General features: G+C 32.2%; 29 protein-coding genes, 6 long non-coding RNA genes, 9 other non-coding genes and 1 pseudogene across 70 annotated transcripts; 12 read left to right on the top strand and 33 right to left on the bottom strand.

The window, feature by feature from the left end:
- Positions 1-7,927: 7,927 nt before the first annotated feature.
- On the bottom strand, positions 7,928-13,487 carry LOC146950501 (uncharacterized). 2 transcript variants are annotated; one of them, XR_015027544.1, is made up of 5 exons: positions 13,179-13,487; positions 11,224-11,403; positions 10,063-10,189; positions 9,017-9,693; positions 7,928-8,400 (listed from the first exon to the last, which is right to left on the bottom strand). XR_015027544.1 is itself a non-coding variant. In XM_085746427.1 (5 exons), the coding sequence occupies exons 1-5, from the start codon at positions 13,452-13,454 to the stop codon at positions 8,285-8,287; spliced, it is 813 nt and encodes a 270-aa protein (XP_085602553.1). In that variant the 5' UTR covers positions 13,455-13,487; the 3' UTR covers positions 7,928-8,284. The 2 variants fall into 2 exon arrangements, 1 of the variants encoding a protein (XP_085602553.1); XM_085746427.1 differs by having other exon boundaries at positions 9,580-9,693.
- Positions 13,488-15,065: 1,578 nt separating this feature from the next.
- Positions 15,066-17,313, top strand: LOC146950500 (uncharacterized). 2 transcript variants are annotated; one of them, XR_015025477.1, is made up of 3 exons: positions 15,066-15,365; positions 15,805-16,035; positions 17,062-17,313. It is a non-coding gene; the product is annotated as an uncharacterized LOC146950500 (long non-coding RNA). The 2 variants fall into 2 exon arrangements; XR_015025478.1 differs by lacking the exon at positions 17,062-17,313 and adding an exon at positions 16,582-16,943.
- Positions 17,314-30,806: 13,493 nt separating this feature from the next.
- LOC146950499 (putative inactive poly [ADP-ribose] polymerase SRO1) lies at positions 30,807-33,629 on the top strand. Its single transcript, XM_085748642.1, has 6 exons — positions 30,807-31,600; positions 31,770-32,011; positions 32,271-32,329; positions 32,810-32,953; positions 33,032-33,130; positions 33,330-33,629. Exons 1-6 carry the CDS (start codon positions 30,807-30,809, stop codon positions 33,369-33,371), a joined length of 1,380 nt encoding a protein of 459 aa, XP_085604768.1. The 3' UTR covers positions 33,372-33,629.
- A 3,353-nt stretch (positions 33,630-36,982) lies between these two features.
- LOC146950498 (protein STRUBBELIG-RECEPTOR FAMILY 3-like) lies at positions 36,983-44,976 on the top strand. 2 transcript variants are annotated; one of them, XM_085746426.1, is made up of 17 exons: positions 36,983-37,124; positions 37,678-37,832; positions 38,828-38,957; positions 39,039-39,110; positions 39,236-39,301; positions 39,388-39,459; positions 39,558-39,629; positions 39,746-39,817; positions 39,894-39,959; positions 40,803-40,868; positions 41,739-42,154; positions 42,277-42,656; positions 42,952-43,220; positions 43,533-43,671; positions 43,794-43,930; positions 44,017-44,173; positions 44,450-44,976. In XM_085746426.1, the coding sequence occupies exons 2-17, from the start codon at positions 37,706-37,708 to the stop codon at positions 44,546-44,548; spliced, it is 2,340 nt and encodes a 779-aa protein (XP_085602552.1). In that variant the 5' UTR covers positions 36,983-37,124; positions 37,678-37,705; the 3' UTR covers positions 44,549-44,976. The 2 variants fall into 2 exon arrangements, with proteins under 2 accessions (XP_085602552.1, XP_085602551.1); XM_085746425.1 differs by lacking the exon at positions 36,983-37,124 and adding an exon at positions 37,241-37,477.
- Positions 44,977-46,859: 1,883 nt separating this feature from the next.
- Positions 46,860-51,702, top strand: LOC146950497 (secretory carrier-associated membrane protein 1-like). Of its 3 annotated transcripts, XR_015027540.1 has the most exons (14): positions 46,860-47,158; positions 47,683-47,748; positions 48,128-48,232; positions 48,334-48,396; positions 48,946-48,979; positions 49,060-49,182; positions 49,925-49,987; positions 50,075-50,168; positions 50,253-50,298; positions 50,396-50,463; positions 50,594-50,642; positions 51,031-51,096; positions 51,192-51,477; positions 51,589-51,702. XR_015027540.1 is itself a non-coding variant. In XM_085746397.1 (13 exons), the coding sequence occupies exons 1-13, from the start codon at positions 47,099-47,101 to the stop codon at positions 51,276-51,278; spliced, it is 924 nt and encodes a 307-aa protein (XP_085602523.1). In that variant the 5' UTR covers positions 46,860-47,098; the 3' UTR covers positions 51,279-51,702. The 3 variants fall into 3 exon arrangements, 2 of the variants coding, with proteins under 2 accessions (XP_085602523.1, XP_085602524.1); XM_085746397.1 differs by having other exon boundaries at positions 51,192-51,702; XM_085746398.1 differs by lacking the exon at positions 47,683-47,748 and having other exon boundaries at positions 46,861-47,158; positions 51,192-51,702.
- A 1,993-nt stretch (positions 51,703-53,695) lies between these two features.
- LOC146950496 (uncharacterized) lies at positions 53,696-54,363 on the top strand. The gene has a single exon (XM_085746396.1). The coding sequence runs from the start codon at positions 53,815-53,817 to the stop codon at positions 54,022-54,024; it is 210 nt and encodes a 69-aa protein (XP_085602522.1). The 5' UTR covers positions 53,696-53,814; the 3' UTR covers positions 54,025-54,363.
- Positions 54,364-61,791: 7,428 nt separating this feature from the next.
- Positions 61,792-64,897, top strand: LOC146950495 (uncharacterized). Its single transcript, XM_085741567.1, has 3 exons — positions 61,792-62,301; positions 63,052-63,129; positions 63,358-64,897. Exons 1-3 carry the CDS (start codon positions 61,792-61,794, stop codon positions 64,663-64,665), a joined length of 1,896 nt encoding a protein of 631 aa, XP_085597693.1. The 3' UTR covers positions 64,666-64,897.
- Positions 64,898-65,913: 1,016 nt separating this feature from the next.
- LOC146950494 (protein ULTRAPETALA 1 pseudogene) lies at positions 65,914-67,225 on the bottom strand (annotated as a pseudogene).
- An 821-nt stretch (positions 67,226-68,046) lies between these two features.
- Positions 68,047-81,926, bottom strand: LOC146950492 (protein ULTRAPETALA 1-like). Its single transcript, XM_085741566.1, has 4 exons — positions 81,716-81,926; positions 80,570-80,894; positions 79,528-79,634; positions 68,047-68,114 (listed from the first exon to the last, which is right to left on the bottom strand). Exons 1-4 carry the CDS (start codon positions 81,924-81,926, stop codon positions 68,047-68,049), a joined length of 711 nt encoding a protein of 236 aa, XP_085597692.1.
- Positions 69,990-70,096, bottom strand: LOC146950493 (small nucleolar RNA R71). Its single transcript, XR_015029513.1, has one exon. It is a non-coding gene; the product is annotated as a small nucleolar RNA R71 (small nucleolar RNA).
- Positions 81,927-83,083: 1,157 nt separating the features above from the next.
- Positions 83,084-85,052, top strand: LOC146950491 (uncharacterized). The gene is made up of 2 exons (XR_015027538.1): positions 83,084-83,312; positions 84,879-85,052. It is a non-coding gene; the product is annotated as an uncharacterized LOC146950491 (long non-coding RNA).
- Positions 84,956-90,619, bottom strand: LOC146950489 (formiminotransferase cyclodeaminase-like protein). The gene is made up of 3 exons (XM_085746392.1): positions 90,532-90,619; positions 85,981-86,392; positions 84,956-85,675 (listed from the first exon to the last, which is right to left on the bottom strand). The coding sequence occupies exons 1-3, from the start codon at positions 90,556-90,558 to the stop codon at positions 85,155-85,157; spliced, it is 960 nt and encodes a 319-aa protein (XP_085602518.1). The 5' UTR covers positions 90,559-90,619; the 3' UTR covers positions 84,956-85,154.
- LOC146950490 (uncharacterized) lies at positions 87,075-87,406 on the top strand. The gene is made up of 2 exons (XR_015027539.1): positions 87,075-87,326; positions 87,376-87,406. It is a non-coding gene; the product is annotated as an uncharacterized LOC146950490 (long non-coding RNA).
- Positions 90,620-98,579: 7,960 nt separating the features above from the next.
- Positions 98,580-101,910, bottom strand: LOC146950488 (formiminotransferase cyclodeaminase-like protein). Its single transcript, XM_085746393.1, has 3 exons — positions 101,801-101,910; positions 100,421-100,832; positions 98,580-99,865 (listed from the first exon to the last, which is right to left on the bottom strand). The coding sequence occupies exons 1-3, from the start codon at positions 101,825-101,827 to the stop codon at positions 99,345-99,347; spliced, it is 960 nt and encodes a 319-aa protein (XP_085602519.1). The 5' UTR covers positions 101,828-101,910; the 3' UTR covers positions 98,580-99,344.
- Positions 101,911-102,782: 872 nt separating this feature from the next.
- Positions 102,783-105,779, bottom strand: LOC146950487 (formiminotransferase cyclodeaminase-like protein). 2 transcript variants are annotated; one of them, XM_085746395.1, is made up of 3 exons: positions 105,000-105,779; positions 103,434-103,551; positions 102,783-103,292 (listed from the first exon to the last, which is right to left on the bottom strand). In XM_085746395.1, the coding sequence occupies exons 1-3, from the start codon at positions 105,391-105,393 to the stop codon at positions 103,037-103,039; spliced, it is 768 nt and encodes a 255-aa protein (XP_085602521.1). In that variant the 5' UTR covers positions 105,394-105,779; the 3' UTR covers positions 102,783-103,036. The 2 variants fall into 2 exon arrangements, with proteins under 2 accessions (XP_085602521.1, XP_085602520.1); XM_085746394.1 differs by having other exon boundaries at positions 102,783-103,551; positions 105,000-105,425; positions 105,684-105,779.
- A 2,263-nt stretch (positions 105,780-108,042) lies between these two features.
- On the bottom strand, positions 108,043-111,279 carry LOC146950486 (QWRF motif-containing protein 3-like). Its single transcript, XM_085746391.1, has 6 exons — positions 109,745-111,279; positions 109,335-109,454; positions 109,125-109,241; positions 108,834-108,923; positions 108,542-108,649; positions 108,043-108,432 (listed from the first exon to the last, which is right to left on the bottom strand). The coding sequence occupies exons 1-6, from the start codon at positions 110,723-110,725 to the stop codon at positions 108,337-108,339; spliced, it is 1,512 nt and encodes a 503-aa protein (XP_085602517.1). The 5' UTR covers positions 110,726-111,279; the 3' UTR covers positions 108,043-108,336.
- Positions 111,280-114,438: 3,159 nt separating this feature from the next.
- On the bottom strand, positions 114,439-116,529 carry LOC146950485 (protein TIC 20-IV, chloroplastic-like). The gene is made up of 3 exons (XM_085746390.1): positions 116,425-116,529; positions 115,563-115,651; positions 114,439-115,226 (listed from the first exon to the last, which is right to left on the bottom strand). Exons 1-3 carry the CDS (start codon positions 116,499-116,501, stop codon positions 114,571-114,573), a joined length of 822 nt encoding a protein of 273 aa, XP_085602516.1. The 5' UTR covers positions 116,502-116,529; the 3' UTR covers positions 114,439-114,570.
- Positions 116,530-118,883: 2,354 nt separating this feature from the next.
- On the bottom strand, positions 118,884-120,985 carry LOC146950484 (protein TIC 20-IV, chloroplastic-like). Of its 3 annotated transcripts, none has more exons than XM_085746388.1 (4): positions 120,825-120,985; positions 120,072-120,151; positions 119,521-119,782; positions 118,884-119,430 (listed from the first exon to the last, which is right to left on the bottom strand). In XM_085746388.1, exons 1-4 carry the CDS (start codon positions 120,893-120,895, stop codon positions 119,115-119,117), a joined length of 729 nt encoding a protein of 242 aa, XP_085602514.1. In that variant the 5' UTR covers positions 120,896-120,985; the 3' UTR covers positions 118,884-119,114. The 3 variants fall into 3 exon arrangements, with proteins under 3 accessions (XP_085602514.1, XP_085602515.1, XP_085602513.1); XM_085746389.1 differs by having other exon boundaries at positions 118,884-119,427; XM_085746387.1 differs by having other exon boundaries at positions 118,884-119,782; positions 120,825-120,978.
- Positions 120,986-123,202: 2,217 nt separating this feature from the next.
- LOC146950475 (uncharacterized) lies at positions 123,203-127,462 on the bottom strand. Its single transcript, XR_015027543.1, has 3 exons — positions 126,133-127,462; positions 123,598-124,250; positions 123,203-123,516 (listed from the first exon to the last, which is right to left on the bottom strand). It is a non-coding gene; the product is annotated as an uncharacterized LOC146950475 (long non-coding RNA).
- LOC146950483 (small nucleolar RNA Z103) lies at positions 124,759-124,845 on the bottom strand. The gene has a single exon (XR_015029385.1). It is a non-coding gene; the product is annotated as a small nucleolar RNA Z103 (small nucleolar RNA).
- LOC146950482 (small nucleolar RNA Z103) lies at positions 124,952-125,048 on the bottom strand. Its single transcript, XR_015029384.1, has one exon. It is a non-coding gene; the product is annotated as a small nucleolar RNA Z103 (small nucleolar RNA).
- LOC146950481 (small nucleolar RNA snoR8a) lies at positions 125,801-125,884 on the bottom strand. Its single transcript, XR_015029575.1, has one exon. It is a non-coding gene; the product is annotated as a small nucleolar RNA snoR8a (small nucleolar RNA).
- LOC146950480 (small nucleolar RNA snoR97) lies at positions 125,969-126,077 on the bottom strand. Its single transcript, XR_015029785.1, has one exon. It is a non-coding gene; the product is annotated as a small nucleolar RNA snoR97 (small nucleolar RNA).
- LOC146950479 (small nucleolar RNA Z278) lies at positions 126,168-126,290 on the bottom strand. The gene has a single exon (XR_015029556.1). It is a non-coding gene; the product is annotated as a small nucleolar RNA Z278 (small nucleolar RNA).
- On the bottom strand, positions 126,428-126,517 carry LOC146950478 (small nucleolar RNA Z223). The gene has a single exon (XR_015029383.1). It is a non-coding gene; the product is annotated as a small nucleolar RNA Z223 (small nucleolar RNA).
- LOC146950477 (small nucleolar RNA U36a) lies at positions 126,904-126,989 on the bottom strand. Its single transcript, XR_015029579.1, has one exon. It is a non-coding gene; the product is annotated as a small nucleolar RNA U36a (small nucleolar RNA).
- LOC146950476 (small nucleolar RNA snoR134) lies at positions 127,219-127,354 on the bottom strand. Its single transcript, XR_015029570.1, has one exon. It is a non-coding gene; the product is annotated as a small nucleolar RNA snoR134 (small nucleolar RNA).
- Positions 127,463-128,772: 1,310 nt separating the features above from the next.
- Positions 128,773-132,659, bottom strand: LOC146950474 (Tetratricopeptide repeat (TPR)-like superfamily protein). 5 transcript variants are annotated; one of them, XM_085746423.1, is made up of 3 exons: positions 132,462-132,659; positions 129,784-130,770; positions 128,773-129,296 (listed from the first exon to the last, which is right to left on the bottom strand). In XM_085746423.1, exons 1-2 carry the CDS (start codon positions 132,512-132,514, stop codon positions 129,786-129,788), a joined length of 1,038 nt encoding a protein of 345 aa, XP_085602549.1. In that variant the 5' UTR covers positions 132,515-132,659; the 3' UTR covers positions 128,773-129,296; positions 129,784-129,785. The 5 variants fall into 5 exon arrangements, with proteins under 5 accessions (XP_085602549.1, XP_085602546.1, XP_085602547.1 ...); XM_085746420.1 differs by having other exon boundaries at positions 129,747-130,770; positions 132,462-132,650; XM_085746421.1 differs by having other exon boundaries at positions 128,773-129,241; positions 129,747-130,770; positions 132,462-132,650.
- Positions 132,660-134,308: 1,649 nt separating this feature from the next.
- Positions 134,309-140,156, top strand: LOC146950473 (vacuolar sorting protein 18-like). 11 transcript variants are annotated; one of them, XM_085746383.1, is made up of 11 exons: positions 134,309-134,456; positions 134,805-134,995; positions 135,312-135,470; positions 135,840-136,052; positions 136,171-136,310; positions 136,467-136,562; positions 137,289-137,420; positions 137,616-137,771; positions 137,906-138,067; positions 139,199-139,318; positions 139,743-140,156. In XM_085746383.1, exons 8-11 carry the CDS (start codon positions 137,676-137,678, stop codon positions 139,860-139,862), a joined length of 498 nt encoding a protein of 165 aa, XP_085602509.1. In that variant the 5' UTR covers positions 134,309-134,456; positions 134,805-134,995; positions 135,312-135,470; positions 135,840-136,052; positions 136,171-136,310; positions 136,467-136,562; positions 137,289-137,420; positions 137,616-137,675; the 3' UTR covers positions 139,863-140,156. The 11 variants fall into 11 exon arrangements, with proteins under 11 accessions (XP_085602509.1, XP_085602511.1, XP_085602508.1 ...); XM_085746385.1 differs by having other exon boundaries at positions 137,271-137,420; XM_085746384.1 differs by lacking the exon at positions 134,309-134,456 and adding an exon at positions 134,531-134,721.
- A 10,806-nt stretch (positions 140,157-150,962) lies between these two features.
- LOC146950472 (Wound-responsive family protein) lies at positions 150,963-151,470 on the bottom strand. The gene has a single exon (XM_085746419.1). The coding sequence runs from the start codon at positions 151,406-151,408 to the stop codon at positions 151,145-151,147; it is 264 nt and encodes an 87-aa protein (XP_085602545.1). The 5' UTR covers positions 151,409-151,470; the 3' UTR covers positions 150,963-151,144.
- A 1,824-nt stretch (positions 151,471-153,294) lies between these two features.
- On the top strand, positions 153,295-155,366 carry LOC146950471 (uncharacterized). The gene is made up of 3 exons (XR_015025476.1): positions 153,295-153,603; positions 153,907-153,971; positions 155,144-155,366. It is a non-coding gene; the product is annotated as an uncharacterized LOC146950471 (long non-coding RNA).
- Positions 155,367-155,563: 197 nt separating this feature from the next.
- LOC146950470 (uncharacterized) lies at positions 155,564-157,227 on the top strand. The gene is made up of 2 exons (XR_015025475.1): positions 155,564-155,708; positions 156,636-157,227. It is a non-coding gene; the product is annotated as an uncharacterized LOC146950470 (long non-coding RNA).
- Positions 157,228-164,869: 7,642 nt separating this feature from the next.
- On the bottom strand, positions 164,870-166,354 carry LOC146950469 (uncharacterized). Its single transcript, XM_085746418.1, has one exon. It carries the CDS (start codon positions 166,209-166,211, stop codon positions 165,996-165,998), a length of 216 nt encoding a protein of 71 aa, XP_085602544.1. The 5' UTR covers positions 166,212-166,354; the 3' UTR covers positions 164,870-165,995.
- A 3,085-nt stretch (positions 166,355-169,439) lies between these two features.
- On the bottom strand, positions 169,440-170,513 carry LOC146950468 (uncharacterized). The gene has a single exon (XM_085746417.1). The coding sequence runs from the start codon at positions 170,437-170,439 to the stop codon at positions 170,167-170,169; it is 273 nt and encodes a 90-aa protein (XP_085602543.1). The 5' UTR covers positions 170,440-170,513; the 3' UTR covers positions 169,440-170,166.
- Positions 170,514-182,031: 11,518 nt separating this feature from the next.
- Positions 182,032-185,808, bottom strand: LOC146950467 (vesicle-associated protein 4-1-like). The gene is made up of 7 exons (XM_085746375.1): positions 185,312-185,808; positions 184,545-184,615; positions 183,744-183,825; positions 183,535-183,653; positions 183,166-183,243; positions 182,962-183,081; positions 182,032-182,333 (listed from the first exon to the last, which is right to left on the bottom strand). Exons 1-7 carry the CDS (start codon positions 185,589-185,591, stop codon positions 182,268-182,270), a joined length of 816 nt encoding a protein of 271 aa, XP_085602501.1. The 5' UTR covers positions 185,592-185,808; the 3' UTR covers positions 182,032-182,267.
- Positions 185,809-198,455: 12,647 nt separating this feature from the next.
- On the bottom strand, positions 198,456-199,223 carry LOC146950466 (uncharacterized). Its single transcript, XM_085746416.1, has one exon. The coding sequence runs from the start codon at positions 199,029-199,031 to the stop codon at positions 198,744-198,746; it is 288 nt and encodes a 95-aa protein (XP_085602542.1). The 5' UTR covers positions 199,032-199,223; the 3' UTR covers positions 198,456-198,743.
- A 4,516-nt stretch (positions 199,224-203,739) lies between these two features.
- On the bottom strand, positions 203,740-204,167 carry LOC146950465 (uncharacterized). The gene has a single exon (XM_085746415.1). It carries the CDS (start codon positions 204,064-204,066, stop codon positions 203,860-203,862), a length of 207 nt encoding a protein of 68 aa, XP_085602541.1. The 5' UTR covers positions 204,067-204,167; the 3' UTR covers positions 203,740-203,859.
- Positions 204,168-207,755: 3,588 nt separating this feature from the next.
- LOC146950463 (uncharacterized) lies at positions 207,756-221,966 on the top strand. 5 transcript variants are annotated; one of them, XM_085746409.1, is made up of 14 exons: positions 207,756-207,961; positions 208,064-208,120; positions 209,767-211,440; positions 211,573-212,612; positions 212,971-213,219; positions 213,297-214,019; positions 214,277-215,086; positions 215,235-215,975; positions 216,191-217,009; positions 217,523-218,266; positions 218,354-219,178; positions 219,768-220,174; positions 220,791-220,932; positions 221,632-221,966. In XM_085746409.1, the coding sequence occupies exons 3-12, from the start codon at positions 209,811-209,813 to the stop codon at positions 219,801-219,803; spliced, it is 7,617 nt and encodes a 2,538-aa protein (XP_085602535.1). In that variant the 5' UTR covers positions 207,756-207,961; positions 208,064-208,120; positions 209,767-209,810; the 3' UTR covers positions 219,804-220,174; positions 220,791-220,932; positions 221,632-221,966. The 5 variants fall into 5 exon arrangements, with proteins under 5 accessions (XP_085602535.1, XP_085602532.1, XP_085602534.1 ...); XM_085746406.1 differs by having other exon boundaries at positions 209,767-212,612; XM_085746408.1 differs by lacking the exons at positions 220,791-220,932; positions 221,632-221,966 and adding an exon at positions 221,099-221,294 and having other exon boundaries at positions 209,767-212,612; positions 219,774-219,867.
- On the bottom strand, positions 221,106-221,636 carry LOC146950464 (uncharacterized). Its single transcript, XM_085746412.1, has one exon. It carries the CDS (start codon positions 221,508-221,510, stop codon positions 221,238-221,240), a length of 273 nt encoding a protein of 90 aa, XP_085602538.1. The 5' UTR covers positions 221,511-221,636; the 3' UTR covers positions 221,106-221,237.
- A 717-nt stretch (positions 221,967-222,683) lies between the features above and the next one.
- On the bottom strand, positions 222,684-223,179 carry LOC146950462 (uncharacterized). Its single transcript, XM_085746411.1, has one exon. It carries the CDS (start codon positions 223,110-223,112, stop codon positions 222,834-222,836), a length of 279 nt encoding a protein of 92 aa, XP_085602537.1. The 5' UTR covers positions 223,113-223,179; the 3' UTR covers positions 222,684-222,833.
- A 2,633-nt stretch (positions 223,180-225,812) lies between these two features.
- On the bottom strand, positions 225,813-226,394 carry LOC146950461 (uncharacterized). The gene has a single exon (XM_085746413.1). It carries the CDS (start codon positions 226,270-226,272, stop codon positions 226,000-226,002), a length of 273 nt encoding a protein of 90 aa, XP_085602539.1. The 5' UTR covers positions 226,273-226,394; the 3' UTR covers positions 225,813-225,999.
- A 1,676-nt stretch (positions 226,395-228,070) lies between these two features.
- Positions 228,071-228,613, bottom strand: LOC146950460 (uncharacterized). Its single transcript, XM_085746414.1, has 2 exons — positions 228,205-228,613; positions 228,071-228,173 (listed from the first exon to the last, which is right to left on the bottom strand). Exon 1 carries the CDS (start codon positions 228,496-228,498, stop codon positions 228,232-228,234), a length of 267 nt encoding a protein of 88 aa, XP_085602540.1. The 5' UTR covers positions 228,499-228,613; the 3' UTR covers positions 228,071-228,173; positions 228,205-228,231.
- Positions 228,614-231,512: 2,899 nt separating this feature from the next.
- On the bottom strand, positions 231,513-232,149 carry LOC146950459 (uncharacterized). The gene has a single exon (XM_085746405.1). The coding sequence runs from the start codon at positions 231,941-231,943 to the stop codon at positions 231,671-231,673; it is 273 nt and encodes a 90-aa protein (XP_085602531.1). The 5' UTR covers positions 231,944-232,149; the 3' UTR covers positions 231,513-231,670.
- A 2,415-nt stretch (positions 232,150-234,564) lies between these two features.
- On the bottom strand, positions 234,565-235,042 carry LOC146950458 (uncharacterized). Its single transcript, XM_085746403.1, has one exon. The coding sequence runs from the start codon at positions 234,936-234,938 to the stop codon at positions 234,663-234,665; it is 276 nt and encodes a 91-aa protein (XP_085602529.1). The 5' UTR covers positions 234,939-235,042; the 3' UTR covers positions 234,565-234,662.
- Positions 235,043-236,965: 1,923 nt separating this feature from the next.
- On the bottom strand, positions 236,966-237,550 carry LOC146950457 (uncharacterized). Its single transcript, XM_085746404.1, has one exon. The coding sequence runs from the start codon at positions 237,460-237,462 to the stop codon at positions 237,205-237,207; it is 258 nt and encodes an 85-aa protein (XP_085602530.1). The 5' UTR covers positions 237,463-237,550; the 3' UTR covers positions 236,966-237,204.
- Between the last annotated feature and the right edge of the window lie 18,888 nt (positions 237,551-256,438).

Raw genomic sequence — 256,438 nt, 5'->3', positions numbered from 1 at the left:
TTTAGATTCATTCATTAAATGATGTATGTGGTCTATAATAAAGATCATATACATCATTAATTGAATAAATTTAAAATATAAAATTTTGCTTATAATAGTGATCAGAGAATGTATGTATCAAGTGTTTGATTACAAGCACCTCAAACTAAGAGCATCTCCAATGCTAGAACCATATTTATGTTCTTGAAGCATTTTGGTGGGGTCCAAAGGTGCCACATGTGTATTAAGAACATCCTTTCATTTTTACTCCAATGCAAAGAACAATATTTGTGTTCTTAACTTACATTATAGGGTCCCACAATTGGCCCCACATATTTTTATTTATTTCAATACTTTTAAATTAAAATAGTACTTATTAAAATACCTTTTCTTCTCTTCTCTTCACAAACAAAACCTGCTGTCCCCACGCCAAGTAGAGAAAAGAAACAAAACCTGTGTATTTTCTCTCTCTTTCTCTCCTTTTTTCATCTGCTTTTTCTGACAGTTTTGCTGCTGGAACATGTTCTTCACATAGAACAGTTCTCCAGCATGGATGCCACATTATCCATCTCCAATGGTAAAGAAAACAAGAACTTGCTTTTAAGTATCAAGAACACTGTCAAGAACTAGCATTGGAGTTGCTCTAACAAAAGTGTCCCCAACGAGTCAAGGACAATGAATTACTGTTCATTTTCAAATGACAGTTAATCGTTGTTTCAAACCTGTCATATATAGGAAACATAAGTGGAACACATTCTTGTTAGAAACACCGATTAATTACCGTTCAAATAAGTTGCACTAGCAATAATTTTCAATCATCTCATCTCAATTTAATAGTAAAAGACAATTGAAAGTTGCTAGTAATGGGTAGAAAAAATCATTAAAGTGGCAAGTAACTTCTAAGGATTTCAAATTCTGGATGTAGAATCTCTTCAAGCCATAAATACATGGTGTCACTTGAAAGTCACACATGTTAAAATATGCATTAGAATCATGGGCGGACCTGAATAGGTCCTGGTGTGGCAAGTGCCACACCAAACCCAAATCCTTTTTTTTTTGTTTGGTCAAAATTGGTACTCTTGATTCTTGAATTCTTGCACAATACACATAAAACTGAGAACTCACGTTGGGTTTATATTGAATTCTTGAATTCTTGAATTCTTGAATAATATAGAGAATCCTTTTTCCTTTGCTTCATGGCTCATGTTGTGCACTTATTTATATTGTAGTTTGGCTTTGTAAGCTTGCAATATAGCCGATGTGAGATTTAGTATCTATCTATCTATGTTTTACAAAGCACGTGCATATAACAATAATAATAAGTAATATCAATTTTTTGTGATTATCAAGCTATATTTTTTTGTGCTACTTGTTGGGTTTTGACTATTGAAGTTTTGATTTTATATTGTTTTAAATTGAAATTGTATCAGAATGAAAAATATGCGAATAGTCAACTAAGTAACAGGATGTGCGATCAATGGTTAAATGATTGTCTTGTAGCGTATATAGAAAGAGATGTCCTTAGAACAATTAGTAATGATGTAATTTTATCTCATTTTCAACAAATGAAAAATAGAGTTTTTTCTTTGTAATTTTGGTTGCTACAAATATTTATAATATAACTTCTTATTAAATTTAGTTTAATTTAATTATTTGACAAAAAAATTGTGCCCCACCAACATTGTAAGTCTAGATCCGCCCCTGATTAGAATACAACCAAAGAGTTGAACAATAATTAATCAAAGAGTTCAACGTAATTAATTATTGTTGCTAATCAGAATGGGATGTTTATGCGTTCTTGTATAAGACATTGACATGTCTAAAACGGAAATTAATTGTTGTTTGAGAACGAACGATAATTAATTACCGTTGGAGGTACTTTGGTTAGGTTGAGGTGTCTGTAAACAAACATTAAGTGCCAAAAGAGTGATTTTCTGAGAAGTTTGTCTCCTGCCTTTCCAAACAACCTCCAAAAATACCCCTTTCAAAAATTACCAAAAGTCACATATTGGTAACGTATTGGAAGCTATGGTAATGTAACTTCAAATAAGTTTTGAACAGAACATAACTTTTAGCGGATCTTGATAGGGGTATTTTTGGAATTTTGACAGAGCTATGATGTTGGAAGAGCAAATTTCTTTGGATGATAGTTCATTTTCAATGAATGTCCTACTGTTGAGGGCTTGCATAATTGATAAGGAAAATGTTAAAACCACCTACATAAAATATTTTTTCAACCTTCAGTTTTTACTTTTTCTTAAACTGTTAAATTTTTCATTTCAAATGATTGGGTGGATGAGTTGTGCACATGAAGAGTTAGTTGTAACATAATTTATTTTTCCTAACTTTTCACATATTAAATATGACTTTTAGTTCTGTGTAATACGTGAAGAGTTAAAGAGAATGAATTTCGTTACAACGAATTCTTCATGAACACGATTTACCCACTTACTTGAATTATAAATGTTATACATGTGAGAAATTGTAAATTCTAACATCTATTACATTCATGTATTATCTATCAAATAACTATTTTTTTTTTTCAAATGATTCAATAAAACTTTCCATTACTTTTTTTTTTTCAATTTGTTTCAACTAACTCTTTAAGCTTTCATGCTTTATCTTCGTAAGAGATTAATGTTATTTTGAATACAATTTAAAAATAAGGTTAAATATGTTTTTTGTCTGTATAAATATGTCAACTTTTCATTTTAGTCTCTCAAAAAAAATTCTCTAACTTTTAGTCCTCCAAAAAATTATCTTCACTTTTGATCCCTCATTTAAAGTAAACTCATATGAATAATTCATATTTTTGAATAAAAATTTGCAGAAAAATTTATAATATTTATAAGAATCTCTCCTAGAAAAAATTAGATTTTTTAAAAAAAAAACATGAATTTAATATGAATTTTTATATTTTTTGCGGTTAAAAATTCATAATTACTTTATGTTTTGTCAAAAAAATCTTTTTTTTAAAAGTATTTTTACAATATTCTACACATTTCTGCACAATTTCATCAAAAAAATACAAAAATTTACTTAAAAATAGGACCAAAAGTAATGATTGAAGATTTTATAGGGACTAAAAGTTGAAGAAAAATTTTAAAGGGATTAAAACAAAAAATTGGTATATTTATAGAGATCAAAAACATATTTAACCTCTCAAAATATTATGGTTTTTGTCATTGGATTTTCTTTTCCACTAGTCTGCCAACTGCTCTGTTACGACGTTCACCATTTTCATATTTATTTCTTACTCTTTCTTTTTTTGTATTGAACACTGCATTTGATATATGATATTCAATCTAAATTATATCAACAACATATTTGAATATTAGTTTCAAAAAACTACTAACACAAACAAAAAACAATAACTATCGCTCAATGAAACTATAAAAAGTAAAAATTAAGTTAAACTTTTGTTTCGTCAATATGAAAGTTAAAAATTGAGTATAATCCTTGTTTAGGGGTGGAAATGGGCTAGGCCGGGCCGGGCTTTGTAAGGCCTAAGCCTGGCCTACTTCAAAAATGCTAGGCCTGAGCCTGACCTATTACCCGTCATAGGCTCATTTTCGAGGCCTGACCTGACCTTTTTAAAGGCCTGATGAAGCCTGAAAGCCTATTTAAAAGCCTATTTTATGCTAAGGTTTGACAACACATGTAAGCCTACTCCTAAATAGGTCAAAACTTATTAAGGCCTAAAACACACAAATATGTTTGCTACTAAATAATGAATTCTTACGAAGGTCTAATCACACCAATATATCAGCTACTAAATAACCAATCATATGAAGGCTTGTGTTTATGGAAAAAAAAAAACCTTCAAAAATATCAATAATGGAAGATATATTATATATGAAAAGCTTAATAGGCCGACCCGATGGGCTTAATAGGCTTTTTTGCAAGCCTTAGCCTGACCTATTTAATTAAATAGGCCTTATAAAAAGCTTGAGCCTGGCCTTGTTAATAAACGAGCTGGGCCGAGCTAGGCTTTAAATAGGCTAGGCCGTAGGCCCCTGTCGGACGGTCTGGCCTATTCCCACCCCTATCCTTGTTGCACATTCATAACAGTCATAATCCATGCTGAGTTTAAACCGTGCTACACATCAGTTCAAAAAGGCAGTCAATCCGTAGCTACACAACCCATGGCTTTGTGGGATCCTTCAAGATGTCCTTCCAAAGTTGTTTTCTCTCCCCGGATTGCTTTGAGTCTAAGATGGTGATCACGGACTCGTAACGATGACTATCAATCGTAACAGGGTTGATAGTTGCAAAGTAAAAACTGTACATTTCATTCTCGCTTTTAAATTCAGATAGGTTTTTTTTCTTCTTCTGTACGGAACATGACAAAAAAAATTATGGAATTATTGAGTTGATTTATAATTTTTTTTGAAGGAAGTTGATTTATAATTTATTTCCTAAACTGCATAAAGAATAAAATATGTAAACATATATACTTTTTTAATTTCTTATAATGCGGATCTATATAAATAAAAAAAAGGTTAAATATGTTTTTTGTCACTGTAAAATTGAGACTTTTTAAATTTAGTCCTTACTTAATTTTAGTAGTTTTTTTAGTCCCAACAAAAACTTTATGCACTCACTTTTAGTCCCTTCTAAATTCAAATTTGTTTAATTATGCTTAAACTCTTAAGTTTTTGAACAATTTTTTGCTGACGTGTTAAAAACATTACTAAAAGTTCCTCCGCAAAAAATTACCTCAAAATTTGATTTCTACGTCCAATTTTTGGTTGCTTTTATCTTGAAATTTTGTCTTGGAAAAATTCATATTTAATTCATTTCATGTTAAAAAAATTTCAAATTTTAGTAAATGAACCTTTTATAATGTTCTAAACTTGTTTCGGAAAAATCGTTAAAATTTAAGAGTTTATGGATAATTAAAAAAAATTATTTTAGCAAGACTAAAATTACATGTAAATATTGTTTGTAGGGACTAAATATGTTATTAAAATTAAGTAAGGACTAAACTTAAAAGTTCCTAATTTTATTGGGACCAAAAACATATTTAAGCCAATAAAAAATTATATGAAAAAGATAAATAAATAGATCGGTAGATATACAATGAAGTACATGAGATTGCTATTATCCATAGAGCAAAGATGATCAAGAGGAAAAGATTTAGATAGTTTGTGTTGTTTTTGAGGAGATGATTAAATGATAAGAAATTTTTTGCTGACGTGTTAAAAACATCACTAAAAGTTCCTCCGCAAAAAATTATCTCAAAATTTGATTTCTACGTCCAATTTTTGGTTGCTTTTATCTTGAAATTTTGTCTTGGAAAAATTCATATTTAATTCATTTCATGTTAAAAAAATTCCAAATTTTAGTAAATGAACCTTTTATAATGTTCTAAACTTGTTTCGGAAAAATCGTTAAAATTTAAGAGTTTATGGATAATTAAACAAATTTTATTTTAGCAGGACTAAAATTACATGTAAATATTGTTTGTAGGGACTAAATATGTTATTAAAATTAATAAATGACTAAACTTAAAAGTTCCTAATTTTATTGGGACCAAAAACATATTTAAGCCAATAAAAAATTATATGAAAAAGATAAATAAATAGATCGGTAGATATACAATGAAGTACATGAGATTGCTATTATCCATAGAGCAAAGATGATCAAGAGGAAAAGATTTAGATAGTTTGTGTTGTTTTTGAGGAGATGATTAAATGATGAGAAAAGTGAGATATAGTAAAAAATAAATATTAATAGATAGTTGTATTTTTTTTTCTTTGACATGATAATATGTAGTTGTATGTAGAGTGATCTGAGATGGCATGATAATTGTTTTTTTATTGTTGAATAAAAGGGGTTACGCCCTACACAAAAACTAGAAACCGAAAAACAACACGAACGATATTTATCGACAAAGATTGATAAAAAAGAAGGAAAAAAAAACATAAGAACACTCAAAATCCTAAAATTAGAGTCTAAACTCAGTCTATATTTGACGAGACCGTTTGTAATCTAATAGACTTCCCTCTAAACACGAATTCATGGTTCTTTTGCCAATAATCTTTTTGGATAGTATAATTTGATTGTAAATATAAATTTTAATTTGTACTTGTGAAACTATTAGTTTTTTAAATTCTTAAAAAGTTAAACTAATAGTTTTATTATTGTTTTCTTTCAAACTATTTTCTTTTATTTAAAATTCGAATAATTACAATAAATTTTCTTTATTTTGGGAAATTCATAGTGACAATAGTTATCTAGCAGAATCCTTCAAAAAAATAGTTATCCAGCAGAATGTCCTCGTGAGCTTAGCTCAGTTGGTAAGGATAATGCATAATATATGCAAGATCCGGGGTTCAAATCTCAACCACCACCAAAAGAAGTTATCTAGCAGAATTCTTGCTATTATTTAAATTCATTGTGTCTAAAGTTAACTACATATGTGTGATTTGAATTACTTTTATTTTTGACAAAATGTGATTTAAACTAGCAGAATTCTTGCTATTTAAATTCATTGTGTCTAAAGTTAATTACATATGTGTGATTTGATTTACTTTTATTTTTGACAAAATGTGATTTAAATTACTTAAAAGTAATTTTATTTTATTTAACATTGATTGATCATTTAATTAGTCCGGGGTTCAAATCTCAACCACCACCAAAAGAAGTTATCTAGCAGAATTCTTGCTATTATTTAAATTCATTTTGTCTAAAGTTAACTACATATGTGTGATTTGAATTACTTTTATTTTTGACAAAATGTGATTTAAACTAGCAGAATTCTTGCTATTTAAATTCATTGTGTCTAAAGTTAATTACATATGTGTGATTTGAATTACTTTTATTTTTGACAAAATGTGATTTAAATTACTTAAAAGTAATTTTATTTTATTTAACATTGATTGATCATTTAATTAGCTCGCTTTCAAAAACTCAATCAATTAGCACTCGACTTCAACGCTCAAAGATTCAAATACTACAAAATGTTGTTCATGTTGTATACTTTTATACATGTGACATCACACAATCAATATAACCATTTTGCATCAACTATTGTGGTGAATATGACACTAATGACATACAAGGATGAAGAATACAATGAAGAGAACAAACTTCTGAAGCATCACTACTTTTCGCATAATGTGAAACAAATTAGATGAGAAACAAATATTAAAAAAAATCTAGTTCTGTTATTTTCTCGTTCCAATATATTTAATTTATTTGTACTTTGCTATCAATTAAAACGAAGAATTTTTGCATCCATAATTGATTTTTGAATTAGATGTATTCTATTAGTCTCCAAAAATATGACTCTTTTTTTTTTTTTTTGATAAATTGAAGTTCACGCAACATTTTGAGCTGTCAAAATAAGCTACCTCATATGGGTTGACTCGCCAAATCCCCGAAGACATAGGATTTGAGTCTTAAAATTCCAATCCGATTTTTTCAAAGCCGTTTAGCAAAACTATATCAAATGAAACTATATCAAATAAAATTTACAATTTCTCATTCCACTCCATGTATACTCAAACTTGTCAAAATACACTACTGAACGCAAAAACCCACTCTGTTTTTGGAGGGAGGTTGGCGAAATTACCAATGAGAGTTGCTCTTCTCCAATTTAGAATTGCTCATTCCCCTAAAAAAGTCGAACGTGAGTTAACTCAGGTAAGTGTATTTTCAACGTGAGTTCATCATGTAGGTGTATTTTTCAACATGAGTTAACTTACGTATCACGGGAATGAGCAAAACCAAAAAAGAGAAGAGCAATTTTCATTGCCAATAAGATCTCATGATCCTGACCAGATTGTATTGTTGATATACACTATTTGGGGTCAGGATGGAATTTTTACCAATTGTCAAGTTTATCTTGAAAAAAGGTATTTTTTTTTTCTTTTACAATGAAAGAAAGGGGGTACCCCCAACCAAAAACAAGTAGAAATAAAATAAGCATGTCAACACAACATTAAAAATAAAAATGAGAAACTTCAAATACTAGCTTAATCGACACTGGTAACCCCAATCCTTGCTTTGTCAAAATATCAACAATCTCCCTAAAAAAATAGCTTAAATAAAAGTATTGCTAAGATTTACGAATCGCACAAACTGTCCAACTTGATATTTTTCCCAGAAAGACTATCAAAAACTTATTTGTTATGAATCCCCTTCACACGATGAATCAATCAACCAATGCCCTTTGAAGGAAATAAAATTGTATGTTTTAGTTCTCTTACAATATACATGAGCATCTGAACTGTCCTAGTGACTTGCATGAACAACGAAATCTCAAAACCAACGCTTTCATGACTTTGCTCAACCAAAATTACTGTTGGAATGAGACAGAATAGGAACCAGTGTTTGGATCTTGGATTGCTTTAAAGTTGTCTACACTCATCCCAAAGCGGCCCAATAGAGAGTTGCCCATATCTTTCAGTTTTGCTGCATCAAGAAATAATTATGTGTAAGGAAATGATGATAGTGAAACATGTACTCAGGATTACTTGAAGCGAAAATTAAGTAAATACAATATAGTGTCACAAACTATTCACAATTTAAGACAACTTTTCTTTCATAAAAAAGAATAATGCATCCAGGCAATCACCATAAAATAATGAACCGATAATAAGCTTCGATGTTTATGTAGTAGTTCAGTGTCCCGAGTGCAACTCAGAAGAATCTTAGCCTACTAACTAGTTCTGTCTGGATTCTTTCAAAAAAAAAAAAAAAACTAGTTCTGTCTGGATATCCATAGCACTTCTAAGAGATGAAAATAATATATATAATTCAGACAATCTTTATGTTTGGCTTGAAAGACTCCCAAAATTATATATATAAACCAGCTATAACACCTTTATGTTCGGGTTCTTTGCAAACTTGCAACAATGGGTCGGTTAATGTTTTTAATTTGTGACTTTATGTTGGGGGCTATGGAGTTTAGACCCAACATAGTATCATTCACCTCCTTTATAGGAGAGTTTGTGTCAGGATGTAAAAAGCATATGTGGAATTGAGTACCACGACTGAGACTATAGTTTTGTATACTACAGAGCCTTACCGTTCAACTGATGCATTTTGGGTTTCAAAAATGTTGAACCACCATCACTTTAGACATGTTTAAGGGGAAATAACCATTATGTTGTAGATTTGATCATCAGTCTTCAATTTCACGACTCGTTTTTACTTAAATTTACACCTTGCAAACGGGTTAGTTCAATTTTGATTCCCAAGAGTCTATAACTCCTCTGATTATATTTGTTACCTACATAGTTTGACAGCCACACTGTAGACAGCACATCTCACCTACCTTGAGCTGAAATTCAAGATTTTATTAGAAGAACAGAGATACAAAATATCAATTTCCAACCCACTTGTCATAGAGGATGTGGTACCAAACTCAAGAACTATTTATTTGAAGATTGAGTTGTTTGATGGAAACACGTGAATTAAACGATAGTGTTAAAAAACAAACATCAAACAATTTAGAGTCAAAAAATGAACATTTAACAATGAAGAAGACAGGAAACACAATTAAAACATGGCCACTCACCCCTACAAAAAATAAAAATAAAGTACATATGTAAATATTTGAAAAACAACGAGAAGGACAAAAATGCTTACCAATCATTTCTTCCTTCATCTTTTCCCGTTTTACCGCAGCAAGGGGCTCTAACCGACGAATAGCTTTCCCAGCTTGATCATTTGAGGGATCAATTTCTAAGATCTTTTTCATATCTGTCAAGTGAAAAGAGCTGGTTATGATTTCCACGAATACAGAAAAAAACTTATAAAATGCTATTAGTGTGCAAAACACAAAGTTATCCATATTAAAAGAAAAAATAAAAGGGTAACGGCAATAACCATCCCGAGGTTAGCAATTAATATTACAGTCACCTTACAACCTTATTAAGAAACTACAGCTCCCTTGCTTAGTTATTTGCAAAAGGAAATAGAGTACCCCCAAACAAGGAAGGGTGTCAAGCAAAAGAACTATACATAAAGTAAAGGTTGCAGATATAATTCTCAGATAAACAATGTCAAGAGGTGAAAACCTGAGAGGACATTGGTACAATTACCCTGCCCTATTATAAAATTTGAACTCACCAGCAATGGCCTCTTCAAAATGCTCAAGCTTTTCATGGGCCTCTCCTCTTCTTACCAAAGCTTTGACATACATAGGATTCAATTCTAATGCTTTGGTGCATTCTTTAACTGTGTCTTCATATTTTCCCTGAGGTATATGTGTCAAAGATAGTAATAAACAGCTCAGTCAATCACAAACAAAAAAAAACATCTGTGCTGCCGCAGAGCAACATTATTTGGAATGAAATTATTAAAATATCAACATGTATGACAAAAAGTAGTAACGAAGGCAAAAATGAAGAATGAGGTTTCGACTGCCATTCTTATCATCTTTTGCTTAAACAGGTCTTTTGATCGAAGCAAATTGGGATCCGACTTTGCTGAGATTTATAGCATTAGGGAGCTAATAAGTAATAACTATGTACATACCTGAGCTAATTTATAGTAAATTAATACCTATCCTCAAATTTGATTTCTACAAGAAACTTGGTTGATACTCGTACATAAATATAGTAACTATTTTTAAAACATGTTAAATTGCTTATGGTTGGATCATAATGGTCACGTCTCTAAAGGTGTCCCCTTTCCTGAAATTAAACTTGTTATGTTATCGGAGACAATATACTCTACAGTCTACACTTCCTTTTTCTGCTGCTGCTGCTCATGACTGTTTCTTGTTCTAGGGAATATTAATCTCGGGTATGAAGGTATTCTTTACTTTTTCATGATCCTTGTTTCAACTAAACTTTTACATTTTCGCAGATATTTTATCATCCCCGTGGTAATTTACCTCTATAAAATTAAATTATTAAGAGTTTGATAATAACTATACAATGACAACACAAAATGGTTTTAGACAGATGTTTGATCATATTTCAAGTTCTTGTCTCGTAATATTATTTCTTTAAACCTGTTTAGACTGTTAAACGGTAAAATATAATTTTTAGTTTATTATTCTTCCGGATTAGTATGTAAGAAAAACCTAAAAGAGCTGAATGCAAAACTAACTTAGGACATCAACTTATAGTTGTGACCTCTCACATGAATTCAAACATATAAAGGTCAAGAGCTAGATAGACCACTAGGCAGAGGCAGTCGAGCAAAAGCAAATTGAGATAAATATCTTATCTGATTGGTAAGTGAAAAAGCTATTCTCATTAACAACACAAAAGAATGCCATACCATTTTCAGAAAGCACACTCCACGGTTTGCATGGCATATTGAGCGTATTTCCACAGACGAAGGCATGTCTGGCGCAACTTCTAAAGCAAGTTCATATTGTGTTAATGCCTCCTCGTACTTTGCATCTACAAAAAGTTTGTTCCCTTCTACCTTTGCTTCATTTGCTTGAACCAATGCTTTCTGTTACATAAAACATGGCACTCAAAAACTATCTTTCATAATAAGAAAACATTTCTTTAAGAAATCAAATCAGTATTAAAAAACTGGCGAAAAAAAATTATTTTTCACAAATAACCAGCTTTTTTTTTCCACTAGTGAGAATTAGCAATAATCTAGCTATGGAAGCCTGTTTCTAGAAAGTTCATAACCATGTCAAGTTCAAGGAAGAGTTAGACCCATAACGGGTCTATTGTATTTACAAGGAACTAATTCCACAACTCAAATATGTAACCTTCTAGTCACCCGAAAGTGACTTCAATTGTTGTGCACCAAGGCTCCTCTTCAACATTAATAGGCGTGCACACAGAATATTAAGGCTCTATTTACTTTGTGAAAAAAAAAAAAATCTATTTTCATTTCCTTGTGTTAATTTTACTTGCTAATAAAGAAATTGAAGAGAACAATTGTGTGCATTTTTTAGAAACAATGACAATGCCAAAAGAATTGTTTTCATTATTTCCAAAAATGCATCATCTCTAACCAGCATTTCATCTTCTCTCCATCACAATGGTTGATTTCAAGAGTCTCACATCTTCTTACTAGTAAGAACTTGCTTCTTACTTCTTACTAGCAAGTTAAAAAAAAAACACAGATTTTAGAAAATGAAAACATAAAGAATTTTCTCAACGTAAATGGAGGAGCCTAAGTTGGTTTTTCAACGCTTCAACATTGTTAGAAAGTAGAAACCTACCCGAAATTCCAAATACAACTAGACAAAAGTATACTGAACAATATTATTAGACATTTAGACCAAAAATGTATAGAATAGAACCTCTCTCCAACTTGGGTTATTGGAGAGCCCCCCATCCCCAATTGTGACATGACTCCTTAAACTCGTCAAACCATGGCTACCTCCCTTCAACAAGGTTTATGCGGGGAAAACCTCTTGCACCTTAAGGCTCTGATTGCGAGTTTGGAGGAAAAGAGATGGGATGGATGACTTTGGGCCAGGGGCTTATTTTTCTTTATAACAAAAGATCCCCTTAAATGAGGAAACTAAAAAATTGTATTGAAGGAGGATTTTGGAGGGTTTAGATAATTTCTTCAAAATCAATCTATGTTGTTATAATACTCTCAAAATTAAAAATATACTAATCATAAACATTCATTTATCATTCTCTACAAATTACAAAATCACTATTTCAAAAAAGATGGAAGATTTCTCTATTTTTCCCTCTACTCCCTTCCCCTCCCCTTCCCTCCAAACTCGCAAACTGAGCCTAAAACTTATCAAACCAGAGGATTTCTACTTCTCTTCATCCCTTAATTTTCTCTCATATCACTTCATATCAGTAGAAGATGATAGTATAAGAGTGTAATAAGGCCCGTTAGGACAAACATTAAATTAAGCTCATATGTTATAAGCGCTTATCATATAAAGGGTAGGATTGGATCGCCTTATCTTTTAGCTTACGAAAAATAGCTTATGCAAATAAATAAGCTCTTATGTTAATTCATAAGTTCTCACTAACGAAAATTGTATCTTCATATGCTATTTTTACATAAACTACCTTGACAAGCTTATGAATAATACATAAAAGCTTAGTTGTTTGCATAAGCTTTTTAGCATAAGCGCAAAATAAGTCAATCCAAACGGGCACAAAGAACTTATGTTCTCATAAGCTATTCTATAGAGCTATGGAAATAAGCTGAAAATTCGAAAATAAAAGTAACTAGCATAAAAATTGCAGCAATCAGAAGAACCCAAAAACTAACAAAACCCAAAATTTCGAAACCTGTTTCAGTTCCTCCTCGTCAATGGAAGCATCATCAGAGGAAATGATTCTCTGAGAATCACTCTGCTCCTGTTCCTTCTCATTCTCTTGCTCTGTCTGTTGGTGGCTTTGCTGATCACGATGATCTTCTTCCTCATGTTTGATTGCACCGCCGGCGTCATTGGCGTCGACGTCGCTGCCGAGATCGGTGTCACTGGCGGTTTCAAAGCCGTCGGAAACGTCGTTGGTTGAAGCTGCGTCGGAGGGAATCGCGTTTCGATCTTCGATTACTACCATCTTCGAGAGGTTTGCTGTGGAAAGATTTGTTTGTAATCAACAGAAAAAAGTGATTTTTTGTTTTGAGATGTGCAAATTACACTGATTATTAAAACTGATTTTTTTTTTTATATAAAATAGATTTTATGCAAGTTTTTTTTATTTTGATGGCCGGGGTTCGAACCCCGGACATCCGAGCTAAGCTCATGTGGATAGATTTTATGCAAGTTTGAATTTGAATAAAATTATTTTGATTTAAAATTGTAGGTATAATAATTTTTTAAGATGAATAACTGGGATGTCCGAGATTCAAACTCGGCCCCTGCATATAATAATACATGTCTATGTCAATCAAACTATGCTCACGGAGATGGTATAATAATTATTTAACTAATGAATCATATTAATTTGGTATGTTAATATGTTTTTTTTATAAATATTAATATGGTTACCACGAGACATTTTCATCATTTCCATTTTAACTTTAAGTACGCTGCTCATTTATTAGAATAAACTTTTCAAGAGCCACACGAGCTTAGCTCAGTTGGTAAGAACGTCGCTTTATTAAGAACGTCGCTTTATATATGTAAGGTTCAGGGTTCGAACTTCAGGGTCCGAACCCCGGACACCGCACAAAAAAATAAACTTTTCATTTTAAGTAAGGTTTTTTATGAAATTTAAAAACATAATGTTATACGAGCCATATTTGCAACGACCATTTGCATATTCAAACCTAAAATTTTTTAACAAGTCAATGAATTATATTAACAAAAAGAGAGCATTCTTCCAACACAAGGAGTGTGAGATCGGGGCATAAATACAAAGTTAGAAAACAAAACATAACACTCCCCTAACATCTCCTCCTTTCATGCATACAACCTTCGTCTCCGCTTCCAAGTCTCTCTTCTCTTACCCCAACCTAAAGAAAACATATCAACAACAGATACAAGCAATTTTCTTATAAAGGAACATTTTTTGGTCAGTGTTTATTTGCAATTTGTTAACATCAAAACTCTTGGAGCAACACAGTGGCAAGAAATGATATATGAGACCATTTCTTCAAATTTATTTCAGATCAGTGTTTTAAATCTATGATTATATGTTTTTTTCTATTGGATTATGAAATTGAGTTTTGTGTTGAATGCTAGAGTGTAAAATCAAAGAAATATTTCAAAAGGAGAATGTTAACCTTCTGATATCAAGTTGCATCACACATTAACTTTTTTTGAATAGGCATCACACATTAATTTGAAAAGTTGTGATTGAATTTTTCTTGAAAATATAACGCAAAGAGAAGTTTCTTGCAATTTATATATTGATTAATTTTAAAGAACAATACAATCATATATTTTGTCTAAATTTTTTAAAAATTGGCCTAATTTAATATTTTTTTTCTCTTGCACATATATTGTTATGCACCCAATGACCATGAATTTGAAATTTTGCATGCTTACTTATGATGTATTCATATATAGTATAACATCCCAACTTTAATTAATGATGTTGTAAAATTAAATAGAGTTTCCAATTTGTAGTAATTAAGAAAATTAAGAGATAACTAAAGATCAATGATAGAAATGTCAAATTATCTATTAGTGGTGGTTTTGTAATAACCATGAGATGTGGCAGTAGTTTCGTAGTTATCAAGTCAGCTTCTAAGACACAAAATGGATAAAGAAAAATCAATTCTCCCTCCTTCTTCTCTTTCTCGTCAATTTGAACTCAAACCCTCCATGACCAAATTCAACTCTCTTTCATTTTTCTTGATTAAAGCCTTGCATGTATGTTTTCTCACTCCAAATCATCTTGTGGAACTACTAAGAACCTGGAATTAAGTGGAAAGAAGAGCATAGAGCATGGGTCAAGAGGGTTTGGAGGAGATTTTGGAAAAAAAACATGCAAGTTCTCACCAATTTCTTCAATCCAGCGGATGTGAGTTCCTTTAATTATGCTTTGATTCTTAAATAAGAGTAAGAATTTGGTATGTATCTTGAAGGAATTGGAAATTGTAGTTAAGATGTAGTGTGGTTGCTATAAATTTGTTTTGGGACTCAGATGGCTAATTGATAAAGCCATGACTTCAAAATGGATTGTTATTGATGTAGATAAATTTGTGTTGTTGAATAAAGTGGGTTATTATTGTTAAAAGTGATTGTGCCTGAATGTTATGGATGAGCAGAAATTCGTATGGACATACCTGTGGTAATCGAGTCATAACTTAAGTTTTGTAACCCAAAATTGTTTGGTTGTTGGATTTTTAGAATCTTCACTCAATTCCCTTCAGGTTGGATATCAATTTCGTATGTTATCGATTAATATTGAGTTCTGAAAATGCATTTGAAGTCGAGGGTACTGATGCTGGAAATTGCAGGTGTGGACCCTGCAGGTTTTGAAGTACGAGAGCTATTCGAGATGGCACATGAGGCGTTCACGAGAAGGGATATCTCCTAACCAAGTTACCCTAATTTTATGGAGGTTCTGGAATGCTTGAAAGGATTGGACCTAAAGTTTGGGTGCGGAACAATATAACACGGAAGAAATAAGAATTTGGTGAAAGCTTTAAGCTGAGCATATGCTGTTTTAGAGAATTCAGATTATCGAGGTGAGTTCCTTTTAGCTTAGAACTTTCCCTTGGGCAGGTTGTATGTTTATCAACTGTGAGACAACTGACTTAGGTCTAACTATGTATATTAGTTGCCCACGTTGTGTAATTGTTGCTGATTATATTTGTATTGAACTTTATGCAAGCTCTTTTTACTTGAAATTTTGTATGCTCAATGATGGCTGAGGAATAAGTTGAAGGTTGCAATTGTGCAACCGGTTGCACTACTCCTTGCAACCGGTTTCACTCTTTGGCAATGGTGCAACCTGTTGTCATGTGAAAATTTTGCTAAAACCCAGCCAACCATTGAGTATACGATTGTTTTGGATCATACGGTGATAATACAAACATAATGGAAATGCAATGACACAAAAGAGCGTGTAATATCAGTTTATGTACGAATGTTAGTGGGGAAATGCTACTAACTCTATGGGAAAATGCTTTATGATACGTATATGACTAAGTATAATAAAAACATATCAGATATATGTCACAAAAATTATGTTCAGATAATATATTCAGGCTATATGTTCATATTATAATCAGATAAGTTGTGGCTCAGACAAGCTCCAGATTATGTCTGGATGGGAGTAAGTTCCAAATGGATGGTCGACTTCAGCCAATTAAAGTGAGAGTATGTTCCGACTGGGTGGCCCACACGACAACAAGAGGAGTCCGATTCTAGCCCTCAAATAGGAAATTTAGCTGGTTATCATAGCGAATGTATTCGAGGTTACTCCACTCGGATTCATTCCATAAAATGAACTCAGATAATAATTGTTTGTTCAATGCTAACATTCTAACTTAATTATGAATATGTTTATGACAGAAATTATGACAGTATACAGTTAGTGATCCTAGTTTTCCCCGATCGCTAAGTTATGCAAAACAGAACCGTATATCCTATAATTAGGTACATGTACAAACAGGTGGCAATCATAGGCTCCCCAGGATTGCCTACAACTTAGGATAGGTGGAATTTACTGAGAGATCCTGTCTCACCCCAATCCCTTTATTTTATTTCAGATCAGCAGGTTGTTCGTGGCAAAGAAAGACAGACAGGAGGCTGAATGACTTATCTTCATATGCACATGTCGTACTAGTTTAGATGATTTCTTATGCTTCTAGATATGTATTGGATGCATGTATTTGATAGATGTTTCAAGTTATCGGATGTACGAACTTGTATTGATGTTTATATTCATTCGGTCGAAATTCTGTTGTAATTTTAATGTATCTGGTACTAAGTTAATGTTTACGCTAAATATTCTAGATAAATTTAGTGTGTGTGTGTGTGTTACATATAGATTATCAATAAATTGATCTTACTACAATGACTTTCAAAATAATTATTGATTTAGGTACATTACAATGTTTTGTAGTTTATGTTTTTCTTCATGAATATTTGTGAATAAAGTTATAATGTATGACAATGTAACCTTGGATGCTTTGATGGGTTTGGACAGAAATGATTCTCGTTAAAAATTGAGAAATATTGACATATTATAAGGAGATTCAAAAGCTTAATATATGCTAGGCTAAAATATGGTTTTGGTCACTGCAAATATGTATCGTTTTGGTTTTAGTCCCTGTAATTTTTTTTATTGTTTTTGGTCCCGGCAAAATATTTCGTTTTTGAAAATAGTCCCTGGAGGGACTATTTTCAAAAATAAAATATTTTGCAGGGACCTTTTTAAAAATCAAAAGATTTTGCAGGGACTATTTTTCTAATAAATGGGTTCAGTCATCATGTGTCACGTGTGCAAATCATCACAAAAGTAGGGCCAAAGACCAAAACCAAAACGAGGCATATTTGCAGGGACCAAAAACAACAATTTTTTTTTACAGGGACTAAAACCACATTTTAGCCTATATGCTAATTATGATGATATAGTGAATAGTTTATGATATACAAATCTTGTTTGAAGATAACAAAGGTAACGAGCTTTCAAATAAATCATATTTACATTAATTCACTAAAATTTTATATAATTATGCATATTTTGATATCAACAAAAGAACTTACTGATATTATGAAATAACAATAATCAATAAAGTACTAGAAATTCCATATGGATGATAAGTGTTTAATATATCATTTTAAGTACTCTTGAATTTTGATTTTTTGAATGATTTTCAACGCTTCAGAAGATTTCAAAAAAGTTTGATATGGTGAAGTACTTGAACTGATTTAACTACATAATGCTAAAACATATATATGAGTCAAAAGAAGCAGATAACATGCCACACATTTATCATGATTTACCCAAACAAGCATTGTGTTATGTTCAATCGCCATAAGAGAATTGCTAGGGACAAACGCTCAATCACACGATAGCCAACAGACACTCAATTCTTTATGCAACGTATCATATTTTGTTAATGACTAAACAGGCAACCGGTTCTATCACAAACCTCCCCGCGTCTTTCAATCTCTGTCAAAACACAAACTGAATTCACTGGAGACCACATCTCTATCTCACCCTCCCACACCGTCGGTCACAACCCAGTTGTGCCCCGCTCCCGTAAGAGACCATCGCGCCTGACTTTCACATGCCCAAATTTCCTTCTTCTGCGTTTTAGGTCTATCCATCTAGATAATATTCAAACCCTTATAAGTTAGATCTGTCGCACCCATAACAAATTAAAACTAGATCTAGCAATCTTGTCGGACATTAACAACAACATACAAAATTTCTCTTAAGACACACACACTATCCACGTCCTTTTGTAAAAGTCAAAGCATGATTATTTTCTTGCTTCACGAAGCTTCTTTTCCACTTGAGACACACACAATTCCACTTTAATACACTATATTTTTCTCTCTCAAAGCATAGTCTCCACCAAGAAAAATTAGAGAACTAGCTTCATTATAATTATTTTTTGGAAAAGGCATCCTCAAAATATAGCTGATTCAATTATTAATGAAGGGGGATTTACATTACAAATCTGCTACAATTCTATCCAGTAAGAACTTTTTGATCGGTTTTAAGAAAAAGCTTAAAAATGTATGTTTTGGATTTAGATTTTTAAGAAGCATAAAAATTCCACCTATGTGAAAGACCAATATGAGGTGGGGATATTAAAAGGCATGTTACAAATTATTTTTTATTAAAAAGTTAAATTTTTTCTTAACCGAGAGAGCTGGTTAACAAGTAAAGACTTTTAAAAACTAGGTGACGTTAATCTCATCTCTGGAGATGTTTCGAATTTTCACGCCTATGCAGTGCTTATTCAAGAGAGAAACACTTGCATAGGCACAAGCCTAACACCTGTCTTTTGGGCACAGCCAATAAAATTTTGCCAACTCATGCTTATGAGTTTTTAAATCGGTTAATAGATTAAATGATGTCATATAAGGCTCTACTAAGTCGGTTAAGTAAAAGAGCAACTTTTAAAAGTTTTTGTCTTTTTGAAAATATAATATTTTTATTTTTATTTTCATTTTTATCTTCATCCCTAGGATTGTAATACTAGCTCTGATACCAGGTTTGACGCAACATCGTCAGCGGAATTTTCTCGAACTTGATTTAACATTTGTTCGATTTTAATTAACCCTTGAAATGGTTTTAAGAGTGTTTTAGCTCTTTCTCTTTGTGTAACAGAAATATTTTCTGTTTCTTCTAATTCTTCTATCACTTCATCTATATATGAAATTTGTAAAATCATTAAATCATGGATTCCCCAAATTGCGTTTTTCATTTCTATTCTAAAGAAATTTTCTTCTATTTTGTTAACTAGGACATCTAGTTTTATTCTGAATAATTTTAGTTCATTTTTTTGTTGTTATTCCTGGCATTATAATTTTCTATTAATACCTGAAAGTTCAGTTTTTATTTCTGATAAAGCTTTATTAAGCTTTCTTTTTTCATAACTATCTAATGAAGTTCTTGCTGGTAAGAACTTTGGTTCACTAGTACTTTCTTCTTGTTTTAGAAGAGGTGTTCTTTCTATTGTCATAATAGATTTTGATCTTTTTAGTGATTTTAGAATTGGTGATTCTAGTTTTATTAGTGGGGCAAATAGTTCATCTATTTGTATTTTTTCTTTTCCACTAAATTCTATACTGTAATGAGAATTACTTAATGCATAATTCATTTTATAACTTATACTGAAAGGATGATTTCCTGGTCTCATGAGGGTTTGATCTTTAAGTTTATAATGAATTACTAAAGATCTGTCTAGATCTATATCATTTAGACTTAAACCTATCTGTAGATTTATGTCAAATTTTAACTTTCCATATTTTAAATTTCCCTCACCTTGGGTTATTAGTGAATGTTTTTCATTCATCCTAGCATCTTCGATAAGAAGTTCTAGTTCTGCATCTATTCCTTTCATAAAAGTACTTTTTATGATTATTTGGATAGTTGATATATGAATATGTCCTATCTTCTGTCTTTTATCTAACGATAGATGTTTTAATCTATTATTAATTTGTTCATTATCAATTAAGGATATTACAACAGATCCATCTGTTGATTCCATTGGTATGGCAACTTCTCCTACCATCATACCATATTTTAGTATGTTTTCTCTGGATAATTTTTCTTTTATCAAAGAAAAAATATTTTTCTGTTTAAAATTTTCTTCTGGTTTTAAGGTAAAATCTACCTTTTCTATATGATCTATTAATACATCTGCCATAAAACCAGATGAATTTTCTTTTACCATACTATATTCCATTATGAAATGTAAAAATTATAAAATATTTAAATTCTTTAAAACCATACCTGACTTTTTCTTGGATCTTTGATGATTCTGATCTTTCGATCCTTTGGAATTTTGAAATAATCTTTCGATTATTGATATTGGAAACTAAAAATCTTTCGATTTGGTTATGACAACCTCAAATCCTGCGAAGTCCTTTCCCACAACGTTTTTCATAAACTAAGGTACTTACTTCATTGATTCAAGTTGTAATTTACAAGTGAGCATCGAGGCTCTTATTTATAGGCAGATGAGACTCACAAGTTGGTCACATGTCTCTATCTTGCCAGCTAAAAAGAAAAACAGACAAAACACGCAAAGGAAAAAGTAGAAGCATTATCACATAAGGTGATAAGATTTTCAACTAAATGGACCCCATCTGACTCAGATGATAAGGTTCCATTATTACAACTTTTATTCCTACGGTCATCTACATGACACGTGTTTAGGCTTTTCCTTTTGCCTTATCTTCTTGCACTGTGATTGTCGGTATTTTGTTTTCTTCTACCGACACTTTCTTTTTTGCACACCATTTACAAATATGCCCTTTGTATTTCGAGAAGTGTTGACAGCACTCCTGTTGAACTTCTTCTGGGACCTGGCTAAGAGCATTTTCAAATTTTGAGAATAGCTCTTCATAATAGAGTGTTTGCTTGAGGTGTTCCTCTGAAACCTTCCTCTTTGAATCACAGACCATGAGACAGGTCTCTGTAGTGTAAAGGACCTTATAATTAATAATGGTAGAACCATATCTGATAAGGTTATCATAAAAACGTTTCATTTGATAAATGAACGAATCTACTGTCCATCCAACACTTTCTGAATTTGGAGGTAGATAAGTTTTATTTGAGATTCCTATTTTGATGACTGTTCTTGGTTTTACAGCCATAAAATTATTTTCTTCAAAAAACCATGGATAGGTTTGTTCGAACTGGAGATATATTTCTCTTCCTTTTGCAAGAAAGTCATTAAATCTCTTTGCTGTATCACCAATTTCTTTTGGAAGATCAGCCAATTCTTGGAACATGCGACCTTCTCCTTCTTCAAGATATACGGTCTTAAGCATTCCATACTCATAAAATTCTTTAATCAATTCCTTGGATATTCCTGGAACTGTATTAGCTTTTACCCCATGTGTGGTATTAACTGGGTAAAAACATTCAAGTGCTAATTCTTCTTTGAAGTTGGCTAGCCATCTCCACTTTCCCATGAAATCATCAAGGGTTTTTGGCTTATTTTTTTCTTTCTGGAGATTTATTATGGATCCCACTGAGATCTTTTTCTTTGACTCCATTTTTGATGGTTGGCCAATTTCTTTAGCAATGGTCATTTCTTTATAGGAGGCCTTATAAGCTTCTTTTGCCTTTTCCATTGTTGGATAAGCTTTGTGTCTGACATTTTTGCCATTAATGTGAAGGCTTGCAATTGCCCAATTGTTGTAAATTCCTTTCATTGGACCATCAAAGATGACATACACATTCTTTTCTGGTTGTAGATCGACAGCGTCGCTTGGTTGGTCTAAGCCATTTTTTGACTCTTCCTCTTCTTGCTCGACTTTGTCAGCCCATGACTTTTTTGTATCTTCTTCTGGCATAGAACCTGCTGAAGATGTTGATGAAAAACTTTGTTGTTCATTCAAAGTCTTTTTTGTTGGTTCTTCTGTTGTTGTTGGAGCTTCGACATTTATGATCTTGGTTAGGCTTTCGATCATTCTAATCATCTCCCCCCTCTCTGAAAAGAGTTGTTTTAGCTTTTGGCTATGGATTTCAATCTGTTCATCCTTTTGCTTCAAGCTATTGTAGAGGACTTTTAGAGCTTGCTCCATTCTCTTGTCAGAGTATCTGCAAAACAATTGTTTTCTGATTTTATTAGTTGAATATAAGGATAGAATTGTTGGATGCGCATTTGCCATCTAACAAGTCTTCCTTGTTTATGATCAACTTTTAAATTGTAGCGCCAAAACCCGCTAGCATAAGTTGAATCAGTTCGTAATAAAAATCTTGATGGAATTAAATCCATTCTCCATTTTTCTAAAACATTTAAACAAGAAAGAGTTTCTTTCTCATTGATATGATATCTTGTTTCAGCATCTTTAAAAGAACCTGAAACATACTTGCATAAAACAAGATCTTTATCCTTAATTCGGATATTATTACTTGAATAATCAAGTTTTGAATCAGTTGAAACTGATGTTTTATCTGATCGCCCATTAGGGATATCTGATTTTAACTGTGGGGTTACATCCACAGTGGTATAAGATTGTTGTGGGGTTTCATCCTCAACATATCCATTGAGATTTAATCCCAATTTTTGTTTACCATTAGGAAGAGCTCTCATAACTCCAGCCCATGTAAACTGATTTGCATCAACATTTACAACCAAAAAATCATTTTCTGTGGGGTTGTATAGTTGTGGTAAAACTTTTAATTTTTCTTTTAAAGATTTTACAGCCTCAGTATCTTTTTGTGTCCATGACCATGGCACTTTTTCAGATATCTTCTTCTGTAAAATTTTCCTATCATTTGCTAAATCTTGAAGAAATCCTTCATTAGCAATATAATTTAAACATCCCAAAAATCTTTGAATTTGTTTTCTATCCACTAATTGATCAGGAAAAAGTAAAAAAATTTCTTGAACATGTGGCGATAAATCGAATTTTCCTCCTTCTCTTATGATAAGACCAAGGAATTCGATTTCTTGTTTCAAAAGTATTGACTTTTTTCTGGATAGAACAATTCCTCTATCTTTTATTCTATTTAAAACAGTCATAACATCTTTAACATGTTGTTCTTTACTTCCTTTAGTAAAAATTAATATGTCATCGATATATACAAAACAAATATGATCAAGACCCTAAAGAGTATTGTCCATAAATCTTTGATATATTGATGGTGCTTGTTTTAAACCAAATGGTAAAACATTCCATTCAAAATGTCCTTCTGGACAACTGAAAGCTGTTAAAGGTTTAGTTTCTTCAGATAACCTTAACTGCCAGTATCCAGATTTTGCATCTAAAGATGAAAACCAATTACATCCTCTTATTTTATCAAAAATGTAATCTTTTCTAGGTAACTTATATGAGTCACTTATAGTTGCTTCATTAAGTTTTTTATAATTGATCACCATTCGAGCTTTTCCTCTTTTTATCTCATTGTGTTTTCTGACATAAAAAGATGGCGCTGAATGTGGACTAATAGAAGGACTTATTAATCCTTTCTCTAATAGTTCTGCTATTTCTTTTTTAAATTCTTCCTTATCTTCTCCTGAATAAGGGATTTTGTATAAGGCTTTGACTTCCTTTTTAGGATCTTTAAGTTTTACAACAATTAAATCTTGAATTTTATTTACTATAGAGTCTAATGGATTTTCGGAACAAACTTGATCTAGATGATGTCCTAGATTTTGTTCAATTGTTAAATAAAACTTTCTCTTATCCCACATACATCTAAGTACATTGAGATTTTCTGAAATTGCTTTTAAAATTTCATTTTTTGTTATAATATTTGTTGTAACAAATTCACTTTCTTTTGGATTATCGACATCAAACCAATTTAATGTTATGATGTCAGTTTTTTGAATAAAAGGATTATATAACTTCAAGAAGTTATTTCCTATTATTAGATCTATTCCAGAGTCATGTTCATAGATTGATTTTACATAGAAGTATCTATGTTCAATTTTTATAAAAACATGTTTTAAAACAAACCATATTTGGTGTTTTTTCTTATCAGCAAAGATAATTTCTTTTGGTTTTTGTAATCTAATCCATCCTTCCTTAATTATGGATCTTCTACCAAAACATAAAGTGGCACCTGTATCAATGTAGCCCATAATTTTCTTTTTATTCAGTGTTACCTGGATAAATGTTGCATTAGGGTTTCCATTTTTTAAAATTTTTCTACTCATTCTTCAATTTCTTCTTCAGTAGTATATTCAAAAATACTACTTTCGTCAGAATCTATGTCTGATTCTATTGGTTCAAAACCTACTTCCCAAATTAGTTTTAAGGTTTCTTTTTTAGAATCTTTCTTTTTAGGACATTCGTTTGCATAATGTCCTTCTTCATTGCACAACCAACATGTGCATGTTTTCTTTCCTTTAGGACATGAATTCTTTTTAGGATATTTTTTATTTCTCCTAAAGTATTTTTGTTTATTGAATTTTTTAGGAAATTTCTTTTTTCTTTTATATTCAGAACGATCTATTTTCCTAAAAACTTTTTTCTTTTTCTTTCTTCTAGGTTTACTACAACCGTAGTTTCCTACTTTGTCTCGAATTCTATCACAGCAAACATTTATTTTTGCTTCTCTTTTAGCAGTCTTTTCCATGCATTTTTCGGATATCCATCTCCTTAATGCAGTTATTCTTGTTCCTAGAGTATCTTCTAATCCTACGATTCTTTCTAGGTGTTCTTGGATTACTTTTTCCATAATTATTCCTACAGATGATGGAAGTTTATTGTTGAATAATCCTAAAAGATTATATTGTAATCTCTCTTGTGGAGATATTGCATAGTAATATTTGCTAAACTCACATATGAATGGTTCAACATAACACATATCACAGATTCTTAAATTAAATATTCTATGAATTTTTGTTTGTTTTAGGTCTGCTTCTGCTTCTGGTGCATCAAAACCTAAAAATTCTTTTTTTAAAATTGAATAGACATGATTTATCACATCTTCAGTTGTTGATGGAAGTTCTGAATCTGATTGTTCAGACATAAAAATCCAAGCATTTCCTATAGTTTTTGTTTTTAAATAGTTAAAAATACTCTTTGAACTTAATTTCCCAAGTATAGGGTCTAATTGGATTGTTACCATGTGATCATGATACCAACTTCTTAACTCTCTTTTAACATCCTCACTACAGTCAATGTTTAAAACATCATCTTCTTTGTGGCGGTTTATTGTTGGTATATATTTAGGTGGTATTTGTTTAAATTTTCTTTCATCCATTTTACTTTGGATGATTTGTTGGTCAATAAATTTTTCACCATTCTCTTGACGTCCTCTTTTACGTCCTTGTTCTGATGATTCTGGTTGCTCATTAGTTTTCACAAGTCCTACTTGTGGTTCTTCTTCTTCCATACTAAAAGAACTTTCTGAACCAAAGTCGTAAACAAACTTGTTTTCGTCATCAGATTCTTCGGTTATTTGGTTTTTTCTATTAATGTCTAGAGAAGCCATTAATGTTTGTAATTCATTTAGCTGGTTTGCTATTTCTTCTTCTGTTTCGTCCATATTAAGGTAATGGCGCGAAAAAGTTAATTTCTTTTTCTGGTTTTTCAATATTTTCTGAAATTTCTATCATGTCCCCCCCCCCCCCCCCCCCTCTTTTTTGACAAAAGTTTGCAATTGTTCTAGGGTTAGACATTTATCTCTTGTAGGTAAGAGTTTTAATAGATCAATTAAATCATCTATTTTTATACAAAGTTTTTCGTCTAGTAATCTTTGGTTCTCCTCTAGACTAGATAATTTTTTATTGAGTTCTTCTTCAAACTCTCTTTCTAGTAGAACTTCTACTATTTTATCTAACTGTTTCTGAAGTACTGTTAGGTTCTCGAAAATATCTTGTATTTTTTCACCTACACCTTTATTAGCCATGTGCTAACTTTTGTATTTTAAGACTTAGAAGATTTGCAAAATTTTCATATTCCCAGTATGTAAAGTAATTATCTTCAATTATTAGAAACCAATATGCTGTTTCCCTTAACCACTTAATTTGGTTTTTTATTCTAATTATATTATTATAATTAGGTTTTAATATAAACGGTTGAGGTATTATCTTTCCAAATGGATTTATAAGACCATCCATGATTTATCTAGCTAATCTTTTAAGTTCTATTCTTAGCGCTTTAGCCATTTCTATGAAGTATTTGAAAAGAAAATAATCAAAATCTTCTTTTAAATAATATTTTGACGTGGCTTCACACCATCTAATTTGTGCTTTTACATTTGTAATATCTTGGTAATTTGGGACTAAATACCAAGGTTGAATAACAACTTTTCCTTTTGGATTCTGAATATACCAATGTTTTTGCATTTAATTATTTGGGACGTTTTAAGTCAGTTTTTGCAAGAACGGGTTTTAAAAGTTTTTGACATGTGTCAAATTTTTGTTTGTTGTGTCCAATAATGATGTGTTGTGTCTGTGTGCAAGAAAGAATTTCTCTATTCAAGATATCAAGGATGCCATGGCTTCACGTAATTTCACTATCCAACACACTCTTAGAGAGGGTAATCAATGTGCTGATTACATGGCCAAGCTAGGAGCTTCTTCAGATTCCAACTTCTTAGTCCATCCGACAGCCCCCCAGGATCTCCTCATTTTGCTTAGGGCTGATGCTATGGGAACTTTCTTCCCTAGAGTGTGATCTTCTGTTTTTTGGCTTTCTGTTTTTCTCTTTTGTTTGTTTGTTAGCTTTGTTACCAAAAAAAAAAAAAAACTAGGTGACGTGACTTTACAAATAAGTGAGTGTTTGTTTAAGCATTTGTTGTTAGCACTTAGCAGCTCTTATCGCCATAAACAATATTATTTTTCCACTAACGCATCAAATGTATAATGTTGAAAAAAAATACTAATTATCATAAATTGGTTTGGCTGACACACCAATAAATTTGATAATAATTGAAATTGTATGAATTTTATCTATAGAATGCTAAAATATTTTATAATTTTGTTACTTACCCAATAATACTAGTCATATTTCAACTAGCATATGTTCAAACATAATATATTGAAAATTCATAACACAACAAATATCACAAGTTTATCCTTTGAATAAAAGTTTGTCATCATCAAACTATAATGCAATAGATCTTTTGTCCTACTATTTTTCTCCCTTTTTGATGATTGAAAACTTTCATGAATAAAATTAAACTTACAGAAGAAAGTGTAATAATACCAACAAAACATTAAATTATAGAAAATATGGGTCATTTCTTTTATATAACAAATATTTTATTTATACGTAGTAGATATGCAACTAACCATCCACACTTGAACTAAAAAAAAACATCATAGACATATGCCTTAAATAATAAGATAATAGTTAGACTAACAACTCACATCTGGTGGTTGTGAGGCAAGTATACCCTGACCAAAAATTATTCTACCAAGAATCAAACTCAGGTTCTCTCGAACACCCATTTTGTTTAATTTGTAATCTTTCCTTCATTTTTTTAAAAGTGATTTTAAATATCAAATTCTAAATAAATAATATAAATTATTTCAAAATTGAAAACCGTAACAATTAATTGTTATTTTAATAGCATGGTAATCTTAAAATTTTATAAAAAGGGCCATACATGCATTTTTCATTATTTTAAGAGTTTCATTTATATACAACGTTGGCGTAAAAAATGTTACACTTTCAGCAAATCACAATTAACCATATATGTGACTTTAGAAGTAATTAAAATTGTCTTCGTGAACTTAGCTCAGTTGGTAATGACAATGCATAATATTATAATGATCTGAAAATTATGATTGTTTGAACTAGTTTTCTTCTTCTCCAATTTTCATATCTCTTTTATCTTTGTAAAATATTTTTCTCTTTCTACTTTTAATTTTTTTTCTCTTTCTACTTTTAATTTGATATTTGATTTAATTTGATATTTGAATTGATTGTTCATTCATAAATGATTTTTCTTTTATCGAGAAATTCATGTATGTTCATTCCTATTTTAAAATCTATTTTCAAAGGTTTCTTAAATCATATATTTTTTTCTATATCTTTAATGTGAAATCAAAGTATGGATATTTGTTAAAATTTCATATTTTTTACTTTAAAATTACGATAATTTGATTTAATTTGATATTTGAATTGATTGTTCATTCATAAATGATTTTTCTTTTATCGAGAAATTCATGTATGTTCATTCCTATTTTAAAATCTATTTTCAAAGGTTTCTTTTTTTTTTGACAAAATCAAAGGTTTCTTAAATCATATATTTTTTCTATATCTTTAATGTGAAATTCAGGTATGGATATTTGTTAAAATTTCAGATTTTTACTTTAAAATTACGATAATTGTTATGGTAATAATTTTTTTGAATAATATTGAAGGGGACATTGGCAATTATTGCGTAATTCTCTTTCTACTTTTAATTTGATATTTGAATTGATTGTTCATTCATAAATGATTTTTCTTTTATCCAGAAATTCATGTATTGTTATTTGTTTTTACTTTAAATAATGATAAATTTTTGTGCTAGTAAATTTTAAAAGGATTTGAAAACAAGCTATTTTTAAATAATATTAATGGTGACATTAAATTTCATAGGATGTTAGTGCAAAACTAATTTACATTTTTCAGCAAAAATTGTGAACAAGTATACATAGTTTTTGAAGGAACAAGTATACATAGTTAAAAGTAGTATTGCAGTAAAATTATTTACGCAATAATTGCCAATGTCCCCTTCAATATTATTCAAAAATTTATTACCATAACAATTATCGTAATTTTAAAGTAAAAAATCTGAAATTTTAACAAATATCCATACTTGGATTTCACATTAAAGATATAGAAAAACTATATGATTTAAGAAACCTTTGAAAATAGATTTTAAAATAGGAAATATTTGTATCACAGAAGGATAAAAAATATTTGTGAAATGTTGAAAAAGAAAATTAATACAATGAACAATGATTAAATGTTACTCAACATTCTAGAAATCGATTTCAAAATAGGAAATAGTTGCATTTTAGAAGGATAAAAAAGATTTGTGAATTGTTGAAAAAGAAAAGTAATACAATGAACAATGACTAAATGATTACTCAACATTTTAGAAATTAATTTCAAAATGGGAAATAGTTGTATTTTAGAAGGATAAAAAAGATAAAGATTTGTGAATTGTTGAAAAAGAAAATTAATACAATGAACAATGACTAGATGCTTACTCAACATTCCAAAAGTGACCTACCCTACCCGCATAATGGGTTAGTTTATGTTTCTGGGTTGGGTTTAGTATAAAATGGACCTATTACTCCCCCAATTAGATGCACAATTTTGAAGTTAGAACAAATTAATAGTGAAATTGTTTGGTATTCTGTTGCTGTGTGTGTTTCTGCATTCAGGTATACTATTAAAGTCTTGTCGTTTTTGCTTAATTTTTTTATTTAATTAATTGTTTGTAGTTTTTTATTTTGAGTTTCAATTATTGAAATTTACTTTGTTTTTGGTTTATCACTGTGTTTGATTGAATTTGTAATTAATGGGTTGGCTTAGGTAGATCGAATTATGATTTTTTTTCTTTGTGTTTGAATTGAGTTTATACTTTTCTTCAATTTTTGGGGATGATTTTATCATTGAAAGTGATATTGAAACTCACATATGTTTTTTGAATGAATTTATTCTTGTGTGTTGAAGATGATTCTTGAGAATCCATACTAGTTTTTCTCAAATGTTTCTTTAGGTTATACCCATATATGAGCAAGTTTAAAACTTTTTCTGCACAACTTTTTCTTATGAGCAAATAAGAAATGGATTAAGCTTTGTCAATTTAAGAAAATCATAACAATCATTAAGTGTTCAATTTGAAGGCTTTTTAGGGACCATATGAAGAGTTGTAGAAATCGATTTGTTTTGTTGGAAAGTCAGAGTCATCAAAGACCACTTCAATATACTTTATGATTATGAGTTTACTTGAAGTGTCTTGTGCAGCGTTGTAGAGCATAAATTTCCACATTTAATATATTGGTAAATTTCTAGTACATACAACAATATGATGTTGAATAACCCTTCAAACTTTACTGTAATGTTTTATTTTATTATGTTCTCTTTGTAATGTTACAATATTTTACTTGTCTAATTGTTTCAAATTACTTGTTTTGCTCTCCATGAAATGCTTTTATTGACTTTCTATGCTATAATGTCAACATTATATTATTACGATGAGCACATGATTCTTTATACTAGTTCAATATTCTCAAATGATTTAATCATTCAAGGACTACCAAATATTCTTGTTACTCAAGGTCTAGAGTTCTATTTACTTATTGCAGCCGAACTTTTATTTTTTAGCGTGTGTATACAGATAGTCATCAAGTCGATAGAAATGGAAGCAAAAACCTCAAAGACATTGGATGGAACTGCACATCTGAGTGGAGTTTCAACACCAACAAATGCGGATGTCAAAGAAACGAGATTAGTTGAAGGTGTTAGCAAACCATATGACTTTGGTCCTGGTATTTCTAGGTCCTTGGCCAATTATTTGAACTATAGGAAAAGTGGGAAGCCCATACGTTTGATGTTTTATAAGAACGATAAATGGTTGGACTATCTAGAGGATATTGTTGACTTGGTTAAAAAAGACTTCAAAATCGAGAAGACATACATGGAGGTAGAGTTAGATGGTCAAGAGGTTTTACTAGATTTTCTACATATGCTTAATGTGGATTTGAAAACGGGTTTGCAACAACCCATTGCCAGGATTGACGAGGAAGGGAATTGCTTTTTTCCTGAAGTTTTTGGTGGAGCTATTAAGCAAGAGCTAGATGTAGATTTAGATGCTTACACTGAATCTATAAATGGAAAACTAGATGTGGGTTCTGTACAGGAGATGTTTCTTACAGGAATGACTGCTTTGGGCATTACCGAGTCTGACATTGTTGATATTTACCGCAAATCAGGCATGTTAATGCAAACGCGACTGGAGTTATTCCAAAAGCAAGCTGATCTCACTAAAGGAATTCAGGGGGAAGCCAATGTTCGCTATGCGTGGCTTGCTTGTTCTAAAGATAAACTGTCGAAAATGATGGAATATGGACTTCGTCACTATGGACTATCTCCATTCAATGATATATATGGATTTGGTGTTCATCTTGCAACTGTGGCCCGTCCTTATGCATGGTTAGTTTTCATATGAATGAACATTGAGATTCATACATTATTATTATTATTGTTATTTTTTTTTGAGGGAATTTATTGTTGTTGTTGTTGTTATTATTACTACTACTACTACTATTACTATTATTATTATTTGGACGCTAAGAGGATTTAGTTTTTACATCTGTTATAGTTCCCTTTATTGCGACATGGATGAAAATGGAATTAAACATTTGGTCTTATGTCGTGTCATAATGGGGAAAATGGAGCTTCTTCGTCCAAGCAATGATCAATGTTGTTCAAGTGGTTACGAATATGATAATGGGGTGGATGACATTCAGAGTCCAGAACACTATGTGGTTTGGAACATGAATATAAACACACATATCTATCCTGAATTTGTTGTCAGCTTCAAGGCCCCTTTGGATGTTGAAGGTGAAGTAATGTTCCTTTAACAAATTTTTTACCTCGTATGTTAGTATTAAATATATGTTTTTGTATCATTACGTAATTATCGCTGAAGCGTGAAGGAGTTAATCATCGAAAAACCAATTAATATATAATTCTTTTCAACGTATTAACTGTTTCACTCTTATTTGACAAAACATTAATTTGTTTATGCTGCTAAGCTATATGATATTTCTTTTAACAACAGAAAAGACTTCTTGATCACAACACATGATATTTTTTATAGGAAATGTTTGTTCAAATGAGAGTAAGAAAGATGGCTCTGAGCATTCTACAATGAACACTGTAAGTTTTTTTTCTCATTAGTTTTACATCCTGTGTTTTTCTGATTTTCTATGTACAAGACAATATTAATACCAATTGTTAACATTTTTTTTAAAAAAAAAAAAAAAAATCCAAGAATGCATTCTTAAGTGCATACCTTTCCACCCTAATATTTAATTTTTAGATCTCATGATATTAACACATTCATATGAAACATTTGGGAGTTTCATCATATGAGATTTTTCTTATGGTTTTAATCCTATAACATTTTGTTCTATTACTTTTGTCCAAATTAATACCAATTTTTAACTTTTTTTTTTAAATCTAAGAATGCTTTCTTTAGTGCACACATTTCCATCCTAATATTTAACTTTTTTATCTTCTGATATATTAACACATTTAGGAGTTTTATCTTTTGAGATTCTTCTTATGGTTTTTAATCTGTTAACGTTTTGTTTTATTACCTTTATCCAAACAATTTTGGTTTGTGGAATACTTCAGGCAAATGTTACTATAATCCCTGCTAACATCGGAAGATCTCCGAGGTCCCCCTGGCTTCCTTTTTTGATGCTTTTCGCTTCCATCAAAAAAATGGTTCCTTCCCGGATTATGTTTCTTATCTACACCCATTTTACATCATTAAAGGTATGTAGATGAGCTCCAATTGATGACTGCGTCTTAAATAACAAAATATTACTTATGTATCATGTCATGCTTTTGCAGTCAAAGAAGATTTCCAGAGATGATTTCGTGCGGAAGTTGAGGTTGATTGTTGGAGCTAATCTCATGAAATATGCAATATATAATAATATTCATTTCCAGGTACTATTTTTTTTCTCCAGAAGTTTAGTTTGGCTTTGAAGTACTATACATTTTGATCTTTTGTTGTCTTTATATGTCTCATCAAAATCACTTCAAGTTGCAATTACATATGTTATGCTTAACTTATGCATTGTAAAATCATACGAAGTATCTCTTGCAATTTGATTATGCCTCTTAATGTTTAATTGACTTTTTCCAGACACCACGAGGTGGAGGATCAAACAGCTCAAACATTGAATAAGTGTGAGACTTTCAAACGAGGATGCAAAGATCTTTCAATTGGAGTTAACTATTATCAATATGAAGTTGTGATATTGTTTGCTCCTAGGATATTTTTTAAAAATTTCATTTTATCATCCTAATTTCTAGTTTTTATAAGAAATTGTAGCGCAAGTTTACTACTGGAACTTATAATGTTTTATTTTGAAATGCATGGTGATCATATGTACTCCGACCCGTTTATGAACTTCATTGGTTGTACTTACCCCTTTTAGTTGAATTCTCTTGCAACTATTCTTCTTACAATTTTAGATTAATCTACCATTAACATTATTCCGTCGAACATCAAACGGACGGCAAGCGAGTACCAATGATGATATAATAATAATAAATATTAAATAGTAATATTTTTCTTTTCCTTCAAAAACTATAGCTATAGCTATGCCAATGATGATAATTAAAAGGAGTTAATTTTTTAAGGGAATATAGAAGGAGTTAGTATTGTTAATCAACAACGAACTAGAGTTTTTCTTTTCCTTTTTTTTTTTTTTTTTGGTACAAGAGCAAATTCCTTTTACTTTTGGGTGAAAATTCATGGCCAATTCTTGAAGAGAAAATCTAGTTGCCCCTTGGAAACTAATTTTGTTTCCTCCAATAAATGCATTTTGACCAGTTTCTCCAATAATGAAAATTGAGTAATTTTTCTTTTTTAGAATAAAATTATGTAAGTTTTGGTATGTTACTTTTTTTTTGAGGGAGGCATATGCTACTTTTTTTTTTATTGAAGGGAATACATTTTTTTTTTAACTGCAGTATGTTACTTTTTAATACTGTTATTTCACCCTTAAAAAAACATTGTTATTTGACCCTTAGAAAAAACATTTTATTTCAATTCTCTAAAAAAAACATTGTTATTTCATTATATCTAGGTACATACAAGCATCCTTCAAAAAAAAAAAAAAGGTACATACAAACACTAATATGTCCTTATGACTAATTTTCTCGAACGAAGATTGGTCTCCTTTATGACAAAATTGATTTTGAAATTTAAATTAGGATTGTCTCAAAAAAACATTTAAATTAGGATTGGATCAATTTTGATCCGATACAAATTTGAAATACAAATTAAATTTGACTATTTGATTAGGTTAAAAAAGATAAAATTGAAAATAAATTAAATTGAGGTTCAATTTACCAGTTTCAAGTATTTTTTTTTGTTTTGAAAATTTACCGGTTTCAACTTGCTTTCTTTAAAATTGTGCAAATTAGATCAATTCATGATTCTTTTTTTTTTTTTTGAACAAGCCAAAATGGAATATATTAGATTACCAAAGGTGATTCATCTCGCACAAGATGTGCAAAAGAGAACACCCAACATAAACAGAGTTTAGTTACAGTCTTACTTCAAAAGATAAAACGAATAACAGAAGAACATAAACAAAAAGCTACACCAGCACACCCATGCATAATAAAGGATGTTGTCCCCAGTCATTATAACTGAAGGCAAAGCTGGGCATATTTGCCTTAAGCCAATTAAAAGACATAATCTTGACCATTTCTGCTAAACGATCCGAAGTCAATAACTTTTGCTGAAAAATCCTGTTATTTCTTTCCTTCCATATAACTCAAACACAAGCATGCCAGATTAATGTCATAAAAGAATGAGTAGACCTCGACAAACCTGCCAACTGACCAAATTGCTGAAAGTGGTCACCTATTGTAGCTGGAGCAATAAAAGAAATGCCTACCCACCGATAAACATAGTGCCACACTGAACCGAAGACTTCACATTGAAGAATTCGATGATTCTGATAACATATCTATAACAATTCGATGATTTTTTTTTTGACAAAACAATTTGATGACATAATTCTTATTCAAAAAAAATAAAATTTGATGACATAATTTTATAAAACAAAAATCTATTTTATCATCTCATTTTTTTAAGGGATCTCACTTTAATGTTATTGCACCTGCTTAAGCGATACATATTTTTTACAATGATAACATATATAACTTCTTTGTATCGTTCCACTTTTATCGGATGTCCCCGAAGGGACATAACACATATAACTTATTAATCTCTTTTATGATAATAATGATAAAAAAAAAGTCTCTTTGAGGTAAAAGTACTTCCATCTAACTTTTCACATTCAATTAGATAAAACTAAAACATAAATAAATCTAAACATGTAGGTAAAGCAGAAGGTTTTTATCTTTGGTTATAATTGTAAAAGGAAATCACTTTTTTGAACAAATTTTAAAAATGTGTAAATACATTAACTTTTATTAACCCAACCCTCTTTTATTTTTTGAAGGACCCAGTCCTCTTTTATATTTAGGATTTTTTTTTTGAGGGAACTTTTATATTTAGGATTGAAGGGGGCATTTCTTAACAATTAACATTTCTCATATTAGTTTTGGAAAAAAATCATTTCTTAAAAAAAATTCTCATATTATGTTAAAAATTATTTTTCTCTCTGTTTTTTTTGTTGAAATCATTTTTCTTTTTGACTCCTCTCCTATTAGAAAGTTTTTTTTTTGACTCTAGAAAGTTCAATATACTATGGTCAACATTAAACCAAAAATCCATCCAAACCTAACACAAGTTTGACCTTAGTGCAATTTCCTTTTCCTTAAACTTCACCAACATGATGGGTCATTGTTCTTTATGCAACCAAATTTGGCCCCTCAAATTTTAAGTAACTATCATTTATCCTTAAAAAAAGAAACTATTATTTTAGAAAGGAAAAAAGTAATCAAATTGACCATAATTTTTTTTAGGTACAAAACCATAATTTTGTTTTATTAAGATAAAATTAATTAATTTCTCACAATTTAAAGCACACCAATGAAATAATCTATTACCACTACTTTAATGCAATCCCATAATTTACAAAAAACTACTAAAATTATTTCAGTCAGTCAACTATTTATTACTCTTAATTTTTTTATTTTGAGTAAAATATAAGTAAACTTTTGTACACAATCTTTAAACAATTGAGCAAAATCTTTAACCAATTATTGTTCACAAATAAACAAACTTAAAACAACTGTTATTGTAGGCTATAACTGGCCCTTTGTAGTACAAAAGACAAGGGAACATATGTATTGTACTCCATGATTGTAAAAACCACAAACAACATGGGCAGCAAAGCAAGACATGGCAAAGTAACTGTACGCGCCGACGTGAAGCGTATGCTAATTTCAACATTATTTTTGTTGTTACATATTATCAATACTAATTGTCCCGTGAACTTATTTCAGTTATAGGAAAAATGCATAATATATATAAGATCGAATTTGAACATTTGACATTGCATTGATTTATTTTAAAGGTGAATTTATAGTCGTTGAACTATTTGACAAAATAATAAATATTAATACGAACTTTTCAGTGCATCGAGTTAGAAAGAAACTTGTGAGATATACAATGTGAGTTATGTTCTTTCAACCAAGTTTTATTACACGAAAGAGTTAGAAATCGAATCTCAGACTAACACACATGTTTTAAGTTCTTTACCACATGGACCAATCCGGTGTTTATATTTTAACATTATTATTTCCAACAGATAAGCATCTATGTACAATGTTTTTTTGCACTTATAGATCAGTGTCATGAAACACACACTTACACGCACTCTTTTGTTCTTGTTCTAAAACTCTCTCTCCCAGAAATAGAAAAAGAAAGAAAGAGAAAAACAGTGTGTTTGTTTCAGAATAGAATCTCCTTCACTGAACCTTTTTCCCTTGCTTTCTTCACCTTTTTCGTAAGGTCAGGGTCCTCTTTTTATCACTATTTTTAATTAATCAATCACACTCATTATCATTATTTTTTATTATATTATTAAATATACTATATATTATTATATTATATGTTACAAAAAGCTTAGGAATTCAATGTGTATGTATGTAAATCCATGTGCTTACATACATTCTTCTCCACTACCATTCACACCACTGATTTCACTCCCAATCTTAGCCATTAAGTTTATTTACACACTCCACATACCTTTTTCTTAACTACTTTCCTTTTTCAAGCTTAAAGTTTTTTTTTTTTATGACTCTAGTTTTCTTAAAGTTATTATTTTCAGCATTATCTCTCAAACAACTTATTCACTTTCTAAAGTAAGTTCATTCCTTTTCTCAGATTACACACTTCTTTTTAATTTATGATATGCTATGTGATTTTTGTGCTAATATAGAATAATGGGTTTATTTTAATTTTTTAAAAAAATAATTTTTTTACTTTTGTTTTGTTTGATTGTTTTAAATGTGTAGCAATTTTGTTTTGGTTGATTGAATTTTGAGAGTTGTTGTTTTTTCAGTTGAAGATTGAGGTTGATTTAGAGATCAATGTTAGAGATGAGATCTAGTTCACTGTACAAGAGAATGAAATTGAAAATTCATATACAAGTGATATTTGGATTGATGTTGATGTGTATAGTTCAGTTTTCACTTGCAGCTACTAATCCCACTGATGGTAATGATTCTCTTCTTTTCATGCCTTTTTCAGTTTTTATATTATCTACAGTAATGCTTTGTGTTGATACTTGATAATTTATCTCCCTTGCAAAATTGAAGTATTAAATTTGTGCTTCTATGCCTCTTTTGTAAAGTTATATGTTCATATGTTTCTTATTCAACTCAAAATTATGCTACCTTGTTGTTTTGGGTCATACTTTGTATTCAGAGTTTTAAATAATGGTTACAATTAATGTTAGAGTCGGGTCGCGATTCTTGGTATTACGCAGAATTGTGGTCAAATGCAGCCTCAATTGTGGTCAATGGTCATGTTGTGGTTTAGTCAACATAAAAAACCGCAATGTCGCGGCTCAAGTTGCGGCTTCGTAGCTTTATTTAAAATTCTGCTTGTACCTAGTTTAGTTACTAAGGCTAAGTTTGGATTGGCTTCTAACGTGGAGCTTTTCAATTAAGTTTTTAGTTGTCTTACACGAAAGTTCCTTATATTATAAGTTTATAGGTTATTACGGAGAAGTTGAACTCTGAAATTTTTTGAGTTAGGTATATTTCAATTTATGCAAAAAAAAAAAAAACTCTTTAAAAAACTCATAATTAGAACAACGTGACTTCTATTATTCTTTCGTAAATGTTTGTGGAGAAGTTTATCTAGACAGACTCTATGTGCCCTGCCTTTGGGCTCAGAGGCTACTGAATTGTGTTGCCATGTTTTGTGGTGGAATAGATGATTTATGAATGAGGTATGCTATTTGTTAACAAGAAATTTGCATACGAAACACACGAACACACATGTGGCAGTTTTTCATAGAAACTTAAGACAACTTCTTGTATGTTGCCAATCAAATGTTTTGTTTTTCCTTCTTGCCAATACTTTTCGCAATGTTCAACATTTTCCTTTATGAGTTGCTACTCGCAACATGTTCTTCGATTATCTTCATCTATCTGTGGTTTATTATAATATGATAGTTCTAAAATTTTGTAATTGTTTGATATCAGTTGCTGCAATTAATAGATTATATGCTGCATTGGGCAACCCTGTTCTTCCTGGGTGGGTTGCTAGTGCGGGAGACCCGTGCGGTGAAGCGTGGCAAGGCGTTCAATGTAATGATTCAGTCATACAAGAAATGTATGTTATCACTTTTCTTGCTTCTATATAGTAATTATATCATACAAAGTAAATGACTGTTTGCAAACTTATCTACGACAGAACTCTGATTAGTGCAAATCTGGGTGGAGAATTGGGTGATAGCTTGGGGCCGTTTGTTTCTATCAAATCAATGTAAATGGTTTAAACACTCTCTATCTCTCTAAACTTTGATACTTTTTCTGTTGCATTCTCTGCATCTTTTTGTATATTTTTCTTCTGCTTCACATTTGCTAATCGCTTCATGTTTTTCGGGGTAGATCTCTAAGCAACAACCACATTGGAGGAAGTATTCCATCAAGTTTACCTGTCACGTTGCAATCCCTGTATGTGTTATCTACCTATGTAATACTATCTCTGATTCTCTTCCAAGAAATTATTCAAAATGATAAGATGGTTTGTACTTTCACAGTTTTCTTTCAGGTAACCAGTTGACTGGAAGTATTCCAGTCTCTTTATCCACATTGACTGAGCTGACTGCCATGTGAGTTTGTTACTTCTGTATTAATATTATATTCTAACGGTAGCTGATGTTAATTGTTATGTTAGTGTCTAAAATGAGATCGAATCATCTCCTTTCAGGTCTCTTGATAATAATCTGTTAACCGGAGAAATACCAGATGTCTTTCAGTCTCTAACGCGATTGACCAATCTGTAAGGCCTCATTTCAGTTAATCTTTCACACACACAGACACAGGAAATGTTGAATGAAACTCTTTTAGCTTCATTGTACATAAAAATTATTTGATGAGCCACAAACTGCTATGCAGAGATTTATCTCATAACAATTTGAGTGGGGAATTGCCTCCATCTGTTGAGAATTTGTCCGCTGTGACCACCTTGTGAGTACCATTTCTTGATAAGGTGATTTGTATCTTTGTTATCTGTTAATCAATCTAACCTTTTCCTTGTTGGCAGAAATTTACAGAACAATAGCCTGTCTGGGACACTCGATGTTTTGCAAGACCTTCCACTGACAGATTTGTAATTCTCTTGACCATGTTTCTTATAAAATTTGCATGACATTTGCTTGATTAAAATAAACAATTAGACTTTGCATTTCAAATGACCCATAGTTATTTTTTATGATAAAAATCCTTATGATTTTACTCTTTTGGATTTTGGTCCCCGAGGGACCAAGACTTTTATAACTAGAATCTGTAAAGATCAATTCATCATAAAAATAGGGACCAGTACCGTATAATATAAAAAATTAAATGAGTGAAGAATATTGGGATGGTGCTTTAAAAGCACGAACCGAAGTCGATAAGTACAAAACTAAAGAGATCAATAATACCTTTGTTCCCATTAGAGTGGGCTCAGCCACATGGATCAGACGATGCCATAAAATCCAATTGTGTATTTGGGTCAAGACCTTTAAATCATTCTTAATGATATGGTTGATAGATTTTCTTAGTCTCCTTCTGTCTCTAACTATTGGACTATTCTTCACATGGTCTACTCGTCTTACCGAGTATTTTTACATGCTTTCTACATACATGTCCAAATCATCTAAAATGTTATTTTACCATATCTGAGACACTGAGTATACTTTCTTGTTGGGTTTTCTACGGTCCAATTAAACAATAAATTCCATAAAACATTTTGTGATTATAACTATAGAGACCAATATCCATTGAAAAAATAATTGGAACCAAAATTTATTTCAGCCTATTATTAGTTCAGAAATTTGTTTTTTGTTATTTTTAATGCATTTTAGAGCTATTGAGAAATTGAAATGAATATTAGGATTTGATACAATCTTTTTAGTTTTTTGATTACAGGCATTCTCTTTGAATACACACTTATACTATCTTATTTGAACAGGAATGTTGAGAACAACGAGTTTTCTGGACCAATACCTCCAAAGTTGTTAACCATTACCAACTTCAGGTGAAAATCTTAGAACACAGAATATTTTCTTCTTTATCCTGAAATGAGATTATTTCCCAAGTCGGAAGATTGTGAAGATGGAAATGGAACTTGAAAATATATGTAATCCTGTTAATTCCAAAGATGTGCAGTGTTGCAATTAAACAAAATATTTTGGAATTAGGCTTTCTTTTCTGCAAAATCTGTAGCACTGCAATGCAGAAAAAACAACCAATTGTATGCTGCCTCCATTTATACAGCCAGGCAGTATAAACTATACTTGTATATGTATTGTAAGATGACATAAGTCTCGGCATTGAGAGATACGAGTTGAGATGTTCTATAGTCAGTGTGAATTTGACGAGGTTTATATTTTATAATTTTTCTTTGGTTTTATTTTTGCTCTAGATAAAGTGGCACTCTAAATTTTATTAAACATTTTGTGATGAAGGCCCTTTGTAGGATTGCAAATATGATGTATATTATAATAGTGCTTGAAATTTGCGTTTCAAAAGCCATTGTTTTCTCTTTGTAATTTAAACGGATGGGAAAGATGAAAAAGGATAATGGTAAACATTAAGTTTCACTTAAAGAAGTGGTCACTGGACTATTGGCTCTTGGTCAAAACTGAAACACAATACCTAGCAGTTTATCATCATCATCATCATCATCATCATCATCACCATCATCATCACCATCACCATTATTTTGCAGCTTTCTTGTGTCTATATTAGAAAAATGAAGTGTCTATTCCTTTATCAAAGTTTCCGCTATTTTCTGTTTTTTTTTTTTTTAATTTATTTCTGTATCAAATCAGAAATTTGAGTGACATATATCAATATTATTTATAATTTTGTTACTTCAATAACTCATTGTGATATTTATATGCAGAAAAGATGGAAACCAATTTGACCTCAGTAGTAATGTTACTATAGCACCATCTCGCCCACCTCATTCTCCGGTAACAGCATCTCCGGTAACAACATCACCATCAGGAACTGTAGTTTCTGGGACGCCATCTTCTGGACGTGTACCTACTAAACAGGCTGGTGGACCAACTGCATCAAAGGATTCAAGTTCCGGGAAATCGAAAAAAAATACCAAAAGAGTGGTTTGGATAACTATTTCTGGTGTATTGGGGTTTATCATCTTGGCACTGGCACTTCTTCTCTTTCTTCCAAGATGTAGCAAAAGGGAACGGGTCGACAGAACTTCTAAACAACATCAGATTGGAGCATATGGAGGCGAAAGAACGAATCCTTGGAATAATGGGGCTCCAGTCCAACCACCTAGTCAAACCGAGAAAGGCAAATTTATTTACTTTTGTTTTTTGTTTCATAATTAATTTTCTAACATTTAATTTTCCCTTGTAAGGACATTACCATTTTAATCATTTGAATTTCTTTATAAAATTTTAATTCTTGAACAGTACCAAAAGCGGCTGTTGTAAGGCCAAAGGAGAATCATCAAGCAGAGAAAAATGTACAAAGAATGGAAGCATTGCCAAAGCTATTGAGTCATGACATAGATATGAGTGGACTAGATGTAGATTCAATGCCACCTCCACCTCCACCCCCTCCTCCACCTCCTGCTCCACCACTTGCTGCCGAGAAGGTGATCGTCGAGCCAACCACATTCCCCGGAGGGTCCAACATTAATCCTTCCAAAAGTAGTCTGGTTCCTCCAACATTTGCAAAATCGTTCACCATTGCAGCCCTTCAACAGTATACAAATAGCTTTTCTCAAGACAATCTTATAGGATTAGGCATGTTGGGGAGTGTATATAGGGCAGAGCTTCCAAATGGGAAGGTAAGATTGTTGCTTATCAGTTGCACTTGTTTTCTATAGAACGATGATGAAATAGATGACACAAAATCGCTTTATATTTGTTTCTGTCTACTTCTGCTTTTATTATGTTGCCAAAACATTTTCTGAACGACATGTTAATGAGATAAATGAATAAATTTTTATGTTATATGTTTAACTACTAATATGTTCTAATCATATCTTGATTCAGATTTCCCTTGCTCAAAAAGTCTTGTAAATTTTTTATGTAATGGGATTGATTAAAGTCTTGACACTTGCTCTCTGTATGAATTGTTAGATACTTGCTGTGAAGAAACTAGACAAGAGAGTTTCTGATCAAGAAGATGCTGAGTTTATTGAACTGGTTAACAATATTGACAGAATTCGGCATGCAAATATTGTTGAGCTTATTGGTTACTGTCTAGAGCATGGACAGAGGCTTCTAATATATGAATACTGCAATAATGGGTCAATGTATGAAGCACTTCATTCAGATGATGAATTCAAAACAAGACTTTCTTGGAATGCTCGTATTCGGATAGCACTTGGGGCCGCCAGAGCATTAGAGTAAGTCCCAGTCCCAGTAACTACTGACACAGAAAAATATTTTCCATTGTAAAAAAAAAAAATCCTAGCTTGTTGGTTTGTAACTTATTTGTATTCAGTTATTTTCTTTTTCAAATGGAGTTTATCGAATATGCTTTGAATGATTAATTTCAGGGTGGAAGTCTATTTGTTTTTGCTAATTCTTGAAATTAATAATCATCGACAACACTTTCTGCAAGTTTGAATTGCTAAACTAATAACATATGAGATTTACCAATGAAGCATCTTTATGTGAAACTTATGAGTCTAATACTTGGTGTTGACCTTGTCAAGGTACTTGCATGAGCAATGTCAGCCACCTGTTATACACAGAAATTTCAAGTCTGCTAACATTCTCCTTGATGAAGATCTATCTGTGCGTGTATCTGATTGTGGTTTGGCTCCATTAATAACTAAAGGTTCTGTACGTCAGGTAAAAGAGTATAAGATATTGTAAGCAAATGTTTTTGCATTATTTCGAAACCAAAGGGAGTAATTGTCGTCAGTCGATGTAATTTGCATTATAACAGTCTGATAACATTCATACATTTTCAGCTCTCAGGACAGCTGCTAGCAGCTTACGGCTATGGGGCTCCAGAATTTGAGTCAGGAATTTACACCTACCAGAGTGATGTTTACAGCTTTGGAGTCGTTATGTTAGAACTTTTGACAGGCCGTCAGTCCTATGACAAGTGAGACACGTTAACAAAAATACTTTGGTATCTATTTTTGGCTTTTTCTTGGACTTAAATTTTTGTATTGTGTACATTTTGAACAGAAAACGTCCTCGAGGTGAGCAGTTTCTTGTAAGATGGGCAATTACTCAACTTCATGACATTGATGCATTATCAAGGATGGTCGATCCTTCTCTAAATGGAGCTTACCCTGCCAAATCATTGTCAAATTTTGCAGACATTATTTCTAGATGTGTTCAGGTAAGCTATTCAGTCGGATCCCGATTCCATGTTGTAGGAGAATAATACATTTACACGCAGTAAACAATCTCTAGTGTTAATTTGAGACCGGATACGGCGAAATCAGTTTTCAGTGACTTCGGCCATTGACTTAGATCTAACGGTGCAGATTAAAATCTTTGTGACGTTGTTCCAACATGGAATCTGTTTCCCGTATGAACTTAAGTTTCAGTTTTGCATAGTTTACTGATTATGTCATGTAACTGATTTCCTCTTTTTGTATATAATACAATGCAGTCTGAGCCGGAATTTCGACCAGCGATGTCGGAGGTTGTCTTGTACTTGCTAAATATGATAAGGAGGGATTCTCAACAAAATGAATCAAATGAAAGATGAAAATGGTAATGATATTTGGATATATGAATGAATTGCAAGAAGATTTTATCTGCAAATTTCAGAATCTCAACTAGTGAAGACATGCATGTTACAACATCCTATAGGAGGGTTTGTTACTTCCAATGAAATACTAACCATTCAATATTCACATGCCATGTTCTGGAAGGAGGTTTATCCAATCAGCTTCAGAGAATTGTAGGCACCAACACCCCTGTAGTTATTATATTTATAATTTAATGTGTGATAATTTTCATGGTTCATTAAACCATGCCCCATGTTACCTTGGTAATTGACCCATTTGTTTATTTGATGATTGTTCCATATTGTTGGTGATGGAATGTGTTTCTGTAGCAAATTATAGTTACTAGTAGTATTTTATTATGTCCATTCTTGGTGATGAAATAAAATTTTGATAATCCTTGTACCAATTCACGTTCAAGCATTGGGCTATACTCCTTGGGAGACAAATATACTACTCCCTCCATCCCAAAATAACTGAATCATTTGCAATAAAATATTATCCCAAAATAACGAACTCATTTCACTCTTCAATGCAATATTAATTACTCTAATTATACACTATAATTAAACTACTTTTTTAATTCTTAATTCAACATCCTCCACTTTGCATTTGATCGCATGAATTTCACCCAATTTTGAGATTTTAGACATTTCTGACTCACATTTTGAGATTTATTTTCAAAATGAGTGATCCACGTGAATTTTACTAAATAAAAGAGTAAATGTTAAAAATATAATGTTTCTATCACTTCTTATGAGAAAATATTCTTAAATCAGAACCAATTCTGTCCCTACGGGAACATCCGATAAAATTGGAACGATACAAAAAACAGAACCCAATCTAACAAATTGTATTTAGCTTGTTTAATATTCAAAATTCTCTCTCTCCACAAATTGCTCCAAATCTATCCGGTTGCTACCTATATATGTCAATGAAATGTTGGTATAAAACTAATTTACAATGAGTTGAGATCGCATCTATATTCAACTCATAAATAAAGTTACTTAAAAATAATCATAAATAAAGTTTATTAATTTTATAAAATGTTAACCAAGTTAACCAATGATGTTTCTTGAAAAAATAATGTCAAAACCAAACGAAATCTAATCAACTAGTACGATTAAATATAGTTGGGATTTGCCTGACAATTTTCTTAATTTAATTTTGCTTCCATTAATTGATATCCAATATCAATCGCCCTTTTAAAGGTCAAGCTATCCTTAACCCTAATCAAACCCTAATTTTAATCTCAACTCCACGCAATTAATCTAAAAATCTTTATTGAAAAAAGCCTTTGCAAGGATTTGAACCCGAGTCTTAATGGCTTCTTCTCAACAATTTCACCACTAAGTCACTGACAATTTTCTTGATTTAATTTTCCTTCCATTAATTGATATCCAATATCAGTCACCCTTTTAAACAAATCATTAAATCTCTTAACTCTTATTTGTAAATGTTCCTTCCATTAATTGATATCCAATATCAATCACCCTTTTAAACAAATCATTAAATATCTTAACTCTTATTTGTAAATGTTAACCTGTCAAGCTATCCATAACCCTAATTAAACCCTAATTTTAATCTCAAAATTTCCCTCCTTTCTCCACGCAATTAATCTAAAAAATCTTTATTGAAAAAAGCCTTTGCAGGGATTCGAACCCGGGTCTTAATGGCTTCTTCTCAACAATTTCACCACTAAGCCACTGACAATTTTCTCTTACTTATAAATCTTAACCCGTCTCGCAAAATTAAACCTAATTTTAACCTAATTCTCTCCCCTAATTTCCCTCCACACTTTTGCATTTAATGTTTATCTACAGTCAAATTATGTTTCAAATTTCATAAGAAAATTAAGTCCTGTTTTTTCTCTTATAAATCTTAACCCGTCTCGCAAAATTAAACCTAATTTTAACCTAATTCTCTCGCCTAATTTCCATCCACACTTTTGCATTTAATGTCAAATATTTACTTTCTAAAATATTATGTTATGTTACAGTACCAAGGACGATGTCATGGAAATATTATGTTATAGTACAGTACCAACGTATATGCTTCTTAATATTTTGACCTTCAACTAAATTATTTTATTACCTATTACCGTCAAATATTACCTAACGCACGGGTCAATGGTCTTGTTTATGATATATAAATACAACTAGTAGATTATTGAGTTAAAAAAGGTATATAATAATTTTTTTTATTTTAATAGGTATATAATAATTTTGTTTTATTTTAATAAAAACTATTTTAGAAATGAAAAAGAAACAAGTAAATAAGAGAAAAAGAGCTGCACCGTGAATTGATACGATAGTAACTAACATAACAACATGCATGAAATATTTTCTCCCATCCGTTCGTGATTTCTTCTCCTTTCTCTTCAGTTTTTTTCATTCATTGCGAAGCCAAACAAATCTCTTCTTCCATTCCTTCTTTTTCGATCATTAATTTTCATTCTTCAAAATCAAAATTCCTGCACTATCCATTTTTTCTTCTCTCTTTCTTGATCTTTTTGATCACGATCCAATCCCATGACAATGAGTAACTTCGAAACCAATCCCTTCGCCGAAGAAGAAGTTAATCCTTTCGCAGTAAGTCATTTCACATCACATTTTCTCAGATTCTCTCTTTTGCATTGCATGCTATTAATCGTCGTATATTTCACATCATTAATGAATTAGTCGGATAGAATCAATGAAATTATTCATAATGTTGCTAATTAAATAGAAACATACGTGCTTCTATAGAATTGCATGTATATTTTTATTTTATCAGCAACACTGTGAATATTTTCATTAATTCGTTTCTGTTTTAAAAAAAAATTATTCGTTTTTAGTTATCTTTCAGAATTAAGTTTCGTTATTCTCTAAAATATCTAATTATATTTGGTTGGATTTGATGCATGGTAAAATGATCGGTGCATGAAAATTAATCTCGTTCATGACTAGGGTAATCTAAAATTTATGGATTATTATGAAGCTCGGCTTTTCCTTTAGAAGTTCCATCCTAATTTTATTTCTTTTTTTGTGTGTGCAATAATTAATTCAAACTTGATTAGTGCCGTTAAATCAATTGAATTCAATATAAAATTTTGTATTTTCGTTAATAATATTAGGATGGATCTACTAGAGGAAAAGCTTCAGGGCAATCAAATTATGGTGGAGGTGCATTCTACACTACTGTAAGCTCCACTGCTTATCTCACTTCTACAATTTGTATACATCAGCTTAAGCTTAACAACTTTTTATTTAATCATTGTTTTAAAACTTTTATTTGGAATTTGAGGTAGAGTGTTGCATAGTTAATTTATATAATCCACTACAAAAATTGAAGTTTTTATTTGTTTGCACTTGGTATGAGTTTGAATGAGCGGTGAGTTTGGCAAATTTACAGTGGTATCGTGGTTTTGTTGAAGCTTTAAAGTGTAGTTTTTGCCAAAATCATGGTGGCTTGTTGTAATTCTATCAATCTCACCGTGAATTCAAACATATATGAGTTCGTGATATCTCGTTTTTCATTCATGATTAACTTTCTACATTTTTTACCACTTTATTTTACAGAACCCAGGAAGTGTTTCCTCTGTCACCTCATCAAGGCTCACACCCCTTCCTCATGAGCCTCACGATCGTGGGGTGACTGTTGACATTCCTCTTGAACTCCCAAAGGTAGAGACTGGATTGTCAAAATGTTGAAGTAAATGTCAAAATTATGATGCCAAAGTATTGTTGCTCACAAAAAATTAATTTTATCTTTTTTTTAACTTTAGGACCTCAAAGCAAAGGAGAAAGAACTTCAAGCTAGAGAGGCTGAATTGAAAAGAAGGGAACAGGTAATTGATCTTGATCCCTTGTTTGATTACTTTGAAGCTTAATTCACTTTATGTTAGTAACTTGTTTTCTAAGCTTCAATATAATAGGTTGTTATTTAATGTAGCTGGGTATAAATAATAATGACTCATCAATTATAAGTAAAGAAATAATAGGGACCTCATCATTAGCAATGGTGGATTATACATGGCAAAATATGAAGTAATTATACAAACACAGACACCAGACACGACACTGACACTAACACAACGACTCCGGTAATAATTTAAGAAAATGAATTAATTGAATGTAATCACATTTGTTGGTATTGGACACTGACACATGTTAGACACCAAAAATATGTTTGATCAGAGAAGTGTCGGTGCTACAATATCACTACTTAAGGGTAACACTTTAGTTCAGTTTTTAGTTTATGACTATAATAGGCAGTCATATCATACCTTCAATTCTAAATCAGTTCATTTTGTTCATGCCATTTGAGTTATCTTGGCCATTGTGTGTATAACCTATTGTATCAATTAGGAAACTCATGATCTAGTGATGTTTTGCAGGAGCTACAAAGAAAGGAAAGTGCTATAAAAAAAGGTATTTTAAGTTCATCTATACTTATAGGAGCCAGCAGGAATAATGCCTTCATTTTAGTGGTTTACATTTTTGTTTTGCAGCTGGAATAGTTATAGAGGAAAATAATTGGCCACCTTTTTTCCCTCTCATTCATCATGACATTGCAAATGAAATACCAATACATCTTCAAACGATCCAGTATGTTGCGTTTACAACATGGTTAGGTATGTTGAAGCCATTCCTTTTGTTCTAAGGTTGTGTTTAAGTGATAACTAACTCTTTGTTTTTCTGACATTTGGACGAAAAGGCAGTTTCATATTCTTCTTGTATTCATATATATGCATAAAACCATAACTGAAGTTACAAATTCATCCTTGTGCTAGTGAAGTTTCATTTTGATAAGTAGTTTGCTCATTAAATTCATCCTTGTACTAGTGACTTGTAAATATAATTTGCTTCTTATCATATATAAATATTGTTTTCTTTAGCTTCATGTTGATTGTTTTCAGTAAGCAAAAGAATTTTCTAAAAAAATGAGACTAAACTTCATTGCAAGTTGTACTAAAGAATAGCCAAATGAAAAGTATATATACAAGTTAGATGAACATGATAACCACACAGCGCAGCACGAAAACAGACACACCAATAACACCGGCCTGTTTTATGAATATTATAAGGCATACGCACTCTGAATGCCCTTCTGTTGAGTCTTACTGTTTCGGCCAAGTTTGCTTCGTATAAATTTCATGACAATGTTAAAGACTTCTAAAATTCATGTATTATTTTGTAACTTTAAACAAAATGAGAGATGTATCTATCATTCATTTCCTCTCAATGAATACAATTACAAAATGTTACCTCACCCTTTTTGCACAAGTTTCTTGCTTAAAATTTTAAATATCCTTCTATGACAATTTTTCTTTAATTATCGAGTGTCTTAGTTTTGAACTTTGTAACAATCTGCAGGTTTGATTTTCTGTCTTTTATATAATATTGCGGCTGTTACAGTAGCTTGGCTCAAAGGAGAAGGTTTGTGTTATATCTTAGTATCTTATCATCCATTATAGTAGGCATGCATCCATGTCGTTCCTCATACAAATTTGTTTTACCTTGTAGGTCTGTCAATATGGTTTCTTTCTATCATATACTTCATTTCCGGTGTACCAGGGGCCTATGTGATGTGGTATCGCCCTCTATATCGTGCTACAAGGTAGTTAGTTTACAATCCGATTGAATCCAATTTTACTGGTTTGTCATGTTTTGTTCTATAATTCTATGCCATCTCCTGTTACAGGACGGACAGTGCTCTAAAATTTGGCTGGTTTTTCTTATGCTACTCGGCAAGTTTTATGTTTATTTTTCATAGAAGTAACCATTCATTCTGTGCTTATTTTTCTAAGTGGTTTTATCTAATTTTTTCCTATTTTCTCCAAGCAGTTCCACATTATGTTTTGCGTTTTGGCTGCAGTTGCACCTCCAATTATCTTCAAAGGAAAATCTCTCGCGTGAGTTTTCTTCTAATTTTTTCATTCATTTTATTTAACATGCCAGTCGATGTCATTCATAACTATATTTTGGCAGTAATTTTCTTTCTAATTTTGCTTTTCAATCAAGCTAATGGTTATGTTGTAACAGAGGTGTACTGCCTGCAATTGAGATCCTGACTTACAATCCAGTAGTTGGGGTATGTTCCAACTTCTAGTTGAGTTATTGTTTTGTTTGCTTCTAATTTGCCACTGGCTTCTTGATAAGGAGTCATAAAAAAAAAGTTGGACATTCAATCATTATACTCCGTCTCAAAATAATCGTCACATTTGCATATAATTGTCATTTTAGAATACCAAGTCAACATTTATTAATTTTTTCCACTCATATACCATTATTTATTAAATTTCACTTAACTAACTACAATTAATAAGAATGTTTTAGTAAATTATAACGTTACCATTGAAATCAACCAAACTAATTATTTCTTTAAGAACCGCGCACAATCCAAATGTGACAATTAAATTGAGACGGAGCAAGTAATTTTAATCGATAGTAATTGTTGTAGCATTTGTGGTGAATGGCAGATACTCTACTTTGTTGGTTTTGCTTTTTTCGCCATCGAAACACTACTGAGCATCTGGGTTATTCAGGTTTTTTTTTTTTTTTTTAGTAATCCAACATAACATAATTATTCTCTTGAATCTACTCCTACATTCTTGTGTAAATGGTTGGTTTATAATTGCAGCAAGTATACATGTACTTCCGCGGCAGTGGGAAAGCCGCGCAAATGAAACGTGAAGCTGCAAGGGGGGCCATGATGACAGCTCTATGAGACTATGATAGACTGAGACTGGGGTGATAACATGTGGAAAGTGGCACTTCCAAATGCAAATGCCTCCTATTATGGTTGTATACACACCATATATTTTTAACTCAGTTACCAGTTCCTTGCACCTTTTGCGTTGGATATTTATTCCCTAGGATTTTTTGGCCTAGGATTTGAATCAAACTGGAAGATTATGATAGAAATTGTAGGTATTCATAAATAGGCTACGTTTCCTTGATGTATAAACTTGTTTCATAGAATATTGTTTGTATTTAATAATATTGACAATTATGGTTTCTGATCTTAAATGTTACAGCAGAAATGCTGTGGACAGTGAGAATCAGGAGGCTATCTGCAAAGATGAAATTGGATTCCATGCAGTTATGGGGAAAGGACATTGTTGACTGTCCAATCTGATGGTCCAGAAAAATGCAGATTTAAATTTATTTTTAGAATTTAAAATATCAAATTTGAATCTAGATTGTCATATCTTGATTGAATGGTCACCGATTTCTTGATTGTGTTTAATATCAACTGCATCCCGATATTGACATGTAGATGATTTTTTTAACGAGTCTATCGGCAAAATTCGTGCACACTAAATGCTAAGAAATGAAAAATTGTGAGCGTTGCACTCACCCCTCAACATATCAAATGGATTTGCAACGTTGTACGTTGTTGATGAACCTAGTACCAATAAGTATTGAAAAATTGTTCGAAACAAAATTTGAACTCATATTAATATATTATGTTGAGTGATGGTCCTTAACTAAAGTTCTTTAACGATTTGCGCTTCATAACAATAGATTACAATTCTTAAAAAAAAATAATAAAAAAAAAAAACACAACAGATTACAAAGAGTGACTTACAAAAGTTGACTTATTTCATATGGTTTACAATTTAACCAAATTCTTTTTTTATAATATCAATTTTTAAGAGAGAATTATACATTTTTGTTGGTTTAGTTTTTTTGTTTTATAAAAAAAAAACGGTATCCAATCTAAGGACCGACTAATCTTAATGATCAATCTCACTGTTCACTAGCAGATGACTAATTGAAGTCAGAACAAAGTGATATATAAATTGATCATACATATGAATTATTGATAACAGATGCTTCAAACTCCAGACCTATAGAAAAGCATAGTCTTAGATCTCAGATCATCACAGCCAAACTAAACTTTAGGGGATTTTGTGTATAGTTTATTCTCTCCTATTTTCAATCAACCAAGAAGAGAAGAAATTGTTTTTTTTTTTTAAGGAAAGAGAAGAAATGGTTTTTGGTTTCCTTTCTTTCACTTTCCATCATTTTTTTTAAGGGGCATTTTCTATCATATTAAACAATTAAAAATCTTCTCATTGATTACTTTTTTTTCGTTTTCTTTTGAATTTTTCTTCTCTCAACCAAAGTGGAAGAGAGTAGTAAAGAATATTACATATATTAGATATAATTTTGATGAAGAATAAACTGTACTATAACAGAGGCACAGAGGGAACACAGATAAGCAAGTAGTAGCAAATTGACCTAACCGCTGCCACCAAATTATTAATCAGGTCCTACACTTCCCATATCACATTTATTAAACCCCCCTCTTTTGACCTCCACGTGTCACAAATCATGTCGTTCATCCACCCTCCAAAACATCTTGACGGTCCCAGATCCAAAAAGCACCCTTCAAAGAAGATAAACTTTAATCAATTGATAATGAGTTGACCTTTTCCCCTAAAAATCTAAGTTAAATTTCGTTGTCAGCATAAAAACTTTGTTAATAGAAATATTTTGGCCACTTTAAATCTTGAGTTATCCTCATTTCGATGAATTTTAGGAATCCAATTTATCTATATCTTTGTCATATAAAAACAGGATTTAATTAAATAAATGGTTTATATAGATATCTAAATTTTTTTAATCCGAAAAAAAATAAACACATTTTTAAGTCCTGTATTATTTGTCTTTAGCATTTTTAGTGACGAAAAATATTGACGAATTCTTTTACAAAGTCTAAAAATACTGATGAAAATTTTACAAAAATAAAAATACTGACATAAAATTTACAAAGACTAAAAGTATGGTGTTTTTTTTACAAAAAATTTAAAACAAAATTTTAGATATTAATAAGATGATTTACTATTAACTCTACAAATAAAATGAAATGTATCTCCACATAATTTTTGGGGTCAAGTAACCTAGTGATTGGAGCTCACACATTTTAAATGTGGAATAGTGAAGTGTTTGGGGTTTGAACTCCGATCCATCCATATATTATGCAATGTTCGTACCAACTGAGTTAAACTCATGAAGACCTATTCGCAGACACTTTATGCCACGCAAAAGAAAAGGTCATCACATTCATATCTTCATTACTAAGAAAGTTCATCAACATTATGACCCTCAACTAACTTGTTGCCAGCTTCACTTTCAACTTTATATTTATACACACATCACCACTTCTCATATCACATATCACATTTTTTCAACTAATAAAGTAGAAAACTACACTACATTGTGAGAAGGAAAGGAAGAAGAAGAAGAAGAGAAGAATGGTGTTCTTTTGTTTCCTGGTGGATCAAACTAAGGAGATGCAGAAGAGCAAGCCAGCAGCGGGGACGTGTTCGCGGTGCGGCGGTGGTGCAAGTGTGGCGGACATGAAGACAGCCACAAGGTTTTGCTATGTCCCATTTTATGTGAAATCTTGGAAAGCCATTGTTTGCACATTTTGTGGAGCTACTCTTCGTTCTTACCATGACTAAGAGTAGTATAGTTACTAGGTATTATTAGTACTAGATTAATAAGATTAATTATTATTATTATTATTAGTAGATAAGTGTAGTAGCTACTTGCTATACTTGCTGCTTCTTAATTTGTACTAACACATGGATATTGAATTCAATTATCCATGATCATGAAAATGAGATCTTTATGTTCCAACTTCCAACTCTTTCTGTTTTGTTTTATTTTATTTTTGTTATTTTTTTAAAATTTTCTCACTTTTCTCAAGTTGGAAGTTGGAACTCCTTTTCTACAATTTTAGGTCCTATGTACTTGGTTTTGGTAAATCAATTCAAATAACATATATTTATCTTGTGCAATTTCTTCTCTGTTTCTTTTGTGACTAAAGTGCAATTTCTTCTTAAAATCTGTTTTTTATGCTTCTCATTAAATAAATAGGCCAAAACCTAAACTAAATAGTTTAGTATGGTTTTAGGCCTCGAATAAAAATACAGCTAATGCACTTTTGCCGCAACACCAAGCTCAAGCATCCACTCCCTCTCATGGTCTTGAAGGAAAAAACGAAACAAATTAAAGATCAAATATAGTATTCGATTAAGTTAAAGTGTAATTTAAGACTAAGAAGAGAATGCAAAGTTTGTTAGAAAAGCAGCCTACATAGTGATTTCTCTGTAAATATGAGATATTTAGTCCAATCATTGGTTTGTTATTTTTTTTTTTAGAGATGTCTTTCTCGCGTTATAGTTATGATTTACACATATTTTCATTTTTAATTTAAGATCTAGCGTGTCTTGAAATATTTAACGGATCATTAAATATGGATCTCGTTAACGAGTGTTTTAAGAGTATTGTTTAATGATTTCATTAAAAAAAAAATTATCTTAAAAATATAAGTTGTTACTTTAATCAATACAATAATTACACACTTTTTGATATAAAGTTACAATTTTTAATATTTTAACCAATACTACAAGGGAACTCGTTGACATTCTCCTTAATATATTTACGGTACGATGTGGTTACTAAACTTTTCTTTTTTCCGTTGACATCAATAAGATACACAAATTGGAGTTAATCTTTCAAAAAGGAGTACTTAAATTAAGAATGGAAAAGTTCAGGTGAGTTTTGGACTTGTATTTAAGTTTTGAAGGGCTCGAGAGTTTTAATAGAAAAACACGGTAGAAGGCTATGCAATGAGTATAAAATTTGACTGTTTTTGGCATTTATTCGTTTGCCCAGCCAGTGACAAGTGACCATCAAAGGGAAGGATGGGACCTAAATCATTTTGATAAAATAATATTTATTTTTCTTTTAAAATTCACTATTTTTTAAATTGTAAGGATCCATATTTTACCTTTTTCAAGGTTTATATTAGAATTCCTATAAATAATTTTTATGACAAAAAATGTGTATCTAATGTGTAACAATCTCTAAAAAAAAGGGTAACAAGTATAAATAGAGTGTAGACAATTGTTTATTTCCACATAGGAAGCAATGATCTAACATAATTTGGTGTATATTGAATGTTTCTATACAATTCTTTCAATTTATTTTTAAAACTCTCATGTTGAGTTTAATTGGCGACAAACCAAAAGGCTGCTCATGAATTAACAGAGGTAGCTGCATTATTAATTAACCATCGATTATTAATTGATGTATCATCCCGTACTTGCACTTTGATTACTAATGAAATGCTATAAGTTTTTCACCTTAAAAAATGTATAAATAAAGTCTATCAAACAAGGAACTAAAAAATAGTCCAAAAGTCAACTTTTGATCGTCTTTTATAAATTTCGATTAGATGTTTACTATTCCTTTTTAATTTTCTTTGACAAATTTTTTATTTATTATTTTAAATAAATCTTATATTTTACTAAAATTAGTAAGCGTTCATCGTTTTACCTTTTCAAAAGGTCCCATGTTAGATTTCCCCTTACAATTCGTAAATACTTTTAATAAAAAAGTGTCTAATTTTATAGAGAATTTTACAATATATTTTCTCATTACTATGTCTTTAATTAGCACTAGTGTTTTTTAATTCTTGTAATTAAAATGATAGGGTGAGAAGTAACTTAAGAAATTATACAATATTTTTATTAAATCTATAATATTAGTTACATTTTATTGTTCATGTATCAAAAAATGTAAACGGCTACTATATTTGTCCCCATTGCCCTGAGGATAAGGGATTTGGACCATTTAAATAAACGCTTTTATGTTCAATCATTTATATTGAGAAAAGTCTTTAAAAGAAAAGAATTCACTTTGTGTGCTCTATAGTAAACAACGGTGAAAATTTTGTATCTATAATAACATGGTAACCAAAAAATACAAACTATAAATAAAATAATCTATCTAATATATTTTCTATTATCATTATCATAGATAAAAAGTGAAAAATTGCAAGTGAACACACCTAGTATAAATTAGATAGTACAATTAAATGTGATACAGCTATAGCATGGGGATTTCCAGCAAATATTCAACCCCCTCATGCTCAACTTGACAATGGCAGTTTAATGTCCGTCAAAATTTAGAAAGACAAAACGCACGTTAATGTTAAACAGTTAAAGGAAGTATCCTTCCTTTTGGGGAAGCCGTACGTGCTCACCACCGGTTGAAACATCATTTGGTCAAATTGGAGGGCAAATAATCGGAAAGAAAAACACTAAAATATTTGTCTTTCACTAAGCTACGACACAACTCTTTTATCTTGAGGATAAGTTGTTTAAAATATTAAAATATCATTTTATCTACTAAACATCTACAAGATAAAAAATTGTTTAGTACATTAAAAGTTTGTCAATTCTTCTTAAAAAAAAAAATTGTTCTGTATTGTTTTGTCTTGTGTTGTGTTGTTATGTTTTATGCTATTATATCTAGCATTTGTATAATCTTTAAGTCATTATTTGTATTATGAACCTTTAACTTTTTAACTCATTTATTCTCTTAGTTCAATAAAGCGAACTACTCGCCCCCTCTATTATTGAAATATCTAAATATTTTTTAAAAACAAGTTTATCTTCTCAATTTTATAAATGATTATAATTAAGTAATTTTGTTAATTTGATAAATACTCTCAAATGAAAATAAAATGGCAAAAAGAATAATAAAGAAAATGTGTTGAGCCCTCCCTATTGACCATAACCACTCCCCAAACTCATGCATTCATACATACGGTGACTCCTCTCCAAAATGTTGAGCTATAAGGGTGGTGTTATTTAATGCCAACTTGTTTTTGAAAAGGATTAATGTCAACTTGTTGTTCACACATCTTTGAGTTATATGCATGTCCTTATTAAACAATGTGCATGTCCTTATTAAAATAAACTAGATCGTGCACCCGTATTTTGTAAGTGAGTTATATATAAAATGTAATATTGTTAGAAATTGTGGTGAATAAAATTATTGTCATGTGTTCAATTCATAAAAATTGTATAGTAAATTACTCGAGTAAAAATCCATTATTAAAATAACAACAATCACGTAAAGAATTTGAAATCCTTCAACAACATATATGAAAGAAATTTCATATAAGCCTTTGTTTGATCTACACATATTAGGCGTCAAACATTTACAAGATTGTTCACTATTTAGAATTCTACAAATCTGCAAAGAAACAAATAAGCAATATAAAAAAATTAATAAATACATAATCAGACCATTAACTCTTTAAAAGAAACCATACACATCTATAATCATTCCAAAACTTCTAGCAAAATTTTTATTTTACACCCATTAATTAATAATTAGTTTATAATCAAGAGAGAGAGAGAGAGAGAGAGAGAGAGAGAGAGAGAGAGAGAGAGACGTGTAGGAAGGAAAGAGAAGGGGGAGATCGATTTTCAAGTCACATGACCTTACATCGAGCTGGGATTGTCAACGGCAGAAGGTTTGCTGTCATAGAAAGGGATCATGGAGGAGGGCCCGTTGGCGGTGCAAATCCCGGTGTCGACAAAGTCATAGAAGAATTCACCGATTAAATAAGCTGTAGTGGATATGCATGATTTGAATGTCACGAAATTTCCTGAGAACGAGCATGCATAGAAGGGGAGGGCAAAGAGGATCCAAAATAAAGAGAGATGGTTGTGACTGATGAGAGAAGACGAGATATGCCCTTTTTAGGAGAAAAAAAATGAGATGAAGGAGAGTAGCATATTTTGCTTCGTTCTTGAGAAAGAGAGATGATTGGGATTCATAAGGGAAGAAGAAAGAGATCTGTTTTATTGCATGAATAATATTTGACTTGTTGCATGTAATCCTCTTGATACTTGGTTTACTGCATGGATAACAATTGGGTTGTTGCATGCATTCCTCATGACGTTTGAGTTGTTGCATGGGTAACACTTGGCTTCCTGCATATATTCCTTTTGACATCTGGCATGTTGCATGTATTTCTCATGAGTCATGACACTTGGTTTATTGCATTGATAACACTTAACCTACTGCATGCATTACTCTCGACACTTGGGTTGTTGCATAGGTAACATTTGCATTGTTGCTTGCATTTCTCTTGACATTTGGTTTGTTGCATGAATACCACTTGGTTCTTGATATTTGGCGCAAGGTCAATGATGACATGGTCTTTTTGCTCAAGGCCAAATATGGGCAAGGTTGTCATTTTGAAAAGTCTGCATTTTGGTGCCTAAGCAAGGACATTTCAGTAAAAAAATTAGGGTTGGCATATGGTTGTGCTAGGGTTTGAATGTTGTACTTTATTTCATTTGTATTTGTTAAGATTAAGATAAATGTTGAGTTCAATGAAAGACGTTGGGAAAAAAAATTCATACCCCTTTCAATCTCAATTATAAACAAGTTTTTACTTTTTAAGTCCATTTAATAAATGATGTATATGGTCTCAATTATAGACCATATATATCATTTATTGAATGAATCTAATAGACCACATATATCATTTATTGAATGAATCTGAAAAGTAAAATTTTTCTTATAATTAATATTGAATCGAGTATGTTACTAGCAAAATATCCGTGTAATCGTACGAGTCTGCAAATTTCTACTTGATAAATAAGCTGGAAATTATATAAGGCTGACATTCACTAATGCAAAAATGGGATTACAAGACACAATCTTTAACCGGTTGGAGTAATATGTGTTAAAAAGGTGACATAGTAGCACCTTTGCAATGAAGTTAATGTCGCAAAACATTTGTAAGCCAATTTAAAAAACCGGCTTATTACATCTTGGATGTAGTGGAATTTTTTAGATTTAGAAAAACTTGTAATATTGTGCAACCATTTAAGACGATTTTTATTTAATCGGCTTCAACGTGTTTACTCTCACGTTGGTTTCCATATCAACCGTGTTAAAATCATATGATATTTTAAAAGAAAAATACTAATTTTTCACTCAATGTGAACATTGTGTACTCCCTCACAGATGTCCCTGTAATTCTCTAAAGCAAGATTCTCATTTGCAAACTTGTGCAACACCATCGTCGTTTTCATTTGCAGAGTCTTTTACCTTATCTATGTTCTTTATGATACCCCTTTCGTGCTTATCTATATATTAAACTTTTAATTGATATAAATGTCATTCAACTTAGTGATATTGAGCTGTACTACTAGTTTAGAAATTAGTTAGCGCATATTTAGCACTATTGTAATTTAGATTATATATTAATTAATATTTATATACTTCCCATGTTTCCTAAGGGTGTGATGAGTTATACTGTTAAAACAAATAATGTGTTACCTACACCACCAAAAAAAATAATGTGTTACCTTTTAATTGATATGATGAACATTGTGTTTGACACTTCCCCAACAAATAAAGGAGTGTGATGAGTTATATTGTTATAACACATTCACATTGAAAAATATAGTCTACATGTTTCCTAAAGGTAACACATTATTAATATGATATAAAATAAAATAGTGTTCAACAGGTGTAGAATATATGAAAATAATTGCACATGATTCAATGATTATATTATGCAGCTTAATGAGTTTGAAGAGTTGCATAAGTGCCCCACTTGATACGTAGTATAGAACTAACTACATATGAAAATGGGTTAGGTCGGGTCGAGTTTTATAAGGCCTAAGTTTGACTTATTTCAAAAATTATATATCTGAGTTTGACCTATTACCCGTCATATGTTCATTTTTAAGGCATGGTTTGATTTTTCTAAAAGTCCGATAAAGTCTGAAAGCCTATTTAAAAGTTTATATTACACTAAGGCCTAACAACACTATAAGCATACTACTAAGTATTTCAAATCTTATGAACGCACAAAACACATAAATAAATCTACTATTAAATAACGAAATCATACGAAAGTCTAACCAACAATATAACTGCTACTAAATAACCAAATCATATGGAGGTTTGAGATTATAAAAAAACTTCAACAATATTAATAATGCAAGCAATATTATAAAAAAACTTCAACAATATTAATAATGCAAGCAATAGGTCGGTCTGACATGCTTAATAGATTTTTTTTTGTAAGTCTTAGTCTGATCTATTTAATTAAATCGACTTTATAAAAAGCTTGAGCTTAGCTTTTTTATTAATCAAGTTGGGGCAAACTAAACTTTAAGTAGGTTAAGTCGTAGACCCCTGTCGAATAAAAGGATCGATTGACTCATGTTGCATATATTTATTTTTACTTCGTCAAATAATGAATTCATTGTATTTAGATTGTATCAAACAAGAAGTTTTTTTCATTATAATTTAATGTAATATACAACATTTTTTTTAATATTAAATGATTCTATCTTTTTTTTATTGTGATCTTTATATATATACACACACACACATCCTTGTATTTTTATTTATTAGGGTTGCTAACTCGATGGTAGAGTACACAACTTTTAAGTGCGACTCCATTTTTTACACATTGCTACGAACTAATTCGTTCACCCATGTTATTGGACTGACTTGTTCCCACCCCTACGCACAACAAAAGGAAAGGATGGTGGCTATAGCGGTGACAAGAGATCAAAGAGTTCATAAGCTAAGATCATATGAGGTGCTTATGAGAGGTCTCAATGTTCATGGAATTCTCGAAAGTATGAGGGAGAAATAACATTGTATGATCGCCAAACATGTTGGATACCTAAGGATTATAGTCACCACAAACATAATCCAAAACTTTAAAATAGTCATTGATTGCACACTCTATTAGTCAAAATAGTTCATCAATGTTGACAAGAACTTTTTTCTTATATGGACTTATATTACAATAAGTAAGTATTTACATGGATTGATATGATAATAAGTAAGTATATTGAAGGATTGATATGATAATATTAAAATAAAAAAATTAACACGAGTGACTATTTTGATTAACAAAATGCACAATCAGGACTACTTTAAATTTCAATACATTCAAAGAATATCGTGACTACTCGTTACACATTCGAAGACCAAAATGATTTTCTCATATAAATTTTGTCAAATAAAAAAAAAACAAGGATATAATGGTCTTTTACTATTGTGGCATAGCAATTCACTATGTGAAAAAAAGCAATTATCAAAAAACAAATAACAAGAAGAAGAAAAAAAAATTAAAAAAAATAAAGAGGAGAAAACGACAGCGTTTTGGTGGGAAGAAAATCGTGTCTGTACGAAGAGAAACCTAGTATGAGCGTGCCTGAAGTATAGGGTTTAAGCAGTCGTAAGCATTTCCAAAAGAAACCAAAACCGAAACCCTCATTGGTTGCCGATATGGAAATCAAGTACAAATTTTCTCTATTAATTCCATCATATCTTTCTGTCAACCCTAAACCTAATCCCTCTTCCGCCGCGCCTCACCAAAAAACATGGACAACAATGACGACGATTTCGCTCTCGCCGATTCCTTCATTAATTTCGATTATGCCCCTGATTCCCCTCCTCCTCCTCCTCTCGGATCCGGGTCTTCTCTTTCGGATCCTCCCGTTGCTTGTTCCGGTGTTGAGGAAAGGTTCGAAAATGTTGAAAATGAAGTTAATGAACATGTCGAGATTATTGATGCTGTTGTTAGAAGCGACATTATCTCTAATGACAAAATTAGAGGCGACATTATTGCTAATAATTATGATGGTACTGAAATGATTGATATTAGAGATGAGATTATTGCCAATGATGATGGTAATGAAGTGGATAGTGATAGTAGTTGGAGTGAAAGAACTGAGAGTGAGGAGTATGAGTATGAAGAAGGCGAGATCGTTGATTCTAATTCTGAAGATAAAGAAAATGATTCCGAGGAAACGACTAGCTGGTGCTTTGGTGTTGGCGACGACGATGATGATCAGTCTCAGTCTCAAGGAAGTAGAACGAACGAGCTTGAGGTATTGCTTTTTTACCTATGGATTGTAAGTTAAAATGTTTGTTCATTTGATAATACTGCAGTAAAAATTTGTATGATTTATTTTGAATGGTAATGCAGGTCATTCGTACTGATTAGATTAATGATATTTTGAGATATGAACAGGTTGATTTAGATGCTAATGATATTTTGCATATATATTCAGTTTAAAGACATGTGCTTGGTGGGTTTGAACTTTGAATCATGTGGTTCCGATCCCACTATGCTTCTGTGCCAACAGATGAATCTGAATGGATTATATACTTTGATTGGTTGAACTGGTTGAAGGTTGGCTTTTGATCTGTTGAGTTCAGTCTTCAATATTTTTATTTTGAAGCTTTGTTGGTTAGGAGGATTGAAGAAAGTTAGATAGAATCACCATATAAGTTTTTATCTTTTGTTGTTTAATGTGGTATATGGTACATGTGGTTGCAACTTGCAAGATGAAGGTTGAGTTTTATTCTTTGTTGCTTCGGATTAGTGTGACTAACATTAAAGGCTTTCAACCCACTTGGGTTGGCCTAGCGGTATTAGCTTGGGACCTGGGAGTGTGCTTCTCCTTGAGGTCTTAGGTTCGATTCTCCTTAGTGTCAATTTAAGTGGGCTACTTTAGCTTCTTCAAAAAAAAAAAACATTAAGGGCTATCTAGGGACCACTGTTTTCTTTTATTTGTGCATGTATGTTGTTAATTTTAACTTGCTTTTGTGCTTTTTTGTGGTTGTGAACATTGCAGAATCTCCCCAGGGTCCCTCCTGTGAATGTGAACTTGGGGCCACATCATAAAATGCTGCCCGTGGGAGTTGTTACATCTGTAAGATTACTGATACCTCATCTCTTATAAGAGAGTTTAAATATGCTTTCTAGTGCAAGAAAAAATGTTGATTGCAAGTTTTTAGCTTCTTTAGGTTGCATGGTGGACCCTTCTCTGTTACTTTGCTGCATTAATATTTAATTTAATAGTATTACTACAAGGGGGAATAGATGAGAAGGGATGTGAATTAGCATTGTAATCAGCTTAATCAAGTAACTTGTTTTACAGATTGTTGGTGCTCGAGTCATTGTCGAAGGGGTGGAGAAGCATGACCCTCTTAATGAGGGTTCTGTTCTCTGGATTACTGAAAGGCAAACACCGCTTGGTTTAATTGACGAGGTCTTTGGGCAAGTTAAAAATCCATATTATGTTGTGCGGTACAACCATGAAAAAGAAGTGCCAGAAGGGATCCGTGAGGGAACTTTGATTTCCTTTGTTGCGGAGTTTGTAAATAATGTGCTGAATAATAAGGACCTTTGCAAGAAAGGATGTGATGCATCAGGTCAGTATGATGAAGAGGTGGTGTCCGATGAAGCAGAATTTTTGGATGATGAGAAAGAGGCTGAGTACAAGAGACGGCAAAGACAGAATAAAAGAGGTCGAAACAATCAAAATACTGAGAGGATGGAAAACAACAGGAAGCAAGTTCCTCCAAAAGATGGTTCCATCCCTGCAATGTCTTTTGCACCTGCCGGGCCATCTATTGCTCATGGTCATTGTCCACCTCTTCCGGCCACTGGGCAAGGCTTTATTGGTGTTGCCCATGGTCATTCTTCACCTCTTCCATGCACTAGACAAAGCTTTTTTGGTGCAACTAACGTGAATCCACCATTTCCACATGCAAATGGTGGTTCGAACGTGTTTACAACTGGAGTTTGGCCAAATGGGGGGACACTTCCGCCACAACAGTCTGCAATGTGTCCAGAAAATACTCAAATTTCTCAGCAGTTGCCCATGCAACCGTTTCAACAGCAGTTGCCCATGCAAGGAATTCCGTTTCAACAGCAGTTGCCCATGCAAGGAATTCCTTTTCAACAGCAGTTCAATCCAAGCCAAAGGTTTCCTCCACCGACCACATATCCTGGAGGACATCCCAATATGTATGCAAATCCCATGCAGGCACAAGGGCCCGTTAATCAAAATCAATGGTCACCCTTTCCTCAGTTTCAGGCACCTATAAATTTTAATCCAAATCATATTTCTGGCCATCAAGGTGGTCCTTGGCTCCAATTCAACCAACCTGCCAATATTAATCTAAATCATATTGCAGGCAATCAAGGTGGTCCTTCTCTCCAATTCAACCAACCTGCCAATTTTCATTCAAACCATATATCTGGCAATCAAAGTGGTCCTCCTCACCAATTCAGCCCCCCTTCAAATTTCCATTCTGGTTCAATTTCAGGTAATCAGCATCCTCCGCCATTCCATCATCAGTTTAATCCTGGTGCTTATGATGGCCCTGGGAGAGCATTTTCTGCTGGCCGTGGGAGAAGACCATTCCATCGAGGTGGTAGAGGTTGGCAACCAGCCAGATAAAGGTTACTGTGTACAAACAATATCTCTGGTAGGAACTTGATGGAAGCACTGTATGCTTCATTTTGTTGTGATTCCTATGATGAAGATGAATTTGTAACTTTTAGTTACCTTGGTCATTTGTTTTCGTTAGACTTTTACTTGTATAGTCTTGTACTGAAGATTTCCTCCTTGGTGGCTTTGGTTGACAAAAACACTTTCACCCGGGATGAATTGTGAAAAGGAAACATATATGAAATAGTTTATTGGGGGCAAACTAGTTTGCAATGTTACTGGCACAAATTTTGTTAAGTTTGATTTGCACGGCACACCTACTTCACAAGTGGGTTTAAACTTTCTCCAGTTTATTCACAATGTATTTTGTTTCGAATACAAATTGATTCTGGAAGAGGACCAATAAATTATGATCTAAATGCACTAAACTCACAAATGGAGTATATTTAATCAACTATTTGCAATGACAGGTCTTTACTGTTCTATTGATGAAACCCACCAGTTAGCATTTAATTTGGTTTTTGATAAAATCAGCATTGATTCTCAATCTCAGATAATAATGAGTGATCCATACCTCATTGTTATGGTGCAAAAGTCCTATAATGCTTTCAAAACATAAAATATAAAAATGTTAGCTGATAATGGGTGAGGATATAACATTTTAATAAAATTAAAACACCCTTAAAGTTCAAGTTCCCTTAGTTTTAGTCCATAATTATTAATTAATCATGTGTTGATTATGCTAAGAATGCAATTTCAGTAAGGTACAAAACTTTCAACCATGTAGCATTCCCAAAAGTAATTTACTGTTGGTTTTGCATTTAGCTTGCCAACTGGGTAGGTTTTGCATTGTTTTCTTAGCTTGCTAACCAGTAACTTTCGCAACTTCTTAGCAAATTTTTTGTCATGTATAAAAAATATTTGATAAAGAAATATACCCTGAAATCATATACATTCCATTCCTACTCATAGGTTAATTCCCATTTTTTAAAATCACTTGTTATTAACGTGCACTATTCTTAAGTCTTAATAGAATATGCAACAATATCTACAAAACTACAACCTTTTGTTGAATCCTCTTCATCTTAATTAGTTAAAGACTAGTATAATTTTTTTCATAGCTTACATGTGATTAGAAAGAAGGCATGTTAATAATCCAGTACATTAGAACCTTAAACACTTAATTATGACTGGCAAATCAGTCCAAATATGAATTAAAGGGTACTAAAAATCAGCATCCAAGAACATGATTTGAGCTCAAACTTTGGAGTTGGCATTGACATTCCTTGGTCAGTACAGGTCTGGCAAGTGCAATCCGAAAATAGGCATATGTCACAACCAGAGCACATCCAAGAAGTGCAACCTTTGCATGCCTGAGTCCGAGTGCATCCTCTGTAATCTCTGCAACTACCTCTTTCTTCATCATCATCACATGTAATTTTGAGTTAAAAAAAAAACAGTTGCTACTAATTATTTCTCCATGAAATGCATAAACACTAATCAAAGGAGAAAGGTTGAAGAGAAAGGTTGAAAAGTACAAATACTAAAGATGTTAGATAAGCAAAATAAGAATCAATGCATTATGTACACAAGTTGAATCTTTTATGCAGAATATATCAAGTTGATTTTTACCATTTAGGACTGAAAATGAAATCATGCATGCACACAAGGTTTTCGTGTGACGACTAATCGTCACATAAATGTATATGCTTATTTAAATCAGCCATGCATAGCAAGACGATGTAACGTAATTAAACTCTTAACTATTACCTTATTAAAATCCAAGACCAAGATTGGAACACCGCCGTTCGTGCAGCAATCAATGCAAATTATAATATAAGTTCGAAAAGACGAACATTCCCCAAATTTGTATTGTCAAAACACTAAGTTCTCGGCATATGTAACATAGACATGAATTCACCTCAGAATTGTACATTGAAAATGATATAGTGATATAAATGTACTGCTATAATACTAGAATAATTGTCAGTGTTACAGTAGAGTGTGGTTGAAGATATTACACTAACTTGGAAAGTGACCATAAACCATTGCCTTCATACATAAATGTATAGATAAAAAAATATTACTGGTTTAAACAAAAATTAATTCAAAACATACTTGTCACATGGAAGATTATATAACATTTCCAATTCAGATCAGCCAAAGCATCATGGTGAAGGTGGCATTCCTCTTTAGTTCTCAGGCGGATCCTGCGCTCTTTGTTACATCTAGTACCATGGATAAACTCGTCACGGTGGCACGCCTGTCCAATTTGAGATCTGTAGGATCCATTGGCTGTTCTTAATGCTTGATTGTAGTATTTGAGCAGAATTCTTTTGTATAACGAAAGCTTCTACCGTTAACTATTACCCAAACATTGTTCTTCCATTTCCTAGCAGTTTATCTTCCAGAGTGTTCTCAAATGCTTTTGGTTCAATAATGGAACCTTGTACCTCATGCGAATTAAAAAATTTATACATTTGCCTAACAATCACGAACCAAAGTTTTCACTAAGAAAAATCAACATACACTTTAACCATGAAACAACCAAAATCACAAAAGTGGCCATAGTTTCAACTTTCAACTAAAACCTCAAAGCACAAATTAAAACAAACAAACACATAATAACACGTGTCAAGGTAAAAAGGAAAAGAAACAAGTACAGACGTATAGGAAATCATCTTGATTTTACCGAACTCTCTGCGAATCCAAACATGCACTAATAACTTGTTTGGTAACACGTCGGAAAACTTTTTCTCGCGTCCCAATGACTTTTGGACGTGCTGTCATTACATTGAAACAAATGCATGCTAAGCAGGTTTATTGGCTATGGTTATAGGTCAATCAACCGATAGATTGCCACGTTCTTATTTATGCATTCATGATGAGCTCTCTATCTCATTCACCAATACACGTCATTTTCCGGTTAAAGTACACTTAAAATTCAAGCTCCCCTAGTTTTAGATCCATAATTATTAATTAATCACATGTTGATTATGCTACTATAAGAACACAATTACATGGAGGATCAGCATCTCTACTCGGGTTTCAGTAAGGTACAAAACTTACTTTCAACCATGAGGTTGTACATTGTTTGCTGAGCTCACCAACAAGATAGAGCATTGTAACAAAATAGTATCATATCTACCAAACTACAATCTTTTGTTGAATCATCTTAATTAGTTCTAAGAATACAATATCTTGTGATTAAGAAGAAGCCATGTTAATAAAACACAAAAGAAACATATGGACCTAATCATTTAATTGAAATTGAAATTAATTAATAATCCAGCACATTAGAATCTTAAACACTTAATTAGGACTGGCAAATCAGTCCATACGAATAAAAGGGTACTAAAAAAAATCAGCATTTAGGAACATGATATGAACTCAAGCTTTGGCATTCCTTGTAAAGTCCATACAAGTCTGGCAAGTGCAATCTGAAAAACGGCATATATGATGACACTAGGTCATATAGCACTTTTGCTTTGATTTCTTTGTAATTTTCAGTTAAGTTCAGATGTTTTGTATGAGTTATGAGCCACAGAGAGGTGAAAATTCAAGGGCACAAGTACATGAACCATCGTACTACGATATGTAGCATCGTACTACGATATGAAGGCGTTTTGGAAGGCTGAGGTTACTGGAAAAATCGTAGTGCGATGTGCTTTCATCGTACTACGATGTCAAGGAGCGTTGAATGATGATCTGGTTTAATGAAGCATCGCACTACGATATACCAACATCGTAGTACGATATTGGCGTGACACAATTTTTTCTATAAAAGCCAGAAGGTTCTATTTGCAAAGAGTTCGGAATTTTTACGGAGAAAAGCGTGAATTGGAGTCTGAAGCATTGGGCCAACGGTGGGAGACCATCAAAACTCATAGTCAGTCATCAATTAAATGTAATGGATCCTTCTTTTTCATTTGTTATTTGTGCTTTAGCCATGAGTAGCTAGATCTATTGTGATTAGGTCAAGAGATGATTCTGTAATAGCTCATTTGATGTAACCTGAAACTTTTACATTTATGAATTTCAATCTAGTTTATTCAGCATAATTTGTTCTCAGTGCTTTTATGATCCTGACCAGATATAATTGATCTAAGAGATTAGATGACTATTGACACTAGCGTTTATCTCAGAAAATATTTATGCTTTTCTTTCTAACGGACAATCTAGGGATAGAGCGTTGTTAGATTGTGATCATTGAATTAACGAATCGATTAGCCTTTGATGATTATAGGTTCACCTAAGGGATTAGGGAATTATAATTAGATAAGAGGACTTAGGATCAAGGAATTGACTTAAGTTAAAGTGTTAATTTGTCGTTGACTTTGTGAAATTCGTGGATTTAAGATTACAGGTTACTTAACGAGTGATGTATAGATGAATCGATTGACCTAATCATCTCTTTAACATTCCAAAAACCAACTTTATTTCTGTCGTTTTTAAATTACAATTGCACTTAAAATCCAACTGCCTAGGGCAATCCCTTTATTTAATCACATCTTAACGAAGACGTTTTTTTTGCTTAGTGGAATCAAAACAGTCCCTGAGGATACGAATTATTTATTACTTCGATATCAATTAGTACACTTGCTAATTTTGTATCAAGTTTTTGGCGCCGCTGCCGGGGACTGTTGATTAATTTCAACGAGGCAACAACGTTAATTGTTAAGATTTCTGTCATTTAAATTTTTATCTGTAATTAAAAAAAAAAAAATTATCTATTTATTGTTGTGGTGCAGTGCTACTAAGGTACTCTTTTGCTGTGTATGCGAGGTAGAGTCCGACCTGAGGACTTGCAGTTCAATCCGGAGATCGAAAAGACCGCAAGAGCTAATCGAAAAGCAGTTCGGTTAGCTAAAATAGCTGAGAGTACAAGCCAAGGTTCTTCGTCAACGGAAAGTCAGGACGTTGAGTCTGAACCTGAAGTCATAATCATGGGAGACGCACAACCACAAAGACCTATGATGGGGGACTATGGATTGGATGCCAACCGTGGCCATCTAACTCATGTTTTCCAACCAGCCAACCCGGTAGCTTTTGACATTAAGAGTTCTGTCCAACAAAACCTTAAGGAAAACCAATATGATGGGCGCGATGACAGAAGCCCTCATGAGCATCTGAGCCATTTCCATGAAACTTGTCAGTTTTGTGTGCCACCCGCTAATGTCACCGAGAGCCAAAAGAAGCTTAGACTATTCCCTTTCACTCTAACCGGTAGAGCCAAAGATTGGTTGCTGTCCATACCTAGTGGAACCATTCAAACTTGGGATGAGCTTGAGCTTAAATTCCTTAAGAGATTTTTCCCTATGTCAAAATACTGGGAGAAGAAACATGAGATCACCAACTTTAAACAAGGGGAGGGTGAGACCTTGTATGATGCTTGGGAGCGTTTTAACCTTTTGCTTAAGAGATGTCCTGCACATGGCTTAGATGAAAAATCTTATCTTCAAGTCTTTACCGAAGGGTTAACCGCTAACCATAGAATGTTCTTAGATGCATCTTCAGGTGGAAGTATGAGAACCAAAACTGATCACGAAGTCCGAGACCTGATAGAGAACATGACCCAAAATGAGCATCGAGCTGATGCTGAGAAAAAGAAGAGGGGAATGTTTGAGGTGAGTGACAACACTGCTATCTTGGCCAATCAAGCAGCCATGAACAAACACCTTGAAACCTTGTCTAAACAAGTCCAAGCCATAACTTTGGGACAAACACAAGCCCAACATGCCCAAGTACAACAAGTGCAACAAAGGTGTGATTTTTGCCAAGGAGATCATCCAAATGGTGAGTGTACCTTAGAGGGATCCAGTGAGGAAGCCAATTTCATGGGAAACTATCAAAAAAATAATCCCTACTCTAACACTTACAATCCTGGATATTCCAAACATCCTAACCTGAGTTACTCCAACACAAATACCCTTAACCCTCTTCTTCCTAACCCTCAACGCCAACAACCGCAGCAACAACAAAGACCCCCAGCAGCTTGGGAAGAGGCCATGACCAAATTCATGCAAATGACTCAAACCAATTTGGAGGAAATGAAAGCAAGCCAGGAAGCTGAAAGGAAAAATAATGAGGCAGCCCGAAAGATGTTTGAAACTCAAATTGGGCAGATGGCAAAGCAGATGGCTGAGCACACTAAGGGAGGATTCTCAGGCAACACTCAAGACAACCCTAAGAACAATGAGAGTTGCAAGGCTATTGAGTTGAGAAGTAAGAAGGTGTTGACACCTTTACCTCCAAAGGTGACTAAAAAGAATGAAACAGTTGAGGTGGAGGAGTATGAACAAGAAGTAGTTGAAAATGATAAGGGCGCAGTTGAAAATGAACAGGAAGAGAAAAATTCAGAGGGAGAAAAAAATAAAGAGGGAGAAAAAAATGAGAAGTTGATTGATGAGGAGTCCATGTTGAGAAAGACGAAGAGCCAGCTCCTTGAAGATGGTGAGAAGAAACAAGTTGTCCCTCCGTATGTGAAATTGCCTTATCCGCATTTATCAAAGAAGAAAGAGAAGGAGGCTGGTCAATTCAAAAAGTTTATGGAGCTGCTATCTCAACTACAAGTGAACATTCCTTTTAGTGAGGCCATTGAACAGATGCCGTTGTATGCAAAGTTTATGAAGGACTTGCTAACCGGAAGAAGGAAACCTCGAGATGGTGAAAACATTGCCTTGTCAGAAAATTGCAGTGCCATCCTTCAGAGGAAGCTACCTCCTAAATTGAAAGACCCAGGCGCTTTTACCATCCCTTGCACTATTGGGAAGGTGAATGTTGGAAGAGCACTATGTGACTTGGGGGCCAGCATTAATTTGATGCCGCTCTCTATGATGAAAAAGTTAGGATGCGGGGAGCCCAAACCAACAAAGATGACTCTCACACTTGCTGATAGATCTATTTCTCATCCTTATGGAGTGTTGGAAGATGTATTGGTAAAGGTAAATGAGCTGATGTTTCCTGCTGATTTTGTTATTCTAGACATGGAAGAAGATGAGGAGACACCTTTGTTGTTGGGAAGACCCTTCTTAGCAACGGGAAGAGCCTTGATTGATGTTGAAATGGGTGAGTTGATACTACGGTTTCAAAATGAACAAGTTGTATTTAATATCTTTGAGGCCATGAAGCATAGGAATGATCATCCTCAGTGCTATAGGGTTGATATGATTGATAGCCTAGTTGATGAAACAACTCTAGAAGAAACTCCGGTGCAACCATTAGAAAGAGTGATGGCAAATTCGATTGAAGTTGATGAGAAGAACACTAATGATGAAGTTGATGAGTGTGTGCAGCAATTGAAGGCATTGAAAGTTGAATCCTCAAGCAGAAAATTTGAAGTTTTAGCAGCAAAAAGTGAGGAGAAAACAACTGCACCAGAATTGAAGGAACTCCCATCCCATTTGAAGTATGTGTTTTTAAGTGAAGATGCCAGCCATCCAGCTATCATAAGTAGCACCTTATCCTCTCTTGAAGAAGAAAAGTTAATGAGAGTTCTTAAAGAAAACAAGGCAGCTCTTGGGTGGCACATATCAGATTTAAAGGGAATCAGTCCAGCCTATTGTATGCATAAAATTCATTTGGAGGCTGAATATAAACCGGTGGTCCAACCCCAAAGGCGCCTTAACCCCACAATGAAAGAGGTGGTCAAGAAAGAAGTCCTTAAGTTGTTGGATGCAGGCATGATTTACCCAATTTCAGATAGTGCATGGGTGAGTCCGGTGCATGTGGTACCCAAGAAAGGAGGGATGACCGTGGTGGCAAACGAAAAGAATGAGTTGATTCCCACTCGGACGGTGACAGGTTGGAGGATGTGCATCGATTACCGAAGGCTGAATCAGGCTACTAGGAAGGACCATTTTCCGTTACCGTTCATGGACCAGATGTTGGAGAGGTTGGCTGGACAGGCCTTCTATTGTTTCTTGGATGGATATTCGGGGTACAACCAGATTGCGGTGTCGCCGGAAGATCAGGAGAAGACAGCGTTCACATGCCCATTTGGTGTGTTCGCCTATCGAAGAATGCCCTTTGGATTGTGCAATGCACCAGCCACTTTCCAAAGGTGCATGCTGGCCATCTTTGCAGACTTGCTGGAGAAGAACATAGAGGTATTTATGGATGACTTTTCTGTTTTCGGTAAGTCCTTTGATGATTGTTTACATCACTTGGATGTTGTTCTTAAGAGATGCATTGAAACTAACCTTGTTTTAAACTGGGAAAAATGTCACTTTATGGTGACGGAAGGTATAGTTTTGGGCCATAAAATCTCTGGGAAAGGCATCCAAGTTGATCAAGCAAAAATTGAGGTTATAGAGAAACTTCCTCCTCCCATCAATGTAAAGGGGGTGAGGAGTTTTTTGGGGCATGCTGGATTTTATAGGCGATTTATAAAAGATTTTTCAAAAATTGCTAAGCCCCTCTGTAACCTCCTTGTTAAAGAAAATGATTTTGTTTTTGATGCTGAATGTTTGGAGTCATTTTCATTAATTAAGAAAAAGTTGGTCACTGCGCCGGTAATCATTGCACCAAATTGGGACCTCCCATTTGAACTCATGTGTGATGCAAGTGATTACGCGGTTGGAGCAGTGCTTGGCCAACGCCATGAGAAATTTTTCCATGCCATCTATTATGCAAGTAAAGTTCTGAATGAAAATCAAGTCAATTATGCAACTACTGAAAAAGAACTGCTTGCTATAATTTTTGCTTTGGAAAAATTTCGCTCGTATCTCATTGGATCCAAAGTTGTTATTTTCACAGATCATGCAGCCCTGAAATTTTTGCTTACAAAGGGGGACTCTAAACCCCGGTTGCTGAGATGGATACTCTTATTACAAGAGTTTGATTTGGAAATCCGTGATAAGAAGGGAGTGGAGAATGTGGTGGCTGACCACCTCTCCCGTTTGGATAATGAGGCGGTTACTAAGAAAGAGAAGGCCATTGAGGCCGAGTTTCCTGACGAACAGTTATTTGTGGTAGCTGAAAGGCCATGGTTTGCAGACATGGCAAATTTCAAAGCAGGGAACTTGATTCCCGAGGATTTTACATATCAGCAGAAGAAGAAATTCTTCAAGGAGGCAAATTTTTATGTGTGGGATGACCCATACTTATTTAGGACTAACGCTGATGGTTTGTTGCGTAGATGTGTTGCAGGTGATGAAGTGAAAAGTATTATGTGGCACTGCCATAGCTCAGCTTATGGAGGCCACCACAGCGGTGAAAGGACCGCAGCCAAGGTATTACAAAGCGGCTTTTGGTGGCCAACTCTGTTTAAGGATTGCCAAGAGTTTGTCAAACAATGCGATAAGTGTCAGAGAATAGGTAACATTTCTAGGAGGAATGAGATGCCCCTCAAGGGAATCCTTGAGATTGAACCATTTGATTGTTGGGGCATCGATTTCATGGGTCCATTCCCATCCTCCTACTCTAATCTCTATATCCTTGTTTGTGTGGATTATGTGACCAAATGGGTGGAAGCTGTGGCCTGCATAGCTAATGATGCCCATACGGTCGTTAATTTTCTAAAGAAAAACATTTTTCCTAGGTTTGGGACCCCTAGAGTTTTGATCAGTGATGGGGGGAAGCACTTTTGCAACAAATACTTAGAAAGTGTTCTTGCAAAATATAATGTGAAGCATAAAGTTGCTACTCCCTATCATCCTCAAACTAGTGGGCAGGTAGAAGTGTCTAATAGACAATTGAAACAAATCCTTGAGAAAACAGTTGCATCATCTAGAAAAGATTGGTCTAAGAAACTTGATGATGCATTATGGGCTTACAGAACTGCCTTTAAAACTTCCATTGGTTTCTCACCATTTCAGTTAGTTTATGGGAAGTCTTGTCATTTACCAGTTGAATTGGAACACAAGGCCTATTGGGCGATTAAATTTTTAAACTTTGATCACACATTGGCTGGTAAGGAAAGACTTCTTAAACTAAATGCATTGGAAGAAATGAGGTTGCAGGCGTATGAGAATGCGTCGATTTATAAAGAAAGAACAAAAAAATATCATGATCGCAACCTTGTTTCTAGGGAGTTTTATGCTGGGCAACCAGTGTTATTGTTCAATTCCAGGTTAAAGTTGTTTCCAGGAAAGTTGAAGTCCAAGTGGTCTGGACCGTTTATTGTGAAGAACGTGTCCCAAAATGGAGCTGTGGAGGTAATGACACCGGATGGTGAGAGAAGCTTTAAGGTGAACGGGCAAAGGCTGAAGCCCTATCATGGAGGTGACTTGCCCAAGGAAAGAGTGGGCTTGATACTCACCGACCTTTAAAAGGTCGTCAGAAGTCAAGCTAATGACGGAAAACGAGCGCTGAGTGGGAGGCAACCCACTGATTTTTGTTTCAGGTAATTTTTCATTTTCTGTGTAGATATACATGATAAAAAAAAAAAAAAAAAAAAATGTTTTCAATGTGATACAGAAGGAACAACTGCAAATTTTTTCAAAGAGGCTATAGAAAAAATTTTCAGAGCAAAGAATCGTACTACGATATTTCACATCGTACTACGATATTAGAAGCCAACAAAAGTGGTTCCTTCTGGAAAAATCGTAGTACGATATCCAGAAATCGTACTACGATAACTAAGTCAAGAAAAGTCAAACGAGCAAAAGAAAAATCGTACTACGATATAAGATATCGTACTACGATATTTGAACCTTAAAAATAGCTCGTCTCTGGAAATATCGCAGTACGATATGGGGAAATCGTACTACGATATTCAAGTTTTTCCACGCTCCCCAACCGTTACAAACTTCATCGTAGTACGATAGGATCCATCGTGCTACGATACCATCTCCCTATAAAGCCTGGAACCAATCAGTTTTTCCCATTCTCATGGTTCCTTAGCGAAACTCTGCAGAAATTTTTCCCCAAATTCGTGAATCTTCAATCCCAAACCAATCTTCATCAAATCTTCATCTCTTCTCATTAATCCACCCCCAAACCATCAATTTTATCAACAAATCATCATCCTCATCAAATAACCTATCAATAACCCACAAAAATCTCAACTCTTCTCTTACCCATTTCATCAAACACCTTCCATACAAGCCAACTTCCTTCCTCAAACCACCATCCACATGGCTAGAACTTCGGAAAACACCGACATTCAACCACGAAAACGTACCCGAAACCAATCAAAGGCATCCTCATCAAACCCTCCACCACCAAATCAACCCCCAATGCAAACACCGCCCACACAACCCACCACTTACCAACGTTTCAAAACGGAGAAGGCAGAGGAAAGATACCAAGAGATTAAGGAGAGGGAATTTGTTGGAGAAAGAGCATTTGATGTTATTAAGCTCACCGGACATCCCACCTTTGAAGCAACACTAAGGGAAAAAGGTTGGGAAGGCTTAAATGGTATGGTGACAAAGACGAGCAATAAGTCCATCGCTTTGGAGTTCTTCGCAAATGCTTATGCGGAAGAAGAGAATAGAAATTTTGCAATTGTGAGGGGGAAAAGGGTGGTGTATGACGCAGGTATCATCAATGCTGTTCTGGGATTGCCGGCTCCGGCAAGTTGTGATGTGAGACGGCGAATTGCTCCTGCTAATTTGCCTACAACCCAGGAAGAATGGGATAATTTGCTTGTCGGGATCATGAAAGAAGGACAAGGGTGGAGGAGAAAGACCCCAACCAGCAATCCTCAAAGGATTAACACCGCACATTTGTTGCCAATCTACAGAGCTTGGGCATCTTTCATCAATTCTACTATTGAAGGTACTTCTGCTGCTGCTCAGATGATTGTGAATCGAGTGTTTATATTGCTAGTTCTCCTCTCAGAGCATGAGCAGATGGATGTTGGAAGGCTGATTTCCCGCAGTATTAAGGAAATGGTGAGAACGAAGAGTTCGACATTGGGTCATAGCTGTTTGATAAATATGTTGTGTGAGAAGGCTGGAGTTCCAACCGAGCCGTTGGATGTGTTTGTCAAGTCTCAGAATCCTATTACGGACATCACACTGGAGGGATATGAGAAGAAGATGAGGGAAGAGGGAGGTGTTCAGCATGAACTAGGAGAGCAACCAGAAGTGCAGGGCCCACCTGAAGCCGAGTACCCACCGATGCACCCTGCATTGGCGGAGTACATTTATACATCGGCAAATTGGCAGGAGGAAGCATCATCTCAGTTGCTAATTGAACCGCCTCGATTCTCGGAACAATTTGCAGCTATGGCGCTTCAGTACAAGAGGAAACCAACGGGTTCTTATAAGAGGTTTGGTGGCTCTAAGGATCGCATGGAGGGTTACTTTGAGGCTACCAGACAGAGGGCAGTTCAGCTAGAGAAGGATATTAGAGAGGACTTTGAGTTCGGAGAGAATGTGGAGATTGCAAACATGTTAAGTACCGACCCTCCCGACTTGTCTGGAGACGATCAGCAGGACCATCAGCAGGACCAGATGGATGAGGAGGAGGGTTGACTCCGGACTCGTAGAGCAGTAGTTTTTTTTTTTTAGCTTTTCATTTTGTTATGCTTTGTTTTTGTGCAATAAAAAGATCAGTGTTGTGACTGCTGCTAGTGTATTGTCTTTATATGCCCTGTTGTGTAATTGCATCTGCGCTTGTTTGTTATTAATGAAATTGCTTTGTTTTTGAATTTTACCAGTTTAGTAGCATTTGTTCATCCATGGTATATCAAAAGTTCAAGGAGGAAGAGCTTGCAAGAAGGTCTCGGTTGAAGTGTACGGCAATGTGAAACAACTTCCATAAACCTCAACCAGTAAGTTCCACAGCCAAAACTTTTATTTTTCAATTTTCACCAAATATGAGTGTTCCATTCTAATGCTATTTCTGAGATTTGCGGATTTTCTTTATGTTGATTGGTCACATTGCTTACACACAAAGGCAAAGTGCTTGTACCTTGAGCCTTTGAAGCCTACCTGTTGCATTGAATTCTTCCCATTTTTAAGCCAATTTTGAGCCAATAGGTTAGACCCCGTTGTTTCGGTGACAAACCACATATTTTTAGCCTAGAGACCTTAGGAAGTTGTCCCGTTATTATGTTGGAGTTAGGCAAATTTTGATGTGGTTATGATTCTAAGTTTGGGGTTGCTCATGGGATAGCAACATTTTAAGTTTGGGGTGAGGGTTACTGAGAACATGAGTTTATGGATCACAAAGGTCTCAATCATAATGTCTCACATATAAAAAAAAAAAAAAAAAAAAAAAAAATGGTTAAATCAAGTTGATACAAAAAGTAATCAACTTCAAAAAAAAAAGAGTTGCTTTTGTGGAATAAATTGAGACGTGTGTGTAAACTTAGTGATTTGAATCATATTGTGTTCTCTAACTCTCTGCATTGAATGTCAAGTTGTGGTGATCTTAGCTGAAATAAGTAGGAAGTGTCTAACTCCAAAGTATCATGTTTAAGCCTACTGTCCAAATTATCCCACCTTTTTAACCCTAGCCCCGTTACACCCTAAAAGTCCTTAAATGTGTGCATGGCAATGTGATTTTGATCGATGTTTAGAAGGTTCCCAAGTTTTGGTAATATAGTGATTAGTTTGTCGACTGTGTGAACCCTTTCAATGATGTTGCGTGAAGTTGTGGAGTGAAGGATTTGGCAAGCAAGTTAGCCCACTATTGCTGACTAGAAGATGAACTTTTGATTTACCATTGAGGAGGTAGGTGCTATTTTACTGTTAAAATCCATTTATAAAGTAAGTTCCTTGAGGACAAGTAACGATGCAAGTTTGGGGTTGTGATGACACTAGGTCATATAGCACTTTTGCTTTGATTTCTTTGTAATTTTCAGTTAAGTTCAGATGTTTTGTATGAGTTATGAGCCACAGAGAGGTGAAAATTCAAGGGCACAAGTACATGAACCATCGTACTACGATATGTAGCATCGTACTACGATATGAAGGCGTTTTGGAAGGCTGAGGTTACTGGAAAAATCGTAGTGCGATGTGCTTTCATCGTACTACGATGTCAAGGAGCGTTGAATGATGATCTGGTTTAATGAAGCATCGCACTACGATATACCAACATCGTAGTACGATATTGGCGTGACACAATTTTTTCTATAAAAGCCAGAAGGTTCTATTTGCAAAGAGTTCGGAATTTTTACGGAGAAAAGCGTGAATTGGAGTCTGAAGCATTGGGCCAACGGTGGGAGACCATCAAAACTCATAGTCAGTCATCAATTAAATGTAATGGATCCTTCTTTTTCATTTGTTATTTGTGCTTTAGCCATGAGTAGCTAGATCTATTGTGATTAGGTCAAGAGATGATTCTGTAATAGCTCATTTGATGTAACCTGAAACTTTTACATTTATGAATTTCAATCTAGTTTATTCAGCATAATTTGTTCTCAGTGCTTTTATGATCCTGACCAGATATAATTGATCTAAGAGATTAGATGACTATTGACACTAGCGTTTATCTCAGAAAATATTTATGCTTTTCTTTCTAACGGACAATCTAGGGATAGAGCGTTGTTAGATTGTGATCATTGAATTAACGAATCGATTAGCCTTTGATGATTATAGGTTCACCTAAGGGATTAGGGAATTATAATTAGATAAGAGGACTTAGGATCAAGGAATTGACTTAAGTTAAAGTGTTAATTTGTCGTTGACTTTGTGAAATTCGTGGATTTAAGATTACAGGTTACTTAACGAGTGATGTATAGATGAATCGATTGACCTAATCATCTCTTTAACATTCCAAAAACCAACTTTATTTCTGTCGTTTTTAAATTACAATTGCACTTAAAATCCAACTGCCTAGGGCAATCCCTTTATTTAATCACATCTTAACGAAGACGTTTTTTTTGCTTAGTGGAATCAAAACAGTCCCTGAGGATACGAATTATTTATTACTTCGATATCAATTAGTACACTTGCTAATTTTGTATCAATATATCACAACCAAAGCACACACAAGAAGTGCAACCTTTGCAGGCTGCAGAATGAGTGCATCCTCTGTAAACTCTGCGACTGCCTCTTTCTTCTTCATCATCACAAGTAATTCTGAAATACAAAAAACAGCTGAAACCAATTATTTCTGCATGACATACATAAACAACAATAACCATTGTAAAAAAGTTGAAAAGTGCAAATTCTATAGATTGTTACGTAATTAAAACTGAATCTATCAAGAAGCAACGAATTACGTCCCCAACTTGAATCTTCTATACAGAATATATTGAATAAATTTTTGCCATTTAGGATTCAAAATGCAATAAAGCATAATCATATATGACATTATATTATATGCAACTAATTGCTACAGCAATAACTACGTAAAGTGAGACATCTAAACAAATTCGGACAAACATAAAAGGTAATGTAACCGTGATAGTTCTTTCACGATATGAAAAATACCATGCATATTTAAATCAGCCATGCATAATAGGTAATGTAACCGTGACAGTTCTTTCAGGGCTGAAAAATACCATGCATAGCAAAACAACATAATATAATTAAATAAACTCTTACCGACTACTACTTTTTTAAAGGCAGGACCAAGATTGGAGCACCGTTCATGCAGCAATCGATGAAAATTATTATGTAAGTTCAAAATGACAAGCATTCCCCAAAGTTGCATTGTCAAGACACTAAACTCTAGGCATTATGTAATATAGACATGAATTCAACAACAACAACAACCAAGCCTTATCCCACTAAGTGGGATCGGCTAACATGAATTCACATCAGAATTTTACTTTGCAAATGATTTAGTGATATAAATGTACTATTTTAATACTAGAACTAGAATAATGGCCAGAGTTACTACAATGTGGTCGAAGATATAACTTGGAAAGTAGCATAAACCATTGCCTTCAATACATAAATTTATAGATAAACAAAAGTTACTTGGTTCAAACAAAAATTATCACAAGATAAGGGCTAGGCAAGGGACAAATATATAATTAAGCAATAATCCTACAACAGATTGAACATACTTGTCATATGGAAGATCGGAACATTTCCAATTAGGATCAGCTAAAGCATCATGGTGACGGCGACATTCCTCTTTAGTTCTCAGGCGGAACCTGCGCTCTTTGTTACATCTAGTACAACAGACAAACTCATCACGGTGGCAAGCCTGTCCATTATGGGATTTGTGGGATCCATTGGCTGTTTTCAATGCTTGATTGTAGTATTTGAGTAGAACTGTTTTATACAATGGGACCTTCTCGCCGTCAACTGTTACCCAGATATTGTTCTTCCATTTCCTAGCTGTTTCTCTTCCAGAATGTTTCTCAAACGCAGCAGGAGTCAACTTGTCTGTTGGTTAAAAATCATAATGAAAATTAGGTCAGATTTAGATAATGCACTCTGCAACTTAGAATACTTTTACAAAATAAAGCATTTTGATTCAAAATGAAGGTAAATAATTAAACTTGGAAACAAGTTATAATTCGCTTGGTCAAAGAATAAAAGTAAAGCAGCATATAAACTAGTTTAAAACAGATAGAGGGAAATATAAACATGGATTATGTAGCCACTAGCCACATTCTAAGAATTAAAGCAATTTTGTAATCTGTGAATAGATTTCATTATTGACCTTATAGTAGAACCTTACATAACAAACCAAAACATATTTCATTGACTTTTAACATACCAAAAGTCAACATAACATGCTTGCTTATCAAAAACTTAATGCATTTGCATAACAATCACTTTTCACTTGTCTAGAATCATGTAATAACCAAAGTTTCCACTTTGACAAATAACAATACACTCTAACTATGAAACAACCAACATCACAACAGAGTTCATAGTCTCAACTCAAACCACACATTAAAACAACCATCCAATGTGCCAATGACACGTGCCAATATTAAATGAAACAAAACAAATACACACACATTGACACATAGAAATACAACAACATGAACATGATTCATAAATCATAACAAAAAGAATTGCCCCATTTTTAATAATAAGAGAATATAAAACGCGACACGGACACCGAACACAACACTCATACTCGATAGCAGTTGTTAAGAAAATGTTAGTGTAGTGTTAGTGTCGGACATCAAACACGCTTTTAATCATAAGTGTTGATGTTATAGAGATAAAAGATATAATAGATAGACAAGGACCTTCTTCACAGCCAGGGATGCATTCACAAGTAATTTCAAGATAGCCACTAACAAAAACCCTAAGCCTTCCAACAGCATCACCATATCTATGACTAGTACAACCACACATCACTTCAATACATTCTCTAATTTTCTTCACACCATCAATATCCCTTAAATCTTCATCACTGAACATGGTGAACCCACTTTCTCTCTCTAACCCGTTTGACATTTTCTATCAAAAAGAAGACTCTGCTGTTATAAAGAGAGGGTGTTAAAGGAAGGAAAATTAGGTAATGGGTATAGTATAGCCGTATAGCGAGATATGCGGCGAAAAATCTCTGAAATGAAAGTACAAACGATGGAAAAAGAAAAAGTCAACAGCAAAAAAAAAATCTCTAGCCACTAGGGAAGGGATGAGGAAATCCAAAACAACACGGTTCCATCAAGGTTTTATCAGAGAGATCTGGTAATATTGAGAGAGAGAGAGAGAGAGAGAGAGAGAGAGAGAGAGAGAGAGAGAGAGAGAACAAATGAAGTGACTGTGAAGTGAAGAGTACTTAAAGGCGTAGGGAAGTTGCTATTTGCATGAATCCAATACTGTGATAGTAGAAAGGTGAGAGAGAGGTGAGAGAGAGAGTTTTATTTTATTTTATCTTATTTTTATATTTTGTGAAAGGTGTCCGCTGATCAAAAACTCGGTCTATAAGTAAACAAGGTCCTCTAAAAATCTATATTTTAGATTCACTTGCTTAATTAATGATATATATAGACCACATACTGGAGAATGTACTTTGTTTAATAGAGTTCTCATTATAGTAGTATTAAGATTGTGTGGGAGTTATCTGATGAGTTTAATTCAATTGGTAAAATATTAACATTATATATAGGGCCGAAGTTCAAATCCCGGATACTCACCGACTTTAGTTCGGTTTTTACTTTAATTCGGTTGATACTTGATATACTATAAAGAGAGAAAATCTTTCATGAATACAACCATAAACTAATATTAGACATTCACATATGAAATGAAAAAAATTAAATAAAAATTATTTAATTACATCGATTGACATTATTTAATTATATTCTCTTTTATTTTTCTTTTGATTTTGTGTGTGCGCTCAAATAATATTTATTTGGGCATGTGACCAAGCAAATATAAGATTAGGGTTCATCTTTGAACACTCCACTTAATTTTGGTTTTATGTTTTTTTTTTAACAATTTTACTAGGAAGTTGTAGTGTGCCATTATTCTCGGGAAAGAGGTTTTATTTATTTTGCGTTTAATACAAAGAGGAGAAAAGATTCTGTGGAATATCTATCTATCTATCGCGGTAGAAACACTCAGTGATTCAGTTTTTGATATGATTGTTGATGTGAGGTCTACATAGTTTATAGCATAACTGCACACGCCCTTTCAATTTTCATCAGAGGAATATAGTAGAGCAGAGCTTAATTCTGTCACTGTTATTATGGGACTAATTTGGTTGGATTTTTCTTTTTGGCCTTTGGTACAAATATGGTTGGATCTTTATATCACTTGTACAAGGGACGGCTGAGATTGTTTTATATCCGCCTATTTTGAAAGTGAACTCCGGATCGGTTAACACATTAGGAGGTATGAGGGCCTTTTAAAGTCTATAGTATTTACCATTTCACTATTGTTAATTTATTTATGGGTCTTTCTAAGGTGTCATTCGGGTACAAGATAAAAAATAAAAAACTAAATGTAGTAATTTAATGTTAGAAATTATGCTCTTATATAATCTTAAAAACTTGTCTTTTTAATGCAAAATTTATTTGTTAATTTTATTTTTAGATCTTTATGTTATGCCTTTAAGATATGTCAAAAAAAAAATGTTATGCCTTTAAGAGGTAGGTTATCATTTTCTTTTATTTATGAGAAATGATATTTGTACAACCAATTTGTGACAACTTTTTTACAACTTTTTCTCTCATACTCACATTGTACTTTTATTCTCTCTCTTTCTTTTTCTCTCTCCATTGTTTTTGACCAATGAAAAGAGAGAGAAAAGAAGTTGTTACAAAAGTTGTTGGAAATGGTTGTTCAAATATCACTACTCTTTATTTATTTAGGTCAAGTAGTGTAGTAGTTGGAAATCACACATTTTAAATATAAAAAAGTGTAAAAATTAAGGGTTCGAATCTCGGTCTTGCATAATACTCCCTCTGCCCCATATTAAGCAAAAAAAATAATTTCACACTTATTAAGAAAACAAAAACATAGTAGTTTGTAATATAGTTTCTTGTGTTATCCTTGAAATAAGTTTTATAGGAAGATGTAAAAACAATTTTCATTGATTGTTGATTATAGAGAAAATGAAAGGGAGAGCAAATTGAATGCAGTTTGCATTTAATTTTCCTTTGAAAAAAATGATTTTTTGAAATAACATAATTAAATATGATAAAAGTTGGTTTTTTTCTTCTTCTTATAATTTAGGACAAAGAATATGAGTTTTTTTACTTATAATTTGGAACTGAGGAAGTATTGTCTTTACATGGATCAGTTCAGTTGTGCTTACAAGATTATAAATTAGGTCTAACTCATCCTTATAAAACCAACTTATAAGAGATTGTCTTGGTTGCCTTACCTTTGAATTCTCAGCACTCATTCAACATTTTTTTTCTCTATCTATCTCTCTGTAACATTAGCTACATATTACATCAACAAAATAAAAAACCAATCACATCACTCACAAACGTTGTTGTTTTCTCATCCAAAACTTTCTAATAACACATGTAAATGACCAAAAAAACTCCAACGGTAGTTAACTACCGTCGGTTTTCTATTTATAAGCCAGCGGTGGTTTTTTTTGGTCATTTACATGTGTTATTAAGAAGTTTTGGATGTTAGAAAAGCAATTTTCATCCCTCACTATGTGTAATTGGGTCTGTGGGGTTGACCCATTAGGCTTTAGATCAGCTCACTATCGATATTTCTATGTGATTCTTGAAAAAATAATAATATTAGTGATCTAATTTAAAAATCATTAAGAAAAATACATTAGGGGAAAATATATTTAGAACAAACCCAACCACCACTCCAATAAGTGTTACACTACATCTATTTAAACATAAGAGTACATAATATATTCTCCAAGATAACATTTTTAACTAAAATATTTGATTAATGGATACTTCTTTTCTTTTTCTCCTCCTTCAGAATTCAATGAGGAATTTATCATGTTGATTAAGCTGAAGAGTGAAAAATGATGCAGACAAGAAGTGGAGGCAGCAACATTAGCAAATTGAGCTCAAGCATTGTATTTGTACATAAGTGTGCTTGTAATAAATCATACATTAATGATCCGCAAAAGCTAATACTCCATTTTAACAATTTTCAATCCAACCATTAAGGCAATTACAACTTATTTCATTTACTTGCAACACCAATTAATAACTAGTTGGATTTCGATTGTTCATCATCAATTTAAACTAGTTATGGTGATGATTTTTTATTAGAGATTAGGTTCATGTATTGTTCTACTATCATTTCTGGCGATAAGTCAGTGAAGTATCCTTTTTCTACATCCAATCCTTCTTGTGCTGCCAACATCTCAACCAAATTTTGAACCCTATCAGCTCCAATCTGGTTCGGCTCCAACAACATGCAAGCTATTTCATTAAAATCCCCACAAACAACCCTGAGTGTTTGCACCGTAGGGAGCCCGCCACCACGAGCACTGACCTTCCTTGCAATCCTTCTTGCTGCAGATACATCGGTCGACAAGATTGGTATGTTATAGAGCCCAACCCAAGGGCGCGCACCGATCATTGAGATGCCTCTTGCTCTTGAAACATTAATAGGCCCTTCGTCTGGTGTTTGAGGTAGGATATCGGGAATTGTCCACCCTGCCCATTGGTTTCCCAAGAAATTAGGCCGGTAGTATCCGAGCTCGCGCCTTATTGTATCAAGTTGTTTCCCTGTTGGGTGTGCAGCAGCATAAAGAAATACAGGTACTGCATTTTCACATATAACAAAAATACAGTTTAAGTGTCTAAAATTGGATTAAATTCTCTTGCATTTTGTCAATTAAGTCTATGATTCTATGATGTCCTTAAATTGTTCTAAAATGAAAAGTGTACTTTATTTCTTAAGCAAAAGAATACATATATGATGTACTTTAAACTTATATTTCACTTGGAGTTAGTAAGTGACATGAAATTTATGCTACATTGGAAAAACCATCTACATATATGCAACACAAACATTGATGCACCAATGTACTACATTCTATGTATGAATTAAGTCCTATGTGAATTACCATTGAATTGGTTGCCAAAGTCTGCAGCCACAACTTTTGCCAACCACGCTGCGTCATCCATTGATGCACAAGCAAGTGGGTGGAAAACAATGTCATCAACTGCGCCTAAGCGAGGGTGTGCCCCGTCATGCAATTCAAGGTTGATGGCATTAAATGCAGCCTCAGCCATGGCCAGCACAGTTTGTTGCAGGGGACTGTATATCGCATTTCCTGTGCAGTCATGCAAAACATAGGACACAAGGCTATACCTTGCCCGATTGTACGCTCTATTATGAAATTTGTGCACAATTACAGTTTCTGGATTCGACCTTGCAGCTCGTTCAACTGCATCAAGAGTAGCAATGTTGCGTCCTTCCGAGATAAAGAACTTGCAGCATAGCAACATGGATTGGTCTACCGTTTTCTTTTGCTCCTACACAAATAGTAAGATAGTGAAATTTTGTTCTGTTGAGGAAGAAATAAGAGAATACATATATTTAGGAGAATACATATATAATAAGTGCTAGATGATATGTTCATAAGTTGTTTAATAACTTATTTTCACAGTTGTTTTCTGTTTGTACAAAAATATACTGTGATTCTCTCTTTGATTGTTGAAATGGATCATATATGATTATATGAGCTCTTATGCGATCACAAGTGCTTATTGAATCAATAAAGGCTTATATTCAAATACTTAGAGCAACATAACGAAGAGGGGCAAAAGTTATGGTGCATAAATCCTTTACTTATGCACCATGCATAAACATATCACAACCGTCAGATCAGGGACACGTGTTATAATCTTGTGCTTCAGCTCTTTATTTGTGCATCACACTGAAATGCATTGCAACCGCACACTCGTCTGAAGGCAAGCAGACCGCTACTGCTTATGCGAACGGTTGGATTGATCCAACGGCTGAGAGAAGAAGAACATGACCAAATATCATCCCATATTTCTCAGTTTTCACAAAATCCACTATGCAGCAAATCGTCCCAAATCATCTATGTATGATCGAACCCATCATCACCGCTTCTCCGCCGCTTTTCCACCTATCCAAGTTCGTCATTGAAGCCGCCACCGTCGCCGCACAAGAGATTCGTGATGGCTGAATAGCGATGGAACAACGTTGAATTTAACAAGATGCCAACAGTTATGGTTGAGTATTTGGAAAACAACCCACACCTGCACTTACATATCCACTAGTCGATTTAATTTTGTTGGCAAAGTGCAGTTGTGCAATTGTTTTTGGGTTTTTGTTCCTCTTTAAAGTATTTAATTATTCTTAAGAAATTTTGGGTCCTTGATTGTGCTGATGTTTTATACTTGATACTATTTGTTTAAGCAACTTGTGAACTATAATGATGTTCAAGTGTCATATGTTTTATGGAGTGTTTTCGATCTGTTGTTTTGAGATTGTGCCAGGCTGAAATTGTTTGTTTTCTCCAGTTTGAGAGTCGCTTGTTTTCAACTAGATTTCAGAACATGCATCTTTATGTGGGTAATGCAATTACGCAGGCCTTTTTATGCCCTGTGTCATCGAAACTGGTTGTTGATATTGTCAGCGGTAGAATTAGAAGAGTAAGAAAATGAAAAATGCTTAATAGGATTCCAAATGAAATGATTGATATGATGTATGGATTACTGAAACCATGAGTATGGTTTAATGGTTTTGATAGTCATGTATGTGAAACCAAGATAATTGTGTAATGGTTTTTAATAAAATTATTATTGTTAGATGGTTTTGAATAATGATTAAGATGTTATACATTGAAATTATTACTGAAACCACAATTATGGTTTAATGGTTTTGATAGTGTTCTATGAGAAACCAAAATAATTGTCTAATGGTTTTGCTATGGGTATGGTTTCTGTGAGTTGTACTTCAAAACCATTTTGCTGTGGAAATGGTTTCTGTGAGTTGTACTCCAAAACCATTTTGCTGTGGGAATGGTTTCCAGCAAGAACAACATGAACAATATTTTCCAGCAATTCATTTTTTGAGCTTTCAGTACAAATCCATCAAACACTTTTCCAGCAAACAATCATCAGATAAAAATTTCCAGCAACAATCTTTTTCTTTTGATTTCAAAAACAACACTATCTCCATCAATATTATTTCTTTATCTCACAAATAACAACCACCTTTTCAAATCATCACATCTAGAATAACACAACAAATCCGAACTCAAGCAATCATCATCATTTTTTAGCAGACTTTTTATTCCGTCTTCTGTTACCTTTCAACACCAACTCTTTGAGAAGTGCTGAGAGCAATTATGCAGCAACAATTATTTCTAGGTTTTTTTTCATGTTTTATTTTTTATAATTTTTATGTGAGCTGAAGCAAATAGATTACGAAAGTGGAATGAGAACAAGTTTATGCAGAGGAACAAGTTTACGCTTCAGAACAAGTTTAAACCTAGCAGATAACCTAGCAGATTTTCAACTCTACAAGTAAAAAAAACAACGTCATGAGGTGTAGAAAGGAATTTTGTTGGGCTAGGTGTTAATGGGCTGGACTTATGCAGGACTTATTAGAATTAAGCTTTCACTTGGGGTGTAGAAAGCAATTATGTTGGGTGTAGAAAGCAATTATGCACGGTGCATAAGGATTTCCTTATGCACCATAACCACACCCACGAAGAGGAACACTTAAGTTTGGTCACAACCATAAATAATTTTATTTGGACACACTCACACAAATTGAAACCTTAATTTTATTTGGTCACAACCATAATGAAACCTTAATTAATTTAATGAATTACTAATTAATTTAAGAGAGTCATGAAGTTGATTTGATGGTGGATTCCACTTGTGTGACATTGTGGCGGGAATGTCGCATGACATTGCCCAACCACAATGTGACACATGGTTTTTTTGTTTTCTTCTCTCTCTCAAGTTTTTTTTTTTTTTAATTTTCAAATGAGGTTGTCGTGTGTCAAATCGTGGTTGAGCAATGTGTTTGGTCCCTAACAATTTTCTCACTATCCAATTTAGTTCTTTATAAAAAAGAAACCAAAATTAGTCCATAACATTTTTATACATAAGACAAATTAATCATTGGCTCATTATAGTAGAGAGACTAATTTGTCCTTAATTTAAAAATGCCATGAACTAGTTTGATATTATTTTTTGTCGATAACTAAATTGTGTCGCGAGAAAATTGTCAATGAACAAATTATGTTTTCACTCAAATTTAAATGCAATTTTATGCTAATTAAATAGATGTTATGGTTAGGTTGGGTAGCTCAACTGATTTGAGTTAATGATTTTTTTTTAGAGAAGATTCGAGTTAAGGGTTGAAGAGTTAAAAAAATTGGAGTTCGAACTCAGATGAAGGAGAAAATACTCGCATAATTAATTAATAACAACATTTGTCTATCCAAAATAAAATAAATGCGGTGAAACCAAAAATAAATAGATGTTGTGGATGTCATACGTTCAACATTTGGCCTAGTTTGTTGGATGTTAAAAAGAAATGTATGTATTGCGCACTACATTGTTGTCGGGTTGCATTTGTGTGATATTGGGGTGCTAATGTCATGTGACATTGACCAACCACAATATCACAAGTGATTTTCTTCTCTTTGATATGAACTTTTTGTTTTTTTATACACTTGTGACACTGTGGTTGACCGATGTCATGACATTAGCACCCTGATATCAGCAAGTACATTATCTATGCAATTTCATATAGAGTAATGATATTTTGACATCCATTTGATGACAACTTTATTGACAACCTTGTTTTTCTCACTTCTTATTGGTCAAAAACAATGGAGAGAGAAAAAGGAAGAGAGAGGATAACAACATCATGTGAGTATGAGAGAGAAAGTTGTCCAAAAGTTGTCAAAAAGTGGTTGTCAAAATATCATTTCTCTTTCATATATCATCCTTATAGTCAAATATTTAGCTCAGAAAATAAATGAAACATTATCAATTGGGAGGATCCACTCCCTTGTTCGAGCGTCCCTACACCATGTGAAATTGTGAATCACTGATTCACTGTCAATTAATAATAGTTGGACCACACAAAAAAATGAGAACTTAGTCTTATCCACAATCTCTAACACACGTGACTTTTTTAGGCAGATATTCAAGTAGTTTTTCTAGAAATATATAGAAATAAAAAATATATATATGCATTATTCAAACTAGAACATGAATGAAGTAAAACTTGCAGGTTTATTGTTGAAAAGAAAAGAAATGGGAAATTTGAAATTAATTCATTCTAAGAAAAAGATTTAGGATCAATGGTTTTAGTTCAACAATTACTATATTTGATTGCTTCAAAAAAAAAATACTATATTTTGATTTGTAACACTACAAACTTAACCAATTACAGTTTTAGCATTATATTGTTAACCTCTATCATATAAACATTTCTCAAAACAATTAGGAGAACATTATATAGATTTTACCATATGTGTGCTTAATCAGTTAATTAATCAATAAAATTGCCATAAGAAGTAACAAATTAATACCATCATCTATTGTATATATTATTATAGTCTAATGTTAACATCAGTAATCACAGAAAGAAAAACATAAGAAAAGAGATTTCTGACCTTGGTAGTAGGATAATTGAAAGCCATGGTGATCCTTCTCCAGCTGAAACTTGTGTTCACAACAAAGTTACTTAAACTAACTTGAAATGGGAACTCGTGTCCAAGGTGGGAATTTTTATATAGTACAGTACAGTGCATTATACATCACTTTCATCCACCCAATAATGTCCCCACGTGGCGCCACGTCACTCCATTATCACCATCATTATCATAGAAGAAAAGAAGACGTTACTTCCAAAAACATGAATTGTATGATCTTATTTAGATTTTAGACTAAAGTGTACTTTTCCCCCCTAACTTTTAAAACGTTGCGATTTTAGTCTCTCATGTATGAAAACCACAATTTTGGCCCCCTAAGTTTTATCCCCTTTGCATTTTTGGTCATTTTGGTCAATTTTGACCGGTCAAAGCCTACGTGGCATGCCAAAATTGTGACCGGTCAAAATTGACCAAAATGACCGGTCAAAGTGACCGGTCAAATTGACCAAAATGACCAAATTAACCACGTAGGCTTTGACCGGTCAAAATTGACCAAAATGACCAAAAATGCAAAGGGGCTAAAACTTAGGGGGCCAAATTGTGGTTTTCATACATGGGGGGCCAAAATCGCAACGTTTTGAAAGTTGGGGGAAAAGTGCACTTTAACCTAGATTTTATTATTATTTTGTTTCAAAGAAAATATTATAGATCAGAATGACGCACACTAAATTTAGGGGATATGTAATAAAAATAATAATATTGGAGATGAGCGATATTTATGGTTCAAATTCGCGTCCAACACATCAAATATTTCCTTCAATAAATAAACTTGATGATCAATATAAAATTCGTTGAATTCTTAGTTGATAGATTTCCCGTCTCAAGTCTTTGCTTGCGGTATAAGAGATGTGCGAGAATGAACAAACGTTGTAAAATTGCAATGACAAGAACATTAAGTATAAATATGCGGAAAAATATCAAGAGAAAATGAAAGAAAAATAGTATTATTAGTTGCTTATATTGTTCGATCAACAACTAGTGCGATGTTTATCCTATAAATACAGATGCGTTATTTAGTTGGTAAATTTACAGAATATAAATGAACTCCTTAACATGAAGAACGAAACTCCTATTTATAAGAAAAGAGAAGAAACTAATGTAATTTGCATGTATGACACATGTCTTCTTAACTACTTAAAAACTTCTTTTGCAAGCTTCTTTCTTATCTTCGAATCTTGATATTGAATGGCTTATGAGATAAAGTTTTATGTGTTACAACCAACTCATAAACTTCTATTGAACACTTCTAATATAGAAGTTTTTTTTAATATGAATGACTTGGATCTTCAAACCACATAAAAAATAACTTCTTTCGTGCACTGTTCTAATAGTCTTTAAAGGAAAAAGATGAATTTAAAACCCATTTTGGATCCGGGGGTTGGTTACGATTAGGGAAGGTGTTAGGCACCCGCATCGTGTCAAAATAAAACATCATCCTCACTTCGAATCTCAACTTCCGAGAAATGCCACATGTGTCTTATCAATTGACTCAAAAACAAATATCCAAATTCTCCATATAACATTTCCATAATCTTTTATCATCTAATTTGCTTTTACATGATTAATTAGATAACTGTTTTTTCTCATAAGTGTTCACTCAAACTCAATTTAAAGTTTTCTATTTCTTAAATTTATCTGTCATCCTTCACTTTAAAAGTTTCTTATAAAAAGTAATAACTTTTTCATAACGTGCGGAACAACAAAATAGTATTTAATAATACATCTCTTATCTTAACAAAGATCATTATGTCCTCTTCAATAAACACGTTTAAAAAGTTAGCTTAACTGCAGTTCTGGTACTCTATTTTTACTATTTTGTGGAATTGATCACGTTATTTTAAAATTTGGCAGTTTGGTCCATCAATCATACTTTTGAATTAAAAAAGGTGATGCGACATGTGTTTAAATTTTAGGGTATATGCTTTCAAGATGATGAAAGATCAACATCAATGAAATTGTAAAAAAAAAAATTGAAAATTTATTTAAAACATGTCATCTCACCGTATTTTAGACAATATTTTATGGATGAACCAAAATTGTTAACTTTGAAATGGAGGGACCAATGCCACAAAATAATAAAAATATAGGGAGCAAAAATACAATTAAATCAAAAGTTTGTTTCCATTTTGCCTTTTTCTTAATATGTTATTGCTTTCCCGACACGTAAGCCCACAGAATTGAAACGGTTAATCACTGAATTGGATCCTCTTAGCTGGTTATGCTTATTTTAATTAACACAAATTAAACCTATAATACTACAAATTTAAACCAACCACTGCACTATTCCATATTTGAAAAATAAACAAAAAAACAATTGCTAAACCAGCAATTTTCCTAGGCACACTCATCTAAACTCCTTAATAATATCAAAAGTTTTTTGGCTTTTGGTGTCGACTAATTCAGTGGTTACATTCTTATGAAGTGACAAACATGAATGAAAGTGTAATTGTTTCATTAATGAAAAAGGAGAATACATCATATATTTATACAGGAAAGAGTTCTCATACAAACTATTGTGGTCTAACCAATAGAGAATTCTATGACCAAGAGATAGCTTGCCCATGTAAGCAACTGTCTTATACACTAAAGCTTTGTTTAGATGATTAAAGAAAGTGACAAGAATGAAAGTAAAATGAAAGAATGTTGAAGGAATAAAAGTGAAGGTCAAAACTAATTGTTAATATGTGTCATTTAAAATAATTTAATTCAATAAGTTTAATTTTTTTGAATGACAATTATTGAATCATATTTAGATTCAAATTTTAACTACAAAATAATTTGATTCAATAAGTTTAATTTTTATAATTTTTTAAATATTATTCAATTTTATAATTTGTTTATTACGGGCATGTATTATACTAACTCATTAACAAATTTTTAATCAAAAAATCGATGTTTTATATAGTATAAATATCTCTACATAAATTGCACGTCTTAATTATCATTATGAACAAGGTGTAGAGATACCATTACTTCTACATCTGTATCCATTAATTTAAAGTAATGAAAATATCAATTTATTTTATCTGTGTATACCTGTTAAGCTATCCATTTCGTGTCAATGATGGATTTTATACGTGGATATCATGCATATAAATTGTTTGGCATCCATAATTACTGCTACTATTACTATTATTTTCCCCCTTCACAAGTCTATTATTACTATTATATTCATTTGACTTATTTATTTATTTATATATTTTGTGTCCTTTTTTAACAAGTAATTGCTAATATGTGTTATTCAAAAAAATCCTTTATTTTATGGACAAAACTTAGGTGCATTTTCCTTTCATGCTTTTCGTATGGTTTTTCACATAATTAAAAATTATTTTGTGGTTATAACATACTTTGAAAAAATTGTGGATTTCAGAAATCATAGGTAGTTGAGAGTATTTTATGTAAAGTACCACATGAAAAACATTTAAGAAAATGCACCTAAATTTTATCCTTATTTTAACTCTAGCAAAAACTTATGTGCATTTTCTTAGGTGCTTTTCATATGGTACCTAAATAAACTACACATGAAAAGTAAGTTTTTGCTAAGAATCATATGAAAAATACATAAATAAATTCACACGAGTTTTGTCCTTGTTTCAAACTATTTATTTGTTTCTCAGTTTTCTCCTTCATTAAATTTCATTTTAAATTATATTTCATTTAGCATAGATTTTGTCAAATTTAATAGACATAATTCATTAATTTTTTAAATATTAAATTGATAGAGAAAATTTTAGATGATTATTTATTGTAATCAATTTTATATATTTATAAGGAAATATCCTTAAAAAAAATATTTATAAGGAAATAATTTTGTTTGCCTACATATGCTCATTATTTTTATTCTAAACACACACTTTTGATAATTTTCCAACTTAGATAATTAGGATTTATCCTCGTGAGCTTAGCTCAGTTGGTAGGGAGGATGCATAATATATGCAAGGTCCAGGGTTCAAACTCAGGCCACCACAAAAAAAACTAGGATTTATTTATTTTATATTTTAAGTAGTTTTTTTTAAAACTCATTATGCGGCTAAATAATTTATTTATTTTATATTTTAAGTAATTTTTTTTAAAAACTCATTATGCGGCTAAATAATTGATTAATCATAGAGGTCCAATCTCACCGTGCATTTGCAGGGGCATTTAAATCAATATTTTAGATAGATATTAATAGTTTATTCAATAAATATTATACATATAACACAATACTAATATTATTCTTTTGAGAGAACAAACACTAATATTATTGATAACTTAAAAAAATATTATAGATAATTTATTCAATTTAGATAATTACAATTTATTTACTTTTTGGTCCAAAAAAACTAAATTTATTTATTCTATATGGGTTATAATACGAGTAATCTTTTTTATTTTATAAATGCTGAGTTATATGGACTTTTAATAAATATTATACATTTTTTTGAAGTACCTTTAAATATTATACATCAGTTACCTCAGTCAGTGCCGAAAATATACATTAATATATTATATATAACGGATAGCGCTTTATTATAATTAAAAATAAAAATTGGGTGATGTTTTTTTTAGCCGAGAATATTTAGCCTAAAGTCATGTCACGTGATAAAAAAATAAATTGGTAAAAGGTAAAAAATAGTCTTCAAAAAGTAAGGGCTTTTCTGTAAATTTATGAAAATAAATAAACTTTTTATCTTTCTTTAATCCATCCTTTCACTTTCCTTAAATCCAAACATGTAAAATTAGAGAAATAATTGGTCACAAACGCAAATAATGAATGTTTAGGTGTACACATATAAATGAAAAAAATTTAAAAGAAAAAATAATTAAATGCACATTTTTTTTATTTGTGTTTGTATCCAAGCATTGACTTGCACGTAAAACTAATGTGAAGCAACTTGGATAAATCTCTATCGATCCCAACTTGGATAATAGAGAAAGTATTTTGTAAAAAATACCTGCAATTTAGTCCTTGGAAGTGACTGCAAGTAATTTCATGATGCTGCATGTAATTTTTCTCTGCAATGTGACAATTAAGATGTGTTTAGTTTTTCATGGAAGACTGATTGACTACCATGTGGCGTGCACTTTGATTATCGCAAGTTAAGACTGACATTTACAAGTCTTGATGAACAAGGAATGATCAGTAAAAGCTTGCTAATACCGATGAATAATGAGGAGAGAAGTAAGCTTTTCATACCATTCATGCTGGCTTGTTTAAGGCCATACAAAGATTTGATAAGCTTCCACACTTGATATAGCTTTTTAGGTGAGACGCCCAAGGAAATCTGCACATAAACATCCTCTTTGAGGTAACCATGCATGAATGCATTATTGACATCTAGTGGATGTAAATACGAATGATGCACTGAAGCTAAAGATAGAACTAGTCTGATAGTAGTATGTTTGGCCACTGGTGATTTAAGTGTCAAAATAATATAGACCTTCAATCTTATTATAGCCTTTTGCAACTAGTCTGGCTTTATATCTTTCTATTGTACCATCAACGTTGAGTTTGATCTTATAAATCCATTTATAACCTATTGGTTTCACATTAGGAGGTAGATCAACTTGCATTTCTTATCCAACATTCAAACTTGCTAGCCTCAACATATGATATAAGCTCTGTGTGATTGATTAGAGGCAAAACAAACCAACAATGATTGTTAGATAGATTATGACAGGAAATATAGTTCAACATATAATATGAATTATTGGATGATGGAGAATTAAAAGCACTCCATATGTAATCTTGCAACTATAAAGGTGGAGTTTTGGTTCTGGAGGATTTTTTGAGATTAGTGCAAGGTGAAATGATAGGAGATGGATGGATATTAGTGGATGGAGTATCTGTATTAATGGTAGTGATTGGACTCTGATTATCAGAATTCACTATGAGAGTATCTGTAAGATAGGCGAGGAAAATGACATGTAACACAACATAGGACCAAAAGGATGTAGGAAATTTTGATTGATATAAGAGTGTTCTCCCTATATTAAGGATAAGTTGATGTTTCCTATCAACTATATCATTATGTTGAGGGGTTTCAACACAATACCTATGATGTGAAACGTCTTTAGTTGCATAAAAATTGGGAAGAATGAACTCAGGGCAATTATAAGTTCTTATAACTTTGAGAGTTATGTGATACCGTGTTTCAACAATGATAATAAAGTTTTGGACATGGACGGATACTTCAGATTTAGATTTAAGGAGAATGATCCATAAGCATCTTCTGTGGTAATCTACAATAGTTAAAATTCTTCCCACAATGAGAATTCAATTCTTCCCACAATGAACGTAATTCAGTGAAATAATCCGCACTTCCTTAGAACCTTGTTTGAGATTATTGATTGAAGAAGGCAAAGCAGATATACAAATTCTATCAGCCATAGAAAAACGTTCTTTGAGTTCTTCCCAAACATCCAAAGCATAATCATGAAAAACTATGGTTTGTGCTATTGATTTAGAAACCGAATTAATCAACCAAGAATGAATTAGATGATTACACATTTCCCACACACCTATAATCAAATCCAAACGATCAGGTGCAATACCATTGATGAACGCAAGCCTGTTTTTCATACCAAGTGCATGCTGCATAGAACGCTCCATGCACAATAATTGGAGCAATTGAGTTTAGGCATAACTGTAATTGAATTTGGACCTTCACTTGGATGCACATAGAAGATTGATTCAGAATTAGGTTGTTGAGGTTGATTCAAAGCGGGATTTAGACGTGGAGGCATGATGAATGATGAACAAAACATAATCAAGGAACTAAGAGAAGACCGAATCAAAGAAGAAACTGAAGAAAACACAACAAATCTTGATGAAATTCAAGATCAAACGGATAATGTGAAGCTAATTACCAAAGAACAATTCACCAGAAACACGAATGAAAATCAACAAGAAATCAATGCAGAATCATCGAAGAAGATGAAGATCAAGGATGAACAACGAAGCATAGCGGAAGAAGGCATAATCAAAAACGGTTATGAGGTAGTTAAGATTGTAACTAACTTTTCTCTTAAGAAATGAGAGAAAACCGATACCATCTTATGAAGCGATAAACATGAATGAATGTGTAATTTTTTAATTGATGAATAAGGAGAATACATCATTTATTTATACAAGAAAGAGTTCTCATACTAACTATTGTAGTCTAACTAGTGGAGAATTCTATGAACTAGAGATAGCTTGCTACGCAAGTAATTGTCTTATACACTAAAACCAATGTGAAGCTCTATGTTGTAATATACATTGCAGAGCTATTTTTGTCTATGAGATCAAGTTTTTCATGTTAAGCTGGATAAAAATGACCAATGGGGAAAAACACAATAAAACATATGATGTTTGATTAGTTTCTAGATAATAGACATAAAATGTTAAACAGTAGGTCTAATTATGACGTTGACTTCGAACATGATTACATTATTATGACTTTTATTTTTAATATTTGCAATTGAATACAATTAATCAATAATATTTTAATTTCGCACAAATGGTCAGACTTTCTGCTCATACCAACTATGACTTAAGTTCTAGTCGAGAATTCAGCAATTGGAAGGTTATACGTAAATTTCATTGTAAATCCTCAATGAAGTTTGTTGTTCTCCCTGACCTCGCATGAGATAAGATCAGGAGAGCCATCAACTGAACTCTATGATTATCAATATCTTTGCAAATCATATCATTTTACCTGCAAGATCTTTCATGAACAACATTACCTCAAATTCAAGGATCCGGATTTCTGCAATGACTTCAGTACATTCGAATATTTGAATGAACATAAAACAAGTTTTGACTATAGTAAATCATATTTAAAACGCTATTCGGAGTATAAGCCGTCCAATCTTCATCTGAAGACTTTGATTCACTAACTGCAGTATCTGTGTACAGGCAAGGAATTCAGATTCCCCCAAAGTCAAACACTATTTTCTCATTCTGTATATACCTTAGCCTATGTAAATTTCAAATCTGACACTATGATGAGTAATTTCCATTATCAAACTTGCAAACTGAGATGTATCAATAAGGTTTTGGTTCACTGATTCACTCATCATTTGATGTTTCTATACATAAAACATTTTTGGAAGGATAAGCAGAACTGGGAGACAAGTGAGAATCGTTTATGAACTCTTTTAGGATCGGTATAATGGTCACTGAAAAATTAGGTAAAAAATTAAGGATGAGCTTTATATGACAAAATTAGTCCCCTGATGGATTAAACCTTCTCAGTGCATGAGAAAGTAATTTTCCCATATCAAATTCTCTCTTCAAACAGCCTCAAGTTAACAATTTCTTGCTTTGAAAAGTCTGTGCAGTATCCCTTCTCAACAGAAACACCTACTTCCCTTGCAAGGTGCTCAACTTCTTGTTGCACTCTTTCACCACCAACATTCTTTGGATCCAACAAATTACAAGCTACTTCAATGATACCTTCACCATGAATAAGTGCCATGTCCTGTACCTGAAGCGAGTCCGCCACTCTTCCACTAATCCATTTTGCAATTCTGCAAACGGCACTAATATCAGAAGATAATAGAGGGTCATTGTAGCCGTCAACCCAATAAGTGTGCTTAATGCTTATAGAAATCATACATTAATGATCCGCAATAAGTTAACACTCCATGTTCAAAGTTAGATGTTACACACAATTTTGAAATACCTGCTTCAATTTTCCTTCCAACCATTTAAGCAATTACAACTTATTTTTATTTACTGAATTGCAATGCCAAATGCCTATTAATAACTTGTTGAATTTTCATTTTTCATCAACAAGTATAACTAGCTATGGTGATGATTGTTTAGCAGAGATTAGGTTCGTGTATTGTTCTACTATCATTTCTGGAGACAAGTCAGTATAGTATCCTTTTTCGACATCCAACCCTTCTTGTGCTGCCAACATCTCAACCAAATTCTGCACCCTATCAGCTCCAATCCGATTAGGCTCCAACAACATGCAAGCTATTTCAGTGGAACCGTCACAAACAATCCCGAGCGTTTGCACAGTAGGAAGCCCACCACCACGAGCACTAACCTTCCTTGCAATCCTTTTTGCTGCGGATACATCGGTCGATATGAGTGGTACGTTGTAGAGAGTGACCCAAGACTGCGCACCGATCATTGAGATGCCTTTGGATCTTGAAACAACAATAGGCCCTTCGTCTGGTGTTTGAGGTAGGATATCGGGCATAGTCCACCCTGCCCATTGGTTTCCCATGGAATTAGGCCGGTAATATCCGAGCTCTCGCCTTATTGCATCGAGTTGTTTCCCGGTTGGGTGTGCAGCAGCATAAAGAAATACAGGTACTGCATTTTCATATATAACAAAAAACGCAGTGTAAGTGTCAACAACAAAAAAAGGATTAAATTCTCTTGCAATACGATTAATGCTATGGTATTATGATGTTCTTAAATTGTTGGATTTGATTGTTCTAAAATGAAATTTTAATATTTTCTTAAGCAAAAGAAAGGTATTCCGAGGAGGCAACAAACAAGGCATTACAGCATAGCCAGCACCCCACACTGTTAACAATAATCGCAGCATACCAAAATCGAGTACATTTTAACAAATTGATGAATTGCAGGTCTATTAATTGTTGGCAGTCTTATATTTGTTAGAAGTTAATTCCTTAATCTAGAATTGTGAATATTTAGTAACACAGTAGCAATCCTAATCTCTGTATCAAGGTCTTACCTATCCATGACCAAACATTTTAAACGATACTTGAACTTATATCTCACTTGGAGTTAGTGAGTGACATGAAATTTATGCTAGTAGGAAAAACCAACTACATATGTGCAACACAAATAATGGTGCATCAATGTACAACATTCCACAAATATAAGTCCTTTATGACTTACCATTGAATCGGTTGCCAATGTCTACCGCCACAGATTTTGCCAACCACGCTGCATCGTCCAATGATGCACGAGCAAGCGGGTGGAAAACAATGTCATCAACTGCGCCTAAGCGGGGGTGAGCTCCATCATGAAATTCAAGGTTGATGGCATTGAATGCAGCCTCAGCCATGGCCAGCACAGTTTGTTGCAGGGGACTGTATATTGCATTTCCTGTGCAGTCGTGTAAGACATACGATACGAGGTTGTACCTTGCCCTGTTGTAAGTTCTATCATGAAATTTGTGCACAACGACAGTTTCTGAGTTCGACCTCGCTGCTCGTTCAACTGCATCAAGAGTAGCAATGTTGCGTCCTTCCGAGATAAAGAATTTGCAGCACAGTAACATGGAATGGTCTGCCGTTTTCTTTTGCTCCTACACAAATAGTAAGATGGTGAAATATTGTTCTGTTGAAGAAGAAATAAGAGAATAAATATATTTAGATGTTTGAAATAGCTTATTTGATGACATGAACAGTTGTATAAGTGTTAGATGATACGTTCCTAAGTTGCTTTAATATAATTCTTATACAGGGCATCTATTTAATAACTTTAAGAGACTCGTGTCATCTCATTTAAGTGTTCTTGGTAATACATAACATTTGTCTATCCAAAATAAAATAGATGTTGTGAAACCAAAAAGAAATAGATGTTGTGGATGTCCCTTGACAAATAGGTTAAAAAGAAATGAAACATTATCAATTGAGAGGATCTACTCCCTTGTTTGAGTGTCCCTACACCATGTGAATGCCTGTCAATAGCTATTATTATCATTTAAAAATAATAATTGTATCACACAAAAAATTGAGAACTTAGTCTTATCCACAATTTCTAACACACGTGACTTTTTTAGGTACATATTCAAGTAGTTTTTCTAGAGGATATATATATATGAAATAAATAAAAAATATATACATTATTCAAACAAGAACATGATTGAAGTAAAAAAAAAAAAACTTGAAGAAAAACTTGCAGGTTTATTGTTGAAAAGAATAGAAATGGAAAATTTGAACTTAATTCATTTATTCTAAGAAAAAGATTTAGAATCAATGGTTTTAGTTCAACAATTATTATACTTGTAACACTACAAACTTAACCAATTGGAGTTTTATCATTATATTCTTAACCTGAAACATCAACAGTATCATATAAACAAACAAGAACAAGAAAGAAGGATAGAGATACATACTTTAGTTAAGAAAGTGGAACATATATGTGTTTAATAAGTTAATAAAATTGTCACCATAAGTAACAAAATAGTATCATCATATATATAATATGGTCTAATAATGTTAACATCAGTCATCAGAGAAAGAAAAAGATAAGGAAAGAGATTTCTCTGACCTTGGTTGTAGGATAATTGAAAGCCATGGTGATCCTTCTCTTCTCTAGCTGAAACTTGTGTTCACAAATTGTACTTCAACAAACTTGAAATGTGAACTTGTATCCAAGGTGGGGAGTATTATATGGGACTATCATTTTTATATGGTCCAGTGCAATATACATCACTTTCATCCACCCAATAATGTCCCCACGTCATTCCATTATTGTCATCATACAAGAAAACAAGAAGTTACTTCCAAAAGCAAAAATTGCATGAATTGTATGATCTTATTTTTTTTGTTTTGTTTCAAAGAAAAGATAGATCAGACTCACAAAAATTAAATACGGAGAAGAACGATCTTTGCCAGTTCAAATTCTCGTTCAACACATCAAATATTTTCATAATCTTTTACTATCTGATTTGCTTTTACATGCAGATAATTTTTTTTCCCATTTCTTCACTCAAACTCAATTTAAAAGCCTTTATTTCTCAAATCCATCTGTCATCCCTCACTTTAAAAGTTTCTTATAAAAAATAATTTTTTTGTATTTAATAACTACATCTCTTGTCATAACAAAAAGCATTCTGTCCTTTTCAATAAACGCTTAAAAAATTTGTTTCCACTTTACCTTTTTTTATTACTTGCCCAACACGTAAGCCCACAGAATTGAAATGGTTAATCCACTACTTGGATTATGCTTATTTTAAATAACACAAATTAAACCTATAATACTACAAATTTAAACCAACCATTCCATATTTGAAAAACAAACAAAACAATTGTTAAACCAGTAATTTTCCTAGGCACCCTCACCTAAACTGATTAATAAGATCAAAAGTTTTTTGGCTACTGTTGATGACGGATTCAGTGGTTGCATTGCAGAGCTAATTTTGTCTCTGAGATAAACTTTTCCATGTTAAGCTAGATAAAAAGGATCAATGGAAAAACACACAATGAAACAGATGATGTATGATTAGTTTGTAGATAATAGACAGAAAATATTAAACAATAGACCTAATTACGACGTTGACTTCGAACATGATTACATTATTATGACTTTTATTTTTAATATTTGCAATTGAATACAATTAATTAATAATAAGAATATTCTAAGTTGACACAAATGGTCGGACTTTATATGAAAAATTAGTCCATAAATTTTGCTTTCAAGGAAAGGCCAATTTGACACTGGAATAAAAATTCACCAGATGGAATTAACCTTCTCAGTGCATGAGAAAGTAATAATTTTGCCACATTAAATTCTCTCTTCAAACAGCTCCAAGTAACTTTTAACAATTTCTTCCTGTGAATAGTCTGTGTAGTATCCCTTATCAACAGAAATACCTTCTTCCTGTGCAAGTTGTTCAACTTCTTGTTGCACTTTCTCGCCACCAACATTCTTTGGATCCAACAAATTACAAGCTACTTCAATGATACCTTCGCCGTGCGTCAGTGCCATAGCCTGTACCGAAGCAAGTCCACCGCCTCTTCCACTAATCCGTTTTGCAATTCTGCGTACGGCGCTAATATCAGAAGATAACAGAGGGACATTGTAGTTATCAACCCATTTGGTTGCTCCAATGACCACAACACCTTTTGTTGGAATCACTTGAGATGGACCACTATATGGTTTCAAGGGCAAAGTGTCTGACCTTTGCACGCCAATCCACTGGTTTTCGCTAGAATTTGGTTTGAAATAACCAAATGTTCTTCTGACTGAATCAAGTTTCATCCCCTCTTCATGTGCTGCTCCGTATAAGAAAGTAGGAACTGCAGGGAATTTTGATGATCATTGATGTGCAACTGAACTAATAATTTAGAAATATGATCAACATGTGCTAATATACAGTTTCATAAATAATCACTTTTATAATGTATAAAATATGGTAATCATGTGTTCTATCGAAGAAAATAAAATCATGTGCAAACATGGAAATATCCAACAAAATGTAACCTTAGAATTAAGAAGAATTTAACATGAAGGCATAATTCAAATCTAATAATCAAGAGATAGTGATTTTGGTCCTTAAATGCAAAATCAACTAATGCGAGATCAGCAACTAAGACATATTCCTTTGTTAATAGTGGTGAAGGTTCCTATAAGGCTGGTGATTGATGACTTTATTCATCTTAGGAAATCTGTTGTTAATGTGAATTGTTCATTGGTTATAGATCAATTGCAACCCAACAAAAGGCCTAAGATTGGGAAGAAAGAGTTCACTTCTGAAGTATCATCAGCAGCATACTTCTAATAGATTAAAGATGATGTCCAGAAGCATACACACTGCAAATGTTAAGTTATTACATAACACACACTTTAGTGCTTTCCGCCTTTGTGCTACATGTTAGCTAGAAAGTAATATATTTCTTAGATTATTGCCACTACCAAAAAAGAATATGCAAGAAACCATATCAAATTTCACTGGTTTGTGCTTAAAGCATTTGCACTTTTGCATCAAGATGCCTTTCTGCTGGTCCTTTCAAAGTCTAACAAAAACCAAGAGTATACATGTTCTCAAAACTTATAAACACACAAATATGTACAAGTGAGGACAATCCTGTCTATGTTTTTAACTCTGCAGTGGCATAATTCTTCTACATTAATTATTCAACAGTGGCAATACTGAAGGAAGTGGCTCCTGGTAATTCATAGAACGTCGGTGAACTTATGAATACACAATAAGCACGGACTGATAAATTTTATGTTTTAAGCGAATCCTTTTGAAATGGCCAGAATTCTTTTTTTACCATGTCTACAGAAGTATCCAACTTTATTCCCAAGAAATAACATTCCCCTTTAGTATATATTAGAAAAACTAATAACCATTCACTAACATGTAATTATATAAGCACATACATCTAATTAGTAATTATATGTTACCAACTTGCATCTATGGGAATACATTCTAAGAAAGGTTTGGATGTTCTCGAGTAGAATTCATTTTGCTTTCAAAATTGATTTTAACTCAAAGCAACAATTTGGAGCTTTTGCCATACAATTGATTTTTAGACTCAAATTTATTGTCCAATTCACTTTTAGTTAGATTCCATTTTGCAGAATCAATACATTCAAAATCAATTTTTGTCGCAACAGAACCAAACACATAAGAAGTACTACGATGATACGACAAAATCATGAAATGTAATTAGACGTCTACATCATTAATACAAAGTTATTAAACTCATAACCCTTAAAATCATGCTATGCAACTACTAACCTTGCAAACTAGAACCCATGTCACTGGCTAGACACCTTGCAGCCCTAGCTGCTTGATCCAATGAAGCATCAACCAGTGGATGAAAACAAATATGATCAACAACACCAAGTCTAGGATGAGTTCCACTATGAACCTCAAAATCAATATTATCAAATGCAGCCTTCACCATAGCCAACACAGCATTTGTCAAATCACATGATGACTTTTCATTAGACACCGAATCCAATTCAGATACAAGAGTGTAACCAACTCTATTATAAGCCACATCTTCAAACTTGTTAATAATTGGTGCTAATGGAAACAACTTAGCAGCTTTTTCAATTGATTCCAATGCACTCTTGTTTCTGCTTTCTGATATATATACTTTGCAGCAACCTAGAATTGTCTTCAACATTTTTTTTTTTGCTTTTCACTTTGTAATTGGAACTAGACAATTGTACCATAAAACATGTTCCTTAATTCATTTTACACCACAAATACATCAACAAACAAAACCTTATCAACCTAGGTGGTCCACAATAGAGCATGTTTTACAACCATTGGATCAAGTGGGTCAATGGATCTTATAGTAAAATCATACACACCATATATGAAATCATATTAATAATAGATGAGAGTGCAAAATTTCAAATCTTTATAGTAAGAAAAAAATAACAGATTGAAAATAAAATAATACGAAATTACCTGATTCAGTTGATGTTGGGAGAAGAAACAAAGAACCTCAACTTTCACGAATCAGAAACCAAACCAAAGAAATTTTTGTTGATTTCTGCTAGTTACACCCTCTTAATTTCTAGTTACACCTCTCTTATACAAATTATAAATTCTAGGGTAAAATATATTTTTCGTCTCTACAATTATAGGCCATTTGAATTTTCGTCCCTGAGCTTACTAATCCTCCCATTTCGTCCCTGTAAAAGTTAATCAGTTGAAATTTCGTCCCTCTCCCCTTTTAATCACTGCCACGTCAGCAAATTACCAAAATGGCATGGGAATTGACGAAAATACCCCTGGCTTTTTTTTTTTTTGTTTTTTTCCCTTCTAAAATTTTTTTCCCAGTTTTTTCCCGAATTTTTTTTACGATTTTTTCTCCGAAAAATTTCAGTTTTAATTTTAACATTTTTTTTCCGAAATTTTTTATGATTTTTAATTATTCAGATTTTTTTAATTTAAAAAAAGAATTTTCAAAATTTTGAAATTTTTTTTAAGGAAAAAAAATAAGCCAGGGGTATTTTCGTCAATTCCCCATGCCATTTTGGTAAATTGCTGACGTGGCAGTGATTAAAAGGGGAGAGGGGCGAAATTTCAAGTGATTAACTTTTACAGGGACGAAATGGGAGGATTAGTAAGCTCAGGGGCGAAAATTCAAATGGCCTATAATTGCAGGGACGAAAAGCATATTTTACCCTAAATTCTAATCCCCAAATTATCCCTTCTCCACTATCTCTCTTGTCCATGTTCAAATGTAAAAAAATAAAAAAAAAAAAAAAAAATCTTACTTTCAATTATTTTGTGTTTTAGGTACCTAGACTCAATTTAAGTATGTTTACATAAATTTAGTTATGTTCCTTAAAAAATATAAACTAAGTTTATGTATCACTTATAAATTTTCAGTTTCTAAATCTTAATTAAACTCAATTCAAGTGTGTTTATACAAATTCAATTCAAGTACATTTATGTAAATTCATTTCAAGTGCTTTTACACAAACTCATTAAAGTACACTTTTGCAAACTCAATTTAACTACTCTTACAATTTCAAAAACTATCAACATGATAAAAAATTCACATGTAAATTGGAACATATATGTCAGCTCAGGGCTATGTAAACTAAATATAGGTTAAAATGAATAATTATTTCTATAGTAGTATACTAAAAAGAACATATTGTTAAAAATTTACTAAAATACTATGGAATTATCGGTTAAAATAAAATAAATATTAAATTTGTCAATAAGTAAAATTTATTTTCTCAGTATATGTAAAGTTATTTTCTCAGTATATGTTGAAACTCAGATTTTAAAACGTAGTGTTAGCATCTATCAAAAAATAAATAAATAAGAGTTTCTCTTAGCGATAAAAAAAGTGCTAGCAACACAACTATATATTTTGTATCCATTAGTTACAAAATTAATTTTAATAAATTACACGTAACAAACTTTTATAGTTTTTTTTTAAGGGAAAATTATGTAGTTGTTATGATTGCAACTATCTGAGTTTGATAAAGCATAAACTAAGTTTGAGTTTTTTATTTTATTTTTTTATATTTGGATATCATCTGTGCGCAACTGCAGAAACTAACTCCTCGAGCTGGGTTAAACCGAAATGGATGATAAAACTCTTCTTCAAGAAATTTAACATTATTACATTCCGAGAGATTCAAACTCAAAAACTCTAGTTAAGCTGGAAGAGATTCATTATCATCTCATTTTGAGTTTGATAAAGCATAAACTAAGTTTGTCTTTTATATATATATATATATATATATATATATATATATATATATATATATATATATATATATATATATATATATATATATGGATTTCCTTTGTGCGCAACTGCAAAGACTAATCCATCGAGTTGGGTTAGACAGAAATGGATGACAAAACTCTTCCTCAAGAGATTTAACATTATTGCATTCCGAGATTTGTATTCGATCCCAAAACCTCTAGTTAAGCCGAAAGGGATTCATTATCATCTCATTCAAGTGTTCTTGGTAAAAATTGCATTCCGAGATTTGTATTCGATCCCAAAACCTCTAGTTAAGCCGAAAGGGATTCATTATCATCTCATTCAAGTGTTCTTGGTAAAAAGTTTGAGTGTGATATATAGCACAAACTCATTTTTGAAAGGACAAATGTAGAAGTAAAATATAGTCTATAGGCACAAGATGTGCAAAGATTAGACCAGAAATATCACAATGCTTGTACTATACACAAGAAATCACTCCACCAAATATGACACTCCAGTTATATCACCAAAACTACAACACAAGCAGAACCTATATATAACCAAATAATTAAACAATCAGTGACAGATGTATTCCAATTAATAAGGCATGCATGTATTTAATAAACATTTCTCAAAAATATGGAGAAATAAAACTTAAGGAATGTGCATTAAAATGGAGAAATAAAACTTAAGGAATGTGCATTAAAATTAGTAAACTAATCCTACATGTTATAGGTTTGATCTGAGGACCATGTATACAGTAGAAAACTTGCAAAATAAGCAACATATGTCAATCTATATTTCTGTTTGTCTAAACTTCTACTTCTAGTTTATATGAAGATAGTCATATATGTCAGTTTTCCTGATCTATATCTACATAGAGACCTATAAAGTAATCCCTAGTAATAAATCCTGCAGTTGATATTTCCTTTGCCAACCTTCAAATTGAACCAGGCTGCACTTTACACTGCTTTCTTGAAGCTGCCAACATATATAGTGATAAAATCAACCATAAATAAATTAAAATGATTTTATCTCTAATTGTAATAAGCATAAAAGCAATGAATACAAACAATAATAACTAGTATACCTCAACGACAGATATGTTATGTAAAAGATCATAAAACTCTTCTAAGAGTTGCTTCTCTTGTGTAACAACTTTTGCCAATTCTGATAGTATTGCAGCAGTCTTGTCAACCTGTTGACAGAGAAAATTTTCCATATGAATGCAGCCCTCAGAAAACAAAAGATATATTTGGACACAAAATTTGACAACAATAGTTCAAATATATAGTTAATTACGTTCAATAAACAACTCGTTAATCATTCATTGAACCTAATTAACCACGATGTTTAGCGTCATTAACAACTTTGAAACTTACTGCAGGTGAAAAAGAAGTTAACATTGACTTAATGGAAGCTGTGAGATCAGAGGCCTGATGAATAGCAATGGATGTAAATTGTATGTTCACCTATAAGTTAAGCATAAGAAAAATCCTGTCAATGCACCATCCCTATCATATGATCACTTAGACTATGTACATACATATAAAAAATTTCAATGCACGTGTCTAGAGTAAATAAACATTTTAATGTTTTTGTAACGGTCGGTCAATTTAATCCCTTAAATCGAAAGATATCAATTAGACTCTTTACTCGACATGCCGATGTACCTTAGCACCTTCCAAAAGAGGAACTCTGCACACAGCAGAATGCAAACACTCTTTGGTGGCAGTAATTGTTGATACATGTTGCCTTTCCATGCTTCCCCAAGCTTCCAATAACTTTAACTGCCAAAAACAACAATAAATCAGTTAAGAATATTGAATTGATTACAAAAACAAATTTGGCAGATATTAATCAAAATTAGGTTTACTACTTACTTGGTAATATAATATAAAAGCTTTTTTCATTTCAAGCTTTTCTCTTGCAAACTGTATCTTCTTTCTCATAACATTATTTCTGAACTTGGTGAGACCATCCCAGACACATATCAAATTGCTCTAAAAATATTCATAAACCAAGATAATGTTAATTCAATTTCTCATTAGCTATAAAGATCACATAAAGAAAAGAGACAAAATGCATTTAGAATTAGCTTATTTACCAACTATCTTATAGCATAAACTTTGTTTTAACAAGATTATAAAAATAGTTAATGACATGATATCTTAGTAACCTAGTTTCAGTTTATTTCAACAAGTGTTCCGGACAACTTATGAAAACAACTTACAACTTACGGAAATGCTTATTCGATAAAAGTTCATAAAATATGTTAGACAAACAAGTGTACCTCGGCGTGGCGAGAAATGTTTGCATTCACAATTTGTGCTCTAGCATTTGCATATCGCCACTGAATCAAACGATTATCAAGCAAACGAAGCTTATGAACATCTTCATTGTTTCCAAAACCATTCGATGGTGAATTAAGGCCAACAGATTTTTTACTCTTGAAGAAATCAAAACCAAAATTGAGTAGTTTTTCAACTCCTTTCGCCTTTGTGGGGCTTGAAAACTCTGACCTCCCTGGTGACAAAGCCCACTGTGATTTCGAACTCTTGTACCCCGTAATCGAATTAGTCCTCTTCATCATCGGTTTCAACGATTCACCGTTCAAATTCCCAATGTTAGAATCAGAAGCTCCTCTTCTAGCCCTTCTCAATGTTGCATCACTCATCAACCTTGTAGGAACTTCCACCACTGGTTTTCTTGCCGGAGAAGCCAAAGCTTCATTGTTGGATTCGGTATCAGCAGAGCTAGTTATGCTTGAATTTCTCTTGAACAGTTTAGCATTTTCATCCAAGGAAAACCTTCCTGGAACAATGCCTGAACCATTATTAGAATTAAGAAGTTTCTTCAATGAAGAAGAAGATGCAAGTTTTCCTGTGAATCTTCCAGAACCACCAATTGCTCTTGTTTGATCATTTTCAAACGTTCTAATCTCTCTGCGACTCTTTTGTGAAAGAGTGAAACTAGTTTTGTTGTTGTGTTTGTGTTTGTTTTTCTCATTTTGTTCTATAATTCTATCTTCGGTTATGTGATCAGCAAGTGTACCAGACTTATTTTTCGCAGAAGAAGGCCAGAGTTGACGACGTAGAACAGATTCTTCAGCTATTATTTTGTGTCTCCTATCGTCTTCCTGGCTCCGAATCGATGACTTGCGTATCACGGAGGAAGGGGAAGGAAATTCAGTGGATTCTATGGAGGTGGAAGGCGAGGGAAGAAACCTTCTTTGTTGACGAGGGTTCACCGGAGAAGTGTTTCGCGCCTTCATCGGAGACAGAGAAAAGTTGCCGTTGCGTTGGAGTTGCCGGTGTTATTAGGGTTTTATATTGAGTCTAACTCGTCTTTACAGGTTTTAAGGTTTGAGCGTGTCACTTGGGTTTTATCAATATATTTGTTAGTGTTGTTGCTGTTTTGGCAACGGTTAAGAGTTGAAATGGTAAAATGTGTGTAATTATGAATAAATAATAATTTCGCCGGCCCTTAAAGTTTATTTATTTGTGTGGGATAGTGAAAGTTGAAGTTGATTGAGGAGAGTGGAGATGTACAATACAAATGGAAGAATTAGGCTTCTTCTGTTGGAGGGGTGAAAAAAACTAGATAATTTCTGTTTAGTTTTAATGTCTATCTGCCATTTGTTTGAAATTTCTAAGAATTGAAATGGCCTTTTAGTTAGTTGCTTTAGGCATTAAGTAACCCAATTGGTACTTGAAGCATTTTTTTTTATAACCATACTTCACATTATTGATATTTTAAAAGAAAATATTATTTTTATTCAAAAAGAAAAAAAAATCAAACTCAAAGACACATACATCATATAAGAATGATATATAGTATTGAGGTGTGTATACGTTTGATAACACATTTGTGTTAATCCTCCGGGCCTCATTCTCATGAACAATTCGTTCTTTTTTTGTTTTTGAAAGCAATGAACAATTCGTTCTTGGTGTAGCTTATTAACCATTTAATCTCAATTGTTTGGTTGATAATAAATTTAGTTTGGAAAACAAATTCGATTAATATTTTACAATATTAGAAATTATTTTATAATATTACTTTTGGAGGAAAATTATTTTATAATATTGATAATATAAAGAACTAGGTTGACAAAATACGTTTTCAATGACTAAATTGAATATATTCACCAACTTTATTTTGGTATCCTTTCTATTTTGGTAGGTGTGTATACTACTTTTTTTTTTTTTAAACTGACTCTTGTACTCTTGGTTATATGAGAACTTGTTGGTAATATCCCATGGATTTTTACTACCGGATGAAAGTTTGATTGGAAGATATTATTTTAGTTAAAATAAATGAATAATTTTGCAGGGGGTAATCCTATTATAGAGCTTAATTGCTTACCTAAATGTATGGTGGATGGGTCAAAACTTAGTTTAAAAGTTAAAAATGACCTTGAGCAAGCAACCTTTGGCTTAAGTTAAATATGCATACAGGCAAATATTTTCTCACTTTGACAACGTATAATTTGTAAGCCAGCCACAAAGTAGTTTGCATTGATGTTTTTCCTTTGTTGCTAAGCATACAAGTTTCTACTCTTAAACGAAAATTTGTTTCTTAGTTTTAAACATATAGAAGTCTTTGCAAAGCAACCATATAAAGATGTACAAATGTGACTATGGCTAGTGGCTACCATTTGATTATCAAATATAGTTGACTTTTATTAGAGATGTTATTCAACTTTGTTAGCAAACATTATTGGCCACCATTTTTACATTGTTAGCCAACTCCGATCATACATGCTCTATCTTATCCTGACCATCAAACGGTCCTAAAACTCAGTATGAAAGTTGTAGTATCTAACTAACATGTGCCATTGGAAAAATGCATCTGGTCTTGCAATGAATAGTAGTGGTACTAGTTGAAAATAAAAAAGTTTGCTATAATCACTAAGAAGAAACTAGAAACTATGAACTAATATTTTCCAATAGTGAAATTAATGCTATAGCGACCAAACATGTTTGACAATTTTCAAATTGTACAAGCATTTCTAACTCCAAAATTAAAACCTCAATTGGCTTTTGCATCTAAGGATCACTAAGCCTCTCAGCTCCACAAGTCAATAACGGTTTCACTGTTGAAATAGAGAATTGGGATGGTAATTGATGTATTCCCCCACATACCAACTGTGACTAATGTTTCTGAATAAATTTTCCACTAATTAGGTTTGAACTTTGAAGTTCAAATTAAAGCTTGATTCAAAATCAATGAAAGTTGCACCGTTGCAATAAGGGATAAAGACTAGATGTCATAGTTTCCACAATGTTGGACCTACATTTTTATAGGAGATAAGAATAAATTTTAAAGGATATTAAGAGTTCGAACTCCACCTTCAACAAAAACTAACAATACTAACATTTACTATTGTTTTAAAAAAACAGTGATATATGCGATTACATTCTTTTTTTTTTCTCCGTTCAACCAAATCAAACCCAGGCATCAGGATCAAACGGCACTCTTATAAAAAGCAGGAGAATAGTTCAAATATTTCTAGTATAACTATAAAATGTATTCATAAGTAAAGAAAATTGAGATAAACAAGGTGTCACATAAAGAGTCTATATTTTGATGTTCAAATAACATAATTATAGAACACATCTGACTCCTTGCAGTTAGAGATTCTCCGCTGTCAAACAGTCAGAACATTGGTGACTGATTAAGAACAGTAATTTCAATTAAAAAAATAAAACACACTAGGAGGAGAAAACAAGAAACTATGGTAGATGTTGGTTGTCCTCGTGAGCTTAGCTCAATTGGTATGAGCAATGCATAAAATATGCAAAGGTCCGGGGTTCAAACCCCGGCCATCACCAAAAAAAAGATGTTGGTTGCTCATTTCATCTTTGAATTTTCTGCCGATTTAAAAGCAAGATACAAACCCACTAGAGGGAGAAAACAAGACAAAACTATTTTACATAATTAAAAGAATGAAACAAAACAAAACAAAAAAAAAAAAAAACCTTTTCAACAGTATTACCTATTCTGACAATAACGCTACCAGAACAGAGAGAATCAAGATTCCCATATTCATCAAATAACCTAGACCGCATACATGATATAAAGCAGTTACACATGCAATCACTATTATTGGTTTCATCGTCATTTCATTAATAAGGATCCCAAAACTTTAGCTATTACTGGTTTCATCATCATTTCATTAATAAGGATCTCAAAACTTTAGCAATTGTGCCAATAATCTAATTTATTTTCTCTACTAGAAAGTTGGAAGTTGAAACTATAAAAGTCAGAGAACCAAGCATAACACTTCAAATAATACACAACCTTTTCGACAAATTCAACCACCACCCTGTTATCGCAAAATTACCACCGTCCATTGGTATCTACTATCTAGGCATATGACAGCAAGATTATCACCTATTATAGTTAATTTTCTCAAACATCTCCAATCTAAAGCTAAATTAACAGTACACAACCACACTAACCAGGGAGGTTTAAGTTTAATCACTTCTTCACTGTTATATCAGCCAAAACAGTCTGATATATGAGTGTCTGAAATCTGAATCTGCAACTCATCAAAAACCAGTGACCATTCTGTTCCTAGTCATCCATAACACCCAGATGCATGCATGCTCTAATCATCCATAACAACCAAATGCATGCATACCATGTGGATGATTGTGTTAGTGTTTAAATAACTATTTTATTCGCTCTTTTGTTAGAGGGCTGGACACCAGACAAATACGGTCAATTCCAAGACAGAAAAACGCAATACATGACTTAAACAAGTATAACGCAGATTTCGTTTGTACGCTTCGACAGGTTAATATAGTAGTGGATTTGAGCAGTAAGAATATGGACTAACACTAAGCCATTCTAGAATTTTTGGTATGACAAAATTTATAGGCAAGTTTTACAAAAAATACTTATATACAATGCTCAAGCTTCTAAATTTTGGCATGGCAGGGAGAAACAAGAAAAACAACAGTGCAATTATTAGAATCCATATCAGAATTTCAATATCCCTTATAACTTTATATAATAGAATAAAATGTCAACTACAGTCTACAAACAATAACATCAATCCTTCCTTTCACTGCAAAACCACATATAGTTTACAAATATGCTCTTGACTACTTCCTAAAATGGCCGTTGGAACCCTCCTATATTAAGTAGGGAATGAAGGAAAGCTGATTCGCTAATAACAGGGATGTTCGAAAATGTACCAAGAAGAGCACATCTGATAGAATGCATGATTATGACAATATATGCCAACGCCACACCAGCCCAATAATACATCCCAAGTGTTCCCTTGAAGTGTATCAGTGGCATGAAATTGCTTGCAACCCATACAATCTGCAGAGCAATTTCCAGTAGCATTCCCATCATTACATGGAATCTGAAGATAATGGGGAAGTCCCTATTTTTCACCACTACCATGATAGCCAAATAGCAGTATAATATAGGGAACCAGGTTGGCAATCGGTTGACAGCTCCTGGGATGTAAAAGATCACATTTTCAAATAATTTGAATTTATCAAGCAAAGGTTCTAGATAATACCCAGCAGCAGACATCTGCAATGCTATTAGATAGGGTATACATGATAAAGTTCTCCACCACCATTCTGGCTTCTCAGAATTTGCAGGGATTCGAAAACCAGACCAATGGTATATATATGCTAGTGGACGAGTACTAGAACTGCTTCTTCGGGAGGTTGGAGCACTGAGTGAGAGGTGACCATGGTTATCAGTAAACAATGGAGATGAAACAGCTGTGAGTCGTGTAGCTGATTTTCCTGAAATAAAAATAAAAATAAAAATGGGGAATATAAAAACTAGAAATAAGTTTTGGCCACTGTAGCCAAAAACCACATGCAATTTGAAAACAATTTTGGATTTAGATGGCACATTGCATAAATGTCTTCATGGCTTAGCATCATATAAAGGAATTGTTAAGACAAGTTATGAGCCTAAGATCAATATACAAGTTTCATGAATCCTCCTATTTCATTATTATTATTGCAGTAAGATCTAATAATATTTCATCAAAATCATATTAAAGCAACTACCTACGATTAAAATTGACAGATAAATTCATTAAAATAATGTTAGTAAGTATGACGCATAATTACCCAGAGAACTGCCTGCTAGAGCTGTGATGGCAAGATTCTTTTTCTTCACGTTGAATGAAACGCGTCTTTGTTGAATCAAATCTTTATTCCTAATCAAAAATCAAATACATTTAAATTGTGATCTTTAAAAATTAAAAGACAAACAGAGGATAACCAAGGAAAAACATACACAACTCATAACCATAACAACAACAACAACAATAACAACAAAGTAGACAAACCTGAATCATGAGACAAACATCTATAAGTTGACAAAATATCTTTCAGTAAGAACATCTTTCAGTAAGAACATACACTTTCAGTAAGAACATAAACAAGGCACGTATTCTCAAATCCAACTGGTAAAGTACCTAAAGAGTAAACTCTAAAACCCTGTAGCAGATACAATTCTGATCGAAGATGTGTTCGTGTCTGACACGTCAGGTTGGGTCAGACACAACACATACACACGTGATAACTTTAAATTATGTGTTTTTCTTAAATTACTAACGATGTCAGTGTCATGTCTGGTTATTTCATAGACTAAAGGGTATGACCTATTAAAACCTCCCATAAAACCTAACGAACAGAGACAACATATCTTCCTTAATTTCAAATTAAAATGAACAATAAAATGAACAAGCAATTAACACATGATAAGATATAATAATACTATCTCCAGAATTGAAAAATAACAACATTTCACAATTTGATTGATAAGATAACAAGCATGATTTTCAAATGAAAATATAAAAAAAGAGGATTGAATTGAATTGATGAATCGCAAAAACCAGAGTTGAATTGAATAACACATGCAAAACACGAATCATACAAAATCAAAAGAAAACGATAGAGTTGTAAAAGAGAAAGAAAAGGTAATTACCGGAGAGAAGGAAGGCGGAGAAGAGAAGCGTAGGTGGTGGTTGAGGCGGCGGCTGCGGTTAATTGACCGGCCATCATCGTCTTCTTTCTTCTTCTTCCTGACTCTCGATTCTTCCGTTACCCTTACCCACCTCTTTTTATATTATTATTATTCTTTTCTTTTCTTTTTATTTTATCTTTTTCTTTTCTTTAGTTTTTTTTAGGAGGACTTGTATGTCAGAAGGCAGAAGCGTTGCCTTTTTCTGTGGAAGGATCTAGAGCTTCAATGCCCTCTTTGAGGCGGTGCCATTCGCATAATTTTAAAAATGGGAAATGATTTATTTTTTTAATACTATACTATTTTTTTACATAGAAGACAATTTTATTAGTGAGAGTCCGACGATAAACTATGAAGAGTATATTTGACTAAATAATGAGCAATTTTGTTGGTTTCACATCTAACATGCTAAAAATTTGGATTACAAAAACAAAAATTAAAACTAATATAATCTCCAATAATAAAGTCGATATAGTTTGGAAGATTGTTGGTGAACATTTAACGTCGTGACCACATTAGAAGCATATGATTCTCCTATAAGATTCAGAAAAGACATGTCTTTCGCAAATTTCAAACTCTTTCACATAGCTAAAACTTCGGCAACCTCTAAATTTGGTAATGAAAAGATTTGCTAGCAACTAATAGCAACGACAACACGTTCATCATCTTTCACCACAACATTAATACCCTCTCTATTGGAACTAGTGCAACAAATTAAGCTTATAGAAACCGCAAAAAGGAGGTGTCCAATGAACATCATATATTAGCAAAATTGAACCTCCACTTAATGTATCTAACAACATCATACTAACACTCTTAAAATTTACAATAGATCTTTGTGTCTTTTGACCAGTGACAACTACATCAACATCGTCCCCCCTCAAAACTTTTTTTATAATACTACTCCCTTTGTGTTAAATTAGTTGTCGTTTTTGGGATTGAGTGTGGTTTAAAAAATAAAACTATTATCCATGTTGATTCAAATAATAAAATTTATATTATTTACTAAAACATTTTTATTAATTATAACTAGCAAAGTAGGTGTGCGGAGTGAACATTAATAACTTCATCAATTGCATCAGAGGGTTTCATACTGGTTTCATTGAAACAAGCGTAAAATCGTACAACCTTGTCGACTCGTCACTGTTCACACTAAAAAATGGTTCGGATTATATAATCTAAAAACATCCAAAAAAAACAAATTATATAATTTGAACTTATACAAGACTGTTTTAAAACTCGTACTTCGTAGGGTAAGGGAAATTTTGGATTTTGTAATCCTAAGTAGTTGTAGTTTATTGCAACGGAGGAAAACCCAAAATTTTCAGGGTTCTAAGTGATGTAACACCGTCTGGGTTGAAGGATCAAATGGACTAAATCAAACGTCGACTCAATCACGGAGACACAAGGATGGTGGATGGTGTTGAGTACCTACGTCCATCAACCTACTCAACCGGAAGCGTTATGTGTTGGTCTATATGGCTAGATATTCACCAAGTTAGAGGGGGTGAATAGCTTTTTAAAAGATTTTCCGGAGTTTTGATAAAAACAAGTTTTAATGAAATTGACTATTGGATTCGTGCTCGAACAATCACAATCAATGAATCAAAAAGACAATAATATGTGAATTAAGATTTAATCTCAGAATTGAGAGATTCACGATTCAAATCTTATTAAACAATCAAATGTTAATATTCCTTGAACAAAGTACAAAACAATATACAATTTCAAACCAAACCTATATGAACAAAATTACTAAGCTGTCAAATTAAAAAACACAATACAAGTGAAACTGAATAGATGTTAAAATCAATTGATCTAAACAAAGTGTTTAAACCTAATTCAACGAATTAGACAATTTTCAATGAAAACTACTTAGATCAACACTAGCAAATTATCCTAACAATTATTCAATTAATCACATGCAATAACTAAAACTAAAGAGAATAGGGAAAGAGAGATAAGACCGATGTTTTTATAGTAGTTCGCTCTTTCTCGTCCTCGCTAGAGCTACGTTTACTCTTCTTGATGAAGTACACCTTCACCAAGGTCATCCACTAAGTAACAAATGTTGATTACAATGTGTTTACAAGAGTTCCTTGAAATCAAACATAATTCTTCAACCCCTATGCAAACACTCCCCCAAACTTCAAGTAACCCTTGAATTTGGCACAATGGGGATGCCTACTTAGCATAGTGCTAAATAGGGGAGGACTCCCCATTGTAGATGTTCTAAATGCCTCAACCTAATGAATTAATGTTCTTTGCTAACCAATTTAAGGCCATAACTAACCAAAAAATCTTAGAAAGCTAACATTGAACCTTATTAGATTGTTCGGTCTTACAAAATGTATAGGAAATTTCTGTGAAAAATACTTACGTACATTACTGAAGCTTCTAAATTATGGCATGACAGGAAGAGATAAGAAAAACAACATAACAATTATAAGAATCCGTATCAGAATTTCAATATCCCTTATATATCTATATAATTGAATAAAATGTCAACTACAGTCTACAAACAATAACTTCAATCCTTCCTTCCACTTCAAGACCATATACTCAACTCATTCAATGAATCTAAAATGATGATTTTTGCTTATGATAGATAGTGACTGGAAGGTGTAAATTACAGATATGCTCTTGACTACTTCCTAAAACGGCCGCCACTGGAACCCTCCTATATTAAATAGGGAATGAATGAGAGCCGATTCACTAATAACAGGAATGTTAGAAAATGTACCAAGCAGAGCACACCTGATGGAATGCATGATTATGACAATATATGCCAACGCCACACCAGCCCAGTAATACATCCCAAGTGTTCCCTTGACGTGTATAAGTGGCATGTAATTGCTCGCAACCCATACTATCTGGAAAGCAGTTTCCAGTAGCATTCCCATCATTACATGGAATCTCAAGATAAGGGGGAAGTCCCTATTTTTTACCACTAACTCGATAGCCAAACTGCTGTATAAAAAAGGGAACCAGGTCGGCAATTGGTTGATAGATGTCGGGATATAAAAGATCAAATTTTCATTCAAAGGTTGTAGATAATACCCAACTGCAGACATCTGCAATGCTATTAGATAGGGTATACATGATAAAGTTCTCCACCACCATTCTGGCTTCTCAGCATTTGCAGGGATTCGAAAACCAGACCGATGGTATAAGTATGCTTCTGGACGAATACTAGAACTGTGTCTTCGAGACATGGGAACACTACTGAGTGAGAGGTTACCATGGTTATCAGTAAAGAATGGAGATGAAACAGCTGTGAGTCGTGGAGATGAAACAGCTATGATCGGTTTAACTGATTTTCCTGAAATAAAGAAAAATAGAAATAAGTTTTGGGCAGTATAGCCAAAAATGTTGCATTTAGATGGCACATTGCATAAATGTCTTCATGGCTTAGCATCAAATAAAGGAAGTGTTAAGACAAGTTATGTGCCTATGATCAATATACAAGTTTCATGAATCCTCCTATTTCATTATTATTATTGCAATAAGATCTACTATTTCATCAAAATCATAACCAAGCAAGTAAAATTGACAGATAAATCCATTAAAAAATGTTGGGAAATATGACGCATAATTACAAAGAAAACTGCCTGCTAGAGCTGTGATGGCAAGATTCTTTTTCTTCCCATTGAATGAAACGCGTCTTCGTTGATAAATCAAATCTTTATTCCTAATCAATCAAAAACCAAATAAACATAAATTGTGAGCTTTAAAATACAAATAGAGGATAACCAAGGAAAAACATACATAACTCATAACCACAACAAGAAAGTAAACAATTATGAATCATGAGACAAGCATCTCTAACTTGACTTATGATCGAATGTGTGTTCAGTGTCCGACACGTGTTCGGGACACACACGACACATATACACATGTATTCAATTATGTTTTTTGTTTGTTTGAAAAAAAAGCAAACTAGTCCACCAAAATTAGCATTCCTAAGAATCTTATAAGAGGTCTTAAAAAGAGCAAACTTCAAAGTATCAAGTCAATCTAAATGGATTAGTAAATTCAATTATGTTTTTTTTTTGAGAGAAAATTCAATTATGTTATTTTCTTAAAATTATTATTGGTGTCCTGAATGTATTTCATGGACTAACATTTAAAATTTACTCTCAAGTAGGTAAGACTAAGAATTGACCCATGATAAGATATACTATATCCTGAATTAAAAAATAGCAACATTGACAATTTGATTGATAAGATAACAAAAACCTGTTAAATTCAATTTGAGTAGGGTTAGAAACTTTGATCGTAACAATAACAAATATTGGACATGTAACACATGCAAAGCACGAATCATTCAAAATCAAAAGCGTTGAAAACGAAAAGGTAATTACGGGAGAGAAGGACGATGGAGAAGAGAAGCGTGGGTGATTGTTCCGGCAGCTGTTAATTGACCGGCCATCATCGTCTTTCTTTTTTAGTATTACAAGAGGGTTGTGTTGTCTCTGCGGGTGTGTTTGGAAGAGAAGTTGTCAAGAGAGAGTATCGGAAGAGAAAAATAGGTCAGAAGTCTAGTAGATTTGACCTATTGTGAAGAGAGAGTATAGGAAGAGAAAAATAGGTGAGAAATAGAGTAGATTTGACCTATTGTTTGGTATAAGAGATAAATAGAGAAGAGAGAAGTGTGTTAAACTTTTAAAAAGACCAAAATATCCTTACTAAACTTTAATATACAATTTTATTATATATGAATTAATTTCTTATAAAAATTGATATAATTTTTTACATTAATTTAATTAAGAAACTAAGTAATTTTTTTACAAAGAAATTTGATAACTTATTTGCTTAATTAATTATTTATTTACAATTTAGTCGGTTCTATTTCATTAGTTAACTAAATACTAGTTTAATTTTATTTATTATAATAAAAGAGGATTCAAATAAAGAGGTAAAGGCAAGGGAGAGTTGCGTATTAGTTTTTGTTTTTACCAGCTACAACAAAAACCATGAAAACAATACAATAGTGGTAACAAAAAAAAGGACAATTCAAGAGAGAAATAAAACAGGCATGGGTCCCACCATATTTGGTCTCTCTCTCTTCAATCTCTATTCTCAACCAAACAGGAGAAATTGTTTCTCTCTATCCAACTTCTCTCTTTCTTATTTCTCTTCTACCAAACACAGTGGTACATGTATAAGTTACAAACAATATTTTTAAAAAAATCTTGATTAAAATTATTTAAATTTTGATTAAAATTATAGGTATATATAATATATATCAACAATATAACAAATATATCTTTAAAAAAATATAACAAATATAATATAAATTTTTATAAATCTTTAGTAAAAAAATATAATAATTTTTAAAAAAACAAATATAATATAAATTCTTATCTTTATTAACAACCTCAATAAAATGGCCAATAAAATAAGTAAATTAAATAATTTTCTTTTTTGGGGGGATAATTAAGTTAAATAAGGATTTCTTTGTAAAAAAAGACGAAATCAAGTTAAATAATTTAAGGGATAATTAAGTTAACTAAAGGTTTCTTTTTAAAAGAAAAAAAAAGTAATTAAGTTAAATAATGATTTCTTTGAAATAAAAAAATAAATTACGCTCACCTTTCTCAGAAAGAAGTTTAATTTATAATATCTTCCTCTCTTATGTTAAAATATTCTTCCATCTTTGCTCAAAAAAAAAAATTCTTTCATCTCCCCTTTTAAGCAAAAATATTAGAAAAAATTGCATCCTCCTCGTTGAGAGAAGGTTAAATTTACATTCTTCTCACTCTAATGTTAAAATCAATACATTTTTTATTATTTTTTTTTGACACAAAACAAACGACATTCATTCATTCAAATTGATAGAGTACATTGATGCAATACAAATTCGCTAAAAACAAAAAGAATGAATCTGTAAACAAACTCACATCATCCATGTTAATAGCATAAAACAGCAAAGTACATAAGCCTACAAATATGACTATATTAAAATCTCTGAAATATACATGTCTCCGGATCTGCAACGTTGATAACACCAAAGTCATTGGTTGAATTTGCACTTGATCGAAGCTGATCTGACAATCTGAACCGAACAAACACCTGAAGAAGAGAGAAAAGACAAACGTCGCACAAAGACGACAAACAAAACAGCGTCGCACTAAGACGACGAAATCACAAAATGAAAACCTAATTCGATGCGAAAATCACTTATTTAAATAAAAGGGAAGGAGAAAAACGATTTAGAGAGGTGATTAAACCACCCCTTTTTGGTTCTCGGGCTAACTTTATGTACCCCAATTTTCTATTTATCCTTTTTTCTTAAATAATTTTTTCTTATTATTAATATTTTTTTATTTTTAATAGTATATCAACAAAAATCTAACGCACACTAGACAGTGAAAAGAGTGGATTATTTTATTATATTCAAAATTGAAATCATGTTTTTATTTATTTTTGATATACAGTATCATTAACATATAATTTGAAATATTATTATAAAATATGATACAATGCAAAATAAATTAATTTTTTAAATTACTAAACAAATGAAGGATAATAAAAAAATGTATTTTATATTCTAAATTATGAAGTTAATAATAAGATAATCAATTTTTTATCATTGACATTGAAATTAAATAGAAATGAAATATTTTTTCAAGAATGGTGGATCAAAATTTGTAGATATCATAAAATATGTATTTATATAAAAATGGCGAGTGAGGGGGACACGACCGCCACCTTCACGGCACTACAGTGCCCTCCACCTTCACGGCACTACAGTGCCCTCCGTTTCTCCATTGATCCTCTCACTCGCAACTCTCCCTTCGTTCGCTCATCATCTCTATATCTTAGTCCTTCACTATACAGTTATAAACACTAACCATAAGTGTAGGTAAATTTGTCAATGTCCTCGTTCAATTTCCCTTTTCACATCTTTAAAATCCTAGTGTGTTGGTTCCATCTCATCCTAGTGTGTTGGTTCCGTCTCATCGTTGTTGTTGTTGTTAGGTAATTTGGGTTTTGAGTTGTTTTCACCTTCAATCATAACCCTATTCAAACCTTTTTGATTTTTGAAATAAACTAAAACCATATATTTCCCACTTGAATGAAAGATATTTGAGATTATGTGGTTGTTTGATAACATTTGATTTTTGAAATAACTAAAACCATATATTTCCCACTTGAATGAAAGATATTTGAGATTATGTGGTTGTTTGATAACATGAAAATTGATAAAATATGATTTACATTTATTAAAACTTAAATGTATTAATAAATTTTTGTTTATTTTTATGGAGGCAATTCCATACTTTTTGGTCTGATTGCGTAACTGCCTTATGAATTCATTGAAAGTAATCTACACCTGGGACGATGGAAGTTCAATGTTCCTTTGAATTAGAGAGATATACGTAGAAAAATAATAACTACATAAGGAACTTGAAGGCAATATGAAACACATGTTGAAACTTATTAACAAATGATATTGTCACATGACAATGATGAAAGTGTGTTTTGATTTGGAGTATGTGGGTAGAGCGAAACCGAACAAACAATGAAACTTCTATACAAACATATCTAACTACAAGAGAATGCAAAATTGTCACATCTGGTTCTCTGTCTTCCACAAAATTACAATCCCACTCCCTTCCTCTATTCAGCAATTAGCAGCAGCACCCCGAAAATCTCCATATCAAAATCTTATGTCTATCAAAATAAAAATAAAAAATTAAGTTCTTATCTAAGAAATTTGTTAGACATGTTGTCATCATGTCTTGTCTTGTCAAGTTAAACTTCAATATTTTTGTGCTGCTACCCTGCATATAATTTCCAATACACTTGGTAAAATGTTTGTTACTGTCTCGGATAATTGAAAGTAAATGTGAATAAATTCCTTCAACAAAAAAAAAAATTGTAAAATAAAATTCATTCCAGAAAGAATAAATGTTAAAGACAAGCCAAACTTGCTATCCACATGAAATGCAGTGCAAGCATTAAAAGTCTGTCATTCGATATATGGAGAACAAGTTAAAAAGCAATTGAGTATAGTCATTGCTAAAATAAAAACTATACCCCTTGCTTAATCCTCCAAAATTAAAAAGTACTTCTGAGTGTGATGATCATGCAAGTTAAAAAAAAATTCAAAATTTACAAACCATAAAAATACTTCAGATTCGATCATCTGGGGAAATAATCATCAAACCCATTGTACAATATAAATTACACCACATTGATATAAACATATATCATGCAAGATGCAAACATGTTAATTCAATTATGCCAATCTACTTTTTAATTTTGGGAATTTAATAATGCAAATATGGATCAGATTATTTATTTGGCTTGATTTCTCCAAAGAGAAATAAAATCGCACAGTATGTTCAGCTTCGATCATCTGGGGAAACCATCTAATAATAAAAACTAACTACAAGACTCTGTCTCTAATATCAACAATAAACATAAAAATATTACAAATAAATAAATCAATAATTTTGAGTACAAAACTAATAATGCAAAGATGGATCAGATTATTTGGCTTGATTTCTCTGAAGAGAAACAAAATTCGCACAGTATGTTCAGTTTCGATCATCTGGGGAAATAATCATCACATCCAACTTACAATGCAAGTTTTCAATTGAAAGTCAATTTCGACAAAATAAATAAAAAACAATGCAATAAAAAACACTACAATGTAACTAAATAGTGAAATTACAGCATCAAATTCTATATTACACAAAAGGTCAGCTGATAATCAAAACTCACAATATCTAGAACATTGGTAATCGGTATTTTGACACATGCTTTGAAAAGGAGAAATGTATTTAATCACATTAAAAAGAAAGGGTCTTGTTAACCAGTGCCCGGCACCGGTTAAGGAATCTATAAATAAAATTTTCTGTCTTGGAAATATAAACTGTCACTTTAATGCTTAACCAATGCCTAAAAAGAATGATGTAATTAACAATGTGTGGAAAAAGAATGATGTAATTAACAATGTGTGGAAAAATGTAAACTATCATTTAAAAGTTGAATACAAATTATTTTTATAATATGGAGGTGTGCGTAACCCGAATCTCATATATTTTGAACAGGGCTTTAAACACCACTCAATCTATATGAGGAGTTAGTTGGAAACAAAGCACTCACGATGTTAATAATGCTTTGAAAAACAACAAATTACTCCCTTACATGTTTATATGTTCAAACCATATTCAATATGGAGTAATGTTAACAAGTGCCGCCAAAAATTTTGTACAAAAACATTTTGATTTTAAATAATTGAATTTCCAACTTAAAAAGTGCCGACAATGACACCCGTTAACATTTCCAATAATATAAAAAAAAAAAAATTTGATAGAAAGAGAGTGATGCTCATATTCTATGGGTGTATTGGTGTCTGTCATGCCAATGGCATTCAGTACGAGGAATTGTTTATAATCATCACAACCAACCTCTTTCTATTAGTAATTAAATTCAAGATTAATAGTCACAAACTTATGAGTTATTATAAATGCACAAGATCAAGCTTATAAAGAAATGTTGTGCTGTTATTTAACTCCATTCTCGTGGGTTATCAAAAGATGAAGCTGATAGACAACACTAAATCTCTGAGTTTGTTCAGACTCTAAACCATATCAAAAAGGAAAAGAGTATAGTTAAAACTCAATAAAAATATATTAAAACCATATAATTATATACCTGAATTCAAAGGTAATAAACGACAAGACAAATGAACCTCAGTTTAATCTCTTTATGTCATTGGAAATGTAGCAACACCAAGTAGGTTCACCCTGCGAACAGGATCTTGGGTTAACTACAACCTCAGACAAGTTGGATTGTTAAAGAACATCATTGGTACAAACAAAACCAGAACACACAGCAGAAAATTAAACTTTAAACTAGAATAGTTAAATAGTTAAATTAAACACAACCATAAGATCTTAACCATTCTAATTCAAACTATGTTTGAATTCAAAACAAGAAAAATAATTGTGTAAGGCTCAGAATATATTACAGCTCTATCAATCACGATTTTTCAGAAGCAGAACTGGCATTAAGCTGAATTAATTCTCCTCATAGCCACTGATAGATTTAATAGTTAACAACAGCACTAAAAATTAAAGGTAGCTAAAAGGCATATTAATATCAAGAAAACAAAAGCTAAATAATTTATACATATCATTTCACAATGGAAATGAGGGAAACAAACAAGACCATGATATATAATATGGATGCACTGTGGTGTGATGATATCTATTCACTGAACTGATCATCTATCATTTCCATTGGTAAAGGGAGCAACATCGGGACATACCAAATGCAAATGTTGCTTTCTTTGCCCATGAGAACGATGAGATGATAGTAAACATTTTAGCTTTAGGGTTAGGACAGGGCAAACTCTAAATGAGTATTATGAAAGTAGTTAAAATAATGCAATTTCTAACCAGAATTAATAATAACATAAAAATTTGGCTCATATTAAGAAATTCAACCATTGATTCCGATATACTTCATTGTAAGACCTCAGAAGCGCGGATAATATGTAATCATAGCCAAAAATTAGGTTTTCACAAATCAAAATCATACAAAAATAAATAAGTTGTGGCGAATTTTTTTAGAGGCTTATACATCAATAGGTTAAAACCACCACGTGAAAACCGCCAAAGAATCAATTTGTGCCTCTATGACTAGCTTTGATTTTCATGGAAATTTTATTGAAAACAAGCTAAAGGTGTAGTGAGGCAAATTCAAAACAATAAAGGTAAATTGGAAAATTGAGATTTAAGATTTAGCCATTACTTTGACACACAACAGCCGTGAAAACTAGGCTGAACTGCAACACGAATGGCGAAGATCTAGCACGTGCTTAGGGCTTTCGAGTCATGAGATATATCAGAGAAGCCCGGGAGGCATCGTGCTGAGAAATTTAACGAAAGAGAAAGAGAAATAAAAAAAAAATTAACCTAAAATGCAAATGTTTGTGATGAAATGCAATTCTAGATCTAAGAACTATTATGGATCGGTTGTTGTGAAAGAAGGGATGGTGCGTGTGAATTTATAGAGGCGCATGAAACCCTAAAACCCGAATTTTTATGAACCGGGTTGGTACTGATTTGTTCAAAACGTTTTGAGCCCTTTACCCGAAAAATAAGTTCTGCAGATTTGACTAAACAAAGGTCTAAAGATACGAGTGATTTAATTTATTTATTTTTTTTTATAAATTTTAATTTTATTACAAAGGCAATAGTTATAATTTTTGTTTAGTAAAATTAAATGACATTCATTCATTCAAATTGATAGATTTCGTTCATACAATAAAAATTAATAAACATACGTTGAGAGCATAAAACAACAAAGTACACAAACATATAAATATGACCATATTCAAATCTATGGAATAGTCATGTCTCTGGATCTACACCTTTGACGGCACCAAAATCATTGATTAGATCTGCATTGGATCGAAGATGGTCTAACGATATGAACTGAACAAGACATGAAAGACAAGCAACGTCACACAAAGACGACAATCAACACAACGTCGCACTAAGACGACGAAATCAACAACAACAAACACTAAATAGATGTGAAAATCACTTAGTTAAATAAAATGGAAGAAGAAAAATGATTTAAAGGTATGATTTAGGGTCAAAAATTGATCCTAAACCACAACTCATTCACTACAAGGAATATGACGATTTGCCAGGGACGAAATCTCTAGCAAAAGTGCTAAAAGTCGTGTGAAATAGGAACTTGACAAGGGTTTTGTCAGAGGCAGAATCCTTGGTAACCCCACACTTCTATAGTTGTTTGATAAAGCACTGACACCCATAAAAGCATGGGGTAACCCCTCAGAAAGTCCTTGGAAAATAGCGCCAACGACCTGCCATCCCATGTGTTGGTGTCTCAACATTTGAATTTGATTTTCCCACTTGCTGTTTGCAGGGGCTTGTGTGATTTGCGAGGGGCAAACCCCTGTTTTCCCCAAGGCGTTTCCCGCCATTCCCAAACTCGATTTCCGATGGGTTTCCCTGGCTTTGCCCCTCAGAAATTTGTCAGGGGTTCAAGGTCCTGTCAAAGATCCTAGGCAAACATGCACATTTCGTATAGTGTATGGTGAATAAAGAAGAAGAAGAAGAAACTACGATTTTATATGACAGCTCATCAATAATTTTAATTTATCTTATGAGATTAATTTACATGCATGACAGTGTAATTTTTTTTATGCATATGTCCAATCAATAATGGACAAATTCAATTAAAACCTTTACAAATTTAGATATCATTTTGAAATCATTTTGAAATGTCGGTAATGGGGGAATAAATTCATATTATAATTTTAAGAATCAAATTAGATATTTATACTTGTTCGTTTTTTTTATCAAAATAAACATTTGTGTCATGATAAAATAAATACTGTCCCCTTGAGCTTCACTCAATTGATAGAGACATTACATAATATATGTCGGAACCGGAGCTCAAACCCCAAACACTCCACTTGCTCATCTTAAAAGGTGAATTTGTAACCACCAGGCTATTTCACCATAAAATATATTTATATATATATATATAAAAAAAAAAATCCTGAGATGATTTGTGGTTAAATCTAACACAACCCAACAACCACACAAAATTAGTTTATGAGGTGAAGATCATTTCCACTTATAAACATTTCTTCATGTATGTAGGACTCTTAACAAAGGAAATATGTAGCCGCTTTAGCAAGATTGCAATTGCAATCAACTACATGTGTGAACACCTCTAGACAAACTTTGCTTGAAACTTTGGAGAAGACGAGAGGAGGTTCCTACAGTTGGAAATAAAGTGCATCATATTCAATGGTGTCACTCGTATTACAACACCTATGCAATCAAATTCAAAAATGACATTAATCGAACATGATTGTGTAATCCAAATAAGAGCATAAAGAAAAAATATATTCTCTCTCAGAAAATCCTGACAATGCAAATTTGAAAATTAGGTAATTCCAACATAGAATATTAACGGAGCCAATTAAAATAAGATTGCCATTATGTGCCCTTTCAACACAATAAATTCTGCATTGAAAAAAATTAGACAAACTATACAGTCTCTATTTGATGACAAAATTCAAGGTATGCCTTAACAAATTAGTGGATCATTCTCATAACCCACAGTAAGTAATGATGAAATTGAACTTATCGTCGTTATCGATGTTATGCTCTCCAGTTGCAATGTTCAAACATGACTATGGCAGTCACTCATGAGGTTCAACATCACATTCCAACGAAGACAAGGCATATAATAGTTCATGGCAATGTAAACTTCCATACCTTAAGAACCCAATCAGCTGAAATTAAATACACAGACCTTTAAGTCTTTCTTTGCCTTCTTTTTGTCTTGAAATCTCCTGGACCAGCTAGACAAGTTGATGATGAATTCATCTCTTCTAAAAGTTCTGTTGCTAACTCAATCTTCTCTGTTTTATTTAAATTATGGATTAGTGATCTGTAGATTTGAATTGAAGGAAGAATCCCCTTCAGTTTCATCTCCGTGAAGAATTTCAATGATTCTTCGATATTTCCTGCTCGGCCAGAAATATCAATTAAAGCAGTGTATGTAAGCAAATCCGGTTCGTTTCCATTCTCCTTCATTTCCTTAAAATATTCAAAGCAAATATCAGATCTTCCAACCTTTCGCAATCCATTTATTAGAGTATTGTACGAAATAGTATCCGGAACAAAGCCCGTTTCTTTCAAGGACGCAAACATGTCAAGCATTTCATTCACACGGCCTGTACGGCCCAAGATATCGAGGATAATATTATATGTGATCAAGTCGAGACAACTATTGTTCTGTCTTCTAAGATGCTCAAATATCGCCAAGGCACTATCCTTCTGTCCACTTTTGGCAAAAGCAAAAATGATCTTGTTTATGAATGATGATATACTGGAACAACTTGTTTCTGATACTATTTCTTTAAGAAACTCCATAAACTGATTTACTTCTCTGAAAGCCTGGGCAAATTTAATGCATGAGGTTGCACTTGGGGATTCACCTGACAATAATAATTTCTTGAGCATTTGACATGAAAGGACAATGTCATTCTTTTGACTTGCTTCCACTAATATGAGATTATACATATTAGGTGAAACAACGATGTTCTTATCATTTAAAATTTGTAGCATTTGACTTAGGGCTGAAAGGTTTCCCACCTTGCACATCTTATCAATATATGCACAATAGACTTCAGCACTGGTTGTTGAAGCATTTTCGATGGTGGCGTGAAATTCCTTCAAGACTTCGCTTGTCACTCTCTCTATGTCAACAGATGTCTCCGTTGAAAAAGCCCGTAAACTGCCAATGGATTAACTATTACTGGTTAAAAACTGCCCAATTCGAAAGAGATTGGTTGACATGGGAATGATGAAGTCAATATTGCAGTTAGGGTCATCAATATTTAGACCAAAAAACAATTTTCAGTTAATTTACTGTACATTCTTCATTAAGAAGTTTAAGTTAGTGATAATCTAACAGGCTACAAGTAAAAACAAATATCCAAAAGTCGTCAATTGATGTTTTAGACAGGAACTCTGAAAAAGAAAGGGAAAATTCATAGAAAAATCTAAAGAAAAGCATAGTTTTATTGGACGAATTATAGAGAATAAGAAAGTCCTCTCCTCTAAGGGTTTCACTTCAACAAAGGGTTTAATTCTCTTTTCACACGGAAGCTATCAAATTCACAGAATGCCCTCTCCCTTCTAACCTAACTCTTATTTAAGCTAAAACACCCCTGTCCTTCCTACCGCTCAAACTATTGATATTCTACTCAACTAACTTGTACCGTCTGTTTATATTTGGGAACCTTTACAGTTTTCGTGCCAAACGCCATACAATCTAAAACTGCAACAAGGTCACAGCATAGTTTTACAGTTGTATGAAGTCCTACCGGCTCTATCAACAAAAATTCACCCCTTCCTTATGCCAATTTCCTATTTCCATCACCTGATCCGATACTAAAAGCTCTTGTGTCTCAGCATTTCAAATTCAATGATTGCATCAACCTCTTTGAAATGAAATTATGGGTGGTACAGCTGTGCGCTTCAATTACCATTGGGATTCACTCATTTTTTCTTTCAGCTTCACAGTTTTAGGTTGATACTCATATCCCATTTTCATGTTGCACAAACTTGAGGCTTCGTGTTCCACTTTGTCCAGTGGAATTTCCTCCATTTCCATAACCACCTCATCCCTAACTTTCTCTCATGAAACACTGGATTTGAGACAATGGGCAACACAACCTGATTATCAAAAACAAGAGGCATCTATACGACGTCCCCAAATCTCAGCTCTTTAAGTAAATCTAGACAATCATCCTCTCCCTACCTACGCGCGCGTGCAAAATCTAAAAAATTAGCCAAACAGACTATTACTCTCTTGGTAAACACCAGTAGATCTATACAGAACTTTCAAAAACTCTAGCAAAATGCCATTTTGAAGTTACATTAACCTTACAGGATATGCATTTTCCACCAGACCTAAAGCTTATAGCTAATAATCGCACACTCGCTACTTTTCTACTTAAGATAGCCAACATGATAAAAAAAAAAAAGCGTCATTAGCTACACTAAGTTTAGGTGGTGACTCATTATACTGAATTGGGATTGAAGACGAGGTTCATATCTACATAGATACACAGTAGAGAATCGTATTGATTGAGTTTAGTTTAGCATTGAATCGAGTAAAGATCGGCATGTATCATTGGATACTGGTAACCACGGTTTTCAATATGTCTGAGCTGACACACCAGTACGTTTTCAGAATAAAACCAGATTGAGCATCAATAATAATAAAAACAATATAATTGTTCAACTGAAGTGGCAGTTCTCACGGGTTGGACCGACTTTACTTTCAACAATCACGACAACATACATACATAATTTCATTAAAAACGTTAAGCTATTTGATTTAAGCTAACTATCTACATAAATATAAAAAATGGATTGAAATTTTAAATTTAGGAAATAAGAAGATGACGAGAATCATACCATTTGGTTGTTACAAGACGAGAAGAGTAACGGGAGATAGCAGCAAACATCATGAATCAAATATCATTCAGGCTTGACAGCCACGGAGGCATGAATTCCGGCGGAGTAACGGCAGTGCCTGTTGTTCGTGTGAGCTTCCCTCCATTGTGTTCTTGAGCTGAATCAATTATTTTGTTTAATTTGTACAGAAAATCAATAACACTATATTTTCTTTACTCTTTTTTATTTTAGGGTTAAATATGTTTTTGGTCCCTATAAATATACCAACTTTTCGTTTTAATCCCTCTAAAATTTTCCTTCAACTTTTAGTCCCTATAAAATTTTCAATCACTACTTTTGGTCCCTATTTTTAAGTTAATTTTTGTATTCTTTAATGAAATTGTGCAGAAATATGTAGAATATTGTAAAAAAAATTCCCCCAAAAAATTAGAATTTTTTAACTAAACATAAATTAATTATGAATTTTTAACCATCAAACATATAAAAATTCATATTAAATTTATATTTTGTTAAAAAATTCTAATTTTTTTGGGAGAGATTCTTATAATATTATGAATTTTTCTGCAAAATTTTATTCAAAAATATGTATTCTACATATGAGTTTACTTTAAAAGAGGGACCAAAAGTGAAAATGAAAAATTTTATAGGGACTAAAAGTTGAAGGAAAATTTTAGAGGGACTAAAACGAAAATTTGGTATATTTATAGGGACCAAAAACATATTTAACCCTTTATTTTAATAGTAGAATAAAATTAATTTTTCTCTATTTATTTTAGGGTTAATTATTGAAATTGATCCCCTAATTCACGTGAAGTCTAAAAAATAACTATGTAAAATAAAAATATTCAATATTCTTGTTATTTATGACCTTGTAATATAAGTATTGTAATATAAGTACGTGAAGTCCAAAAAATTAATCTAAAAATTAAATTTTTTCATGAATTTTTAAAAAATTTAAGTTCATTATTTGCAGAGACATATATAAAAATACATAAAAATGAACAAAGTTTCGTAACATTTCATATATGTTTCAATTTTTTTAACCAAAATGTATAAAATTGAAATTTTGTTTCTGGTAAGTGTATACTCACAGGTCAAATTTCATTTCTTATTTTTGTAGACAACATAATAAGAACATTCACAATGAAATTTTGCAATTTTTAAACCAGAGACAAATTAATAAATTAATTATAAAAATTAATTATAAATTGTTTAAGAAATTCATAATTATGGGAGATAAAAATTCATAGTTAATCGGCCCTTAGTCGAAAAAAGTCTTTTTTTTTGTGTAAAACCATATTTTAACGTCTAAAACATGCCTGAAAAAAAATCATGAAAAAATTCAACTTTTATGTCACTTTTTTGCAATACGCGTATATTACTCGGAAAAAAATAAGTAGAATCTCAACTTACAAGGCTATAATATATGTTTTTATTTTATTTTACAAAGGTCATTTTTAGACATCGTGTATATTACGAGGTCAATTTAAACCATTAACCTTTTATTTTATTTTATATAATAGACCAGCACCTTGAGATTCAAAGAACACATGTATTATTTCCTAAATTACTTAATAAGTTACGCTGACGCTCTCTAAAAAAAGCTTACGGGTTGAATTAACGACTTTATGGTGAATCAATTCTTTATCAACGGAACTAATTTTTATTAAAAAAAACACCCTCGTTTTGACATGATAGACAATATTTTTTTGTTTTTAAAAAAAATACATTCTATAAAATAAAATAAAATAAAAAATGAATTTATGGATACACACTTAACTTTTAAAGAGAATTTTAAACCTATTTTTAAATTTGTAAATTATTACAGATGAAATTAAAAAAAAAATTGTTTTCATTTCATAAAAATTAAAATATAGAATTGAATTAATTAACAATGAACCAGGGATCCATTTTCTTAACTTCTCATTTCCGCTTCGAATGCCAATGCGGTGAAGCAGTAGGAGAAGGATCCATCGCAGTGTTACCTAACTTGAGGTGCTTTCAACTTTCTTCGTATCCATCGTTGAAATTTTCTTCGTTTAGTAGCGTAGCGTCGTTCTCTTTTCCTCAAATTGAAGCTTGTAAAAATTGTTCAAACTTCATTGCATTTATAAAATCTTAAATCAATTCATTGACATAGAAACGAGGAATTTAGAAACTAAAATTTCAAAACATGGATGCTTTAGTTCAATGGAAAATGGAGAGGAAGATTAATGTTGAAAAATATGAACGTTTAAGCTTTTTCTACTATCACAATCAAGTAAGCCCTTTCGTGAATTTTATGTATCTTCTTAATCTTTATTTCAATGATTATAATTTTTGTCAAAAATATCTACTTGATAGATGGATCAAGGGAAGGGAGGCAAGTGTTCATGGTGGACCTTCTAGAACGACATGCTGCAAAGGTGTGTGTTGTGTGGTCCAGATTTAATGTCACGGTGACATTATGTCACCAAAGTGCCACCCTGCTGGAAATGATGTCATTGTTATTGGATGGGTTATCATGCATGATTTTGGGGGTGGTGATTCACATGGTAAAGTTTCAATTTTTTTTGTTGTTACTCTGTGGATACACATTTTCTATTGGTTTTTAATCTTGCTGTGTGTTCTTCATAATTTAAGTGAATTGACATTTTTGACCCCCCTTTTGATATGGGAACTCAAATTTAGTAACTTAAAAATTTTAGATGTCTAAATTGGCAATTTAATAGTTATTGAAGTGAAATTTGGAGCAGGGGTACGATGTTTCAAATTTTGAATTGTTCTTATTGGTTGACAATGCTTTTCTTGAGCTTGCTGGAATTTGAAGTTTTGTTTTAGATAGGTAAATTTTAGTGGTTAATTTGTTAGGAATATGGAGAATTTGTTAGCAGCAGGTGTCAGGAATATGGAGAATTTGACAGCAGCAGGGATTGAACCACAAACCTCCTTAATACTCTTTCGGCGTCCCAATTGACACCACCGGGCTACACCTTCGAGTACCTGGAGTTTGGAGTTATTTTTTTTTAGGTAAATGTCAGTGGTTAATTTGTTAGAAAGAGGGGGAATTTGTTAGCAGCAGGGATTGAACCACATACATCCTTAATACTCTTCTGGTGTTATAATCCCTATCACTGAGCCACACCTTCAGGAACCTGTAATTCGGAGTTTTTTTATTAGCAAATGTTAGTGGTTGTTTTTGTTAGGAAGATGGGGAATTTGTCAGCAGTAGGGATTGAACCATGGACTTCCTTCATAATAATCTTTCAGTGTCTCAATCCATACCACTGGGCTACACGTTTGGGGATTTAGAATTTGGGTTTTTTCCTATGCGTTTATATTCTGATTGTTCAATTGAGTTGAAGAGAGTCTGAAATTTTATTCTCTGTTGGAGTACAGATTTTGATCTATCTGCTGGTCGTCCTTGGGACCAGTCGATCCACATAGTTTTTGTTGATCCAGGAGGGTGTCATTGTATTGCCACTGTTGTTGACCAGGGGGGAGCTGAAACTTTCTATACTCATGCAAAATAGACCAAGCCGCGAGTTTTGAGCAAGCTGAAAGGTCTTGTTGTTAATGCTGTTGCGTGGAACATGCAACATATAACTGAAGGTAGTTAGTTAATCGCTTGTCTCACTGATGATGACTATTGCACAGTGATTTATGTACAACGAAGACCTCGACATATTAATTTTGTGCTTGAGGTTCTGATTTAACTTTAAAAATGTAGCTTCCACGAAGGAAGTCATTATCGGTACAGATAATGGTCAACTTCATGAACTGGCTGTGGACGAGATGGACAAGAAGGAAAAATATATCAAGTTTCTCTATTAACTGACACAACTTCCAGAAGCTTTAATGGGTTTACAGGTATATCTTCTTTCTGTTTAGTGTTGTTGGTTCTATTTTTGAAGATATTGTCGATGGTTTCATCCTATTTTTTGAGAAATTAAAGTCAGAGACTCTTTTCTAGGTTCCAAGTGTGATTAAGGCCTTCAATTTCTGGTACTTGTCCTTTCTGTTCAGATGGAAACAGCTAGCGTAATTAACGAGACTAGATATTATGTGATGGCAGTTACTCCTACTCAGCTTTACTCTTTCACTGGCTTTGGATCACTAGAAGTAAGTAAATGCTATAAAGTTGCATATTTCTGGTTTTCCTTTTTCTTTTCCTCTTTGGGTATATTTCATGCCAATGGAGGCACACAATGCAAGCATAATAACATAATAAAATAAACATTTGAGTCATAACACAACTTTTTGTTTTGTATAATGTTTAATTTGGATTGAACTCTCTGTCTTATGCATGTGCCTGCATCGTCTTATCTCTCCATCTGGTTCATTTGGGTTTGTTTTTACCATGTCTCATTGTGGTCTTATGGTGCCGTGTAAACATGTCAACATGAGAAATTTTCTGTAAACACTAGACTAAGAATTCTTGAGAACAGTGGACGATCTTCACTAAATTTTATTTGTAATTTACACATTCATAGTGAAATTTGTTTACTCCCTTCCGGAAGACGTAGCCCTTGATTATGGGGTGAACCATGTTAATATGTTTGTATTCTTTGTGTGCTGTATTTTTCTATCTTGCCAGTTTTAGCTTTCCTTCTTTCCGGTTTCATTTCCACTGTGCACTTTCATCTACATTTTCTCAAACATCGGCAACATATAATATGTAGATTAATTACATAACTAAAAACAACAATATGAAATTGCTATAATACCCCTTTCTAGTGCATTTTTATCTTAAATAAAACATAATGTTATGTATATTAGTAAATACATTTTAAGTCTATATTATGTTATAATCTAATCTAACATACACAGAGGTTCATACATTTTTAGAGATAATATAGAGAGGAAGAAGCGAGAGATGAGACAATAGCATTTCTTAAACAAACCGATGGCTTGCTGAAGATTGAGGATATCTTACCGTTCTTTCCAGATTTTGCCCTGATTGATGACCTCGTCTTCAAGGTACAACTATATTTGCTCTTAGATTTCCGTTTCAATTGACAATTTTCAAGGTATACCAATGATACTTGATGGTTCTTTTTTTAATTGTTTATTATCAGTCCGTGTAAATTAAAATTGCATGGCTTCCTTTCAAACTATTAATTAACAAAACATGTTATATGCCAAGTCATTCGATGTTTACCTGAACTCATGCAGGAAGCTATCTGCTCATCATTGGAGGATTACAACAAACAAATTGAACAGTTGAAGGAAGAGATGAATGACACAACCCATGGGGCTGATAACATCAGAAATGATATCAGTGCACTTGCTCAAATATGCCACTGTTTCGATCAAGATGAAGAATGCGGGGTATTGATCTTTCTGATATATGCATTTGAAAAGTTGCACCACTGTTAGTTATTCAGTTTTTAATTGTTAGATGAACTGTTTTTACTTGGTTATATGAATCTGCGGTTGTGATGATTATTAATCTGAATCCCTAGGCATGTCGGCGGAAGATTCTAAATGCGAGTAGGGAGTTCGGCATGGGCCGTCGTTATACATCAGTAGGACAAATGGCTCCATTTTATGTGTTTCCGTGTGGACATTCCTTCCACACACAATGCCTGGTTGCCCATGTGACTCGTTGTACTGTTGAGACCCATGTGAGTATACAAATTGTTTCCATATTTACGCGACATCTCTTTATGACTATCTGTCGTGTATTGCTATCTGAAAGTTTATTGTTCCCAGCGGTACCTCCAATTTTTTTTATCAGAATCAATGAGTGGCATCATTCGAAATGAAGAGACCATTGAATTGGACATTGTGTTAGATGAGTTGAATTTAAGTGCCAATGTAACTAAGTTGAAAGGGCACACTTGTCTTTGGTCTAACTGTTAATATATAGATAGTTTGAGAGGTTATATCCTAACCCTCTTTCTTCGTTGCATTAAGTTTATTAATATGACACATTGACATAAATATACAATAGTTGAATACAAAAACGCTGTTTACATATAGTGAGACTGCCACCTCGGATGAGATATGACCTGAAGTTTGATTTATATAAGTGGGAGACACCCCTCACCTTATACAAGTCAGTTTTACAAGGGTTGAACCATGATCCATCAGGTCACCCGCTATCAGGTCACTTGAGCCACGCTCCATATGTTCATCCCTGGGCGTGAGTGTGTGTGTCTGTTGAGAGTCCCTGGATGAGATATGACCTGAAAATGTGTTTATAAGTGGGGGGCATCCCTCATCTTTCAAGCCAGTTTTACAAAGTTCAAGTTAAGCCCAACTCAAATTTTAATAAAACATATAGAATATAAGTTATAATTGGAGTCATATAAGAAACTTTGGGTTGTAAAGTACGATACTTAGGGCTACCTTATAGTATTTGGCAACCTCAATAGAGGGCTACCTTATAGTATCTGGCAACTCAAATTAAGCCCAACTCAAAATTTAATAAAACATATATAATATAAGTTATAATTGGAGTCATATAGAAACTTTGGGTTGTGAAGTACGATACTTAGGGCTACCTTATAGTATTTGGCAACCTCAATGGCTTGTAAGAATGAAAGGTGTATATCTACAAATGTAACTGGTAATTTTAAATATTTACCTATTTATGGTCATGTCTTGACAATATAGTTAGCGTTTCTAAGTTGTATATAAGTATAGTTGTATTCGACAGAATCCTGTTCGCATTTTCTTGTCATCGCCTCAAACTATACTTATTATCTCTCCAATATCCTCGTTTAAATAAATTCTTTTGGGAAATGTTGCAGGCCGAGTATATTCTGGATTTACATAAGAAACTTACTTTGATAAGCAGTGAAGCAAGGCGAGAATCCAATAACAGTCTTGCTTCAGAGGGGTCCATTCCCAGCACAACTTCTGTTCATAAGGTTTGTTCAGAACTTTCTTTCATGCATCAGTGATATGTATCAGTTGGCAATGGAAGAAATTTTGTTGCTCTGTACTTCGTTTTATCTGCATTGAAGTTTCAGCTTCAAATTCATTGTACTTGCTTAGATGTAGTACCAGTACCACACATCAGATCGATGACAGGTCCAGTGTCTGACTTGTGACAGTCACTAACACATGTGGTCACGTTCAATTATTGTATTTTTTCAAACTATTACCAGTGTCGATGTGTTAGTGTCGTGTTTGATGTTCGTGTCTGTATCGGTGCTTCATAGCTAAGTATTGCATTTTACTTGCTCAGTAGTCCAAGTTCATTAGGCATGAAATGTGGTACTAAATGCTGATACTTTATGAATTTGAACTATATTGAATATTTTGTTTACTCATGTAACCAATTGATGGCAGCTTCGATTGCAACTAGATGATGCTATAGCTGGCGAATGTCCATTTTGTGGTGACTTGATGATCCAAGAGATTTATTTGCCATTTATCCTTCCTGAGGAAGATCAGCATGTGGTATCGTAGGAGATAAAACACAACGTTGGAAACCAGAGAAGTATCCCATTAGCGGTCTGATTTGGAATTTGCTTGCATTCTGTGAATTTCTTCTGTTCATCTATGTACCATAAACACAGTTCTTTGCAGTGTGATTTGTTGTGATATTTCAATTCATTTTATTTTTTTAGTCACATTTTTTCTTTTTATTTTGCTGTTGGCTCTCTGATTTTCTGATTGCCATAGAAACTTTTTTTACCTCTATCCTCACTGTAAATCCCGTTACCTTAACGTAATTTAGAGTTGCAACAAATTTTGATCCTACATAGTATTTTTCAATGTTGCTTTAGCTTCTTGACTATGTAGTATGCTGACTGCCCTCTCTTTCTTTTTTATATTTATTCACTCCCTTTCAACAAATTGCATTGGTATTTTGTTAGAATATGCAAATTGGTTCTCAAAATTGTGAATATCGATCGTGTGAATTTTATAAATTGTCAACTACATCTCTGGAATTATAATGTGCATGTCAAAATAGATTATCTTTAATTTCCATGGTTAACAGCTATGATGTGACACATTATATGAAGATATTACATTTTATGTAGATCTCACATCAATATCACCAAAAACTTCATTTACGATAAATCCATGTATTTTATGTCAATTTTAGAGTTGTCAACTTGCGATCCAAACAATTTAAATAAATTTTACTGCATTAATATGAGATTCACAACGCAAATGTTTTGAATATTGTGATGGATAGGATTTCTTTAACTTCATATGAATTTTACTTTTTAGGTTAATCTATGTTAAAAATCCAAATCATGAAACCCTTAACCTAGAGATTGGGATTCCAAAATAGACTATTTCTTATTTCGTATTTGATTTTGCAATTTCTTGTGTTTGATTTTGGATTTTGTGTTAATATAATATGCTTACTCAAACTCATTCTTCACATTTGCCTAATTACATAATTTTCTATGTCCCTGACTCTATATATATATATATATATATATATATATATATATATATATATATATATATATATAGAGTCAGGATCAGCATGTGGTATCGTAGGAGATATATATGAGTCAGGATCCGTTGACACCAGGTGTCAACGGATTCGTTGACACCAAATCTCAACCGTCGATTTCATTTAATCCAAGGTTAATAATAGTGCCACGTTTTCATTTATTGTGTATCCTTTTTTTCAATCACACACTATTATTGTTTTTTGCTCTATCTATTTAATGCAATGCAGTAAAGACAATCACAATTACAGACCTGGATAGAAGCAATTCGAACCCTCAATTGTTTGTGTTCAACTGTTCATCCCTCAATTGAATCTTCATATGTGGTTGTGTTTAACCTCTCTCATGAATCTTTTATTTGCTCTCTCATGAATCTTTGTATAGAATTATGATCCTCTGTACAGCTCAATTGATCGATGGACACAAACAATCAATTATGACATTGGTGCAACGCCACAAATTTGATTAAACTTGAGACTCACAAATTTCCACTTGATTTATAATTTCATCACATCATTAAAGGTTCACCGTTACAATTATGATTACGGCATAAAAAAAATCTCAACAAAGTCACTCCAAACGTGGGAGAAGAGATCACATCATTAATATGATTACGGCATAAAAAAAAATCTCAACAAAGTCACTCCAAACGTGGGAGAAGAGATCACATCATTAATCAGTTATGGAGTATTTTAATTTTGGAGACGAGAGAATAAGGAGAATTATGATATGATCATGTTTCCAATTTGGATTTTGTAATCATTAAAAACAATAATAGTGTGTGATTGAAAAAAAAGGATACACAATAAATGAAAAAGTGGCACTATTATTAACCTTTGATTAAATGAAATCAACGGTTGAGATTTGGTGTCAACGATGGTGTCAACGGATCCTGACTCTCTCTCTCTCTATATATATATATATATATATATATATATATATATATATATATATATATATATATATATATATTGGCATGTGAGATTTCATATTGGGAGGGTTGTATAAGTCGCAGAAGAAGAAATGTAATCTTCTCAAACTATTATGATCTCATTGTTTATATTTTTCTCTTCATTATTCAACAAGTGAGACTATTGCAATACATATTTTATACTAGTTTTATTTCTAGCACCTAGAAATTCATGTTTGATACAAAATATTGCCTTCGCTAAATAGTTTTATACTAAATAGTCTTTTCATATCTTTTGTATTGTAATCTATATCATTTAATATGTATGGTGTGGTAATTTTTCTCATTCATTAGATGTTGGTGATTTTGTAACTTTATGTGTTTTGAGGTGCTCGATCATGTAAAAAAATAGGTAGATCCCTTTTTTAGGAAATTACGAAGTTTATTTCAAAATAATTTTAATCGTGTACTCTTATAAAACATATTATGTATTATTGACATTATCACTAAAGTATGAACATTATTGTTATAGTTTATATTCTTCTGAAGTATTATTATTATTATTTTTGTTGAAGTCATATTGCCCACTATTAATATTTATTGTTAAATTTAAAATATTCTACTGGTCCCTCAAAAAAAAATCTATTGTTAATCCGTGCATCGGATAGCACACAAACAATCTTTCTATCAATTTTAATCAATTTAATGTTATTGTCTCTCCATTATTGAAACATTTGTTTTCTATCTTTACCTTATGGACATGATGAGCTTATTATGATTTTATTGTAAGTGAAATGACAAAATAGACAAATTAAGTATTAGGGTTGGGGAATATGGTTTGTACACTATTCTCCAATTTGTTATAGTAGGTATGTTTTTATTTGGGAAATTCAGATAATGTTTATTTCTTTCAATTGTTAATTTACTATTCGTATGTTTTTAATGAAATGGTTATTTATTTTAACATATTAAAACATAAGACTCGTGTCGCACGGGTCGGCCATCTAGTAAAATAAGATATGCATTGTAAGTGTAAATTAGATTTTAAACTTGCGTCGAATTATAATTGTGAGTTTTTTAAAAAAGATAGTTATTATTTTATAAAACTGAGTAATTTTACAAAATAAAACAACAACACCATATTATTTTCATTTGGAGTGAAACACCAATCATCATTGAAGAACCCTACAATACGCCTCCGCAATGAACAACAGAACAAACCCAGAGGTAGCCGCCGTTGCTGAGGAGTGAACCCAAAGGAATCATTACCGCTAAAAATTTGACCGAGGGTTTATAAGATGCGAAACTTGAAGAAAAACAATAAGATGCGAAACTTGAAGAAAAACAATGTCTTGTACTTGGTTGTGAGGGAGAACTGGTACACAGTTCATTGTGTTATCGACGGTGATTTCAATCAGGATTTGATGGATGAAAAACTGAAACTGACTCCTGAATCAATCGTGGATGTATGTGAAACTCTAAATGAGGTCAAAAATGCTATTCAATCTACAACACAAAAGGTGATATTTTTGTTTTTTGTTCTTTCTGATGTTGTTGTTGTTGATTTTTATTCTTTTCTGACTTTGCATTGTTGTTGTTGATATTAATCGGTTACTTATGTTGTTAATTATAGATTGTTGTTCTGTCTCATGATGATAGTGTTGTTGGTTATTTTTATTTTTTTTTGACTTTGTATTGTTGTAGTTGATTTTAATCGGGTGATTATGTTGTTAATTATTGGCAGTTGAGCTCTTATTAACTAAACTAATTTGTATCAGTAGAGCAGATCCCAAGCTACTGTTCTCATCAATTGATTGGAAGATGGTTGAGATAAAAAAAAATGTTGTTCATGAGAACAAGTTTTTTAATAAAAAATACTATTTATTAATGATACAACCACTTAATTTTAACGTAAATATTTATTAGAACTTGTATTGAATTGTAAAAAAATTCATACAAATGTTTAAATTGATTTTACACACACACACACACACACAATATTTTGATATTGGTATTATTGATCTTTCGTCAAATCCATGATTGAAATTTCATCCAAACGTGGAACAAAAAAAATATAAGTAGTGCAAACTAATAAACTTTTACAAAATTCTTATTTAATAATTTTGTTAGGTCTGCAGCAATTTAACCTAATATTTTCCCGCTCATTTGCTGTATTAGGTTAGCAGTAATTTAACCTAACAAATTCCGTCTAAAAAAATGCATCTCACCAATTTCATTCATATCCTCTTGCCTTTATTTTTGTACACTTATTTAATACTAAAAAAATGCATCGCATCAATTTCATTCCTATCATGTTGGCTATATCCTTATTCGTATGTCAATCCCTTTGCAATAAACCTGTGTGGAGCACGGGTCAAATATCTAGTATATATTAACTTTAGCAGCAAATAGTAATTTATAGTGCAAAATATTACCACATTTTTACATAAAAATTATTCCTTTAAGTTGAGCTAGATTTCCTTCCGCGATTTCACAACTTTTCTCTCCGCGATTTAACCGCTTTCACCCAATAGAGGTGGAATAGATCAGAGTAGTTATGGACAAAAAAAAATCACAGCGTTTTCACTTGAATTGTACGACAGTCTGAGTTTGGCAAGAAGAATCGACACATTGGATAGAATCAATTGGTCGAAAGAGAACGACAATCTTTTCAATAACAAGATGGACAATCTGTGTTGTCTTGCACTCGTCTTTGGTACGCTAAGTCTCTAAACCTTGATAATTTTAACAATGTTTACGAGGAAAATAGGATGATAGTACTTAGCAAAAAATTCTTGCTTGAATACCGACAAGAACAGGTAGAAGAACCAAGATGCTCTCTTTGTTATGACTTGTATGCTGCAGACTAAATAACAAAATGTTGTCGCTTTTTCTGTTACAGCTGCATTTACAGAGAAGCCACCTCTAATGGTAAGTGCCCAATATGCCAGATAGAACTCCATGGGTTCATGATATACGTCGCATGTCTAAAAAATAAGGAGTTGTAATGTTTAAAGTAATTAAGTTTGTGGATGTAGATCAGAATGATTCAAGGAGGGTTGTAGTGTTGCGCTCATGTAAATGATCCTTAAAATCACTCAGAGGAGGGTTGGTAGGGTTTGGTTGTGATCCATTCATATGAGATGATGATAACATGGTACCAATAGACCTAATAGAAAATTTCTTAAACCCCCCAAATTACAGAAATATTCTTTTACTGCAATTGAAAGCTTTGAAAACCGATATAACCATGCCTTCTAATTCAATGGTTTTAATCATCAACACGGTTGTTACCAACATGAAAAAATAATATTCCAAAAGATCTGGACAATTGGGAAAGATACATTATCAAAAGCAATGACATCTCAAAAGACACAATCGAGGAACTTATCGCCATGGAACCAGATTACGATGATGAATATGATATGATGCAATTGGCACCTATGCAACTGGTGTCTTTGGTTGAATGTTGATTTAAACAATCACTGTGTGCGTAGCAATTAAAATCACAAATCTTCACGTGACATGATACAATTTTTTTATGCTTTTGTATTGCTACAACTTTTGTTGCATGCGACAATTCTCATTTTTTCTATGTTTAGAAATCTATTTTTTGATTTCATAAAAAAAATCATTTAAGTTACCAATAGATCGCACATAAGAAGAAATATAATCTTCTCAAACTATTGTGATCTCATTATTTATCTTTTTCTCTTCATATTTAACAAGTTAGACTATTGCAATACATATTTTATACTGCTTTTATTTGTAGCACCTAGAAATTCATGTTTGATACAAAATCTTGCCTTCGCTAAATAGTTTTATACTAAATAGTCTTTTCATACCTTTTGTATTGTAATACATATCATTTAATATGTATGGTGTGGTAATTTTTCTCATTCATTAGATGTTGGTGATTTTGTGACTTTATGTGTTTTGAGGTACTCGATCATGTAAAAAAAAATAGGTAGAACTCCTTTTTTAGGACATTAAGAAGTTTATTTCAAAATAATTTTAATCGTGTACTCCTATAAAACATGTTATGTATTACTGACATTATCACTAAAGTATGAATATTATTGTTATAGTTTATATTCTTCTGAAGTATTATTATTATTTTTGTTGAATTCATATTGCTCATTATTAATATTTATTGTTAAATTTTAAATATTCTACTGTTAATCCGTGCATCGGATAACACACAAACAATCTTTCTATCAATTGTAATTGTAATCAATTCAATGTTATTGTCTCTCCATTATTGAAACGTTTGTTTTTTATCTTTACCTTATGGACATGGTGAGCTTAATATGATTTTATTGTGACTGAATCAACAAAATAGACAAATTGAATATTAGGGTTGGGGAATAGGGTTTGCACACTCTTCTCCAATTTATTATAACATGTATAGTTTCTATTTAGGAAATTCAGATAATGTTTATTTCTTTCGATTGTGTTAATTTACTGTATGTTTTTCGTGAAATGTTTATTTATTTTAAAACATATTAAAACATAAGACTCGTGTCGAACATGTCAGCCGTTTCGTAAAATAAGATATGCATTGTAAGTGTAAACTAGTTTTTAAACTTGCGTTGAATCATAATTGAGAGTTTAAAAAAAATGATAGTAATTATTTTATAAAACTAAATAATTTTACAAAATAAAACAACAACACCATATTATTTTCATTTGGAGCGAAACCCAAACCAAAAACACCAATCATTATTGAAGAACTTTACAATACGCCCCCGTAATGAACAATGGAACAACCCCAGAGGCAGCCGTCGTTGCGGAGGAGTGGACCTAAATAAATCATTATCGCTCAAAATTCGAGGTAGGGTTTGTAAGATACGAAACTTGAAGAAAAACAATGTCTTGTTCTTGGTTGTGAGGGAGAATTGGTACACAATTCATTGTGTTGTCGACTGTGGTTTCAATATGGGTTTGATGGATGAAAAACTGAAACTTACTCCCGAATCAACCGTGGATGTATATGGAACTCTAAAGGAGATCAAAAACGCTATTCAATCTACAACACAAAAGGTGATTTTTTTTGGGTACTTTCTGAAGTTGTTGTTGTCGATTTTTATTATTTTCTGACTTTGCATTGTTGTTGTTGATTTTAATCGGTTACTTTGTTGTTAATTATTGATCGTTGTTCTGTCTGTTAATGTTGTTGTTAGTTATTTTTATTCTTTTCTTACTTTGTATTGTTGTAGTTGATTTTAATCAGTTGCTTATATTGTTAATTTTTGACAGTTGAACTCCTGTTAACTAAACTAATTTGTATCAGTAGAGCTGACCCCAAGCTACCATTCTCATCAATTGATTGGAAGTTGGTTGAGATAAAAAAAACGTTGTTCATGAGAACAATTTTTTTAATAAGAAATGTTATTTATTAATGATACAACCACATAATTTTAACGTAAATATCTATTAGAACTTGTATTGAATTGTAAAAAAATTTATACAAATGTTTAAATTGGTATTATTGATCTTTCGTCAAATCCATGATTGAAATTTCATCCAAATGTGGAACAAACAAAATATAAGTAGTGCAAACTAATAAACTTTTACAAAATATATATTAACTTTATCAGCTAATAGTAATTTATAGTGAAAGATATTACCACATTTTCACATAAAAATTATTCCTTTAAGTTACCATTAGATTGCACATAACTTTACCATACTCAACATCAAATAAGATTTACATTTCGCTCAACATTAAACCACATAATGAATAACATGATGGTGAGATGAAAGGAGATTCAAAATGACAAAAACAAAAAATAAATCTGAAGCGAAAAAAATAAAGAAAATAAAATAAGCATCATCGTTCTCTGATTGTCTTGTTATTTCTTTCCATAAGATACTATTTTCTTTCTATCCATATTTTTTGAAGATGAACAACATTTTTTATATTAAATTGCATCAAGCAAATTGAACAAAAAAATGAGAAAAAAGAAAATATCTAAATTGTCGTAGATTTGTAGCTTCAACTACCACCACTGCTCTTCACTGCAAATCTTCATCTCGTATGTGAACCTTCATTCATGTATAGAAAAATTGTAAAGAATTTTTTGATAAATCACATTGTCAATCTTTTCACACTGCAAATGAAATTTGAAGAGAATGATGAAGAAGTTTTTTCCGAGGGAAAGAAAGATGAGGAAGCTAAGACTAAGACAAAAAAAAGAATTAAAGAATATGTTAAATAGAGAAAAAAAATTGACATAGAAAGAATTGCCGTTCATCTACATATGAGTTTAATAAGAGTTTTTTTTTTTTTTTTCCTAATGCAGTCATACAAGTCTATTGGTTTACTCAATATAATATTAATAGACAAATGTTATAAGAAGTATCTCTCCAAATTCCACATAAATTAGAGAATGGAGTTTTACATTACCAACTTATATGGTTTTGACACTGATTTTATTTTATGTAGGTTACCTGTCTTGGCATAAATGCACGGCATTAAAGATTAATTGAGAAATATGCTAGATTGCAGTTAATGGGTAAAATTGGTATGATATTGGTAAAAATGGAGGACAAAATTGGCAAGTTGGATACTAGGGTTGAATGACCATCCTCAATTTATATATAATAACTAGGTGCAATGCACGAGTCTTATGTTTTAATATATGTCAAAATATATTTTATATTAGAAAGATGTATATATAATATCTTTATACAAAAACCTACATCTAAAGTTATAGTACACGTGACATCACAATTTTCATTCTAGAATTTATTACTTCTCCAACACTTCTTATTTCTAATGAGCATTAAATTCTAATTTACCTTATAAAAAATGTTTACACATATAATCAATTTGGCTAGACAACATGTAATCTAGCATTAATCATAAAAAGCAATGATGAAAATGGGTCTTTTGCCCTCTTTTGTACCCAAAAAAAAAAAGCAATGATGGAAATTGAGATTCCCAATTTTTTAATTTTTTATTTATAATCCACAATGATGGAAATCAACATTAGAAAGCAACTCAATTTCTTGTTTTGAGTTTTGATATTTAACTTGTGTTTGATTTTGGTGAGAATGATATAGGCTATAAACTATTTCTTCTTGTGTTTGATTTTGGATTTTTGTGTTAATATAATATGCTTCCTCAAACTCATTCTTCCAATAGCCTAATTACACAATTTTTATAAGGTTTTCTTGTTGTAGTTGTATGTTTGAGTTATGAATGTACAAATTAAATTGACGGGTTAGGTTGAATTGTGTGTGACTTTATAGCTCGGGCCAACTTTCAAATCCGATCCTGACCCTAAACCAAACCTTTATTATGTGACATAATAAAAAGAAGGGTAAAATATGCTTTTCGTCCCTGTAATTATAGGTCATTTGAATTTTCGTCCCTGAGCTTACTAATCCTCCCATTTCGTCCCTGTAAAAGTTAATCACTTGAAATTTCGTCCCTCGCCCCTTTTAATCACTGCCACGTCAGCAAATTACGAAAATGGCATGGGAAATGACGAAAATACCCCTGACTTATTTTTTTTCCTTGAACAAAAATTTCAAAATTTTGAAAATTCTTTTTTTAAATTAAAAAAATCTGAAAAAATAATTAAAAATCATAAAAAATTTCGGAAAAAAAATGTTAAAATTAAAACTGAAAAAACTGAAATTTTTCGGAGAAAAAATCGTAAAAAAAAATTCGGGAAAAAACTGGGAAATTTTTTTTTTGTGAAAATTCTTTTTTTAAATTAAAAAATCTGAAAAAATAATTAAAAATCATAAAAAATTTAAGAAAAAAATGTTAAAATTAAAACTGAAAAAACTGAAATTTTTAGGAGAAAAAATCGTAAAAAAAATTTCGGGAAAAAGCTGGGGAAAAATTTTTTGAAGGAAAAAAAAACAAAAAAAATAAGACAGGGGTATTTTCGTCATTTCCCATGCCATTTTGGTAATTTGCTGACGTGGCAGTGATTAAAAGGGGCAAGGGACGAAATTTCAAGTGATTAACTTTTACAGGGATGAAATGGGAGGATTAGTAAGCTCAGGGACGAAAATTCAAATGACCTATAATTACAGGGACGAAAAGCATATTTTACCCTAAAAAGAAAGAAAGTCAAGAGAACAAAAGCTTAAAAAAGAACACATCAATAAATACGATAAAGAACCCCAAAAAAAATACTATAAATTATTCAGGTTAGATTTTTGACACATAGTGGACCAACAAGCAGGAGTAATATATGTAATTTTAGCACTTAGGCCTTAGCATCTTAGGTTGTAAAGTACTAACGTAATAGATCTTAGGTTGTAAATCACCAAACTTTGTCATGTTATAATCCACAATGATGGAAATTAGCAGAATGATTAATTTGGTTGTAAATCACCAAACTTTGTCATGTTATAATCCACCGTGATGGAAATTAGCAGAATGATTAGTTTGGTTGTTGTCAATACTCAATATTGTATGCTAGCTATATTCAGAGACGTATTTGACCGACATTCACAATTTCTAGAAACAATTTGTCAATTTACTCTATTTTGGAAAAAGAAAACAAGAACACCTAATCATCTGGGTGTGGATTATTGAACCTTGACTGCAGCTTGTTCACAAATTTCCATTATCAATCATATTAGTATATATGATAACAAGCTTCATCAGCAGAACACTAACGCAAAAAACACTGTCATTAAATAATAATAATAATAATTAAAAAAACCAAGAACAAATTGTTTAGGAGAAACTAAATTTGATTATGTAAAATGATTTTTTTTACCAAATTTTACTAACATCTGGTCAAACTCCAGCTAACATAATCTCTTTCCCTTAAGAATCGAATGATTAAGCTCAAATAAATATTCCTCAAAAAAAATAAAAACACAAATAAATATTATATTTACAACAAATTTCAGAGAAAATTTATCAGTATGAATTATGAGTACATAACTTTTGAATTAACCCAAAGGTATTTGTTTGTTAATCTTGTGATGCACAAGATTTTAGTAACTGTAGAAGATTTTTATAAATTAATCTAAATTCAAATCTTGTAACTCTTCACCTAGAAATTGGGATTCCAAACCTAATTTATATTTTTTATTTTTAAAATTGGAAGATATTTGTTGAATTTTAGCAATTTTTTTAATAATTTGGTTTCATCATAATCATAATCCATCCATAACTTATGGATTATAACAGTACGAATTTGCTCCAACTGAGAAAAGAAAGTTAAGATCCATTGATTCACTGTACAGCTTAGTTACAAATTTACAATATATATCGAAATCCAAAACCATCACGGTTTTCTCTCCAACTGAGTCAACTCATCATCATCATCCGATTCAACTCAATCCTCCAGCGACTGCGACGATTTCCGGTGAGGTTTCCGGCAAGTTTTTTAGCCTTGACCCCAGCAATTCATGTACATAACTTTCCGAAGAGAATCATCGGTTCTTCTTAACTTCTCATCCGCCTCAGAACTCACCTCCGATACAACAACGCCGGACAACGGCCGGAGATCGGATAAACTTCCGGCGGAGAAGAGACGAGTTCGGTTTTGGTGAATAGATCCAACGGCTGTTTTGCACTTGTGGCCTGGATCGGTGTGACCTTGCGCCACCGCTACGGTTGCCGCCATCCAAACACGGTTCAAGTAACTCATCGTAGTTTCTTCTTCTTTTTTTACTGCGACTTTTTCTTTGGTTCAAGAGAGATATGAAAGGTGTGAGAAGATTAGAGGAAGAGAGTATTTATAGAGGAATTGAGAACCATATATGTGAATATTTTAGTAGATAAGCTCAATAATTGTTTGTTTTTTTCGTGGTGTGGTGGGGTCCATTCCACTCAAGCTACAAACAAATGGGATTTATCTTTGTTTCGGTCACTTTAAATAACATTTTCTAAAAGATTATACTACATCCGTTTTAAAATGAATGTCGTTTTAATGATTTACACACATATTAAGAAATACAATGATTAAAAGAAAGAAAATGATTATTTTACCAAATTATCATTATTAACTATTGGTTAGTTTTAAAAGTAGTACTTTGGAAGTATTGTGCAGAGTATTAATTGGATGGTACAATTGAAAAGAAAAAGTTATTATTGCATTGGAAACTGAAAGTAACATTCATTTTGAAACAAATTTTTTTGGCTAAAGCAAAGGGAGTATTATTTTTTTGAGTAATCCAAAAGTATTTGTAACAAACTACTCCATCCGTCCTGTATGTAAGTATTCTTTGCCTCTAAAAAGATGCTTACATATAGGAACAGAGAGAGTAATAGATAGTAAATAGTGTCGGCAAGTCCTAGCTCAACTGACAAAATGCCGAAATTGTTAGGCCAGACGTCATGACTGAGGTTTAAACCCCAGTACCTCCACTTATATGTGAGTTTATAACGGCTTTGCCATTTCGTCTATCTAAAAAAAGATAGTAAATAGTATTCAAATCTTGTCAAAAAAGATAATAATGGTATTCAAAATATCTTATGATAATTATGTTTTTTTTAATTATTATAACACTTTTGTGTAAATTAACATTGATCTCTACATCTCAATTTTTATACATTTTTGAAATCAAAATTATAAATTCATAATCCAATTTTTCTTATGATTGATTGCGACTGGGTTGTTTGATAGTTATCTAAACTCACTTGATTTATTAATTAATTAATAAAATTTTAACTATTAGCTTGTCAAGTTGTCAAAAATAAAAAATAAAAAAAACTTAACTATTAGCTTATCAATTATTTAACTGTTATTAGAGATTCACTATATCGTCTTAAAATATTTTAAAATGTTAGTGTGATTATTACGGCACTTATTGCACTAATATATTATATTATTATATATTATATTATTTTGATGATTGTGACTAATATATTATATTAGTAGTAATAGTGTGTTTGGTATGACGGCGGAGAGAATTGATTTTAATAGAATTGAGTTTGCAAGAATTGATTTTGTTTAAAAGTGAGTTTAATGTGAATTTATTATGTTTGGATACACTAACTTAAAAGTGATTCTTACGAGTTGATGTTGTTTGGATGGTTTGAATCAAAATTGATTTTGAATGTGTAATGACCTAATTATCCTTGTGATTGAATTTTTTTAGAGCATCCTTTTAATTGTCGAAAATGGATTATTATTGTTTCAAAAATTCAATTTTAAAATAATTATAAGAGTTATAATTAATATATTTTTTATCATTTTAGGTAACAATTTAAAATTAGTTTTAAAATATTACTAAAATAGGTTGTAATTATTATTATAACTAATAAATTCCCTGAAAACTCATAAATCATTCTATATATAAAAGTTGTCCCAAGCCAATATTGAAGCCCTAATTTTAACCTAAACCTAGGGATTAAATTTCCTGTTTTAACCCTCACATAAACCTAACAAATTTTCCTCTCTTTCTCTCACGCGTTTCTTCTCCAACCCTCTCCCCCCAATTCTCTCTCCCTTTTCTCTCACAGTCACACCCATTCTCTGAACCTAATTTACTACCATCGATAGCAATTCTCCGCCGTACACGCACCATCGCCTGTGGCCATTTAACCTCCGCCGCAACCGTATCTGAATCCGACACAACAGTTTCTTCCTGCTCACATCAGAACCTCTGTTTTTCTCTCTCATTTTCGCTCTTCTATCGCAATAGTTGTTGCTCTTCTCCTCTCTCAATCGCTGCTTTTGCTTCTTTTCTTCATCCTCATCTCCTCCAGTTCCGTCTACCTCCCCGAAAACCGCTGCAAGAACTGTGAGTTGAGAAAGTGATCATACCCTGAAGAGAATCACACATCAAATACAGTCATGAAATCCTCTGCATCTTGATTTGTTGGTTTCCATTTCTCCAGGTACTAAATCGATCACATTCAGTTGCATGTCTGTTAATTTCTAAAATTAAAAAAAAATTTGGGTTTGTTTCTGTCTCATTCAAATTGACAGTAAATTATTTAAATTTGTATTTTTGTGGTTTTATTGGGTAAACAATGGTGTTGTTGAGAATGAAAAGTGGTAAAAATAATGACAGGATTTTGTTTAATTAAAAGAAATTGATAAAGGATGTTGAAGATATGAATAAATCTATGTAATTTGATAGAAACACTTCAAGGATGGTGGATGCATTTGTTAATGTGAAATTTCTTATGTTTTGACAGGTTGTGAATATCACTGTTTGTAGAATTTCCTTTGTTGCTGTGACGATTTGGTTTCGACCATTCAGGTAATGCATTTGTTTCTCTTATGATGTGTAATTGAGTGTTGTGCCACTTTTGTAAACCTCAATTCAGTTTCTTCATCAACTCTCGCACGACACCGGAAGTCCCTTATATTGTGTCTTTTATAGTTTGTATTGTTATCGTGTCTTTTATTTTATTAATTTTATTAATGTACGAGTCACTTATTCCATTGAATGATGGTCAATGAAGAATGCAAGTATTATTAGCAGGAATGACCTTTTTTGAGTTGTTGCTTTTTTCCAGAATGCAAATAATGCATGATACTGTCATTTATTTGAGTTTGTTTGTTTCTGTTTATTCTCATTAAAGGGCATATGTTCAGTTCTATCCAAATATGATATTGTTGGTTAAAAGAGTGAGCAATTACATGTTCACTTCACTGTTGTGGTTTTTATGAATCTAGCCATCTGAGACACTCATTCTCTTCTTTCCTTAAATTACATAATCTAGCCAGTCTCATTTAGGCCATGTTTTCGCCACATGTAGTTCCTTGGGGTAGCTTTCCCATTATAACTTCTTTTTTCCAAAGTAGTTTAACTTAGCTTTGAATGTACACATCAATGAAACTTTGGAATTTTAAGATTCCTGAATAATTTTGTCGCTTTATGTATGTCTGTCAAAATCTTAAAACTCTCTAACTATGATATTACCGGATGAGTTCCAGCTCAAATTGGATCTGAATTCCTATGATTTTTCCTTTAAAGATGCGTTTTAAGTGGTTAGACTCAATTGCTTACAAAACTATCACTGTACAGTTGCATTACTCTTTTCTAATTATGTGTAGTCAAGCCATTATTATACACACTGCTCAAACACGACTTTATTTTGAGACTTGAATTCCTGTATTTCTTTCTTTTTAGTTCATGCGCAGTGTATCTTTATAAGTTGTAGATTGATCAGCTTTTGACAGCTGAGATTTAGATTGAGACTTCCATCTATGCGTCAAATTTCTTCTCCACATTTGATTATGTATTTTCCATTGACAAGATGCTGTAGTTAAGCAAAAGTAATCCAATGTCTCCAGCACACCAGTGACAATATATCCCTCCTCTATTCAAAATCATTCTTTTATATGACTAATTCAGATTGTTTTCTAACTTATAATATGAAATTTTATATATTTATTCTGAATTTCTTATTAAACTGTTATCAACAGCATAAAGTGGAATCAAATGAAGTTGAATGGTGGGGCTGAGCAGCCAAAAAGAGGTGGTAATTGGGTTCAAAACCAGGAAGCGGTTGAGCCGCCATCTCACCGCAGCCCCAAACTAATCAATAGACCACCGTGAACGATTTTGGTGACATAGAATTGTTCTGCTTGGTCCATCAATCCCTCTATCATGTAAGCCACATTCCCCTTAAACTATCCTATTCTTTTCAACTTTTAACATTTTATATCAGATAACACAACGCTTATATTGCTCTATGAATAGAGTAATTATACTTAACATATGAAATTATAGACTATGAATATTTTTGCTTCAGTATCATTTGTAAGTGTTATCTCACTACTGCTTCCTTTTCTCTCCAATCAGATTTTGTTCCAATAACGAGCTTTCCAAAGTAGTATTTTCATTTTTGGAAGACTTTAAATGAAATCCATCCAAGCTTGAGTGATTCATCAAATAGTGCACCATAAAGCATTATCAAGGACACTCTTTGAGCAGTCAAACTGGGGGTGCTCATTCATTGAAGCAGGAAAACAACAAAGGCTATAAAAGGTGACTTTTTATGATGTAGATGAAATACTATGAGCGAAATTATACATGTGGCTGCATGTTTATTATTGTGTTTCACTGTTGCTATAGCAAGTAGTACAAGTGGATCATCTCATTTGATACATCATTTGTCCGCACATCAAATGATCACTTTTAAAGTTTACCGACATTGTTTTATATATTTGTCTTTCAGCCCTGCATTTTGTGCTCACTCATAAAACATTGAACCTCATTTCACATTTGCCTCTCATTAATTCCGACAGCTACTTTGTACACCCTCATCTTCTTAACAGCGGCTAGGAGGTGGTGTTCTCCGACTATCTCTGCCACCACTAAAATCCAAACCAAACCAATTACCAAGAGAAGCTTCACCACCACCATGCTCACAAATGGATGACATAGAGTTTTGTCAAAAGACTATCTAACCCTAGCATTCCATGCAAGTTCATTTGCAAGTCCTTTAAATCATGTGTATCCTTAGCTATTTTCTATTTTGAGGTCTGCGTATTATTTTTTTCATTTATAAATGCAAAAACATGATATATGTAATGAGCTCTATACTGAGTTTGTTTTTGTTTATTTTACGTGCCTTCAAATGTATGAAACGTCACTTTGTTGAAAAAAATTGTATTTAGTCTTATCTAAGTGTCTGTGATCATGTGTTTTTTGTTGGTTTTGTTGGCTATTGGCTTTGCATGTGCACTTTGAGCTGGTTATTTTTAGCTCATCGGTTTTTGTCTGCTTCAAACAACAATTGCTTTGGTGATTTTATCTGGTGTTTCTTTTGTACTAGATGTATCAAATTAATTTTTGATTTGTGCAATATCTTTCTTCATACAGGATCTTGAAAGTCCTCTCCTCCTCCCTTTATATATATTGTCAAACTGCATTACCTTTTTATACATTCGATTGCTTTGTTGTTTGTTACAGTTGAACCCAAAAATCAATTGCAAGGATTGAATGTTTGAACTATTTTGTAAAAGTAAAGTCTTAGCAGTTAAAAGTAACTTGACTAGGACTCAAAATAGAAGATGTCTTCTTGAAGTAGTTTTGGATTGAAGGCGAAATATCACAGCTTTTACCTGTAAAATCATGCTGCAAGGGAGCTGGTCAGGATGTTACTTTACTATTTAAAGGAATTTTGCAAGTTTGGTGCCGCTTTTTTACATTGTCATGGGGCTGATTCAATTGTAGAAATTAACTCATTATAGGCTTATGGCAAGGGTTGAAAGGCATGTTCTAGGAGTAGTGAAGCTTTGCCTCAAATATCATTAATGGATTGTTCAGTCTATGTTGCAGTAAATGGTGGATAACACTTAATTATGAAAGGATGGTCTCTAGATAAGGCATTGAAGGTTATGCAGAATCTTGCTCCTGCTGCTTAATCTTTTATAGAAACAGTACTGTTGCAAGTTTTATGAAACAATTATTGTTATTACTAATAATTTATGGTAGACAAGTATCACAATGACTTTTACCAAATCACCTTTTTAATGTTTATTATTGTTTTATTTATGTTTAATTTTGCATCTCTCATATGTTTGATTTAATGTTTACGGGAACTTATCCGATACTTGGTTTTAAATTTTTACATTATATCATAGTTGAATATGTTGAATCATCAAGTTTGGTTAAATTTGGTTTTTAAAACCTTTTTTTTGAAGAGGATGAGAATTCAAAACAATACGAGAGTTGTATAATTAATTGCAATGATAATGTTTAAAAAAAACAACGATTATTTTTTTCCTTATTGCTGAGATTAATTTAATCTTTCTGTTTGCTTTCTCTGAAACTATTTTCTTATTAATGTGATGCAAAAGTTGCACATGCTTCTTATCATGGCAACGTACTATCTTTAAGAGAATTTCTAACATTGTTATTATGTTTTGCTATTGGATTCCAACACAAATATGTCATATATGAAAATTAGTAATTTGTAATTGAAAACGACAATTTTTTGTCCAAAATAAAAAACGACAAATTTTAACCAAAAAAAACGATAAATTTTAACGATAAAAATATGTCATGTGAATGATCCTTTTAAAAAAAAAAGCATGTCAATGAAGGTTGACTCAGTTGACTCGCCCGCAAGGTTGTGGGTTCAACTTTTGTTGTCAATATAAAAACCTCTTTGGTGTGTGATTAGTACTTTATATTTATATTGATGTATTGTGGCTATTAGCAACTAATTACATACCTAATGTGACCATCATGCGTTTAATTTATCATATTTCACATCATATGAACTGTGAAGTGCATTGTTTCAACCGTAACAAATAGACCTATTCATATAAACATGTTATATAATGGTGTAACTTATTTGTGTATGTTTTAGCTGATAGGACCCGTGCGGAGCACGGGTCGGTGGTCTAGTAAGTTTCAATTCTTTTGTTTTAAAATTGACATTTTTATCAAAAAGTAAATAAAAAGGATTTGGCCTTTTATCCATTACCCCACTATCCTCTGTCTTCTCAAACCAAATAAAAGAATCAAACTTCATAAAAGCACTGAGTAAGAAAAAGGAGAGGTTCAAGAATGTTGAGCAACTAAACAAAATTCATTGGTCTGAAATGGAGAAAAACAATCTGTATAAATCATCACTGCAATGAAATGAAAATCTTCTCTGTCCTTACGATTGAGAAACAGAGAAATTGAGAAATTAAACAATATCAGTGTGGCTTGTGCTGTTGAAAGGGAGGAACCTGGTAATAGAAAACAAGTCATGGGTAATTAGGGAATTTCCAATTTGTCACCATAAATTAAATTCCAAACTGGCGTTGAGTTGCCGCAAAAGCTTCATTTTCTAGCTTTTCAAAAACGGGGGTTGGGGGCTAGAATCACGTTTGGTAGAATCCGGTTTGCAGTTATCCAAACACGTAAGAAATGTTGAAACCACGTTTCAGCCTTTAAACCTCCGTTCGAGATGGGAAAACGCTATGCCAAACAGGTACTCCTTCCGTCTCGAATTAATTGAGTATTTGGCTCATTTCACACTTATTAAGAAAAATGTATAAATAAAGGAGAAAGTAGAATATATTAAATTGGGAATGATGATAGTAGTATTAATTAGTTATAAAGGGGAAAAAATGGAATATATTGAATTGAGAATGATGAAAGTAGTATTAAAAATTGAAATGGTTCAGTTATTTTGGGACACTTTTTTTTAGTAAATGACTCAGTTAATCCGAGACGGCAGGACTACAATATAGTGGTCGTATAAAAAACTAGTGACCAGTAAAAGAAAAAGTATACTGTAGTAGTTTTCCTAAACAAAGAAAAGGTACAGTACGTGGTATGATGAGATGAGATTAGTGACTGAGAGAGAGGAAGCAGGCAACGGGCTTATCCAAAGACCAAAACCAAATGGGATTTGTTTATCTTTTGTTTGAGTCACTTTAAATTAAATTTTCCAAAAGATTACATTATTTTTTTTGAGTAATCCAAAAGTATTTGTAACATCACTAAAAAAATATCTGTAACAAACTAATAGATAGTAATAGTATTCAAATCTTGTCAAAAAAAGATAATAATGGTATTCAAAATATCTTATGATAATTATGTTTTTTTAATTATTTTGATCAAGTATGTTTTTTTTAATTATGATAACACTTTTGTTTAATTAACATTATTCTCTACATCTCAATTTTGATACATTTTTTAAATAAAAAAGTATTAAATTCATTTCAATAGAATCCAATTTTTTTATGATTGATTGCGACTTTGGTTGTGGGTTGTTTTTTAAGGTTATTTAAATTAATATGATTTATTAATTAATTAATGAAATCTTAACTATTAGCTTGTCAAAAAGAAAAATATGTCTTTACGAATTTAGTTCAGTTGATAAGGACAATGCATAATATATGCAAGAAAGTCCAGCGTTCGAACCCCGGTAAAAAAAAAAATGTTAACCATTAGCTTATCAATTTAACTATTATTAGAGATTCACGGTATCGTCTTAAAATATTTTTAAATGTTAAAGTGATTATTACGGCACTTATTTGCACTATTATATTATTATGAAGATTATGACTAATATTTTATATTAGTAGCGGTATTAATTTAGGATCCGTTTGGATTGGCTTTTGCAAAGCCAAAAGCAATTCTATACAGTTCCAAAAGCAATTCTACAATATTCTAACATGTTTGGTTTGACTTTTCAGAATTGCTTTTATCCTTCAAAAGCAATTCTCCATGAAGCTGCAAATTCTAGCTTCTAGCTTTTCTAGAATCAATTCTCCAATAAATTTTATATTTTATTATTACAACCTATTCTTTTCCTTTATTGCCCTTTATCAATTCTCCTTCTTTATCAATTCTCCTTTAGCTATGCCTATTTTAGTAATTATACATTCAAAAGCAATTTTGATCAAAATCATCCAAACAACATTCTGTTTGTTTAATCAATTCTACATAATTGTATCCAAACATAAATCAATTCTCTCAGAATCAATTCTGTCAGAATCAATTCTATCAGAATCAATTCTGTCAGAATCAATTATATTCAAAGCTGAATCAAACACACATTTAGTAGTAGTATATATATGTAGTCCAGTAAAAAGTAAAAAAAAGTACCTATCTATAGGAGTAGTTTTCGTCAATAAAGAAAGGGTCAGTGCGTGATGTGATGATATGAAAATTAAAGTGGGAGAGAGAGGTGGGTGGATTCGAGGAAGCAGGCGTCGGGCTTATCCAAAACCAAAAGCGACATCTACTGATGACTCATTCGTAGCATCTCAATTGCAATTCAATAGACATACATATTTTTTTTTTCTTCAAAAAAAAAAGACATACATATTTTTTGGTTTTTTATTAAAAATTTATGTTTGTAATTAATGCACGTATTAAAGATTAAACGTGAACATTTTTTAATCAAATTTGAATATTGGTTTAATTGTTTTTTTGGATGTTGGTTCTTTTGCAAGACCATTTCTTTTTATGTTAACCCGACTGTTTTTAGAGCTAGGATTTGACCGTCATATAAATAAAGTACGATAAAAAATTAACTCACTTTAAAACCAAACTCATATCACCTCGAATAATTCATTCTTTAGTAAATTTTATTAACCAATTGAGTCTAATTAATTTGTTTTGCGAAACTATCTTTTTGTTCATGTTCTTTAGAATTGTTTAGATAAATTAAAAGCAAATTATACAAGTTGTCTATTAACTTAATTTAATATGACACTTTTTTTATTTAATTTTTTTATGTTATAATCTTGTAACTTTTTTGTCCTTTGTAAGACAAAATCAAAATATTCATAGAGAAAACTTATAAAAAAAGTCTTCAAACTTATAAACGAACTCAAATATTCATCATACAAACATAGAAACCTAGATTTCATTAAAAAAAAATCTCATAAAAAAGATGACAACGTTAACATTTTACAGTAAAAAACTAAATCAAGAAAAAAAATAAAGAACGAAGATGTTGCATGATTATAAAATAAAATGTTAAATCACTAAAAGGAAAATAATGAACAAAAGTATTGTCAGAAATTGTATCAAAGGATGAATTAAGTAAGTTTGTCTAAATTAAATTACAATCACAAATTAAATAAAATCAGAATGGACCTAAAGATATAAAGTAGGGGTGTCTGCGGTCCGGTTTTGATCAGTTTTGAAGCAAAAATTCATTCGATCCAAAGATAAAATTTTATGTGGTTTGATTCGGTTTTGGATGATAAATTTTAAAAAACCGATCCGATATAATCCAATTTAATGCGGTTTAATTTGGATCGATTTTTGGATATCCAAATTACAAATTGTAACTTTTTTATTAGTAATAATCTTATAAAAATATGATAAAACATAACATATGAACTATAAAAATTTCTGACAATAAAACATGATTTATAAAAAAAATTAATAGTACGAAATAAAAATGATTGATTATCTTTGAAACATATGAAATAGAAATAAAATTGATTAAATTAAACTCATATGTAGTATTAAAATAATTAAAAAGAAAAATAATAATAGCTTAATATAATATATTATACTTAAAAAATGAAAACATATATTAAAATATATGTATGCGGTATGGTTTGGTTTATTTTGGTTTTGAAAAATCAATTCAAAATCCGATTCAATCCGAAAGGTTTTCATAAATGTCATCCAAACATATCTAATATTATTCGATTTAGTGCGGTCTTCGATTTTTCATGTATTGGTTTACAGTTTTAATTTAGATCGGTTTGAATTTGAACGCGTCCTAGTATAAAATCCTTGTACCGACAACAAAAATTAAACTAAAGTTTTCTTTAAGAAAAAATTAAACTAAAGTTATACTCGGCTTAACGATTATAGGATACGAACTAACTCCTTTAACCAACCTTGGTTAGCACTCTTGGTCATGTTCTAACATGTTGTTTTCAGTCACTTTCTTACTTTGTTTTTCTTCTGATTTGTTTCTTTCTCTCACAGTATCTCCCTCTTCAATTGTTCATGGGTCCCATTTCATAAAATAGTCTGTTTGTTGAATTTTTTTTTTTCCTGCCCCTATAACAAAAAAAAAGATATATCTGCCCCTAGTTGAAAATTATTGTTGTAAATGCCCTTGTTCTTCAATTCAAATGGCGAGCATCCCATTTTTTCAACCCTTCTCTGCAAGGTTGCAGGCTTTCTCAGACTTTCTCTGACTTTATCTGTGTGTTTGTAATTTCATTTAATTTTTTTTTCCATGCTTGGGTTTTTTTATTTAATTTTTTTTTCCATGCTTGATTTTTGAAATGGCGAGCATGCCATTCTTGTTTTTTTTTTAGTATTTTTTTTGCTTGCCCTTTGAAATGGCGAGCAAGGAAAGGCCATTTTAAAAAAAAAATGCGAACATGTTTTTTGTGCGGTTTTAAATTTTTTTACAATTTTTTTATGAAAAATACCATATTTCTTGAATTTTAAAAAACAACCTAAAATGATTTTTTTTATTAAACATTAAACAAAAATACATTAAGATAATTTCTGCGAATACATTACGAAGAAAGTTAACTACTGGTATTTTTTTATAAAATACATTACGAACAAAATTAACTACTGGTGATTAACAGTTGGACAATTTCTGCGAATATGACCGATATGTTCCCTCTCTTTAACAGGCCATATTTTTGTTTAATGTTTAATAAAAAAAATCATTTTAGGTTGTTTTTTAAAATTCAAGAAATATGGTATTTTTCATAAAAAAATTGTAAAAAAATTTAAAACCGCACAAAAAAACATGTTCGCATTTTTTTTTTTAAAATGGCCTTTCCTTGCTCGCCATTTCAAAGGGCAAGCAAAAAAAAATACTAAAAAAAAAACAAGAATGGCATGCTCGCCATTTCAAAAATCAAGCATGGAAAAAAAAAATTAAATAAAAAAACCCAAGCATGCCATGCTCGCCAATTCAAAAATCAAGCATGGAAAAAAAAAATTAAATGCCTTAAATATACATGCTCGCCAAATGAAATTACAAACACACAGATAAAGTCAGAGAAAGTCTGAGAAAGCCTGCAAGCTTGCAGAGGAGGGTTGAAAAAATGTGATGCTCGCCATTTGAATTGAAGAACAAGGGCATTTACAACAATAATTTTCAACTAGGGGCAGATATATCATTTTTTTTTGTTATAGGGGCAGAAAAAAAAAATTTCTTAGATTTAGGCATCTCTGTCTTTCTACGGAATTTTTTTTTCTTCTACCCCTATCACCAAAAAAATTGATATGTCTGCCCCTAGTTGAAAACTATTGATACAAATGCCCCTGTTCTTAATTTTACTTGGCGAGCATAACCATTTTTTCCACTTTCTCTGCAAGCTTGCAGGCTTTTAGCTGAACATATGTGTGTCACACAAATGGAATGGCGTGCATGTTCTTTTTTTAATTTTTTTCATGTTCTTTATTTGAAATGGCGACCATGCCATTTTTTATTTTTTAGTTATTTTTTTTTGTGCTCTACATTTCAAATGGCAAACATGTCATTTGATTTTTTTTTACTTTTTTTTGGTACACCTTTTTTGTTTTATCTACTATTATTAATACAACATTGCCTCTATCAGAAACGTTAGACAATTCCTATGAATATGACCGGTCCTGGAACACAATCTACATTTTCTCGGTGCTTTTTCACAAAATTAGGAATAGATAAAGGTAATAGATGTTTTAAGTTTGTGACAATGTTTCATTTTAATGTATTTTTGTTAAATGCTTAAAAAAATATTTTAGGTTGTTTTTTTAAATTAAAGAAATGTGGTTATTTAATTAAAAATAAAAATAAAAACAAAAACAAAAGTAAGGCCGTAAAAAACAAAAAAAATGGAAAAAAAAATGGGCATGCTCGCCATTTTAGTTGTCAAACATGTAAAAATTAAATAAAAAAAGTAACAATGGCTAGTTCGCCATTTGATATTAAGAACAGAAGAAGAAGAAAAACTAAAAAAAAATATGATGCTCTCCAAGTGAAATGTAAAGCCTGCAGTTTTGCAGGGATTGTTGAAAAAATAGGCATGCTCGCCAACTATAATGAAGAACAAGGGTATTTGTATCAATAGTTTTCAACTAGGGGCGGACATATCAATCTTTTTGGTGATAGGGGTAGAAGAAAAAAAAATTCCTGTTTGTTTTGATGGACCCTGGCCCAGGTTGCATTATCTTATGTAGGGGTGTTTTCGTCCTTCTACTGCATCAGGACGATTGAATTTATTTTTCCTTTATTTTTGGGTTCATGTATGTACTAGTCATTGGTCAGTCACACGTTGAACTGTAGTAACGTGACACGTTATGCATGATGAATGGGGCTTGTTCTCATGGGCTAAAGTATGGGATCACGTGCATGCGCATGAAGATTGAGGACACCTCCAAGTTCTCAATGGAGTACTATGCCATAATGCCATCACTACACCTGTTTTTGTGCACTTGTCAAATTTTGGAGCTCATGGGTTATGTTACGTTGTATTTTAAAAAGAACATGTTAAAAAATGTAAAAATGATAATTCTATATCATAATATATTTTTGAGGAGTGTTAATTATTTGAACAGTTGACAACTTATAAGACAATCATAATTTACAAGGAGAAAATATATATTTACACGAAAACTAAAACAATAGAGAGATAAAGTAAAAAATAATGTGAATACAAGATAAAAAGTTTTTACAAGTTATCATAAAATGAATGTTCAAATATCATTTCTCTATATTTTTTGAGGTAACTAAACAATAAATTTTTTATTGTTCTTTAAAAAATTGAATGTACAATTTTTAAGACAGGCTTTTACATAAATTCTTGAACATATATGCCTCTAGGATACATATAAGCTAATTTTATGAAGAGGTTGATTTTCAAGCTAGAGTTTTAGTATCAAAATGCTAAACCCTAAACAAAAAAATGTAGTATAAAAAATCTAAAATTTAACACACATAAGCATCGGGGATCACAGTGGATGGATTCACGCATTCATGAATGAAAACAACACCTTGTATTACTTTTTCTTCAACCTCCTTGTACGCTACCTTTTTTGCATATGTTTGATTTTCAACCAGCTCCTCCACACCAAAGTTTACAGCCTCCAACGCATCTTGAAAGCCAAGAAGAACCTTCACATGTTTGTGTCATCTATCATAGTTCTTTCCATTGAACATGAGAGAAGAATGTCAAGAAAATTGTTCAAAACGGTTGTAATGATTGCACACCTTCGTCGCGATCGAACCGAGCTAACATACCATTAGAACATATGAGAGAGAGAGAGAGAGAGAGAGAGAGAGAACAAAATTGAGATTGAATATATACTCTATTAAATTATGAGAATCGAATACAAGACATGTGTAGAGAAGTAAACTTTTATTACATATGTATCCAAGTCTCATCACATCGGTTGCAAATTCCTCCTAACAAACGGTCACTAATTACAAACTTAACTAACTCTAACAAACCTAAATTAACTAACTTTTAACAGTACCAAATGAAAAAATACCCATCAATTTTGATCAGCTTGCTAATCATTGGCAATTGTAGACTTATTTATAGTCTAAGGAATATTTCATGATAGGAAATTTTCCCTCTTTTGCTTCTCTTTGATTTCCTTGATTTCATTCACTTGTATATTTGACTCAACCAATATTCAAGGAAATTTTGCAACTTGAACAAATATTCCTGGATCCCACAATTTGAATGAAGAAGATCTTGTTCTCATAGACGTATCAAATAGTCCAAGGGAATTCCATTGTTTCCTTTTTCCAATATTTCCCATTCAAGAAAACAACATATAGGGTTTCTTTTGCACCCTTAGAATCAGTTCTGGCTTCTGCATGCCTTGTTGTCACCATTAGCCTTGACCCCAACAATTCATGTACATAACTTTCTGGAGAGAAGCATCGGTTTGTCTCAACTTCTCTTTCGCCTCAGAACTCATGACGGTTGCTTCCGATACAACGACGCTGGACAACGGCAAGAATGCTGATTTGCACTTATGAATTGGATCAGTGTGGCCTTGTGCCACAGCCACAGTTGCTGCCATCCAAACACGGTTCAAGTAAATCATATTTTTGCTTGTTCTTTCTTTAAGCCTTTGCTTTCTTTGCCTAAAAAACAGCAGGAAAGTGTTTGATATGATGAGTTAGCTGATAAGAGGAATGAGGTATTTATAAAGGAATGAGGACCATTTATGTGACTTTTTTGTTTTTTGGTATAAATAATTACGTGAGTTTTTTAATCAATGGCTCAATAATGCTGGACTTTGGTGGGTTCCAACATTTTTTAAGGGTAAATCTATTAGCATATCAGTTACTTAACTATTATTACTAAGATCTGCCAAGAAAACAAGTAATACTAAAATAGATTCACTATATCGACTTAATATATTTTAAATGGAAAATTTTATGGTGAAGTCATAAGAATGACTTTTCTGGTGAAGTTAACACTATAACATCAAAAATGTAGTGAGTAACACCCTACTCTTTGTACAATGACATAAAAAATTCAGTCCTCATAGTATCATCAATTCATTAGATTAACAAGATTACACTTAATCTAATTTTATCCTACCTTATTTTAAGCGTAACACCCCACAAAGTGTAACACTTAAGATTTTATCATTAACTCTGTTTGCATGTTAAAGATTCCAACGATAAAATAGTACTTGTAAGTCCAAGATGTTGCAAGCATTACAAGATGAATTACTATTGATCATTAATCAGTAATCAACAATTTAAAAATGAATCAAACATTAAGATCAAAATTAACTTTTTCTAAAAAGTCAGTTTTTTTGACTGCACCGTAGAAGCTCCCATTTTAAATTAGTTAAAAAATGAAAGAAAGGGTTGAAGGAAACAGGTGGCGGGCTTATCATAATAGGTCATTTTCATTTGATGACACATTCAATTGTAATCCAACAAACTCATCATGTTCTGACATTTCTGTTCCTTTCACTTAACTTTCTTTATTTGTTTTTTCTCTCACACCCTCACTTCAATTACTCTATTTGTTTTGGAGTAACACTTGTGTGGATCAGGACCAAAAAATTTGGTTTGGTCACACACACAAGTTTTTTTTTTCTCTCTCTTCTCCATTTTCTCTCTCTTCTCTCTTCTCTCTTTGTGTGTGACCAAACCAAAATTCTTGGTCCTAGTCCACACAAGATTTTTTCATTTGTCTTGTCCGTGGCCCAGGTTGCATTATCTTATGTAGGGGCTGTTTTTGTCCTTCTCCTATCTTAAATGAGTTATTTTTCCTATTATTTTTGGGTACATGCTTGTACTAGTCATTGGTCACTCACACGTTGAACTGTAGTAAAGTGACACGTTATGGATGGTGAATGGGGCTTGTTCTGTAGTGTCGACTCCGCTTATGGGCTAGGGATGGTTATCACGTGCATGCGCATGACTGCAAGACACCTCCAAGTTCAATTGCATGCAGAAGAACAGCGCTTTTTGCACTTGTAAAATTTTGAGCTACTATTCACCAAGAAAAACCAAAACTATATATAACTTAGTTTTATAACAAGCAATGTTTTTTTGAAATTAAAATTTGTTTGGTATAAAGATCTAATTAAATTTAATACAGACAGACATGATGAGTAGAGTTTAAGAGGATATTAAAATGAGTGATAATTGAACGACGAAACTATCATACTTATAGTTTTTTTTTTGGTACAATAACTTATAGTTTTTTACTTGTACTAACTAGTGTCCTAGAACTATTTGTTAAGAAAACAAAAACAAAAATTGCTTGAAAATAACATCATACATTAATTTTATTATATTTAATTTTTTTAACAAATATCTTAAAGGACAATTGTTTGCATTTTTCAAACTAAAACTATGTTAATTTTACAACGAACAACTAGACTTTTGATCCGTTCGTCGCACGGGTTTTCTCGACTATAATAGAGACCAATAAGTAATTTTTAACTCGTAAGATCATTGATATGGTAGAAAATATTTTCTTAAAAAAAAAAAGACAAGCGGATAGGAATGAAATTGGTGTGCAATGCATTTTTTTTAGATGAAATTTGTTAGGTTAAATAATTGCAAACCTAATAAAGCGAATGAGCGGGAAAAAATTAGGTTAAGTTGTTGCAGACGTAAATTAATAAATAAGGATTAATTAGTTATTTTTAAGGAATTATTTTTTGAAGTTAGAATTTTATGTTCAATACATTTTTTATGATTCTATTTCATCATTTTTTTTTTATCTATGATTACAATTTCGTTTATGTGTTGATTGTTAATGATATCAAATTTGTTTTTGTTTTTTAATGTATTATAAATATCTTTTTATGGATTATTAGATATAGACTGAACACTTGCTTTTATTTTATGTCTAATAGAGATTGATAGGATTTAGAACACTTGGCTATACTTACTTTGATCACAAATAAAAACAACTTTTTAGATTCATTGATTAATCCATGTATCCCGCTCTTATGAAGAACTTTTTACTTGTTCATAAATGTGAGAGAAGTTGTACTAGAAGAGAGAATAGCTATAACTAAGACTAATCTAACAAACTAATTCTTCATTCATTCATTTCATAATGATTACAATCACCAATCACTTATTTATAGCCTTGATATTCTAATGACTCATCACAAAAGATTCTTCTAGAAAGCATGACTCATCACCTAATATAACTTGGACTTATACGAGAAATTCTAATATGGTCACAGGACCAAGGAAATAGTGTTTGGTCACACACACATAAAAATGTATTTTTTTAATAATAAAGAGGAAATTGATAAAAAAAGATTATTGAATATTTTGAGGAGAATCTTTTTGTGTGTGTGTCCAAATATTATTGATTTGGTCTTATGACCATGAAAGAATACCTCGACTTATACTACTCTAATGGGCTTATCATGGATCATTACACCCGTCTATATTATAGACTAAATAATATGTTAATCAATGAATCTATGCCGGTCCCATGATCATAGTTATAATTGAATTATGTGGTTTTGTGAACTTGTTTCATAATCATACTAGCTAGGGAGTCTTACACAATTAATTGACGTTTGATTGGTTAATTTTATGATTATATAATTAAGAAGAGATAGAATAATGAGATAGAATAAACTCATGATAGATCAAAGTAAAAATTTCCTAATACCAGTGGATTGATCATTTTTAGGTCTTTGATATCTTTCTTTATTGCAATTTATTTCTCATAAATAAACTCTCCTTCAATTCTTTTTTCTTTTTTTTTTAGAAATCCTTCAATTCTATTATCTGTACATAGTACAACTTATAAACTTATAGTGCATAGTATCAAGTCATGGAAAACAAAAAATAGGACCAAGGAAATTAAAGGAAAACCTAATTAAGTACAAGGATTTGAGGCTATAATATACCGTACTAGAGATTACCAATAAGAGTAAGAATTTTTATCAATTTTTTGCACACCAATCATCGGTATCATTGCCTCAATTATACATTTCGGCACTCCAATATTGGCAATCATTGCCCTAATTATGCATAATCGACAAAATATTTTCAGTTCGAAAATTTCTCTCTTGATTCTCTGTGCTCCCCTTGATTTCTATTTTCCTCAACAGCTCAACAAATCCAATTATGCCAAATGTATTATTCTTCCTTGGGCTATTATGGATAATTGGATCATAATATTACTCTTCATTGAAGCTAACCTCGTTTTCTGGGTTGCTAAAAGAAAAATTTGCAATTTGAACAAATTTCCCTTTAGTCTCATGCATGCATAGTTGAATGAAGAAGATCTTGTTCTCATAGACTTACCAGTTTGTCCACGTGAATTACATTGTTGCTCTTTTACAATCCTCACTCAAAAGAAAAACATAGGTTGCTCCTGCACCTATGAATCAGTTTTGTCTTGTTGTCACCCTTAGTTTTTAAGGTGTACCAACACTTCTGATCAAAGTCGTGTCTGGTGTCTGTGATGGTGTCCGACACCAGCATGTTATCAGTGTCACGTATTAATCTTCAAGGTTTTGATAAAACAAAGCCTGAGGGGGTTCTAGGCAAACTTTAGCCTTGACCCCAACAATTCATGTACATAACTTTCTGGAGAGAATCGTCGGTCTGTCTCAGCTTCTCTTCCACCTTAGAGCTCACGGTTAAGTCCGATACAACCACGCTGGACAACGGCAAGAGTGCCGACAAAGCACCGCTGGCGGAGAAGAGACGAGTTCGGTTTTGGTGAATAGTTCCAAGAGCTGTTTTGCAGTTATGGATTGGATCAGTGTGGCCTTGTGCTACCGCCACTGTTGCTGCCATCCAGACACGGTTCAAGTAACTCATCTTTTTGCTTTTCTCTTTCTTTGAGTCTTTTTTTTTTTTCGCTTATCAAGTTGCAAGAAACTTGGGATATGATATGAGTTGATAAGAGGGATGAGAAGTATTTATAGCGGAAATTAGAACTATTTATGTGACTTTTTTTTTTTATACTCCTTCAAAAAAAATGTGACTTTTTTATTCAATAGCTCAATAATGCTGGTGGCTACAAATGGGATTTGTTGATATAAATTAAATTAATTGTTAGTCACTTTACATAAATATAACACTTGTATAATCACCTAAAAAACACTTGTATAAATAAAGTTAAAACCTACATCTTAATGGGTTAAATAGGCACACCCATCAATCTATTTTAGCTTTTATATAAGAAGATTGAGATTTAGGGGAAAGTTAAAGTGACTTGAAGAAACTTTTTAAATGAAAAGTTTTAAATTCACTTCGATGGAAGAAATTTATTCATTGTTAGTTCACTTTAATTGTGTGCTGCTTGATCTTAAGGAAAATATGTGATAAAAAGAGTGAATTGACCCAAAAAAACAATTCAAGTGTGTATAGATGTAATATATTATTTATGTAATGAGAATTAGATGTATTCACATGTCATTATTCTTTATAGAAATAATTTTATTAATTAACTAATAAAAATGTTGGGTTAATTAAGTAAATGGTTCCTATAAATATTCAGAATTTCAATTTTAGTCCCTACAAAATAATCGCACTTTTTAGTCCCTGTAAAAATTTCGTCAGCATTTTTAATCCCCGTACAATTTTCCATCATTTTTAGTCCCTGTAAAAATTTTACGTCAGCATTTTTAGTCTCTAAAATGCTGAAGGAAAATGTCACATGGACTAAAAAGTGTGATTTTATTTTGTATGAAATAAAAACAAAATTCTAAATATTTATAGAGACCATTTATTTAATTAACCCAAAAATGTTTGATAAACATCCGATAAAGTATGTATAGAAAAAGAGACAATATAGACTAATGTGATAGTTGATGAATATAAAAAAGAGCTATAATAGGTTGACATATATCCTTTGTACCTCCACACACAAAAATAATACAGGACAACAGGGCTCTCACACACTTATCAACTTTGTCTCTCACTCTCTCTTCTCTCTAACGCCATATAGAGGCGTACAAAAATGGTAAAAAATTAATGGGTTGAATGAGTGTAGCAAAATGTAGACCTAGAGTGTTTACCTATCATTCTTCCTAATTAACCAAGTAATTATCAAAATCTTTTACTAGGAGTACATTTTTGTGGTGAATCTATTAGCATATTCCCTCTGGTCATATTTATAAGCAACTTTTATTTTTTCAGATTCATTAATTAACCCATGTATGAAGACTCTATATAATTCAGATACATCAGTTATTTAATAAATCTAAAAAGTGAGAAGTTGCTTATAAATGTGACAGGATGGAGTACAAGATAAAATGTTTGTAATTGTTAAAATATATTTCTGTCCGTAGTGCAACATTATTGTGTGAGATTAGTGAATAGGGGGGGGGGGGGGGTGTTTCGAGGAAATAGGTGGCTGGTTTATCGACATATTCATTGATGACTCATCCAATTGTAATCCAACAACCCACTCACATTATGACATTTCAATTAGGTTACTTTAATTCTTTGATTTTTCCTGGTTTGTTTTTTTCTCATACTTTCTGTCTCTTTCAATTGCTTATGGGTTTTTTTGGGTCCCATTTTATCAATACTCTGTTCTTCCCTGGCCCAGGTAGCATTATGCCATTATCTTATATAGGGGTGTTTTTGACTTTTCGTTCTTCTAATACTTGAGGAGGATACATGCATGTACTCCCTCCGTCCCGGAATAACTGACCCATTTTCTAAAAAAAAATGTCCCAAAATAACTGACTCATTTCAATTTTCAATACAACTTTCATCATTCCCAATACAATATAACACTAAATAATACTACTTTTATCATTCCCAATACAATATATTCCACTTTCCCCTTTATTTATACATTTTTCTTAATCTGTATGAAATGAGCTAAGGGGTCAAATAAATTGGGACGGAGGGAGTATATACGTACTTAGTCATTGGTCAGTCACACGTTGAACTATAGTAAAGTGACACGTTATGGATGATGAATGGGGCTTGTTCTGTTGTGTCTTCCGAAATGAACCTCGATTCATGGGCTAAGGATGCTGATCACGTGTATGCGAATGACTGCTAAAGGACACCTCTAACTTCAATGCCATGCATGCACTACACCCTTTAACACTTGTCAAATTTTGGGCAGTTCAAATGAAGAGAAATGAAATACCAAAACCAAGTTCATTCTGTTATATAAAGGCACAATGGCACATGTTAGATTTATTAAATGTAAGTTGATTAGAGAAACGGTTTTAAATTTCTGTTTTGTTAGTTACGCTACAGTTAAGAGTGTACTAGTAGTCATATGTTGGACCAACAACAATTGCATTATGTATAAATGATTTGAGAACGTTTTTTTTAATGTCATTTTAGATCAATTGCATTATTTTTAGTCTTTTTAACCCATGTCTTGAATGTACAAGTTGGCATTTCTCGTAACTACTAGGTAAAACATAAAGTCATCTATTTTCAAGAAGAGAATTGATATTTATAGCGACAAATTGCCAAGCGAAAATTTCACAATGGTTTATTTGTTAAATTCCTTTCCTGGATTATATAACCACGGAAAATGCTAGATATCAAGAATGATTTTATCAAGAAAGTTTCAAGAATGACATGACAGAATAATCACCCTTAGATTTCAATCTTATTTATTAACCTTTCATAAAAAAAATACATTAACACCAATCACCCCATGATTTTCGGCCATGTTGAGATTTTATTGGCTAACATTAATTTCAGAATAATTTCTTGATAAAATCTAAGGGTGATTATTCTGCCATGTCATTCTTGAAATTTTCTTGATAAAATCTTTCTTGATATATAGGATTGCTCTATAACCACATCCTCCCTTGTTTTCTGGCCAAGGAGCAATTTAATTGGCCAGCACCTTCTCGTGATAAGCTCGGGATAATATCTTTTAAGAATGCATAATTACAGGGGCGGAGCCACTTACACCCTTGTGTGGGCATGTGCCTGCACTATTTATTTTCAATTTAGTATATACTGGTGTTAAAAAAACTATATGCCCCCATTACCAAGTTAAAGAAAATACTCATCTTACCAAATTAAAATTAGTCCAATTATTTAATATCTCATTCATTTATATATTTAACAATGAATCATAATATTTCAATGCAATCTTAATTAAGTTTTATGATTGTACACTAATAATTGCATTATTCTCAAGTCAATAACTTCTACTTTGTATTTACAAAAAATGTAAATACATTAATATTTTATAAGAGTAGTTTTTTTTTTTTGGAGTACAAGAGGGCCTTAGCCCATTATAAGAGTAGTTTTGTTCTAGATAAAAGTTGTTTTGTAAAAGTATAATTACTTCTCTTTCGTTTATATATTTCTTCCGGTCATTTTTATAAGAAACAAAATACATGAAAAAAATATTATTAGTGTACACTAATGAAAAACATTGAAAATAGTTATTTTTCATTTCATACTCCTATAAATTTAAACCGATTCCATGGATACCCTTACTTTTATTTATATTTTTATAGAAGAAGTGACAATTACTGCACAAACAAGTAAATGACTCAGGTTTCAAACCTCAGTCACGACGTCCAGGGTATCAATTTCGGCATTTTTTTTGTCAGTTGACCTAGGACATGTGGGCTTGATACTCCTATAATAATTACTCTTAATTCCAATAAGTAACTTACTTTAAATATTCTCTCGTAATAAATAAGGACATTAACTTATAACACATTTGAAAGTTTATCAATGTTTTTGATAAAAAGAACAAAAAATATTGACACTTTTGTTTTCATAAGGAGGAAGTATAATTGCAAATGTTTATTTTACTTTCATCTTAAAGAAACTCAAATAATAAGTTTTCATTTTTTGATAAAATAGTAATTTTAGTGTTATAGTGTATGAGTATTGCCCCCACAATCTAAAACTTCTGGCTCCGCCACTGCATAATTATATGCTCATATATTCCTATATTTAGTATGCTTTTGTGACAAGGAATCGCAATTTCCGGTTATACTACATCTCCCATAGGCGTAATAATCTCATTTTTACTTCAATAACGATCAATTAAGGAAAAGTACTACGAACAGAGATCGAAGCTAAATACAAATAAATTCGATTGCATCAATTTAAAGTGAGAATTCAATCACACAATACATTCAAGTTCTTAGGTTGTGTTTGGCCCAACTTATTTCAGGTCTAAAAGCTACTTTACGTATAAAGTTAAATATAAGAGCTTTAAAATTAAAGTTAAAGTTGTTTGGTAGTTTTTATCTTAAAAATTGCTTTAAAAGCTAAAGTCATTTGATATAATTATTTTTATGAATTTTTTATTTAATTTAAAATCATTGTAGCTACTGAATTTGTTATATTTTTATATAAATACATAAAGATATATTTCTTTGAGGCAAATACAAAATTGTAGCTCAATTTTAATTTAAAATTATTCATTTAAATATGTTCTCATGCTTCCTTTCATACAAATACACAGAATCAATAAATATTTAAAAATAAAAACTCAAACTTGGTTAAAAAAAACTCAAACGAGTAGTCATTTCCTTCACCCAAATGAATTTTATATTTGTATTGATTTTCTTATTTTATAAATAAATTAGCCACGTAATATTTAGTATTCAGTATTTACAAATTATAATTTTATTTTACAAGTAGTATTCACTATGATAATTAACAAGGAATTAATGGGTAGCTTCGTCCTCGTTAGCGTAGCTTAGTTGGTAAGGACAATGTATAATATATGCAAGGTCCGGGGTTCGAACCCCGACCACCACAAAAAAATGGGTAGCTGAAAAAATACCCGAAAAGAATGATAGCTTCAAATAAAAAATATTAAAAAGAATGGTAGCTTGACTATGTTCTTCTACAGGAGTCCTCTATTGATTGAGTTTCAATTAAAAAATATTATTAAAAAGAATGGTAGCTTGACTATGTTCTTCTACAGGAGTCCTCTATTGATTGAGTTTCAATTAAAAAATATTAAAAACAAATAGCAATGATATATCCATAGCAGGATTCGAATGCGGTCATAAGTTAGAAGCCCTCGCGTAAAGCTGGTTTTTTCAACTTTTTCTAAACCTTGGCTCTATTTTTTTCTATAAAATTAAGCTGCTTATTTTTTGTAGAGCTTTTCATAAATGGTGTTTGGCCCTCCTTCTCCTTTTAAGGTCAAAGAAGTTGAAAAAAAGCCGGGTCAAACACTACCTAATCCTTTTTAAAAGAAGTTCTTATAATCCTGATCATGGAATTTAAAAACACGAAAAATATGACATTGTACATGAAGGAAACCAATGAATCTTCAATTGCTTTCTCATGGATGAATCTTCAAATTTTGGTTCCTCAAATATGCCCCTTAAAACATGATATCTCTTAAATATTAATAATTTTAGTTGTCAGTCTATGGATTATATCGTCAACAATTGCTTATAAAAAAATGCATACTCAACAAAATATTCACTTCAACAGAAAAGTAGAATGCCTTGCCAGATGATACAATCTATAACAAGAGCCAATTTGAATTCTCCGATCATTAGGTAAGCACAAACAAATCCATAATTTTCGTAATAATTCATAACCTGCTTAGTTGAACAATTGAAATAAAATAAACTACAAAGAGTTGTCTAGTTTGATTCAAATAACCAAGCATAAACATGGACCTAATTGATTAAAGAACTACAAACCCACAATTTATTCAAATAACTCCTAAAATTAGATGAAACCTATTATGAATAAAATAAAATAAATAATCCACAATCTCTATTGAGACAATTTTATTTATCACTTTTATTAAGTACTATATTTGATACATTTACCAAATTGTTATCGGTAACATATTGCTATCTTATTTTTTACAACACATAATTTTCTAATCATATTATAGCAAGTCTAATAATTATGTCAATTACGATTCTTGTTTCAATTGTGGTGTATATATACATGTTTAGTACTTTTTTTTTTTGGCAAACATAAATATTATTTGTGTGCAACTGTAGAAATTAACATATTCTTCAAAATTGTTGACATCTTTACTAGGGCTGACCTCTTTAAATGTAGATCTTTTCGTCCACAATAATAAGGGATCAAATTGTGTACTAGTATATGAGATAAAGTTGAAATATTAGAACTTTTCTGCAGGTAATAATAATATATTTTGAGTTCTCTAACCGAGTATTACTGTATATGGAAAATCAAGACATCCCAATCAATGACGGGATGATAAATAATTGAGATAACTTTATATGTTGAGGTTTGTTCTATTTTTTTTAAATGAGGTTTGTTCTAATCTTGTGAATCTCTAAAACTGAGCTTACTAAAAAAAATTGGACCTTCCTTCAAAAAAAAAAAAAATTGGACCTTACTAACCTAAGTGGACTCCTTCGAAAGAAAAAAAACCTAAGTGGATAAAATATTACCTCGAAGAAACATCTTAATAGAAAATTGTTGAAACTTTTCTTATAAAAAGTTGATTTTTTTTTTGACAAAAAAATCTTAAAAAAATCTTTGTTTTTTTGCCAACTACTTCTCGCTTTATAAACACTAGCGAAAAGACGGACACTTGCCCGTCTTTCGCTTTTTTTATTGCGCTAACGATTGAAAATTATGAACCGTGTTTTTTTTAATGAAAGTTTGATTTTGATTAAAACTAAAAAATATATAAATGTTTGTCGCTTTCAAGTTATAAAAAATCAAACCAACCTTGATTATCTATTTCAACGACACAAACAATAATACAATATAACAAAAAAAAATATAATCTAAATTCTTTTTTTAATGATACCAACAACAATTTAATTATAGAAAAAGTTGTTTAAAAGTATATTTGGAATGATGAAAAAGTAAGCATAAATATATTCATCTAGTGAGAAGACATATCTTGCAACCTAATGATAATATATGTGTTGGAGGATGTGGTTTCACTGAGACAACAAATCATCTTTTTATTGGTTGTGCATTATTTGGGAATGTCTGGAATTTAGTTTCTCAATGGCTTGGCATCTATTTGGTTTTTCCAGGAAGTATCAAGGAGCACTATTTGCAGTTTACTCAATTAGCGGCGCTTCCGAGAGTTACTCATTCCTACCTTAAAATTATTTGGCATGCGTGTGTTTGGGCTATTTGGAAAGATAGAAACAATTGTGTCTACAAAAATGCGGTAATCAATATACACAGTATTTTTGAAAAGGTGAAGATGAACTCATTTCTTTGGTTGTCTTCGCACTTTGTTCCTATTGCTTTTGGTTATCATGATTGGTGGAGACACCCACTTTGTTGTATGGGTGTTGTGTAATTTTTTCTTGCTTTTATGGTGGCAACCTATTCATAGGTGCTCTGGTTTGTAACAGATTTGGATGATTCATCATTTTAGCACACCTTGTGCGGGATGAATTATTCTTTCGTTTGAGCAATATATTCCATTTTGATTTGTTCAAAAAAAAAAATTATAAAGGAAAAAAAACAAAAAAATATATATTCATATCGTGTTTGTTACATTTGTTTTAATATTTAAATTTATTCTTATCTATTTATTACATGTGTTATTTGTATTGAAAATTAAGGGTATTTTTGAAGGAAAAAAATCCCGCTCAAAAGTGCTGAAAGGGGTAGTTTTTTTATATATAGTATAGATATCAAATTTAATTAAATTAACTTTGACATACACACAATATATTAATGAGTTTAATTTTTTTTGACAGAATGAGTTTAATTTTATTTTATAAAAATAATTTTATTTTGAAAAATGAATTTAATTTTGATACACTTTTAGTGTAAAAAAATTTACACTATCAACAAATCATAACGCATAATATGTGCGACCTTATAACTACTTATATTCATTAACAGTGTATGTGATCTTTATACCAACAATATATATTGATTAAATGCTATTTTAAAATTAATCCACTGTAAATAGAATCTCTGGCCTAACAGAAGCTTTATAGTATCCATTAAGTCTTTTTTTTGAACAGACAAAAATGAAGCTTATATTAACAACGAAATGTCACTTCTTCCGCACAAGATGTGCTAAAAGACAACGACCATAATTACAACAAGTGTTCGGTCAAAAAGTAGAAAACGAAAACAAAGGGGCAGCTAACATATACCTAAAAAAAGAATAGAACAAGCTAGCCAATTATGAACCCCTAACACAAAAACTGTATTAGCTGCCTTCATCCACTAGTAAGAATTAGTATCCATTAAGTCTGCTACATGACTAATCTTCAAATCGACATCAAAATATTTTGGTTTTCATTTTGCCTTCCAATAACGACATTATGTAAAATTTAATATAAACTATCTTTAAACCAATTTTTTGAGAAAAAACTTTTTATATTATTTTTAACATGTCTAAAAAAAATGGTTCAAAACTTTAAAATTTATGATAATTAATCAAAGTTGGTTTTAGCATAGACTAAAACGCATACAAAAATCTTTTGTTGGAATTAAGAAAACTATTAAAAGTTAAACTAAAGGCTAAAACACTAAAACGCATACAAAAATCTTTTGTTGGAATTAAGAAAACTATTAAAAACTAAAGGCTAAACTTAGAAGATCCTTATTATATAGGATCAAAACATTTTCAACCCAAAATTATTATAATGTTTTTGGAGAAAGAACGCTATGCTACAATAGAAGTAGTACTACTTCACACGGCACAACTGTTTCAGAATATATTTTCTTAGGCAACTGTTGCTGAATCATTAACGATAGTTACATTAGGAATATTGTCAAGATTCCCCATAACAATTTGCACTTAAATAATGTGCTTTTGTAAAGGAGATAAGCTCATATGCTCACTTTTTATATGGACCTGCCCACTTGTGGATCTTGAATGATTACTTTATCTTTGTTTTTTCCTTACAAAAATGAGATTACTTTGTATTATGATGTTACTAGTTACTGTTACTAGTTAAATCAGCATTTAAACAATAGCGAAAGCTAACTAATTTATCTATTATTGATTAACTTAACACATTATATTATTAGAATAAAAAATAGTAGATGATAAGATATGCAGCTTCACAAGATCTTCAAGTGATGAAGTTTGATACATCAATTTAATAAAAGTAATACTATTTTTTTTTTTGACAAAAAAAGTAATACTATTTAAAACGAATTATTTTTGAACTTTTTCATGCAATAGCCTTTCTTTTTTAAAAAAAATTAAGATACAATAATATAATACTCCAAATTTGCTATGCCTTGTATCTCCGATCTAGAGAATATTATAAAGCAAAGAGGGCTTTTCACATAAAAAGGTTTGGCCTATCTGTTTCTCATTTCTTGCACCTTTTAAAAAATGCGACCAAACAAAATGCTGCCAGATGTGAGGTGCATAATGCACTGTGTATCATACATAATATGGATTCTATTAAGGTGTCTAATTACAGAAACCCGGTTCAAAAGTTAAAAAAGAAACACAAGTAGAGAAAACACGATATTTCACTTCAAAATTCGGTCAATTGTATCACGTCTTAAACACCAGAAAGGATACAATATATTCACAAGTCCTAACTCAATCGATAAAATATCGAAATTATTAGGTCGGATATCGTGATTGGAGTTTAAATCAGAGCTTTTTCTTTTATATGTGTGAGTTTTTAATGACTATTGTCATTTCGTCTATCTACCAAACGAAGAAAAAAAAAGTACAATTTATTTATTTTTATCACTTAAAGCTTAAAATTTACAGATTACACCTTATGTTCAAATGTTACATTGTACAACATTATCACTAAAAATTACGAGTCATACTCAACAAAGTGCTAGTTAAAACTGTTAATTTATTCATAGTACACAAATTTACATAACACCATGAGACCAAATTCTACTTATTGCACTAAAAGTACAATGCATCCGATAAATACTTATATAACGAATAACAATAATCTAATAAAGCTTGATGAAAGAATGTAATATGCATATTTTTTTTAATGCAATACTTAATGATTGGATTATTGAAAACCGGTTACATATACATTTATTAATCATTACACTTGTTCTTGTACACTTCCAAAAGTCCTACATCGCATGGAAGTCAACTTTAATGGCAACTTTACCACCAACGAGAAGCCTTTTTACAAAAAAGACAATACCTCGGAAAATGGTGGTGGAAAGGAAGTCAAGTTTAATGGCAGTTTATATACAACACACACACTTCTCCACCAACGAGACAAACCTTGAAGGGATTAGACCAAAGCGGGCATACAATACCTCGAAAAGCGGTGTTAGAAAGGAACATTGGCTATTTCACTAGAGAACACGCTCCCTTAGCCTCGACTGGAGGGCAATTGTTCTTGCAGTCCTTTAAAAGTCCCACATTACTTGCTTGGAAGTCGAGTCCAAGGACAAAACCGTGAAAGATTTACAACATCTAAGGCGGACAATACCTCATAACACGGTGTGGCGTACTGTAGGGTGGAAAGGAACAACACTATTGAAGATGGGAATGGATATTTTTACCGAAGAATCGGTTTTGAAAATCTTAAAGGTTCAATTGAACCTTAAAAAGCTGATTAATGTTTTTAATTAAGGTTCCCATTTGAGTGAAAAATTATCAGTGTTCTCAAATTCTACTTGCTAATATAAGTCTAACTGTAAGGCCCCATTGGGACATACTTCCTCCATTACTGCAAACGATACAAGTTAAACTTTTTCTTATCAATGAATAAAATGTCAAACTTAGTCTCTCACTTTTATAGGATGTACATCATGTATTGATTTGATCCCTCATTTTCATACTTTACTCCTTCACTTACCAGTAAAGGTTAGTCCTAAGTTTATCATGCTGTATTGATCCCCGAAACCTTTTCTACATGAAATTCATAAATAATTTCCTTTTTTGAATCCTTAACATCCCTATCATTAACAAATATTCAGTGTCTATTATAGGCATATACATATTCAGTATCAATAACGTCCCTATGGTTAACAAATATAGGGATCAGGGACTAACTTGACACATATCCTGCATAGTGAAGGACTAACATAACATTTTATGAAGGTGGATGACTAAATTGACACCCTAGCAAATTCAGGGAGTGAGTTGGACATTTACTCGCCAATCAATGGTTAAAAGTTTTTTTTGAGAGTAATCAATTGTTAAAAGGTAAAACTAGTTTTTCCTTCCGCAAATTTCTAAGAATATCCAAATGCAAGGAATTCAATTGAGAAATAAAAGTTCTACAATCAAAACCTGTGATAAAATGCAAGCACATATACAAGAAATTTAAAATCAATTTCCTTCATTTTCCTTTCCTATAAAGTGAATCTCATACTTTTGATAAATCAATTCCTTTCTTATAATTATAAAGTTGTTGAAAATTGTGTTCCAACCTGAACAATGGTAACAAAGAAGCTACAACAGTATGCATTCTGAAACAAATCCTACAATATTGCATGAAGTGAAAATCTGATTCAGTTTTGATTAAAACAAACAAAGCTATCTACAAGTTGTAGGAGATGATGTAAAAACACAATTACGTAGAGCCGATCATAGTATTAATTCACTCACATTTAACGCCACAAACATTATTGGAAATGAGAAAACAAAAACAAGCGTCTTCACAATATCTCTTCATACCACTTTTATAGGTCACTCAACCATAATTGACAGATTGGTGCCTCCAAGGAATTAAATTTCAGAACATACAAAAGATCTTTGACATAAGGTCAGAAGAAAAAAGAAACAAGTACTTTACAGTTTACACTGAATCAACAACAACACCTTCAACCTGCTGCTTGGCCAAGTATCTTTCCCTTCTTTCCTTCTACACAAGGAACAACGAAACAGTTATTTAGAAAACGGAAGGTAAGAACATACTACATAAACAACTTAATTAGTTGCTTACAGCATAAGTGCTGATATATAACTTGTATAACAAAAGATAAATTAAAGATAAACTTTTTAATGTGAGCTATATAAGCTGTTTTCATAAGCTATCTTGGAGAGCTTATGTAAATGAGCTCAAAACAACTTACGGACATGCCTTTAACTATTTCCATAAGCTCTCTCAGATAGTCTCTCCAGTGCTTATTTAAGTAGATAAAGTCAATTAAGTCCATCCAAACAAGCCCCCAATGTCACATTTGGAGTGTTTATTTTAATCAACCTAACTAGTTCATTAACTACTTTATTTCAAATTTTCAAACGGTAAATGTTAGTATTGTTGGTATTTTGTTTAGGATGGGGATTGAATCCATGACCTCCTTTACTAACTACTTCATTAATAAGGGTATTTTAGTCGATGAAACTCATTTTATCATAAAAATTATCACATTCAATGATTTTTGAATCAGTGTGAATATACTCAAACAACACTTAATATGAGACGAAGGGAGTTTCCAAAAACTAATGAGAAAAGGTGTAAGCTAAAAAATAAAAATATAATTACTAACCCATTCATCTATAACAAGTCCTTCTCCAGCTACTCGTGGCCCTGTCTCCTCCGGTGGTTTCTTTCGTGCTTCCAATGCAGCCTCAGCCTCAGCTAATTGACGTTTAAGTTTATCCATGGCCTTCACAAGAAACAAAACTTTTCAACTATGACTCCGAATGAAATTTGAATACCAAAAAAATATAGTTGAAACGTATAATCTTACAGGGCTGTTTCGGTCTGGGTCCAGAAAAACAACCCGAAGAATTTGCTCTACAGCTACTTGATCTCTTTGCTCGTCAAACTGCAGGAAGAATCACAGTTTTTGTGAACAAACTCAGACATAATAATTGTCTTCAGCACAACACTTTTGAAAACAGATTTTATATTTGGTACATTAAAAAACCAAGAACTTGATCAGCATTTATGTTAACTAACTTTTGGCACAATAATACGATCTTATCAGATATATACAATCAGGAAAACTTGAATTTGCTTAGCAACAGAAAGGTTGCAACTTAAGCTTACATAAACAAACAAACAAGCAAGCATTACAAATGAAAACTATGAAGGTTGACGAGAAATAGCACATTACCAGTTCTGGTACGTAGTCCATTTCACCTTGCACTTTTAGGCTCATGATTTTGAACTTAACCCTGCTTTTTTGATCAGTTGGTTTCTCGTTGTTTTCTGGTGGCTCAACAAACTTGAATACTGCCAAATTTGTGAGACAATTTGTAAGAGGATTCATCGAATTCGAAGCATTTGATAGTTTGGTAACAAGAGTTTAGAAGGAGATATTACCAGTGGCAATTATACTTTCACCAGGTGCAAGAATACCACCTGGAGGGCGCATGTAACAACTTTTAGGTGCAGTTGTTTGAAACTAAGACAAAAGAAAACATCATCATTAGTATTTAGGCCCTGTTTGGATAAATAGTTTAATTAACGCTTAAAGTATAATCACTTGTTATATAAGTGTTTAGGTATAATCTATTTTTATAACAAAAGATAAAATAAAGTCAAACTGTTTTAATCATATAATTGATAAACTGTTTTCTTAAGCTATGATGGAGAGCTTTTAGAAATAAGCTGAAAACATCTTGTGTACATGAAATAAGTTGTTTTCAGAATCTCACAAGTGTTTACGCCAGTAGAAAAGCTCAAATATGTCAATCCAAACAGACCCTTAGCAGTGATCTCAAAAGTGGAGTAATAGAAAAACAAAGAATAAATAAACAAAAAAAGATAATGCCATAAGATGATCATTATCAACAAAATACACTTCCTATCATCTAGTCAAAATAGCAAACATTCTCAACATTTTGAAACGTTTGATTGAAAAGTCCCAAGATGAAAGCTTTCTCATTTTTTGAATGGGTAAATTGCTAATTTTCAAAGAACATTTCTAATTTTCAATTTTCTAGGTTGAAACTTGAAACAGAACCACACTGCAAAATAGTCACTAATTTATCCTATGAGTAACATGATAATTTGCAAAAGAGTCACTGATTTATCCTATGAGTAACATGAGAATGTTCTGTCAAACAACATTTCTAAATACAAGTGATGACAAAAATAAGTGAATGGAGAAATAAACCAGACCTTGAAAGCTACATGAGACTTGCAAGTGTTTTTAATTGTGATTGCGCTCCTAACTTGCTTACCAGGTTCATCTTCAAAACAAAACCAACCACACATTAATCAGTCAGTTTACATAAATCTCTTAATCGGTGCGATTAGTCCCCAAATTAATCGATACTTGGGCTAGATATCAAGTTTCCAATAAAAGCTATCAGATTTTTTTAACATAAGAACTCGTCAATAACTTCAAATTACCCTATATCTTTCAATTTTCCATAAATCCTCTAATTCAATTTTTCACAATTAATCATCTATAAACTTCTTTGTAAATGAGAAAAAATATTTTATAAAGTAAAAAGATAACACATACTAGGCAATTTTTTTTTTTTTTTAATGGCCATACTAGGCAAATCTAAACATTAACATCTACATGAAACTCAAATCATATTATTTTTTCTTTGTAGATAGGCGAAATGACAATAACCAATAGAAACTCACACACACAAGTGGAGAAGCCCGGGTTCAAACCTCAATCACAACGTCCGGCCTAACAATTTTTACATTTTTTTTTCCAGTTGAACTAGTACTTATGAACAAACTCAAATCATATTATATATTCCACTCGTTACAATAAATCTTAACTTGATGTAATATAATTATGAACAAAACAACCTATTCACCATACTTAAGACCAAAACAACTAAAACAAAACATTAATCTATAAACAAATAAACACATAAAAAAAAACCAACAAAGAAGAAGAAAAACAAGTTTGAAGAAACACATACAAGGAAAGTAGAGCTTGTTAGGAGGATCAAGACGAAGTCTTCTCCTAGTAGGAAGCAAAGATTTAGCTACAGAAGAAACTGTAGCTGAAGATTGAGGAACAGATCTATCAACAGAATGAATACTCTGACTCTGATGATGAACATTGTGCATGTAAGAAGTAGATGAAGAAGAAGTAGTAGTTGAAGATGATGAAGGATTGTGACTTGTTTGCCAAAATGGCATTCTACAAAAGTTCCAAACTTTTCCATCAGATCCTGGCTTTTCACTTTCCACTTCCATTTTTCGCCGGAATCTCACCGGAAATTGAAGTTTCCGGCAAATGGGTTGTTGAATTGGGTGAAAAGTTTTGAGCTTTTTGTTGAATAAAGTGATGGGTCTTTTGTGGAAGATGGATTTATTTGGTAGTTGTAATAAAAATGCTGTTTTTGGGTGTGAAACTACGCACACGTAGAAACCACCAACGTTGTTTGATTCACAATTTTCATGTTGCTTTGTTACAATAAGGTGATACAAAATGCTGTTTTAAATTTTCATATGATGTTTTAAATTTTCTTTTTTTAGTAAATGTTTTGGATTTACTTACATGATAAAAATTAATTTTAAATGAATTAATGGTATAAAATTGATTCCGATCAAAAGGGTTGAAGGTAAAACTATTTAAGTTTTTTTTTTTGACAAAAAAAAATAAAAAAGAAGTTTGAATACATCATGTAAACTTGAATATAACTATAAATTGTTGGGAAAAAATTAATTATAGATTTTAAAATTATAAATTAGTAGTTTTAAATAAAATCAATTTCTGAAGACAATCAATTATATTAAAAAACAATAAAACATATCAAAATCAATTCTAGACATTCAAAATCAATTTTGACCTATATTTAAAAGTGAAATCAAACATATACAAAGTGATAAGTACTATTTGAAACTCACATGTGAAATGATCCTCGGTGAAAACGTATCGTTTAACAAAATAGTTTTTTTTTCTCTTAATGATCAAGAATTGGTTGTGACGTAAGTATAGTACCATCAAGAATTGTTTAATCCAAAAATAAAATCAATTTTTCCAAACAATTCATCATTTAATATTTTTAATTTATAAGTGAAATCAAACAATAAATTTCATTTGAAACTCATACATACAATAGTCTTATCATCTTAGATGACGACATATATTAACATAGAAATAATATTTGTACAACCATTTTATTATAACTTTTGTCACTTTTTTCTCTCATACTCACATTATATTAATAGAGAAATGATATTTGTACAACCACTTTATTACAACTTTTGTCACTTTTCTCTTTCATACTCACATTATATTTTTATTATCTCTCTTTCTTTTTCTTTCTTTATTGTTTTGGATCGATGAGAAGAAAAGAAATGAAAATTATCATCGGTTGTACATATATCACTACTTATATTAGTATCGGTATTATCTGTTAAAATAGACGAGACAACTGTGTTTCAAATTGTACAGGTTGCTGTTAGTGCCTTTATGAGTGAGACAATTTGGTGACAGTGGGGGATGGTGGATTGATTGGTTCGTGAATTTTTACTGTGATGTGATGATGATGGATGGAATGCACAATTCGGATCTCAATGTTGCCAATTTTTTTTTTGAGAACCTCAATGTTGCCAATTTTATGAATTTGATTTTTTGTGTTTGAGATCCGGATGTTTATTGGTTCATTCTTTTTAACAGTTGGTTTTGATTTTGATTGATTCTACTGTGTACTCTTTACAATCATATATGCTTTTTTAGATTTCACGTTTAAGATTTGATACTCTTTTCACCAGGGCCGTTCCTACGAATATGGAGGTTCGGTGCTGGAATTGAAATGAGGCCCATAATAAAATAAAGATGTATTTTTTTTAAAAGAACAATGTCCGTGTTGTTTTGGAAAGGGGAAAACGTTAATCTCTATTTGAACTTGTCAGCCTCATAAAATTAAACCATAAATCAACCAATTTAGCAATTTGAAAAACTCATAAAATTAATCTCTATCTGAAGAACTCATAAAATTAATCTCTATCAAACTCTATTCCAGCATTTAGCAATTTTAACATTCAACAAAAATCAGCCAATTCCATGAAAGGAAGTAAAAGAAAAATGAAACACTGATGGTGAGAGGAACGCGCGTTGGTATGTATTAGAGAAAGAGTATTTTTTTTTTAGTGGGGGTACTGGGCTATAAATTTTTTTTGGAGGCTCATACCCTGAAGAGGCTCGGTGCTATAGCGCTGCTTGCACCCCCTAGGGTCCGGCCCTGCTTTTCACGTTTGATTAGCATCATCTTTTTCATTTCTTATCTATGGTAATTTCAAAATAGATTAAATAAAGAATATGTACTACGGAGTATCAATATAAAATTCTTTTTAGATGAAATATATATAATTGGTTTTGCAAATAAATGCTTTCGAGACACTTATTAAAAAAAATTAAATACTTTAACGGTTAATACATAAGTTTTTATAAGATCTACTCCTCCGTCTCAAATTATATGTCATTTCAGAAAGAAAAAAATTGTCCTACATTTACACAGGCCTGGCCTTGAGGGAGTGCAAGGTGCTCAATCAAGCCGGGCCTCCAAAAGCTATGGGCCTCAAAAAAAATTAACTTTAATACCCACCCCCACTTAAATAAAAAATATATGTGTTACTTCTTTACACGTTTGAGTTTTTTCTAGACTTTAGTTCTCCTATCTGGACATAAATCTGGTACTATCAAACCTCCCCAATTTGTATAATCACTTAAGCAGTCAATTTGAAAACTTATTTCATTGAAAGAATCACAACAATAATTTCTTTTTCACATAAACCATTCGTTTTTCGCTTTCCCACAACGGATAAGCGACAAATCCAAACGACGCCGTTAGTAAATTCTACCTCTCTTTCGCTTAATATTTTTGTATTTCGTTTCATGTTTAGAATCCCTTCTGATTCTGATTTTTTTAATAAAGCTTAGCTACACAAAAAAAATGCGTTTTTATTTTATTGGGGGCCTATTTTAAATAGAGAGCCGAGCCTCCTATTTCATAGGGACGGCCCTGCATTTACATTATATGATATTTTACAATATCAATGACGCATTAATGTTATTGTACTCTTAACTATTTATTAACTTATCTTTTTTCAATTTTTTAATTTATCTTTTTCATACCATTTATTAAGGACAATTTTGAAAAACAACTCATAATATATAATGTGTGAAGGATGTGGTAACCCCCTCATGAGAATGAGATTATAATTTCCTTATTTCTAATTTACATTTTACGCTTGTCTTTCAGTTTCTTGTCATCCCTGCTCTAAAAGACAATGACGAACGAGACAATATTGGTTGGGGAGATACTTTGGGTCTCGTCAGTTGTGGTGGTCGCTTAAAGAATTCAGATGGTAGATGACTTAAAAGGTACTCAACCAAAATAGGTGCTTGTGATGCTTCCAATGCTGAAACATGGGAATGTACTTGGAAATGCAGCTTGTTTAGAGAGACAGGGTTTTCACCACCTTCAAGTGGAAAATGACTCGAAAACTTTGGTTGACATGAACAAAGGGAACGTCAAAATTAATGGCAAGGCCCGCCTTGGTGTGTCGAATTCAAGAACTTTTAAAGTTAAAACGACAGCAGGTGCAACTCAACCATACCTGACGGGAGGAAAATAGAAGTGCTGATTGACTAGCTCTTTTGACATTCATGTTATGGATACTCCTCCTAGTGAGGTTTCATGTCTCCTTTTTTATGGTATTTCAAGGGCTTAGACCATCCCTAATGGTGGTGTCTTTACCAATTAAGACACCGTACCTAATAGGTACCCCCATTGGGGAATTTCTTTTTGGGGGTCTCTTAAGACCCGGGGTCTTATTTAAGACCCCCAACTTTAAACGGGACCCGCACGCTTTTAATATTAAAAAATTGAAATGTAGTGATATAAAGTTATTGATAGTTGATTAGTGGGTCCCATTTAAGAACTTTGTGTGAGATCTGAGTTGGAGGGATTGAGTGCTTATTAGGTACTGCTATTAAAAAATGATAAACGAGTGATGTGTACGTGTGAGACCCATTTAAGTACCCAAAAATGGGTGTCTCCATTGTGGATGCTCTTACATGCCTAAAGATATTTGTATAATTATGCATTTTTTTCGCTTGGGGCGTTAGCCCTATTTTTCATCCAAAAAAATTTGAGTGATTGTCCGTGCGAGCTTAATTCAATTGATAGAGACAATGTATTATAATCATAATAATATACATGGATCGAGATTCGAATTTTGGACACCCCGATTATTCACCTTTAAAAGGTGAATTTCTAACCACTAAACTATTTCACCAAAAGAACTGAGTGACTATATAATGTGTATTGTCTCTATATTTTGATTTTAAATAATAAATATAAATGAAAATATTAACAAATGTTGCTGGGAAACTTGTCAAAGAAAACTTATGTAAGGAAAATATAGTAAAACTATTTTTAAACATGTGTAATTAACCTCTTAAAAGTTTAAAAAATACACTCATTAATACAAATATATATGTTTTCTTTTTAACAAATGATCTAAGAGCACTGCTTAGCATGATCCTAATTTAATAAAATACATAATTTTCCTAATAATTTGGTGTATTTAAAAATGTTTTATACAATATTTATTATTTATATATATAATTCCCACCCTTCAAACAAATACTCCCTCCGTTTCAAAATGAGTGTCGCTTTAGCAAAAAAAAATTGTTTCAAAATGAATGTCACTTTCAGTTTCCAATGCAACAATAATTTTTTCTTTTCAATTGTACTCTCCAATTAATACTCTGCACACTACTTTCAAAGTATTACTTTTAAAACTAACCAATAGTTAATAAGGATAATTTGGTAAAATAACCATTCTCTTTCTTTTAATCATTGCATTTCTTAATACGTGTGTAAACACCTAAAACGACACTCATTTTGAAACGGAGGGAGTATATAATTCCCATTACTCGAAGTGACCTGTAACTGTCTACTTAATGATTGGCTGCAGCAGATGGTTGCATTGCATCCATATATGATATAAAGTAATGATATTTTGACATCCATTTGATGACAAATTTGTTGACAACCTTGTTTTTCTCATTTCTTATTGGTCAAAAACAATGTAGAGAGAAAAAGGAAGAGAGAGGATAACAACATCATGTGAGTATGAGAGAGAAAGTTGTCCAAAAGTTGTCAAAAAGTGGTTGTCAAAATATTATTTCTCTATGATATATATGTATATGTCATTTTTATTGTGTCATTTTATTTTTATTAACTTTTTTCCTTCAAATATTTGTTTTTGTTTTTATGAAAGACTTCCTCAACTTGTTTGATAATAACAAAATCGATAATTAGTGGTAAACAAAAAACTAGAGAAAGGTTTAAGGTAAGAGTTATGATGTTGACTCTTTGAAGCAAAAATCAATTAAGATAAGAACAAAAGTAAAATCAACATCCACCACAATCAAGTTGGCCACAGAAAGGAGAAGATTAACAACACCACGGTCCACGGGCATCGATTTATGCTTTTTACTAAATTGACGTTTATATCATCATTTTTCTTCTCTACTTTTGTTTGATTCACATTGTGCTCAAAAAGAATAGTGAAAAGTTTCTTTCAGCTAAGTCTTCTATCCAATATTATTTGTCGTGATATGCTATGATGGTAGAACATTACCTGCTAGTGGTGTTGTTAATAATGACAACACAAGAAAACCCACTCGCTCTCTCATGCCCTTACGCGCAAAACTGCAAAAGGGAATCATTATTTCTTCGATTTAGTTGAGTTATGTTAACCGATGTTCTTAAATTATTACTCCCTCCGTTTCAAAATGAGTGTCGTTTTAGGTGTTTACACACATATTAAGAAATGCAATGATTAAAAGAAAGAGAATGGTTATTTTACCAAATTATCCTTATTAACTATTGGTTAGTTTAAAAAGTAATGTTTTGGAAGTAGTGTGCAGAGTATTAATTGAAGGGTACAATTGAAAAGAAAAAGTTATTATTGCATTGGAAACTGAAAGCGACACTCATTTTGAAACAATTTTTTTTGGCTAAAGCGACACTCATTTTGAAACGGAGGGAGTAATTTTCAACCTTTAAAAATTAAATTGACACAACTTTTTAGACAAATTTTACTTTGGATTCTTTAATATGTGTCCTAAAGACACATCTTAGCATTTCTCTTTTTTATTTGAGTGTAGAACACGTCTTCTCATATTTTTTTTTTTGAAGAAACTAAAATGAATTATATTACCACATCAAAAAGGCCTTCCTAGCACAAGGTGTGCAAAGGAAGTAACACCTGAAAAAAAGTCTGTATAATATTTACAAGGCAAACGCCACAGCACCAAAAGCCCACCAGAAAGAATAGATAAGCAACTAGCCTATGCCTAGAATGGAGAAGGGACTAAGCCACCAACCATGGTAATTGAGGGGAAGACTGACATGTTTCCCCTTCAACCACATGAAAGTTAGAGACTTAATTTTGTCCACTACCTGCGGTATAGAACAAGTTTTATCGTTGAAAATACAATTATTTCTTTCTTTCCAAATCTCCCACACTGTTGCAAACCAAATAACCTGTAAAATTGAACGCCGTGTCTTGGAAACACCACCAATGTAACCGAACTGATAATAGTGACTTGCAGCATCGCGAGGTAGCACCGCAGACAAGCCAATCCACCTGAGAATGTAATACCAAACGGAACCAAAAATAGCACAATGTAATAATATATGAGAAGAAGTTTCCACCTCCCCACAACCTCCAACACACGACTGAGCCTCAATATCAATCACCTGACGACGGTAAAGATTATCTTTTGTGGGGAGCCTGTCACGGAACAAACGCCAAACAAATAACACCACTTTCAAAGGAACATCTTTATGCCATAAGGAATCGATAGGCACCGCAGAGACAGCAGGAAAATTTTCATTAAAGAAGTTATAAGCGCTTCTAACTGTGTAGACGGAAGTAGTTTCCAACCGCCACACCCTCTGGTCATCCCTACCAACCTGCAATGTAACCGTTAGTAATAACAGCCTAAGTTCCTCTAACAATTCCTCTTCCCACACGAATAACGTACGCCTCCAATTCCACGCCCCCCTCCATCCCCCCATCCTAATACATTCATATTAAAAACCGATTCAGACTTCAACATAGATAAGTCATATAATCTAGTGAAACGATCTCTAAAAGACATCCCACCCACCCACACATCTGACCAAAATAGAGTATTTCTCCCATCCCCCACCACCTGACTAACATTACCCTGAAACCACTCTTCCGAGCGCAAGGACGATATGTCCCTCCACCAAACAGAAGCCTCACGACCACCTTCCTTCACCCGACCATCCTCCACCCCATATCTAGCGGACAACACCCTAAACCATAAACTATCTCTATCCCTAGAAGGGCAATATTAAAATCTCTTAATCTCCTTACCCCCAAACCTCCAACCTCCTGACTTCGACAAATAGATTGCCAATCAATCCAAGTAATTTTCCTGTGGTCTACACTCCCCCCCCAAAAAAAATTATTAAAAATAGATTCGATAGAGGAAACGATACCTGATGGAGCTTTGAAAAAAGAAAGTGCATAAACAGGCAACGATGACAGGACAGACTTCAAGAGAACCAGACGGCCACCCAAAGAGAGAAATTTCGAACTCCAACCCGACAGTCTAGAGTGAATACGCTTAAGAAGGGGGTCCCAGAAAGCCAATCTTCGCGCATTACCACCAATGGGCAACCCAAGGTACAAAAAAGGGATAGTACCAACTTTGCAATTTAAAACCAACGCTGCTGCCGATAACCAAGAACCAGAAACATTCACACCAACCAAACTACTCTTCGAAAAATTCACCTTTAAACCAGATAATTCCTGAAAAAGAATGAGACACGCTCGAATAGCCCGAATATTAGCCCAAGATTTCTCACCCAAAATCAACGTGTCGTCAGCAAATTGAAGATGCGTTACCGACACCGGATCACACCTCCCTACCTTGTACCCAGTAAATAAATTATTAACAGTTAAAGAGAGCATCAACACATTAAATCCCTCTGCCGCCAAAAGAAAAAGGAAAGGCGACAAAGGATCTCCCTGTCTCAAACCCCTCTGAAGATGAAATTCATCCGTTGGAGAGCCATTAACCAATACAGATGCAGTGGCTGTCCCTATACATTCAATTATCCATTTTCGCCAGAGTGTCGGGAACCCCATTTTCACCATCACTTCATCCAAATATTTCCAATCAATAGAATCATAAGCTTTTTCAAAATCAACTTTAAAAAGTAACAATTCCTTCTTCCTTTTTCGAGCTTCGTCCACCGCCTCATTTGCCACCAAAAGCCCATCAAGAATTTGACGACCTTTAATAAAAGCCGACTGAGAATCCGATATCACTGACCCAATCACCGACCGGAGCCTATTAGCTAAAACCTTCGCCAAAATTTTATACATACTACCCACCAATGAAATGGGGCGAAAGTCATTAAGGCGCTGCGGATTATCAACCTTCGGAATAAGAGCAATAAAAGTACTATTTATACCTTTGGTTAACTTGCCGTTTCTATGAAATTCCTTCAAAAAACGCATCAAATCATCCTTCAACATATCCCAAAATTGTTTAATGAATCCAAAAGAAATACCGTCGGGTCCTGGAGACTTGTAGCTATCACAATCCCAAACCGCCGCTTTAACCTCCTCCAACGTGAAAGGCATGATAAGACCAGCACCTTGACTATACGATAACGTTCGGAAATTCAATCCTTCCATGCTCGGCCTGTTCTCAAGACGGGATGTATAATGATCAGAAAAATGTGTGAACACAGCAGCACGGACGTTATCAACTCCCTCCACCAATGCTCCGTCAACCATAAAAAATTGAATAGCATTTTTCCGATTCCGAGTAGACATGATACTGTGAAAATACTTGGAATTCGCGTCCCCTTCCCGCAGCCACTGCATCCTCGACTGTTGCCAACTTATGCTTGAATTGATTCTAGATAACGAGAACAATTCCTCTGTATACTCATGAAGCTCTTCTATTTCCTCCACTGATAACACCACTGATTCGCCCTTCGTCTCAATTCTAGAAACACTATCCTTCAAACTAGAAATCCTCGCAGGTAAGTTTTTTGCATGTTGCTGATGCCACTCCTCGAGAGCCAATTTAATAAGTTTTAATTTTTCTTTTAGCACGTAACCTCCCCAACCTTCCAGCTGAAAACTCCTCCACCGATCCCGAACAAACTCATTGTAACCAGGAAAAGTTTCCCAACATTTTAACAACCGCAACGGACGGGGACCCCAATTCTCCTCATCTATGCTCAGCTGAATAGGACAATGGTCGGATAGGCCCCTTGTTGACGCAAACTGGAAGCAATTAGGCCACGTCAGACACCATCTTTCTGATAATAAAAATCGGTCAAGGCGACTCATAGACTTTCCATCCCCCCGGAACCACGTAAAATTACGACCCCGGAGAGGCAAATCTACCAAAACATTCCCACCAATAAACTGGTTAAAATAAGCACTCCCAGCATGTAAGCCAACCGCACCTACACTTCGACGTTCCTCCACACTTCTGACTGTGTTAAAGTCACCACACACACAAATATTTTGATCTTGTAAAGTTGTCAGACGAGAAGAAATATTAAACCACAATGACTTATGTTCTTGTTCTATCTCTTCGTTTATTTCTCTCTATTATGGTTGTACAAATATAATTTATCTTTTAAATTTAAATGTGTGATTCGTTATCATGTTATTTTAATGTATTGAAATTATAAACATTTTCTTCGGTGTCTCTTTAGTTAGTCATTTTATCTTCAATTGTGTTTTTGTTAGTGGTTTTAATCCTGAAGTACACCCTTTTGAGCAAATGGTCTTTAGTAGGGACACCTGATCTTCCTCTCACATCAACAACCTCCATATGCACTTTCACGCCTCTCCGTCCTCTCCCCAACCTAATGAATTCATTTCTGAAAGAACTGTTAATTTATTTTCATATAAATCTTACAACCTTCTAAACCTAACATTTAACGTCATTCCTTTCAACTATGGGTACCTCCAAAATAGCGTAGCGGACCCATCACCCATTTCACGTTCTATGTTATAACCAACTCCCCATGCCAAAACTAACACCCTCTCGAATCATGTTGAAATTCTTCCACCAAATTGAACCAACTTCCCCTCCACAAGATAACCGACCTCCCCTTTATTTCATAAATGGCCACTAGCACCATATACAACAAATTATCCCTTTCTTCCAAAACTCTCCAACAACATTTACCAAACAAAGCCAAATTAAATTATCTTATCCTCTCAACCTACCATTTTCCTTAAATGTATCTTTGCTAATCAATTTAGTCCATTAAACTACAAACAAAGAGATAATGATGATACATTTAGAAACTATAAAATAACACACCATACATTCAAGGACTAAATGATTGCTCACTCCTTTTTTTTACGAAAACAAACTTATGTCATTTCCAAATTTATTTGTAATTCAAGTAGAAATTAAATCGTAAATGTAGGAAGTAGAATAAAACAGTGGTGTCTTTGCAAGTGTATGAACAACATGGTTAGTTTATTTCTTAATGAAACTAATCCTATAGTTTTTTATTCAAAACTAAAGTTGCTTTGCATTTTTTGAAGATAGTCCTAAATTTGGTTACGCTGAAGTGATCGTCATTGATACCATTCACCACTTGCTTACGATCCAATTCAATAGTCACTCTTTTGTTATGGATCCATTCCTTTTGCAATTCATTACTAACATTTTTTGTAACCATTCCTTTTTAATAATATAAATATTGAAAATCAAAAGTTCAAGCAAAAAGTAAGTAGGGTCTAATGAAGAACTATTTTGGTCATGATTTGAATTCGACTTCTTCCATAATGATTTATCATTAACTAGTTAAGCTCGACCTACACTTAAAATTAATTGAATGCAACTATTTTTTGGTATAAATTTATGTATTTGTCTAAGTTAATTTAACAAATTATTTGTATGCAACTAAACTATTAATTATAAATTTTGAAATAATTGAATTCACATTCAAAATTATGAATGATTTAACTACATAATTAACAACAAATTTCACCTTAAATTGAGTTAATCATCTACTTAACTGAATTAATCGCATTTTTTTATTTACTGAGTGTCACATGAATTAATCACATTTTTTTATTTATGAAATATTTTAAAGAAAAATAAAGGCGCAATAAAGCAACCCACATTTTAAGAAAATCAACGGCATTACATTTTAATCATATACTCCCTCCGTTTCAAAATTAATATCATTTAAGATTTTTACCCACATTAAAAAATGTAATGATTAAAAGAAAGGTAATTGTTATTTTACCATATTATCTTTATTAACTATTAATTTGTTTTTCATTAAAGTACAAATAATACTTCGGGTGTACATAATATTAGTTGAAGAGCACAATTGACAAGAAATAGTTATTATTACATTAGAAATCAAAAATGACATTTTTTCTGAAACATTATTTATAGAAATTTAGCAAGTGTACTAATTCTATCGAAGTAATAATTCTAAGTTCGTATCCACAAGGACTGTGTCAATCTCAACTCAACAATTTAATTATAATAAAGGATTCAACAATTTTGGAGTATGTAAAGCATATATTTGAGTTTAACATAAAATAGAAAGAAAATAATTTGTTTTGGAAAATATCAGAGATTAAAGTGATCAGGTCTTTTGAATTAATTAATTCTCGATGTTTGGTTTGCATCTAGTCTCTACGGTTATTCTTCTAATTTCACGACAAATTAACAAAAATAGTTCTAATCAATTCCTTGACTCAGAACTCTGTTCTCAAGTTACATCACCCTAATCCCTTGGGTGAGTCCATAAGCGTTGAAGGTTTTATATGAACGTTAATTTTTATGTCATAAACTAACAATCATCTATCCCTAAATTGATCTGTTAGATTAACCAGAATTATTATATCCAATTCAATAGGTAGTGTCAATAGTCAATTGATATTTAAAATATTATGTATATCATCAATATACAAAAAGCATTAAGAATAAATAATTCTGAAGAAAACTAGGATTATAATTGCATTGAAAATAGTTTATACAATGAGTTGATTCAAACAACTCAAATTAAAATCATCTAAGACCTAATCAAGAGAAATTAACTAGACATGATCAAAGTAATAAACAACATCGTAAGAAAATAAATCGATGGAGTTTTGTCGTTGTGGGCTTTGGTCCTCAATTTCTTTTCAATCGCTACTGTTGATGTTGTTTTTCCATATCCATGTGCCTCCCTCCTGTCTCGTGATGCGTGAATGATCTATTTTTCCCTTCCAAAACGTGATGGTTCTTGTTGACACTTGTTGTTTTCACATCCATTGTTTCCTAGAAACGCATGGAAATGACCAAAAAATCCAGCAGTAGTTAACTACCGCCGATTTTCTAGTTAACTACCGCTGATGTTTTTTTGATCATTTCCATGTATTTCTAGGAAACAATGGATGTGAGAAAAACAATTTTCCTCTTGGATCAACATAAGCCCATCAATTAATATGAATTCTTAAAGTAATTGCTTTATGTTACCTCTTGTTTTGCTCTTCTTTGCTCATATAACCAATAATAATGAGGGTCTTGTTAACCGGTTCCCCCGGGGCACTGGTTAAGGAATTCAAAAAAGAAAATTTGATTTAAAAGTAACACTTTTTTGACTTTTGAGAAATTAACTTCACAATTTCTAATACAAAAGCTACTATATTTGCTTCTTTAACCAGTGCTCCGGGGGCATTGGTTAACATTTTCCTAATAATGATAATAGACCACTAATTTTAATCATTTCACTACATGACTCAAAAACTCTAAAATGACAATTTATTTAAAGTGACTCAAAATTAAATACTAAATAAACAAAAATAGACTAAAAACTGAAATAAAAATACTTTAAAAATATGATATGAGACTGTCATCGATTTGTTTTTACTAAAGTGACATTTATTTTAAAACGGAGGGAGTATTAGTCGATGCTTTGCTAATTTTATGCTCTTTCTTCTCAATTTACGACAGAGAGCAAAAAGGCATGGAATCCACGGCATTCTCTTATAAAAAAAAATCCCAACCAATGAGAAGAAATCTCCAATTTCTCATAATCATCCAAATCAGAGGAGTACATGATTTTAGTCACATCTCTCTTTTTCTTTTTTAACAAAAGTCACATATCTTACATATCTAATATTCAACTTTCCAATCACATTTAAATATCAAGAATTTGCAAACATGATTATATAGATCTTCCTCTATTGAGCTTCGGTTTTGATCGAGCAGAAAAATTATATTTCAAAATGATATTGTTTCACTGGACGGCAAGCAAGCACAATAATGCTACAGAACACACATAATATTTTGGATTTTCATAACACTTCCATTTTCCATGTAGGACCCCAACAACTTAAATACATGACTGTCCTCAAAGATTCCTCTGATTGCTTTGCTTCTTGCTCCTTTAATCTACTAGAAACCATAGCATAAGAATTAGAGGAAGAAAGCTTCTTTGCTTGAGACAAAGATCTCAAATGATGTTTAACATGATGTTGAGCTGATCTTAAAGCACAATTCCACCTACATAAGCCTTGGTCTTTCAAGGCTTCCACAACTCCAACACTTGCTGCAACTGTCCAAATTCTGATTGATGAACTCATATTGAAATAATTAAAAATTCTGCTTGAATTAATAAAGTGTGTAATTTGTAGGAAATTGAAGAAGTTTCTCTAGCTTGATTTTGTTTTGATTGATTATGCAATTGAGTGAAGATGTTTTTTTATATACTGATAAGTGATTGTGTGTGAAGATTTCTAAATGGAGGAAACCGGCCAAAAGTTTAGGAAAAACCAGTGGCATGATGAGGTAGCTAGCTACTGGTTTTAGTAGAAACCAATGGTTTTGTTATCTTACGATAAATGATAAATGATAAATGTAAGTGTCGGAATCAAGTTCAGTGTATTTTGAATTTTTGGGACCACATGTTTATATCACAAATGTGTCACACGCTTACATTTTGTTCATTTGTATGTGTCATTTTGTGAATGTTTATTGTAAATTTCAAACAGGCTGTGTTGTAAAACTATGTTGTTAAATAAGTTGTCATGGAAAAGGTTGTTCAAATAACACATCTCAAAAAATTAATAGACATGCACTCTTAAGGTAAAAGTAAAAGTGAGGTGGCATTTAGCCTGGGAAAGCAAAATTGTTTCCCACCATGGGAAAGCCCAGTTTTGAAGGACAGGTGGCAGTTATCACTTGTTGAGCCCAAACAAAAAAACTGAAGCATTCATATTTTAATATTTTATGTCCATTTACTAATTAACCTCCCCCGTTTTATTTTAGGGTTAATACGTTTTTACCCCCCTGTAATATAGGCGAGTTCCGGTTTTCCCCCTGTAAAAAAGATTCTTTCAATTCCAACCCTGTAATTTAAAGATTCCGTCGAAAACACCCCTGAGCACATTTGAGACACCCCCAGCAGATGACGTGGCGCGCTGAGTCACCTATTCTGCTGACGTGGCCCACTGACAGTATAATTAATTTTATTTTTTATTTTTTTATAGGGACACGTGGCATTTGTCATTTTTTTAATTAAAAAATAATTTATTTTTTAAAAAAAATCTAAAAAACGAAAATAATTCAGAAAAAATAAAAAAATTCCGAAATTTTTTTAAAAAATTGGAAAAATTAATAAAAATGAAAAAAAAATCTGGAAAATTTTAAAAATAAAAAATAAAATCTGGGAAATTTTAAAAAATAATAATTTGAATTCTGAAAAAATAAATAAAAATTGAAAATTATGAAAAAATTCGGAAAAAATTTTAAAAAATTAATAAAAATGAAAACAAAAATCTGGATAATTTTAAAATAATAATAATTTTTTTAAAAAAATTCTGGAAAAATAAATAAAAATTGAAATAATGGAAAAAATAAATAAAAATGGAAAAATAGATTTTTTTTGAAATTTAAAAAATTAGAAAAAAGTTTGGATTTTTTTCGAAATTTAGAAGATATTTAAAAATACTGGAATTTAATTTTCAAAATAAAAAAAGTTTAGATTTTTTTCGAAATAAAAAAACTGGAAAATATTTAAAATTTTAAAAATCTGGATATATATTTTTTAAAACCCAATTACAATATGAAAATTAAATTTTGAAAATTACAATATGTATGTATGACTATATTTTTCATGAGCCAAATTCTCATCTAAAACTTCTTGCCTATGTAATTAGCATTTTAATTGTTAGGTAAATGCAAAAATATTCCTATGTAATTCAGCATTTTTTAAATTCTCATCAAAAATAAATTCACAAAGAAATCCCAATATCAGACGCGTTGAGACAACAAATTGAAGTTCAAAGACATTGGAAGAGCAACTTGAGGTACTCACTTTTTAAATTTTAATGTCTCTTAAATAAGACACTTTTTAAAATTTTACACGCATTAATAATTCTTTTTACAAAAATATTCCTATGAAATTCAAGCTTCTCAGATTTTTTTTCCTAAATTTTTAATTAAACTAAAATCGATTTTTTTTTCTTCAGATTATATGATTTTTAAAATTTAATTTTCATATTGTAATTGGATTTAAAAAAAATATATATCCAGATTTTTAAAATTTTAAATATTTTCCAGTATTTTTTATTTCGCAAAAAAATCTAAACTTTTTTATTTTGAAAATTAAATTCCAGTATTTTTAAATATCTTCTAAATTTAAAAAAAAATCCGAACTTTTTTCCAATTTTTTAAATTTTGAAAAAAATCTAAATGTCTTTTCTGCTTTTTTATTTTATTTTTCGAAAAAAATAATCTGATTTTTTGTTATTTTTAAAATTTAAAAAAAAATAATCTGATTTTTTGTTATTTTTAAAAGATTTTCAGTTTTAAATTTTTTTCATTATTTTCAATTTTTATTAATTTTCCAGCATTTTTTTTAAAAAAAATTATTTTTTTAAAATTTTCCAGATTTTATTTTTTATTTTTAAAATTTTTACAGGGGGAAAACTGGAACTCGCTTAAATTACAGGGGGGTAAAGACATAAAAAAATGACAAATGCCACGTGTACCCTATAAAAAATAAAAAATAATTATACAGTCAGCACGCCACGTCAGCTGAAAAGGGTGACTCAGCGCGTCACGCCACGTCATCAGCTGGGGGGTCCAATATTCGACCAGGGGGGTTTTCGACGGAATCTTTATATTACAGGGTTGGAATCGAAAGAATCTTTTTTACAGGAGGGAAAACCGGAACTCGCCTATATTACAAGGGGGTAAAAACGTATTAACCCTTTATTTTATTATGAGTTATGAAATTGCTCAAATTATTAACATTTTTTTAACTTCCCCCATCTCACGCCTTAATCTCACTTCCTCTTCTCTCCTTCACTTCCAGAATTTTCTTCTTCCCTCCATGCCTTAATCTTCCTCTTTCTCGTGAATTACCCCCTTTCACCCTTAAAACCACTTCTTTTCTCATAGATGTTTCTTCTCATGAAAAATACAGATGAACAAAACAAAAATATGTATTTTATCTCACACCTTCATTGTTATTGAAACAAAAATTCATACGACCATAATCAGATTCAGATCTAGGAAAAAATGAATAATTTCACTGTTTATGGAAACAAGATCTGTAGCTTCCTCTATATTTTAGTAAGAAAAATTGGTGGAGATGATGAAGATTCCTTTGTAGAACACATGAAGATGAATAATTAATTTTTAATTAAAAAATATGTTAAATTAAGTTGACAAATCTTAATAATCTGGTTTTTTTTTTTGGACAAATCTTAGAAAGAAGAAGAAAAAAAATACAGGGGTGATGGTGAGTGGTCAAAACACAGTGTTGGGATTGAAGGAAGACGATGATGAAGCCTGTTTTTTGTGTGAATACAATATTCATTTGATATTTAAATAAATAAAAAGGGTAATTTAATTAATTAATTAAGGCAATTAAATTTTCTCACCAAAAAAGTAATTGAATTTAATGAGTCACACTGTAACAAAAAGTGAATATCCGGTTGCCAGTGCTCAATCCTACCCATTGATTATTTTTATTATTATATCAATGGTCCAAATTCAACTTTCCCATGATGGGAAACAACTTTGCTTTCCCATGTTAAACCTCACCTAAAAGTGAAGTATAAGTTGTATTTGAAGAATTATGCGTTATTTAGCAAACAACTAATGACGATTAATTCTTCTAAAAAAACTAATGAGGACTTACTCGTGGAAATTTGCATGTTACATTTGGTTACGACCAAATTTTTACTCTACTTACAAGATTACTCATTTGCATTAATTTTCATTTATTGATGGATAAATTACTCACAATTGTTTAAAGATAACTTGGAAAAAAAATCATAATTACATATAATTTATGAAAATGGGTAAATCGTTGATGGCACATGCAACTTACCCTATTTTGATAAATTTTATAAAAATTATAAAATACACTACTTTGGTACAAAAAAAAAAAAAATCTCAATGCTAGTTGTTTAAGGAACACTTAAATGTTTGTATGGTTTATAGACAAAGTGATGAACACTATTGAAACCCACACTAAAATTTCAGATTCAAACTTGAATGAAAGTGTTCAACTTAACAATTTTGGTATTGTCAATTGAGTTATGTTTTTCACGGAAACATTTTAAACATAAGAAAAACAAAAATTGATTTTCATATTTATCATTGGTATCATATTTTCACAACCTTATGTATTTCTCATAGTCATATAAATTGCATATAAGTTGTTTAATGGTGATCTGACATTATATAAAATCACTTTTGAGTGGTTATTACTTATTAGTGGAGTACTTATTTTTCTCTCATTCATAAACCCAACCATTTAAGCTCTCCACATCCAATTTATTTATTTTATTTTTTTATCTATGCCACATCCAATTTGGTGAATCTAACTAAAAACTCTGATATCACCACATTGGTCATATTTTTAATATTTTAAATTAATAAAATATTTTAAAAAATATTTTCATTATTCATATATATTTATATTAAAACATATTAAAATTAAATCATTTGAAGAAATAGAAACATTTATATTTTACTTTTTTTCTTGAGAGAAATAGTTTACTTTTTAGAATTTTATGAATTTCCCTAAAAAAAATATAATTTTATGAACTTACCTTCTTAAATGAAAATATAAAGTAAATTATTAAATTGAACAGACAAAAACTTTAGTAAATTTCTTATTTCCAAAAAGATATTTTATTTTATTTTTAGTAAATTTCTTTCTTTCACCTCAACTTTATTTACTGTTGTTGTTCATTCGGTTTACTTGTTTTTCTTTACTAATTCAAGATAAAAAAGAACATGTGTAATACAAAGTATAGTTAGAATAATGCTGAGTTTGAGAGAAATTCAAGGTTGCTATCTTCATTAATTCATCATAATTTACATCAATATCTTTCAATAATATTGCACAATACGCGAAGAAAGATCAAAGAATAGAGTTAAAATTTATTCTAATTAATTGGGACCCCAGCAACTCAAGTACATGACCTTTCTCAAAGATTCCTCTGATTGCTTTGCCTTCTCTTTCTGTCTGTTAGAATTAGAAATCAAAGTAGATGATAATGATGAAAGTTTCTTTGCTTGAGAAAACAATCTCACATTATTTTTCATATGATTTTGAACTGACTTTAGGGTATGGTTCCATCTGCTTGTTGAACTCATTTTGACTAATATTGATTGATTCTTGAAGTCTTTTTTCTGGCTTTTTAGACGACAGAGAAAATGGTTTACTAGTAGTGTATCTTGTGTTTTGGTTGAGCTAAAAGAGTGAAGGAAGATGTTATATATAGAAGTTTTGAGATGCCCAAAGAATGGGAAAATACCACGGGCTGAAAGCTATTGTTAATCTGTTAGTGGTTTACTTATCTAGACAATGGTTTTTGTGAGTTAGATAATTAAATATATCAAATAAATTTTATAATTTTTTTATTTTAAATAAAAACAGCTATAATATTTTCCTTAAAAATAAACACCCTTTATTTTCAAATACTTATTTAATATCTAATTATATCATTCTCTTTATATCTTTCTCGTTCGACGTGTGTACACCAATATAAATGTCCATCAAATATTTTTCATATAAAAGAACTCGCATAGAGAAAACCTATATTTATTTATAGGAAAAAAATGCTAAAGAGTATCATTCGAATACTTGTTAAGGTGACAAAAATAAAAATATGACGTTTAAAAGTGATGAGTGCAATTTTTGAAAAATTAAAAAATTGTAGTTTCAAACGAAAAAAACAACTACTTTTGATTTGCATGACTCTTTTGTTTATATATTTTTCACTCTTCTAATCTATCTAATGATTAATACAGAAGACAATGATTTGCTCAAAAAAAAAAATATAGAAGACAATGGGTAGTTGCCACATAAACAAGACTAATATAAAACATTTTATCTTTGAAAGGATAAATATACATTTCAAAAGTTTAATGCGATTTTTCATATTTTAAAAATGTTGAATTATTTCTCATTTTTAATGTCAATAAATACCACTTTAAAAATATCAAATTCTTTTCTCGTTTTTAACCATTTATTTCTCGTGCAATTTTGCATCCTATTCTTGTGTCAACATATAGTTTTCCATTTAATGTGAAACTATTAGTCACAATTAAAACACCAACAATCTTCCCCTTAAGTATGTGCCCATTCATTCATTCATTCATTCGAGATTTCTCCCTCTAAAGCGGTATTTTTTCATTCACATACACTTGCATCATTGTTGACCCACTATATTCTCAAGAAGACATTTAATAAAAGGAGCTGATATCGTTAGTCAAACCATTAATTTTGATACCGCAGTTGGATGTTCAAGGGAGCCTAAATATAGGAGAATTGTCACATTTGGTTAAGAGTAACCACACAAGTGAATTAGACACCTTATATATCACACCAAGTTGAACCAAATTGAAAATCACTATTTTTTAAGAAAATTACATATGTTACTCATGAAACGAAACATTAGAAATTGTCAATATATTGCTCTCTCTCTCTCTCTCTCTCTCTCTCTCTCTCTCGTTTATTTAGTTGAAGACTATTGTTTACGGGTGGATGAACGAGATATCTGCAGCCATCAACAACCAGATTTCAATTGTAACCCTAATATCATTGACACCATTACCCACTCTTCCTTTCGACCTCATCCAAGAAAATTTGTGTAGGCTACAAGTGATGGTGCTCCTTCAACTTTGATGTGTTTTCACGCAATTCACATGATTTAACAGACAATCGATATTTAACGATCAAGAATGTAGTACTTTTTGTAATAGCGATCCTTATCTATTGTATTAACAATCGAAAGAAAAAAAATGAAGTCCTGGAATTCTCTTATCTCTAATCGCAAATTCACAAACATGCATCTTCGCCTGTCAACCATGCAGCACCTATAGAGAGTAAGTTACTCTATGTTCTTAGGCTACATGCTCACGTCTTGCCCACTCCACTCTGTTTTCAGTGACCACGTAACCACCGACGTCATCACCAAGCTCATGTATCCTTCCAACAATTTTGATGAACTTTAAATTGTTGGCTCTTGTAACCGTATCTTTTGTATGGGTAAAGATCCTCTCCATTTTGTATAATAAATGGAGTATGCAATTTGGAGAGAGATAGACACATAAAATAGATAGTGGGTCCCACTATTAAGTGGGTTCCACCATCATTAATTACTTTTTAGTTTTTCGAGATTTTTTTGTGTCTATATCTTTCCAAATGGATGAAATGGAGAGAATACCAAATGGAGAGGATCTTAACTCCTTTTGTATGGTCGACTGTAATAACACTTATGTTCTATTATGGAATCCTTCCATTAATTAGTTCAAGGAATTACCACTTATTGAAAAGCCAAAAGTGAATTTTAAAAGGACCGATTCCAAACCAATTTTTTTTTAAGAAGGTAAACCGGAAATAACCTACTTTAGAGGGGGAAAAACACTATTAACCCTTAAATTAAAAACTCGGAAAGATGTGGATTGATATATAATATTTATTTATTTAAATGTGGATATGAGAACTAGTAATTGTGATTTTTTCTTTTTGAGCAAAGTTGTGATTTTTTATTTATTTAAAAATTAAAATATATATACAATTGAGAAGGCAGTGTGTGGACTGTGTTATCCAATAATTGTTGGACTGTGTTTAGACTTTAGATCCATTAGGAAGCAGATTTTTTTACGGTAGTCGATGTTTGAATCCCGAACTTTACATATATTATGTTTTATCGTTACTAAATGATCTAATGTTAGAATCCCGGACATGAGAACCTATTAAGAAGCAGATTTTCTCGGTGCCTAAGACCATCCACATTGGTGAGGTCTTAACCATATAAGATCCGGTACCTAATAGGTACCCCAAATGTGGAATTTTTTTTTGGGGGGCTTAAGACCCAATGCTTAAGTGGACCCCACATTATTTTTTCTTAAAATAATCATTTTTAAGTGGACCCCACATTACTTTTTCTCAAATAGATAATAGTGTCTTAAATAAATAGTTATTGGTGGGACCCTTTTAGACCTTTTGTTAGAGGGTCTCTATTGGAATGGATGAGTACCTATTAAGTACTATTAGAGCATCCACAATGGGGACTCTCATCTTTGAGGTCTTAAATAGGTCTCACATTGACACATCACTTTTTAATGGAAAATGATAACATGTGCCCCAAGGGCATATGATAAGAAATTTAAAATAGAAACAATTGTCTCAAAAGTTGTGCATTCAACTTTATTCAACTTTTAAAAGTCAAAATTTTGTTGTTTTCTATGTAAAGTTTATAATTTTGAATTCCTTAACTTGTGCCCTAAGGACACAAGATAACAAGACCCTTTTTTAATAATAGTACCTAATAGGTACTCAACCACTCCAATTGAGACCCTCTAACAAAAGGTCTAATTGGGTCCCACCAATATTATTTATTTAATACACTATCTATTTTAATACACTTTTTAATTATTATTTTAATAAAAAAGTGATGTGGGCCCATTTAAGAATGATGTCTTAATTTAGACCTTGCATCTTTTAAGACCCTCAAATTTTTTTCCCACAATGGGGGTACCTATTAGGTACCAGATCTTAAATGTTTAAGACTCTCTCATTGTGGATGCTCTTAATAAAAAATAATAAAAAAATAATGCGTCCATGTGAGACTCATTTAAGACCTCACAATTGAGTGTTTCCAATGTAGATGCTTTAAATTAGTTTATTAATTATATTTGAAAATGTGTATTTTTCCGTAGATTTTTCAAATGGGTTAGTACCACTTTGCAATTGCAGACGATAACAGCCACTCATTGAGTCAAGTCAAAATCCAAACATATTAACAATAGTCCATCAATACCTGAAACTGAAACCCATCTCTCAGTTTATTGCTCTTGAGCTGAAACAAAAAATACCCTTGCTCATTGTCTTTCACTTTTCATTCTTCAATTAATCTCTTACTATTTCTCTCTCTGTTTTATTCATTTTTCTTTCAGTTTTTTGCTATTTTCCCATTCCTATTGCAAAAACCAAAACTCAAAAATAGTGAACGAAAGTTATCTTATATATAGAGAGTAGTAGGTACGCATTTATTTGTTTTCCTTCACTAATAAAGAGTAAAATTTTGCCAATTTGTGATTGAAGTTTGTTTTAATATTTTGTTGTTGTTGTTGTTCTTTGCAGATCATTTACTCTGCACATCAATAGCACCAGTTGTTCCATTGATTCATAATCTAGCAGGTAAGAGGTTCATGCTATGGTAAAGGCCTAATGATCTTTCTTTTTAGTAATTTAATCTATTTGATTTTAAAACTGTTATGGGAATGGACAAATTAGGGGACAAGAGACTTGATAAAAACCTATGAAGCACAAACACTTCTCGAATTAGGCGTGTCCCAGTGTCAGACGCACGTAAGTGTCCGACACGACATTTGTAATTACACTGTATTATGTCACTTTCCCAAATTATTATCTGTGTCGGCGTGTCAGTGTCCGTATCGTGTCTGATGCCCGTGTTTGTGTCCGTGCTTCAATTAAAAACTGACACTGAATTACAAGGCAACTTTTTTGTCCTAATTATAAGTTGTCTAAAATACTTAAATACTAACATTTTGTCCACCAAACATCGTACAAGACAAAAAGTTGTTCAATACTTTAAAAGTCTGTGTTGTTTTGTTTTGTATTGTTGTTCTGTTAAGTACTTATCTTTTAATAGATTTAAAGTTGCATGTCAAAGTCCGAGTCTGTACTCGAGACTTTTTTTTCCTAATCCATTGATGATCTTTGACCGCAATAGATACCCCAAGGTATCCCACGGCTTTGGCCCTTTAGATTTGCTATGAGACTAATCCTTGATTTAACAACAATTCATCAAAGATTTTTTTTTTTGGTAGATGCTACCTCTCAAATGGGTGATCCCATTGATCAAAAAGAGTTCTTTTGCTCAAGATATTCATGTTACCAACTCTCCCAACATGATGATGTTGGTCGAACTCAATACCTTGACTAAGCCTCTTGAATTAATTTAGACATTTTTATTTTACATGTTGTCTGTTTATAACTTTAACTATTGGTTGAAATTTATATACTTAACTGAAGCTATTAATTAGAATCTGTTTTAGGATTAAATATGTTTTGATTTCCTCTGAAATGATTGAATCTTGCTTTTGGTCACTCTAAATTATTTTCATTTGCTTAATTTCATCCCTATAATATAAATTTGTAATTTTTAATATCGATCATTATGCAACATTCGTTAATTTTTGTGTCTATGGAAAGTCATGTAGACTGTAGTCGTCTAAACCAATACTTTTGGTGGTAAAATGTTAGCACATGACTACTAGAAAACATTTTGTTGAACACTAAAATGTTTTATATTGTATTTATCAAACATAAAAATAAATGCCAAGGACTTGAAATCCTGAGTTCGGTTAAAAACAAAGGAAAATAATTATGCAATAACCAAAACAAAAATTAGCACATTTCATTTAACATAGGATAAAAACAATACTTTTAATTCATTTTACATAGGATAAAAACAATACTTTTAAAACATGAAGGGATGAAAATCATTTTTCTGTGGACACAAACTAAAAATCGATCGTTTTATAGAGATGAAAAATATATTTAATCCTTTTATAAAAAAACAGTTCTTTAATTTTGATTGGTTATACATGATTGTTATGAAATTCAATTTGCACAATCTACCTTTATTATTGGATTTTATTTTGTCTATTTTTTTTTAAATTTTAACCAAAGCATATGTTCTATTTAATAATTAGAGTTTTTGGTCGAAAAATAAGAGTAGCATGTTAGTCTTGTCACATTTTCAAATGTTGCCCTTGTTTCTTTTGCCCTCAACTATAAACAGCATCTTTTACTTTCAGATTTTGACTCAAGTCACAAGGAAGACGAGAAGAAAAGAAAATCAATGGAAATTTTAACTTCCGTTGTTGCAAAAATAGCAGAATATACCGTTGTGCCTATTGGACGGCAAGCAAGTTACTTGATATTCTACAAAGGTTACTTCAAGACGTTAATGGAGAATGTTGAAAGCCTTCAGGCTGCAAGAGAAAGATTGATCCATTCGGTTGACAGAGAAAGGGGAAATGGTAAAGAAATTGAAAAGGATGTTTTGAATTGGTTAGAGAAAGTGAACGGGGTCATTGAAAAGGCAAATGGGCTTCAAAACGATCCTCGTCGTGCCAATGTAAGGTGCTCAGCATGGCCATTCCCCAACTTGATTTTACGTCATCAACTTGGTAGGAAAGCCAGAAAAATTACAAAAGATGTTGTTCAAGTTCACGGAAAAGGGATTTTTGATCAAGTTGGTTACCTTCCCCCTCTAGATGTAGTAGCCTCCTCCTCAACAAGAGATGGTGAAAAGTACGACACAAGAGAGTTGCTTAAGGAGGACATTGTGAAGGCTTTAGCAGATCTTAATTCACACAACATTGGAGTTTATGGGTTAGGTGGGGTGGGTAAGACCACTCTGGTCGAGAAAGTTGCTCAAATAGCCAACGAACATAAATTGTTCGATAAAGTGGTTATGGCAGAAGTATCTAAAAATCCAGACATTAAAAAAATTCAAGGGGAGATTGCAGATTTCTTGGGTCTGCGATTCGAAGAGGAGACTATTCTTGGCAGAGCACAACGTCTAAGACAAAGAATCAAGCTGGAGAAAAGTATCCTTATCATTCTAGATAACATGTGGACCATACTTGATTTGAAAACAGTGGGGATTCCATTTAGTAATGAACATAATGGTTGCAAATTGTTGATGACATGCAGAAATCAAGAAGTGTTGCTGCAAATGGATGTTCCAAAGGATTTCACTTTCAAAGTTGAACTTATGAGTGAAAAGGAGACATGGAGCTTATTTCAATTTATGGTAGGGGATGCAGTTAAAGATAGCAATTTGAAAGATGTACCGTTTCAAGTGGCCCAAAAATGTGCAGGTTTGCCTCTTAGGGTAGTGACAGTAGCGTGTGCAATGAAATATAAGAAGGATGTTCAATCTTGGAAAGATGCATTAAGGAAATTACAAAGTAATGATCATACAGAGATGGACTCGGGAACTTATTCTGCTTTGGAATTGAGTTACAACTCATTGGAGAGTGATGAAATGAGGGCTCTTTTCTTGCTTTTTGCATTACCGTTACGTGAAAACATAGAGTACTTTCTCAAAGTTGCAATGGGGTTGGGCATATTGAAGCATATTAATGTCATGGATGATGCAAGAAACAGACTTTACACAATAATCAAATCTTTGGAGGCAAGATGTCTTTTGCTTGAAGTTAAAACAGACGGAAATATCCAAATGCATGACTTTGTTCGTGATTTTGCTATCTCCGTAGCACGTAGGGACAAACATGTACTTCTAAGAGAACAATCTGATAAGGAATGGCCAACCAAGGATTTTTTTAAAAGGTGCACGCAGATCGTTCTGGATAGGTGTGATATGCACGAGATTCTTCAAACGATTGATTGTCCAAATATTAAGCTTTTCACTTTGTTCAGTAAGAATCAATCTTTAGAAATCCCCGATACTTTTTTTAAAGGTATGAGAAGCCTTAGAGTGCTAGATTTAACATACTTGAACTTGTCATCATTACCCACATCATTTAGATTGCTAACAGACCTTCAAACATTATTTTTGGATTTTTGCATTTTGGAAAATATGGATGCAATAGAAGCTTTGCAAAATTTAGAAATTCTTAGACTCGGGAAATCTTCAATGATCAAGTTGCCAAGAGAAGTAGGGAAATTGACTCAATTGAAAATGCTTGATTTGAGCCATTCAGGAATAGAAGTGGTCCCACCCAACATCATATCAAGTTTAACTAAATTGGAGGAGTTGTACATGGGAAATACCTCTTTTAATTGGCAAGATGTGAATTCAACTGTTCAAAATGAAAATGCTAGTCTTGCCGAGCTTCGAAAACTAACCAACTTGACAGCCCTAGAATTACAAGTTCGTGAGACTTGGATGTTGCCAAGGGACTTGCAATTGATGTTTGAGAAGCTGGAAAGATATAAAATAGCTATTGGAGATGTATGGGACTGGTTTGACATTATGGATGGAACCTTAAAAACATTGATGCTCAAACTTGGTACAAACATACATTTGGAGCACGGAATTAAAACATTGATTAAATGTGTTGAGAATTTGTACTTGGATGATGTAGATGGAATTCAAAATGTGCTTTATCAACTAAATGGAGAAGGATTTCCATTTCTGAAACATCTTCACCTCCAAAATAATGCAAACTTGAAGCACATTGTTGACTCTAAAGAGAGGAATCAAATCCATGTGTCTTTTCCCATCTTGGAAACACTAGTACTTCTTAATCTTAAAAACTTGGAGCATGTTTGTCATGGTCAACCTTCAATTACTTCTTTTGGAAATCTCAGTGTTATCAAAGTCAAAAATTGCGTCCAATTAAAATATCTATTCTCCTATGAAATGGTCAAAGAACTTTCCCACATTTCTAAGATTGAAGTTTGCGAGTGCAATTCTATGAAGGAGATAGTGTTCGGAGACAACAAATCAAATGCAAATAATGATATCACTGATGAAAAAATTGAGTTTCTTCTATTGCGTTCTTTAACTTTAGAACATTTGGAGACACTTGATAATTTCGCCTCTGATTATTTGACACATCATAGAAGTAAGGAAAAGTATCAAGGTCTAGAGCCATATGCTTCTACTACACCATTTTTCAATGCTCAGGTATGTTATTTTGTTTTAGCTTCTTTAGATACAAATGATATAAATTGGTACGTTTAGTGAAGAAAAAAAACAATTGAGTAAATGAACAAGATTAATATTTTCTGTTCAAAAAACTATAATGCTTATTTTTTCCACGAAACTACAATAGATGTGATAATAAAAGTCATTTAAAAAATTATAAGTATACTATTAGTTATAAGTTAGTTTTTATTCTTAAAAAATATTTAAGTAGATTCTTGTATTTGAAGACTTCATACTGATTCATAGTTTTTACTTTTTAATTATACTATTAGTTATACGTTGTTCCAATGTTTCATACTATAAGACTAATGATTTCTGTTGATTTGTTTTTATGTAGGTTGCATTTCCTAATTTGGATACCCTTAAATTGAGCTCAATTCTCAATTTGAATCAAATTTGGGATGACAATCATCAATCTATGTGCAACTTGACTAGCTTGATTGTCGATAATTGTGTTGGATTGAAGTATTTATTCCCCTCTACTTTGGTTGAAAGTTTTATGAACCTCAAACACCTTGAAATAAGTAATTGTCCTATGATGGAGGAGATAATAGCTAAAAAAGACAGAAACAATGCATTGAAAGAGGTATGGTAATTCTACTATCTCCCGCTTGCAATTTAAATAATTATTTATACTGATGGTGGTTATTCATGAATTCATAGGTTCATTTTTTGAAATTAGAAAAAATCATACTGAAGGATATGGATAACTTGAAGAGAATATGGCATTACCAATTTAAAACATTGAAGATGTTGCAAGTGAACAATTGCAAGAAAATTGTGGTGGTTTTTCCTTCTTCAATGCAAAAAACATATAATGAGCTAGAAAAGTTGGAGGTTAGAAACTGTGCTTTAGTTGAAGAGATATTTGAATTGACTTTGAATGAAAATAACAATGAAGAGGATACATCACATTTGAAAGAAGTTACTTTAAATGGATTGTGGGAGTTGAAAAAGATATGGAGTGGAGATCCAGAAGGAATTCTTAGTTTTCAAAATCTAATAAATGTACAACTAGATGGTTGTAGAAGCTTGGAATATCTATTACCGTTCTCCGTAGCCACTCGTTGCTCACATCTCAAGGAACTTTACATACAATCTTGTGCAAACATGAAGGAAATTGTTGCAGAGGAGAAAGAATCTAGCGCGAATGCAGCTCCCACATTTGAGTTTAATCAACTGAGTACTTTATTGCTTTGGAACTTACATAAACTCAATGGTTTCTATGCTAGAAATCATACTCTGCTATGTCCACGTTTGAGTAAAATTCATGTTGCCGATTGTACAAAGTTGAATTTGTTCAGAACTCTATCTACAAAAAACTCAAATTTTCAAGATGATAAACACTCTGTTTCAACGAAACAACCACTTTTCATTGCCGAAGAGGTAGCATAAAATTAAATACTCTGCATGACTTGTCTGTGTGTGTGTGTTTTTTTTTTTTTTACTGTTATTCTTTTGAAATACCAAACCATTATTACATTTGTATTCATTTATAAATTTGGAACAATCTAAGACAACCCAAAAACTTTTTAAAATGTTTAATTCTTTTACATTTGTATTCTTTTAGTCAATAGTGATTACCGTTTAACCAAATAGTAAAATGTTTAATTCTTTAACATTGTTGTTTAAATATGATTTAGGTGATTCCAAACTTGGAGTTGTTGATGATGGCACAAGAAGACGCTGACATGATATTGCAAACCCAAAACTCAAGTGTCTTCTTTAGCAAAATGACATGTATTGGCTTGAGTAGCTATGACACTGAAGATGCTAGCTTTCCTTATTGGTTTCTTGAAACTGTGCATACTCTTGAAGAACTAATTGTTGAGCGGAGTTGCTTCAAGAAGATATTCTGCGATAAAGGAGAAATAAGTGAGAAGACTCGTACACATATCAAAACACTCACATTGAGTGCATTACCTGAACTTCAACATATATGTGAGGAAGGATTCCAAATTGACCCAGTTCTTGAGTTCCTTGAATGCTTAAATGTTTTTAGTTGTCCTAGTTTGACAAATTTGATGCCTTCCTCTGTCACCCTTAATCATCTGACGCAGTTGGAGATAATAAAATGCAATGGGCTAAAATATATATTCACAACTCCTACGGCGCGAAGTTTGGACAAGCTCACACTGCTGAAGATAGAAGACTGCAATTCACTTGAAGAAATAGTTACTGGTGTAGAAAATGTTGACATTGCTTTTATAAGTTTACAAATTTTAAAATTGGAATGTTTGCCCAGAATCATCAAATTTTGCTCTATCAAGTGTTTCATGAAGTTTCCATTGTTGGAGAATGTAATTGTGAGGGAATGTCCTCGCATGAAGACTTTTTCAACGGGAAGCACAAGTACACCAATTCTACAAAAAGTTAAAATTGCAGAAAATAATCCAAAATGGCTTTGGAAGGGAAACTTAAACGATACAATATACAATATGTTTATAGACAAGGTATGTTTATTTACCACTTTACTTGTTGTGTAACAATATAATGATTTGGTTTTACAATAATTAGTGTGTAAAAAACTATTTTGTATATGCATTATATTTTTACTACTACATTTGTTTGAACTAACTCGCAATACAATTGTTTTTACAGGTGGCATTTGGTAGTTTCAAGCATTTAAAACTATCTGAATATCCCAAGTTAAAAGACTTGTGGTATGGTCAGCTTGAGCAAAACACATTTAGGAGTTTGAAGTATTTAGTGGTTCATAAATGTGATTTTTTATCCGATGTTCTCTTTCAACCTAACTTGCTGGAAGTGCTGATGAACCTGGAAGAATTAGATGTGGCGGATTGTAATTCATTAGAAGCAGTTTTTGATTTGAAAGGTGAATTTGCAAAAGAAATCGTTGAGCGGAATTCTACTCAATTGAAGAAATTAAAACTATCTAATCTTCCAAAACTGAAGCATGTATGGAAAGAGGATCCACATTACACTATGAGGTTTCAAAATTTAAGTGATGTATCTGTTGTGGGATGTGAAAACTTGATAAGCCTCTTTCCACTCTCATTGGCTAAAGATATGATGCAACTTCAAAGTCTTCTAGTCAGTAACTGTGGGATTGAAGAAATTGTTGCCAAGGAAGAAGGAACAGATGAAATGGTTAAATTTGTCTTTCCTCATTTGACATCCATTGAACTTGATTTCTTGACCAAACTTAAGGCATTCTTTGTTGGAGTTCATTCTCTTCAATGTAAATCATTGAAAATGATCAAGTTGTTCGGATGTCCAAAAATAGAGCTATTTAAGGCAGAACCTTTGATACATCAAGAAAGCTCCACAAATGATGAGGTCAATATATCTCAATATCAACCTCTTTTTGTGATTGAAGAGGTAGGGATAGCGTTAAATATCATCCTTGCTCTAAATATACATGCACACGTTTGAACTCTTTCAATGTTCTGTTAATGAAGATAAATTATTCAATATTTCTAATTATAATTGATAATTTACTTTGGAGTTATTATTCTACTTGCTATAGATAGAACATTTTAATTGTTTTAAAAAATTTGAAGCAGAATGTTGTTTTAATATAGTTTTTGCAACAGGTACTTGCCAATGTGGAGAGTTTGTCCTTGAACAATAAAGATTTTCACATGATATTGCAGAGCCAATTTTCAGGGGTTCAATTAAACAACCTCAAACACATTACTGTGTGTGGAATCTACTATGAAGAAGCTAATTTTCCACATTGGTTCCTGAAAAATGTTCCTAATTCAGTAAGCTTGATAGTCGAATGGTGTTTCTTCACAGAGATATTCCAAGGCGAACAAATCATAAGAACAAAAAAGGAAACTCAAATTAGCCCACGATTTAGAGAGTTGAAATTACGGAACCTGACCAAGCTTCGATATATATGCAAAGAAGGATTTCAAATGGACCCAGTTCTACAGTTTCTTGAAAGCATTTATGTTTATAAGTGTTCCAGTCTGACAAAGTTGGTTCCATCCTCAGTTACCTTTAGTTACATGACCTATTTGGAGGTAACAAATTGCCATGGGTTGATAAATTTGATAACACACTCAACATCAAAGAGTCTTGTCAAACTCACAACAATGAAGATTAAACTGTGTAATTTGCTTGAGGATATAGTGAATGGTAAAGAAGATGAGACAAACGAGATTGTATTTTGCAGTTTACAAACTCTAGAACTCATTTCTTTAAAAAGACTCGGTCGATTTTGCTCATGCCCATGCCCCATTATGTTCCCGTTGCTGGAAGTTGTAGTCATCAAAGAATGTCCTCGAATGGAACTTTTTTCATTGGAAGTGGCCAACACAGAAAATCTTCATAATGTACAAACTGATGAAGGAAATCATTGGGAGGGTGACGTCAACCGAACCGTTAAGAAACTATTTGATGACAAGGTATGTTTTACTTTCATCCACCAATTTATTTGCTTTGGGATAGTTTAAGACTGTCTATCTAATTTTCTATTAAAAAAGTGAAAAATTAGATAAATATTCTGATTTGATAAGAATATAGAAATCCTTCAAACTCTTGGGCAAATTTTGCCATTATGAAGCTATGCTCCTTCTATCTGAAGCTGGATTCTTCTTGCTTTGGTTTTGCAGTTCTGGTGCAGATTTATATTTCTCCTTTTAAGAAGAAACTTTTCATTTTGTGATCAAGTTTTCAAATCGAAGTGATGAAAAACGAAAGTTACCTAGATGACAAAAGTATGATCTTTTTAGTGAAATATACCTTTTTAAAAATTTAGTGGGAAGTAAGAAAAAATAGTAAGGTTGAAGGAGATGAAAATTGTTAAAAAGTGCAACAGATAATGGTGATGTGTGTGAAAGACAGAGATGACGACTAGAGTTGTTGACTAATTAAAACAATTTTGATTTGTCTTTTGATTTATTTTTTTGAATGATCAGGTTGCATTTAGTAAATTCAAGTACTTAGCCTTGTCTGACTATCCTGAGCTAAAGGATTTGTGGTATGGTCAACTTCATCACAACGTGTTCTGCAATTTGAAACATCTTGTGGTGGAAAGTTGTGATTTTTTATCACATGTACTTTTTCCATCAAATGTAATGCAAGTGCTACAGACATTGGAAGAACTAGAAGTAAAAGATTGTGATTCATTAGAAGCAGTGTTTGATGTGAAAGGTTTGAAGTCACAAGAAATAGTGATTAAACGAAGCACTCAATTGAAAAGTCTAACTTTGTCTAGCTTACCCAAATTAAAACACGTATGGAACGAGGATCCTCATGAAATTATCAGCTTTGGAAACTTATGCAAGGTGGATGTTTCTATGTGCCAAAGCTTGTTATATATCTTTCCATATTCACTATGTCTAGATCTTGGACATCTTGAAATGCTTAAGTTAATGTCTTGCGGAGTCAAGGAAATTGTTGCAATGGAAGAAGCTGGATCAATGGAGATTAATTTTAATTTTCCCCAATTGAAAGTTATGATGTTGTATCATTTGACAAATCTTAAGAGTTTCTATCAAGGAAAGCATACTTTAGATTGCCCTTCATTGAAGACTTTGAATGTATATTGTTGTGAAGCATTAAGAATGTTTTCTTTCGACAATTCAGACTTGCAACAACCTTACTCGATTGATGAAAATCAGGACATGCTAGTTCAACAAGCTCTCTTTTGCATTGAAAAGGTAATTCCCACCATTCCTTGTTTTTCTTTATTTGTCCGTGTAATAATACGTTAGTATTTATTTTTGTTTTGGATGTTTATTTTTCAGTTGATCCCCAACCTGGAGGATTTGGCAGTAAATGGCACAGATATGTTGGGGATATTGAATGGTTATTGTCAAGAAAATATCTTACATGAAGTCAAATTTCTTCGTTTACAATGCTTTGATGAAACTCCAACTATTCTTCTGAATGATTTCCATACAATATTTCCTAATCTTGAAACATTTCAAGTGCGTAGTAGTTCTTTTGAAACATTGTTCCGTACTAAAGTAACCACAGGTTATCTCAGTATGCAAATGTTAAATCAAATAAGAATGTTGATTCTTTTTGATTTGGAAAAGCTCAAGCACATCTGGCAGGAAGACTTTCCATTGGATCATCCTCTGCTACAACATCTTGAAAACTTATATGTAGTGAATTGTCCAAGTTTGATAAGCTTGGTACCATTGTCGACATCTTTCACAAATTTAACCTCTTTGGAAGTGGACAACTGCAAAGAGCTGATCTATTTGATAACATCTTCAACAGCGAAAAGCTTAGTTCAACTCCAAACATTAAAAATAAAGAATTGTGAGAAGATGTTGGATGTCGTGAAGATTGATGATGAAAAAGCAGAGGAAAACATCATATTTGAAAACTTGGAATACTTGGAATTTTCTTCGTTGTCAAGTTTGAGAAGCTTCTGCTATGGGAAACAAGCATTCATTTTCCCATCTTTGTACAGTTTCATCGTTATAGGATGTCCTCAAATGAAAATCTTCTCATCTGCACTCACAGTAGCACCATGCGTCACAAAAATTAATATGGGAGAAGAAAATATGCGATGGAAAGGTGATCTTAACACAACTATTGAACAAATGTTCATAGAAAAGGTACACAATATTTATGAAAATTGTTTACTTTTTGTATGCTAATGAAACTGACATGAAGTATGCTATAGATCAATTTGTGAATAAATGCTTCAGAATGTTATAATTTTTGGTGAAAATTATCCACTGACAAATTACATTTTCTGAACTATTCTAGGCTAGAGCATGTTGTGAACTATAGTGATTTACTGATATGATAAGAACCTGCACACATAATCACTAGTTTGATTCCCTTTGAAAGAATACTTAAAATATATTAGGAAAAATTCCAAGTTTTCACTTGTTTGTTGTGACTTCATGTCAGCTCAGGTGTCATATTTTAAGGCAGTTGTGATTTTTTAAAGTAATATTAATAGGAGTTTGCAAAATGTATTCTTTTCTATGTTTTGAAATCCCTTGTCTTTTGTAACTTTGCTCATTAGTGTAATATTAGAGATTACATTAAATAATGCATTATATAATCTCTTGTCTTTTGTAACTGCGCATAATGCATCTCTAATATAATATAATCTCTGTAACTGAAGTTTGGTTACATTAAATTGGTCATTTGTATAAACATTGTGTAATTGTGTTCTTTTGGTGTGGTTTTAAGATGAAGATGAAAGCAATATTGAGGAAGAAGGATTGACTAATGCAGCTGGTCAAGAAGATTGACAAAGGGTTTATTGACATACCAATATATCAATAAACGCAGGGGCGGTTCAACCCCCCAGCTAGCCTGGGCACTAGCCCGGGCTCTGCTTCTGCTTTCCCACCCATCAGCCCAACCCATCAGCCTATTTCCCACCTTAAAAAAAAAAGAAAAAAAGGGCAGAATTAAGATATTTGTTTCAGCTTGCGTACAAAATTAGGTAGAACATCAATTATTTGTTTCAGCTTGCATACAAAAAGGGCAGAACTCTTCTCCTTCAGACCGACTCTCTGCTGGCTCTCTGTCTCTGTCTCTGTTCTCTGTCTCTGTTTCACCTTCTGACCTTCCTCTCCTCCACTCTCCTTCAGGTTTGTTCTATGTTATCTTTTTTTTTTTTGTATTTGTTCTATTTTATTGCTGCTTGTTATTTTGTTAATGGATGAATCAATGAGTTGATTATTCAAATTCCAAACCACAATTTAGTATTGTTGATTATCCCCAATTTTGATTTTTCAAACCCTAATTTAGAATTGTGCATTTTGTGTGATTGAGTGGAGAGAAGGGACACTTACGGATGTGTGGTTATAATTAATTGGGACTACTTATACGGTTGTGGGATTTTTGGGTGATTTAGTATTGTTGGTTATACTACTTAATACTTATACGGTTGGGTTGTGTGGTTATACTACTTAGTATTGTTAATTGTTAAATACTTTAATTTTGTAAATTGTGTGGTTATCCTACTTATACTACTTAGTATTAATGTATTATACTACTTAATACTTATACGGTTGTGTGATTTTTGTTGAGAGAATTGATATCTAAATTTTGTGTTAATTGGTTAATTGGTTATAATACTTATAAGGTTGTGTCATGTGTGCTAATTGGTTATAATGCTTGTTATATGTGATAATGCTTGAAATAATGCTTCTTAAATTTTCAAACTCTTATATGTGATATGTTATCTTTTGTATAAACTTGCAGAGATGAGGAGGTTTTTGGTTGATAGAACAAGTAATGTGAATCGATGTGTAGCACGTAATGTGAATTGATGTTTAGCAGGCTCTACAAAAATCCTGGCTCCGCCACTGCAAAAGAGGTCGCGGAAAGAGCACGCTATTGTCAGGTTATATTTCTTCTCTCTTATTTCAAATTGTACTTTTGTTGAAAAAATAACGAACCTCTTTTATTTCCATTTATAATTATTTATATATATTATGTCATATATAAATTCGCGGTAAAAATTTAGCCCAGGCTCTCGAAAATTCCTGGCTCCGCCACTGAATAAACGCTACCATTTTCCATTTATCAAAATTTACATCAATATATGTCACAATAGTGGACCAATTAATTTTGGATACTATACTACAGTGATCACCATGACTCCTGATACAAATTTTTTTTCTTTCTTCCTAATAGCCCTTGATGGCTCTAATTGTTGGGACCCCAACAGCTTAAGTACATGACTGTCCTCAAAGATTCCTCTGATTGCTTTGCTTCTTGTTCCTTTAATCTACTAGAAACCATAGCATAAGAATTAGAGGAAGAAATATTGTTTGCTTGAGACAAAGATCTCAAATGATTTTTAACATGATGTTGAGCTGATCTTAAGGCACAATTCCACCTACATAAGCCTTGGTCTTTCAAGGCTTCCACAACTCCAACACTGGCTGCAACTGTCCAAATTCTGATCGATGAACTCATATTTAATAAATAAGAAATTTATAGGAAATTGAAGAAGTTTCTATAGCTTGATTTTGTTTTGATTGATTGTGCAATTGAGTGAAGATGTTATTTATATACTGATAAGTGATTGTGTGTGAAGGTTTCTAAACTGAGGAAACCGGCCAAAAGTTTGGGAAAATCAATGGCATGAAGAGGTAGCTAGCTACTGGTTTTGGTAGAAACCAATGGTTTTGTTATCTTATGATAAATGATAAATAAAAGTGTCATAATCAAATTCAGCGTATTCTCAATTTTTGGGACCACATTTCTATATCACATAAGTGTCACACGCATACATTTTGTTCATTTGTATGTGCCATTTTGTGCTCGTTTAGTGTAAATTTCAAACAGCTGTATGGTCCTGTCCTGGTTATTTTTAAATGCGACCGTGTGAGAGAAATCCTTATAAAATGCACATATTAAAATCTTCTTTTACTTTCTTTTGTTTATGTCTGTGTCTAGATAAATTTTATTTGGTATCATGACCATCCAAGTGTTCCTCATTGTGTGATGTTATTTTGTTAGAAGTGCAAAATAGTCCATCGGTAAAAAAGGACAAAAGTCAACCTTGATGTAAGTCGTTGATGACAGATGCTATTTTGATCAATCTGATGAAAATTATAATTAATTGGTAATTTAATTGTAAAAAATACACGACTTTGGTAAAAAAACATTTTAAACATAAGAAAAACAAAAATTGATTTTCATACTTATCATTGGTATCATATTTTTGCATATAAGTTGTTTAATGGTGATATGACATTATATAAAATCACTTTTGAGTGGTTATTAGTGGAGTACTTATTTTTCTCTCATTCATGTATAAACCCAACCATTTAAGCTCTCCGCATCCAATTTATTTTTTTGATCTATTCCACATCCAATTTGGTGAATCTAACTAATAAGTCTTTGATATCACCACATCGGTCATGTTTTTACTATTTCAAATTAATAAAATATTTTTAAAAATATACTTATTATTCATATTATATTTTAAAACATTAAAATTAAATTATTTGAAGAAATTGAACATTTATATTTTTCTCTTTTTCTTGGTAGAAATATTTTATTTTTTAGAATTGTATGAATTTACCTTCTTAACTGAAAATATCAATCAAATTATTAAATTGACAGATAAAAACTTTAGTTAACTTTAGAATAATCCTGAATATGAGAGAAATTCAAGGTTGCTATCTTCATTAATTCATCATAATTTACATCAATATCTTTCAATAATATTTGCACGGTACGTGAAGAAAGATCAAAGAATAGAGTTAAAATTTATTCCATGATCTCTTCTAATTAATTGGGACCCCAGCAACTCAAGTACATGACTTTCCTCAAAGATTCCTCTGATTGCTTTGCATTCTCTTTTTGTCTCTTAGAAGAATTTGAAACCATATCAGAAGAAGAAGAGGATGATGACAGCTTCTTTGCTTGAGAAAACGATCTGACATTGTTTTTAAAATAATTTTGAAGTGACTTTAGGGTATAATTCCATCTGCAAATTCCTTGATCTTTCAATGCTTCCACAACTGCAACACTGCCTGCAGCTACCCATGCTCTGCTTGTTGAACTCATCTTGATTAATATTGATTCTTGAAGTCTTTTTCTTGCTTTTTAGATGACAAACAAAATTGATTACTTGAAGTGTGTATCTTGTGTTTGGTTGTTGGAGCAAGAAGAGTGAAGGAGGTTGTTATATATAGGAAGGTTTTAGATGCTAAAGTTAAGAGGCTAATGAAATGCCCAATGAATGGGAAAATACCATGGGATGAAAGCTGTTGTTACTCTGTCAGTGGTTTTCAAGACAATGGTTTTTGTGAGTTAGATAATTTTTTTTTTGAAAGATAGAAAGAAGATAATTAAATATATAAAATAATTTTATAATCTTTTCTTATATAAAAACAAAAATATATTTGAACAACTTTTATTTTTAAATATTTATTTAATATCTCATTTTCTCACAAATCTTTCACATCTATCATACTACTTTCTTTATATCATTCTCTTTCAATGTGTATACATCTATACATATGTCCACCAAATATTTTTCATATAAAAAAGGCCACATAAGATAAAACCTATATTTATTCATACGAAAAATGCTAATGTATTCTTTGGACATCAGTTAGGGAGTAAAAATAGAAATATGGTGTTGAAAAGTGGTACATACTGATTTTTAAAAATTTTAGTGTTATAGTTTACAATGAAAAACTACTAATTTTGATTTTTTGAACAAGTATTCCCAAGATATTTATTAGCATAACCTGCTTGTTAGCATGACCATTGCATATATATTTTTTACTCTTTTAATCTTCTAATGATTAATATAGAAGATATGGCCAGTTGCCACACAAGCAAAACTAATATATGACATTTCATCTTTGAAAGAATAAGTATACATTTTAAATGTTCAATGCGATTTTTCATACTATAAAATATTGAGTTATTTTCTCATTTTTAATGTAAATAAATATACCACTCTCAATGTAAGTAACTAAAAAAATCATTTAACTATTCATTTCTCATGTAATCTTACGTATCTTATTATTGCGCCACATCTATATCCAAAGCTTTAAGACATTAGATATGTGAATAAAATCACTAATGTGTTGCTTAACATGTAGTTTTCAATTTAATGTGAGATTATTACTTACACTTAAAATACCAACAATCTCACTGTTAAGTATGTGCCGATTCATTCATTTGGATTTTCTCCCCCTCAATCGATTTTCTTTTTCCATTCACATACACTTGCATTATTTTTGGCACGCAATATTAATAGAAAACCACCATATTCTCAAGAAGATATTTAATACAAGGAGTCGGTATCGTTAGTCAGACCATCAATTTTGATACTACAATCAGATCATCAAGGAAAACACAGGAGAATTATCACATTTTGGCTAAAGAGTAACCACACAAATGTGTGCTGCTAGTATTTCTCTTCACCAAAAACATTATGTCCCCTCACTTAAGTGAGATTCAACATCCACTTTTTCATTGAATGCACAACTCTTGCTCACACCGACACACCAACAATTTCTCCTTCAAATGTGAGTTCGTATAATCATCTGAGATTGTTCCCTCCATTCTATGAGTTTCTGCTTCTTGGCCAAATGCATATCCTTCAACATAAGACATATCACATATTGTTTGCCTTTATAATATTGTCACATGACGTATCTTGTGGCATTCCAACCTACCTCACTTCTGCCTCATATGGACTTCTAGCCATATATACTTTTCCAAATTGAAGAATATCTTTGCAATATGTATCATTTGCCACTGGTTTCCTTCACGATTAACAATGATAAAATTACTAGGTTGAGAATTTACAGAAACAAATGGTACCTATTAAATGTGGTTTGACTGAACCTGAGCATATCGTACCGTCACACTAGTAAAGCAACTTTGAGTTGCAATGCCAGAATATAATTGTTAACCTTGTGTAGTTGAAGTAACTGAATCATCTCTAGAATTATCTCTTAGCTTCCAACTCTCTAACTTGTTGCACCGATTTGTTGTCTGATGATTACCTTTTACTACAACGATGGATCAGATGTAGCATGTTTAGCGTCACTAGGAAGAGCCTTACTAGCTGATATTCCTAGAGTATGAACTAGTTCATTGCCCTTTTGTGGGCCTTGTTTCTTTAGTTTTGACAGAAGATCCATGATCTTGAGGGTCTTAATAGAGCATAAGTGCGTACGTCAACTTTAGTCACCGTCGTGCTAACTGAACTTTTCAACCATGTTTGACGTATTGTCTCATCAGACATGTCAAATTTGTTTTCGAACTTGAAAGTTAGCCAAAGATTTAGCTAATATAGCATTTAACATTGATTACTCCAAGAAAGGAACCGTCTCTCGGTTGTTAGTAACTTAACTCCTCCTAAAATGTTAAGTGTTAGCAAAAGATTGAGAACTCACGAGTAAAATCTAAAGATAAAAAAACAATAGTAAATGCAAGGAGATTAAGTTTTTTGATCGATTGTGTGTAAATGAAATTTACAAATGGTATTTATAAACAAAAGTATCTGAGCCTAATTAGTCCTATTAGTCATGATTGTGGCCAGCAAAGATGGTGCCTGGACTGTCGTTATTTGACTAAGCTCGCGTTAACATGTTCTTACCTCACCTGAGAATTTTGCTTTTACGTGTAAACATCTTCAAACATGATTATGTAGATCTTCCTTTACTTTGAGATTGGTTTTGATAAAGCAGAAAAATTATAATTCAAAACGATGTTTCAGCTCAGAGGCATCAAGCACAACAATGCTAGAATAATATAACTCATTAAATTTTGAATTTTCTCAAAGTTACCATTTTCCATTTATCAAAATCTACATCAATATATGTCACAATATTGGAAATAAATTTTGAATACTATACTACACTGATCACTAATCACTATGACTCTAGAAACAATCTTTTTTTCTTCTCCCTAATAGCCCTTGATGGCTCTAATTATTAGGACCCCAACAACTTAAGTACATGACTGTTCTCAAAGACTCCTCCGATTGCTTTGCTTCTTGTTCCTTTAATCTACTAGAAACCATAGCATAAGAATTAGAGGTAGAAATCTTGTTTGCTTGAGACAAAGATCTCAAATGATTTTTAACATGATGTTGAGCTGATCTTATAGCACAATTCCACCTACATAAGCCTTGGTCTTTCAAGGCTTCCACAACTCCAACACTTGCTGCAACTGTCCAAATTCTGATTGATGAACTCATATTGAAATAATTAAAAATTCTGCTTGAATTAATAAAGTGTGTAATTTGTAGGAAATTGAAGAAGTTTCTCTAGCTTGATTTTGTTTTGATTGATTATGCAATTGAGTAAAGATGTTTTTTTATATACTGATAAGTGATTGTGTGTGAAGATTTCTAAATTGAGGAAACCGGCCAAAAGTTTGGGAAAACCAGTGGCATGTGAGTTAACTAGCTACTAGTTTTGGTGGAAACCAATGGTTTTGTTATCTTATGATAAATGATAGATGAAAGTGTCAGTATAAGTTCAGTGTATTCTCAATTTTTGGGACCACATGTCTATATCACATAAGTGTCACACGCTTACATTTTGTTCTTTTGTACTACCTCCGTCCCAATTTAATGGACACAATTTTGTTTTTCACACATATTAAGAAAAATATATAAATAAAGGGGAAAGTGGAATATATTGTATTGGGAATGATAAAAGTAGTATTGAAAGTTATATTGTATTGGGAATGATGAAAGTTGTATTGAAAATTGAAATAGGTCAGTTATTTTGGGACACTTTTTTTTAGAAAATGGGTCAGTTATTCCGGGACTTATGTGCCATTTTGTGAATGTTTAGTGTAAATTTCAAACAGCTGTATGGTCCTGTCCTGATTATTTTTAAATGCCACTGTGTGAGAGAAATCCTTAAAAATATACACGTTAAAATCTTCTTTTACTTTCTTTTTATTTGTGTCTAGATAAATTTTATTTGGTATCATGACCATGTAAGTGCTCCTCATTGTGTGATGTTATTTTGTTAGAAGTGCAAAATAATCCATTGGTAAAAAAGGACAAAATAGTCAACCTTGATGTGTAAGTCGTTTATGACAGATACTCACAATCACTCATCATCCGATTACAACCTAATTTTTACTCTACTTACAGAATTACTCATGTGCGTTAATTTTCTCTGTTTGATGGATAAATTACTCACAATTGTTTAAAGATAACATACAAAAATCACACATACATATAAGTTATGAAAATGGGTAATTCGTTGATAACAGATACTATTTTGATCAATCTGATGAAAATTATAATTACTTGGTAATTTAATTGTAAAAAATGCACGACTTTGGTAAAAAAAAATCTCAATGCTAGTTGCTTAAGGAACGCTTAAATGTTTGTTTGGTCTGTAGATGAAGTGATGAACATCATTGAAACCCACTTTAAAATTTCAGATTCAAACTCGAGTGAAAGTGTTCTACTTAACTATTTTGTCATTGTCAACTGAGCTAGATTTTCCAAAAAAAAAAAACATTTTAAACATAAGAAAAACAAAAATTTTCATACTTATCATTGGTATCATATTTTCACAACCTTTTGTATTTCCCATAGTCATATAAATTGCATATAAGTAGTTTAATGGTGATCTAACATTATATAAAATCACTTTTGAGTGGTTATTAGTGGAGTACTTATTTTTCTCTCATTCATAAACCCAACCATTTAAGGTCTCCACTTTTGGTGAATCTAACTAATAAGTCTTTGATATCACCACATCGGTCATATTTTTACTATTTCAAATTAATAAAATATTTTTAAAAATATACTTATTATTCATATTATATTTTAAAACATATTAAAATTAAATTATTTGAAGAAATAGAAACATTTATATTTTTCTTTTTCTTTTTTTCTTGGTAGAAATATTTTACTTTTTAGAATTGTATGAATTTACCTTCTTAACTGAAAATATCAATTAAATTATTAAATTGACAGACAAAAACTTTAGTTAAGTAATACGAAGCATAGTTAGAATAATCCAGAATTTGAAATAAATTCAAGGTTGCTATCTTCATTAATTCATCATAATTTACATCAATCTCTTTCAATATTGTGCAATACATGAAGAAAGATCAAAGAATAGAGTTTTTTTTTCGACAGAAATCAAAGAATAGAGTTAAAAATTTGTTCCATGATCTCCTCTAATTAATTGGGACCCCAGCAACTCAAGTACATAACTGTTCTCAAAGATTCCTCTGATTGCTTTGTCTTCTGTTGTTGTCTTTTAGAATTAGAAACGATAACAGAAGAGGATGAAAGTTTCTTTGCTTGAGAAAACGATCTCACATTGTTTTTGACATGATTTTGAAGTGACTTTAGAGTATGATTCGATCTGCAAATTCCTTGATCTTTCAATGCTTCCACAACTGCAACACTGCCTGCAGCTACCCATGCTCTGCTTGTTGAACTCATTTTGTCTAATATTGATTCTTGGTCTTTTTCTGGCTATTTAGATGATAAAGAAAATTGATTACTAGAAGTGTATCTTGTGTTTTGGTTGGTTGATGAAGAAGAATGAAAGAGGTTGTTATATATAGAAAGCTTTGAGATGCTAAAGTTAAGAGGCTAATGAAATGCCCAAAGAACGGGAAAATACCACGGGCTGAAACCTGTTGTTACTCTGTTGGTGGTTTTCTTTTCTAGATAATGGTTTTTGTGAGTTAGATAATTAAATAATATATATATATATATATATATATATATATATATATATATATATATATATATATATATTCTGTCAAAAAAAAAATTAAATATATAAAATATGTTTTTTAATCTTTTCTTATATAAAAACAACAATGATATTTGAACAACATTTATTTTCAAATACTTATTCAATTCAATATCTCATTTTCTCTCTATCTCTTTACATCTTTCTATTTCAATGTGCATACCCCCATATATAGATGTCCAAATATTTTTCATACAAAAAAGCTCGCATAAGAGAAGACCTATATTTATTTATGGGTCATATTAACAAGTGTTTCTATGACACTCATTAAAGATTCTAAAAAAAGTAATTATTCTTTAAGAAAGTCAAATGTTTCAATTTTCAATGTATTGAACACACATATTTTCATAAAAACTTACTACTTATTGTTCTTTAAAGGTGCCTTCGGAACGCTCGTTAACATTTCTTTTTATTTATAGAAAAATAATAAAGAATACCCTTTAGACATTGGTTAGGGAGCAGAAATAAAAATATGATGTTGGAAAGTGGTAAATGCAACATTTTGATTAACATAAATCAAAAATTATAGTTTCCAATAAAAAATATTACTCTTGATTTTCCTAACAAGTGTTCCTAAGACACTTGTTAGCATGACCATTGTTTATATAATTTTCACTCTTCTAATCTTCTAATGATTAATATAGAAGATAGTGGCCAGTTGCCAATTGCCACACAAGCAAGACTAATATATGACATTTCATATTTGAAAGGATAAATATACATTTGAAGTGTTCAATGCGATTTTTCATACATTAAAAATATTGAATTATAATTTTCATTTTTAATGTCAATGAAAATACCACTCTTAATATAAGTAATTAAGTAGTCATTTAACTCCTTTAAAAAAAAAAAAACTAAATAGTCATTTAACTATTCATTTCTCGTGTAATTTTGTATCTTATTTTTGCGCTACATCTTTTATCAAAATCCTTAAGACATTAGATATATGAATAAAGTCCTGATATATTGTTCAACATGTTCTATTTAATGTGAGACTATTACTCCCACTTAAAACACCAACAATCTCCTCCTTTAAGTATGTGCCCATTCGTTCATTTGGGATTTCTTCCGCTCAGGCGATTTTTACCCTTGCATCTTTGTGACACACAATATTAATAGAAGATGACACCTGACCACCATATTCTCAAGAAGACATTTAATATACAAGGAGCAGATATCGTTAGTCAAATCATTGATTTTGATACTGCAATTGGATCATCAAGGGAGCCTGAACACAAGAGAATTATCACATTTGACTAAGAATAACTACACAAATTAGATACCACAAATTCACCAAAAACATTATGACATTGGGTATATATATGTCCCCTCACTTAAGTGAAACTCAACATCCACTTTTTTATTCAATTTGCAACTCTTACTCAAACTTAACTCACCAACAATTTCTCCTTCAAATGTGAGTTCGTATAATCATTTTTAGATTGTTCCCTCCGATCTTTGAGTTTCTGCTTCTTGGCCAAATGCATATCCTTCAACATAAGACATATTGTTTGCCTGTATAATTTGTCACATGACGTATCATGTGACATTCCAATCTGCCTCACTGCCTCCTATGGACTTCTAGCCATATATACTTTACAAAATTGAAGAATATCTTGTTAGTAGCTAGGTATCATTTGCCATTGGTTTCCTTTAACAATGACAAAACTACTAGAGGCTATAAGAAACAAATCGTACCTATTAAATGTGGTTCGGCAACAGCAGGTCATACCGTCACACTAGTCAGGCAACTTCGTTTTACAGTGTCTTGAAGACCTTGTTAACCTTTAAATCTTTGTGTAGTTGAAGTAACCGAATCATCTTTAGAAATAACTCTTGTGGTTTCCAACTCCTTAGCTTCTTGTTGCACCTCATTATGAACCAAGAGTGTAGACAATAGTCATGTTTCTTTAATTTTGAGGGAATTGTTTCTTTAATTTTGACGAAAGATCCATGATCTTGAGAGTCTTACTAGTGCGTAAGTGAATATGTCAACTATAGTCATGTTTGGGCTAACTGAACTTTTCAATCATGTTGGTCATATTGTCTCATCAGACATGTCAAATTTGTTTTTGAACTTGAAAGTTAGCCAAAGATTTAGCTAAGATAGCACTTAACATTGCTCACTCCAAAGAAGGAACTGTCTCTCGGTTGTTAGTACCTTACTACCTTAACTCCTCCTAAAATGTTAAGTGTTGCAATGCAAAAGATTTTGGGTTTTGGGAACTCATATGCTATGAAGAACATAAGTAAAATCTAAAGGCAAGATAACACTAGTAAATGCGAGGAGATTAAGTTTTTTGATTGACTGCGTTGCGTATGTAAATGAAATTTACAAATGGTATTTATAAACAAAAGTATATGGTCTAATCAGTCCTATTAGTCATGATTGTGGCCAGAAAAGGTAGTGCCCAAACCAAACTGTCGTTGTTTGGCTAAACTCGCGTTAACATGTTCTTACCTCACCCGAACATGTATTTGTAATAATTCTAGAATTTAACTTTCTTTAAATTCGAGTGTAGACAATTTTCAGCTAACAACTTTTGCTTCTACGTGTAAACATCTGCAAACGTGGTTATGTAGATCTTCCAATCCTCTACTTTGAGTATGGTTTTGATAAACCAGAAAAAATATAATTCAAAACGATGTTTCAGCTCAAAGGCATCAAGCACAACAATGCATATAACTCATTAAATTTTAAATTTTCTAAACGCAACCATTTTCCATTTATCAAAATTTACATCAATATATGTCACAATAGTGGACGTTTAATTTTGGATACTATACTACACTGATCACTATGACTCCAGATACATTTTTTTCTTTCTTTCTTCCTAATAGCCCTTGATGGCTCTAATTGTTGGGACCCCAACAGCTTAAGTACATGACTGTCCTCAAAGATTCCTCTGACTGCTTTGCTTCTTGTTCCTTTAATCTATTAGAAACCATAGCATAAGAATTAGAGGAAGAAATCTTGTTTGCTTGAGACAAAGATCTCAAATGATGTTTAACATGATGTTGAGCTGATCTTAAAGCAGAGTTCCACCTACATAAGCCTTGGTCTTTCAAGGCTTCCACAACTCCAACACTTGCTGCAACTGTCCAAATTCTGATTGATGAACTCATATTGAAATAATTAAAAATTCTGCTTGAATTAATAAAGTGTGTAATTTGTAGGAAATTGAAGAAGTTTCTCTAGCTTGATTTTGTTTTGATTGATAGTGCAATTGAGTGAAGATGTTTTTTATATACTGATAAGTGATTGTGTGTGAAGATTTCTAAATTGAGGAAACCAGCCAAAAGTTTGGGAAAACCAGTGGCATGATGAGGTCGCTAGCTATTGGTTTTGGTGGAAAACCAATGGTTTTGTTATCTTACGATAAGTGGTAAATAAAAGTGTCAGAATCAAGTTCAGTGTATTTTCAATTTTTGGGACCACATGTTTATATCACAGATGTGTCCCACTAACACGCTTACATCTTGTTAATTTGAATGTGCAATTGTTTAGTGTAAATTTCAAACAACTGTATAGTCCTGTCCTGGTTTACTAAATGCTGTTGTGTGATGATGTTGTTTAGTTAGAAGGGCAAAATAATCCACTAGTATAAAAAGAAGGGCAAAATGGACTACCCTGATATGTCTGCCGGCAAAATAGTTTGAAAAATATTCCACCTCGTGAATTTAACTCAGATGTTAAGTACCTTGCACAATATATGTAGGGTTGGGGTTCGAATTCTGAACATCCAACCTATTCATTTTAAGATGTGAATTCTAGCCAATAAACTACTTAAAAAAAAGTAAAAGAAAGCAAAGTATAGATTGTGTTTGAAGAATTGTAAGTAACACATTCAACAATCACTACTAGGAAAAACAAAATTAAGGAGGGAAAATAATGACGGAAAAAATAAAATCCCTCGCAAATTTGTAGTAATCATTTATCTCTAAAATCATTTCATATGTGATCAAGATATAAAATCCCTCACAAATTAGTGATTAGAGAGGGAAATTAATGACGGGAAAAAAATAAAACCCCTCCCAAATTTCTAGTAGTCATTTCTATCTGAAATCATTTCATATGTGATCAAGATATAAAAAGTATTACACGCAAATTATACTGAATAAAACTAGATTTGCATTTACATAGAATAGTGTTTCACAACCTACATAGTTCAAGCAGATCAAATCAGATTCATCTCAAGACCTAATCACTAAGAGTTTAGCTACTTATGATTGAAACATCAATACCTAGATTCAAAGAAAACATGATCACATACATAAGGATCGACTATTAGATGGTTGGAAAGCCACCATTAAGTCTTCAATCTTCAACTCAAAAATGTCTTCCAAGAGATCTCAAAAGTTCAAAACCCTTGCTTCAGAAACGTGCCACGATGTACCAAAACCATGGTACGATGCTTCATTAAATTCAAAATCTCAGGTTTGACGCTCTCAAAATTGCATCACGATGTTGTAAATCGTGCCATGGTTTAAAAGTTAGTAGCAACTCCTTATTCTGGTTCAAAAATTGTGTCACGATGAAATAAATCATGTCACGATGTTGTAAATTTAAAACCATATAATTCTTTGTTTTCTTTACCTCCAAGCTGTCTAAAAACACTAAGGACTAAACTAAAACATAAGAAAAAGTGATAAAAAAAAAAATCATATGACAACATATCATAACCTCTTGCGATAATCATACAACCATTTGTAAATTTTAAGTGTCCTGCAAGTACAAGTTTTCATAACCTTCATAGCATAACATAACATATCCACTAAAAATAAATTCAACGGAATGTCTCAAACATTGTTTTACATCCTTAAGAGTTAATTGGTACCATTAGACAATTCCTAATTAACCTCTTCAAAGTCAACACACTTTAACGAATGAGCCAACTTCACATCACCAAATTTATCTGGTGTATAAGAGCAGAAAATACCTCTTCTATGAATGACATGCACTGAAGTATCAACATTGATAATCCAATTAAATGTACTATACCAACAAGATTAACAAGATTTTGCTCGTCAACAAGAAGCAAGTTATTATATGTCAAACCAACACGGTCTTCATCTGAATTTTCTTAATTCTTATTTTCTTTATTATCTTTGTCCTCATTCACCTTAAAAAAAAAAAAAAAACAACCGATCTTCTGAATATGCCCATTTTCAGCACTGATGTAGCACTCAACAAATTTGTACCAATTTTAGAAATTGCTTTTGCTTTGGCCTCTGTTACTTGAATATTAGTTCTTGTTTCTCCCCTTAATTCAGTAACCAATGTATCCCCAGATCTATTTGTGTAATAGGGTCCATTGATCAACAATTATATCATCTGGCTTCATTGCACCAAATACAAATCTGTGTGATAAGTTGATGCTAGAACCTATCCTACAATAATTAAGCATCTTTCTTTTGTATGGTCTCAAATCAAATTCAAAATTGGAAGAAAATTTGGAATGTAAATTCACATCACAAAATTTATCACACAAATTATGGTATAGTATACTTTTATTGATAACAAATTTACAATACTCCATCTATTGGGTCGTAATACACAATCATTTACTTCAATAGTTCTGTTTTAACTTTTAAACACTCAGCTCAAAAATATTTATCACGAGTACAAACCAAGATATGGTAAGTTTTTGTTGATAGAAAATTTACAGCACTACCCTCTAATCATCGTAATAACACACACTCACCAAATTCAATACTGATCGGGTATGCACTGAGAAACATAGATATGTGAAGAATAAACTTTCCTCATTGAATAATATTGCCGTTTGATATTACAAACTTTACATAATTAATCTAGTATCTAACATCGCTATGTACAAATTAATCAATTGGGACCCCAGCAGCTCAAGTACATGACAGTCCTCAAAGACTCCTCTGCCTGTTTGGCCTTCTTCTCATCCTTAAATTTGGTAGCAACAAATGAAGAAGAAGAGAAATTCTTTGCTTGAGACATTGATTTAACACGGTTTTTAAGATGTTGTTGAGCTTGTCTTAAAGCATAGTTCCACCTACAAATACCAGCTTGATCTTTCAAAGCCTCCACAACTCCAACACTTGCAGCCACCATCCATGCTTTGCTTGTTGCTGTTGCTCGATTCATGATGTATGTTTTATAGTTGATTTTTGGATATCAAATTAAGATGTAGATAGAGTTGTTTGGTAAATAATAAAATGAGATTGTTGATTGATGGAGTATAGAGGAGTAATGGTCGATCTTATTTATATGGATTCAAATAAGATACCATGAGCTAGCTAGATAACTAACACACTTGGTTTTCGAGAAACCACAGGCTATGTCTACCGGTTTTGGAAATTAAATAAAACAAAATATATCTACGTTGGACCACTTTGTCGTTACGTTCACTCAATCCAACTCACCTTAATGGGGTCCTTATCTTAAACGTGCCTAACAAATTTGTTTTCATTTTTTTAATTGTGATTTTAATATCATGTGGGGAGCCACTCTAGTCAAATATTCAAGAAAAAAAAAACCTCTATACGATTAAACAGGTGACAATTTTTCATTTAGAAGTTTCAAAGATTGTATATTTATGGATTTGATTTTAATTTTATATCACTAAATTATAAGACACACATTATTCATTTATAATTTTTAATGGTATTACTTAATAAACATTCGATCTTCCAACCTATATCATCTATCAATACCTACTTGTGAGACTCAAACAATCTTTTGATTGAGTTTAAATAGTTGTTCAACATTTTTTTTTCTGTTTAGAAAATGTTAAATGAAAAGTAAGTGCGTTGAATGTTTTTCCCTAATTGCTTATATGAATAAGATTTTATTTTATTTTTGACTAATTAGAAAAGAATTGAGATATACAAAATCACATAATAAATGTTAAAATTGACTAGAGAAATGATATATAGACATCAAAATATAGATATTAGATATTCTTCATTTTTGTATGTAATTTTCAAATGTGTTGTGCAAGGCGTTTGTTCCTATTTTGATTTTCAAATAACTCAACTATCATGAATATATCAATATAACATCAACATAATAATTTATCATTTCAAGACTAGAAATACGATAATTCTCCTAATCCCAAACTTTCACATTTAACTATCATTTCAAAATATGAAGTGTAAATCATTCAATCAGTCGTCAATCGATAATGCGAGTTGCCCTCACCTCATTGGAAGATTGGATAGAAAATATAGCATTCATCATGGGCAAATGCGAACGTAACTTGTGCCCTCAAGGGCACATATTAAGAGACTCATTATAGAAATATACGTATTAAAAGTCATGCATTCAACTTCTTAAAAATTGATATATTATGTTTTTTCAATGCAAAGTTGCTCTTTTTAGGTTGCTTAACATGTGCCCTAATGACACAAGTTAACATGACCCTTCATCATAAATGACTTGCAATGCGATTTGTTGTCATTGCATACTATTTAGATGAGTTTCTGCATTTTATTTTTATTGTGAAAGTTTATTTACCTCTCTGCTTTATGTCCAAGAGTATTTTATCTTATAAATTTTGTATATATTAATTCAATTATTGATCTAACAAATCGTCAATTGTTTTCTATCATTCTAGTAGTATATTGCTCTAGGTTTCGTCTTCAATGCTTATCAAGAATTTTAGTATATATAATGTTGTTTTTTTTCTATAAGCTATTAAACTCTATATATAAAGTCATGAACATAGCTGTTTTTGAGAGTTTGATAGTCTAGGATGAATCTACAATCCGGATCTTTTTTTTTTGGTACAATAAAGAGTGCAGAGCCCTACAATTTGGATCTTAACTAATGAATATATATATTTTTCTTTCTAAAGTATAAAAATAATTTGCTTGAAGACGATAGTTTTTACTGCATTAAGAAATTATCTAACAAAAATTCAAAACTCATACCAAAAAAAAAATTGAATTTTTATCTGTAATATTTAAATGCCCATACAAAACATTTTCTACATGTATTTCTAGATGCAAAGTCATTAATAATTATGTCAAAATCAATATATTATGTCATATCTTTCTCAATGCTAGCTCATTCAACCTTTCTTGTGTTATTGACGATCTCAAACAATTTTTCAATAATTTTAAATTCAAAAGACCTCTTTTGATACTGATGGAAGGGTCCGGGAATCAAGATAGTGAAAGGCTAAAGATTTGAACTTGCCCTGTTGATAAAATACATCTCATATAATTTACACAATTAAAAAAACATTATTCATCATATTACATAATAATAGATCCTATATATACACAAATTCATGATCCAAAACAATAAAAGGGATGATTCATTCACTTGTTTCAGACTCAATTAATCTTGATCAAAAACTTTTGTGCTTGATTGGATCTTCCTTTGCATAGTTGAAATGTTAATTTCTTTAGTTGGGACCCCAGCAGCTCAAGAACATGACAGTTCTCAAAGATTCCTCCGACTGGCTGGATTTCTCATCCCTCAATTTGGTTGAAGAAGAAATTTTGTTGTTGGCATGAGACAAAGACCTGATATTATGTTTACCATGTTGTTGTGCTGATCTTATAACACTGTTCCATCTGCATATTCCTTGATCCTTCAAAGCCTCCACCACTCCAACACTTGTTGCTACACTCCATGTCCATGCTCGGCTTCTTGAACTCATTGTATTAATTGTTGAAAAAAGATTGTAGTGTTAAGTAATTTGATATGTGTTTGATATTGATTAATTGTTGATGAGGTAGTAGTGATGTAGAAAATAGGCTCAGGTTGTAGTGTTAATATATAGTGTTAGGATAGAAAAAGTGGTAATAATTTAGTTTGGGAGGAAAACCAGATGCTGTGTGGAGTGCGTGTGGGTGGGAAATAAAAAAAAGGGGAACATGGTTTTTGTTTTGTGGGTTATTTTTGTTGTTATCTGACTTGAAATAGATAGGGACTTGATAAAATATATCAATCCCTGCATTTGGACTTGATTTGTAATCGTAGGACCATGCAACTTGCACTAGGTGCTCATTGTTTCTCATGTAAGTAACAAAACTATAATGCTGTAGTTATGGAATCGTTAGTACTGTACGGAACCACGGTTTGGAATGTGTTAGCCAAATGCCTAAAACCATTGTTTATTGCACAATGAAAACCATCGGGCGATGAGGTATAATTTGGTGCAGCTGAAATTTGGTACTTCGACCTATGTGAATATGTATGGATAAATATAAAGTGTGGATAAGGTGTGAGAATTTAATTGGAAAACAAATATATATATATAAATAGTTTTTAAAGAAATAATAACTGATGATGTCATTAAATAGAAAAATAAAATGAACATTATACGATGCTTTACAAATGGAATCAGTTGTACATGTAATTTTCTTTTGAAGAACTCCAATAAGGTTTAATAATTTTCTGATTGATTAGGATTTACTAATTATTCATGTAAGTTATGAAAACTGCACGAGTTACTTAACAGTTCTGTGACAAAATAAACACATTATATGACTGTATTCACTCAAATTATTATAAAGTTGCATGACTCAGATTACTATTTAATAGATTGGATTCACAACACTCACTTAGAATGTAAAGTTTCCAATATTCATTTAGTATATTGTGGGATTAAAAAACAAGTGACATGGTTTTTTATAGGTTAATTAGGCTTCACCATTTTCAAATTACTTGGGTTTTTCTAAGCTATTTTGAGAAAGTTCTGTTTGAATTGGCCTTAGACTTGCAGGAACTTCTCAAAAGTTTCCACAAGTTGATGGGATATGAGATTCTCTTAAGCATTGTTTGCGAGTATGGAGGGAAAGGGAGAGGAGGTTTTGAAAAAAAAAGGAAGGAGTAAGTGGAAGAAATAGAGGATATTGGGAGGAAGGGCTTTGAGGGGCTTAATTTATGATGTTATAATATTTTTAAAATTAAAAGTATATTAACCATATTCTCAAAAAAAAAAACGTGAAAAATTTCTCAATTTTCCCCTATATTTTTGTCCCCCCAAAGCCTTTCCTTTCCTTCCTCTCCAAACTCGCAAACAAAGTCTGGAGAAAGCTTGGGAAAAAAGGAACGACCAAGTGGAAGAAATAGAAGAAAATGGGAGACGAGGGCTTTGGGGGTTAACGTTTCTTCATAATATTAAACCCTCCTCGTTTGGGGAACTAAAAAATTGTATGAGGGTTTTGGGGGAGTTTTGGAGGGTTTATAGGAATTCTTCAAATTTAATCTATATTGTTATATTATTTTTAAAATTAAAAATATAGTAATCATATGCATTAATTTATCATTCTCTAAAATACTACTCTTTTAAAAAAATTGAAAGATTTCTCCATTCTCTAAAATTCATATTAGAAAATACTAATATTTTCTACCCATCAAAACCTCTCATTCCCTTCCCCTCCCTTCCCCTCCAAACTTTCAAACAAAGCCTTATGTAAAAAATTTATGAAGAGTGTTAGGAACGTTATCATTTTAAAATTCACTCTTTTATTTGGTAAAATTTATGTAGGTCCCAAATTAAAAAAAAACGAGTTTCATATAAATGGTATGATCCACATTGATTTTATCTAATTAAATAGTGAGTGTTAGAGAAAATATTGAAAAAAAGTTAATGAATTAAAAGAGGTTAGTAGTGTTGCTAGCACTAGTCGATTTTTATTTGAGTTACTTGCTCTCACCATTTAATTTTTTATATCAATGACTTTTTTACGGCATATGCTGTAGAAATAAATGAACGACTAATATTCATCTTGATTAATATTGATTCTTGAAGTCTTTTTCTTGCTTTTTAGATGACAAAGAAAATTGCCTACTTGAAGTGTGTATCTTGATGACAAAGGTGATGAATCAACTTTTTAGATGAATTCATATGAGTGAAGGATCATAGATTTGAACACTAAGAACTCATATTGAAATAAAATCATAAATTTAAATCTTGAAAAATCATTTACAAATTGATCAAAAGGACGAATATGACGAAAAAAAAATTATGAAAGACATAATTGTTATCTGAAATTACATTAAGGGACAATAAGAGTAATTTTTCCAAATAATAAAGGAATGTCCCTTTAGACTATTCTTTTACAAGTTTTATATATATATATATATATATATATATATATATATATATATATATATATATATATATACACACACACATACATATATATATATTATTGGTACAGTTGAAAAAAATATAAAAAAACTAAACAAAATTATATACACTTATAGTACGTGCTTATTAAACTCTAAAACAAAATTAGTAAACAAGCATTGATATCAATAAAAAAATTAATTGAGCCACAACTAATGTCCAAAACAGGAGACAGTGATACATATAAAATTAAAATAAGTGTGATTTCAGGTTTTTGATTTTGTTTCTTTTAGTTTAAAATAAAATTATCATTTTTGTACGTGTTTACACTGGATTATGGTTTGCATAAACTCTGAGTGATTTCAATATTTAAGGACCAGAAGTTTTGTGGTATTTGCACGTTTGCAGACTATCCTACATATGTGTGTCCTACCTTGCAGGAGGATTACAACTAGAGTGAATTAAAATAAAAAAATTACAATTGAATCTAGTTGATACAAAATGTAAATATTCATACATGAAAATAAAAATATGCATATTTAATTTCAAATTGCTATATATGAATCTAAACTCAAAACTATAACATGTTATAATATTTTAAATTACAAAAAAAAAACTTAAAAGTATATATTTTGATAAATTCTGAAATACAATTGCCATAGCTGGCTCAAGGATAAAGGCCACCAATGCAATCAAATATGCCTAAAAAATATTAAAAAATAATTACATGAGAAAAAAGACTTCATATTCTACTATTTCTAAAAATTTACTTGATTTTGTCAAAACAAAAAAAGTTACTCGAAAAATGTCTCACATTCTACTAAAATCAATATTGTGTCAATAAAGATTAAATTGGTTAATTCTATCATCAATAGAAAAATAAATATCAAATGAAGTTGATCATATTAGTTTAATACATGATTTTGCATCTAAAATGTCTGAAAAAATGTAGTTAAAATTAAAATAAATTAATTTTATTGAATCATTATTACAAAATTTAAAAGGGTCTTATCTTAAAATTTACTTTAGGCCTCAATATGTGTTGTGTCGGCCCTAATAAATGCTATTTAGATAAATCACACACAATTGATTTTTTGTCAAGCTCATGAATTAAACATAAAATTAGAGTAATTTATTTCAATCACAAACTACATGCATGAACCACCAATATATCTTGCAAATAATACAATATGTCACATTCTTTGTGTATTAAATATGACTTTCATAGTCATGCATTTAAATCACAAACAACAATACCAACTACATATACATGATCCACTTACATATCTTTCAAAACATATATATTCTTTTCATTCTTCATGTATTCAATAAGTCCCTTTGAGTCATGTTTGTAATGTGGGAATAAATAATATATATGTTAGAAATACAAATAGATTTTAACTTTAAATCCTTATTACATTTATGCTTGCCTATAACACTTGCTCTATCGGTGAAGGTTGATCAACAACATCATCCCTTTGGGTTCTTTAATTTCTTTTCTTTAGTACACATTTTGGTTGCACTAAAGAGAATAATCAGCAAGCATGTCATCAGAGTAGATATGAATCTAATAAAGTGAATACCACAAAACTCTTCCATGAATATGAAAAAAAATTGTGCACTTGAATGACCATATTAAATCAAAATTTAAAACTATCGTTATATATAATAATTATTAACATTGTCCACTAAAGAATTCATCTTAAGATTTATCATAAACTTTTCAGACATTCCCTATCAATAACACTTCCAAATATTCAAATTCAATCATCATTCTTGCTCAGATTCTTCAATTTTGGGTTCTAATAATGCAACATTAAATAAACTAAATTCCTAACCAATTTCCCACAAGTCAACTAGCAAACTTTTGAATGAGTATTATTTTAGACTTAGTCCCGAACTAAACAACTGATCAATAGAAAACCGACCATACATCTGCAATTCAAGATCTGAAAAAGAATATAAGCAAAAGGTTCACTCATGCTACCAAATATGAATCTCTGATCTAAAGCATGAATCATATATAAAAACAAAATAAAAACACAAATCAAGAGCAAATCAACTAAAACCCAAAAATTAACTATTGCTCCCCATGTTAAAAAAACATCCCAATAGATTTAGAAAAAACAAAAAATCAATGGTTATCTACACCAAAAGTAAAATAAAATTACAAACAAACAAAAAACATACAATGTGATAATTAAAAATATTAAATGCTAAACATGCAAAACAATAAAACAATCATTTTATTTCAACATGGTCTTGTATCTTTCAAATTATAAAACCCTCTATCCCTTTTTGTGGCTAAAAACTCTCTGGTCGTCGGAATTGCAAAAGAAATTGGCATAGGTGACAACTCTGCCAAATTGCACAATTCATCCTGCAAAGACCTTCTAGGTGTTGGAGCACTTGCCGGATTCTGCATTGGCAACTCCTTTGTAGGCCTTGAAGATGCATCCTTAGCAGATTGATTTCCATCAAAATGATTTTTCAGAAGGATTTTTACATCCTCGGGTGTTTTCTCGCAAGGTTTCACTTCTCCCATGGTCCCTAATTGATGTTTTTTTGGCTCTAGTGATTCCTCTAGTTGGGTGTCAGCAAAAATCACATAAAATTGTTTTTTTACTCTCGTCTTTGTAAGAACTCTATCGCCAACCAATATCAGTGGATTCACGATGAATAGGTTTAAAATAACCCTTGGCAGTTGGTGTTAGACTTGCAGATGAAGTTGATGCCATTGCAAACAAAAGCGAGTAATAATTGGGCGAACAAAACTAATCCTAAACAAAACAAGAATAAACTATTAAAAATGAAGCGGAACACATAACACAAAGAGGAAAATCGAAGCAGAACACAGGGGAAAAAGGATAAAACAAACCTTTACACAGAAATAGAGCATCAATGACAGAACACGAAATAGAGATGAAGAACGATGGCAGAGCAAGACAAAGGAACACTCAAAGAGGAAGGAACCGGGAAGCAATGTAGGCTCAAAGAGAAGAAGGAACAAAACAAGATGCAGCGGCCACAATTGTGCTCTTAAACACCTAGGTAAGATAATTAGGTCACCCAAAAGGTTATGAAAATACTAATATACCCTGAATAAATTAAAACAATTTAAAAAATTAAATCATTACGAGAATTTTCTCCCAAAACGAAAATAACATGGTTAACCATGTTATTGTCGTTTAAGAGAGTACCACGAACAAATTTGTTAACCATGTTATTGTGGTTTTGGGAGAAAATTATCGTAAAGATTTAATTTTTTTTAAACTGTTTTAATTTATTCAGGGTATATTAGTGTCTTCATAACCTTTTGGGTGACCTAATTATCTTACCTAGGTGTTTAAGAGCACAATTGTGGCTGCTGCATCTTGTTTTGTTCCTTCTTCTCTTTGAGCCTACATTGATGTCTGGTTCCTTCCTCTTTGAGTGTTCCTTTGTCTTTCTCTGCCATCGTTCTTCATCTCTATTTCGTGTTCTGTCATTGCCGCTCTATTTATGAGTAAAGGTTTGCTTTATCCTTTTTTTCCCTGTGTTCTGCTTCGATTTTCCTCTTTGCGTTCTGTGTTCTGCTTCATTTTTAATATTTTATTCTTGTTCTGTTTAGGTTTAGTTATGTTCGCCCAATTCTTACTCGTTTTTGTTTGCAGTGGCATCAACTTCATCTGCAAGTCTAACACCAACTGCCAAGGGTTATTTTAAACCTATTCATTGTAAATCCACTGATATTGGTTGGCGATGGAGTTCTTACAAAGACGATAGTAAAAAAACAATTTTATGTGATTTTTGCGGACACCCAACTGGATGAATCACTAGAGCCAAAAAAACATCAATTAGGGATCAAGGGAGAAGTGAAACCTTGTGAGAAAACACCTGCGGATGTAAAAATCCTTCTAAAAAATCATTTTGATGGAAAGCAAGCCGCTAAGGATGCGTCTTCTAGGCCTGCAAAGGAGTTGCCAATGTAGACTCCGGCAAGTTCTCCAGCGCCTGGTAGGCCTTTGCATGATGAATTGGGTAGTTTGCAAAGCTATCACCTATGCCAATTTCGTTTGCAATTCCAGCGACCGGAGAATTTTTCAGCTTCAAAAAGGGGCAGAGGGTTTTATGATTTGAAAGATACAAGACCATGTTGAAATAAAATAATTGTTTTATTGATTTACATGTTTAGCATTTAATATTTTTAATTATCGCATTATATGCTTTTTGTTTGTTTGTAATTTTATTTTACATTGTTGTAGATAACAGTTATTTTTTTTGTTTTTTCAGAATCTGTTGGGATGTTTTTTAACATGAGGAGTAATATTTATTTTTTGGGTTTTAGTTGATTTGCTCTTGATTTGTGTTTTTTTTTTTATATTTGATTCATGGTTTTGATCAGAGATTAATATTTGGTAGCATGAGTGAACCTTTTGCTTATATTCTTTTTCAGATCTTGAATTGCAGATGTATGGTCGATTTTCTGTTGATCAGTTGTTTAGTTCGATACTAAGTCTAAAATAATACTCATTCAAAAGTTTGCTAGTTGACTTGTGGAAATTTGGTTAGGAATTGAATTTATTTGATGTTGCATTATTAGAACCAAAAATTGAAGAATCTGAGCAAGTATGATGGTTCAATTTGAATATTTGGAAGTGTTATTGATAGGGAGATGTCTGAAAAAGTTTATGATAAATCTTAAGATGAATTCTTTAGTGCAGAATGTTAATAATTATTACATATAACGATAGTTTTAATTTATGATTTAATATGGTCATTCAAATGCGCAATTTTTTTTTCATATTCATGGAAGAGTTTTGTGGTATTCACTTTATTAGATTCATATCTACTATGATGACATGCTTACTAATTATTCTCTTTTAATGATTATTCACTTTAGAAATACAATTTTTTTTTCTTTTAATAAATTTATTAGTGGGTAACAGATGATATATATTTTTTGGAAGTGCCAACAAAGTTGAAACATTTAAGTTTCATCGTGATGTTTAACCACACTTTTAATTCATATTTTTTCTTCTTCTAATAATTGAATTAATTTTTATAAATAATTGCATAAGATTTAATAATGTTCCATTATTTTATGAAAAAATTATAAATACATAATTTACAACTTTAAAATTATACGCGGAACAAGGTAATCAAAACCGGACCGGACCGACCGGTTCAACCGGTTGGACCGTGAACCGGACCAGTCTCCGGTCCGACTAGTCCTAAAAACCGCCTTGTACCAGAACCGGGAATCAAACCGGAAAACCGGTCAAAAACCGGTCAAAAACTGGCCAAAACCGGCGGTTTGCTCGGTTCCATTGGTTGGACCGTATTCTGCAATTTTATACGATGAAAGAAGAAAATATGGTACGTTTGGCAGTCATGAAGGAAGATCCATGATTTATATTTCAGATCAGCAGAAGTGCAGCACAAAGGGAGAAACAAAGTAAAGAAGAGAGAGGAGGAAGAACTAGGCGACGGCGCACACTGTGAAGTACAAGAGATTAGGGTTACTTTTATTTCAAATTAAACCTTGGATTGGGCCTACCTATAATTTCAATGTTTTAACGTAATTGCTACTCATCATGTTAAGTTAATTAATATATACGGTTTTAAAGGATAAAAAAAACTAAGTAAACTATGCTTTTATTTTAGGGAAGATAAACTATTCTTATTAATTCACATGTAATTCAGTAATTTTTTATGGGTATTTTTTTATATATTTTTCATTATCATTTTAATTTTTATATTATTTTGAAAAATTTAGTGAAGTTTAATTTTTAATAGTGTGAAAAATGAATATTATTTATTTATTTTGTATATTTTCTTATTATAAAAATAAAAAAACGTATATTTAACTATTACCGGTTGAACCCCGGTCAAACCCCGGTCCGACCTTTAAACCCTAAACCCATGAGTAAACCGGTTCTTTGTCCAGTCCGGATTTGATTACCTTGACGCGGAATATCAACAAAGTTAATTATTTAATTTTACTGTCATTTGTGTTCATTTATTTATTCTTTTATATTTTTTTTCTTTTTCCACAAATGCGTAAAATAAAAGACACTTTTGTGAACACACGAGTACAAAAAGTTACCATTTAACTTTTTGATATTTAACATTAAAAATAATTGGTGCAGATCTTAATATTTATATTATATGTATGTATTATTATATCATAAACTTAGTCTGATATGTGCAATATTTTTTCTGTAAAGTTCGCATAGTTTTTTGAAGAAGGTTTAATTCCACCTTTAAGTATGCTTATACTTATAAGTATGTTCAAATTGATTAAATCTATCTATATATTTATCTACCTATCTATTAGTGTTTGTGTATGGGCTCGTTTGAATTGACTTATTTTTAAGCTTATGCAAAATAGCTTATGCAAATAAACAAATTTTTATATGTTATTTATTGCTTGGCAAAGTAGTTTATGAAAAAAAAAACTTATTATGATATAATTTTTGTTCGTGAAAACTTATCAATTAACAAAAAAACTAATTTATTTGCATAAGCTATTTTTCATAATCTCAAAGATAAGCCGATCCAAGGAGACACTCTTTCTCTTCACTTTTTCATCTTAAATTTTCATCATTCACCGCAATCATTTGAGATTGTATAATGGCATAAGTTTTATGAGACAATTTATGACATTTTTTATAAGCTTTTTTCAGCTTATTTCCACAAGTTCTTCAAGATAGCTTACCAAACAACTTATAGCATATACAAGAAATAATTTAACATTATTTTATCTTTAATATAGAAGCAACTTATGTAAGCTTAGACATAAGGACTTATCATGATAAGCACTTGTGCTATAAGCTGCAAAAAGTTGTTTATCTAAACAAGTAGTCGATGTTTGATCGTAGCACCAGTTAAAAACCCAAGTACTGGACATGTGAGACAAATTTCAGCCATTGATGGATGACCCTTTCAAGCTTTTGATAGGCACAAATACCATTTTAACCTAAAGCATGACTAAAAAACTACAATACGAGATGCATAATCTTCTGGACAAACATGTTGAAATTCAACTATGATTCAAGTAGTTTACAATACAAAACAAACTAATTAGTCTTTTTTAAAAACTTACCTTTTTCTTGTGCCCAGCTCTCCAGAGTCGTCCAACCTTTGGCAGTGTAGAGAATGATGTAACTCCAGTAAGATTGGTTAGAATTTTAATACAATCCAAGCACTGTAAATATACGAATGATGTTGTAATTATTCAACCATGATAATGTCAAATAAGAACTAATGATATACAATTAAAAACACACCTTGATGGCCAAATCTCGAGTCGGCTAGATAATAAGAGCCTGAGGAGAATATACGGCAGTATCTATGGCATTTAGGGAAGCAAGAACCATACACGTTGTCTTCCCAACTCCTATATGGGCTTGAGCAATCATGCTTCTCCTAGGATTATGATTAATGAGAGGTAACGCCACTGCATGTAACTCCAGTGGGGGGCTTCTCACCCCATTATACTCATGAATATTTGGAAAAATATACTGTGATAAAAAGTTTTTGTATGACGATAACAAATCATCGTGTTGATATGGAATCGAATTGACCTGCATAAAATTCAAAAACTTGTTAAATTTTCGCAGAGCTTTAAAAAAGAAAACAAACAAAACCTTGAGAAAACCTCGTGCACGTGGTAGTTCGAGGATGCCATTGTGATAAAAAATAACTGTAATAAATTAAAAATGTTACATTAAAATTAATATGATCATATATACCGTACCAATCGAAGAAGACACTATCGAACATTGTATGAACAAAAACCCTAAAAAACAAATTAAACAAGCAATGAAATAATAAAAGTTGAAGCTATAAAACCTATAACCCTAAAAATCAAATTAAATAAGCGATGAAATAATAAAAATTGTTGTTTTATCTTGGTTTTCGGGTGTCAAACATTGATCACGTTTGAACCTTTTAAACCGGTGATATCTTATTTTTTCTTGGGAAGGGAAAAAGTAAGCAAAACCCTTGAGAATCGAGGTCCAGGAGTTGTTTTCGCTATGGGAAGGTGTTAGGCACCCATAACGACTATAGTAACCTATAGGAACCGTCTTTAATTTCTACGCTCGCGTTTTATTTTTAAATGCTATTTGAAAATGTTATTTACACCTAAAATTTGCTAAGTGAAGAATTGGAGGGAGAAGAATGTTTTTGGATTTTTTATTTTAGTTGAATTGAAGGAATTTTGTTCCTTGCCTACGTACCCGTTTAAGGGATCAAATCCACCGTAGTTCTCTCTCAAAAAATGTTTTTGTTTTTGTTGGTTGATTTTAAGTTTGAAAATGGATTTTGGAAGAATAGAAAGAGGCCTCAAGGGCATGAGATTAGGAAATAGTGAGGTTGGATTAGTGAATTGCAAAAGAAGTCAAAGTTTGATTATTTTCATTGAAATTTGATTAAGAAAATGGAAAAGGAAAATACAATGGGATATTGGATCCCAAGGTTTATTTGGAAAAGGTTTGAGTGAAGTTGTTCACATTTGTTTGGAAAATTGGTTTTTCTAAGTATAAAGCCTAAACATACATCTAAGCATACAATCCTAAACATACATCTAAACATGCATATTCTAGCTACTTAGTGATGTGTGTGCATGTGTCGGTGCTTGTGTCGGTGTACATCATTAGAGTCCATTGTCCTTTACATCATACCCTAGATACATTCTATGGCCTCTTTGCCAAGAAAATTAAAAGCATGAAAGTAAAATATTACAAAACTCCTAAGTGTTTACATTCTAATTTTTGGTACAAATTAAATTGCAAGAAAATAGAGGGGAAAAAAAAATATGAGAAGGAGATGAAATGCTTATGGATGTATGAAACATAAAATGAAAATGGGTTAGTAATACCAATGATATAGAAACAAAATGACAAGTGCATGGTAAAACAAATATGACTTGCAAGTAAAGTAAACTAACAATTTTAGTAAAAAGTGACAAAAGAACTTGAATTTCAATGTAATCCTAAAGCAAACTCAAGACCTAGATTCTCACAATATTAAGACATTTCAAGTGATTCATTCCAAGGGAACAAATATGAGAACCAAGGGAAATTATCATGCCAAAAATTATACGATTTTCAAGCTCTTTATGCACTTTTATTTCACAAAAGAGTTTCACATTATTTACCAAACACAAGGTCCTCAAGAACTAAACCAAAACAGCAAGCAAACACCACATTAAGAGGCAAATTTATTCCACAAAATTACATGTCTAAATGTCACAACTTTATACCAAAATCTCAAGGTCAACATTACATTAAAACTTCACAAAATTCTTCAAAAAAGTGAACTAAAAGCAAGACAAAAACACACATACTCTTGGAGTGAATTTTGGCATGGAACCACATCCCAAAGGATAGGTTTACAGGGCCAAGATTACTACAAGAAAAAGTTTACAAAGACCTAGACAATTTTTAAACAAGAATGCACGTAAAAATTAACACAAATGCATTAATGAGGACACAACACATTTCCACATATTTTGATCAAGATTTATCATGCAAAAGCTACTAATAGTCATCAAGAATTCACAATAGTAACAAGAAAAACAAACGTGCGTTTTTTTTTGGAATTTTTTAGCGTTAAAATTACATGCACGGGGGTGAAAATAGCAGAAAAACAAGGAACACGCCCAGGAAAGGGGGGTGCGAGCAGCAGGCCTGCATAACCATGGCAGTTGGGCCCAAAGAAAAAAGCAAGCGGGCTGGGTTAATGGAGCAACAGATGGGTTGAATGAGATTAGAATAAAAACACGTGAGCACAGACAAAGGAAAAAACGGTTCCCTCTTCTCCTTCTTCCTTGCGCGTGAACTCCCTCCTCCTCACAGCTCTCAACAACTTTCCGGCGGCGGTTGGCCGGCCAAGGGTGGCGGCGCCGCCGCCTGAAAAACTCAAACCACCTCTTTTCTTAACATTTTTTACAGTTCTTAAAACCAATTTCCTTCCTCTATTCGTTCATGCATTCAAAGGTTCCAAAAATCAAACTCAAGCCCTTAGATCTAACAGTTTCAGCAAGCAATTTTATACAAACCTTCAAACAACACAACAATGTCGAAAACGACATAGAATCAAGGAAGAGAATACAATACCTCGAGTTTGAAATCGGAGGTGACGACGAATTCGACGGGAACACTTCAATTCAGACTTGTTCCAACTCGAATCTGCTGGTTGTTTGCGTCCTTTTTCCTCCTTTCACGGTCCTGAAGCTTTATTTGCGGTAATCCACAAATTCATGTTCGAACTCGTTCTTCTTCTCTGATTCACGGCCTCTCTTCTCCGTGTTGCTTCGGTCTGAACTGTTATTGTGTTTCGCGTATTCGACACTTGAATCGGATTCTCTTTGTGACTGAAAATGGCGTGATCTTGAGCTGTTTGAGTATTGGAATTTCGGCCAGCTTTCCTTTCCAACGGATTCGGCTTAATTCGAAATTGCTATGTGTTGGTTTGATCGGAATTTGCGGTATTCGAATGAATTGAATCCGTGTTCGATTCAAACGAATCCGTCGGAATTGTTTGAAAATTGAATAGAGGGAAGGATTGTTGAAGAAAAAAGAAGAAAAAAATGGATTAAGGATGAAGAAAGTGGTGGTTATGGAGGTTGTTGTGGTGGTTTAGGTGGTGGTGGAAGTTAGTTATGGTGGAGAGAGAAGGTGGTTGAAGGTGGAGGAAGTTAGTTAGGGTGGAGGAAAGTTGTTAGAGGAGAGGGAAAATTGAGAGAAGATAATTATGAATTTTGGGATTTTTTGTGAAAAATGATTGAATGTGTAAGACTTTGACTTGGACCTTTGACTTATATAGGGGATGAAAGGAATGCTTGGACCAATGAGGAAATGCCATGTGTACTTGGACTTGTAACAAACTCTTAAGGACCAATAACATTTGGACACGTGGCACTTGGACTCTAACAAACTAAAAAAGGATTAAAATGCAAATATCAAAAGTGCAAGGACCAAAATGAAAATTAAAACTAAAATTGAATTGAAAAAGTAAATTGAAAATTAACGTAAAGCGAGACGATTAAAAACACAAAGCAGATTAAAATGAATCAGAAATATTATGTGAAATGACCAAAACGCCCCTAGGGACTAAAATGACTCGAAATGACTCAAATGCAATTTTAAAACGATTTTTTAACAAGGGATTAAAGCAAGAGTTCATACAAGCGAATTAAAAGACTCAGAGACAATTTTTAGAATCTAAACAGGGTTTTAACACATGAAAAGACTAAAATGCCCCTAGGGGCAAAACTGACTCAAAATGACTTCAAATGTAATTTTTGAAATGGATTTTGACATAGAATTGAAATGAAGACTTATTCAAACTATTTGAAAGGACTCAAACAAAATTTAAAAGACTTGAGAGAAATTTTGACATAGGAAATGACTAAAATACCCTTGCATGTGAATTTTGCAGATAACATTGAAATAGAGTGCAGAGAAAGATGCAACTGATTAGAGACAGTTCAAATGACTTATAACGCAAGAAAAGAAGAATTGGATAAGTATTTTTAGGTCCAAAATTAGGGTATAACAATTGTATCTTTGAACAAGTAATTTTAAACAAAAAAAATATAAGACCTAAAACGCAAAAAATAAAATTAAAGAAGTGATGAAACAATACAAATTGTAGCTTTAAACAAGCAATGTTAAACCCTAAAAATATAAAATCAAAAAAAAATCCATGAACTGGCTGTTTGGCTGGAGACATAGACAAAAGGGTTGATACAAGCTGTCTCTTTGGATCGAACTTGCTTGTTGGATTATCACCACATCATGTGGGAGAGTGCAGACTGTTCTCTTAGATCGAACTTGTCGTTTGACCGATAACAAAGCATAAGCTGGGTACAAACTGTTCTTCAGGTTGAACTTGCTGTCTGACTGATAACAAAGCATAGGCTGGATACAAACTGTTCTATCGAACTTGCCGTTTGACCAATAACAAAGCATAAGCTGGGTACAAACTGTTCTATCGAACTTGCCGTTTGTCCGGAAGCACAGGCATACAAGCAGGTACAAGTGGTTCTTTTTTCGGATCGAACCTGGCACTTGACCAGTAACAAGATACCAGTTGAGAGTCTGGTTTAACAAGATACCGATTGGGGGTAAATTGTCATTGACTTGATTTGAAAGTAGACATGACCATTTTTGTTGGCCCAAGAGTAAATTGACATTGGTTTGGATTGAATTGGAAGTTGACATTGGCAGAGACATAGACATAGACATTGGATTGAGAGTTGAAATTGAAAGAGACATTGGGAATTGGAATTGGATTGAGACATAGACATTGACATTGGATTGGAGAGTTGCAATTGACATTGAAATTGGCATTGGAATTGGAATTGACATTGGAGATTTGACATTGAAATTGGAATGAAATTGGAATTTGACATTGACATTGAGATTGGATTGAAATTGGATTGAAAATTGACATTGACATTGGATATTGTCATTGGAATTTGTCATTGAAATTGGAATTGAAATTGGAGATTGATATTGACATTGGAGGTTGTCATTAGAATTGGCATTGGAATTGGAATTGGAATTTGGAGATTGGAAATTGCTTCGAATTTGACAGTTGAAATTGAAATTGAGATTGGAAATTGCTTCGAATTTGACAGTTGAAATTGAATTGAATTTGACAGTTGGAATCGAGTTTGACAGTTGAAACTTGGATTGAATTCGGCCGTTGAGAGTTGGATATGCAACATGTATGTATGGCATAACAAGATTATTGGATGTATGAGCACATAAAATGCATGATTATGCATGTATGAATGCTTGGAATGCATGATTGATTGGCAGTTTGACAGGGAAATTTCACAAAGGCAGACTAAACATTGGAAGATTGGGCACGTAATGGCTCGTGCTGCAACATATTCATGGGGGAAAAACCTCTTTGGAGAGACCGCCGTTGGGAGACGTATCAAAACCATGGCTGAGGGCAATACAACTTGTAGAAGAGGGACCTTTGGAAAGTCCTTGGATACAGGTCGCCGCTGCTAGGCGTGTCAGTGTTGGGTAAACATTGGATGTTCGCATCTGTGGTCAATGCTTTTCAATTTTTCATTCTTTCATTTTTCATCTTCAAACCCCATTTTTGCCTGAACCGCCCTTTCGGGTTTTCGATTCACCGGGGAGTAAAGATTCTTTTCATTGCCCCATTTTTGCCTGAATTGCCTTCATAGGTTGTCAATCAGCGGGGTGCTCATTTTTGCCTAAGCCGCCCTTTTGGGTTTTCAACTTAGCGAGCTTTTTATTCTCATTTTTCATTTTTTCATTTTCATTCTGTTTTTCATTCTTGCCATTGACCACAGATCATCCCGGGGAGTAACCTGCTTGTGACATGTATTGAAATAGACATTGATATTCATTCATTCATGCATGTTTCATTGAAATGTACCCTGTTGCTTAGGTTTGCTTTCAAAATAGACAGAAAAAGATTTTTTTTCAATTTTCAAAGATGTTTGTTTCAGACATTGACATTATCAAATGGAAAGAAAATGTTTTGTATATAGCATTGAAAGTAGAAAGGAAATAGAGTTTCAAACAATAGAAAGGCTCAAATTGATGTAGAAGGGTGAAAGTCAGCCAAAGGCATGACTTCACGGATTTACAAAGCTTGGAAAATGGTAATTTTATTGGTTGGTGATACATTGAACACGATGACCACTACATTTCATAGAAATTTTGAATTCACAAGTACATAAGCCTCTGATGAAGACGATCATTGACAGTTGCAGATGCCCCAAGGGGTGATGGTAATTTGCCAGATATAGTTACTTGTCTTTTATTGTCAACCTCATTTTTGCATGAATCGCCCTTTCGGGTTTTCGGCTCATCGAGGCGCTCCTTCTTGCCTGAGTTGCGTACAATCTCAACGAGCTTTTTCATATTCATTTTTTTTGTCCCTAACTTTTGCCTGGATCGCCCTTTCGGGTTTTCGATCCACCGGGAAGCGCATTTTTGCCTAGGCCGCCCTTTCGGGTTTTCGACCTACCACGCTGTTCTTTTCTTTCTAGACAAAGTATTTCTTGACTATATCGGCATTAACAGGATTTGGGAGTTCAACACCATCCATGTGTGTAAGAATCAGAGCACCACCAGAGAAAGCCTTCTTGACAACATAAGGACCTTCATAGTTAGGTGTCCACTTGCCCCTTGGGTCGGGTTGCTGATTTATCCTTCTTTTCAATACAAGTTCGCCTTCCTTGAATTCTCGAGGTCGGACTTTCTTGTCAAAAGCATTCTTCATCCGCACTTGATACAACTGTCCATGAGTCATGGCATCCATACGTTTCTCCTCAATCAGATTCAATTGATCATACCGACTTTGACACCATTCAGCCTCAGTTAATTTTGCTTCCATGATCACTCGAAGAGATGGAATCTCCACTTCTAGAGGGAGAACTACTTCCATACCATATACAAGAGAGAAGGGAGTTGCCCCGGTTGAACTGCGCACTGTAGTACGGTAACCATGCAAGGCAAAAGGTAGCATTTCATGCCAGTCTTTGTAAGTAGTGACCATCTTCTGAACAATCTTCTTGATGTTCTTGTTAGCGGCCTCAACTGCACCATTCATCTGAGGTCTATAAGGAGAAGAGTTGTGATGTTCAATTTTGAATTCTTCACATAAATCTTGCATCATGCTATTGTTCAGATTGGAACCATTGTCAGTGATAATTTTGTTGGGAACACCATATCGACAGATGATGTTATTCTTGATGAACTTGACAACCACTTGCTTGGTCACATTAGCATAGGAAGCAGCTTCAACCCACTTGGTGAAGTAGTCAATTGCCACTAGAATGAAACGATGCCCATTGGACGCTTTTGGTTCAATTCTTCCGATCATGTCAATGCCCCACATAGAGAAAGGCCACGGGGAAGATATAACATTGAGGGCGTGTGGAGGCACATGAATCTTGTCAGCATAAATTTGACATTTGTGGCATCTTTTAGCATGTTTGTGGCAGTCACGCTCCATAGTTATCCAGTAATAGCCGGCTCTTAACAGCTTTCTTGACATGGTGTGACCCGAAGCGTGGGTCCCAAAGGTACCGTCATGTACATCATGCATCAACTTCTCAGCTTCTTGTTTATCAACACATCTCAACAAGACCATGTCATAGTTCCTCTTGTATAGGACTTCTCCGTCCAGAAGGAATCTGCTAGCCCATCGTCTCAAGGTCTTTTTATCCCTGTTGGAAGCACCAGCTGGATACTCACGATTCTGCAAGAATTGCTTGATGTTGTAATACCAAGGCTTTTTATCATTCACATCTTTGTCAGCTTGATCTGGCATATTTTCAATGGTGAACACATGAGCAGGTCTGTCAAGACGTTGTACTTTGATTACAGGCGCATCATTCCAGTGATTGACACGAAACATAGAAGACAAAGTAGCGAGAGCATCAGCCATCTGGTTTTCATCCCGGGGGATGTGGTGTAGCTCAACCTTGGTAAAGTATGTCAACAGACGTCTTGCATAGTCACGGTAAGGGATCAGCTTCTCATGATGAGTCTCCCATTCACCCTTTATCTGATTAATAACAAGGGCAGAATCTCCATAGATGTCAAGGTGTTTGATTCTCAGGTCAAGGGCTTCTTCAATGCCCAAGATGCATGCTTCATATTCAGCTATGTTGTTTGTGCATTCAAAAGTTATTCGAGCAGTGAAAGGAATGTGGTGCCCCTGTGGAGTTACAATGATGGCTCCTATTCCTTTACCATAAGCATTAACAGCACCATCAAACACCAATCCCCACTTGCTATTGGGATCTGGCCCTTCATTGATCAGTGGCTCTTCACAGTCTTTTGCTTTCAGATACATAATCTCTTCATCAGGGAAATCAAACTTAATCGGCTGGTAATCATCAAGAGGTTGGTAAGCAAGATGCTCAGCAAGGACACTTCCTTTGATTGCTTTCTGAGCTTTGTATACAATATCATATTCAGACAACAACATCTGCCAACGTGCGATCTTTCCAGTAACAGCAGGCTTTTCAAAGATGTACTTGATTGGATCCATTCGGGATATCAACCAAGTTGTATGATTCACCATATAATGACGCAGGCGTTTGGCAGCCCAAGCTAGAGCACAACAAGTCTTTTCAAGCATTGTATACCGAGTCTCACAGTCGGTGAATTTCTTGCTCAGATAGTAGATAGCATGCTCTTTCTTACCAGTCTCATCTTGTTGACCGAGAACACAGCCCACTGAATCATCTAACACTGACAGATACATAATCAAAGGCCTTCCTTCCACTGGCGGGACAAGGATAGGTGGTTCCAACAGGTATTCTTTAATGCTATCAAAAGCTTTCTGACATTCATCATTCCATACAACAGGCTGATTCTTTCTGAGCAATTTGAAAATTGGTCCACAGGTAGTAGTCATGTGAGATATGAATCTTGAAATATAGTTCAGGCGCCCGAGGAAACCTCTGACTTGCTTCTCAGTTTGAGGGGCCGGCATCTCTCTAATGGCTCGGACTTTGTCAGGATCAACTTCAATGCCTCTTTGACTGACAATGAAG

Source organism: Medicago sativa, chromosome 2 (genome assembly GCF_051527215.1).
Source record: "Medicago sativa cultivar Bolivia chromosome 2, Bolivia_mono, whole genome shotgun sequence".
Lineage (NCBI taxonomy): Eukaryota > Viridiplantae > Streptophyta > Magnoliopsida > Fabales > Fabaceae > Medicago > Medicago sativa.
This window is presented reverse-complemented; position numbering and strand designations above follow the sequence as displayed.

Bases quoted from the DNA above. Each gene is read 5' to 3' on its own strand.
- LOC146950501 (XM_085746427.1), bottom strand. From the start codon at position 13,454: ATGGTAGTAATCGAAGATCGAAACGCGATTCCCTCCGACGCAGCTTCA. The intron at 11,404-13,178 runs GTTTCGAAATTT...TTTATGTAACAG, and splicing joins ACGAGGAGGAACTGAAACAG to AAAGCATTGGTTCAAGCAAA. The intron at 10,190-11,223 runs GTATGGCATTCT...CATATACCTCAG, and splicing joins GAGTGTGCTTTCTGAAAATG to GGAAAATATGAAGACACAGT.
- LOC146950499 (XM_085748642.1), top strand. From the start codon at position 30,807: ATGGAAGCAAAAACCTCAAAGACATTGGATGGAACTGCACATCTGAGT. The intron at 32,012-32,270 runs GTGAAGTAATGT...TATTTTTTATAG, and splicing joins GGCCCCTTTGGATGTTGAAG to GAAATGTTTGTTCAAATGAG. The intron at 32,330-32,809 runs GTAAGTTTTTTT...GGAATACTTCAG, and splicing joins AGCATTCTACAATGAACACT to GCAAATGTTACTATAATCCC.
- LOC146950498 (XM_085746426.1), top strand. From the start codon at position 37,706: ATGTTAGAGATGAGATCTAGTTCACTGTACAAGAGAATGAAATTGAAA. The intron at 39,302-39,387 runs GTATGTGTTATC...GTACTTTCACAG, and splicing joins CCTGTCACGTTGCAATCCCT to TTTTCTTTCAGGTAACCAGT. The intron at 44,174-44,449 runs GTAAGCTATTCA...AATACAATGCAG, and splicing joins TTATTTCTAGATGTGTTCAG to TCTGAGCCGGAATTTCGACC.
- LOC146950497 (XM_085746397.1), top strand. From the start codon at position 47,099: ATGACAATGAGTAACTTCGAAACCAATCCCTTCGCCGAAGAAGAAGTT. The intron at 50,169-50,252 runs GTAGTTAGTTTA...CTCCTGTTACAG, and splicing joins CCTCTATATCGTGCTACAAG to GACGGACAGTGCTCTAAAAT. The intron at 50,643-51,030 runs GTATGTTCCAAC...GGTGAATGGCAG, and splicing joins CTTACAATCCAGTAGTTGGG to ATACTCTACTTTGTTGGTTT.
- LOC146950496 (XM_085746396.1), top strand. From the start codon at position 53,815: ATGGTGTTCTTTTGTTTCCTGGTGGATCAAACTAAGGAGATGCAGAAG.
- LOC146950495 (XM_085741567.1), top strand. From the start codon at position 61,792: ATGGACAACAATGACGACGATTTCGCTCTCGCCGATTCCTTCATTAAT. The intron at 62,302-63,051 runs GTATTGCTTTTT...TGAACATTGCAG, and splicing joins GTAGAACGAACGAGCTTGAG to AATCTCCCCAGGGTCCCTCC. The intron at 63,130-63,357 runs GTAAGATTACTG...CTTGTTTTACAG, and splicing joins CCGTGGGAGTTGTTACATCT to ATTGTTGGTGCTCGAGTCAT.
- LOC146950492 (XM_085741566.1), bottom strand. From the start codon at position 81,926: ATGTCAAACGGGTTAGAGAGAGAAAGTGGGTTCACCATGTTCAGTGAT. The intron at 80,895-81,715 runs GTCCTTGTCTAT...TTTAACCAACAG, and splicing joins CATCCCTGGCTGTGAAGAAG to ACAAGTTGACTCCTGCTGCG. The intron at 68,115-79,527 runs ATATATTGATAC...CCTAGTGTCATC, and splicing joins TTGTGTGTGCTTTGGTTGTG to ATATATGCCGTTTTTCAGAT.
- LOC146950489 (XM_085746392.1), bottom strand. From the start codon at position 90,558: ATGGCTTTCAATTATCCTACTACCAAG. The intron at 86,393-90,531 runs GTCAGAAATCTC...CTATTTGTGTAG, and splicing joins TCAATTATCCTACTACCAAG to GAGCAAAAGAAAACGGTAGA. The intron at 85,676-85,980 runs GTAATTCACATA...GTGAAAATGCAG, and splicing joins CTTTGGCAACCAATTCAATG to TACCTGTATTTCTTTATGCT.
- LOC146950488 (XM_085746393.1), bottom strand. From the start codon at position 101,827: ATGGCTTTCAATTATCCTACAACCAAG. The intron at 100,833-101,800 runs GTCAGAGAAATC...CTATTTGTGTAG, and splicing joins TCAATTATCCTACAACCAAG to GAGCAAAAGAAAACGGCAGA. The intron at 99,866-100,420 runs GTAAGTCATAAA...ATGAAAATGCAG, and splicing joins CATTGGCAACCGATTCAATG to TACCTGTATTTCTTTATGCT.
- LOC146950487 (XM_085746394.1), bottom strand. From the start codon at position 105,393: ATGTTGAAGACAATTCTAGGTTGCTGCAAAGTATATATATCAGAAAGC. The intron at 103,552-104,999 runs GTTAGTAGTTGC...AATTCCCTGCAG, and splicing joins CATGGGTTCTAGTTTGCAAG to TTCCTACTTTCTTATACGGA.
- LOC146950486 (XM_085746391.1), bottom strand. From the start codon at position 110,725: ATGAAGGCGCGAAACACTTCTCCGGTGAACCCTCGTCAACAAAGAAGG. The intron at 109,455-109,744 runs GTACACTTGTTT...GAATATTTTTAG, and splicing joins ACATTTCTCGCCACGCCGAG to AGCAATTTGATATGTGTCTG. The intron at 108,433-108,541 runs GTATACTAGTTA...ATATGTTGGCAG, and splicing joins ATAACATATCTGTCGTTGAG to CTTCAAGAAAGCAGTGTAAA.
- LOC146950485 (XM_085746390.1), bottom strand. From the start codon at position 116,501: ATGATGGCCGGTCAATTAACCGCAGCCGCCGCCTCAACCACCACCTAC. The intron at 115,652-116,424 runs GTAATTACCTTT...ATTTTTGATTAG, and splicing joins CTCCGCCTTCCTTCTCTCCG to GAATAAAGATTTGATTCAAC. The intron at 115,227-115,562 runs GTAATTATGCGT...TTTTTATTTCAG, and splicing joins TCTAGCAGGCAGTTCTCTGG to GAAAATCAGCTACACGACTC.
- LOC146950484 (XM_085746387.1), bottom strand. From the start codon at position 120,895: ATGATGGCCGGTCAATTAACAGCTGCCGGAACAATCACCCACGCTTCT. The intron at 120,152-120,824 runs GTAATTACCTTT...TTGATTGATTAG, and splicing joins CTCCATCGTCCTTCTCTCCC to GAATAAAGATTTGATTTATC. The intron at 119,783-120,071 runs GCAGTTTTCTTT...TCTTTATTTCAG, and splicing joins TGCCATCACAGCTCTAGCAG to GAAAATCAGTTAAACCGATC.
- LOC146950474 (XM_085746424.1), bottom strand. From the start codon at position 131,652: ATGGAAATGGAGGAAATTCCACTGGACAAAGTGGAACACGAAGCCTCA. The intron at 130,771-131,554 runs GCTGAAAGAAAA...ATCCATTGGCAG, and splicing joins TATCAACCTAAAACTGTGAA to TTTACGGGCTTTTTCAACGG.
- LOC146950473 (XM_085746382.1), top strand. From the start codon at position 137,676: ATGAATGACACAACCCATGGGGCTGATAACATCAGAAATGATATCAGT. The intron at 138,068-139,198 runs GTGAGTATACAA...GAAATGTTGCAG, and splicing joins GTTGTACTGTTGAGACCCAT to GCCGAGTATATTCTGGATTT. The intron at 139,319-139,742 runs GTTTGTTCAGAA...AATTGATGGCAG, and splicing joins GCACAACTTCTGTTCATAAG to CTTCGATTGCAACTAGATGA.
- LOC146950472 (XM_085746419.1), bottom strand. From the start codon at position 151,408: ATGAGTTACTTGAACCGTGTTTGGATGGCGGCAACCGTAGCGGTGGCG.
- LOC146950469 (XM_085746418.1), bottom strand. From the start codon at position 166,211: ATGATTTACTTGAACCGTGTTTGGATGGCAGCAACTGTGGCTGTGGCA.
- LOC146950468 (XM_085746417.1), bottom strand. From the start codon at position 170,439: ATGAGTTACTTGAACCGTGTCTGGATGGCAGCAACAGTGGCGGTAGCA.
- LOC146950467 (XM_085746375.1), bottom strand. From the start codon at position 185,591: ATGGAAGTGGAAAGTGAAAAGCCAGGATCTGATGGAAAAGTTTGGAAC. The intron at 183,654-183,743 runs GTAATATCTCCT...CAAATTTGGCAG, and splicing joins TGAAAGTATAATTGCCACTG to TATTCAAGTTTGTTGAGCCA. The intron at 182,334-182,961 runs GTTAGTAATTAT...TTCCTTGTGTAG, and splicing joins GACTTGTTATAGATGAATGG to AAGGAAAGAAGGGAAAGATA.
- LOC146950466 (XM_085746416.1), bottom strand. From the start codon at position 199,031: ATGAGTTCATCAATCAGAATTTGGACAGTTGCAGCAAGTGTTGGAGTT.
- LOC146950465 (XM_085746415.1), bottom strand. From the start codon at position 204,066: ATGAGTTCAACAAGCAGATGGAACCATACCCTAAAGTCAGTTCAAAAT.
- LOC146950463 (XM_085746406.1), top strand. From the start codon at position 209,811: ATGGAAATTTTAACTTCCGTTGTTGCAAAAATAGCAGAATATACCGTT. The intron at 217,010-217,522 runs GTATGTTTTACT...TTGAATGATCAG, and splicing joins AGAAACTATTTGATGACAAG to GTTGCATTTAGTAAATTCAA. The intron at 218,267-218,353 runs GTAATTCCCACC...TTTATTTTTCAG, and splicing joins CTCTCTTTTGCATTGAAAAG to TTGATCCCCAACCTGGAGGA.
- LOC146950464 (XM_085746412.1), bottom strand. From the start codon at position 221,510: ATGAGTTCATCGATCAGAATTTGGACAGTTGCAGCCAGTGTTGGAGTT.
- LOC146950462 (XM_085746411.1), bottom strand. From the start codon at position 223,112: ATGAGTTCAACAAGCAGAGCATGGGTAGCTGCAGGCAGTGTTGCAGTT.
- LOC146950461 (XM_085746413.1), bottom strand. From the start codon at position 226,272: ATGAGTTCATCAATCAGAATTTGGACAGTTGCAGCAAGTGTTGGAGTT.
- LOC146950460 (XM_085746414.1), bottom strand. From the start codon at position 228,498: ATGAGTTCAACAAGCAGAGCATGGGTAGCTGCAGGCAGTGTTGCAGTT.
- LOC146950459 (XM_085746405.1), bottom strand. From the start codon at position 231,943: ATGAGTTCATCAATCAGAATTTGGACAGTTGCAGCAAGTGTTGGAGTT.
- LOC146950458 (XM_085746403.1), bottom strand. From the start codon at position 234,938: ATGAATCGAGCAACAGCAACAAGCAAAGCATGGATGGTGGCTGCAAGT.
- LOC146950457 (XM_085746404.1), bottom strand. From the start codon at position 237,462: ATGAGTTCAAGAAGCCGAGCATGGACATGGAGTGTAGCAACAAGTGTT.